The following is a 286,135-nucleotide window of genomic DNA, read 5'->3' as shown; positions in this document are numbered from 1 at the left end:
TGCTCCAGCTTGGGGCCATCCAGAAGGAGGGGGACAGTGTTTCCCAGGGGTGCAAGGCTTTTGGGGTGTATGATTTCAGGAGCATCTATGGACAATAACTTGCACAGCTGTGCATGCACACACTGAGCACAGCTATTTATGGAGACACAGAGCTGTCCCTGAGAGCACAGAGCCTGTGCCTGGCACCCCAACACCCAGGGCTGTGGCCCTGCTCCACCCAGCCCCCGTGCCCCCATGGCTCCATGCAGTTCCATGGGCTGCAGACATGGTTATCCTGGGCTGACAGGCAGATGGCAGCCAGCTCAGAGCTCCTTCTCTGACTGGACACCCCACAGTCCTTCTCCTCTAACCATAAAAATAGCCCCATGAGCAGAGAGTGTGTTTGGAGAGACCAGGGCTCAGCTTGGTGTCCTTGCCATGATGTCTGCCCATCCCCTCCACACCATGGCTGTCCCCTCTCACAGTGAAGGAAGGCAGCAGAGCTGGCCAGCTGCAGCAGCAGGGTTCAGCAGATTTGTTCATGAGCCACAGAGCAAACCCACTGGGCAGGATGCACCAAATATCCTTCCCTTGTCCCCCAAGTGGACAACCTTCACAGCTGAATATCCTACCTAGGAGTCATGGGGCTTGGGGAAAAGGTTCTCTTAGTTTGAAAAAATATATGAAAGAATGGCTGGAAAATTATAGGGAGAGGTAAATGACATGGAAAGCAGAGCACAACCAGTGTGGGGCCAGGCTGGAAGGTGGGGGCAAAGCCACACCATGGGAGGATGAAGGTGGCTGGTGCTTTAGTGGCTGCAGCAAGGGCAGACTCACGGGAAAGAAAAGGCTTGGACTGCAGAAGAGAGGGATGCTAGCCTGGAAACACAGAGTGCAGTACCACACTGCACCAAAACGCTGGAATTAACATCAAAGCAATCCTGGAGCAAATGAGATTATGGTATGCATGTTAATGAGGCAGCAGCGCTAATCAGCCAGGATGCCTCGCTGGGAGGGCTGCAGTGCCAACTTGTGATTTTTGTTGTCAGGCTGGACCCAGTTTCCATTTGGAGTGAAGATTTTGTTTGGTTTTAAAAGCATCAGTATTTTTGTGGGGTTTCGGGCAATCTCAGGTTTGATTTGATTTCTTCAAGTAGACGTCTGGCCCTCCAGGGTACAGAGAAGAACTTGGAAATGGGATTGAAGTGGTCCCCAGGGCCAAACTGAGAACCACTCCAAAGCCAAGGAGCAGATGAAAGTTGCCCAAAATGTATTTTACTCAGTTTTAAAACGTCATTAATTTTAAGCCAAAACGTCATTAATTTTAAGCCAATCTCACCAGTTTGCAGAGCTGAGTGCACGGCTTTGCACACAAAAGGCAGTGTATTTGTGTGCCAAGGTTTCCTAAGGAATATGGAGCCAAGATGTGAGGGGTTCAGCTCTGCTCACACTTGCAGCAGGTTTTTTCCCAGTGCCACAATGCTGATGCCACTTAACTCCAAAACTGGAGCTTTCTAAAATCAAGGGCCCTCAAAAAAGCACTCGGTTGGGAGATGTGTAGCTTCAGGCAAAAAGCTGTAAAAGGGGCAACCCCTCCCCAGGGAGGTTTAACTGGACTGGGGAAAAGGATGGCAGGAAGGTAAGGGTAAGAAGGGAATCATGAAGAAGGAAGGAATCGAGATAAGGAAAGGCAGATAAGCTGCTCACAAGAATTAAAAGGGCAGGACCCACAGCAGAGCACAGGCTGTGGTGAACCCTATCTCTGCCTGAAACCTGGGGTGCTTCCAGAGGCCAGGGAACAGATTCATCTTGGTCAGAGAAGCTTTCAAGCAGGGTCAGGAAAATGGAAACCTTTCTGGGGCTTTTCATCTGTCTCTGTAGCAAAATGACCCCTTGGGAGACAGAGGAAGGTGGAGAAACAGCCACACCAGGGTATGGGAATGCTGCAGCATGTGCTGTGAGGGTTCAAACCACTCCAGGGATCAGCCCAAGTCTTTTCAAAGTTCCTCTTGAGCCCTTTTTATGGAAAATGCCATTCTGATCAACTCCTTCTGCAAGGAAACTAGACTTGTTTTGATCTGTTTTTCAAACAGCCTTTCTTCTTGATTGGAGAAATTGGCTTAAATGAGTCTCTCTCCTTTTTCCTAAGCAAGGCTGCAATTCATTTGTGCTTCCTTCTCCTTTCACCAATAATCTCATTTGCTGAAATTGTGAATAAAACAGAATTTGAGATATTTTAGTGTTTACAGAGCAGAAAAACATGTTTTATGTTGGAGTTTGCCATGCAAACATGTCTTTTCTGCAGGTGGCTCTGAGCAAGGTGCAGCAGTGGCTGCCAGGAGAGTTGATACTCAGTTCCCAGCTCTTGTCCAGCTCTGAGAAAATATATTTTCTCTTTTTGCTTCATGGAGAGCAATGATGTGGCTCAGCCCATGGAAACCTTTCCTGCCTTACTGCAGAGGAGCTGCAGATACCAAGTGCACAGACCCGAGCAGAGCAGTAGAGCAGTGGAGGAATGGGGGAGTAACCAGACAGGCCTGAGAAGGTGCAGATGTACCTCCCTTCTGCCACAGATTTCCATGGCTGGGAAAAGAAGCTGTTCAGCAGTGCTTTCCATGCCAGGGAAATCATTAACAAATTAATCATTTACTAATTAAACGGCATGACACCCGTGTAAAGGGAGTGTGATTATCCTATAAGTCAGGAAACTAAATGGCATTCCTGATTTTAGACCAAATTTGCCCTTCTTACAACCCCACAGTTTTGCTCTGTGGCCAAAAAAGGTTCTTTAGAGCACCCACCTCTGCTCACCAGTGAGAGAAACCACCCTGATGTGCACAATGTCAGGCACAATTGCTGCCTGATGGCTGTTCCCAGGCTCCTGCTGGAAAGTGCTGGAGGCTTGGCTGGGGTTTTTTTACATGACCTTTCTGTATATAGTGGATGCTGGAGGGTTGGAAGACCCAGGCAAGGAGGTGTGGCTGCATCCTTGCTGGGCATCCCAAAGGCTTGCTGGGTGCACTCACACCCTGCACCAACCCTCCAGACAAACCTCAGTCTGCAAAAATTATCCAGAGTCAGGAGAAGTGAGCATAATGAGACCCAAAGTCTGATCTTCTTTTCACTCTTCTGATTGTATTTGGATCACATATGTGAAATTAAACCCCTACTTTATCCCAAATGACAGCCTCTGGCAACAGACTTCATCTGTGGCGTATAAGAATTTATTTAAAAATGAGAAGGAGTGAAATTGGGAAGGCAGAGCAGTGGCAGCGCTGGTCATGAAGCCCATGGAATCCCCTTCCTCATTGTATGTTGGAATCAAGTCTCTGGGATGCAGTGAAAGAAAATTTACAGTTAAAATGCCAAATTATTTCATTGCAGGAATGTTTGTCCTTGCTAAGACCTCTCATAAAATCCCTACCAAAGTACCTTCCACTGAAGTGCTCAGATACAGCAGAAACTCCCCAGAAATAAAGCCAAAATTTTCCTCCTTCCTTCATGATCCCGAGGAGTCCAGCTCACAGTGCTGACACAGCCCGAGCCCTGCGCACCTCCATGGGGTTGTCACAGGTATTTACTTTTGCTAAGTGCAGCTCATTATTATTGCCTCCTCTGGAGCTGTTGAGCAATGAAAACTAATTCCCCACGGCCTTGCCCAATAACTTTTGGAACAATGTACTTTCCAGTTTTCTTTACTTTGTGTTCTGGTTCCACACACTCAATCAGCTGCGGGTGTCACGCGGTGCAGTGGCCCTGCCTGCCGCAGAGAGAAAAGCGTGCTGGACTGCGCTGGGCGGTTGTTTGCTTTGTGTTGTACACACAGAGTAAAAATTAATTCAGGAGCAGCCAGGAAAAAAAAAAAAAATCACACAACCATTGAGATCAGGAGCACAGAGATATAATGGTCTGGAGACCAAAGCCTTGCTGACTCCAGGAAAGTAAGCAACATCTAAGACGGCTCGTTTCCCCCATCATAATTCAATACAAATAAAGGGAGGAAGGTGGATGGAAATGGAGTAAATTATTTCACTGCCTAAAGCGACAGATGAGCAAAAACAACTGGGCTGGCTTCTCCAGGCTTTCAACACTTTTGCATGCCTTAAAAGATACCACATTCAGCCACCTGCTATTGAACTTCATGGTGACTGTCCATCCAAAGGCTACAACAACCAGGCAGCCCAGTGTGGTTTCCCAGCTTGATTTCCTCAGCAGGATTTTGTACAGATAAGGTGACACAGGGGTGATGTTAAAGAGCCTTCTCACCCATTCACTGCTCCTGGGAAAATAAGGAAGCTTTTATCCTTTGGGCACAGCAGCAAAACACAGTTTGAGTTGCTCATTAGGGATCAGATTTGGCTGTTGCTCCTTTTGGAGGCTCCTGCCTGCTGCCCAGTGCCTGTGCACACCCTAGACAAACCCCATTTTTCTAAGTCATGGCACATCTTTAATTCAAACACAAAGTGAAAGGATGCTGGAAAGCCACTGGCCTTTATGGTTTATTAAGCATCTTGTGCAGGCATAATTTTTTTTTTAAACTTGACCATTTCACCCTTGTGTTACACCTCACAAAGCCCACCAAGCCACTACCTGTCCTGCAAAAAGATGGAAGAATTATGGGGGAAATCCCACCTCCATTACTGAAAGATTCTGTAATTCTATTTTTTTAAAAAAAGAATAACAGTCATATTTATAAACAGCTCTTTATTAAACCGTCCAAACATATCATCTGCACTGGAGGATGTAAGGGCTGACACCAGACAAAACCATCAGATTGCTCTGAGAAAATGCACTGGCTTGTCTTGACAATTTAAGACTCTGTGGAATACCCTGTTCATATTTGCTGTTGATTTTAAGACTGAAATTTGCAGTATGAAAACAGACATGTCCAAGAAAGCATTGCTCAGCTTAAACTTAAAAGGACAGAGATGCAAGATTACAGCAGAGAGATGCAGCTCCTGGCTCCCAGCCCTTTCTTAGGAACCAGCTTTCACTTTGCCTTGGGCTTTTGGTCTATCAGCATCTAATGAAAGATGACAGTGCAGGCTCCCTTAGGGGCTAACGTGGGCAATTTCAGTTCTGGCATTTTAATTTATCTGTAACCAGCAGTTTTCAAAAGGGTAGAGCTAAAAAAGAACTTGGCTTGGTCACACACACACACACACAGACAAAAAGGGGGGAGTTGTGACATAAAATGCATGAGGAGGTTTGCTTGGGTTTAACTCCTTGGGCTCCTGCAACGCGACACTGGAGCCTGGAGCAGTGGCTGCATCTCTTGGCATGATGGTTGGACTCTGTTAACCCTCTGCAGCTGGTTTCTCTTTAGGTGAAGTGGATTCCTCTGTGGTTTATGGCTGTTGGTTTTAGTGCCGGGCACATCTACAATATTCCTGACAACTAAGGCCTCGACTTTTCCCATTTATTAATCCCCAAAGTTGCATTCAGACACTGTAATGGCAGGGGGTTAGCTTAGGATCAGTAGCAGCCATAAATCCAGAATTAAAGGCTGTGGGTTCATCTCCAAGTCACCCCGTGGTGCCTGGGTGCTGCGGGGGGTCAGAGCCTGCTGTGGGCAGACGTGAGCACTCACACACTCACCACGTGTGCCGCTGCCCCTGCGGCACCCTGGGCAGCCATGGGCACCCTGCCCATGCCCCAGGGAGAGAGGAGCAGCTCACTCCTCACTCTGGACTGCCCATGGCATTTTTGTAGCTGTGTTTCCTGTGATCCCACGTGCCTGGGTGTGCAGAACTGAGGGTTATCATGGCAAGCTCGGTGCTGACGCAGCCGGGGCTGCGGAGCCGCTGCTGAGTGTGCCTGGCACCAGCTCACATCCGAACCTCATCAGCAGCTTTTGACTCCATCTACTTGTTCCCTGGCATGTTCCATCACACCCTCCAGGCACCTGGTGAACCTCCAGGCACCCAGTCCCACCACTGAGCTCCTGAAGGATGGATCCAACCCAGCCCCTGCCTGACCTGCGTTGGGGTTGCAAAAAAAACATCATTCAGGATCGAATGGGTTAAATATTTTAAAATTTATTTATTTAATTATTTATTTTACTTCTTTCCAGGGAAGAATTTCACTTTGCTTTTTTTTTTTTTTCTTTTTTCTCTCCCTGCTGCCTCCAGAGGACCAGGTAATTCCAGGCACAACTCTAGCAGATGGTTTTGGTGATGGAAAGCACAAGGGGATCGCTCCCAGGAGCTGCTCAGGCAGTTAAGTCAAAAATGAACTGATGCATGTAGCAAGCCACGGCCCTGGCCCAGCTGACTCCAGACACTTCCCTCTGTACAGGCAGCCTGTGCTGCCCCCATTTATACACCCAGCTTTCTCTGCCTTTAATCAGAAAGTCTTCTGGAAGGGGGAATTGGCCCTTTCCTGAGCCCCCTGAGCCAGTTTGTGTCAGAGAAAACAGCGTGTGAACCCCTTCATTTCAGCCATACCTCTGCTGATCCTGCCCACAGCATCGCCCTGACACCCCACCCTGATGCAAACCTGATCGTGCTGGAGACCAGATTATTTTTTGTAATGTTTACACATTGTAATGTAAAACCTTCACCTTTTGTCCATGGCAAATATTGCCAAAGTTGTGAGGTAAGAAAAGCAAATTCATATTTTGTCAATATTAGCCCAATAAACAAAATTTGAGAATTAAATGCATTCTGTGCTTAGCAAATGAAAGTTAATTTCTGTTACGTGAGAACTGACTTTCCTAACAACATTTCCCTTGCTTTAGTGCAATAACTTAGAGGTATATTAGGAAATACAAACATTTTTCAGGAGAACTATACATAATTTATAGAGAGGCAGATCTGAATTAGCTATAGCATTGCCCTGAGCCTTCCTACAGTCCATAGGTCTGGATCCCAGCTGTGCACATGGATCTGCTCTCTCTCTCTGATGAAAACCTCTCCCAGAAACAGTTAAACACAAGAAACCAGAAATGATCCATAAATTAGGTCTGGCTATAGGTTCAAAATCATAAGTTATGGCCTATTGACCTCATACTCTGAGGGGAAATCAGAAGCATTTTTCTAAAGAGCCACCACTGGAGGAAGGGAGGTTTAATATATGGCACAGCAGAGCCCTGCTGCAAATAAATACAGCACTGCATAATTGCAGGGAAAATCAATAAATAGCATGGTGGTTAAAATAAAGATATGCATACTGAGGGTTTGGGTTTATAGGTGTGAATGATTGTTTCCTCAGAAGCAGAGGAAGATTTTTTTCGTGCATTAAAGCCTCTAAATACAACAGAGGCAACGGCTCCTCCACTGCCCCTTTTGCAAGGAGCAAGTTTCAGCCATTGTCTTCCTCAGAGCAGCTATCTGGAGTCGTCATTATTAGCATAATTAATAAGTGCAGTTTGCTCATTTGAAAAATCCCGGCGACTTTTGCCGTCACGTCAGCGCAGGACACAAAAAATCGCTGTGACAACTGTTTTGCAAGCTCAGGTTTTGTTGACGAGCACCACAAAGAGATGAAGCCCAGAGCAAGTCCCTTTTCACTTTAATATTTAAACCTCTTTTAAGAGGACATCAATATTAACTCCCGTAATTGATGCTGACAGGTGACTGTCTGACCATAAAAAAAACAAGCGATAGAATTTAAAAAAAAATCTAATAATGACAACCATGACGTACTGGTCAGTGCAGTGAAGGACAGTGGGATGAGGGATCGAGGTCTCCTGCATCCCTTATCTGTTGAAGTGGACCTGGTGATGCACCCAGGAATGGATGGGACCCTTTGGCCTCAGCTGATTTCGTTCCCCCAGGTAAATCCCTGAATCTCCTGGATGAGAAACCCATCCTTGCTCAGCCTCAAGACCAGCCAATGCTTTTAATAAATAAATACCAATTGTAGCTAGTTAACCTCAGGATTTCCAGCATTAAAGAGATTTCCCACAGGAACCAGAGAGCACTAGAGGAATGGATAAATGCAAAGTTCATGGGAAAGAGCACACGGCCCTTCGCAAATCCCGATGTGAGGGGAAAGTACCCAGCAAGTGACTGTGAGACAGGCTCCAAAAATAGTGATTTATTGGACAGAGCTTTCTGATTTTCATTGACCTGTTCTGAGAAATGGGTGCATTGTTTCTGCTAAAATCTGGGCTAAAAGTTGTCAAAATTTGAAACAATGTGAAACTAAGTTTTAATGTAAAGAGTTACATGACCTGAGTATAGTTATTATTGTTGCTCCATCTATAATCCAACCAGAAGGAATTGTTCAGTAGATCCTCTCCATTTATTTAAATGGAGATATATAGTTTTGCTGCATTTGAGTTCTATGCAGAATATGTCATAAAACCAAAACTAGCGTGATAATGTGGTTATTAAAGCTGATAAAAGTATTTTGAATTGTGACTTCTTTTTTTTTATCTTTTTGAAATTGAAGGCAGGGAAACAGCTAAAATATCTTGTACACATTAAAAAACAGAACAGTGTTCACTACAGGGGAAAATATTTCGTGAATAGAAAATTGGGATAATGGTTTAATGGAAAAATTATCAGTGACAATACTTCACTTTTTCTCCCAGTCAGTTGAATGGCTGCATAGACAGAAATCTTTCTGGATAAACCCAAGGCATTCCAGTTAAGCCATTTTAGGTACTTCCACTCTTACATTCATCCTTAAATGAAAAACAGCAAAATTCCTTCTCAGCACCCCTCTCCCAGCAAACAGCTCCTGCTCTGTAAGTGCTTAACCAGGATATCCCATCCAGTCCTTTTATTTACATCCTTTGTGTTTTTCCTCTGTGCTTTGGGGTTCACTGGGCAGTTTTTTCTCCTTGCAGAGGAAGATGCACAACAGAAGAACTGGGATTAAAGAGACAATAAAATGTCCTAACCGCTGCCATGCAGCAGGGAGTAGGATACAGATTTAGTGCTAACAACAGAAAACAGGAGAGCTTTGTAGCAATTAAAGCTGAGCAAAAACCACCAAATGCTGGAGAAAATAAAGGGGAGGGGGGTGGAAATCATTGTGGTATTATGAGTCTTAAAAAAAAAAAAAAAGAATCAATATTCTTATTGTTCCCTGCAACAGTCTCACAAGGAGGGAAGAGCTGTGCCCAAGACTCTGACTGGCTGCAAAGTAAAAGATTAGCAGTTAGATCCTTATCAGAAATGGCACTGGGAAGCCTTTGTTTAACAGGCCTACTTGAACCAAAGCTATCTTGACTGATTACCACTGTTAGGATTTGAAACTGCTAGTGTTTACATATATATATATATATACACTTAGTATTTAAAAGAAAGACAACCACTACCATGAGCTAGCTGGCAGCAAACGAGGGCGCTTTAAATAACCATATTAGTTTCTACAACAAATAATACTAAGTTAAAACTGCATTTGTGTGCACACGTATGTGTGTGTGCATGCACACACGTGTGTTAGCAGGTTTCATGCCAAGGAAAAAGGCTACTGGTGAAAATTTGGTAAAAAATGCATCAGCTTCCTCTTAAGAGTTTTTCTTTTCCATCCTGGCATCACAAATAAAATATCCTGTGTACTGTACTCTGCTGCTCTGTACAGTAATGCCTTTGTTACCACCATGGCTCTTACTTAAGCATCTGACTACAGTAATTGTTTTATACATTAACTATACTCCCTGATGGTTGCTCTATTATCTTCTTTTCCAAAATGGTGCTTGCAGATATTAGCAGCTTGATTACTCGTTTTATTAACAATTTCAACACTGTGTCAGGGTTGATTTGGAAAGCAGGGTGGTACTGTGGGCGACGTGGATGTGATGGTGGGATTGAGTTTCTCTGTTGCTTTGGTACTTCACAGTGGCTCCAAAGCCTCGAGGAGGCTCAGTTTTGATCCGAGTTGCAGGTTGACAATCCATATGATGGAGACACTTGGCTGCAGAGAAGCATTTGCATTCAGCTGCCATCAGGTCCAAAGCTGGGCAAAAGTGATTTGTGAAAAACAGGCGTGGAAATGATGGATTAGCAAGGGGAGAGGGATGCACCAAATCGCTGCAAGGCAACGACACGGCTCTTGTACGCACTGTGTGTGCAAGTGTGTGTGTGTGTGTGTGTGTGTGTGCACATCTCTGGGAGGGAGCTGAGGAAGGCAGGACCAAACCTTATGTGTCTGTGCACTGATGCCTTTTAGACATGAGCCATTTCAAGAGGGAAGGGGAAGGGATCAGGCCCTAGAAGGGGCAGGCGAGGTTTCTGCAGTGCAAAGCATTCCCTTGCCTTTGCTCATGCGTCACTTCTGTCACCGAAAGGAAAACCAGAGGCTGATGCCAGTTATTAAATATCTTCATTATAAGGGCATTCCTTCCAGCTGACTTTCAATTTTGTTGTATCTAGAGGCCCTGTGTTAATAACTGCGTGAGAAGGACAAGTGTTCTTAAAAAACACTGACTATTGAAATCCTTATAAATAATATGCAGCTTCCTGCTCCTGATTGATAGATATATTGTACAGGCGAGCCACCATAAAGGCAATAAATACATGTACTGTTATGGGTCATGAGTCTCAAAATTAAATTGAATGCAGAAATTGAGTCTTGACAGAATCTGAAGGGATAATGTCTTAGCTTCTCCAATTACGCAGTTCAACATTTGGATAAATCATATGAAAGTAAGTATTTAGCCCCATTTTTCATAATCACTATTAATGAGAACAAAATGGGAGCTGAGGGCAGAGGGAGAGAGTTCTGACAAGATAAATAGCATATGGGGTGTGTTGTCAGCCACAGAAAATCAAGGCTGTTTAAACCCCCTAAACAGCAGGAAGGAAAAATGCAGGAAAAAAAAAGTAGGAAGAATAGTGGTCATGTGTTATTATCAGTGACGGTCTCTGTGTCAGGGCTTTTGAGATCTGCCTCCCAAACAACACTTATGGCACAGAAGTATCACCTAGAGCTCCCCAGGATGGTGTGAATGACTGATATCCATAGCACACAATTTAAATATCTCCTGTTTGCATTCTGTAAGCAGCACTTAAAATACTGCTAAAAAAACCCTTCATTTAAAAAACCACAGATTTTCCCCCCAGACTGATCCCTGTGGGCCCAGGACATGTGGCTGTATACCCCTTCAGTGGCCACCTCTTTGTGTCAGGGCAATAAAACCAGAAGAAATAGCTTTACTTGCACAGAGTTTTCTCCAGCTTTCATGCCAGGACACGCACAGGATGTTCAGGGCTTAAAGCAAGGAGGGGAAGGTATAAATTCCATAGTCATTTTCTATCATCTTCTCTGTCTTTCCTGCTTTTCAAGTTGAAATCACTTTAAGCATCTGCGGCAGAATTATTCTTAGAGAGTCTCTCATGAAATTAGATGTCTCTGAATTGAATTCATTTCCACTCCATTTTGTGAGCTGCTAACGCAGTGAGAACCAGATCCTGCTCAAATTGGCTTTGAGACCTGGTCCCTCTTTCTGGGGGTGAAGTTGAGGCTTTACACTTGCACTGAGTTTTTCCCCCATCCTGAGTTCCTACCCTGCATTTTAGATTCTTAGGGAGCATCCGTTGCTCTTGCTGGGATGCAGCCAGCGGCTGAGCCCTGATGTTAGAAATCCTAATGACTCAGTAGGAACCAAATTATATCAGAATATCCCCACGAAATAAACTACATGGCCACCTTTTGGCACTGAATTCAAGCTCCAATATCCCCACTGAAGTCCACAGCAGTCTGTGCTGTGAGCCACACGTATATATTCTCTGCTGCTCCAAAAATGAGCGTTGTGCTGTAAACCTCTGCATTAAGCCATAAATATCCCAGCAATCCAGGGGCAAAGGGACCATTTTGATATCTCATGCAACATTAGCAGCTCACAGATTAAGCACGTGGGGCCTGGGAGATTATCTCCTTGAATCAATATAAAGCAGGGAAGCAAACAAACAGCTGGCCGGGTTCCCCAAAATAAAAGCGTTTGATTGTGGCAAGCTTCAAAGCAACTGGTTGACACGAAATAGGTTGGGTGCCCTCCCCTGCTGTGCCTGAGGAGCAGAGGGTAGCAGGGAAATAAATAAACATATAAAAATTACCGCTTACTCCTCCCCCCGCCGACAAACCACCTCCCAGAGAAAACCAGGGAAGCAAGGAAAACCGCCCCAGAACATATGGCGGAATCAAGCACAGGATCCCCCGTAGGTTTGGGTTGTACAAGTAAATATTAATCTGGGGGGGATACTGGGGGCTGAGATCAAAAGAGCTGCTCCCGTTTCTATCGGGAAAAGGAGCGCTTTGATGTCACGGCGTCTTCCCTGCGCCACCTAATGAACTGAAATTGTGACACAGTGACATCCTGCAAGGTTTGAAAGCACTTAGCACAATGACACGTCTTTGGGGCTCGCTGCTCTCTTTTTCCAGCAGCCTCCTTTGCCAGGGGAAGGGTTCTGCTGGCGAGAGTGGAATAGCAGTGGAGGAGGCAGAGGGGGCTTTGGGGAGCCAGAGGTGAGAGCTTCTCCCTCGCTTACACACAGGGAGAGCTAAAGGGGACTCACTCCATCTCAGGATCAGGTAGGGATGCAAACAGAGCATCCCTACAGGGAAGCAGCTTGGCAGGGTGTGCACAAGGCAGGGGATGAGAGAGTCCATGGCCCCCCACCACTCACGGCTGGCAGGACCAGAGTCATCCTCACGCTGCACTTTATGCTCCCCATCCTACAGCACCCGGATGGAGTCACAGCACCCTCGAGGGATAATGGACATGAAAAGAGTTTCAGGAAGATGCAGAGTCAGGGGCAGAAGGAGCTTCTTGCCCAGGTCTCACAGAGGCAGAACCTCCTCTTGTTCACTTCAAGCCAAGGGAATACCCAGCAGGCAGAAAAAGTCACCTCACACAGGCTTTCAACCTGGGCTTGGCCAAACAAAGTGCCTGAATATTTCACCCAGGCTCCCAAGAGAAAATTACCGAAGTAAAACCCTGTGCCCCCACCCCAGGGAGAGCAGGGAAGAGCAGGGAATACCCTGCACGGGTTGGGCACAGCTGCCCAAGCCCCCATCCCAGATGGCATGGGCTCTGGGGAAGAAACCAGAGGGAATGCAAATAAAATAAAATAAAATAAAATAAAATAAAATAAAATAAAATAAAATAAATCCCAATAAACCGTGCAGTGAAACTCTCAGGGCAGCCAAGCAGGTGAGAAAGTGGTGAAAGTGGGAAGAAGAGATGGTGTTTGTTAAGAAGGGTGACTTAATGAAGGGGACAGCAGTTGGTCTTTGGCTTTCAGGTCTATCTGCTTGCAGAGGAGAAGGGCTCTGCTGATTTTGGATGGAGGTGGTTGACCTGTTGTTGCCTAGAGAGCGTGGGATGGTTTATTGATCTTTACTGGGAGCATTTCTTTACCCAGCCCATGGCTCTGGCAAGAACAAAGAGACCAGTAGATCCTGAGCAACACCACCAGTCAGGGCTGCACACAGCGCTCTGCCAGCACAGGGTTAAAGCCAGTTAATCCCAGGGATTTAGTCTGGATTAACCCAGGGAATTGAGAGCAGAGTTTGGCCCTATGTAAAAGGGTCAGGTCAGGATTTCAATGGCAGGGGAAACCCAACGGGATCACCCACTCGGGGCTTCACAGAGCTGGGTAAGAGAGTTGCTGAGGCAAGTTAGGAAATGTAATAGAGCAAGAGAGAGCTGCTGAACCAGGCAGGGAAATGAAACTTTATTCAATCATCTGCTTTACTTATTTCATAGCGAGGAAATCCATCTATTCCTTGGACTTGTTTGTGCTCTGAAAGCTCTGTGCTGTCACAAAGAAAAGAAACTCTTAGAGAGAATAAAAAGCATGAGGCTGAGCTTCAACCTGCCTTAAGATGCTGCACCCAAGTAGGGAGAATAAAACTAGGAATTAGGGAAAAGACCCCCATGGCTTTTCTAAGGAAAAAGTGTGGTCTGATGGCTCTTCACCAAGACACTGGGATTAGGAAGGCATTAATGGGAATGACAACTTGATGGGATTTAGCAAAGCATCATGACACTGTGACATCACCTTTCCAAAGAATACCATCTTTGGGTGTGTATGTAGGGACAGCAGGAAAGCCTGTAAGGACGCAAAGTATCATTGGAAAAGCATGAACATGGGAGTGAGTTGTCCCAGGGAGGGTCACAGAAATGCATGACTTCCCCAACTCCAAGGTGCAAGGAGGAGTTTGCAATAGGGCTCAGGCCCCCCAAGACCCCTCTGCCCCCTGAATCAGGGGAGAAAGGCAGGATGGTTCTCAGTGCACATCCACCCCTAAGGGACACAGCTTCTGCAGCAAGGGAAGGGATCAGTCACACCCCTTCTTTTACAGGAAAAACTGTATGGAACAGACTGGGCCTGGATGCAGCTTCCCGATGCTGCGTGTAGAAATATTCAACAATAATACTGATAATAGCAATAATAGTAATGCAGTGGGAAAAGGTTCTTCTTGAGCTGATCATTGAGGCAAATTAATGCAACTTTGGTGTAGCCTTGGGGTGGGTGACTCCCCGCAAGGTCCCGCTGTGGTGCTGTGGTGGCCAGGACAGGGTGTCAGCACTCGTGGGCAGCCCCAAGGACCACCCATCACCCTCCTGCACCCCTGTGGGGGGAAAGCACTGAGATGAGAAGTGATAAATAACCTGTGTCTCCTGGAGGGATGTTTCTGGGTGTGAATTAAAGGTCTCACCAGCCTCCAGCGAGACGTCCCTTCCATGGCACTGCAGCTCCGATCTAGGGCAGGTTTCCCTTCAGAGATGCCATTCCCCAAATCCCGTTCAGACTCAGCTAAGCTGCATTTCATTATTTTTTTCCCCAAATCAGCCTTATGCAGATTCCACCCTCTCCGCTGCTTAACCCCTGCAGTGCCAGCACCCCCCAAATGTCTTTAAGGGCTTCAGGAGGTGTTTGGTTGTGAAAATGCAGTCAGCCAGCCCTGAATGACAGTCCTTCAACTGCTCTGACCATGACATGCAAAGACTCGGGGTTGCTCCTGGTGTAGGGCAGAACAATCCACTGCTTTCAGGTGACATGGGTGGGATGTGGGTGCAAATGCAACCCTGTGCAGCTCCAGGCCCTGGCATGGTGATTCACTGTGCAGGGCAGCCAGGAAGGGATGCTGGGTGCTGGCAGGGAACTCAGCTCTGGCACTGGAAAAGGATGTCTGCACCCTGACTGCACCCTGCCTGTACCCACCCTGTACCCATCCTGCACTATCTTGCACCCATCCCACACCAATCCTGCACCCCTCCTGCACCTATACTGCACCCTGCCCTTATCCCCCCTTGCCCATCCTGGATCCTTCCTGCACCCTGCCTGCACCGATCTCTCACTCACCGCATACCCATCCTGCATCTATCCTGCATCCATCCTATACCCTGCCCGCACCCATCTCACACCCTGCCCTCACCCTCCCTCGCCCATCCTGCACCCAGCCTGCACCCATCCTGCACCCTACCTACACCCATCCCATCCCCATCCCACACTAACCTCATATCCATCCTATCCCCATCCCATCCCCATCCCTTTCTCATCCCACCCCATCCCACCCCACCCCATCCCATCCCTTTCCCATCCCCATCCCCACCCCACCCCATCCCATCCCATCCCACCCCATCCCATCCCATCCCATCCCATCCCACCCCATTCCACCCATCCCATCCCATCCCATCCCATCCCACCCCATCCCATCCCATCCCATCCCATCCCACCCCACCCCATCCCATCCCCTCCCCTCCCATCCCCTCCCCTCCCATCCCACCCCACCCCATCCCATCCCATCCCATCCCACCCCATCCCATCCCACCCCACCCCACCCCATCCCATCCCACCCCACCCCATCCCATCCCACCCCACCCCACCCCATCCCATCCCATCCCATCCCATCCCATCCCATCCCATCCCATCCCATCCCACCCCATTCCACCCATCCCATCCCATCCCACCCCACCCCATCCCATCCCATCCCATCCCCTCCCATCCCATCCCATCCCCTCCCATCCCATCCCATCCCATCCCATCCCATCCCATCCCATCCCATTCCCTCTCTCGCCGCCCCGTCCCTCCCGTGCGGGTGCTGCCCCCTGCCGGCGCCGCCCGCCCCTGCACGCGCCCGGCCGCGGTTGCCGCGGTAACGGGAGGGGGGACGGGGGGGACCGATCCCGGTTCCACCGGGAACATCCCACTGCCGGGACCCCTCTGGAGCTGGAGCAGCCGCCGGCGGTCCCGGGGCAGCCCCAAGCGAGCAGAGACAGGACGGCGAAAGGCGCCCTCCCCGCCGGCTCTGCTTAGCGCGTTATTCGGGAAGCAGCAGACTCCAGCTTTCCATTCTCTACTGGGTATTACCTTAACAACGGGCCGGGACAGCGGCAGTGCCAGCAGGCATGGAAATATCCCCGTTTCCAAACCTCCCCGCTTCCAAACATCCCCGCTTCCAAACCTCCCCGCTTCCAATTATTCCCTCTTTCAAACATCATGCCCTCTTTCAGATATCCCCGCTTCCAATAGCCCCGCTTCCAACAGCCCCGTTTCCAAATATCCCCGCTTCCAAATACCATCACCGCTCCCACGTGCTCTACTCGCAGCTGCTGCTCCCCCCGTGCGGTTTTTCCAAGCTCCCCCCCCCCCGCCCCCAAATGACCAGCCTGGGATTTCCCCTCCTGGCTCCTCCGCAGTGTCCTGCTTCCCGGTGGGAAGTGGCCCGTGTGCTCCAGCGAGCGCTGGCCCGTCCCCTCGCCCAAAGCGGGGTACCTGCCACCAGCAGCCCCCCTTCCCGCTGCCTGATTAGGATTCTCCGCGCGTCCCGGCGGAGGAGGGCTGGGCATCCCGGCATGCACCCGCCCAAAATTGCAGCCCATCGCTGTGCTGCAGCGGCCATCTGGTTGGGAAACAACGGGCCAAGCGGTTCCAGCATCACGTCCGCCAGCAGAGAAGGGGGGATGCAGAAATGCGGGGAAGAAGGAACGTGGTTGGCGTGGTCGGACGCGCGGGACGGGAGCGGTGGTTCCAGTGAGGCCACAGCCCCGCGCCGCGGCTCTCGACCCCCCCGAGGGCAGGTTTCTGCCAGGAGAAGGTTCCCTGCTCCCATCTCTCACTGCACAGATGCATTACGGTTTGCAAGGATTTCCCCCTCATAAATTAGTATCTTCCAGCTGTTTCCTTCCACATAAAATCTCTTCTATTTCTTCTCTTATTGCTTTATATAAACAAACATGAGAGCGGCTCCTTCTAAATAAAGTTATTTGTCTATGTAAATTAATATATCATATTCTCTCCTGAAATATAGAGAGCTATTTGTCTCCAGAGAAATCATGTTGAGTGACATAGTATAACCCTATTCATTTGCATATGCAGATATGTCTAATTATTCAACTTGCAATTAAAGGCTTGTGTGTCAGCAAATGAGACTAATTAGAATCATAGAATCATGGAATCGTTTAGGTTGGAAAAGCCCTCCAAGATCATCAAGTCCAACTGTTCCCCCAGCACTGCCAAGCCCACCACTAAACCATGTCCCCAAGTGTCACATCTTTTAAATCCCTCCAGGGATAGTGATTCCACCACTGCCCTGGGCAGCCTGTGCCAGTGCTGGACACCCCTTTCAGTGAAGAAATTTTCCCTACTAACCAATCTAAACCTTCCCCTGGTGAATTTGAGGCCGTTTCCTCTTGTCCTAGTGCTTGTTACCTGGGAGAAGAGACTGCCCCCCAACCTGGCTACAACCTCCTTCCAGGTAGTTGTAGAGAGCAATAAGACCTGACATTATAAGCAAAAGAATGCTTAAATGATGCAGTGTCTCCAAAATTTTCAATAGCTCTTTTTCCCAGTTACCTGAAGGAAGGCAGTGAGTCACCTTCCATGAGCATCAGACCCACTTTTACACTGTAAAGGTTGAAAAAGAAGAGTTCAAACTCTGCTCTCACTGCTGATGTCCTCAAAAGCCACCTCGTGTGCCCCATCTCCCCAGTGTGACATGTGGCCATCACCACACCAGCCCTGGTGCCTGCAGGACCCGTGTTCCTCCCTCCTGTAATTGCCCCAGGTTACTCATCCAGCTCAAAATCAGAAGTGAATCCTGGAACTGATTGAATTAGAGACAAAACTATTTGGATTTGGGAATTGCTAAAACAATGCTTTTAGGCTTTTTCTTCAAGAATTCTGGCTAGATTTGTTAGATTGTGTTGGGAAACAATCCTCAAGTTGTTCATCGGATTGTTATTCACAGAATGATATGAATAACATTTATCATGGTCACTCAGGACAATGTTTTCACAACATGCACATTGCAAATCAAAATAAATGCATTTTCAGGTAACAAGTTTATTTTCAAAACTGTATTAGTTCTGGTGGAGCCATGGACAATTTTTCACTGGTATAATGCAGAGTTAAAAGTGGAGTTATATTTAAGAAAAGTCGAAATTATCTCATTTTTTTTAATTTTCAAAACAGTACCTCAGGTAGACACCTCAGCCACAATCCAGGAGCACGAACTGCTTCCCATTTGTGATGACTACCTTCCAATGAGAGAAATTATTCTCTGGATGTGCCTTGATTAAATTTGAAAATAAAATGGGATTTAAAATTAAAGAAAGGGAAATGAAACTATCATCAGTACAAAACGGTGGCTTGTTCTGTTGTTTTTCTTCCTGTGAAAGGAAAATGAGAAGAAAGAAAATTAATTTCTAGTTAATCCAAATATGTTGGAAATTTTTTATATTTATCTGTTGGATGGAGAGAGAAACACTGAGGGTAAAAAAACATCTCTCTCCAGAAACAGCTTTCTGAGAACATGTTTTATAATCATTATTCTTTTCTATCTGTTCTGTTATGTCAAGGATGAGAAAGCACCAGTACAAAATTGTAGGAGCACTTTATAGGTCCACAAATCTGGGTGCAAGAATTTAGGATCTGCAGCTTTTCAAGAGACTCAAGATGCCTCTTAGGACCCCAAACAAGAGCTACATTTGCACGGGAACTCAAACTCATTTGCTCTAACCATGATGCTTAAAGGCATCTTTCGAAGTCCAGCAGCTCTGGGCACTTGGGGGCTTGAAATGTCCTTTTTGTTCTGTTTCTTTATTATCCAGTTTAGTGGGATCTCATCCATCACTCAGGCTCTTAATGCTTTTACAGTAATAGCTGGCCTTTTCCCTTTTTAACACATCTATTGTAAATTGAAATGATAGGGCTGTTGGTCCTGGCCTGGCTCCTGTTGCCTTCTGCATCAGGCATCTGGCTGAAACACAAGGAGTTAAATCATTTTTAGCATCTGGGGATCACTGACAGGAGTAAATAAGTATTATATAACCTTCCCCAAAAAACATAACAAAATAATAAAGGCAAAATGAGGTTAACTGAAACCATTTCAATAATGTTATAGGCCTGCTTTCAATCAATGAACGCTGGGAAATTCAATGTCTTCAGAGGCTGTGATTTCATTTGAGCTCCCTCCACTGCTGAACTTCTCTTCACAAAGCAATGAGTTAAAGACTTAGCAGCATATTCCTGATACATCTAAAGTGTACTTTTTGTGTTTAATATTCGCTGGAATGGTTGACTTTGCTGGGTTTGGTTATTGAGAGGAATAATAGTTTTCGGTTTCATTGAAGCATAAGATATAATTCCATTATCTTTTTTTTTTTTTTGATAAAATAATCTGGAAGAAGTGGAGCAAAATGGGACAAGAAATGATTCTATAGACCCTGTTAATTATGTATCCATCATATAAAATAGCAATAATAGCATAATAATTTTTCATTAAATAGGGCATGGGAATATTTGCAGTCTCATACTGTCAAGTAAGAAATGGCTTTGAAAAAACCCACTTACTCTATTTCAATAATGCTAACTAATTTTGGAGCAATTAACACTAAATTTAGGTGCCTACTAAGTAGGAGTTTGGCAATTTTGCAGTTCTGAATAGATCTGTGTGTTGCTTTATACACGTTAAGCCCAAATTCAGCCCTTGTAAGTCGAGGGACTTAAAAGTTAAGACACCTGCTCTAAATTAGGCATCTGAACTAGCAATATAGTTTAGGGACAGGGACCTCAGACTCGCACTTTGCCACCAAGGTGCTCTGTTTTCCAGCCCATATCTGGCTGCAGAACAATTGCATCACCGTATTTTAAATGAATATAATTGAAAGAGGTGTCATCCTATTCCGCCTGCAGGGAACAGCCTTTGAGCATTGATCTTCATTTCAGGTGGCTCAGGGTGGAAATGAAGTAACTCCAGGAAATTACCAATATTTCATCTGAAATGCAAAGCTCCTGGTGCCCAGGAAAGTATTCAGAGAGCAGGTTCAGAGAGCAGCAGGACTCTGCAGTGAGGCAGAGCTTTTCTCTCAGCCTGCTTTCCTGTGAAATACACCAGTTTTGAAGATGGTCTCAATTATCACCAGTGTATGGTGTAACTGAGATTCCTCAGCTTTTACCTGTGTGAGTTTATCCCACGTGTCTGTCAAGGAATGCCACACCTCATGTAACGGGAAAATCCCCTTGCAGACACAGACAGTTGTTTTCTCATTCAAACAAAACCCAACAGTGTGTTGGGTTTCAGCAAAGCAGACCTGTCCTGCAAAATGCAGAACAAGGAGGTTTGGTCCTTGCAGAGGTCCAGCCTTAGAAAGGGAAAGGGTTGCATGTGGAAAACACAGACCATTTGATAAAGAGCATGAGAAGAAGGAAAGAAGCTGCTGCTGCTGCAGCTTTAAATTAAAATGCTGCATCAGCCAGTCCCTCAGGACGTGATAGAAATCTAATTAGTCAGACAATCTGGCACCAAATGTCCTAATTTCCCCAATCCATGTGGGATTTGTGTATTCTCTTATTCACTGCAGTTCTAAATTTCAACCTGAGCCTTTCTAACCCCTCTCTTTTTTCAGCGCAGACATGGGACTCCAGAGAAGGTGATCCCTATCAAAACCTAATTGTTTTTCATAAACCTTTAATTAATTAGACTCAGGCTCATGAAAGACACTTAAAATATTAACAATTTGTTTAGAGACAAGTGCTGGGTGAGGATTGCTGCAGCGTGGCATTTTTGTAAGAAACCCAAATGTAATTAATGTGGGTGGGCATGCGCTCGGTGTGGGGTCCGGAGGTGGCTGAACTGGGAGTCCTCCCTGAAATGCACTGGGAGCAGCACAAGGAGCATGGCTGGGCTGGGCCATGGCCACAAGGATGGGTGCAGCGTGGGCCCTCTGCTTCCAAGGGTTAAGGGCAGGAGCAGCCTCAGAGTGGTGGGTTTTAAGAAAAGCTCCGAAAAGGCACCAGAGTCCCCCCAGGGTGGCTATAGAGGGTACACTGAGGACAGCAGACTTGTGAGGCAATTAACCCTGTCCTAGGGGACCACGAGCTCCTGGAGCTAGGTGCTGAATTCCCCTGGCACCCTTGGAGAGTGAGGATGCTGGCTCACACAGGATTAAGCCATTCGGGAGTAACAGATTTGAATTTTTTTTCTTTTTTTTTCCAGAGCGGCTATGACCTGTCATGTCAAAGCTTTTTATTAAAGTCTCTTAATCCCCAGATTATCACCACAATAGTTCCACAGGCCCATTCCAGATAAGGCAGGGCCCATTGTGGAGATGCACATTGGAGGAGTTTTAATCTGCAAATTATTGGCATGCAGGACCATGAGGGGCTGCTTTGCTGTGTTGCCCATTGCGTCAAGGGGAATTGAATATTTATAAAGACGACTTCAAATGGGCCATGCACTGTATTCCGCCCACATATGTGCAATCCCCATGTGGCAGAGGAGCCCTGCTGAAAGAAAAAAACCTGCCATGCCACCAGGACACACACATGGAACCCTTACAGCCTGCATAGAGGTGAGCAGGGATAGGGGAAGGGGCTGTCCCCTCCTCCAAACACCCTCTTTAAGCCACACAGGATACATGAGATTTGATTTTTTTAAGAGAGAAATGATAAAAGTGGAAAGGCAGAGTTGATGATGGAAACTCCATTTCTTTCTTGAATACCGGGGGAGGACAGCAAACAGATAAAGTCCCTGACAGGGATCCTTCGCTGACACAAAATATGCCATGTGGAGCGAAGGCTTATGCTGTATACAAAACTAATTAGCAGTTACCTTCTAGATTCAAGAACAACTCAAGCATCTGTTTCCCTGAAGCGTTTTTTAAAAAAGACATGGCCCTCTTTAAAATAGCCTGACAGATTTTAAAATGTCACCTCTTGGGTCTGGGGGCTCCCAAAGGAGGTGCTGGGGAGCCCAGGAGAGACCATCCCCTCTGCAAGGTGTTCCCAGGCTCCCAGTGAGCTGCAGGGTGAAGCAGGAGGTCCCCCTTGTTTCCCTGGAGGTGTTTGTACAAATACCTTGTTGCATCTCACTGCAAAAGGCATCAAACAAAAATTAACATGGAAATGCTGTATAAACAGGTATCAGCTGGGACCATCGCAAGTCTGAGTGGGGTGGGCTCGGTGACAGGGGGAGCAAAGCCCATGGCACTGAGCTGAACCTCTCCAGCTGCATGAGGGAGGCAGGGTGTGTATATGTATACATGTATATATAGATATATATATATATTCTGCAGATGACCAGCTCCTTCAGGTCTCCCCACACAGATGCTGCTGCACAAGCACTCAAAGAGTGCCACGGCCACTCATAAAGATCCCCCTCCTGAGATCCCAGCTCTGGGTCAGGCTGCAGCATCTGTCAGGGCAGATCAGTCTCAGCCCTCAGCAGCAACCTGAGACCTTCTCTGTCAGCAGATAAGGCCGAGGATAGCCCAGGACATGGCTTGGCTCTCAGGGTGTTATCTCCCAATGCTCGCCAGACGAGGACGTTGCTCAGTCGCTGGGGATCTGGCTCAGGATCTGCAGACTTGGACTCAGCTCCAGCTCTGCCACAGCCTTCCCACACGACCTTGGGCCAGCTGCTTAGGTTTCCTCCATACCTGTTTCCCATCTGTTAGAAAATGACTGGGTATGTTAAAGGGTTCCTGTGAAGATAAGTAAACTGTGGGGCCATTATTAGCTATTACACTGATAGGGCCCCAATGTTCCTATTTTCTGTAGCAGCTCAAGAACTTAAGCAGGCACTAAAAGGCTTCAGGAAAATAAAGCTTTGCCTTTCTGGGGTCCTCTCTCAAAGGAGGTCGGTGTGGCTTGCTCTAGAGCCAGCTCTTCATGCATTTTATGAAATTGCAATGCCCTTATTTTCCCTAACAGCCTCCGTTCCAGCCTGTGAAATGGCCCCCAATAGGCTTTGACTCATGGAAACCTTCCAATGTGCTTAATACTACCTGCAATGCCTGTATTAATCATAATGCACAGGTGCCAGAGCCTCTGGAGGGAAGGAGAAAGGGAAGGGGTCGGGTAATTTATCGTTATACAGCCCCAGCATGAGCAGTTGGATTAGTCCAAAAATTACTTTGCTTTCTGGTTCCCAAAGTTCTTGGGAGTATAAAACAGGAGAGAGGGTTATCTGTGAATCATCTGTCATCTCTAAAGCTTTTGGCTACAACCTTTTGGTGACTTGTGGAAAAAAAATTATAAATAAAGTGTGGGGGTGGGGGAAGTGACTAATTGAGTGCAATAATTAAACACAGCTCCCAAAAAAGCTGAGCATGTTTCTTCAGCCATCAGCACCCTGAGTGAGGGGTGTGAATGTCACCAGGGTTTGCCAGGGTTCAGTTACTGCAGAGCAACAGTGTAAGGGGCATGAGTATCTGGCAGGATGCAACAGAGGATTTTCACATGATGCATTCAGTGCATAGGCAAAATGCTGGGGCTGGATATGTCCAAGCCTGGGCAGTGGAGCTGATGCAGGCAATCAGCTCTTGTTGTTACCCTCTTTGGAGGAAGCCAAAATAAAGGAGGGTTTAGTTCTGTGAGGAAACGTAAGGCAAGGACTAACACCAGCAGGCAAAGGTCAGTGCACCAAGTGTTCACCTGGGCCATCAGATTTGCAGGCAAGGCCACCAGCTTCCCCCAGACATGTGAGTGCACTAAATAAAGCTGGTACCCAGCCTGGAAAACTTCTGCTCCAGCCAATAATATTTGCAGGATTAAATACCCACATCAATATATCCTGTGTGCCAAACAGAACTGTTTGTCTCCACTTGTTCCCCCTCTGGTTCCATTAATAAAGGCAGCCCAAGATACACTGAGCACATTTCCCTCCAGAAATCTCCCCAAACTTGGTGACATTTGGAATCACACAAGACAGCTGCACCGTGAGATAAAGTTAAATGATGTATTCGGGAACGGCTCGGTTCGGAAGGTTGCATCTTTCACAGGAGCCTGGCGCCGAAATCCGCATTGTGTTCCTTAAACATGGAATAACTCTTCCTCCCGGATCACATGTATTGATGAATACACCGGAAAGGTGGCCGGATTTCTTCATAGCACAGTGCTTTCTTTTCCTGACACATGGATCCATCTGCCAACATCACAGACCTAATTAGTACTCTCTTATTTCCATTCACCGGCGAGCAGGCATGTGGCATCTTTCCACAAGCCCATAAATCCTCACTCGACGCAGGCATGCACCATATTGGGATGGGTGGGATAGAACCCCAGTGAAACTGGCAGTTGCAGTTGCCTTTCCATTGAGGATTAGTGTCATGATAGCCAAAACAAGAGAGACCATCCCCCAAAACACAGCCTGGCACAACCAGGCTGGGAATGCGGTTCTGAGTTTCCCAGCCCTCAGCTGCCAGGTCCCCATCCCCTAAGAGCCACACACACTGCTCCTGGGTCAGTACAGTTGTTTACAGGGCCATTGTTGGAACTGGATTTGTGTAATGGTTAAGAAAATCCAGAATAGAGACTTAGTCATAAAGACAGATGTGATTTGTGCAGTTTAATATAATATAGCAAATGCAAGAGCCAGCAGAAAGAAATGGCAGGGACAGGATGAACCCTGGAGATCCAGCTCTGAGAAGGGACAATTAGGAAGTCCCTTAAATAAAACAGAAAGGGAGCAGAGGCCCATCTGCCTCCAGGTCTCCTCCACAGAGAACAACACACATCCCCTCCCAAACCTGGCCAGCCTTGCCAGGTCAGAAATATTGTGTGAATATGCACTTGAGGTTATTGTTCTTCCCATGCTGGGGAGAGTTATTTGGAGTCTCCTGCTGGTGTTAAATTAAATTGCCCATATAAATAGCACCTGAGGTGATGGACAATAGATCCTACTGCTTTGCAAGCAGGCTGCTACAATGGGCTGAAAGGTAGAGCTAATGTAACATGCCCTAAAAGGCACCTATTTAAGTTACATCTCATCAGACTTCCTCCTGGTGTAAGTTACTTTAGAGTCCTTCCCTCTACAATGATATCCAACTTCTGCTGTCTAAGACACAAACCTACCAAATACATAACCACTTAGTATCAAAGTGCCTTAATTATTCTTACAGTATTATTTTTGGGTTTCCACCACTTTTTCTAAAAATCCATTTGAGTGTCTCTATATTCACATTTTAACATTTTAAAATATTGCTTCATATATATATATATATATAAAAATGCCTGCTCAACAATTACTTTCTTTTTTTTTTTCTTAAATATCAATCTTACTTTGCAAGGTTACTCCCTACTGCTCCTTTTTAACATTAAAACAAGAAGTTAAAACAAGTGAGAGAATGAATTTTCCCCCAGGGAAGCTAACAAAATTCATATCCCAGCAAGCAGCATCTCAGGGACCAGTGATGCCAGACACGTACATATGATGTAAAATGCCTGAAATTGAGAATCTATATAGTGTTCAAAAAATAGCAACAGCAAAAGGCTTGGTAGTTTTGTGTTTAACAGGGGTATGGGTGTCATTACTGGATTAATACTAACGAAATAAAAGTACAGATAGGATGAGAGTTAAAAATGGAGGCTTATATTTTTTAAAAACAGAATCTCTCTAAGCCAAATTAACCCCTGATGTAAGCCCACTAAAATTGGTGGTGCTACTGGGCAACCAAAGATAACCTGGCTCTTTTGCTTTGTTTTCTACTTATTTTAGAGGAGAAAATAAGTATTAGAGGAGGCTGTTTTTATACTACTGGCCAAGAGAGAGAGAGTGAGGACTAATAGTCAAGTCAAGGCTCTAAAGTGCTGCATTGCTGTGAAGTATTTAATTCAGATCCTTTTTGTGTTTCTGGGGATGTAGCCTGAGCTGGCTACAAGAAAAAAGGTAAAGTGCAGCCCAGGACTTAGAGTGATGTAAAAAATTAGGGGGGGGGGGGGGGAAATGACAAGAAAATGAAACAACAACAAAAACCTATCAGAGAGTGTGAAATGCACCTGGATCCCTCCTAAGGGTTTGCACATTTGTGTGATTAGAGTCATATTTATAGGAAAATCTTGTCACTTCTCCTCACACTCGGTGGGGCTGTAAAACACATCACTGCTGCTCTCAGGTTTTGGGAGAGCTGCTGAAAACAGGAGAACATGGGCAGGAGGGACAGAGCCTGTGGTCCAGGGGGGTCCCCCAGCCGAGGTCCTGCCTGTGGGGTTTGGTCACAGGAACACACCAATGTACCAAGGGGTTGCTCAAGGGGCACTTTGCTGGAACAACACAAGCCAAAACCCTTTTGGATGCCACTCCAGAGGCTTTGCCCACCATCAGGGGAGGGAGCTGGTAAAGGGGAACACTCATTTTGCCTCTGGCCATGATGTGCAGTGCCAAAGCACCACAAGGGCCCAGGGAAGCATCCCCTTTCTCACCTAAAGGGTCCTGAATAACGTCCAAGAGCAGCATTTCCTCCTGACATCATCCTGTAAGAAAACAGCTGGCATTAAAAGTAACAAACAAACAAGCAAACGAAGGCTCCATTAAAACCTGACATCCTCAATAGCAGACCTTGCTCAGTTGTCAGTTTAAAAATCCCAGTGTTCTCTGAAAGATCTATAAAATACAGTAATTATAATTGCTGCAACCAGTGACAGCCCAAGCACTTTGTGTGCTGATCAAGGAATAAGTGGTCACATGAATAAACAGGAGAGTGAGAGAGAACCACAGGGAATGGGAAAAGAGGTAAAAAGGGAAAACAAAAGAGAAGAACCCAAGTCTGTGCTGTCAGTCTTTCTGCTCATCTAAATTGATAGTTGATTTTAGAGCATATCATAACACACCATTGACAGATCTATTTTTCTTGCAGGGCTGTCCAGGTTTATACATTTCAGGTTGCCAGGGCTGCACTGTGAAACCTCACCCAACCCATTTTCCCCAGGAGGAGCTCCTCAGGCAAAAATGGAGATATTTTTTTTTCCAGTTGTCATAGGAATGTGTTGGGCAGCTAATATATATATATACATTTAAAAAAAAAAAAAAAAAAGGCATGCAGAAAACAGCCAGAGCCCTGAAACAAAGATAAAAGCCTAAACAAGTGCACTGAAGTGTAAGGTTAAATGGAGAGAGAGGGAAAACCCATTAGGGACAGTAGAGCTTTGGAAAAGTGTGGGAATAATTCTTAAGGAGAAAGGAGTGGTGAGGTATATCTAAAAGATAAAGAAACAGAAATCAGAAAAACATAGAAAGCTATTGTTGGAGCCCAGGACAATACCAATTACTTTGCTCAGTCAAAATTGACTCTGGCAGAGATGTCTGGTCTGAAGCAGGGTGGTATTTCTGACTGTATACTCCTTTCAGGGCCTGGCTGCCTGAACACAAACAGAAGCAACGTTGTCACCACAAAAATAATAAAACAGCAATCGTTCTGTTGGCTTGTCACATATTACAGCTAATTATTTAATTACTCCAATTTAAAATTTTACTAGATTCAGCATCAAAGCATAAAAATCTAGTGATTGCAGTGTCAGAAAGGAATAATATAATTAACGTATTTAGTAGTAACATATTAAACTGTTGATTGCACTGCATTAATCAGCAGAGATGATGTGATACATGGAAGCTGTGTGAAATACATGCCTGTATGGGACTGGGCTGTCTTCCTCCCCATCCCACCACTTACACATCCATGGGGTGGGAGGTGCTGGTGGAGGAGGGGAAGAGGAGAGAGGCAGACCCATTTCTCCTGCAAGAGTCTGTGAAGGCAAGCTGGAGAAGAGCTGATGGCATCACCACAGAGACACATGCTGAGCTCAAGGCTCTGCACCATCTCCGCAACCAGGCCCAAAGCACAGATGTCAAATTTGGGGACACATCTGACATTGTCCCAGGGATGTCCTGGAGAGCCCCTGAGCTGCTCAGGTTTACACAGACCTGAGCCCACAGACCTCAGCTTCACACTGTTTCTCCCACAGAGACACATACTCCAGACTGAAGCATGTAAATTAATCAAGTTTTAATTCCCAGAGTTACTCACAACACACCAAACTCAGGAGAAGCTGTGGAGTGGAATTCTTGAGGCAATAGGTCCTTTATTTTTATAGTGCTCTCCAATACAGGTTTGCTGGTCACCAGGCAATTAGAAGCAGAGAAATTGTTTCTGCCTGACATAACGTGATAACATTTATTTTTCCCTCCATGGCTCCAGAGCGAGGCAGCCAACAGAGGGAGCAGGAATTCCCGAGCAGTGTGACGTGCCTGAGCTCTGCCATCCCCTCGCCTGTTTGATTGCTGATCATGCTGGCACACAAACTAGGAGACAGCAAAAAGTGCCAGCCCTGGAGGAATAACCTGCTCTGAACTGCCTTCTCCTGCAACAGGACACAGCTCAGCTCTTCAGAGGACCTTACTCCAAACGTGAGCCGTGATCTGAAAATATGAAAATGAAGCAAGACACCAGTGAAGACAAGGCCAGTCTGGAGAGAAGGCTGTGAAACAGCAAGAGAGGATAAGGGTTTATGTTTTTGATCTTAAGCTCTTCTACAAAGTAATTCCCTGGTCAAGAAGCGAAAAGATATTAGGTGAAAAAGATGTTAGGTTAAAAAATATTAGATGACAAAAAGTAGACATATATGTCTAATAATTACAAATTGCACCAATTCATATTTTCAGATTAGTTTCTGTCTGGGAAGAAACATTGTATATTCTCTTTCCTCCCTCAGAAAGCACAAGGTCTGCTTGCCTTTCTTATGAGACAAGTCATGTTCTCCAGCATCATACAAATCCATGCCCACAGCAGAAATTCTCCCTGCACCCATCCAATTTCCAGACCCACATCTATCCACGTGCACTTTGCTCTCCAGCCACGCCTGGGATAGCTACATAAGTGATTTTTTTTATGGTAGACCTGTTTCTTTATCCTGACTGAAAATGCCATTATACTACAGCTTTATTTAAAAGCTATAGATTTTTGTTAGTGTTCACATCATGGCCAGGTTTGAACTTCCCAGTGTGCTGCTTTTTAGGGACAAGCTGTGAAGCTGAACAAACTTTGCAGGGTTTCACAACAGCAAGTGAGGGATGGACGTGGACAGCAGAGGGGCACACCCAGCTGATCCCAGCTGCTAAATTCCAGACTGCCCCAGCTGCCTGTGACTTCTCATCCACACATAAATGAGGCATTGTTGCAAGACCAGCGCAAACTCTATTCTTCACATTAAAAGAAATAATTTACTTAGGGTTTTTTTTTTTTCCTCACCAAATAACAGAATTCAAATATATTATTTGAAAAATTACATTTTCGTTTTCCACCTCGCTGCGTCCAATGATTGTGGTGTGATTATTAAACACTTCATAAATAATAATGTGACATTTTTAGATTGTGCGTCTGATTAAGCAGCCATTCTTCTCTCCCTGACTGCAGCCGTGGACAGATGAGATTGCTGCAGACACAGCAATCTTTGTGGCTCCTTCCCCGGGGATCAGGGATCAGAAGTCACCCCATAACCCAACTAAATCCAAGAGGATATGAGCTGATCACTTCGGGCCAGCTCCAAAATTCACATCCAGCGATGGGGCATCTTGGCATGAACTTCTCTGAAGGGCAGCTCTGACCCATGAGCAGAACTCAGTGCATTTTCTAGGGAGGATATTTTACATAATGAGTCACTTTCTCTGCAGTGGGTAATGATTTTACTCAATTATGGTTCGGTATTAAGAAGCCTGCTCTAAGAGCAAGCAAGCAGTTCCAGATGAAGACAGAACTAAATCCAGAGAACTGAAATATAAGACAAGACAGGTTTCATCTAGAAGCAAATAAGTGAACCTGAGAGATAAATACTCTCTCAATGAGGGATCAGAGTCCTTTGAGGATCAGTGTGTTGCAGAGACCCTCCTCAAAAAGTTTACTACCCCTTTTTCACAGGCAAAAGAAATTTAGTAAAGAAATTTATTACATAAAGAGCCAAAATCCAATGTCTTTTATCCCTTGGTTATTCCAGTGCCCGAGATGCAGCTGTGCCTCTCAGAGCTGTCATAAAGCTGCACAGATGTCAGTGAAAGGGACCGTCTCCTAACCCAAATTTTCTCTTGCCTAGTAGAGCATTCGGGTGAGTTAATCCCAGTCAGAAAACACAAATGCTTTTCTTTTCCTTTTCTTTTTTTTCCTGAGCACAATCGCCATTTCAGAAAAAAATGACCAAAGAAAGCAGCCCCTATCCATAAACCCTCCCAACCATCTGTCTGGATATTACTGACCTTTAATATTATGCAGGCGGGAGGTGGAAAGGACGGGATAAGGAGCTGGGGTTGGGGGGGGGGAGGAGTGGAAAAATGTCATCTCTGTAACAATGACTTATTGCATTTGGATAATGTCTCTTCTTGTCCCGCTGCTAACATGGTAATCTCTCTCCACCTACTGCATGTCAATAATGCAATAACCTGCTCCCCGCCTGCATCAATAACACAACAGCCGCTCTCGGCTTTCAGCGGCACTGATGAATTCTAGAATTGCAACAGCTCAGATGGTCCGTGCTAGCTCGTCCCTGCCTCCCACCCTCATTACATTTTAATTTCACTTTAAAGACAGTTGCTATCAGCATTGTTTGGCTACAGCTTCTGTAAAATAAGCTCAGGCTGTATTTGAGCTCAGGAGGCTCCTCGGCTCAGCGCAGGTGTCGTTGTGTTTACTATCGGTGTGTTTGGATATTCTCAATTGAAAAATTAAGGCAAGATTTGCCAAGGACTTAACTGGCCAACAGCTCAATGTATTCTCCAAAGAAGCTGCTCTGAGCTCAGCACTTCCGAAAAACTGTTGCTTATGCTTCAGAGTATGGATGGCAGGTCAGATGCTCAGCTCGCTGTCCCCACTGCAGCCTTCAGATCTGTGCCAGTTATACCCGTCCATCAGTTATTGATTAATCAGGTTGGTTTAAAGCATAAACATACACAAGTGCTCTCCACAGACTTGTTAAGTAAGTTATGTTTAGAAAAAAATTGATATAATAACAACAGCTAAAAAATAGATAAGCTAATGTGACAGGATGGAAAAAATATCTGAAAGCATAATCAAGTATGGTTCATATCAGAGAGCATATGGCAAAAAGATCTTGCATGAGAATCCTTAAACTACAGTGGGCCTCACACACTGATTAATATCACCTCCTCTGTATAGTCTAGCATGGATGGATTCAAGAAGAAGCTGATAATTTTCAGAAATACTGCTCCTCGTAATGATAGAAGATGAGGTTTTGTGAGTTATGTTGAGAATTATTGGCAAAGGTTAGGTGATTTCCCACTGGTGCTGGAGGGAAAACATTGCTTGCAAATTACCAGCATTTGTCAGTACTAATATCACATCCCCCAGCAACCTCAACTGTCAACATTAATAGGTGTCTTTACAGCAAAAAGGGGTGACGATAGTCAGGCTTGATCAGACCTTGAAATGAGAAGAGGAGCATGATACAGAGAATAAAGACATGGAAATGTGCTTGCAGTGGCTCTTGCCTTAGCTCTCAACATCCCACCCAGAGCTGTGTGGGTGGCACTACTTACCACGCTCTGCCAATTATCACATTTGCTCCCCTGTTCACTTACTTCCCATCTCTCTCATTCTCTGGGTAGATTTTGTTAAGCCTCTTCCATCCTCGATCTTTCCAGTGATTGCTCTGCTTTCACCTGTGTATCATTAGCCCAGTGTTTCTTTTTCCTAGAATAAATGCAAGATGCTATTCCAAGAAATAAACACAAGATGCAAGGCAGGAAAGGTTTTCTGGTGCCTGGGTACTGTCGGGCCTCCAGTCTCTTGTACAGCCCTTGGGCTGGGAGTGTCCTGGATCCCATGGGCTCCCAATGCTCCCCAGGAGGGAAGGTTAGTGATATGCCAGGCTTCTAGTAACCTCGCTCCCACCCAGGCACAGCAGCAACTCTATCTATCCCTTGCAGTATCTCACCCTCTATTTAAACCTTGAAAGCTTTCAGTATTCCTTAAATGGCAGAGTTTGGATCGCTCTGGGAGACAGCCCAACATAAAGCCATGTTTACCTGGTCTGGGAGTGCAGAGCCTCAACAGCCTCCTCAGATAAAACCAACACAGAGAGAGGTCTACACTCCCAGCAGGACAGGAACCATCACTGGTGCTCAGCAATTAATTAGTGCTTTGTTGAAGAGTTGCTAAGGTATTTTCCCTCCTTGCTTTCCCTTTGTACATGTCATGGGAAAGGACCTGACAGCACTTGAAATTCGTCTCTGGTGACCTGTCTGTGTTTCAAGCAGGCAAAATAAACCATGACTTGGCACCCTACATCTTCATCTTCCAGGCTGCACAGCCCATGCAGCGGGGGACAGGGATCAGCTTTGTCCCTGAGTCAATGCGCAGGCTGATGTGTGGTTTGGTACCCCACCCAGGGAGAGCATGTAAACCACAGACATCTGCTCTCCTGAGCCTTTCAGCACCAGAGGTAGCGTTAATTTAGGTCGGCCACAACCAGAGATAAAAATCATTTCCATTCGACTCCTCCTTCTGTCAAACTGAATACAATGCAGTTCACTTCTTCACCTCGCCTGGCCCCGGGGTGATTAACGTTAGCAAATGCAATCAGCCCGTGGCCACGTCGCTGCTCTCCATTAATGCAAAACTGGGGGAGGGCCTTGCGTGCTATCAGCACAAAAAGAGAGCCTCACCTTTTAATATGGTCATTCCTCACAGGGCTGATAGTGATAAAAGAAGCCGTCAAAACAGATGGACAGCCCAGCCCAGGCAGAGATAGGAGATTTCTGCTGATCTCTCAGGGAAAGAGAAAGAAAAGCACTCAGTAAGCACTGCACACATTCTCAGCGGTGACCACTCGAGGTTCTGGCAGGGTCACAGCCTTTCCCATCCTAACTCCACTCTGTGTGTGCCACTGCAATCTCTCCTGCTGCCACTCCCTCCCTGCTGCAACACGGCTGCTCCCTCTGGAGCACGGGCTGAGTTTCCCAAGCAGGTCCCACTGCAGATCCTGCTGAGGAGTGTAGCCCCTGGAAAACGCAGAGAAAAGGGTCACTGCTGGCACATGGTGCCCAGGAGCACTGCTAAAGTTTGCAGTCTGGTTCATTTGAACATCCTACTTTTCCCGGAGGCAGGGTTATTAGTACTTCAGACATACTTAAGCAGGTTTTCTCACTATTGCAGATGGCTAATACACCATCAGAATCAAAGGCTCAGACCAATTTCCCCCCCCCTTCTCACCAGCAGTTAAATGCCAGGCTGACCATGTGGCATTCCTTGTCACATAGAATCATAGAACGACCTGGGTTGGAAAGGACCTTAAAGCTCATCCAGTTCCACCTCCTGCCATGGGCAGGGACACCTTCCACTAGACAGTTGCTCAGAGCTGCACCCAATCTAGCCTTGAGCACTTCCAGGGATGGGGCATCCACAACTTCTCTGGTCAAACTGTGCCAGTCTCTGCTCAGACAACTTTGAATGCAGATGCAAATGCTGATTCTGCAAAAACTCTGCATCTAAAGGCCCAAACCACCATCAACAACAAAAAGCTTCTTATCTGAGGAGTGTTTGGTTCTTGGATTGTGAAAACCCCAGGTGTTGACACTGAGCTATGAAAATCAGAAAAAGTGCCAGGTTTAATGCTCAATATCTCATTCTAACCCTGTCTGTGATATTACAGTTCTCTGACACACACCACCCACACAAGTACAGATCCAGATAATCTAAGAACTAATGATTGTGTCTTTAACAACCTAATTCACCCTCTATAAAATGGGTGAAGGGATACAAGTCTGGTTGCCCTTGGGACTGGACTGTTGATGTCTCTGTGCAGCAGTATGGCTTGAAAAACTGTGCACATTTTGAAAACTTTTTTCCTTTAAACTCTTTTCTATGATCCAAAGAGTTGTTGTTTTAAGGCAGTTGAATTCATTATTCTCCTCAGATAACATTAAATGCTCAAGTGCATTTTTTTTATTTCTCCTTTCTTTCCCTGCACCCTCCTCTTTGGCAAATAGGACTCCCAAGTCCCTTCTGATCACTAATAACATGGGCTTTCATACCCTCCTGGAACAAGTGAAATTTCTTTGACGTCTTAACTTTGCACAAATAGATTTTAATGAGGGAATATCACCTTGCCTTGAGCTAACTCTCTTCCTTTGCTCTTCCAAGGCTTTTGTAGTCACTTCCTTACAACTTACAGAAGATTAAAGTTCAGCAAAGTGTTTGAACACTGCACACTATTTCCCCAGGAACTTTGTTTATTCACTTCAGACTGTCACAGGAGGGACACACTTTCAAAGATATGATGCAAATCGGGCAAAGGAAGAACATTTTCTGCAATTCTCCATTGTCCTGACATGGTCTCTCCTGTCCTCCTGGAGGGCTGCATGCAAAAGTACCTCCCACTGGGTGACAAACAGGGTGATGCTACTAATATAAATAAGGGGCTGTGAAAAGCCTGAAGTGTAACTTGTGTAACTTGCACTTGTCAAAGGTATTGGGAGAGCACAATAAATGTGGAAGAGAATACCTAGGTACTTCCCAGAGGATGCATCAGTTCATATTCAAACTTCACAGATTTAATGAAGACAACAGCCAGGAAGGACATTAGCCTCTGAGTTCTGAAATTAGAAGAGGACATTAATCTGGAGTTAGGAAATATTGATCCTATTGTCAAATTCCTCTCCATGCTCCTCCCAAAGCAGAGACGACACTCTGAGAAGCCAGACATATCCCAAGCTGTCATTTTAAGAAATGTTCCCAGCCCAGAGAGACACCAAGGGATGGACTTTTCCCAGAACAGTTGCCCTCTGGGATGGAGGGAAGTGTCACTGTGAAATGTGGCACAGCACCGAGATCCTGGGCAGACGTTCACTGAACCCATGAGTGGGATTCAGCTGTGCCCCTGCAAAAATCTTCCCTTTGCTGATAATTTACTGTAATTAAACCATATGTAAGACTCTTACACTCTGTCAGAAGCAGAGACCTTCTGCTGCCCATATGCCAGAAAGACAAATGAAGGGCAAAGCTCCCACGAAGAAGGCAAACTTTAGCTTCTTGATTAAAGAACAGAAAAGGCACCTTCCATAAATGTGTCTGCTGATGCTCAGACGTTTTGATATACAAGCAGGATCCACAGTGAGGCACAGGGAGTCCCCAAGAATAGTGAAGAAACAGTGGGTGACCACAGGCTCTACGTTTCCAGCTCCCCTAAAGCAGGAATAGGGTGTTATCAGCATCAGGCTTTATCCCTGGCACGAGTTAGTTTGCTCAGGGCCTGTACTGTGCTAGGGCTGGCTCTGTCCCCAGCCTTACACCTGTGTGTAAAGGGGACAGCAGCTGTGGGAAGCTGGGAAACAGCCAGACTCTCCTCAGTGGTGCCCACTGAAGGACAAGAGCCAATGGGCACAAACTGAAGTAGGGGAAATTCTGCTGAAATGTGTGGCAAAAACAATTACTGTGAGGGTGAAGCACAGGAACCAGTTGCTCAGAAGGACCATGAAGTCCCCATCCTCAGGGACATTCCAAATGGGTGTGGACACGGTCCTGAGGACAGGGTGGCCCAAGGGGGGCTGGACTGGATGATCTCCAAAAGTCTCTGGCACCTCAACCATTCTGTGGGTCTGTGAGGTGAATTCATGGTGCTAGAGCACAGAGGAAGGAACCCAAATTCTGAGCAATTCCAACTGCCAAAACTGAGATTATTCCAATTTCTTAAAATACCAGAGAAAGGGGAGTTTTCATTTTACAGGCAATTTTTTTCTGCAGACTTGCCAGACAGGAGAAACGAATGTCTGCTGTTGTTGATCTAACTGCACTTCAACAAGTGCAACAACAAAAATCTAAATAAGCTCAAACCTTTCATGGAAGCTATGGTAAATTGTTACTTGATGTGTTTTTTAAAATTGTAAATATATAAATAAGGACAAGAATCTAGAGTTTAATGCAATAGAAAAAGAAAGCTGATTGAGCAGAACAAGGCGTAGTCATAAAAGATTTATTACGCTTTATCAGCAATATCCACAGTCTTTCTGTGATTAGAGTTGCATTGTGTGTAATTATCTTATAGAAATTCTGCTCTTTGATGTGCTTTATCCACCATGCTGAAATACACTTCAATTCTAGTGGGTTGTCATGGTTGACTGAAATTTACATTAATTCCTTTGGGTCTGCGGGGCCAGCCTGGTCTGTCACCAGCAAACTCTTCATAAATATTCATTTTATATATATATATATATATATATATATGTATATATATAATTTTGTAATGTGACAGTCCTAGGCACTCTGGCCCCCCAAAAATAAGGGAAAACAAAGAGTCTGACTTTCCATGAGTGATCCTTGATTGGTATTTCATAGTCCAGCCTGTCTTCCCTTTTACCACGAATTAGAGAATGATTGAAATGTTTGCAGCAATTTGCAAGCAGAGGTTACACTCCGCTTTTAATTTAAGATGTCCAAGCAAATTGAGGAAATTATTTCATCTCAGCTCATTAAGCTTGATTTTTCTCAATCAGAAAAATGTTCTCTTTTTGTTTTTGAAGTTCACTGATTTCTTCCTTACCCCCTCTGCCCATCAATGGCTGCTATCAGCCAGAAGAACTACAGGTGTTTACAGGCCAACCTGTGTAAGATGCAAATGCTTAAAACTACCCTGGTTGTGTACCTGATTGTGCTTTTGTGGATTCCAGCATGGGGGAAGCAATCACCTTCAATGGGAGCAGAATCAATTTTCTGAATAATCTCTTCATCCCTGGGAGATGCTCAGCACCATGCAGGAGGGGAAAAAAACTGGAGAGCAATGGGGGACAGAGGTTTACAGGGTTTGTGGCTTTTTATAAGCAGAGCTTATTTTTCTGCAATGTTTGATAACTAAATGGAGGCTCCTCTTATTAGTTACATCCAAATAATGCTCAGAACTGTAGATCTGTGCCATTTCAAGTAAAAGTGGATGTAGAAGATATAATTATGTCTGTTTTGCATGAATCTCACCTCTGTCAGCTCTCTACAGGTATTGTTCTGTGGATACAATGTGCTTTTCAATTCAGCATCTGATATCAGAAGAGACAGAGCTTAAAAACTTTTCTTTTAAATTCAGAGGTAGAAAAAGGCACAGACCTAATGAGCAGAACCCATCATTACAAATTGAAAGACCTGGCCACCAGTGGGTCTGGTCACTTCCCAGACCTAGGGAAGTCATAAGAAACCAGCAAGTGTTGTCCACAGAAACCAAACTGTGCCATCAAAGGCCAGTAGTTGTTTCTACAGGAGCCTCACTCATTCCCTTCAGCAGGACCAGAGGTCGATGCCCATTTACACCACCTGGCCAGGCTTCTTGTCCTAGTGTGTGATTCTCCATGACCAGTGGAACTCCAGCACCTTCCAGCTATGCAGCTTGGGAGCTTATTCCACAGTCAAACCTCACCATCAGGAACATTTGCCCAACCTCTTCCTCTTAACTGCAGGGAACACTTCTTCATCTACCCATTGATTTCTAAGGTGTACATTGAGTTAGATTGGATTCCAGGCAGTTCAAGGAGGGAATAACATCCTCCATTACCAGCTTGACCTGATCCTCACCTCTTTCCAGCCAGCCCTTCTGGGTTCATTACGTTCTTTGACAGGTTTCCTGAGTAACACAAAATCATCAGCACCCAGTTAATTAGTTGGTGGTGATGGTGGTGTTCCTCACAAGGTCTTGACTTGCTTGTGGCAGGGAGGAATTATAAATCCCGTTTCCTAACTGTGCATCCTTGCTGCTTGTCAGGAGAGGAGGGCTGAGGGATGGAAAAACCATGAATGGAAGTGGGTTTGAGGAGAATGGAAACAACTGTGCAGGCAGGTTTAGGGAGAGCAGACTCCAGCAAAACCCTCTGTGCTGTGAGAGGAGAGATGAAATCAATCCATTTGAGTAAAAATTGAAACAAGTTAAGAGCTGTATGCTTATTAGCTCCTCACAGCCAAATAATCTGCCATTGAAAGCGGACAGGGAAGAATATCAGAATGACTGTAAAGAAACACAGATTGGTTTAATAGTGTCAGAAACTCTTTTGAAGGCAGCTGTGTAGCTTAGAGCAGGTGGGTGCAACTCAACAGGGAGGCCTGTCTCTAGGTAGGGGCTTTGTTAAAGAGAAAAAAGGGGGGGGAGAGAGAAATTGAAATTCTGTTGTCAAGTAACATCACGCTTTAATTTCATGCCACATTATGACAATCTGGTCTGTGAGGCACTCCCAGTGTGTGGCTGCAGAGCTGCTGTGTTACAGCTTCAGCTTGCAAAGCTGATAGGCCTGGGAGACCTGCAGCCCTCAGCTAATTGTAAACCCGATTAAACAGCAGTGTGAAGAAGTTTGATTAATTCAATCTATCTCCATGCATCAAGACCAGAACCAGACGTGGCACGAGCCCCAAATCTTTGGAGTATCAAGGTCTTTGTTCTTCATGTTTAAAATTTAAAAAAAAAAAAATTTAAAAAATTAAAATGAAGTATAACAAAATAATGAAATTATAACATTATGACACGATGACACATAAGTGACAATTCTACTTTTCTTACTAGAAAATCTCCAACCTTTCTGCCTTTAAAAAATAATGCATAAAAAACATTTCAATTAGCATCTTTATGTGCTTACCCAGATAAATTACCATACTAATAAACTTCTGATAGACTTTCAGGGGCTGCTTAACCAGGGGCTTCTGATCCTGCTGAATTCATGGTCTCTTGGACAGGATGGATTTGGACTTGATTAATTTTTGGTTTTTTCAGTTGCAAAGAAACTGGCAATTGCTCTGTCTCTTCTGAGTGCATGTGAGAGAGTGAAAGAGGATGAAGGAGGGACTATTCCTGCTAACTTGGCTGTGCTGGCTGAGCTTTGGGACACCACAGCACTGAACTCTGCACACAGCAGTGCAATTTTGTGCCATTCCCCAGCAATACATTCAACTCAATTCTCATACATGACTGATAAATGCTTATGATACTGCCTTCCACCTCCTGAAATACTGTGAGACTGGTGAACAGTATATCCAGCTCATGAAGTCATGTGTTTGAAGAGCAATTTTGACCAAGAAGAGTGTCAATATTCTTAAGGGACATTTCTTACTTTGGGTGTTTCTATTTGGAGACAAATGCAGCTGCACATGTTGGAATTATTTGGGTCTTTTTCCCCACTAGGGAGGGTCTTCAGACTTCATATGTTTCCAAGAAACTGAGGGATTTTTCCATGCTCAATTTGCAGAGAAAAGAGATATAGTTAGTCAAGTTGCTCTTAGCTGTTTCCTTTAGTGTCTTGCTATATACAGAGACTAGTGGAGGAAATTGTTTAAGAGAGAATGAGACTCATTTCTGTGTCTCATAAGGGATCTGCACATGTGCCTAAAGCTCCCTTTCCCTCTGTTACAGCCCACTGCATGTGCATTCACTTAGTACCTACTGCATTGTGTATTAATGGTGTGACTTGTAATGACACCAGTAACAGAGCCACACAAAGAGTAATATTAGATTATTTCTGTTATTCATCAGTATCACGGTTGGACAGAATCCTCTTAAATCTACCTAAAGTGGCTCCCCGTGGATGATACTGCTACCACCAAAAAATAATATATTATGCATACATGTACAGCTTCTCTTCTACCCACCAGCTGCTCTTTGTGTACCATTATAAAATACCTGCATGACCCTCCTAAACTGAATGTGATTTGATGGCAGAAGCTGAGCAACTGCAGTACTCAGAAGCCTAAAATATTTTAGAAGCCTTCACCCTCCTCTTCTGTTTCTCCCCCACCAGCAAACGTAGAGGACTTCCCAGGCCCCACCACACTCCTGGAATGCATTCTCTCAAAAAACCCACTGAACCTCAAATTATTATTCCATGGTGAGAAAAGCAGCGAACAGTGGAAAATGACAGTTTACCCAAATGGAGGTGAAAATGCACTTTCTGCTGTACTTAAAAGAAATAACAGCTTTCAGCAAAGATCTAAATCCTAGCAACAAGCACTACATAAATGTAAAAAGGTCATCTCTTTGTTAGAGAAAGGTTACTTTGCTGAACACATACTTTAAAAAAATAATCTACTAAAGGAAGTTAAGCTTGGTAACATTTCTGTTGTACTTGCACATGGAGAGAGCAGATCTGTGCACTTCCTTTCAGGGTAAGAATGTGAAGGACAGTTGGTTATAATGAACAACTTTCTTCTTTGAGAAATTCAAGGAAGAGAATCTAAGATGTGTTTCAAACAAATGGCTATCTAAAAACAGAATTTGGGCTCTGCTGAGCAAAGCCCTTGTTGTCAGCTATGAATTCACCTGGATGGCAGTAGAGAGGGACCTTACCTGCCCTGCTAGGAATGGCCAGAATGGTGAGTGCTCCTACACCCCTGGTGCAATCATGCAACTTGTTGCTTTTCCCTTGTTCTCCTCGGCTATAAAAACTCTTGGGGTAAAATTCTGGTTCCTGTAAAGAACACAGCAAACCCCTCTTTGCCCTCAAAAGAGAGAGGGAATCCCAAAGTTCAGGAGATGGCAGGCTACAAACCAGGAACTTCCTGTTTGAGCAGACAATCAGGCAAGGGGGATGGAGAGAAACAAAGGCACAGAGGGCTGATCTGCATAAATCCTTATTAAGCAGGAAAGTAAATAAGAATATGTTTAATTTTACTGGTAGTCAATAAAGTAAGAGGCTCTGCAAGGCAGATTGGGTAAGCTGCTGTTCAGAAAGAATCATCACAAGAAACAGAGAGGAATAAGATGATGAAGCTAAATGTTGAGGGGAGAAAGGAGGGAATACATAGCAGAAAGTCTGTCAGAAATGCCCAGAAAGTCTCAGTCCTGAAAAGGACACAAAAGATGATACAAGAAGTTATGGGCTGCATGAAACAAGGACTCCAAAACACTTGAGTCTGATGCAGAAGTAGGCTGGTGGGGAAAAAATGTCCACAAGGTTTATTATCCTGGTCCAGATCCATTAATTCTTATGTGATTCCGTATAACACCATCTTCCCTTGACCAAGATCCACCTCCAAGAGAGCAAGTGTTTAGAAATGACCAAGTCTAAACAGACACAACAATGGCCTGAGCTTTTTCTATAGGTGTCCTCTTGCCCTTGGGTGAAACTCTGCCCTACTGAAATCCTGTTGACTTTACTAGGAGCGAGGATTATCTTCTGTGGAAATACAAAGAGTTACCTTCAGAGCCATTAAAAGAAAGAGGAGAGAAATCTATGGTCAATAAGAAGCTAAGCCTAGGAAAGTAAAAATGCAATTCTCTGTCACCTTGGAAAGATCAACATCATTTGTTGTGTGGTGTTTATTCAGCAGAACAACAACTGCATTTGTGCTTTTAAAGGGAAATGAAAGGGGAAAGTAGCAGGAGGGGGGCATGGGGGAGATCTGAGCACAGGAATGTACTGCCACTCCAGCCTGCTATCATTAAACCACATCAGAACTTCATAATCATCGTGTTTAATTAAACAACAGAGGCATGGGTTTATGCATTAATAATGAGCCCTAGCACTTTAGCATGTCGGGCTAAATACAGTTTTAAATTAATAATGTAGCACCGCAGCATTAGTGAGAAAATGAAATCTTATTAACAACTTAATAAAGTCCCTTATTTGCTAAAGTTCCAGCTCTCAGGGAACAGTATGATAGCAAAGCATTTGCGTCCCTTAAGGGGGCAGATGGGAGGAGGTGCTGCTTTCTCACGCCCTCCATAATTCCAGTATATATAGATCACATAGTCACTAAATACTGCCTGATGTCTGCCAAGTGATGCCGTATGTTGCTTCTAAACCTGGGTGTGACATGCTGGGTAGTCTGCACACACTTTTTCTATGCACCATGGGAGGACATTGACTCCCTTTTTCCTGACACTGTCCCTTCTCACCAGGCAGCACTGGAGAGCAGGCATGGGAGAAAGCGCTACCCACCATGTCAGAGCTTGGCAATCCTTTGTGTACGATCCTCTCATGGCCCAGGACTGCAAACTCTGCTATTCTGAAGACGACAAACTGAAGCACAAGAAGCAGCTGAGAGCATGAGGAATAGCAGAAAGCAATTTATTTACTGCAGCTTCCAGGGTTACCAGCTGATCCCTTATAACAGTCTCTATAACTCTTGGACCACTCTTCAATTCAGGGTGTTTTGTTTTCGGAACAAACTGTGAGTGCACATGATGAGGTGCTCCAGCTCTGCTGACAGGAGCCACTCATTAAGCCACAGAAGCTCTACCACTTTAAAACCAGGGTTTCACAAGCTTTTAGCTTCTTGATTCCTGCTGATTTCATGGACCTGGACCACCTTAGGACACAGTGAATCAGTAAAAGATTAAAGACTGGAGCCTCATCTGCTCAGGCCTACAGCAAAATCTGAAGCTCATGGCCAGGTTTCCACTTGTCCACGTGTTTGACGCAAATTTATCTACCAAATTCCCTTAAACCCAGAGAAACTGTTCTTTTCCCCCTCCTCTACTGGAGGTCAGCACCTCTGCCACACAAGTGAGGGGTCTGTCTCCATAGGTTTGAAATTTCCATCTGAGTTCATTTGCAGAGGAAACAAAGAACAGGCTGCAGGACCATAATGAAATGAGTAATGTGGGGACAAAATTCAAAGTCAATGAGCTGACTTTAAATAGCTGAGCACCAAGGCCATGGAGAACTGACAGCAGCAAAGCCACAGCCAGCCATGGCCACAAAATTCAAGAGATCATTTAAAAAGATGAATAGAGACAGGACCAGACAAGGTGTATCCAGCTAGGAGTCTGTTAAAGAAGGGTCTCCTTGGGATGTAAAACATTGATTATACGTTCTGTGCAGCTTGAAAACTATTGAATTAGGATGGAAACAAGGCAGGAGCACCTCTGACTGTCACAGATGGGATTGGAGGAAAGCAGTGGGTCAAATCCTGCCTTTGGTTGTGCTTGTGGGACTATAAAGATATTTCCTCTTCCTTCACCTGCTGTCTGCACTCCCTACCTTTGGTCTGAATTTGTTGGACAATGTAGCAACAGAAGTAACCTTTTAGAGTGCTGAGAGAGAATGTGAATCATTTGGATAAGTCCTCTTGGCAAGTCCCCTTCTCGTGGTAACAACTCCCTTACAGAAGAATGGTCTTCTGTATTAAATGCCTCCAAATTTCATTCATATTTTCCATGTGTATCCTCCTACAGAAAGAACAGTAATCTTGCAAGTAGTAGGACGTGAGATTCTCATTGTGCCCTTTTTAAACTCAGTGTCCAGCTCTCTGGAATGAGGAGGAAGGTGGGGCAGAATGATCAGTGCAGCTCTCACAGGAGAGCTCAAAGTGGGGAGCTGATTTCCTTGCAAAGCCTGTGTGCATTGGGAGCCCTGATCTGCATGCAAAGCTTGCCTGTCCATTCACCTCCTCCTTCAGAGAGCCAGGGATGTGGGTTTCACTTGGAAACCACAGAGTTCATTCCAAGTAGCAGCTTGTGCCACTCTTTGTGCAAATGAAAAGTCTAGGACATAAAAATCACCTTGGTGTGCCTTGTCTTCCATCTCCTCTGTTAAATAATAAATAGAAACTTAATGGAACTGAGTATGACTGCAGGATGCACTGTAAGTGAAGCCAGAGTAGACCTGCATGTTCCCCCTTACTTCATCATCAGTGAGTAAATGGGTCACTGGTGAATGAGACTTAAGCAAATCTCCATCCTTTTTATTCTGCCTTTATACTCAACCTACTGCAAGAGGATGTGGCTCAAACTCACACACTCCTGCTACAAAACACTAAACAGAAATATTACAAATGATCTTATCAAAACCCCTTATGTTTCTACTCTGAGCTCAAGAAAACTTAAGGAAATGAAGTTTTTCATTCTAGAAATCCTTCATTTGGTTTTTAATTGTGCAATGGGTTGTCTTGGGATCTGGTCTTTTTCTCCCAGGTTTTTTTTTTTAATTTTCTATTTATTAATATTTAATCTCTGCACAGTGCAGAAGAAAATCATTTCTGCAATAACATCAGAATAGGAGGGTTAGAAATCAATAGCCAAGCTCTCACAAGACACATTCAATCCCTTCTTAATCCATTTTCGACTGCTCCCTTGCCTTATTAGAACAGCCAAGTTTTCCCTCACTTGGGATGGGATATTCACATTGCAGGAGGGAACTGAAAGCTCCCAGAGAATCAGAAACCCCCTGAAAAGCAGGAAAGAGAACAAAGCCTTTGTGTTTGGGGCAGAAGCCTAGACATCATTCTGTACCCAGATCCCTACTCTCAAAACCTTCTGATAGAAAGCCTGACCCCATTTCTGTGACTCCTGACACATCCTGCATCCACTGGCAGACCTGACCCACTGGAATATCTTTCCCTTTTAGTTTTTCTTCAAGGCCATCTGTCACATTCAGATCTCTCAAGCTTCTCAAGCATCACCTTCTCTTCTCATGGGTCAGTTCTGCAGAGGTGTAAAAGCCAAACAGAGCACTCGATGGCAGAAGCCAGTGCCTGAGAAATCAGTGAGCAGAAAAATCCCCTGCACCTCTTTGATGCCTCTAAGGCTTAAGGATATGACAACATGGACTAGCTATTATGCTTGAGCACAGAAACCAAAGGCAGCCTGACTGTGCACATCCCACCAGCCACAACATGACTATACAGTCCTTCAGCTCTGAACAGTCAACCCCCCTCCTTCTGCATCCTACAGCTTCCATCAGCTCTTTCTTCTTGGCAAACCAGGCAGCAACGTGTTGGTGTCACACAACCCCTGTGCCAAGAGAGGACCACAGCCCAGCTACCTCCTTTGCTTTGGCTGGGAAATGGATCCTGGCTGCTCCTTGCTCCCAGCTGCAGAGAGTTACTACGATGAACATTGATTTTATAAGAGAGTTATGAAGAATGTTCAAACTTTTTTCTAGCTTAGAAAAGGACTGTGTTTGGCACCTGGTTTTGTTTCATTAAAAGAAGGTAACATCTTTGTTCTCTAAGGGAGAAGCTGTGATACCTCTTTCTGCCTTCTCTTCAGTAGTTGCATGTTCTGGGATATAGCCCCATAAGAGTATCCAAACTCTCCCTGAAAATTCCTGCTTTTTCCTCTCTGTGCAGGGCTCAATATCTGTACACCCTTTCCCTCAAAAGAAGCAATGGTGAGGGCTGTTCAGATAGTAGAGGGTGCAGACAAAGCCAGGGGTCCTCCACAGAATTCTGGCTGCCATAAAGAACTTTGTCCTAGTGCCAAAGGGCTGGCAGTCCCAGGGGACTGGGGAGGAAGAATTGGAGAAGGAGACTGGGATTTGCAAGAAGCAAGAACTGTACATCCACTTTCAACATCCAGCATCCCATCTGCAAGCTTGAGGAGGAGCTAGATGGAAAAGAGAGGATGATGTCCCCTTGTTCTTGTAAGGGGCAGGGGTTCGTGCGGCCCTGTGCCCAGGCAGCACATCCGAGGCTCCTGGAGGCACACCTACCCCCACACCGAGAGCTGTGCGAACCCCTCCCCTGTACCTGTGGGCAGGGGCTGCTTCCCCGGCTCTGCCGGAGTTACCGCCTGTCTCGGAGCCCGGCTGATGCAAGAAGAGACTTTGCCAGCAGAGGGAACTGCAGACCAGACAATCGCTCCTTCCCTGCTGAAACATTCGCCGAATCCCGTAGCTACCCTGAGTCTCTTCTGCCTGGAACAGAGACGTGTCAGGCACCTACCAGTGCTTTCCACCACCCTGCTGCTGGTCGATTTGGTTATTGAGGGCTGTGTGTGTACAGGGACTGCCAAAGAAATCAATGCAAGCAAGAAACCAGTTGAAAACTCTCTGTTTACTGTATTAAAAAAATTAATAATTATAATCCTGTAAATTCTTATACCTATCTTCTTGCTGCCATCTAGTGAAGGGGAAAAAATATGACTGAGTGATATCAGCAGAGCAAAACCTATCCTAGAGGCTTGTACTTGTTAAACAAACTTACTTTGAATAAACTGCTTCAAAATAACCTTCAAAGTTGCAGGAGGATCTTCTCCTTCCCTTCATAAAGTGTGCTCCTAGGTCTGTGAGGGGACAACTGCTGGTGCAGGCTTTTCTTTGTCATCACTTGTCTGAAGAGCAACCCAATATTGACCATTCTGTTGTACTGACACTCTTCAGGCTGCTCTGAAAAGCTGTAGGAGCTGTGGCAGAATCAGACAGTTATAGAAGCCTTTTATATTACCATGATACACAGTTAGTATAGGAGGATCATAAGCACAGACTACACACCCACCTAACCTCTCAGGTTTTGTAATCAGAATCTTGTTAGGACCTGAGTGAGCTTCAGGTAGAACAGAAGTCCTATATCCAGAGTCCTGTGCCTTAGCCACAAGATAAAATAAAAATTATGTCTTCCTGCATCACTGAGGGATTTTTGAGAGGAAAGTCTCAGCTGTGTGATAGACAAGTGATAGACAAGAAGTCAGCTGTTAGACACTAACACTTCAGCAGCTCCAGTTCTTCTTGCACTCCTGTCGTGCTACCAGGTGACAGCTGTGACCTCTGGCTAGTCCAGACCTGGATGTTTGGCCACACACCTGCCAGACTGAGCTCTGCCTTCTTTCCCTTCCTCGAATTTCTGCTTCTACCTACCGACCATTTCCAAATGGCCAGAACCAGCACAGCATTGCCACAGCTGTGGGGGTTTTTCTACCTGTTTTTTCTTGCTGATTTTCTACCATTACAACTGAGGGAAGAAGTATTCACTCACCACTTCCAGCAGTTCCAGTGAACTTCCAGTAGAGTAACTCTGCTCATCCCACCATCCTTTTTACTCAACGGAAAGTGATCCATTCACACCTTTTGATACTTTAACACCTCTTTCCACTCTCCTTGTGCTTGCCTGAATAAAAGATCCAGAGCCTGCTGAGCTCGCAGCAGTGAGAGCTGCCGCCGGAGCAGGGCTGTATTTAGGGGGCAGGTACCCAAAGCACAGGTGTGGGATTGCAACCTGAGACCCGTGAGCGCTCGCGGGTCTTATTGAGCCCGTCAGCCTTGAGGGTTACTTCTGATTTTGCAGCGCTTTGCCCACCTCTGCCTCCATGCCGAGGAGGCGGGTGGGTGCCGGGGGCGGTGGGTGCCCGCTCCCCTCCGGTGGTCGCTAGATGTCAGCACGGGACCGGGGAGGACACAGACCCCGTCCGAACAAACCCGCACCGACCGCGGGGAGAAGGACAGACACCCCCGTCCGAACAAAAACCACGCGACCGGAGCGTATTGGTCTCTCTTAAACCTCCTTCCTCCTGTTCTCTTCAAGAGATTTTGTTTGGTTCTACTTTGAATATCCAAATGTGGTTGATAGGGATGGAGGTGTGTTTCTCTCGGTTGCCCCCTCCTCTTTTCTGATCGAACCAACAGAGTCGGTCCCTCGGTCAAAAATGCTGTTGTCCAGCAAACTAACTGAAGCTTTTAAATGAATGTGACAATCTTTGCAACTATTTTTTCTTACACATTTCAATAATGTGTCCACCCCAAACTCTGAGTTCTTTAACTACATGAGATAGATAACATGTAGATCTGAGAAAGGTTTTTGCTGTGTAGCTTCATCCCATCTCATTCCAGCCCTCTGGACACTCAGACAGTGGGCACTGACTCTGGGAGATGCCTGGTTTGGTTCAGGTGCATGGCTTTAGAACTACAGCCGAAACTGAAGAAAATACGTAATTATTTCAATTATTTTCTCCCTCTCTTTGAATCAAAACTGAAATAAATTGTAGTCAAGCTCTTGCTGCACTAACAGGTGCTACAACTTCCAAATTTACTTTTTTCCTTTGGAAGGATGAGTGCATTCTCCAAGCTGCAGCTGAACCTGGGAACTGTAGTCCTGAAACAGCCCCCACAGCAAATACTGGACAGCATGGCCTTGGCAGGCTGTGCTACTCGTGCTTTGCTCCCTGGAAATGGCTCAGCAAGTGTTTTCCTTTGTAGATTTTGCCTTGTCAAGCTAACAGAAACTCCTTGAATGTATGGAACCAGATACAGGGAAAGCAGTAATCAAATTATTGCTTGTAAAATGTTTGTGACGTGAAAGAGTCTTAATCAAAGTATAGGTCCTGCCTCAAGGATCTTACAGTTACAGTAACTATCATAATTGCAGTGATGATAGTCTGCTATTAATTATTAAATGGTCACAACAAGTTTTGAATATGTAAAACACTGGAAGAAAGAAATCCCACTTTAAAGCTGGCAAATACTCTACAACATGTGATAAATTTATTTCCTACTGCATATGTCCATTTTTCCCCAAAGCACTTGGAAGAGATTTTATATTCTGCCATGTTCTTCCACATGAGTCACTCCCTCCTGGTAATTTTTTGTCTTCCTTTTTTGTGTTCTAGTCCAACACATCAAAATCTAAATTCCTGTTTCTCAGTTTGCAGTGAGGAACCAGGTTGGATATTTTCAAAGATGCCTATTCACAGCTGAAATGAAAGGACAAAGTCCAAAGCAAATTCTTCTGTGTGCATTTTTTGGTAGCACATTAAAACCAACTTGATTTAAGATTCATTCAGGGTCCAAGTGATTTCTCTCAGCTGTGCATTTTGGAGTTACATGTAAAGCAGAAAATCCTTCTGCTCTCTTCTCCTGTAGCTGACATACCTCCCAAGCTGCCCTTCAGTGTTGAAATAACCATTGAAGAACTCATCTATTTAATAAACCACAAGAGACCCTGTGTGAAAAGTGTTTACTTCTAATTTTCAGCCCACTTACATGCACATGACATTCTTAGAAAGCTGGCAGTACTTGCAGCATGTCATTATAACAACCAGGATTCCTGAAAGTTTGTAACACTACTAGTCCTTCTCATTGCAAGATCTTAACACATTACAAAAGGAGTAAATCATTTCTAGCAGGGGACAATCCTGCTTTTAACAGTTCCTCTATGTCTTTCTCATGGGAATGATTTATGCCAGTGATAATATTCTGGTACTTCCCTCCATTTGTCTGTTATTACTTGGAGTGTGGGACTGACTCCAGAGATGAGCAGAAGTCATTTTGTGCTCACCTGTATTTGAAAGTCACAAGGAATATATAGAGTGTCACCATGAATATATAGAGTGATCTGTCCCAGGAGTAGTTAAGTGCTTCAATTGTCATAAAACAATTAAGTGACTAAAACCAGTAATTGGTCTTCATGGTCGGATAAGCCTGATAAGGGGAGCAAAAGAGAGACATGACCATATTGTAACATTCAAACACTGGAGGTGAGATAAGAGAAGATCAGTGAAAAGTATGATGGACAAATGTTGTGCAGACTCTGATACCAGGCTCAGACGGAGCTACAGGAACACAACCTTCCAGATGTACATTCACAGAGCAGGGGAACAGCCTCATTGCAGGCAACAGCTCTGCATGCACAGAGGGTGAATGTGTCACTGCACATCTCGGAGTTCTTGGCTCTGATGTGGAGAAGGAAGAGAGACAAGCTCGTCATTTCACGTTAGCGCACGGCCGGCACAGAGGGAGGTGATGGGAAGAGGACAAGATAACCATGCTCATAGAGGGCCTGAGAAAAACAGAATACATTCTGGAAAAAGCCTCCTGTCACCTTAACACCCAAGCTATTTACTACAGCAAATAACCTACTAGGTGCATCTGCAGCAACTGGTTGCATCTGCCCCTAGGCAATATCCACCTTCTCGCATCCATGTGTCACTACACAGGATTCATCCCATCCTTTCTGAACAGACGGTTGAGGGGCCTGGACCAGGCATATGTCATGTTTGTAGAAAGCCTGGAATGCCCTTGTACTATCTGTAAAATATATCTCAGTAACGTGAAGCAGTCTGCAAAGTGTAGGAAAAAAAAGAAACTGGGACCTCTTTCTGTTGCAATTAAAGATTAGGCCCTTATTGTTACCTCAGTCCAGGAACATGGGACAAAGCATCCTGATTATTCTTCACCATGCAGCTCTGAGCTTTGCCAGTGGCTGCCTCAGAAGCTCCTCGAGGTTCCTCTGTGGAGCAGGCACCACCAGCCACAGTGATGATTCCTCACACCCTGCAGGCTCTGGTGTGGTTTCCTATCCAAGTGTCACACTCACTTACTGGTACCCACAGCTGAGCAGAGAGTCCCTCCAGAGCTGGGCTGGACCATTACAGATCAAACCTTTTCCTGGCACATGGAAGGGAGGAACAATCTGAGCCTCTGAAGAAAATGGGAATAGACAGGGCCTTTGCCTTGGAAATCTCCCTGCACAACAGGTGCCTCCTCTGTCATCCCACCTAAACCACGACAACCAGATCACAAGTCGTGCCCACTGCTGCCAACACTGCGTGTGCCCCTGGTGCTTCCACCACCCGGGGGGAGAGGGGAAGAGGGGAAGAGGGGAAGAGGGGAAGAGGGGAAGAGGGGAAGAGGGGAAGAGGGGAAGAGGGGAAGAGGGGAAGAGGGGAAGAGGGGAAGAGGGGAAGAGGGGAAGAGGGGAAGAGGGGAAGAGGGGAAGAGGGGAAGAGGGGAAGAGGGGAAGAGGGGAAGGGAAGGGAAGGGAAGGGAAGGGAAGGGAAGGGAAGGGAAGGGAAGGGAAGGGAAGGGAAGGGAAGGGAAGGGAAGGGAAGGGAAGGGAAGGGAAGGGAAGGGAAGGGAAGGGCGCGCTGCCCTCCGATTGGTGGCGAGGTGTCCCCGCGGCCCCTCTCGGCGATATAAGTGCAGCGGGGCCGTTCCGCGCTCACTGCCCGCCCCCAGCCCGGGCGCAGCGCCGAGCGGAGCGGCGGGGCCGCCTCCTCCTCCTCCTCCACCTCTTCCTCCTGCTCGGCGCCCAGGCAGCGGAGCGCGGTTCCCCGGCGATGGCCGAGCTCAAGTCGCTGGGCAGCGAGGCGTACCTGGCGCTGGCCCCCGGCTACGGCCCCTCGGCTTTCGCCTACGGGGCGGTGCGCGGGGGCGCCGAGGGCCCGCGGGGCGCGTACCCGGGGGGCGGCGGGGCGGACTTCCATCCCGGGGCGCTGGGCAAGTCGGCGGAGAGCAGCGGCGAGCAGAGCGGCGACGAGGAGGACGGCTTCGAGCCGGGGGTGAAGGGCGGCGCGGGCTTCGAGCGAGAGGGGAAGCTGAAGGGGGGAGCCCTGGGCAAGAAGCCCAAGGAGCAGCGCTCGCTGCGGCTCAGCATCAACGCGCGGGAGCGGCGGCGGATGCACGACCTGAACGACGCCCTGGACGGGCTGCGCTCCGTCATCCCCTACGCGCACAGCCCCTCGGTGCGGAAACTCTCCAAAATCGCCACGCTGCTCCTGGCCAAGAACTACATCCTCATGCAGGCGCAGGCCCTGGAGGAGATGCGGCGGCTGGTGGCCTACCTGAACCAGGGCCAGGCGCTGAGCGCCCCGCTGCCCGCCACCCTCAATCCCTTCGGACAGTCGCCCGTCTACCCCTTCGGCGGCGCGGCCGTGCCCGGCTGCCCCGAGAAATGCACTGCCTTCACAGGAGCCGCCTCCGCCCTCTGCAAACACTGTAACGACAAGCCTTGACTTCTGCCTTCTTCGGGCTTTTCCTTTATTTTTTTTTTTTATTTTTATTTTTTTTTAGTTCTGTGCACTTTTCTTTCCACTGCCATCATCTTTGGCTTCCTTCCATCAGTTAAGTCTGGGTTTTCTTTTTGTTTGCATCTCTTAAATATCCCTCTCCCCATTTGGAAATATTTGGCAGTTCACGTGGACTCCCAAAACATCCACTTTCTACTTTGTTTAGTTACCCCCCACATGCAACTTCATCTGTAGAGTTATTTCCTTCCCAGCCTGTCAGTGGACTGTGAGCGTAAATGTTGCTTTTCCACTTGCTCTGAGCTACAAAGTTTCTGAGCAGTTTTGAAACAAAACTGTAGAAAAACAGAGAGGGAGAGAGATCTGGAAATGGAAAGATCAGTGAGTCTGTTCCGGCATGATCGACCTGTGTTAAAAATACATCAAAGGAGGGCAGGAAAGCAAAATCCAGGTGCAAACTATGCAATGTTTCAGGTTCCTGAGCGGGTGGGGGTCCTATAGCCAGCTGGGTTGGACTGCACCTGCAAATTCAACTGAAAATCATTTGGTCAGCACATGGGAGGGGGGGAAGTTCAGTGCTCTTGATAAAACTATTGATGCTTCAAAGAAAGATGCTTTTTTTTTTTTTTTTTTTTTTTTCACTTAAAAAATTAACCCGTTCTTGGACTGGGAGGAACCTGTGATTGTATGCTAATGCTTGCTGTTTGCCTGTTTCTCAGCTTGGTTAAGTTTTCCAGATGATTTTCCAAAGTCGTTGCTCATCATGATAAACAAAGCAAAAGATCACTTAACATATAAATATGTATTTATAATAAATAAAAGACATGAATAACCACTTTCTCTGTCCTACATGTCTCTAAAACCAGCTGGTAGTCAAAGCAAAACTCCTGCTGAAGTCAGGTAAAGCGGAGATGGATGCAGCAGGAGCAGCTATGTGAAGTTAGGGGAATGATTGGAATACTTGGAAAAAGCTTGTAGATATTCAGCTCTTTATCAGCAGGGTTGTTTTTTTTTTCTCCAGTTTCTCATGAATTGTGAGCGCACAAAAAAAGTTGCTTATGTCTGACATTTAAGAGTTAAGCAGGTAGAGATTTTGCTTGTGCATTTTGACACTTGCTGGGGGATGCTGAAAGTGGTGTTTGACCGGGGTTATCATAGCAGGGAGCTTGGCTCTGAGGGCACCCATGGAAAACATGGCAGGGAAGGAAATCGCTTAAAGACTCTGCTTATCCCTTTGGCTTGGTTTTCTCTTAAATCTACAGCTTGACCCTAAACCTACTTGTGGGGTTTGGGCCACTTAATATCATAACTAAACTAATAATCCCTTGCTAATATTGACTGTGTTTGTACAAGTTACAAAGTGAGTCCCTTGCTGGCTGAGTTTTTGGTGTTGCTTGTGATGGTTTTACTTTGGTTTTCTGGTTTATGGTGTTCGACGCTTTGGTGCCTTTTATGCTTCACTAGTCATTATATTATAATAATAATAATAATTGAGGTGCATTCAGTGCTTTCTGTTTGGGTGGGAATACCCACCCAATGTCAGAGCAACCACGTAAACTGGTACAGTCGCAGCCTCAGGGGCTCGAGCTGTCCGTGGCCATTTGTGTTAGGAGTGGGGTGTAACTATTTAGGGTTATTAAACCAATTTCCATGCCTGTCGCTAGTGTTATGCTAATTTGAAAAGGACTGCCATCCCTCTAAAGCCGCTTGTCCATGGCACTTAATTTTAATTAATACATTTCCAAAAGACTTTTTGTGTTTGGAGAACGAAGTGTGTGATTAAGCCTCATTCATAAAGACATATGTTTAAAACTGGTTCCTGCTCGTTTCCATTTTTATATCTTCACTTCTTCCTGTTTTTTCTCTTTTTTTTTTTTTTTTTTAATTACAGAATAGTTTTACAGAACAGTTTATCTCTTTTTCCATAAAACAAAATTTTGAATGTACTCTCAAAAGGCATCTGATGAAGTGAAAGCTGACCAAAACCACTACTGAAGCAAAAATGACTGGAAACTGCAGATCAGCAAAGGTCATTTAAAATTTTGCAGACTGAGTTGTTGCTAGATAACATTTTGGAAAAAAAAACCAAACCTGTCACCTAAACAGAGAATCATGATTTTTAAGTAGATGTATGTTGCTTCTGGTTAAAATTAGAGAAGATTTAGCAGTTGAGAATATTTAAATGGAGATTAATTTAAGGGTTCATTTTTCACCAAAACTAAAATAGTTGGAGAATAAAGTATTTAACAGCTTAATATTTAATCTGAGTTTGGTTTGGTTAAAGATTTAACACTAATAATAATGGAATTTATAATTGCTTCTTTCTCCAATAATTATCACCAAAAAAAAGCAGCTCACTAATTTCAGAGCCTAAAAATGTCTTTATAGTCTTAGAGACAAGCTGGTTTTGGAATGATGGGGTTTAGTACAGTGATTGTTTTAAATCTCTTCCTTTAATTTACATCAGTAACAACTTGCTCATCCTACCTTATCTACCCGGAATAGTAAAAAATCCACCTTCTGAGAGTCCTTGAAATATTCAGAAGGTTCTTCAAGAACCCACTTGGAATCAATCAATCTCAGGAGACTAAATATGGAATTTCAAATACAGATGATAAAGCCTGTATTAAAAAATTTTTTTCATAGGAAAAATAGCAAACTTGAGTATCTAAGTGCTGTTAAAAGGCCAGGTATTAAAAACAAGTGAAAAATTTGTCAAAACAATGCTAGAGGAACTTGTAAATCATTATTAAAATTGACCTTAGAGTACAGCGGTTTTAATTCAAAAGGAAAAAGAAGATCAATCATAACTTTTCCTGCAACAAGCAACATTAAGCTAGAATTAAGTTGTCTAACTTCTCAGTTAATCTGAAAGTTCAGTCCTGTGAGTTGCTTCTCTCCACCACGGACTTGCAGGATTTGAACTCGTACAGAGGTGAAGCCCAGACCGAGCCCTTCGCGTTTCCTGTGGCAGGAAGGCATCTACTCCGAGGTGATTTACACTGAGCTGCTGCTAAAACTGCTTCCAAGTGAATGCCTAATACCACTGAAAAGATGATTTTGTTGGGAGGGGATAAACGAGCTATTGCATTTGTGTGTGAAGCATCGGTGCTAACCTTGCAGATGTGCGTGGTTATCCTGAGGATGACATCCTGTAACTTGTCATCTGTTTTTCCCCTTCTCTGGCATACGAGAAACAAATCAACTTATTTTGTGTACCATGTAAGGTTTTAAGTGTCTGCTTCCGTTTGGTGTTTCAGAGAAGATAAAGGGAGGACTTCAAAAAAGCTGAAGATCTTTTTTTTTTTTTCCTGCTCAGATGTTCTTGTTATGATGCCTGCTTCTTTTTTCCCAAGGAGGATTTGTTTTGTATGCTCAGATGGAACTGAAATGCAGTTCATGTGTTCTAATGTGCTTATTATCCTGATATGTTCATAATTTGAAGAAAACATAATCCCAGCTTTTAATTAAATGTAATATATTGTTTTCTAACCTCACTTAGTTTTTCTTTCAACTTCATGAGGTGTCACAAAGAGGAAGTGCTGCCCTTCTGTGCTGCCCTGCTGTCTGTTGTTTTTTTAAGTTGTGGAATTCTGGTCACTAACCAAAGCAAAGGTTTTCTTAACCAATATGCATAACCTTATTAACAGGGAATTGGAAAGTGCTGTCAGCTCCCACCGCATCAGTCAAGATTTAACATTAGCAGTCTTGAGCCTGCAAGGAAAAACGTTGTTTAATCAAATACAGGGGAGCAACAGGTCTGAAGATGGAGGGCCTAGAAGGCAGCTGTCTACTTCAGATACCAGCAAAAAGTTAAATCAGTTGGAGTTCCTGGAAGGAAACCGTGAGAATCATGGAGCTTTCCTTGTCCTTTGATCCCTTTTGCTGATTTTCTGACATGCTGTCATAATATCTGAATATTGCTTGGTGCTGAGCTTGTTTCCCAGACTTTAGGAAGTGATTTCTCATTGTTCTCAGATCACTTTTTGGTATTGTTCTTTACATACCCATTTCTGTAATTTCCATTTCAAAAGAGCAGTTGACACTTTACGAGAGTGAAGTGAAGGTAGGGTCCAATCCTGATGCTGTTTTACTAATTGGCAGCCCTGGTGATGAGGTGGGGCCCAATGCTGCCGAGCACAGTGGCGGTTTCTAAACCCAACATAATGCTGCCTTTAAGGGGTTCCCGAGGCCCAGAAAAACTTGTACAAGCTTTATCCCTTTACTATATTAGCCTTGTAGCACGTGTAAAGCACAGGGCACCGTGGGTAAAGACCTCATTTGAAAGCTTTCATGGCTCTTCAGCCCAAACCTGCTCGTTGCCAGCCCAGCAGCGGAGTCTCTGCGCGAGGTTGAGTCCTCGCATACGGCAGGTTTCTAGCCCAGTTTGCAACAGCTGGAATTATTTAGCTTACAGTTTAGGTGAGCAAAACCAAGCATTCCACCTTGCCTTCTATAATGTGTGTTCCAGTGTGTTATTTGGATGGACTCTTGAAAAAAGAGGTCGGGCTCTGGAGCGTTACTGAGATTTATTTTACCTGCGCTCGTTTCCTACCATGTGAATTATCAGCAGAGAAATCATTGCTCTGACCTGAACAGGTGAAAATGCTTCTAAAGATTATTAGAACACACCATCCAATATTTTCAATTTTCAGAACTGCTTTTATTTTGTTATCTGTCATTTGATAGAATTTTGATTAGTATTGCACGGTGGAAAAGTTGGGGGTTTTTTTCTGTTTTCACTAATCCTGATTAAGGCTAGAAAAGACTCTTGATTACAGTAATTTTAATAATGTAAATTTGTTTGTGATATGTCTTTAGTCTTTAATCCCCTTTGGCATTCCATTCAAAAGGAGATGAAAAATTCAGGGATTTGTAACATTTAAATCAGTCATTCCATGAATGTTTCTCAGACGGTTTTTCTTCTACCTGAAATAAAAAACACATAATGGATATGTAACATATTTTGTGATCAAATTCAAAATACATTTGCATGGGGTTTTTTGGAAAACTTTTTTTTTGGTGGAAAAATAGCTTAATATCAATCATTTTCTCTTTACAATAAGGTATATATACTTAAGAGAAAATTGAACCAATTATCAAAACAAATAATCTATTTGAAGTCTTTGCCATTCATTCATATGTTCTGAAGTATGATTTTCACCATGGACTTTATATAATCTTTCCATAGTCAAAATTCACATTAAATCTTTTAACCATTGCCTGAATTTTTTTTTTCTATTTGTCTTTATAAAAATAGACAGATTTAAAATGATCCAGTTAATTTTTTTAAAATGCCTTACCTTCACTTAACAATAGTAAAATTTGAGTTAATGTTTATTCCTGAAATACTAAACAGTTTTGAATGTAACCTTCATACTTCTTTAAGGCCAAATAGATTAATCTTAAGTATTAACATTAAAATAAGCTAATTTATAGACATATTTAGCCAAGCTGTTTCAGGTGGAGAATAAAGGGGTTCTTTTCTTATTATATTTAAGGCAGTGAAATTTGTAGAATAAAGACTTGCAGAAGACAGACCACAAGTACTTAAGGTCTTACATGAGGGAGAAGGAGAGCAGGCTGGTTTTCAAACTCCTTGCCTAGTGAAACAGTTAAAATATATATATATATTTAATTATTTAACAGCTTATTTTAATTTTTAAGTCTTTCATGTCATCAGTCATTCATGTTCATTAAAATCTGCTTTGTTAATGCCATTTCTATTTGTTTAATTTATCTTTCCCCATGCTAACCCTAACGTTGTTTCTGTTTATGTGTATCAATACAGAATTGTACTATGAATACAACCCAACCTTCCTCAGCTACCAATGGGGGGGGGGACAAAAAAAAAACCAACCCTATCTGCTCTTTTGCCTTAAGTATTTCAAAGGGAAAAAACATGGCTGAGCAAAAAAAACATCACCCCAGTTTTTCCTCCAAGCCCACTTTTGTCTAAAGTAATGAGGCCATAGTCAGTTGGCTCCGAAGAGCGTCGTGATTTGGTGTGACGTACAGTGAATCATTGCAGATCCATTCGGACTGCATTCGTTATTTTAATGAGACAGAGGCAAATCTGGTTTTTTGGCCGCAAACCTTAAGATGCAAAGCATAATGTGAAATGGTTGTTGATTGCCACAAGGCAACTGACATTATAGATTTTTATCGCCATCATTATGCGCTTTAAAACTCGCCACATCCCAAGATATTTAGCCCCTTCCCTCTCCCGCTGCAAATGACAGGGAAGCCACAGTGCTGACATTTAAAAGCGAAGAGCTCATCTGTTTAATTTCTACGCTTATTAAAACCTTACGTTGCATCCTCTGGCCTGCACTTTGTTTGGTTTTTTTTTTTTTATTCCCGCTTTCCCAGAGGAGGAGGAAAACCCCCACTGCAGCGCGGTCACCCAAAAAAGGTCACATTCAGTTGGGCGACAGCAGTACTAGGTCCCCACCAGCCTTTGCTTGATGCAGTATAAGAAATGACAATGAGGCGGGCAAATCTGTGCCCAAACAGTAATCACAGTAATGGTGTTCATCAGAATTTACCAGTGCTGAACTTTTCCGTGGTCTGGAGTTTCCTCTTCCGTGCTACCAGTAAGGAATTTATTGTGCTTGTATTTGCCTTCAAGCAAAGGGCACCCAGTTGATTGCTGAAGAAAAAAAGCTTTCAAAATTGGGCTGTGCTGGTGAACGTGGTTCTGTGTGTGGGCATGTTTATTGGTGTAAAATGCACATCCACTTGCATATGTTGATGCATATGTATAGTGTCTTCACATACATTGCACCTGTGCCTATGTGTATGCATGGATGGGTGATTCTATAATTTATTTACCTTATGTGTCTTTTTTCCATCTTTTTTATGGTGACTTTACTGGCCTGGTTTTGTCACGTTTTCATGAAACTTTGTGTGACATCGTTTGACCGTAGCACAGAAAGTGTCATCGCATGAAAACCACCGGCCTCCTGAAAAATTGCTTTGACCTGTTCAAGCCAACAAACCCAAGAATAATATTTTTCATCATTTTATTTTACCCTTAATAAAAAGAAGTGATGTTTTGGGACAGGACATGGTGTTTGTTTCCCGTTCTGCCATCGGCAGCTTTGCAGTAAGGACGACAGAGAACCTGCACATTTTTGCTTTTCCAGGTTTCCAAATGCATCCATCCGATTTTTATTGATTTGCTAAAAGTAAATCTCATGTCTTGTGCTCTTCACACAGATGTCATGAAGAAATCCTTATGCCTTCCATTTGAGAATTACATTAAGTATTTTTTATCTCCTGGCAGCTTCAGTGTAAAGCAAACTCTGCAGCTGACAGCCATAGTGGGTGCACTCAGTGTTTACAGCAGAACTGAGGCTGTAGGGGAAAAAGATGAAAATCTCTTGCAAAATGTTAAAATGGCTGCTGACTTGGAGGCCTCTGGCTCAGTTTTACATTCTTTCCAATGTCCAAGAAAATATGATTTTATTTCTAACAAGTTTTCTCCCCTTGGCTTTTTCCCTCCTGTGCCTCAGTCAGTTTCCTGGAAGATTTGAGGACAGAAAACACTTTAGTTACAGGAGCTCTGTTACTCCTAACGGTCCTTCTTGCAATTGGATGTGGCACTGTATAGAATAATCTTGATACTGGGAGATGGCACAACATAGACGAGCTTATTCCTCTCTGACTTGACTCTTCTTTCCAGTGTTTGCTTGTAGCAGTTCACAAATACCCTTTTTGGGGTGAGGGGATAAGCAATGTGCACAGAACACCTCAAATGTTTCTCTCTCTTTGGGAACCATCTTGTATTTGATTTCATCAAAAGCAAAACCAAAATCCCTTGTCAGGGAAGAGCTTTTCCTTTTCTTTTTGCTTTCAACTGCTTGTTGAAGTTCTCACCCTTGCAAATTCTCTCTAAATGCTTCTGCCCTCGGTCAGACCCTGATCCAGTCTGCAAACAGACTACTCCCTGTATAAATATATAAGAAATTAATTCTTGACCTTGTTGAGCACGCATGTCTGAAGATATTTACTTTGTTGTAGTTTTGGAGTTAAATCAAATTTTGAAGCGGCATCTGATCATTTCAGTGAAATTCTGTTGCTTTTGACTTCCTTCTCCAGTTGCCTTGCCCTGAGGCACAGAAAAGATCAAGGCATTTGCCCATGGACACACACTGACTGGAGTGGCTCACTGGATTTGAATTCAGATGATCTTAGTTTCCTGCTTGCTTAAATAAGATGCACATTACTCTGCCTCCCCAGCAGCATCTGCACTGACATTTTCTCTCTCTCTCCTCATGCTTGGGGTCCCTGGAAAGATCGAGCCTCTATTGTGGCAGTGGTGTCACCCAAGTCACCTCCTGGTTCCTTCTGGAGCAGTGACAGCCAATGGAAAGGGAGGTGTATCTACATCTTGGCTGTTTTCTAAGTCTCCTGCTGCTACAACAGCCCGAGGCTACTTGAACCTACCCTGGGGACCAGCCAGTCCCCAGCTGCTCCGGAGTGGAGGAGCATAAAGGTGGCTTCAAGCCATCTTTGTTCTCCAATCCTCGTCTTGTGCTGAGCGCGGTCAAGTCACAGGGGAGAATCTGGGCCAGAGTTTATGAAATGCTTTGCTACAGCAGCATGCCCTCGCTGCCAAGCGCAGCTTTCTGGTTCTCTGAGCTCCTGTCTCCTGCCCTTCGCTTCTGCCCTGCAATGGGGGAGGCGGCAGAGGCTCCAGCCAGGATCGTTTCTCTGTGAAAGCACCATTCTGTAACATGAAGTGTCATTACAGGGCCGTCCTTTGCTGCTTTCTCTGCGTCCCTGTCACTGTTTGAGCCACAGGCTCCCGCCTCAGAGTCCTGCACAAAGCTTGTAACCCCAGGAAGGAAGCAGGACTGATATACAGTGGGAGGAGGAGGTGCTATCACTGGCTGAACAACTCCTGTTCTTCTTTCTGTAAGGAAAACAGGCACTTCTAATGGGGATTTTTTTTTATCTGTATAGTCACATCCCTGCTTGGCCTCTGGTTTTGAACCAGCCCCAGTGTGCTCTCTCTCAGCCTGAGGTGGTTATACTTACACACCTGTAATTCCCCTCCCGGTCTGACACTCAGCTTTTGGTTTTCATGCCATGGAGTTAATCCATTTCTGACACTGATTCCACACCAGTATCACTTTCCTAACTTCAGAGATTATTCTCATTTTTAAATGAAACAAATGCCAGCCTCATGAAATTCACTTTGTGTGATCAGCATTATTTGGGCAGTTGAATTCTGGCACTCCATTTCTGTTCCCTGTCCCTTCCCATGATTTCCTGTGTAACACCCAACACACACACACATATCTGCTGGCTGAAACACTCTTAATGGCTGGTTTTAGTTGTCTGGGATGAAAGAACTATTTTCACCTACCCAATAGCATTAGTGGAACTGGCATGAGGAGTGCTCTGGTTAAAAGGAGACAACCCAAGTGACCAGGTTAAGGCATTAAAAAGATATTTTATTCAACCCAGATGAAAAGGTGTGTCTCTGCTCATTTGCACAGCAGTGGAGTTCCCACCAGTTCCTGCAATAGGAGTAAGACTTGTCTTTTTCACTTTAATATAATCTAAACCCCTCTAGAAGCTCCTCCAAGGTTCTGCGGGTTGGGGTTTTTTGGGACTTGGCCAGCGCAAAGTGGCTCATCCTGGTAGTGATGTGAGGGGTATCTACTCAGACAGGAATGTCTCAGAACCACTCCCATCATGGCCAAGGCTGATATTTTTTCGTCACAAATCTTCTGATGACTCTCTAATGACTTTCAATCGGTTTGCTGCACTGATGTATGATTCATTCACCACATTATTCCAGCTGCTGGCCTGAAACGCTCACTTTGAGTTAGAAGTAAAGTTTATTCTGATCTAGATTTCCATTCAGATGTGGTTTTACACAGAGTTTGGGATTTCACTTGGTTCAGCTGTTAAAATTCAAGATACCCCAAATTTGCAGACATGGGATGGTGGACTTTAACAAAAATATGAAAGACAAAAACCCAATGTGGCCATTAATTTTGAGATAAAAACATTAATAACTTGAGGTGGACTGGAGAAGCTCAGTTCACATAAACTTGATCTTCAGAATTCAGCAATTTTGATTTCTAGTGTCTGTCTAAATAGCTGTGGATGGAGCAGACAGAGTGTCTTAATTCATTCAGCGGTTGAGAAGTGGAAATTACATGTCTTTCCTCTTCATTTTCTCTGTGAAAATCTTTTAACTAATTTATGGAGTAGTTAATCTGGTCTCGCACGTGTGTGGGTAAATGAGCATGTCATGTGTCTTCATGTGCAGGAGAAAAAATTATTTCCTGATGGCAAGATAATGGAAACATATTGGGGGTGAGAGAAGGGTTTCATTAGAAAAGCACAGCTTCACGACTACGATACTTGCATATGAATCATGACTCATCTGCTCCAGAGTGAAAAAAAAAGAATCACTGGGAGTCAGATTATTGTACCTAACTCAACATCTAAAAGTCAGACAACTAATTAAGCCTGGGCTGTCTCCATCCTGAGGAATAATAGATAACAGCTTCCCAAGGGTAATTCATGTCACTGTAGAATAGGTGGACAAGTTGCCTTCTGGGGATGCTTATCTCTTGACATTGACTGCAGAAGCTACACAGAGAGCTTAGAATACAGGCCTGGTTTTCAGGCACAGGCACACAGAGAGAGAAACCCCTGCCTTACAGTCCAGTGCTAGAATTAGGACTAAAAATCAGAGCTTAAAAGGTTGCTGTTTCCTAGCTGATAGAATAACCTGGCCCAAATAAGAAGCAGCCCATCAGCAGCCAGAATAACCCAAGGCAATGTGAAATTAAAAGCAGCTTTCATTAAAGCTGCCCAGGGAAAATGTGTATATCTGTGGGAAGCATGTCTGGTCACTAAATAATACGGGATGATAACAATGAAAGAGATAAATGAAAAGGGGCACATGGAGTAAATTATGCTGACAAATCTCAGAGTGAGGGTCTGAAAGTTGAAGGTTGTGGACAGTGTCTGCTTTCAGAATATGTGATGTTAATCCAGGTCAGAGCCTCTCTCTGAGGCCCACTGGAAAGACCTATTGAGTCATGGAATTCTAGAATAGTTTAGGTTGGAAAAGCCCTCCAAGATCATCAAGTCCAGCCATTAACCCAGCGCTGCCAAACCCACCACTAAACCGTGTCCCCAAGTGCCACATCCACGTGTCTTTTAAATCTCTCCAAGGATGGGAACTCCACCACTGCCCTGAGCAGCTTGTTCCAATGCTGGACAACCCTTTCAGTGAGGAAATTTTTTCCAATATCCAGTTTAAACCTCCCCTGGCACAACTTGAGGCTATTTCCTCTTCTTCTTCACTTGTTACTTGGGAGAAGAGACTGACCTCCAGGCAAACTGAATTTATAAGATCTTTGAGCGAGGTCAGATTTGTACTTCTCTGTTGCCCAGGAGCTGTGAGCTGAACATGGTGATGTTACTCGCTGCAAGAAGATGATGCTCAGACACACTGCAAAAATCAGCCAGGATGAACCTATTGAAAAGTCCCAATTCCACAGGTATAAACTGGAAAAAAAAGCCCTGCACATACAAGGTGGCATTTTGCACCTGGGAACAAGGTAAACAGCAATGCATTTCTGAAATGCACAGTATGGCACTGCATTGTAAACTTCCATCCAATTAATGCCATGTGAGAGTGGCCTGATGCAGTGTGTTATTTGTCCTGATGTATTCTGGAGCTTCTGTGGACAAGTATTAAGGAGGCTGTGAAGCTGTCACTTTGTAAAGCTTTGTAAAGGCTGCTCAGAGGTTGTAGATTTAGCAGCTATAACTCTAAAATGCAATAGTGTTTTTAAAGCTTTTCTTTTCCCTGGGTGGAGCCTTCACAGACACCCAGAAGGTTTTTTAATTGATGTCCATAACTCTTCCATGGTTAAAGTAGGGCAGCAGAGAGGGCACCAAACCACAGTTGCACCATGATTTACTATCACAGTTTGACAACAGTATTCCGAACATATCTACTGGAAAACACTCTTAATTTGCCCTCAAACACAGCAAGTCTGCCATCCAAGATATCCACAAATTCTGAAATGCAGTGATGGGGCAAGGGTGGGGAGAGTCATCACGTTTAACCCGTGACTGCCACATTTTTCATCCCTACAAGGACATTGGACACAGTAAAATGAGTCCTGGTGGAAGTGTGTGTCTCCCTGAAGTGGGCAAACGACAGGTTAAGAGAAAGCAAATGAAAGGTAAGATTAATAGCATTTATCATGGCAGATAGACTAGCAGTTTGCTAATTAAAGATGTTAGAACATAGAAGCAGCCAAGGATCAGTGGCTTTTAATGAGGATGTTGTAGGGTGATTTAGGTCTAATTTTCTGCTTAATAAGGCTGGTTTAAAAAGTAATTTTGTTGGGATGTGACTCTCCTAAACCTGTTCATTATCAGTGATGGGACTTCACTTCAACACTCCAGGAAATGTTGTGTTTAATTAATATTGTGTCGGCAAGTGGATATGCTGACAGATGAGAAAAAAATTGATGAAGAACTTTCAAGGACATTGACTTCATTACACAGCTTCATTATAGCCTGAATAACTGGCTAAATATGTCGTTGGAAAGATAATGTGCCACTTTTAACTCTTTTCTGCGTGTTGTTCACGCAAGTACCCAGAGTATTTTTTCAAAACAGCCACTATTGGAAAAAAGCAACATTGAGGTATCAGTTCTACAACATTTTCTTATTGATCCATTCCCTTTATGATATTTCTAACTGATGGTGGTCTGTGTAAAGCAAAACACTGTAGATTATTTACATTAACTCATCAACCTTTTTACTTGGGCAGAATACCACATTCTTCACCATTGGGTAATTTTGCACAGAGCTCCTGAGACAGGAGTAGAAATTAATTTAAATGATTTTTATTTCTCTGAACAAAACAACATCCTGAAGCACAGTGATGGACTGATCAGTGCCTGAAGATGATATAGATATAGATATAGATACATAGATACATATATATATATATATATATATCTTGTATACACACATACACTTAACTTTATGCAGTTGGGCTTACTGAAGCAAAATTTACTGCCCCAAAAAGTCCTAAATATTGTGTTTCTACACAGAGAGGGATCAGTTTTAGCAGAGTGAATCACAACTGGGTTGCATGTAAGCAGGGATGACTTCCATGCCCTGCTGTGAGAGCTGAGGAGACAGGTCCTTACTGGCACATGAGCCAGGAATGTTTTTAGTGTCTGCTATGCAAAAAACTGGGTACCTGGGAGGGATCTCAAATTTATCTTTTCCTCTCAGCTCAGAAGAGCTGCACAGCAATCCTTATTCCCCCCCAACACCAGTTTTAGATCTGACTTAGTGGGTAGTGTGTTTGGATCCTGAACTGGCAGCTGCTGCTTCTGCAGCATCCTTTAACTCTTTGATGATTTGCTCTGCAAACAGACTCACCTTTCCCCTGGTTAAGGTTAAGCCATGAGAAATCACCCTATGAAACAATTAAAAAAAATAGACCCTACCAATTCAATTAATTTTTGGCCATTGTAGTAGTTCTCAGTTGTTTGCAAACCACCCCCTGCCACCTCACTGAATTTTCAACCAGAAAACTAAGCAAAGATAATCTGTTTCAGACTAGATGATGTGACCCAAGTGTGACCTCAGAGACTTTGGGTTGGGGTCCTCTGATCTGTCTTATAAGACTTTTTGCAGCATGAAAAAAAAACTTCAAGTCTGATCTTTTAAACAGGGGTTGGGAGAGAAAAAGCAAAGTACTGAGCACAGGGTCTGGAGCACTGTTTAACTGGGGGATACAGAAAAGCATCCAAAGAGTCTCTTACAAGCTTCCTAGGGAAAAACAGGTGGAGCAGCAAAACACTGGCTTTTCCTGGGTTCCGGTTACCTTTTCTTTGAGAAATATGACTGTTTAAAGAATAAAAGGAAGTAAAACAAAGATCAACCTGTGAGGCTGAAAGCAGAAGAGGAAGAAAATGTTTTCAATCTTAATCATTAGGGCTATTAGCCAAGAGAAGAGGCCCAGGCAGGGGAAAGAGAAGAGGCACTGACTGGAGGCGACAGCTGGAGTTTATCTGATGCGTCAGTTCTCTTTAACACCTCCATTCTGTGGCTGCTGTCACCTTCAGATGAGGGCTTTTACAGGATGGGATTCAGGAGAGCATTCTGCCATATCAGCCCTGTTACACACCAGAGAGCTTTGTCCCCATCACAGGATTTTGATTCACATTTCCCTTTTCTGTAGCTACAGGCAGACCCACACACGTGTCCATGTCCGTGTGGCCAGGGGCACCTGTGTAACTGAACACACTCAACACCTCTGAGCTTTGCCCACGTGCCAGCACCCATTAATAATGACTCATTATTTTTTTACCCTCGGTAATATGAAGGTAACACTCAGCCCAACTGCTCAGTGAAAGAGGAGCAGACAGCGTCCTGTCATCACCACAAAGCTGAACCCACTCCAGCACCTTATGCCTACAGAAACTCAGTGAGAGGTCCTGGGTTTGGAAAAGAGGAAGGGACTAACCAAAGCTGCCAATCTCTCCCCAGGTTGGCTGTGTTGGCACAGTCTCCCTAATGGGTAATTGCAGGATTAGAACCTCAGAGTTCAAATATCACAGGGGGACATCTGTCAGCGGAGCAAACCATCACCTGGCAGTGGAACGATGCTCTGAGACACTTGGATGGATCAGCCTGTGGGAGAGAAGCTGCCTGGAGCGTGTAACGCTGGCTGAGCCTGTTAAACATGCAGATCCCAAGGAGTGACTGTAGCTGTCCACTTACAGGCTCAGCTGGCCCATCTTGTGTGTGAGTGTGGGGAGATGGTGTGCAGAGCCCACGCGTGTTGTGTGTGTATCATTTATGTCACGTGTGCCTTGGGAAAGCAGGGACCTTGTTCCACAGTGGCAGCAGGGGACAACTGGGAAGTGGCATTTCAGGGTGCCATTAAATGTGCCACTTGGTGTGCCATCATCTGTCAGTGATCTCTGATGGAATCCCACCTACCCTGGAGGGCAGCAAGGGCCTAACCACTCCTGGATGAGCGCTGTAGTCATATCCAACTTGCCTCCTTTGGGCACCCGCCTCGAACACCACAGCAGCCCCTCTCTCCTGAGTCAGGGCACAGGCAGGGTCATGCACCTTTGGTAGCAGAAATTTTCTGAATTGCTCATCTTTCAGCATTTTAGGTGACATGACAAGGCTTACATGTCCAGTGTGGAGTGCCAGCCTTTTCCCAGGTGTAACCTTCACCTGCAAAGTGTGCAGCTTTCTTCTACCTCCCACTTCAGTGATGGTGAAAAATCTGCCTCCTTCCATTTCTGGCTGCCTGCCTGATGCCTACTGCAGTCAAAGAAGAGCCCAGGTTTGCTTGGAAACAAATGATTTATGGCAGGGAGTGTTATTCCCAGGCCAGCTAAGAAGTAAATGCAAAAGTTTTTTAGACCCTGTTAAGCTCAACATGGGTTGAGATCTACTGGAAACTTTAGCTCTGTCCATGTGGGCATGTATGAGGACAAAGATGTTTAAAATTGGGATAAATGTGATGTGGACAGCTGATCCAAAGTTTTGCTTGGGACAGAAAGACTCAGCTGTCTGGATGCCCCACCACAGGCACACTCCAGCTCGGATGTAAGATTCTTGTGCTGGGGACTGTTGTCCTCTGTCTGACAGGCAGAAAATTCAGGGGTTTGTTCTTCTTTGACTTTTCTTATTCCTGAGCTCGGTGCCTAATTGTTCTCTGGCAAAGGGGTTAATTAATTCCTATGCAGGGCAATTAAAACACATTGGATGTGATCAGTTTTGCAGCACTGACAATGAGGTGCTACAGAAAGCAGCCTGGACAGGGAAAAAGCACATTCCTATTTGCCTTCTGATCTTGCTGCAAATGGGGCTGAATGCCCAGGGTGTGGGGCATGTTCAGACTGAGCTCAGGCAACTCTGAGGAGGAGGCAGCCACATTTTTGAAGATGAGCTGCTCAGTTCATCCTCTCTTCTGCCCTGGGATTGACAGGGGAAAGCTTAATTTAGTTACTGAAATTGAGATCTTGTCTGTGGGGCCAGAGAGTGAGAGACCCCAACCTCTCTGCTAGGCACTTACTGTTCCACTGACAGTGTCTTGGGTCATTTCTGACACCCTGGTACATCGGTGTCACAGTGCCATCCCACCGGGAGGAGCTGACATACCCAGGGACAGGGAGGAGTTCAGTGGCAGGGCAGGGCATCATCTCCCAGCTGGCTGGATCACATGGGGATGAAAATTTGGAAGCAAAGGGTAGTAACAACCCCGGTGTGTCAGCAGCACATGTATGTTGGCAGCGCACACACACTGGTTCACAAGAAGAGCCTGTTGCTCACTCCTGTGGTTTCTAGACTATCTCAGCTGAGCATTCACCTTCAGGGCTGAAGCAGAGAGTCCCTCAGCATGCCCTTTGTAAATATTCAGACGAAATTTTGAAACAAAAATGCCATTAGAAATTTGACTCTTTGTAGGCTGTTGTATAATCCATTACAATGCACAATTATGTAATTGTCACATATCCAAGAGTTTAGTCTTTTGCAACACGCCAAAATCAAAAGTGTGCTCTTATTAACATCTCAAATGTACTAAGTGTTTGGTAAACACTGGAAGATACATTTCTTGCCCCAGAGAACGTACAGTCTGAAAAATTAATATTGATTCTAGACAAATCAATGTTTACTTACTAAAATCATGCGCTGAATACTTTATAAGCAACCACCCAGCTGCAGGGATGTTGCAGCTCTGTCTTCCTGCAATCCCATGAAATACAGTGTGAGTCTGTATGCAAGGCTTCACCTTCCTTTGCAGCTTTAAAATTGTGGCAATAACGTTATTTAACAACATCTCCCGTCAGAAGGAGTGAAGATAAAGAAAAATCAGACTTTTTTCTGCAGATCCCCAAAGGGTTTCTCTTAGGCAAGGCCCATGTGCATTAATACAAATCATATTTTATGTTACTCACAGGACATAGAGATAATCAGAAAGCTATCTTCATAAACAGAGGGTTATTCATAATCCCTCACATGGCATTTCAATTATCAGTCTGATGACGATGTGACATTATGGATGAGGTTGTGATTAAATTTTCTTGTGTAATGACCCTAAGTAAATCTTTGCAATTTTCATTTTGCAGAGATTTAATATAGATTGGTGGCCTGTTGTTTGGCCCCTGTTTAATCCAAAATCGCTCATTAAATTGGGACCAGTAAACATCTGATGATTGCATTTCATGGACTGAGCTATGAATTTAACATATTAAATCTACATTCCAGATGGATATAAGCATCTGTTCTCATTATGGTTATTGGTGTTAATCTGAAACCCTGACCTGCTTCTCCTAACATTACTCATATTAAATTCCATCCCAAATTCTAACATATATTGGCATGAGGGCAGAAGATAGCTAAAATACCTTCACGTGCACGTAATCTGGTAAAAGATTAACAGCAGAAATTAGGGGAGAAATGACATGAACTTCTTGTTCTCAGAAGGTGGCTGTCATTGCTGCAGCATGTAAAACAACTGCTTTTTGTTTTCAAGCATTGAAAAAAAAAACCTTGAAAAACCCCAGTAGTCAATTCTAGTTGACCACTCCCTTGCTAATCACCAGGCTTGAGCTGTATCCTTTACAGAGCAGCACAGCCCTAATTTGTAAATCTGATTTGTCACTAAATCTCGTCAGAGTTTGACCCAGCATCTTACAAGCACTTGCCTGGCAGCAGCCAGGCTCCTCTGCTCCAGAAACACTCAGCTCAAAGTCAAATTAATCGGTGACTTCCAAAGACCATTAGGAAGAAGATATGTGTTCCAGGGCTGCTGAGAGCTTCTCCACACTGAATGATTCATGTTTATTGCAGCCAGGGCATTTATTTATTAGATTGCTCAGTGTAATGGGAAATTTAAAATGACACACATTGTATTACAGGGAGCCTTAGCAAAATATTATCTCCCTGTTATTGTAAATCAAACAATTCTCAATGTCAGCTCAGATCACCTTTGCTCAGCAGAAGTTTTTTCCAGAGGGTTTGTGTAGTTCCTTAGATACATGTTTTGCTTTACTTTCAGCAAGCATGGTCTCTTCCCAGGCTGATGGCTGAGACAGCAGAGCTACGTGCTGCAGACTGGGTCAGGATCCTGAGTGTAATCCTGAGCTTACCTGGGTCTCCACACCCAGGTTCTGTGCATAAAGGATCACACAATTCAGCTCCATGGTAAAAAAGAGATGAGACAGAAGGGTGAGTATGGTTATTACCTCAAGAAGGAGGAAAACAGTCTGTTTTATGCACCTTGTACTAAAAGGCACAAACCCTTCTCGACACTTCATTAGCAGAGGCCCCACAGTTTTCCTGACTTGCTGAACAGGGGACAGGAAGGATCCAACCTCTGGAGCGGTAGGAGAGGGAAAAACCACCACAAAAACTGTAAATACAAGAAAATCCTGAGTGAATACTAGTAAAGGTAGGCTGAAGTCAAAAATCTGAGCTAAGCCCATCAATGGGGTTTGCCCTCCTGTAGCACCTTCCCTTGGTCAAGGCTCTCTGCATGCAGACCATGAGTGACTGTAGAAGGAAAAAGCTTTGTAGAGGGTCTAAGCATCAGATATTCACCTGCCACATATGAACACTGTGCCTGCAGGACAAAGTGTTGGAAAATGCACTAGAAATCTGGCTATTGGTTGAGAAGTGAGACACAGCGATTCCCTATTGCTGCCCTGGGCAGTCGCTCATCTGTAAAATTTCCCTGTGATTTTAACAGGCTGGAAAGTGCAGAAACACAAATGTATTATTTCTAATATGAATGGAAGTTTGTACATAAAATAAGGGAAAAGGAGACTTAATCACGTACTAAATATTAGAGTGCATCATCTACACATGGAAAACTCTGGTGCAGCCTCCCATACCCATTTTGTAACAGGAAAAAAAGCTGATCTCTGAAATACCACCTCAAAGACCACAGAAAGGAAGTGGGGGAGGAAAGAACTAAAGGGTCCAGTGGGGGAAAATGTGCATTAAGGTGTGTATTCACCACCACTAGTGGTTGCAACAGGACAAAAACCCTCCATCCCTGTCATTAGTAATTAAGGCTGCATCACTCAGGGCAGAGCGCCGTGTGTGTGCAATGAGGCTAATTAGCACCAAAGCACTGTCTGATTGAAAGGGTTCGGTGCAGCAGAGCACACAGAGGGGCTCACCAGCGAGGCTGGATGCACTCCAGTCCAAGCAGTTTGACTTGGGCTCCCTGCCCCAAGTCAGAGGTGGCTGAAGGGGTCGGTACCACTCACCAGCAGGTGCTGGTGTTGGGAAGATGGCAGCGGGTGCACAAGTGCAGTGTGAGGAGATGCTGCCTGAAATGATAGACCCAAATTCATTTTTTTCCTCCAGAATGTTTATATTTTTATATGCAGGTGTCATTGCACCAGTTTTTTGTCAGGTTGGTCTCAGGATGAGTCAGCAGCAGCAGTTTGGGTGTGTGGGCATCAAGAGTCACCAGCTCAGCAGCTTGGGGGAGTGGGAAGCAGCCGGGGAGAGGGGTCCTGGAGGATCTTATCTGGCAGAGGGGATCACAGTGAGTGTGTGTTCACAGACTGCCTGGGCTCTGCCACTAGATGAGGTGATGCTTGTTTGGGTCATTCTAGTGGAAGGTGTTTCTGCCCACGGCAGGGTGTTGGAATTAGATGAGCTTTGAGGTCCCTTCTGACCTAAACCATCCTGTGAATCTTATGATTCCATGATACAATTCCATCAACCAGTGCCCCCACTGGCTGCAGCCCATGACCACAGCACTGTGTGTATTCAGGAGCAGACACACAGTGGTAGATCTCTCTCATCACCAAAAGACTTCCACAGCCCAACTGTGGAACAAGTAGACCCGGAGATCTAGTGGACCCAGAGAAAACCAGAATTAAAAATACCCTCCCCAAGAACAGATTCACACCATTTTAAGCAGAGAGAGAAACTCTCTGTGATAAGGAGAGCAATTTGTTCCAGCCTCCAAAATAAGAGGTTTTTAAGAGTAGACAATGCTGAATGCTGATTCCAGGGGAACTGTCCTGTAGCTTCCAGCACAATGGCCCAAAGATTTTAATTGCTTGTTAACTACTATTGTTGCACAGAAGTTAGCCAAGCTGAAGCCGTCTGACATAAATCACATGTATCAGCCCAATAAATCTCCTCTCCAAGTGACAGCTTTGCAGACAGCAGTGAATTAGAGCGGCCGATGCACAGACCTGTACGTACAACTGCCGCCTGCAAACCGGTGACAGATCTGTTGAGACCAAAACACTTGGCATTCTGCTAATGTCTGTCATTATCATGATTGATACAGCCCCTCTATCACACTCTGCAGTTGTCTACATTTGCAAAGCTTTATTAAATTACCGCGTCTCCCAACTGTTATCCGGCATCAGTACAAGGAAATGACCAAGAGCAGTCAGGGACAACTCGAGGTTTTTCAGCTCTGAAGACCTGGGGAGGTGAAAGGGGTGAGAGCTGAGAGTTTGCTGACTTTCCTCTAGCTAAAAAACTGAGGGCAGGATTATCTTTGTGTTTGAGGACAGGAGCTGACACTGTCCCCATGTTGAGCAGCAGCGGGGTTGCTCCTGATAAAAGAAACAGGTTATTCTACCACTCAGTGCTTGACAGGACCCAGGGACTTTCTGCTTCCCTCAATGTATCATAATTATCAAGGTTGAAGGATTTATTTTGTGAGCCCTGGTGCTCTCGGGGCCGGGGTTATCTTAATGACTCTGCTGCAAGTGTTCCCCTTGACCTACCTTCAGTGCAAGCCCCAGGAACAGGTGCCATTACAATATATTCCGCCCCACTGAAAGTCCTGTCTTCGTGGAGACTTTAGGAGGAAGAATATACAGATATATTGTTTCTATAAATCCCCTGATATTATCTTTTATCGGTAGTAATAAATGTCCATATTAATTAACTTAATGGTTTTAACTGCAGTAATGACTTTGTATTAAATGAGAGCGCTTTCATGTCCCACATAAAAGCTGCAATAATAAAACTCATCCAACAGTATTTTTTTCAGCTTCTATTGTGCTGAAACAAAGCAAACCCGTTGCTGGAATATTCCAGCCACCAAAGCCAGCAGATAAATCAACCTTGATGTAAATCATACCCATTTTAAAATGGAAGTATATTCAAGTTTGGAAAGTTTTGAGCTTTTAGAATAAAAACCAAATGCAGCAATCACTTTTTTTTTCCTGTATTTTGCTAATAAACAAGTGAATCTGGTTTTCAGTCTTTCATCTGTTGCTGTGAACATTCTGGGTGTTCCCACAAATATTTGAGAAAAATTCATGGGTTTTTGCAATCATTTTGAAATGCATGTCAGTGCCAGAGGAGGTGTTGGCTACCAGTAAGGGAGTAGGGAATACTGTGTACTTGTGAGAGCAGCAAGAGAATATCAAAGACATACCTTCAAATTTTCATTTGTATTCTCCAGGCTGAAGTTTCTTTACATTATATGTGAACTATTATAACTAGAAGGGTGGAAAATGGTGATTATCAGTAGCCAGGGCAGTGATGGAGGGAAAAGAAAGTTTATCTCCATAAATTGACATCTGTGAATAGTTGTTCTTGGTTCTACCAGGGCTGTGTCTGAGCCAATTCAGTCATTGGTTTCGCTGTGGGTGTAAACCAGAATGACTGTCTTCACCATCTGTGTGAACTGGCCTCATTTTATAACTGACTGTTACCAGTGCTTTTACCAGCTCTAAAACACATGGGCAGATGTGTTTGTTTAGGGCTCCTAAACCCTCCTGAGAAAGCCCACGACCTCTCCTGACGTGCCAACACCACCTACACAATTCCTTTCAAGCAATCCTTTACCTGCTTCTGAAATTGCAGATAAAACCTCTAAATTACAGCATCTTAACATGTAGAGAGTGCTGCTTTCCAGACATAGTTTGTCTCTTATCTGGGAGATAAAAAGGGGGTGCACCAAGGGGAAAGGTCCACATCCATCCAACCCAACATCCATCCACAAGGACTTCCTTCACGTCTGGGTTGCACTGGAGGATGACTGAGGCTGTGTGCAGGATTGAATTTACACTGTAACAGCAACAGATATTTGCAAATTGATTTTTTTCCCCTAAGTTGCTTCATGCTTTCTAACAAAAGCCCATTGCTGGCACAAGCTGGTTAAAACAGAAGTGGAAGCCAAGCTCTCAGCCAGGGCACAGTGAAAGCTTTCTAGTCTGGTCCATAATCCCAAGTTTTCAAAAGTGCAAATTAATCTCTAAAGTCTTTTCCAAGAAGAAAATACTATATTGAATTGGTCCTTAGAAGTGACAAAGTGAACTGAGGGGCAGCTGCCAGCCCTTTTCATGGCCATCAAAAATCTGATCCCGTCCTGCTCTCGGCAGTGAGCCAAGCTGCTCTCCCTGTCATGGACTTCCTCCTGGAATTTCAGCTTGGAAAGTCCTAATCACTGTGTGTAGGGAGGATACTTGCCAATGTTTATGGTGCAGAAAGTAGTAAGGTTAAGACAGTTCTGAGGTTTTCTGAGCAGCTTCAAGCAAATTCATACTGACTCCAGAGCATCTTCCTGAGAAAAAGGTCAGGAAACATTCAGGCTCTTGATAACTTCTTTAGGTCTTTATACTTTTTGACCCCAAGAGCTGTGGCTGTGGTTGCAGCTGTTTGAAAATCTAAGCCCTGGTTTGGCTCTGCAGACAGGGGCAGTGGGGCTGTGCTGGGGGACAGCCCCCCAAAGCCAGTTCCACAGCCAGGCTGTGCTGGCATGCCAGAGCCTTGCATGATGGCTCCCTCTGGGAGTGCTGGTTATCCTGCAAGCTTTATGTAAATATTTTTAAGTGGCACATCTGTCTGAATTACCGCCCGTGCCCTCCTGGATTGCTAATTGTAGGTTTTAATTCAGCTCTCATGACCAGTTTACATAAATTAGGGAGCTGGCAGTAAGCAAGCTTTGAGGAGATGGGATATGGATTCAGTGAGGGCTGATTTTTTTTCTCTCTGAAATGCTTCTCCCAAGCTAGTGCCTCTTCCCTTAGTTTGAATCATTCTGTGGGGGGAGCAGAGAGTAATTCAGCTCTACTTGTGAAAGGGACACAGCACTGTTCTGTGTTCACCCCAGTACTGGTGTACCCATCTCACACCATTAGTCTAATTGACTTTAATTGCCTATATAAAAAGAAAAAGATTTGGCATTTAATTTCTGTGCCATACCCATTTGGCAGGAGTCAGAGACAGGGCAGCTTGGCATGGCTCTGCTGGCTCACCGAGGGGAGGCTCTGGCTGACACGAGTATGGTGTGCATGTTCCCCAGGCAATCCATGCTGGATCCAGGATGTGCCAACCAACAGGTTGTTAAATGATCAGTAAAAGTCTTTCAGCCCTTTTTCAGCTGCACAGGCTACAGGGCTGGTGTGCCCAAGCCAGCTCTGGCAGTCAATACTCTGGTCCAATACACAGCCCCATCCCCTCTGCCAAAGGGACTGGGACTTTCCACAAAGGCTTTAAACTCACCATTTGTTTTCCTGGCTCTTGCCTGTGCTGGCAGCATTAACACTCCCTCATGCACGTCCTTGATGTGGCAAACATGAAATACAAACATGTTTGCCCCCATTTCCAGGAGCCATCAAGGCAGATCTGCCGAAATTCATTTGCTTAATGCGAGGAGGAACTGCTGCCTGCTTTGGAAGCAGAAGTTTGCTCAACCGAGGGGTTTGAGAGGGATGTGGAAATATCCTTCTCTGCAGCCCAAGTCTCAAATTCTTGGGGACCAGATTTCACCAGGGAAGATTTGGATGCTGCCTGCCCCTGTGAGGTACCACAGCCCTGGGATGGATGCAAAGTGTGCTTCATCATAGCCTTGTTCTCAAGGAAAATATTTAAGCCCTTTTATTAGATGACAACTGAGCTCTTATACCTGAGTGGGGGAATGGCCTTTTAATATAAATTAGTGCCCAAAATACAGGCAAATATTGGAATACTAGATTTAGAACAAGCCATCTGATCACGTGCCTTGCTGCCAGCAACAGAGCACACAGAAAGCTCGTGAGCTGCAATAGAACACTGAGTTCCCAGTTTGCATCTGTTATAGTTTAAACTTCAAGCACAGATTAATCAAGCAGGTCAGCCTTCACTTTCTCCAGGCTCTGGCCTAAGGACTGGAATGTCTTCAGCTGATATGCTTGTCTGTGTAATCCCCTGTCTTCTGTCTGAGATTAATCTGGTCAAGAGCCATTTTCCCTCTGTCACATCCTCCTGTTCACCCAAGCAATCATGCATTTAACACCACAGCCACTGACACAACTGATGAAGCCCTTTAACCATCAAAACATGCAGGATTTGTCCCAAAGCCTATCAAATGTCCCTTGCTTGGATAGAAACTGTCCGACAACTGTAGACAGGAAAGCCAGTTTTCTTTGGCAGCATGTGCTTGCAAACAAAGTATTGCTGCCTTCAAGCAGCAGTAATTACATATTTTCTGCTGGGGGAAAAAAAATCAGTGCCTTTTCAATAAATATGTGTGTTCTGCAAGTGAGTAAGAGACAGTTTTTTATTATTGTCTGCCTCTTGCTTTCTTGAATCTCTCCTTTCCTGGGGTGTTTAACAGCTTAAACACAAGACTTTCAGAAATACCCCCAAATACGTGCAAGTAGAGATTCCTCTGTGTCAGCCAAGATGGATGTGCAGTCACCCAACCATAAACTGTGCAAGACCATCGTGCTGCACCTATGAAAAAATCCATCTGCCACCTGGCATCTCCCACCATCAACACTGCAATAGTTACTGCCCCATCAGAACCAGCTTTGCAAGAAAAACAGAGTAATAAATAAGTGATTAAACCCCATCTATTTTATATGTGGCTCTTAAGAAATATTAGTGGTCAGGCAGGAAGAGCTCAAAAATGGATTCAGATTAAAGGAAGTTAAAAATACAAAGAAGAACAGGCTGAAAATCTGTTGAAATAGTCAATCTGTTGAGATACACACATGCTTAAACTGAAATTATCTAATTAACTAAAATAATTGCTGCAAGTGTATTTTGTGCCCTGACTTTGTTTTGTCTCGATTAGACACTTTAGATCTTCTAGATGGTTGAAGAATAAGAGGAATATGGCACCTCTTTAAAAAAATATCAACCCAGACAAGCAAAGCTAAATAAAAATGTGGAATTTGGAGTGTCATTCCCTCCGTCCTGCCTGAGATGAGACTGCAGTTCCCCAGGGCACCAAGTGGTGCCTGTGTGCTTGCTTTTCCATCTGTGAAATGCCTCCCACTTGTTGGACCTTCTGGTTTAGTGAGAACATCCTGATCCCTATCCTTGCTGCCACTCTGTGTTTTCTCACAACTCAGACTGAGCCTTAAAACCCAATATTGCCTTAAATCCCAGGAGTCAAACTCAGTGCTGATGTGATGGATCTGAACGTGACCTCAGCCAGGTGAATTTTTGACCCTTTCTTCCCGGCGTTGGCACTGAGAACGATGAGTTTCATCCACTTTGGTGACAATTCAGCCACATCCAGCCTGGTCCAGAGCTCATTAAAGCTGGAAGGAGTCTTTCCACCACTCCAGCACATGCTGGCGTCACCCTGCTGCCGTGTGTATTGGGAGTGGGTGCCACTGATGCTGAAGCACTACCGTGGTACATCCCTGCATCAAGACTTTTCAGAACAAAAGCTTGAGGGCTATTTTTTTCTCTGCCTGGCTGATACTTTTTATGGAATCACCCAAGGGCCAGGTTGTAGTTCTGTAATTGTACAGGGCTGTCATCCTCATAAATATTAAACACCGCTTCCAAGTGAAGCTGCAGCTCCTTTTATTGCACAGAGCGATGGATATCCCAGCTGAAACCATTCTGCTTCCTTGCTGGTGCCTGCTGAAAAGTGACTGTGGTTCAAAATATTTATCGATGCTTTGTTGTATCGGGAGAATGCTCAGTGACAGATGGACACTCTCTTTAAAACCTCAACGTATGCAAATCTCCATACAAAAGAGCCCAGGATGTTTTTAATATCGCACACTTTGCCTCAGGACATGTTTTTAAATCCCCACTTACCAAGGGGCCTGGCTTTTTATCAGTCAAACGCCTTAAGCACTATGTCAATGTGGACATCTGGCCGCGTGTTTAAAAAATTTTTTATTTGCTAAAATATTTAGTGGTGTGACAGGGGTTTTAACTGGGGACATCAGGTCTAATGGCATATGTTTCAACCCAACTGCTCAGAGAGGAAAAATTAACGAGGTAGTTGTTGGGGCCAGTTTAGCATTTGGTGTGGAGTGAGCCAAAAAAAAGGGAAGGTAGAAGACCAGAACCAGGCATTAATCTTGAGTGGTTCAGGGGTGTAAGGAATTGGGGTTAAAGATGCTGAAATAGTTCACAGGGATTATTCTGATTCCTCTCCATCACTTTGATGTGCAAGAGAAAGTCTCCTAGGGATGTGTGTGGGTTTTAAGAGCTTCTTCCTCCTCTTCAGGTAGAGGTCAGCCAAGGAGATTGGCTTGAACTGTTCCCATGTGGGAGCCTGAGCAGCAGGGACAAGGGGTTTGGAACTGGTGGGAATGGGTGGGAGATGATTACCAAGGAGTAAATGAATGAAAACTAACAGACAGAAAGGTGTCATGAGTCTTTCAGGTTTCTTACAAACCTTTTGCACTTAACACTGAGCTACTCAGCAGTGACAATTCCCACCCAACACCGTCTGGAGAGCAAGTCTCCAAACTTCCTGCAGGTTTTGTTGTTCCATCAGCACCCAGACCGTGAAAAGGAGCTGTGATCCCAGCAGTACCAGCCATCAACCTTGCTTTCATCCCAGCTATTCCTGACAAGTGTTTCTTGAGGGACATTGTCAAGCAGGGAATGGAACAGAAGGTGTTGAACAGAACCAGCTCCTGCGGTCAGTGATGCCAGGGCTGGAACTCCTCCGGAGCAGGGCGTGCCAATGCAATGCCCCAGTCTGGTGCCAGAAGCCATTTTTGCTTCCAGAACAGCCATCTCTTAGCTTTAAAAATTAGATATGCAAAAGTGATTCCCAGCCTACTATGCACGGATGTGCCATGGTACTTTTTTTAAAAGCAGGAGCCTCAGCTAATTGTTACTCTCCCGCTCGAGCTGTTCTGCTCTCAATTAACACCCCTATCATTAGAAAGTTACCACATGTGACTTGAAACATTAGGCATGTTTGCCTTCTGCATGGGCAACCAGGCAGCCAGAATTGCTTAAAGAAATCCAGGCTTCTTCACCTCAGTGCTGATGCTAAATCCAAGGATAGTCATTTAATGCTGCCATTAACCATTTTGTTGCTGTCACCTCAGAAGGAGTTGGTGTGACAGTGCTGCTCCTGAAGGAGGAAAGCACTGTGGGTCATGTCACTGCTGTCATATTTTGTGGTGGAGATTGAGGAATCACTTCATTGGAGGGCAAAAGTTTCCTTCATTCAAGGAGAAAAATCAACCAGAAGAACCAACCCAGTGTCTGACCCTTTGTCTCGTATATCTGTGGAACCTGTGTTTTATGTCACTGCAATATTCATGTTTACATTTGATTAACAAACACCCCCTGGGGTTTAATGGTGTTCAGTGCAGCTGCAGGTACATCAGCATGTGTAGAGTCCCAGGTCAATATGTTCAAATAAATGAGGCCACTTTCTCTTGAAACAGAATCTGGCTTTTGTACTGGCTGGTGAATGTTGCATCACTTCATTTTCTCTGGGAAAATGAACGAGAAAATAAATTTGGCAGAAGAGCCGTGGATTACAATGCAGTGTGATGATGTAAGGTGAATGAACAGTGAAATCAGCAAATTTCAGCTTGTTTATGCAGAAAAGGCCAAACTGTGCTGAAGCCAAACTCCACCCATATGGCTGTCCTGTCTCCAGCAGTGACCAGAACTCTGCCCAAGGTCCCACAACCCCCAAAATGCTGATGTGATGAAGGTAGGTGATAGGAAATGGCTGTGCAACCTGAACACAGCACCACCAGAAACAGGTTTGCAACCTGAAGCACAAGGTTCTTCTCTCTTCCAAAGTGCTCTTTATTGTGATCACTGAGGGGAAAAAGCTGATTTAAATGGAGTTTATTAAAACTGCTTTTACCTGGGAGGTGCACAGATGTTGCAGTAATGCCTGAAAGGTCTGACAGGAGATACCTGGACCCTTCCCTGACACTTGTGAGGGTAGGAAAGGAAGGGTTTCTGCAAGGATGAACCAGCAGATGACAATTGTCTAGAGATCTGGTCCTGCTCCATGTGGCCCCAGTGGTGCTCCAGTCACTTCCTAGTCACTCCATACCTACCACTGAGGACTTTCCAGTTCTGCATCTGCTCTTCTCTTGGAGGGAGAGATTTTAACTTTACCCCTTTTTTCACTTCTGGAAAGAGACAAAATATCATGGCAAGATCCAAGGCATATCAAAGGACTGAGACACTGTGGTAGGCACCAAGTGCTGTACTAGATTTCCTGCTTATTTTCCAAATGAGGAGGTGTTATAGTTCTCCTAGAGGTAAAGCTTTTCAGCAAACCCCTAAATTACTTCTTTTTTTTTTTTGATAAAAAGTTCTTTTTCTCCAGGATACATTACTTTCTTTGTGTCATGTGCTTGTCTTTGCTGCATTCCTCCTGAGAGCAGTTGGTCACTCCAGTTCTATGAAGTATTAATACCCCACCAGTGATATTTATGTACCCAGATCTTTTTTTTTTTTTTTTTACCTTTAGATGTTCAACAGCATGAATATTCTTATTTTTTATTTAAAACTAATTTGGAGTTCTCGCTCTCTAAGGGGTTTCTAATCACCAAAAAGTGCCTGAGGCTAAAACTGATTGACAGGAAAACGTTGTGGCTTCTGAAAAGTAAATTGGCTATTGACAGAGCAGTATACAAAGGAAAATGCTAAATGCTTATTATTTATGAGCTATTAGGGAAAATGTTATTAGCATCTGTTTCCCACATGGGCAAAAACACCTGTCAGACATCAGGAAACTATAAAACGATGCACAGTTAATAGTTACTTTGTTTAAAAAGTCATTAAAATTGAATGTCAGCTAAAACTTAGGAAAACATTATTCTTCAAAAGACTTTTAATCTTGCTGTTCAAAAACAAAACAAAAAAAAATAGAAAAGACCTTGCCACATTTTAATTTCTGGGAGCAGAAAGGAAGAAGGCGTTTGATTTGAAAGTGATGAGGCGATTTGTGGTACACAACAAACAAAAGGCAGAGGAAGAAAAAAAAAGGCAGAGGAAGAAAAAAAAAGGCAGAGGAAGAAAGGCCCAGGTTGGGCCCCTCCTGGAGCTGTGAGGCAGAGGGAGAACCAAGCAAGGTCAGGCGTTTACAGGGGGCTTCAGGGTGTTGTGGGGCTGTTTGAATTTCACTTAAACCTGTAAATAGGGGAGATCAGTATTTCTTAAAATCAAAGAATCACAGAACTAGACCAGGTTGATCTAAGAACTTCACAGTAACAGAGAATAGGTTTAGATAAGCTATTAGGAAGAAATTCTTCCCTGTGAGGGTGGTGAGGCCCTGGCACAGGTTGCCCAGAGAAGCTGTGGCTGCCCCATCCCTGGAAGTGTTCAAGGCCAGGTTGGACGGGGCTTGGAGCAACCTGGGATAGTGGAAGGTGTCCCTGCCCGTGGCAGGGGGTGAAACTGGAAGAGCTTTAAGGTCCTTTCCAATCCAGATCATCCTATGATTTCTCTGATCATCAGCCCCAAATCACACTTGCCTTGAGTCAGACCCAACCTTTGCACAAGGTGTGTCACATCCAGGTTGGAATTTCTTGCTGTGTCTTCAAACAAAAAGGAAAATTATTTACTTTGGTAAATAGCAGAAAAAAAGATGTGATCTTTGGAATAACCCCACACCCCAAAATCACCCTTGTTTTTCCTCACAGTGAACGAAATTTTACTAATCCAGGACACAAGGGCAAACCCAGTATGACACCAGTAAAAGTGCCAAAGAAATATAATATAAAATATTGCTTGTCCATTTAAATTATTTAATGTTATTAACATTAATTACCATACTTGGATACCCTGAGTGATTCACACGTTTTCCCTCCCCCAACTTCTCCTCCAAAGCTGAACTCTGATTTTCGACATCCGCTTGTTTTCTCCATGGATTTCCTTAGAGCAGCAGAAGGGATTTGGCAGATGGTATCTCACCATCCCAGTCCACTCTGCTCCAAACAGTATTTCCTCTGCATCTCCTTCTTTTTGCTCCACAGACAACAAGGCTCAGTTTGGTGCCTCTGTGTGTGTCCCAGTTTCCAGCTATCACATCCATGGGGGGGCTGGAAGGGTTTGGTCTATGCCAAGACCCAGGGTGGGCTCAATTACTGCTGCTGGGTGTCAGGGACTCTCAGATCTCTGCATCCACTCTGACGAGGTTAAAGAGGTGCTGGAGGAGTTCAGTGCTGTGGTGCAAGAAGAGGGTCATATTTTAGTATGAACAGCAGTATAAATTATCTTCACCTGGTGACACTATTGGATTTTATGACTTGGTTTTATCACAGTTTCTTCTGCAGCCCATAAATTGAGACAACGTTTGGTCTTCTCAAGGGAAACAGCATCAGCACCAGGTGACGGACGGAGGGATCAGCCTGGTGGGGTTGGACATCCCCAGGACAGGCTGGGAATGTAAGGGCAAGGTAAAAGATACCTCACTCAAGACCTTCTGGAAATGATCAGCTGGGGAGGCAGAAGATGCTCTTAGTTCACTATTAAATTAATTTCTGATATAAGTAAAAGTCATTATTGCTCTGTTGACATTTTAGCAGCACAGGGCAAAGCAGGGACTTTCCAACCAACATCATTAGCCAGGAGAGGCAGATGTGCTTCCCAAAACTGTGTTGGCCTGATCCAGACCTCAGGTGCCTTCATGAAAACGTGGGGCTGTCTTTTGCCCTTCCCACCTTCTCTTCAAGCACTCCCAGCAGCAGAGACCACCTCCACCTTGCCCAGTCCCCCAGGAAAGAGCCCTCCTGGGTGGGGACTTCAATATCAGGCTCGAGCTGCCTTTGATGTGCCATTTTCTCTTTGAAATGCAATGTCTCACTCATCTAATCCTCATCACATTTGGGAAGCTTCTCCTCAGTCTTTCAGATCGGGATGTCAGGGGAGTGGAGTTTATTTTTGAAAGGGGCCAGTTTGAAGTTTCTTGTTTTTAATGCATAAATGCTTTTTAGATCAAAATGTAAAGTAACCCTTTTGGTGGGTGATTCTGGTTGGGTTGAGGTTTTATTTTTTTTGTGGGGTTTGAAGTTTTCTTCGCTTGGGACTGTAAATAGCTCTCAGGCACCTTGGATTTGTTTCCTTAAGTTTTCCCCTGATGCTCATTGTGAAGTCCACATATTTCAAACCTCCCAGTTGCCTTTCCCTGCATATGCACTGGATCATTCCAGAAAGAGCTGAGCTTAGAGCCAACAGAAACCAACACTGTGACCACCCCAGTCCCAGGGAGGAAATCCTAATCCATGGAACGTGCAAAAACCAGAATCTGACAGAATTTATTCCATTTGGTTCATGGAAATTATCCTCTCCAGCTCCTGTTCATGTCTCAGGAGTAACAGGGACTTTCTTCCTGAGGATGGGAGCTGTGCTCGAGCTGCTCCAAAATCCCCCATATCTGCATTTTCCCTCAGTCAGACACAAATGCAGCTGCTGGGTCAAGCACTGTGCAGGGCAGCTTCCAGTGACAGCCTGGGTGTCAAAACGGGGTTTTCTTGGACCCAGCTTTACACACAGATCCTACAAATGCAGTGGCTGCTCCTCACCTATCCTTGATCCAGGACCCACGCTCCAGGCAGGGCAGTGCCAGGAATTTAACTTTGAAACGACTTGCACTCAGCCTGGTTTTCCCCACAGTAACCTTTCCTCCTCCCAGTCTTGAAAGTTAGAAACATCTTTTGTATTCCAGAGGCCAAAGGGCCAAACTTGCCTTTAATTAAAATGCATATTCTTTAATTAAAAGCCCCATAACACATGAAGGGCATTCATTGAAATACGATGTGTGACATAGTCATTACCCTGCTGTTAATTACTAATTAATGAAGCTATTTCAATTAATAGCTTCCCCACTGTCACTCTGGCTTTGACAGGGCTCCGTGCTGAGAAGCCGTGGTGGAATCACAGGCGATCGTAACTCCTGGAACAGCACCAAAAGGCATCAGCTGAATATTCATGTCGGACGACGTTAACACTTTTCAATTAAACATAATAAAGTAAAAGCTCCGTCAAAAGTGTATATCAAACATGCATCAGCCTTTCCCTCTCCCCCTCTTCTCTTCCAGCTTGTCAAAAATAACTAGAGAGAAGTAGGAGGGGGGAAAAAAAAATTGGGTTTTTTTTCTTTTCTTTTGACACTTCAGGCTGGAGCATCGTTTATCAAGCAAGTGGTGCTGCTGCGCAGGGGGGAGGATTTATGATGAGCCCAGGTGAGCACTTGTGCTCACAGGTATCTCTTTTCTCTCCAAGGGCTGAGTATGGCACTGCTTTCCTGTTTTCTCTCCCTTTCTTACACTAAAACTGCAGTGGGGAGTGGGGAGAGGCCCCCGGGTGCTTCTCAGCCCTGTACAAATATTTGGGAGCTGAGGAGCAACGTGTTTCACTTCTGTGGTTAAAGGAATCGCTTCCCAAGTGCAGGTTTTAATTACAGAGCTGTGTCTCCAAGGAGGCTGCTGGTGTAAGAAGCAGCGTGAAAAAAAAGCTATTTTGCAGTTGAGAAGTTATATCAGACCCAAAAACTGCGGAGCTGTGCTGTGCTCTCTCGGGCGCCACCTGGTTGAAGTTTTCCATTCAAAACACTTGGAAAATGAATCCGAGAGAAATTCCCATGGTGTATATCCATACTGAACCTCAAACGTTTTGTTTTAAGAGCTGTTCTTTTGAGGCAGAACTTGGGGAGGGGGAGGAATCTTTTCTAGAGAAAACATTATTTACAGAAAGCTAGAAATTGGGAGAAAAGGAAGATGTTGTCCAACTCTCCTTATTGTTTAGGTACTCAGAGATATAGAGAAGTACCATATGATCTGTTACAGAAAGCAAAAAAAGACAGTGACTGTGTGTGGAGACAGGGAAGGGAAATTCCTGTGATTCCTGAAGGATAAAGGAAGAAAACAAGAGGGGTCGCAACAATATATTTCAATCCGTGTCTCAACTTGAAGTTTCTGCCTGAAGCTGAGCATGATAATGCTCATTGCATTGCCTGTTGGCAATGCACTGCTGAGGCATGAGCTAACACTCATCATGTGATGGGACTAATAAATAAACCATGTGGTTTGTACTTATTCTTTGTGTCAGATCATGTTTCTGCATTTCGGTGTCCCAAATAGAGCGGTGGCACACGGGGCAGTGTCCTTACTGCCCAGTGCTGAGCATCAGCTGGAAAAATTATTCTTCCAATTTCCTGGTGGCTCTAAGGAAATGCAAATCTATTTGTTATGTTTGTGGTTTGTTTCAAATTCTTGCTTTGCTCTCTCTGGATTATCTACCAAGGATAGTGTCACCTGGAGGCCCTGGGTAGATAAACATCATTCCTGGGAGCCACATGAAAGCAGGGAGATAAGGAGGGGTAAGATGTACTCAGCACTTGGACTTTCCAACACTGACCACCTTCCCAGCCACAGCACAATCCCAGCCTCCTGGCCAGCTCTATGCTTCTTCAGAGTTAAAATCCCCCATTCCCACCTCCTGCTCTGAATGCTGGTATCCATGTCAGACAAGTGGAGCTTCATCCTTCCTTCTATTCTGATCCTTCAGCTCCTGCCAGCTCCTCCTACCAGTGGCCCTGTTTCCTTTCCCAAGCTTAAGATAAGTGGATGATTTCCTTTGACACCTCATGGCTTCCTGCTCTGGTCCTAGACTGAGACTGGAAGCAAAAATCAATCCAGCTTTTGAAACCAAGAATTTCAGACTCAGAAAAGTGTGGCAACAACACTCAGTGCCTTCCTCGGTTTGGGGGACAGCATGAAAACAAAGACCCTTTCCTTCACTGCTTTCTTTTAGCCTCCCTGATAACATCTGATTTTTTTATTCCTCCTTTTCTTTTGACCACCACCAGACCAAGCCCTGCTAAAGCTGAGCTCAAGGGCAGCCCAGCTGATCTGTCCGAGCACCACTGAGGACTCATCATTGTTTGTCCAGCTGGTTGACTTCTAAAGGCTGGTCTCCAAGGTCTCAATTAGGGTTCAGGGCTGACTCGCCTCCACCTCTCCTGGGAAGAGGTTTTGCCTCTTCTGCTCAATTATACACAGTGTCTCCTCCATGTGCAAGAGAGACAAGGAAGGTGGGAGCTTTAGCTCTGCTTTAGTTGTTACCTCTGAAGCATAATTCAGAGCTGTGCATTGCTAGAAAGGCTTCACTCTCATAATGTGATAGGCCCTTGATCTCCTGTGTTTGTGCAGGGCATGGATGGAAAATTAATTAATTGGACAGGCCCCCATTTTGTTTGGATGCTGTGCCCTTCTCTCAGAGGGTGCTGCTGGTGGCAAATGAAGCTGCACAGAGATTTGTCCCTGATTCCCAAGTGCTGGAGTGACTTCTGTGTCTGCCTGGCGTATGTCTAGTTTTATTCTTCCTTAATAGCAGAATGAAGAAAAGGCAGAATTCATACAAATCACCCTTCATATATCTATATGGGGAATGCTGGTGATACAAAAGATACCGAAGCTCAAACACTAGTGCTGGGAACTACTTCTGTCTGTCCCCTGATGTCCATGAGGCTCCTTTCTGCCTGCAAAAGAAAAAAAATGTTTCAGGGTATGTTGAGAGAAGTATTGGTTGAGATCGGAGCTGCCCTTCCCTGGAAATATTAATCCACCAAACAGGGATGAATCTCCTGGAATAATCCTCTCTAATGCACGTTCAGGAAATCAATTCAGTGCTTTATTCTTTAATCCAGAAATCTCCAAGGAGGAGGAGGAGGAGGAGGAGGAGGAGGAGGAGGGAGAGGATGAACAGACACTATCAGAAGAGGATAAAAAATTGGCACTGTGTTTAAGGAAAAGAGAGAAAACTGTGTCTTTGCTGAGAGCAGTGAGACATTCTGGCAGCCCAGTGGTAGAGGTTCACCTGCAAACACCGAAGCCCTGAGCAATGCCAAAATATGTAATTTCTTACTCATGCTCTCATTTTTGGCTCTGCAAAACCCACCATTAATGCTCCAAATTGCATTACCTTGGTGTTACACTCACAAGCCAGATTTTCATGTGTCTGCTCCATGTGTGCTTTACCTGCAACACACAGACACCCACAGAGGCAGGTCTCTCTAGCCAGAACTGCCTCAGCAAATTTGGCAGGTAATTGCCTGTGTGACAGCATATCTGGTTTTGGAACAGCAGTGAATGGTTCAGTTTCCCTCCAGAACAGCTTTAGCCATATCATTTAAAGCTATGGGTAATACATCTCAATGATGCTATTTCAGGCATGTTTTCCCTCCTAAACCCTCTAAAATACAGCTGTTTCCAGGCATATTTGTCTTTTAGCTCTTGCAAACAGTTCCCATTTTTCAACCTCAATTTAATATGAAATATTTTCAAAACCTGCCAGGAAGAGTTTGCCCATCTCAAGGCTCTGTCTCTGTCTTTGGATTTCAGTAATTTTTATCCTAACTTGAATGAAAATTACACAGGGCATTTCTGAAAACACTGGAATGATCTGAGGGTGTTGAAAGAGATCACTTGGTAACTAAGAGGGCTCAAAGGACAAGGACTTGCATCCAGAGTTAGTGACATAAAGGCTAAAGCTTTTTACTTAGCTTGTCACAGACTCATGAGCCAGGAAAAAAAAATCTGATTTGGAGGTGAATCAAAATTTCCCCATAGTTTTAATCCCTCAATATGCATCATGTATGTAAGAAATTAGCTAAATTTCAATTTTATACTCCCAGCTGTCTCCAGGCACAAAATCCCCCAGAGAACAGGTACCACTCTGAAAGGGTTTATCGTGGTCCCTGGGTTCAGACCTTGTGTCCAGGTGCAGCACATGAGCCCATCTCCTACCAGCACTGACTCTCCTGGAAGGACAGCCCAGGGCTGTGCAAACATTTCTTGGGTCACCACTTTGTTGCACTGAGTGTCCTACTTAGAGGTTGCTGCAAAATGAGATTGCCAGGATGGAGGTTTACGCTGAGGTCTCGCTGGCCCAGGTGGCTCCTGCAGTGAGAACTGCAGCCTCCAGACCTTTGGAAATCACAGTTGGGCCCCAGGTGGGCTGAAATAAAATGAAATAAAGGATCATGATAAATTACTCATCTGCAGACCTCCTCTCTGATATCTGTTTGTGCTTTTGCTGATAATACTTCTTGTTGAGGGGGTTTATTTTGCTAAAGAACGAGTGTTTGGAGTGCAGAATAAGAGAGCACATCCTCCCTCCCATGAGCATGGGGACATGTGGGGGCCTTGTATGCTCCTCCAAACCTGTTAAATAAGCTTTTGGAGAGTGTCTGAGACAGGGTTGAAGCAGGGAATGGAGGAGCTGGAGAGAAGATGCTGGAGGAGGCAGAGCAGATCTGCGGGCGCTGAAGAGCAGGTTGGTCACAGCAGCAAAACCACACCAAGGTGACTGCCATCAGGAAATTTGTGACACCAGGTTTATGGGTACAGGCCATCCCTTGTCTCATGTGGGGCAAAATTAGAGCAAAACACAGAAAGGCTCCTGTGACCAGCCAGGGTTCACACCGACTCAGAGCATCTGAAGGGCTGAGGATGGGACTCATGGAAACATCCACCTCACCTGTAACTCACACAGGTACACGGGAGAGCTTGTAAATGAGTGGGTTTGTCTGAAACTTGGTAGGAGAGGGGGAAAAAAAAACAACATGAAAGGAATAATTTAACAGCTGCAACGAGCCTCAGTGGTTGCACAGGAAAATCCCCTGTCACCCACAAACAGTTTGCCTTTAATGAGAATGCAGGACATGCATGAGTAGGTTGCTAATTCTTTGTGTAAAGTCCTCCTGATAATTGCTACATGTGTACCTTTCCATTGTCTTCCATGGAAGTGAGATTGCAATTTTTTTCCTTTGGAGCTGAAATTAGAAAAAAATTATTAGAGAATACTGAATGTCAAAGTTGCAGGAGATCATGCCCAGTGGTGTGTTTGGAGGAACAGGAGCAAGTCACCAGTAAATTGGGAGTTGTACAGAGCAAGGGAAAGCAATTCGGGAAGGGATTCAAGGGATCAGCCAAAGCTTTTCTGGCAGCTACTTCCTCAGTCAAACCATTAATTTTTGTTAATCCTTTGCAAAAATCTGGTGATTTGGGAACAAAATTTTACAGTATTTCAGTCTTGCTTTAAGAGGCCAAATCCAATTACTGGATAATGGGACTTTGGCCTCCCAGGAGCAGAGACACTTAGGAAGATGTGGGTTCATATGGGGGTTTCTTCTTATTTCATTACTGGATTAAAATCTCTACCCCACCCTTAAGTCTGCACCAGGAACTCTGTAAGCAGGAGCTGCACCAGCCTGGAAACCAAATGGAGCATAAAACCCCTGTCACCATCCCTGCAGCTGATGGTCCTACTGTGCTTTTGGGCTATTCCCTTGACTCTGTGCCCATGGAGCTTGGCTGTCCTGGCTCACAGTGTGTCCCCAGAGCTGCTGCAGGGCCGTTGGATGGGGCAGGCTGGCCCAAGGTGAAGCCTGCAGAGCCCCAGGGATCCCCTTGCTCAGAGACACCCCCAAAAACTGCACTGCAGGAGGATCAGTATTTTGGAGGTGTTTTGGTAGAGGGGAAAACCTCTTTTTTAAACCCAAGTTATGCTTATGGAAACTAAGACTGTTTTTCATGTGTTTTTCAGACTACCTGCTCTGAGGACAGTTACAAACAAACACAGGAAAAATATTTTGAAGAAAGAAACCAAATAGGAAGAAGAAAGTGGAGAGCACATAGAGCTGCTGGCGAGAGCTTGATGCCCTGGACTGCAACTCCCTGCCATTGCCCCCCCCCACTCCCTTTTTTAATTACAAGCAGCCAAACTGTAAAGACCTTAATGGACATCTTAATTATTGCATTAAAGTTTGAAATGGAAAATTCCTCATTACATGCCACGCAGTAGGTCACGGCTGCAATAAACGGTGATATTTTGCTTGTTACAGGACTGGGTGCCCTTTGCAGAACTGGTGTCTTTGGGGCATGTCCCGGCCCTGGGGAGCTGCCAGGTGGATGTTAGATCAGGTCTCTGCTGTGAGAGCATCTGCTTGTGTTTTCCAGGCAAAACTATCACCAAGAAGCGCTCTTTGCTATTCCTTTTCTCCTCCAAATAGGGCTGTTTTTCTCCTGTGTTTTGCTTTCCATCTGCTTGAATGTGTTTATTGATTTAGTGTTATGCAAACTGCAATAAAACAGTATCCTTCTAATGATCTCCAGCCAGCTATGGAATATTTTCCAAACAATTTAAGTACAAACCCACCCCAACCAGCAACACAATGTACCTGTCATTGACCAGCCTTTAAGCCCAGTCACACATTCCCAGATCCTTCTGCACTGTGCCTGTCCCTGCTTGCTCCAGGCAGGCTGGAAAGCTCAGGTCCAACCTGTGACACAGACAATTTAAGGAATGTGGTAGAAAAAAAAGCTCTAACTAACCTAAAGGACCTAAAAGGTCAAAATAGCTCATGTGTGTATGTCAGAGGTTGTTTATACCTTTATAAGAGGAGCAAGAGGACAGGAAAGTTTGAGGACAACTTGCACCCAAACCCTAAATCATCTTCAGCATCATTTTCATACCATCAAGTTTCATGTTGTTTTTTTTTTTTTCTGAGCACATTGAGGAGAAAATTAGAGGACTCTGCAGTACTTAGAGATATTCTCTTGATTACATGACTCTACAGATGAGGTGTTAAAATTCCTTTCAGTGGCTATTTCTCATTCTAAAATGCCCCCCAAACTTTTCCTTCGCTCCCCACCACTAACTGCACAATTGCCATGTGAGGGGTCCCAGCAAATCTGGGACAGCAGATCCTGGGAGTCCCCAGGGCAGCTCTGGTGGTGAGAGCCACCAGCCAGGGCTGCTCCTCGGCAGGGCCAGGCTTTGCCAGCTGTGGCAGCCAAACCATCTGCATCAGTCACACTACCCGTGCCAGCTGTGCCAGCTGTGGCAGGGCCAGGCGCGGCAGCTCTCGCCGGCCGGAGCTGCCACTTCCCAAATCTCACAGCTCCCTCTGTTGGCATCTGCTCGAACCTATCGGCGTGGACGTAAAAAAAGCTAGCAATGCATTTTTATTTTTTTTTTTAGCACGGTCTCCACGTGGAAGGTGATCTGCCTGCGGGGTGTATCCCACCTAACGCAAGAATCACTTCGTTTGTATTATTACTCTCAAGCGATATTGGGTCATGGATGCTGTACTGACCACAGCTCTGCTGAAGGCAGCTTTTCAGTCATTTTTCCAAAAGCAGTGAGAAGATGTAGCTGGCTGTGCTCAGGGTCTGATGTACAAGTACACGTGGGGATGCTCTCCCAGCACAGCCCCCCCTAAGGAGTTAATCACATCAAATATACTTGTCTGTCCCTTACTGATCACACAAATTAACACCTCTGCAGTCAAAGGAAAACCACAGTCTGCAAATGATTGGCTGCCTTTATTTTTTTTTCAGGTCCTTCTGTAACAAAAACTCAGACCACAGGCTTTGGCAAGGTGGCTTAAACAAAGAACAGAACAGGTCTGCAAAATGGTTTCAGCACTTCACCAATGAGGTATGAGGATAATGAAACACAAGCTCAAGTCAAATACTTAAGTTGTTAGCCAGTTACAGAGACAGACAACCAGGACAGCCCACCAGAGTTAGCTGAATTTAGAGAGGAGGCACAGCCAGCCACGCTGACTTTCCTTTGAAGATCCCAATTCCAAATTTCCCAGCTGGCAGAGCCAAGGGGTGGCCAAGCTGCCTGCTTCAAATGCGAGTGATTTAAACTCATCAACTCTTTCACAAGAAATGGTGCAATCAGCAAAGAGAGCAAGGATTGACTCCTTGTGCTCCTGACCTGCAACACTGAACAGCCAGGGAAGACACTAAAAAAAAAAAAAAAAAAAAAAACAACACAAAAAACATCTTTTTTTTTTTCCTGTGTCACTATAGAAAAGGCCATGCAAGCAATCTGCTCAGACTGGACAAAGGACAAGCTGGCAGAGATGGCTGCACAGCCTCGGGCCTCTTTGGCAAGCCTGGCTTTGTTTGCTCTGAGTGTTATCCACCGATTTTAAGACTTCCCACCAGTCTTCCTCGTAGCAAACAGCCTTTTAGAGAAAAAAAAGCACAGAAGGAGAAAAAAAATTCTTTCTTATCTCTCTATCCCTAATCAGGCCACATTGATTTTTTATTCTCTTGAGAAGATATCAAGCAGTTGCACCTTTATCTCTTAATATGCCCAGTAAGTGGCTCAGCTCAGTTTAGTGACACCCATTAGTGTCTCTGCAATCAAAAGGCTGTCACTATTTTCACTACAAATCCACCTATTCAGAAATTTAACATGGCTCCAACAGGTCTTCCAAGAAGAAATCTGGCCAAAACAAAAGGTAAAGAAGGAGATAATTGGGGTTTTTTTAAGGACAATAAACCTGAACCTACAGCTTTCCTGCACTGCAAAGTCCTTGGGAAATCTGATCCTCAGTCAGAGATGAAGTTTTCTGGTAAGCACTGGAAAAACCAAAGAGAACCTTTCAGCCTCAAGCAAGGGGCAGGAGGAAAAGCAATGAATTGCTTTAATATGAAATGTCACATTTAAACTTCATCCTACAAAACCAAATACTGGAGGCTGGTAGATACTCCCCTTCAAGAAATAGTGAGGGATTTGGTGGGAGCACCACTCAAAATAAGTATGCAGAGTCAGGCCTCAAATACATAAAATACAGAATTTGGTGCTTACATTTTAAAATATTTATAAATAACTTAAGACATTCAGGCTCAGAGGTGTCTACAGCCAAGTATTTCCCTCTGACATGGGGAACCACAGGGATCCCCATCCCTATGGATCCCCAGTGCAGAAATTTGGTTTATGCTCAACACAGAAACAAAACCTGCCCGTGTGAGGCTCTTTGGAAAGTCTCCCTTGGCCCTTTGAGAGCACATGGAGGACACACCTAATCCAGCAGAACACATTTGGGGGTGTAGATCTACAGCACAGAATGTGACCAGTTCTTCCAATACATTCACAGCATCTGGCAAAACAGCTCCTGGGGGATTCCTCAGCTGTTCCTGCACCACGAGGTGAGCCCAGCTAAGCCTGACCCTGGGGGATGGCAGATCAGCTCTGCTCTCATGGTGGAGCTGGCCTGCCTGGGCTCAGGGCTGGGGTAAAGCCACCTGGGAGAGGAGGGACACCTTGAGCTCTGTCCTTGAGCAAAGACAGGCTTGCCTTGGAGTGCTCTGCTCTGCAGCCTCCTGTCAGGACTGACACAGCCCCTGGATCCACTGCAGACATCCAGCCAGACACTCCCTGAAGGGAAGCCTGGGATTCATCTCACAACCCTTGGACACCTGGCTGGTTCCTGCTGAGCTGGCTGCAAACAAAGGCACGGGAGGGGGGGTTAAGGTCAGAGGTACATTCGTTGGGACAATCCCTGTCACACAGTTCAGAGGACACGTGTGGCACAGCAGCCCAGAGGTGGACGGTCAGAGGACAGCAGAGCAGGGGGGGACCTGCTCCTGCACGGAGAAGCAGTTCCTCCTCAGCAGGGCATGGAACCACAGCAGCCTTGGGAGACAGGTCGGGTAACCTCCGTTGGCCACATTTGTCCACCGGACACAAACTGGGACAAACTGGTCCCACAGACCATATCCTCACTGGAGATGTTGAGCTGGATGGCTCTGCAGGCCACCAGCTACACCCTGAGCAAAAAATAAACTCCACATTTTTTTTCTGTCATGGGTTCCATCCAGACCCACTATGTACTTGGTTTCAGCATATTTTTTTCCTGTTAAAACACCTAAAAAAAAAGTTAAAATGTTCTTTGGCACTTGAGCAACACAGACGTGACACTCTCCTGTCCTTCAGCTGCTCGATGGGCTCATCCCTAGAGATCCATGTAAGCAGAGTCTGTGTCCACCCTCTGGGCCTCTCCAAACAGGAGGAATACACAGAGCCCAATGCTGTTAACAGCAGCCACCAGGTTGAAAACAGAAATCCAGGAGCCAGTCGTTTCAATCAGGTAACCAGCCAGGTACACACAAATGACACCTGTGACAGAAGAGAAGAGAAAGACATGCAAAGGCTCTGGGGCTGGATCCTGCCCTCTGCAGGGAGAGGGCTCTCTGGGAAAGGATGAGCTGCAGGAAGGTACTTTACCTAGGAGGGCTCCACCTGTATTTGCAACCCCTGGAAGGAAAAGAAAGAAATTGTGTGTTCAAAACCCACAGACATGAGCAGCTTCATCCTGGCTCCCACCAACCCCCAGTCTGCACATCTGGCAAAATGTCTTGTTGATCTCAGAATCACAGAATGGGTTGGGTTGGGAGGGACCTTAAAGCTCATCTCATTCCAACCCCCTGCCATGGACAGGGACACCTTCCACTAGCCCAAGTTGCTCCAAGCCCTGTCCAACCTGGCCTTGGACACTTCCAGGGATGGGGCAGCCACAGCTTCTCTGGACAACTGACAGAGACCACTGAAATGTAGTACCATCCCAGCCCTGGATGCAGGTCCAAAGGCACGTTGGTGCCATTTACCTGCCCCCAGCACTGGCAGGTTTATTGCAGAAGGAAGCTGAAGCTGCACACACAGAGTGGACATTGCCCAGAGCCATCCTTACTCAAACCTTGACCATGTCCCCCCCACACATGCCACCTCTCCAGCATGGAAAGCCCACAGAATCCTTACCAAAGAGCAAGCCAGCACACGAGGGGGCCAGGTCCTGCACGTTTACTGAAATGCCACTGGTGAGAAACAGAGAGGGGGAAAAATGGCTGTTTGAATAGAACACTGTTTCTTCATCATTTACACAGAGACTGGTTTGTGAAACACAAGGAAAGGTTCTGGACAACAAATGGCACAAGAAAGGAGTAGAAGCTGAGAGTGAAGCAGTCCAGGTGAGCATAAGAAGGAAAACAATTCAACTCAAAGTACTCAGAAGGGCCAAAATGCAATTCCCCTGCTTCATCTTTCTAATACTGGCTGGTCCAAGCCCTTTCCCACACTAGAGGTTTGCTGGATCATTTCCACCCCCCCAGGCACTAAACTCCACCGGCTTCACACACAATGCTCAGGCAAGCGCCAGTTCTGGTTCTGACAGGCAGGATGGAGGCAGCATTGCCCGAGACCCCAAAATGCCAAGTGTGGGACGAGAGCAAAGGGCCACAGCTCGTGTCCCCATCGTTCTCCTTACCTGTGGTTAAAGGTCTGGAGTCCAACAGAGGCGGAGGCAAACACTATTGCTCTGCAAAAACTGGAGGTCTGGCCCAGACACAGAGCAAAAACGCTTGAGACGCCAGAGCCAATGACCTGGAAAAAAGGCAAAATTAAACACCACAGCACATTTTCTGTAAGGAAGAAAGCAAATTATGTCACGAACAAACTGTTCCCTTTTCCAGTGCAAAAGCTCATGTGCACCAGGTGCTTCTCAAGCCTTTTTTTTTTCCCAGTGTCCTGCCCTTCTGTGTCAGACGTCTGTCCAGACGGATGTGATGCTGCAGAGCAAAGGAGACACTGTGTTCTCACCCAGCATTTCTATTTTTGTTCACCCTTGTATTGCTACTTCCTCAGTATCTAAGGGGTCATTCAGAGTGCTGGTGTGACAACAGGGACAGGTTGGCCTTTGCCTGTGAAAGAAAACCCCTTCAGAGCACTCACTGTGCTCAATGTTACCATTAGTCCACTGTTAACAGAGGTCCACACTCTGTTCCTCAGCCAGGGTTTTCCTCTGGATTTCCTTTCCCACACACACTGACCACCAATCAAAGCCAGAAAACCTTCCCTCTTTCCACCTATAACCCCCAACCCAGCTCCATACAAGGTCTAGTCTGACATGTAAGTAGAGCTCAAAAGGTAACTTGGGTGTCTCTCCTGTGGCTTCAGCTCTCTTACCTGCATGAACTTACGAATGGTGATGGTTCTGTACCCTGAAAGAGAAAGGCAGAGTAGGAGTTCAGCACATCAGGTTCTCCTTGTTTTCCAGCCAGAACATCATGGGGTAAGTGGATTTCAGATGCCCAGATTTCATCTCCATGTGGATATTATGACTGAGATCAAAGTGAGCCCCAAACACATGGAGGGGATTTGGACACTGGAGTGTTTATTCTGCTGTTGTACCAGAACCTCACATTGTCTATTTGCTGGGTCTTCTCCCTACCAACAGGCCCATCTCCTCCTACTCACATCCTCTCTCCAAATCCCATAAAATTAGAGCTGATGAGAAGTCAGAAGGGCTCTTACCTTGACTGATTAAATGATCAGACAGAAATCCACTGAACAAGCTTGTTGGAATTGCAACCAGCCAGGGGACTACATTAAACACCCAACCCTGAAACAGAGTGAAAATTGAGAGGTTTGTCAGAGCTGAGTTTGTTTGCAAATATTTTATTTGATAGTCCACAGTATCTGCAGAAAGGGGGAAAAATGAAGCACTTGGGACTTGTTGCAGCATCTGTACCCCATTTGGAGGACCAGCTCTCAGCTGCACCCTGCCCCACTCCAAGCTCTGTAAGGGGGCAGGTGCATCACAGGACAGTAGCATTTGTAGGTTTGCTGTCTTTCCTTCTGCCCTGGTGACTCTTCATCCAGGGGAGAGGCAGAAAGCTCTAAGAAAGAGGGATTAAATGTGGCAAAGTTTACTGCTCAGCATAATGATGTGGCAGAGAGCCAGAGAGCCTGGGAAGCTCACTGTGGGTTTCCTGTGGGTCACCAGCAAAGCAGAATTTCCAACAGCTCCAACCTCATTAGCAGCGTTACTGTGAGGCCGAGGGAGTGTAGCTGGATTTTCTAATGGCAGGATTAGGTAACATTATGGGCAGTAACATACTTTGGCCTATTTTCAATTAAGTGAGCTTGCTACAGCTGTAATCACAGCTGGTCAGCTGGATTACAGCTGCTCAGGGGCACTTCAGTGCCCAGATCCCACAAGGAGCTGAAACCAGTGTGGGTTGGGCTGAGTTTCATCTCAGCTCCTTTGAACCTACTCATCCATGCATCCATCATCCATCCATCATCCCCTGCATGTCTCCCTTTGCTCAGAGTCCATCACCCCGTGGAGGCATCTCCCCTTCCTGCCTGGCTTTGGGATGTGTGGGAGGGCTGAATAATCTTGGGTTTGAATAATATTGTTTCAGCTGCTCCTGGAAATCATACCAGTGTCCATTTGCACCTTTCCATGCCTTTGAAATTTGGGTCTTGGTCACTTTTGAGAATATTACCCCATGGGGTTTGTGGGGCAATGCCTCTGGTGTTTGTTAACACCAGCTGGGGTTGCTCAACACGACAATCCCAGTGCACCTTGTCTAATCCCTCAGCCCATCACCCTGATCCAAACCCTCCATCAACCTCCAGGCAGGCTGGAGGCAGCTGCCCAGACAGAGGTGAGGCAGCTCACCTGCAGAAAGGGACTTTGGCCAGCAGGTGACACAGGTTTCCCACATTAGGGATTATTGTCCATCCTTTAAAACCAGGCATCCTCGAACCACGTTTTAAAATACATGAAGTGATTATCAGCTGCAGACACACTATATAGAGCATCTTACATAAGGGCACTGTGATATAATGCTTAACAGATGGTAAATTACTGCTGCACAAGCACATTACTCGAGGTGCACAGATCTTGTCACAACAATATGTTTGCCGGTTTAATACACGATTTTAATATAAATATCAAGTATGCCATAAAGAGCTTTACATGTGTAATATGAAAAGGCATTTGTAAGCAGCTCTGGAAATTGTAAAAAACCTAACAGAGCCATTGTGGAAAAGACTCTGTGAGTTTCTGAGAACAAGATGAAAATACCAGCTCTCAGATCAGATAAGTATTGCCTGGCTTTCTGAAAAATGGGAACATCATTTGTGCTAAGGAGGGGGAAGCTTTTGTAGTATTTTCGAAGCACACAGTATTAATGGTAATTTTAATTTTAGCAGGCAGGTCTGAGCTGTACAATGTCAGTCCAGCTAAAGACCCTGTGAAAAATCAGGAGTGAATGGTGGTTATTTGCAACAGCAGAATGTCATGAGCTCTGTGCCATTTGAAAACTGTAGTTTTCTCAGAAGAAAAGCAGTCTAAACCCCAAATATAACCTGCGCTTCCCTGCCTGGAAAGTGCCCCAGCTCTGCCTCCCCTCAGCATCCCTAAACAAACAACTAGAAACCAGCCTCTGCAACCTGGAGGGAGGATGCTGGCACCTCCAAATGTATGTGCAGGGGTGCCACGGCTCCTAATCCCACATGGAAACCTCCCACCCCCTCCTGACTCCCAGCCTGCTCTCACCAAGTCCCTCTGCCAACACCTTCCTTCCTAACCAACCCATTTTGGCAGGTACCCAGCATGACCCCCTTTGAACAGAGAGCAGCAGTGCCTGCCCCTCGGAGCCAACCTACCTTTGACTCAGGAAAAGTTTCCTTAAAGAAAGTTGGCAGCCAGGAGAGGAGAGTGAAGAACGTGCTGGCTGTGGAGAGCTGAGCAATGATGACAGCCCTGAAAACACACAGCGGAGAGGAAACAATCAGGAGTGACAGGTCACACTGGGTGGGAAACAGGCACTCGAGCAACCCAATATTTCAGTTCCTGGTCTATAAAGAAATCTCTCACAGCACTGCAATTGCTTCCTGAGATTTTTCTCACAGATAACAACTCCTTTTGGCTTTCTCCCCTTTGCAGCAGCGCTGGTTCCTTGGCTGCCCTATCGCACAGTGCCTGACGTCAGCCCCAGGCTCAGGCAAGGTTAACTGCAGTGGTAATTATGCCAGTGCATTTCCCACCGGTCCTTTCCAGTGCTACTAGAGTCCTCCTGCTCCAAGAAGTGTTGTTTAGGGTTTTCTAGGGTTTTGTTATCAGCTCCATTGTTATTCAAGGCAGGAATGGCCTTATTGCCCAGTCTTGAAACAGCACTTGGGCACATGCTTGGAGGAGCTTCAGTATCCATTGCAGTATCCCAAAGGAAAAATGGCCATTAAAAAGATGTTTGCCAGCAATGAGAACACAGCCTGTGCCACTCAGTGCCCCAGTGCAGCACTTCTTAGGAGCCCAATACAAGCAGCATTTCTAAGAAGACTGGTGGAGAATATCAGCCTGGAGGAGTACATGACTCATCCAGGGGGAACAGCCTGGGAAGGAGAAAGATTTGCCAGCAATATTCAAGCCTGACAGTCCTCTGGACAGAACAAAAACCACCTTTTGCCAAACTTACCTTCTTAGTTCTTTATTGATACAGAAGGAATTAGAAAACCTGGTTGTTTCCCAAATATTTAAATAAGTGGACAAAAACTACAGAGGCAGAACAAATAAGCCCAGACAGGAGAAAAAGGAGGGTGCTCCCCAGCCCAGCTGAAGCTCGAGGCCACTGCAGCTCCCTACCATATCGGTGCCTTCCTAAACAGCTGCTTCCAGGGAACTTTGGTCTGCTTGGGTATCGAGAGGCCTCTTGTTAAATAGTCTATGGGGATGATGAGTTCTGCAGGGAAGAAAACAGCCAAAGGAAAGCTCTGATCAGTAACTGTCTGTGCAGCTGGAGGCAGCCCTGGGACACTGCTATACAACTACCTTCAATCTCCTTGTTTTTTGGTCTTGTTTTTTTGGCTATGCCACCACTGAATGCTCATGAAAACACCTTGTTACGCTGACCAAAATTTTTCCGCTGCATCCACACATTTTCCCACTCAGCATCTTCCACCCATTTGTACCCCTTGTAATAATTAAACAAAAATCCCTTGGGCAGGGACCACATTTGAATTCTGTGTAGCACCAGACACACACCCATGAGCTTGGCTTCTACACATCAAGCTCACACTAATAATGCTGTAGCCAGGTGTCATGGTTTGTCCATATGCAGAATTACTCCCAGACAGTTATTTCGGAAGAGATATTCTGGATTAATGGGTTTTTAAAAGCTCTATGTGTAGATGCTCTTAGTTGTGAATAAGTATCTTGTCCTGCTTTAGCTTAATCCACTTTGAAGATCATGCTCTGTTTTGTGTTTTCACTGGTGCTTAAGAGTACTGAGGAGCCAGATCAGGGACGTAATCCAGCGTGGGACTTGAAACAGGAAATCAGCATTGAAAGAGCTCAAAACCTCGTTTCTGGGTTGGGGGTCTTGGGTGAGACACAGTGCATTACAGACACCTGAGCAAAAGGTCTTTGTGCAAAACCAGGCATGATCTTGGAAACACAGAGGATTTGCAGAAAACAACAGAGAGGAATCAGTCAGTTCCCAGAGCCCTGGGAGCACTGGCAAGCCCAGGGATGCCTGGGATTTACCTTTCTCACTCAGAAGGTACTTGCAGGTGCAGTAAACCCAGAGCAAAGTGAGCAAACCGGAGAAGTAGAAAACGCTTTCCCAGCCATACCAGTCCAGGAGGAGGGATCCTGCACCACCAATCACCAGTGTCCTGCAAGGGAAACCATTTGGATTTACTGGTCTGCCCCACCCTGAAACACGGACAACGAGGAAAGAAAAGGAGGTTGCTGGTGTGCAGTATCTCAGAGAACGCACAACACAGCAAAAGAAATAAGCACACTGGAAAACTAAGTGGTTAAACACAGTAATATTTCTATTTGGCTTTTAAGAAATCCTCCTATTTAGAAAGGAAATTCTGATGGAGACCAGCAGAGAAGGGGAAGTTCTATTCTCCCCACCTATCAGAGTGGAAAGGTGACCAGTCTCAGGCTGACCCTTGCTCTTCCTACTGAATCAAACTGTTTCCCATAGTAATTAAATGTTGCAAACACTCTTCAAAGTCTGGTTTGAAAAGAAAGAGAAAACAATACATAAATCCTTGACAGGCACGACAGCAACTGCCTGAGGCTTCCTCAGCTGCAGCCTGTGTCCTTGAGGACCCGTGAATCCACATGTACTTTGGGCTGTGAGTTTTGCCTCCAACTATTTAATGGCATTTCATCACATATGATGTCCAGAGACTGTCACTCACTGCTCAAAGGCCTTTGAACTTACCCAAACTGTGAGCCAGTCCCCACTGTGCTGTAGGTGAAGGCTCGTTCGCTCTCCCGGACCCTCTGGGACAGCAGGCTGGCCAAGGATGGGAAATACACCCCTGAAAGCAACGGGAGCAAGGCAGGGAACAGTCAGGATTGTTGGCAAATCAAAAGCAAATTTAAAAGATCCAGAAGGAGAACACTGAGATAAAGCAGCAAACCCCTTGGTGGACTCAATACAGGGACATAAAATAAACTAAGTGGACTCATTGCCATGAAAGGTTTGTTTGAGCCTTCTCTGTAATCCCTCATTTCATCATCACTGCAACTGCTACTGTAAATCCATCAGTGTCAAGGCACCTCTTCAGTGCTGTAGCTTGACAACAGGGACGGAATATCATCCCAAATTATCCATAAGTTTTGGCAAGAGCCGATTTTCCCCAAGTACTTTGAAGGAGTTTGAAAACGTGGAAAATCAAACAGCACCAGTGATGATTTCCAAAGCCAGCAGCCCCTGTCTGGCAGAGAGATTTCTACAGGGGAATGACTTGTCAGTGACTTTCTCTAGAAATGTCACTGTTTTTTCCCATGGAAGTTCTGGATGTGGAAGCAGCTTTGAGGCAGAGAATTGCTCAGACACACAGGGGAAGGGTTCATTCACTGCAGACCACAGGATTTGAATCTGAATGTACTGCACATGAATCCCTGTGCAGGGAAGCCCCCCCGGGCACACAGAGACACAGGACAGGGGGCTCACCTTGCAGCAACCCCATGAGGAACCGGGAGGAGGTCATAAAAACAAGATGGGCAGAAGTGACATGGGTGAGCACCGGGGTGAGGACTGTGAGGAACCCCCAGGCTGATGCTGAGAGGAGGAGGACTTTCTCACCTCCTATTCTGGAAGACAGAAAACACGTTATCAAAGGTGAGAGGCCAAAAGGGCAAAGTGCTCCAGTCAAGACTCAAGTGCCCTTCCCAGTTTAGCCAGTTTTTACAAACAACTGTTGGGTCAAACCTGTTCTTCTCTTACGTGTCTTTAGCCCCTGGCAAGGAGTTCTGATCTCCTCCCTTCTCACCTCCTGCCAGCACTGCCTGTCCAACTCCAGCACACACTGATCCCAGAGACCAAACAGCACTGACACTCGAGTTTCTGATGGTGATGGAGGAGAAACTGAAGTGCTGCCACTATTCTGCTCCTCTTAACCAGTGCCAGTGTTTTACATGTGCCCTTTTGCATCATCTCTGCCTTTTAACATTCAGGTTTTTGCAAGTGTTTGCTTGGAAAATATTCAGGACCATAACTAAATAGCACAGTGCACTGCACAGGTAATGTACTCCTTCCAGGCAGGCGCTCCTCACAAAACATTTCACAGAAAAGCCCCTCCCGCTAAGAATAGGGTGGCTGTGGAAAGGAACTCCAGCAGGCAATGACTCAGATGTTCCCTTACAACCACTTGGGGAACATGTTTGTTTTTTAATTTCTATGATAAAGTGAAGAGACTTGGTTTTTCCAAACATGATGGAAACTGTGTTCAGTGAAAAGACTGCAATACAGGATAGAAAAACTGGACAAGCTGAACTGAAAACAAAGATAGACTGTGCAGATCAAATTTAAAAAAAAGCTGTATTCATAAAATCCTAGAATCAATTTCAGTTGGAAGGGACCTTGAAGACCATTTCATTCCAACCCCTCTGCCATGAGCAGGTACTCCTTCCACTAGACCAGGTTGCTCCAAGCCCCATCCAACATGGCCTTGAACTCTTCCAGGGCTGAGGCATCCACAGCTTCCATCTGTACAGTCTAAACTACCCATGCCCCCTCTCAATCAGTGCTACAGACCCTGAGTGAGGCTGGCAGAGAAACCTCAACCCCTTTCAGAGCAACCTGCAGTGTCCCACAAAGCTTCTCCCCATGGACACGCTTCACTTTTCCACCCCACCACTGCCCCAGGGTGAGGCACCAACACCAAGCTACATCTTCAAAAAACAGAGGAAAACATAAAAAAAATTTCCAGTACTGATCACTGATGTGTCCTCCGATGATCTGTGTCAAGCAGTAGCCCCAGAAGAAGCTGCTGAGCACGACCCCAGACTGCTTCTTGTCCCAGTCGAAGTAGGAGCTGAGGGCGACGGCGCAGATGGGCACGGTGACACGGGCACAGTACAGCAGGCACGTCCCCAGCAGCAGCATCACCGTCCACACACGGGACTCGGGCCTGTGAGGGTGCAGAGGAAGATGGGGAAAGGGCAGCTGGGATGCTGTGCCTGGTAGGTCCATGCACAGAGAGGACTTATGGGTCGGGCTGGTTTGCTCACAAGTCACGTCTGTCTTGGTAAAATGAAGGTCACTGCAACCCCCCTGTGGCACAAGGGCTCTGACACAGAGAGTATCCCACCTGGTGGCTTTTGGGAATGATGCTAACTTCAGCCCAAGCAATATTTGACACTGATAGCAAAATGTCTGTCCACAGGCTGCAAGGTGGAAGGGGTTGCTTGGACATCACTGGCTGTGGATGGAGGGAAAGGTGGTTTGTTTGCTTTTCTTCCCCAAACAAGAAACTCTTCTTTAAAAGATAAGGGTAACAAAGGAAAGGTCAGGGCCTGAGGTTGGAAGCATTTGCATGAGACACACCATCCTGATAGCAAATATTTGTAGTTTGGCATTCCTACCCAACCCCCAAGGGAGCTGGTGTGTGCTACCCTTGCCAAAATAGGAGAGAGATGAAGGAATTCTTTAGAGAGACAACACATAATGGGTCTGAAGAGCTCAGAGAGGAGCAAAATAATTCAGCCTGGCCTGATAAGAAGTTTTAGATAACATGAGCCATAATATGTTAACAGAATATGTTATTTGGTGCATGAGTACTCAGCCCCAAGAAAAGTGCTCCTGCAGAAGATATAAGCTGGAAATAAGTGGGAAGGCAATTCCCTCCTGCTCCAAGTCAGTGATGTGCTTCTGGAGCAAAGAAACACATTTTGCTGCAAACATCAGGCTCAGATGTAGGTGAACCCCTCTGCTTTCCCTCAGCCCAGTTTGTGTCACTCTGGGTCCCCCTTTGCCCATGAATTATGGAGTTAAAAACTTAGTAAGAACACACACTATTGGTATTATTTGTATTTGGTTATTTCTATGCCCAGAGGCCAGAGCACAAAGCACTGAGCAAACACACTCTCTCTGCTCCAGAGATGGCTGAGGAATTCACTGTACCAGGGCAGCAACCTCTGGGCTTTCCACCCTACTAAACACACCCACCATCCGTGTGGGAAACAACCCAGGTCACCTTTTAGAGCGAATGGAGCATTTATTCCTCTGTACTGGAATTATGCTAAATGTAGGTTAATACCACACAGCACAAACCCATTTATAAAGGTGTCAAACGGAACAATGAAAAGTAGAACACGGCAGGCAGGTGAACCCACTGGAGGTGGATTTATTGCTGTTTCCTGACAAGGCAGATAAGCAGCTCAGTGCCAACCCCTGGCAGGAGGGACTGCAAGGGTTTTAGTTGGTGTTTTGAAGGTTGGAACCATCGTTGCTGTGCACACGCACGAGCGCACAAAATAACACGGGAACTGGAAAACCTCTCCCATTTCTGCTGGAGGAATAAGTAACCAGGGGTTGACCTGCCTCTGCCACTTGAACAGGCTGGTAAATGCTCTCACAGTCCCTCCTGTGGGGGGGACTTACCCTGAGAGGGAGATATCTTCACTCATATCTTCATTTGCTGCAAAACCAAAGGCGATCTGGTTTTTGATAACCTGCCCCAGCCAGCTCCAGGAGCAGTGGCTCCGCCAACTCCTGCTTGCTACAGAAAAGCACAGGGAAACCAAAGGCTCCTGGACACTGTGTCCAGGTCAGACCAACCCCAGCTGGACAATACAGGCAGGAGTTTTTGGGTATAAATCCCCCATCAGAGGCAGAGGGCAGGTGTGGGATCACCAGCCATGGAAAACGTTATGGAGAGCCCTCAGGGATGAGATGCTTGCAGGTACAAGCCACAGACTCGTGCCTGCCCTGCCCAAATGGGCTGTTGCCAGTCCAGGGCCATAATCTCTCCTGTTATCTCCAGTGGCACAGCACTGATAAATTTGAGCTATTGAACCTGCAGCAACGGAGGTGACAGAGCAAAGCGCAGCAGCCAGTGATGTGTGTAGGTATTTTCTATTATTTAGGCACCAAGACAGTTTTCTAAACTGTGCTTTTCCCCTGCAGCAAAGAGAGACCTTTATGAGCTTTCACTGGAGTGGGGCTGAGCTCTGCCTCTCCAATCACTCTGGTGTGTTCATAACAACCCCCAGTTACCCTGGCAAGCACAGCAGCATTTCATTGGGATATCAGATTGACGGTTCTTCCTTGTCCCCAAACTCTATATGGCTGTGCAAAGTGTAAGCTTGACGTGAGCAGCTCAACTGTTCTCTACTCCACTTCTCTTTATAGTATTGACCAGGTCTGGTCCCTCCAGAGGGTGTTTGCAAATGGGAAAAGCAAAACCCACACACAGCAAGGTTGGTGTCCCAGGAAAGTGCAGGCTGGGGGAGCACAGTTTGGTCCTAAGGGATTGAACCCCAAAAGGGATGAGCAGGGCAGCTCTGGCTTCAGGGCAGAGGCACAGGAGGGCATGCTGTGAACTCACAGCTTCTCTTCTTGCCCCAGTGAAGTGGAGAGCATCACCCAAGGGGGTTTGGGTGGTAGGGGGAGGCAGCCAGGCCAGCAGTGCTGGGGTCTCCACACAGCAAGTCTGACCTGGATGAGAGTGGGGGCACAAAGTGCCACGTGGGTCTCTGCAGAGCAGGACACCACTCAAAGCACAGCTCAGATACAGAGGAACTCCCAAGTAGAGATGTTCTCCCAAGAAGCCTCCTCGCCAGCTGATGTTTTGACAGAACTCCAGGGAATATTTTTCTCTTGACTTTAATTCTTTTTCCAAAGCACTAAATAAGTCTCTGGGTATATGACACAATCTCAATGTTCTCTTTTGACTACTACTCCATTCTATATTCTTTTCCTGTATGTTTAAATGCATCAGTAGAGACTTGGGCTCAAATTAAGTGGGAACTGTAACAACATCTTCAGACTACCACTTCCTCCATAGGTGGCATATCCAGCTAGGAAAATCCACGCAAATCAAATGTAATCACTAGCTGCCCACACCCACCTGAAAGCATGGCAGGAATGATTTCTCTGCAAGGACAATGACATGCTTGCATCAGAGGGAAGAGCTTTGTAAATACATTTTCTCCTAATTATAGCTATCACAGAGGCTGCTGATGAGTCAATGTTCTGCTCAGTGCAAAACAACAGCAAAGGTTACAGGAGGAACCTGGACTAGCACAAAGGGAGGAATTAAAATCCAGAAATTAAAACCCTCCTTCAAAAACTAAGGAATAATGACAAATCAAACAAAAGTTTTTGTGGGTGACATCAGCCATCCGAGAAGCAGATGTTAACAAATTAAATTTGATGGGTCCCCTGATGAGGGAGGGAGGGAGGGATGAGCTGTGCTGGAAACAACCACCCTGAGTCAGAGCAAAGCACATCTGAACCTATGGAAGTCACAGCCGTTGTTGTCAGGTCTCACCAGCCACAGGGACAGATCGAGCACCTCCCCACAGCCCTGTGCCAGTCCTGGCCAAGCCCAGGCTACATGTGACAGACACCCCATGAGAGGGGCCAGCCCTCCAGACCATCACCAGGTGAATCATTGGAGCGTGTCTGGAGCCACCTAATTGCCTTCACTGGGTGCTGTGTGACAGCAGCAGCTCCTCACTGCCCAGCCTGTGCCCTCCTCATCCATCATCCCCTTCTGCTCACAAGAGACAGGCACTGCAGGTGCATCCCCTTCTCACCTCACCTAGACCCTCTTCACCAAGCAAAGCAGTCATGCAGCCAGAAAACACTTCCTATTTCACAAACCTCCAACCACCACCCAGACAGCCGACAATTAGCTCAAGCCCTAATGACTCATCCTGGGTGGCTTTTTTGTACAGCAGCAGCCCTGCCTGATGTTCCTTGGTTCTCCTCCTCCAAATGCAGCCCCAGGCACTGAGTGGTCATGGCTTTGCTTTGAGGCATCCACTGATTTCCCCGGGACCCAGCTCCCACCAACCTAATGGATGCCCTGCCCAGGGCATGGTGGTTAGGATGGATTTTCAAGGATGCCTGAGATTCCCAAAGGGACAAAACCAAGCTGAGCCATCCAGCAGTGGAAGGAGAGCCAGCAGCACAGGCTATCTTTATTTGCAGTGCGTTTTCCTGCTGGAGGAATTTCTCCAGTAGATGCCACAGAGCAAATATTTATTCAACTTTATTTCTCTTGACTTGCTTCCCTCCTTTCCCCCACTGTGCAGGGCTGTTGGCAGACACTGCAGGTCACTGTTGAGATGGACCTGCTGGAGCTCAGGCAATCAATTAGATCACAGTTTGGTCCCCTCCAAGGCACGAGCCTGGACCGCTGGGTATTTTCAGGTAGTAAGAGAGCTGTGTTAGACAGCAAGACTACGAACAGTCTGTCCCAGCAACAGCTCTTGGCCCGAAGCCATCTCCAATGTTTGTGGGTGTTTTCCATAACTGGAAGAAGAATTGGGAGCTGCAGCTCCTGATCTGCATCAGATGGGCACAGGTATTGATAGCACAGCATTAACACCCTCCTCCCAGGAAGGACATCTCTACCTCAGCTCCCCTCTCTAAAAAGAGATAAAAATAGTTCTGTGGGAGATACGTGGCAAGCACATCACTGGAGTCACCTCCAGTGCCTGCAGCCCTCTTGCTCATCACAGCCACCACTCACCAGACCCTGCAAGAACCCCAGAGCAGGATGGAGATGGGCCCATGTGGTGGCACTGAGCTCCCAGCCACGCCACCAGCTCCAAACCCAGGACACCCAAGCACGAGGCCACCTCGGGGGGAATGTCCCCAGGACACACAGCCAGTGCCTGTGGGTTCCCCTGTGCCTGGTCACCTGTCACACCACAGCATGGGAATGTTTCCCTCCTTGTCAGCCATTCCCAGCTCCATGGGATCTTCACCCTTCAAAAACCTTTTTTCCAGCTTACCTGCCCACAGCTTTAATTTACAGTGACCTCCAACACAACCAAGACTGACTGACACGGCACAAACACAGCAGCCATGCACACTCCTGTGTGACGAGATAATACCCAGATAGTTATTTTTAACCCAGTTTGACAGTCCTCTCACTTCTCACTCTTTGTTTTCTCGACAACAACTTCTCCTTCCCTTGAAAATCTAACATGCTTGTCAGGAAAGAGGTTTTCCCCCCTTCCTGGAGTTTATTTTGTCATGATGCAGACTGGCTCCAAGCTAATGATCTGTCGCTGTCAAAAGTAGCTTTGGGGTTTAGAGGAGGTTTGGTTGGTTTTTTTTTCCCAATCCAGCTAGCAGCCAACAAGAGCAGCACAGAGGATGTAATAGCCAATAAAGACCAAAGGAGAGATAATTTGCTTATCAAATTATATTTGCAACATTGTAATTACGAGTTGCGATAAACAAAGTCCCAAGTTTCTATAAGTTCCAAATAATAATTTCATTTGGTGTTTGTCTTGACTACCTCATGCATATTGATTGTATCATATACCTGTATATTCTGTGAGTTTTTGGCAAAATGTTTAATGAGAAGTTTTCTCATAACTGAAGCTGAGAGTTATCTCTACAACTAGTCATAGTTCATGTATTCTTAGATGAACAGGCGCCTAAAGATTTAAAGTTCCATTATATTTACAGCTAAGGTTAAAAGAGCTATCTCTGCAGCCAGTCCTAATTCATGTACTCTTGGACGAGTAGGCGCCTAAAGACTTAAAGTTGTACTATATTTCATCCTTAGGATAGTGAGAAGGTTTAGGCCTTTTGACCTTGAGAGGGTCTGTTTTGTTTCATTGTGGGGGTGTAGTTAAGTTTTAGAATCTATTTAGTCTGTTTTTAATGTAGTCACCCATTTGCTTCACGAATCACAATTATTTATATATATCACACAAACCATAATGTTATGTTACCATAATTAGTGATATTTTGTTATGTTATGTAAGAAGAAAAAGAACTGAAAAAGAGAACAGAACTCTCTTCCAGTGGCAAGACAGCACATGCGCAGAAAAAGCTGACTACATCAAAAGGATGAAGTGAACAGAGCCGAGCTTGTCTCCTAGCAACAAGATACGCATGCGTAAAGCCTCTTGGCAACAAGAACAGAGCCTGCGCAGATAAACCTGATGAACAAAGGAGGGGATTTTAAAGGAGATAAGCAGCTCCAAACCTATAAAAGGCAGACTGAAAATTATTGAAGTGTGCCTTAGATGAGCAAGGAAAGCTCACTAAGACACCCAGCGCTGTTTTGCTTATTTGATTTTTATATAAATCTATAATAAAACTTTTTACTACGATATTTGAGCCTAGTGCCGATTTTACTTATAACAATTTTGGTGCCGTGACTCGGATCAGGGTTCCTGGGCGGCGGAACTGCTACCCGGGACGGGTACCCCCGTCCTTGTTTTTTGGACGGTCCTGGGGAGAGGTTCCGCAGCACAGACTCTGAAATTCCGACCGAGAAGATTTAGAAAAAGCAAATAAGCAAATAAAATTACTGCAGTTCCCTGTAATTCTTATGCATAAGCCCGGGCGAAGACTAACTCCAGGAAAAAGTGAGTAGTGAAACCTCTTCAGTCGGGAGGGACCGTTCGACAAGAGTTCAACGGAGACTTACTCCGGGGGGAGTAAGTGTTTTACTCCAAGAGAGAGTAAAAGTACCAGGTGCCGCTCGGTTTGGGAAGGGACCGTCCAGCGAGGAGTTGGATGAAGACTTATCCAGGAGAGGTAAGTATTTGCGTACCCCTCTCGGTGGGGAGGGAATCCCGGAGTGCGAGGGATTGAGAAGTCCAGCAGGACAAGTGATTGAGACCTCCCGGTAGTGCAGTTCTGGTATTTCCAGAAGAGACAAATCACGAAAGGAGGGAAGCGACTGAGGTGAATTTGTGTGTGAAAGCATTCTGGAAGATGGGACAGAAGAAAAGTAAATCTTCTACTCCCATGGGTGGCTGTGAATTAGTGCAGGACAGCCCTAAGAGTGAAGAAAAACCCAAAGGGAGGGGTGAAATGGGGGATCATAAGGAGAAGCTGCAAGATACCCCACAGGAGAAGAAAAAACTAGAGAATGAGTTTGTGGTGGGGTTACCAACTATACCCCCGGATAGTCCTTTAGGAGTTATGATCAAGTATTGGAATGATTATCCCTCTAGAGAAGGAAAATCGAGGGAGAAGATGGTGCATTATTGTATGGAAGTATGGGGAGGAAAGCAAATCAGACAGGATTATTTGTTTTGGCCGGTGTATGGTTCATTTGAAGATTGGATATGTCAGGCTTTGAATTTGTATGTGAATGGCAAAAGACCATTTTGTGCAGAGGAATGTGAGTATGCTAGCCTATGGATAGAAGTGGATACTAGAATCTCTCTCTCCCCGTTAAGTGAAGAGAAAGGACAGAAGACGGCTTATGACCTAAAAGAGTTTCAAAAAATACCCCCCCCATATGTCCTGCCTTGGCCTATGCCCAGGGGGTCACCTCCGTATGGTGCTGTAATTCAGAATGATCACAAGAGTGTATTCACTCCCACAGCTCCAGCAAAATCATCCCTCTCCCCTATTGAAACTGAGGGAGCCACCCTGTCAGTGGCTGCTGGAGTGAGAAATCAGCAAACACCCTATCCACCCCCCCCTCAGGAAGCGCAGCAGTCAGCAGCTCCTGAAACACAGAGTCCTAACATAATATCCCCAATGACTCCACAGTCCATGCAAACAGAGCATTGTTCTTCAGGAATAGTCTCTTTATCCACGAACACGTCACAGTTGTACCCCTTAAGAGAGACTACAATGGGGGGAGGAAGAAATCAAGGGGATAGGATAGGGTTTATATCAGTTCCCTTGAATTCAGGAGATGTTAGAGCATTTAAGAAAGAGATGGGAAATCTCTTAGAGGATCCTTTGGGAGTGGCTGAGAGGTTTGACCAGTTTTTAGGTCCTAATATATATACTTGGGAGGAAATACAGTCAATTTTAGGAATATTATTTACTGTGGAAGAACGGGGAATGATTAGAAAAGCGGGAATGAAAGGTTGGGATCAAAGGCACCGGCAGGGTCCAGCTGCAGATGTTAAATGGCCTTTAGAAAACCCTAATTGGAACCATAATGAGCCAAATCATAGAAGAAATATGAATGATCTGAGAGAAATAATTGTCGAGGGGATAAAGGAATCTGTCCCTAGAGGGCAGAATGTTACAAAGGCTTTCAGTGAATATCAAAGGAAAGAGGAAAGCCCAACTGAATGGTTAGAGAGACTTAGAAGGACTTTCCAGCTTTATTCTGGTATGGATCCAGGTGATGGAATGGGACAGCAAGTGCTTAAGATGCGGTTTGTGAGTGGAGCATGGGCAGATATTAAAAAGAAGCTGGAAGACATAGATGATTGGCAGTGTAAGGAAATGGATGAATTGTTGAGGATTGCGCAGAAAGTATATGTGCGGAGGGAGGAAGAGAGTCAAAAGGAACGAGAGGAGAGACAGGAAAAATTACAGAAGAGAGAGGAAGAAAGGCAGAAAAGACAAGAAGAAATGCAGAGGAAGCAGACAAGAATTTTAGTGGCAGCTATAAAAGGAGGACAAAGAGGGGATAGAGAACGGAGACGGAAGACCCCTTGTGGACCTAATAAACGTGAACCCTTTAGAGAACGTGTGCAGTTAGACTTAAGTGAAATAGAGTGTTACTACTGTGGGCAGAAAGGACACATAAAAAGAAATTGCAGGAAGAGATTGCAAGATGAACAGATTTACCAAGAGGAATAGGGGAGTCAGGGGCTCTATTTGCTGGGGACCCAGAAGAATACAGAGCCCTTGATAAAACTTAAAATAGGTCCCCAGCAACAAGAACTTGAGTTCCTAGTGGATTCAGGGGCAGAAAGATCGACAGTTCAAAAGTTACCTTGGGGTTGCACGACTTCCTCAGACACAATCCAAGTTGTAGGGGCCAAGGGAGAACCATTTAAGGTGCCCCTCATAAAAGATGTGGAAATAGAAGCCCAGAATAAATATGCATTAGGAACATTTCTATTAGTTCCTGAGGCTGAGTATAATCTGTTAGGGAGAGATTTAATAATAGAATTGGGAATAAATTTAGAAGTGAAAGATCAAAAATTACAAGTCCAAATATATGCCCTTACGGCGGAGGACGAAAAAAAAATAAATCCTGAGGTGTGGTTTACTCCTGATTCTGTGGGAAAGCTAGATATAAAACCATTTGAGGTCTCAATTCGAAATCCAGAAGAACCAATAAGAGTGAAACAATATCCCATCCCATATAAAGGAAGAGTTGGACTTAAACCGACCATAGAAAGACTTTTAACACAAGGATTATTAGAACCATGTAAGTCACCTCATAATACTCCCATTTTGCCGGTAAGGAAATCTGACGGATCATATCGTCTGGTGCAGGATTTAAGGGAAGTAAACAAACGGACAATTACCCGGTACCCTGTAGTCGCTAATCCTTATACTTTACTAAACCAACTCTCACCTGACCATAAGTGGTATAGTGTGATCGACCTGAAAGATGCATTTTGGACTTGTCCTCTGAAAGAAGAGAGTAGAGACTATTTTGCTTTTGAATGGGAAGATCCTGACTCACATAGGAAACAACAACTTAGATGGACTGTTCTACCTCAGGGATTTACAGAATCCCCTAATTTGTTTGGACAAGCCTTAGGACAATTATTAGAGTCTTTTGAACCTCGCCAGGGTACGGTTTTGATTCAATATGTTGATGATTTGTTAGTTGCCGGAGAAAAGTTAGAAGATGTCAGAGATGAAAGCATTAGACTTCTGAATTTCTTAAGTTTAAAAGGTTTGAAAGTGTCAAAGTCCAAATTGCAATTTACAGAGGAAGAAGTTAAGTATTTAGGACATTGGTTGAGCAAGGGACATAAGAAATTAGATCCTGATCGAGTAAATGGAATTCTGTCACTATCTGTACCCAGGAGCAAAAGACAGGTTAGACAACTTCTGGGCCTATTTGGGTATTGTAGGCAATGGATTGAAAATTACAGTAGTAAAGTCAAATTTTTGTATGAAAAATTAACCAAGGAGGGGCTAGTAAAGTGGAGTGATGAGGATGAACAGCACTTAGAAAAATTGAAGGAGGATTTAGTAAATGCACCTGTGTTAAGTCTGCCAGACAATCGGAAACCTTTTTATCTATTTGTAAATACAGAAAATGGTACAGCATATGGAGTCCTAACCCAGACCTGGGCCGGACAGAGGAAACCGGTAGGGTACTATTCAAAATTGCTGGATCCAGTAAGTAGAGGTTGGCCCACCTGTTTGCAATGTGTAGTTGCTACAGCTCTGTTAGTTGAAGAAGCTATAAAGGTGACTTTTGGAGGAAAATTAAAAGTATTTACTCCCCATAATATAAGAGGAGTATTACAACAGAGGGCTGAGAAATGGTTGACTGATAGTCGACTATTAAAATATGAAAGTATCCTATTGCACTCCCCGGATCTGGAGTTAGAGATGACACATGTGCAAAATCCAGCTCAATTTTTATATGGAGAACCTAAAGAAGATCTAGGACATGACTGTTTACAGGTAATAAATCTTCAAACAAAGATTAGGGAGGATTTAGAAGAAGAAGAACTGAGTTCGGGAGAGAAAATATACATCGATGGTTCTTCTAGGGTGGTTAATGGGAATCGAAAGTCAGGATATGCAGTGATAGATGGAGAAAATTTTCAGGTCAGAGAATCTGGACCCTTAGATAAGACATGGTCAGCCCAAGCTTGTGAGTTATATGCACTGTTGAGAGCGTTACAATTATTAGATGGAAAAGCAGGCACTATCTTCACAGACTCTAAGTATGCATTTGGAGTAGTTCACACCTTCGGCAAGATATGGGAAGAGAGAGGATTGATTAATACCCAGGGTAAAGGACTTGTTCATGAAACTCTAATACGAGAAATCTTAAAAGCTTTGAGAAAGCCAAAGCAGATTGCAATAGTACATATTAAAGGGCATCAGAAAGGGTTAAAAGCTACTGTTAGGGGCAACAATTTAGCAGATGAGGAAGCAAAGAAAGCAGCTTTATTAGTAATGGCAAGTTCAGAACCAGAAGATAGAAATGTCCTGAAAAGTTTTAGTGATCAAGAGAAAAAGAAACTGCAGCAATCTGGAGCGAAAGAAGAAAATAATAAATGGTTATTAGCAGATGGTCGAGAAGTACTTCCAAAAGGGCTTGCTCAGAGAATAATGAAGAAATTACATGAGACAACCCACTGGGGAATACAGGCATTAGTGGATCAGTTTGAAAACAAGTTTGCCTGTGTGGGAGTTTATGGAATAGCAAAGAAAATTTTAGAAGGGTGTTTAACCTGTCAGAGGGTAAACAAAAGGCAATTGAGAGAACGAGTACAAGGGGGACGAGAAATAGCTAAGAGACCTTTTGAGAAAGTACAGACAGATTTTACTGAATTACCTAAAGTAGGCAGGTATCGCCACCTACTGGTGTTAGTGGACCATCTCACCCACTTTGTAGAAGCCTTTCCGGTAGCCCGATGTACAGCCAAAACAGTGATTAAGATTTTATTAGAAGAAATTATTCCAAGGTATGGTGCTGTGGCAATAGTAGATTCGGACAGGGGACCACACTTTACTTCTAAAATAATTAAAGAAACAACAGAACTTTTTGGAACCAAATGGGAGTACCATACTCCTTGGCATCCACAGAGCTCTGGTAAAGTAGAAAGAATGAATGGAGAAATAAAGAAGCAATTGACTAAATTAATGATAGAAACTAAAATGAATTGGGTAAAGTGTTTGCCATTGGCCTTATTATATATACGGACCCAACCACGTACCGACACAGGAATCTCACCATTTGAAATGCTGTATGGGATGCCATATGATTTTGGAATCCCGATTGAAAATCCCAAGGTGGAAGATACCCTCTTGAGGGAATATATAATTGAGTTAATGAAAAGGAGACAGGAATTGAGGAAAAAAGGATTAGTAACTCAGAGACCCCCGTTGGATATGGCAATACACAGAATTCAACCTGGAGACAGGGTATTAATTAAAACATGGAAAGAGTCTTCATTAACGCCTCGTTGGGAAGGACCCTTTGTTGTTCTTCTTACCACAGATACAGCCATTCGTACCGCTGAAAGAGGATGGACTCACGCATCTCGGGTTAAGGGGCCAGTCAACACTCCTGAATGGACTGTAACTCCTCAGCCTGGGAATCTCCGAATGACGTTCAGAAAAACTGGACTGGTAAATGAATAACCCTGAACGAGACTGGGACCCAGCCCAGCCTATACTCCTGGTCTGAAGTACCTCGAGACCTAACCTTAATAAGGGTTCGGTATAGACATTGATAAGTGGGCTAATCCTCTACCAGGCTGGGGAAAGTGGATATACCAAATTGCTGAAAAAGGTAAAACTTTTCCTCATTGTTGTGATCTTGAGACTGAAATTACTTTGCCAGAAAGACCTGCACAGAAGATACCCTGTATAAAACACCCAGTTTCAAGACCCCGGAGCTGGGTCAGTTGTAAATGTACATTATATGGTATAGAGTGATATTGTACAGCAGTAGGCAGGACACCCATCGTACGAATTGCCGAGAGTTCTTTGTTGCTTCTGATGAGAAACTGAATGTTTAGAAATTGATAAGTTATTCTGTAGATAGGAGTAGTTGGTACCAGAGAACTGGGAAGTCCATGATAAAATATTTTCTAATTTTGGTACAAAACTCTAGAACAGTGTGCCGTTAAAATTGCCTAGAAAACAGAGTTCACAACCAACCAACTTTTAGAAAACATATGGATCTAGAGAAATAAAGGAAAAGGTCACAAGAACCTATCAAGAGCCCATATTCTCCTGAAGAATATTGACTGCTGCCGAGAAGATATAGAACCCCGTTGCTCCCAGCAAAGGAGTAGACGGAGGAGGCAGAGCAATAATACAGTGGAGAACAGATATGGGAAATTATATATGGATTGTAGTATTTTTGTGGCAGCTTTCCCCAAGCAGGGAAAGCCCACATCGGCCGTACAAGTGGACTCTGAACAGATGGAGTGATCTAAAAACAGTTAGGACTAATCTTACTGTAGGATCTCCCAGTTTCTCTGCTACACTGTGTCAAATAGCTCCTGTACCACATTGTTCAAATTTGAAACCTTATTATCTCTGTCCTGCATCTAATCCAGGGAAAGGATATTGTAACTACCCTGATCAATATTATTGTGCACACTGGGACTGTGCCACTATTGCTTCCGCCTGGACCCCTAATTCTCAAGATAAATATCTAACGACAACATGGGGACCACCTGGCTGTAAACCTTCACAATTTGTTTTGTCTAGAGGATCGAAGAGGTATAGCGATTGTAAGTATATTACCATCCAGGTACTGCAACCAGAAGACCCAGGATGGTTGATAGGAAGAACTTGGGGAATCAGATACTGGGAAGCTGGCACAGACAGGGGAGGGCTAATATTCATAAAAAAACAAGAAATCACCCACCGCCCTCTGGCAGTAGGACCCAATAAAGTAATAAAGAGAAAAGAGGATAATTTGAATCAGAAAGAGAGTAGAAAAAGACACACCTCCACAGTTTCAACTGCCCCGACTGTAAGTTTTAATGACTCTAGTAGAATCTCAACCTACACTAAGGTACATGAGAAAACAGAACCGTTGTTAAAATTGATGCAAGCGGCCTATAACACACTTAACCACACCGACTCTAACTTAACTAACTCCTGTTGGTTGTGTTATGACATCAAACCTCCATTCTATGAGGGGATAGCTCTGAACACCTCAGTTACGATATCCAATCAGGGCAACCCTACGCAATGTAATTGGGGGGAAAAACAAATAGGAATCACTCTCCAGCAGGTGAGAGGACAAGGAGTGTGCATAGGAAATGTACCTCCAACGAAAAGAAACTTATGCAGCTATACCCTCAAGAAACTTGATAAAACCAAGAAATGGGTTATACCTAGCAAAGAAGGATGGTGGATATGCTCCAAGACGGGGGTCACTCCCTGCTTGTCTTTACGAATATTTAATGAAAATAAAGACTTTTGTGTTCAAATAACAATAATACCCCGAATTCTTTATCATTCGAAGGAATTGGTTCTTGACCAATGGGATGATAATAAACACAGGATACAAAAGAGGGAACCATTTACTGCCATAACTATCGCCATGCTCCTTGGGCTGGGAGCGGCGGGAACGGCAACAGGAATTGCATCCCTCATTGAACAAAATAAAGGGATTACATCTCTAAGAGCAGCAGTTGATGAAGACTTAGTGAGAATCGAAAAATCAATATCATACTTAGAGAAGTCTCTTACTTCACTTTCTGAAGTAGTCCTACAGAATAGGAGAGGATTAGACTTATTATTCTTACAACAAGGGGGGCTATGTGTTGCATTAGGAGAAGAATGTTGCTTTTATGCAGATCATTCAGGGGTAGTTCGTGAATCTATGACTAAATTACGTGAAGGAATTCTTCAAAGGAAAAGAGAAAGAGAGACTCAACAAAACTGGTTTGAATCATGGTTTCACAAATCACCCTGGTTAACTACTTTAATTTCTACCCTAATAGGCCCCCTAATAATGTTGTTAATTACTTTGACATTTGGTCCTTGTATTTTGAATAAATTTGTAACTTTTGTTAAAGGTAGGATTGAAACAGTACAACTTATGGTAATGAGACAGCCATATTCCGAATCGAGCGAAGAAACATCTAAAGCTGAACCATTTCCTACCTTGAGTGCAGCCCGAGAAGCTGTAATAAGGTTTGATAAGCAAATTAATGATAAATAGAAGAGGGGGAAATTGTAATAGCCAATAAAGACCAAAGGAGAGATAATTTGCTTATCAAATTATATTTGCAACATTGTAATTACGAGTTGCGATAAACAAAGTCCCAAGTTTCTATAAGTTCCAAATAATAATTTCATTTGGTGTTTGTCTTGACTACCTCATGCATATTGATTGTATCATATACCTGTATATTCTGTGAGTTTTTGGCAAAATGTTTAATGAGAAGTTTTCTCATAACTGAAGCTGAGAGTTATCTCTACAACTAGTCATAGTTCATGTATTCTTAGATGAACAGGCGCCTAAAGATTTAAAGTTCCATTATATTTACAGCTAAGGTTAAAAGAGCTATCTCTGCAGCCAGTCCTAATTCATGTACTCTTGGACGAGTAGGCGCCTAAAGACTTAAAGTTGTACTATATTTCATCCTTAGGATAGTGAGAAGGTTTAGGCCTTTTGACCTTGAGAGGGTCTGTTTTGTTTCATTGTGGGGGTGTAGTTAAGTTTTAGAATCTATTTAGTCTGTTTTTAATGTAGTCACCCATTTGCTTCACGAATCACAATTATTTATATATATCACACAAACCATAATGTTATGTTACCATAATTAGTGATATTTTGTTATGTTATGTAAGAAGAAAAAGAACTGAAAAAGAGAACAGAACTCTCTTCCAGTGGCAAGACAGCACATGCGCAGAAAAAGCTGACTACATCAAAAGGATGAAGTGAACAGAGCCGAGCTTGTCTCCTAGCAACAAGATACGCATGCGTAAAGCCTCTTGGCAACAAGAACAGAGCCTGCGCAGATAAACCTGATGAACAAAGGAGGGGATTTTAAAGGAGATAAGCAGCTCCAAACCTATAAAAGGCAGACTGAAAATTATTGAAGTGTGCCTTAGATGAGCAAGGAAAGCTCACTAAGACACCCAGCGCTGTTTTGCTTATTTGATTTTTATATAAATCTATAATAAAACTTTTTACTACGATATTTGAGCCTAGTGCCGATTTTACTTATAACAGAGGACACAGGGCTTTTTTTTCCTGGGAAAGCTGCTGGCTTCCTGTCCGCCTCCTGTGCTCAAGCTCCCTCCTCAGAGCCACAGATGGCAACAAAGTGGTGTTCAGCAAGAGAGCTCTGGGTTTATTCCCTCTCTTCATTTCTTGCTTTCGGCAAAAGGAAAGATGAAATTAGATTTCATCAGCTCATATGAGCTGGAAATAGTTGTTGAGTCCAGGTGGAGGTGGTGAGAAAACATAATAATAAAGCACAGGTGCACTTTGCATACTGATGTGAGGACATTACACAGATCAGCCAGGAATGAAATGCATGTCCTGCTTACATTTTCCACGTGAAAAAAAGTTCTCAGCAAGGTCAAGATTAAAACTAGGGTGAGGAACTTGTACAATAAAAATCCCAACCACCAAAAAACCCCCGACCAGATAAAGCTGCAACATCACGTGTAGAAAAGATCAGAGCACAGAACTCAAAAAAAACAACTGTTGTCTCCGGGCAAAGAGCAGGTCAGGCAATTGGAGACCAGCCTGTGGCCGATGGTAAGACTCCTTTTATCTCTGGAGCTTAAAGAAATTGCTATAATCACCCCTTGTCTTCAGGTGTAGCCAGAGGCTGGGAGATGGAGAGTGGTTTCAGGAGTCATTTGCTTCCCAGGACACAGCGACTTTTCCACGTTGTATTTCTCTCCTGGAGGCACCATCCAAAATGTGAACCCCACGTCCACTGCTGGATCTGCTCGTGGCTTTGTGTGCAACCTTCAGCAACTGATTTCTCTTCTCACTGCTTCGAGCCTTCCCCCAGTTAAACCAGAGATGCTTAAACACATCCACAGCCTGAGTAGTCCTGCTTTGGCATGTTAAGATCAGCATTAAAACACACTTTATAACTGTCCAGATGTGCTACATAAACACGTGGGCTTTTTCAAGCCCCAAATAGAAATCCCCAAGTGCTGTTCTTAGAAGACGAGATGTGTGATAAAGGAGCCATCGGAAACCTGCAGAAAAGTTGGGGAAAGGCAGGAGGAAAGACAGGGCAAGAATAGTGGAAGAGGAAGGAAAAGCCATCTGAAAAAAGGGACGACAAAGAAGCAGCAGCATGAACAAAGACTGAAAAAGAAACCTGCCAAGATAAGAGTTTATCTCTCCTTGCACTGATGGTGGGGACTGATCTTGGAAGGCTGCCTGGCATGCCTTTTGTTGGAGCATGAAAGGAGAACCTGTGTCACTTCCCTCACTTATTAACACCTTGCCTCCATGGCAATAACTCACTACTTGGAAATTGTTGCAAAACTGTCCACCAAACCACTCAGTGAGGTACTTTACAGAACTCGAGCAACCTGCTTGAGTGATCTGGTGCATCGCTCCCCCTTTCTGCTCTCTCTGTCCCACACTCGACCTGCCCAGTTTACTCAGGCAATAAAACCTCCATAAAACCTCCCCAACTAAGGGCTGTGACCACACGTGTGTCTACACCAAACAATGGGGACATGATCTCAGCTTCTGTGAATTACAGCAATATAGATAATGATCTGATGGGCTTTAGGGATATCCTGCTGCTTCCTCCCATTAACAGGTTTTTCAGTTACTAGCAGCACTTAAGATGGTCAGAATCACTTAAAATAGGTATGTCTTAATCAACAGGCTGTCTTCATAGCAGTGCATTTTGGTTTGGAAAGTGTTATCGATGGTTTGCATTTTTTGAAGAGATTTGAAGGGCTTGTTCTGGTCAAATATATTATTTTTTTTTTCTAGAGGAAAAACATATAAACTAAAGTTTTGTTTCATAAAAATCTGGTGTGGGGTCCCCCCCCCACCACTCCCACTTCACAATGACTTAGGGAAAAGTTAGCAAGAGGGAGACAGAGAGAAGGAATTTTTTTAAGTGCCTTAGGGGGAAAGAATCTTCAAATTTTAAGCAGTCCAAGTGCCAAAGGCCTTCTTGAGACCCACCTTCTTACTCTTGAGATGAGCGTGGGTTTGATTAGACTTCTCGGTCTCTGACTGCAGGGAAAGTTTCCCTTGGGACAGCAATTTAAAACTGGTTATGGACCTGCTGCCACTGCAGGAAGCAATTGATGATAAATACCAATTTATCCAATGGTTAATTGCAGCTGGAAGGGGCAATTCTTCCCTTTGGCCACATGTTCCCGTGCATTGGCACCGCTGCCACTTGCCCTGTGGCTGCCCCTCTGCTCTCCTGCTGCCAAGGCGAGTTCCCCATGGGTTCACACCAGCCCAGAGGGGCAGAGGGGAGCCCCAGGGGTGCCCACCACAGTGGCAGCCACAAGACAGTTCCTTTTCGTGGCAGTGTTAAACTGAGCCAAATTTCAAAAGCACATGGAGTCCAGGGACTCCCAGTTTGGAAAACCCTCTGACCATCACTTCCAGCTGCCCCACTGGTACTTCGGAATCATCATCTCATCCAACCTTCGGTGGGAGAAGGGGCAGATCCTGAGGTCGAGGTGCTGGATGACATTCCCAGGGTGACAGAGAGGAGCAGCCCTGTCCCAAGTGTCCCAGTTTCTGCTCCAAACACTGGAGTACCCTGTGTTTGCCCATGTCCCTGTTGTTAAAAGTGGTCAGTTTGGGCTTAATCATATTTTTAAGTTTTTTAATTACTTTACTTAAGGAGCAATTCAAGCTGTCTAGCTGCTGCCCAGCTACTATTCCAGACTTTATCTTAATGAATGAATATCGCCAGTACAAACATCCCCGCTGGAACATTTTGATAAGAACTTGACAGCGGTTTCGCGTTTGATTCACTGACAACAGGCCAGAAATAAACTCAACAGACGTTTTTCCCCCCGTGTTTCACAGCCATTCCCTATCTCCCCCCTTCCTTCTACCGTCTCTGTTGGAGGTTGATGGGGTGAGACAGCGGGTGGGACCATGTCCCCCGACCCCGTCCTGCGGTGCCCCCGGAGGGCAGCGCCGGGGCCGGGGAGAGGGTCTCGGCCCGACGGGGAGCACCGAAACCGCCGCGGGACCCCTTCCATCCAGGACCCGCATCCTTCCCAGGAGCTGTGGGAGGAGGGCACCGAGGATGCGGCGGGTCCCGGGGCCGGGAGGGCACCGGCCGGCGGGATGCGGGGAGAGCCCCGCAAGCAGGGGAGCGGCTTTCCCGGGAGCGGGTCCAGCCTTACCTGGACCAGTACGGGTCTCCATCGCGCCTCATGCCGTCGTGGGGGCCGCGCTCGGCGGTGCCCACGGGCACATTCCTGCCGCCGCCCCCCGCGGCCATGCGGGTAGCGCCTTCCGCCTCCCCGGCTCACATCGCCGGGCTCCCTCCCCCGCCGGGCCGGCCACGTGTCAGCGCCTCCCGCCGCCCCCGCCCGCCGGTCGTTCCGGGAAGTCCCGCCAGCACCAGTCCCTATCCCGGGGCAGCCTCGGACCCGCAGGGCTCGGCCCGGGGCAGGCGATGCTGGCCCGCTCCAGCCCCCACGGACGGCTGGGATCGGCTCCTTTCCTCCCCCTCCGGTGATTACTGACGCCCCCGTGGAGGGCAGGGAAAGAGGGGACTGTCCAGGGTGTGTCCTGCCCCTCCGATACCTGCGAGGGGAATCCGCTCCCTGCTCCCACAGCCTGCCGGCAGAAAAGTCTCTGCTTTTTAAAGGATTGGAACAGAGTATGGTATTCCCATCCGAAGAATTTGAGGAAAAATTAAATAGGGGTAAGTATTCGTACAGCTTGATCTAACTCTGTTGGATAGAAGTGATGCCTCGTTGTAAGTATCTGGAAAAGATAACCAGGCTCCTTTATGGACATAAATAATTAAAATGATGTTATCTCAGTCCAAAACAAAAGGACTCGTGACTCATTTCAAGAACATGAACGAGCAGGCGGAGGAGCCTTGTTAAGACATCGTTCAGGCGATGCTGTGGCCGATAGCAGCCTGGATGCAGGTACGGCAAAACTTCAGCTCGCAGAGGATGGAGAAGCTCCCGCACAGCCTGAGCAAGGTCGTACATGGCCCTTGGGAAAGGTACTTGAGCTTCTGGGCAGCACCAAAACGCGCAGGTGCAGGGCAGACACCTCCTGCCTACTGCTCCTGCTGCCAGCAACCTCTAAATGCTTGCTCTTAAGCCTTTAGCAGACTAATATTTAGGTAATTTACACATTATTCTCCCAACGTGAATCTTTGGCAGGTCCCTGATGAGCAGTCTGCTATTTAAGTCATGAGGGAGAACAGTATTACTGAGCTGAACCTTTGAGAGTGGAATAGCAAAAGGGTTTTACACCAGAAGCAGCTCCAGGAGAAGGAGGTTGCAGAAAAAGCAAAAATCATTAAGTCCTACTTTATCCTTTGCTTTGGTATTTCTTACTCAGAAAAGAGACTTCTGAGGCCTGTGGCAGTCACATATGGTCACACAGACATGCTACCGACAGAGAAAACAAATAAAACAAGTTTTTACTGAGGGGAACCACGTGTAGTAACCACAGGTTAGCCTTTATCTGGTTGTAGGCTTCCCTCCCTTTATTTGGGCAGGAAACAAAATTATGAAGTATTTTTATTCACTCTGCTACTGTGCCCGTTTCCAGAAGAGGGAGCCAAGTCATGGTAAATTGCATCCAAACATGTAAACCCTTGTTCAATATGTTGTTTGTTTATTTTTTTAAAATTGTGTGTATGTTTGGAGTTCAGTTAATTCGAGGCAGGAGGGGAGATGAGCACTGATGGAACTACATGAGTGAAATTCACGTAATAAGCTCAGAAAAGGATTGAAAAGGTCTTGGGCATAGTAAAGCAATGACAAATACTGAAAACTTTTCTCATACCCAGGTATGAGTTGTACTGTGTTCAGTCTCACAGCTGTGGGGTGCAAACATCTCCAACACTGACACTGCAACACTGAATCATAATTTTAGTGAGTAGTCAATTTGGAAGTCAAGCACAAGTTTTCTTTCTTTGTGTACTCTTTGGTTCCTCTCCTTGTACTACTCAGTGTCACCTCTTCAATTAGGAGCTTGACTAATTTGCCTCTCAAATCAGAAGCTACTTTCACTGTCAAAACCAGCTGCAGTTGAAAGAAGTGTTTGAGTGTAACATCCATCACACACACATAAATAAGTTTTAAAAGTAAAAACACAGACATAATTCCTTTTATGGCTGTATGATTTGCTGGAGGCAAACCTCCCACCAGGCTGATTAAATGGCAAATGGAATCAGCTCAGAAGACAGGTGCTGACTACAAAAAATAAAAATAATCTTACACAAGAATATAATCTCCTCTGGTTTTTCCTGTGTTCAGCTTAATCTGTCAAAAGATTAAACCAAACAAAAGATTATTGGGTTAATATTTGACCTGACATTTACTATCACTGTAGTTTATCCACACAATGGTTCAATTATTTGAAGATTTTATGAAGTTAAGCACAGATCAAGAGCAAATCCTGAAGGGGTGTGAAAGGAGCAATAGGCTCACATATTCCATAATGGACAATTGTTGTCTCCTGAAAGGACAGGCCGGCTGCAGCTTGAAAGCTCCCTGCTAACCAAGGGCAGTCTCAAGCAACTTGTGCACAGAATAAAGAAAACACATGTGGGTTTCTACTGCTAAATAGAACTTTGCAAAATCACTAAACAACAATACACTGAAAAATAAGAAAATTCATCCAGGGGGTATAAGGTAGCAGGATAGTGAATCCCCATGTAACATGAAAAGCTCAACACACAGGGCTTTCTCATCCAAGGTGCCTGAATGCATCAACACACAGCCCACCAGTAGTTTGACCAACCTTGTCCTTAATTTTATTGTATGAAGGCAGGAGGGGAGCAGAAAGGAATGAAAACAGTTTGTAGCCTCGAGGTGTCCATGGGGAAGTACAAATCGTTTTGAGGGTGCTGCTCGTGAGCTTTGTGTTGTCTGTGCTCAGCTGAGCACACAAAGCAGTGAGAGGAGCAGGGCTGGGGACAGGACCAGGGCTGGGGCCACCACTGCTCAGCACAGCAAAAAACCCTCCTGGTCCCTTTTCATTAAGGAGATTAGAGCACAAACAATTACTGACGCTGGCATGGCTTCTGAGGGTAGGGAGATCTACAGTGCAGGTCAGACCCTGTAGCCTAGAGGCAGATGTAGGGCAAAACCTGACTCCATCCCCTTTCCTGTGCTGGATCTGAAGGATGCTCTCAGCCGTGGCTGACAGCAGCAGCCCCGGTATCCGTGAAGACACGACACAGGGACCGCGCTCCAACTCCGTTTAATGAGCTTTGCAACCAACTGGGACAGAAGGAGGTTTGAAATAAGTCAAACAACACTCATCTAGTCAAGGATTTTTTTTTTTAAGTAACGCCTTTAAGCTTATACTCGAGCATACAAAGCATAAATTTTACAAATTAAAAACAATAAAATCACCCTAGAATAATGTAATGGCTTCCCCTGTATGTACAAGGAGTGGAAAGGAGGCAGAATTCTTTCCAGGTAATTTCACACATTTCAAATGCTACATAAATGCTCTCCACGTGCTTTTCAATTTTTCTTTCAATGTGGGTGGAAGGAGCTGAAAGTGTTTCAATGAAATCATCTTAAAGAGAGAGAGGTACTTCACCTGGCTTCAAGGTGTATGTTTGCCTCTTCAAAAGTCTTGAGAGGAAATGCTTTACTCAAAATTCTGCTGTTAAGTTTCTGTGCAGCAGCCTCTGCTTTTCCAGCTATGTAAATTAAGCAGTTCAGTATTTCTCAAAGTACCACCAGCACTTCATCTTCAGGGAAGCCTGTGATTCCCCCCCCCTTCACAAATCCCTCCATTGTACAACAGAAGCAACCACAGCTCAGCTTAGATTTGACAGGCAGAAACAAAACACGGGAACAGCAAAGACAGTTACCAGGGAGGTGATGGCTTTGGGAAAAGGAGGGAGATTTGTAGCCTAATCAAAACACATTTGCTATGCAGCCTTTCTGCAGGGGCATATGACAGGATATTTTACAACCCAACTGCTTCACATACAAAGCATTAATGAAAAAAATCTGATTTGCTTTCACCAAAGGCAAGGCTGGGGGAGGACGAGTGAGTGCACCACCCTTAATGACCAGATCTGTCTGCCACCGTTGAGTTTGGAACAAATCTTCTTACAGGAGTGATTTTCATATTGTTCTAAATTCAGTGGAACAAAATATGTATTTTTACACTAAAGAAAACTGATCAAAGTGGCATTTAATAATATTTGTTAAAGTGGTTATCTAACAAAAATGGGTTAACAAAAGCCCATTCATTAGTAGTCACCAAATAAGACACTTCTCATGCATATGACAAAAGTTCATTCGTGTACTGAGACGTCTGTTTACTGTGTACAATATTTCCATAAATTATATATGTTTCACAGCCCCTACCATTCAAGAATATTTCAAACAGATTATATATTATATTTGTATATGCAAACTATTTTATATACACTAATATAAAGATCCTTAGAAGTACCAATATCACTACCTTTATGCTTTCTCTAAAATGCATAGCTTTCGAATATCTTCTTGCAGGTACCAAAAACTTTACAGATTAAAGCTGCTTATCAATGTGGCATGTTCATAAAAACAAAGTGAAATAGTTCTAGACTAATTTTATATTAAACCCCCTTAAAAAACGTGTTTATTTTTTAATGGAAAAAAACCAACAAGCTAGTGAAAATTCAAGTAAATCTACGCTCAGTCGCTGCCCAAATACTCTATGGAATTAACTTAGCGTTCTAGGAGTACAGTGAACTTCTCACCCAGGGCTGTAATACTGCATTTCTCATGGAGAAAAATGCTAGTCATGCCACAAAACCGCACCACTTTCCACTTCACCCGGGAGAAGCTTGACATGAGACTCAACAACACAAGTGTCAGAACAGAGGAAAAGCTGATCAGTTCTATATGAAGAAAGTAGAGCTATTCCAGTTTTGTTTCTGCAGTTTTGTTATTAAACAAAGTTACATTAACCATACAGTTTCTCACAAACTAAAAGTTATACATGGTTTTCAGACATCAACCGACTTCAAAAAGAAAAAAAAAATAATTAAAAAAAAACCCCAAAACAACCAAACCCACAACTGTTAAAAGTTTGGTGTTAGAATAACCAGCCTGGGTGAAGGAAAGCCAGGCTGCTGCTGTAGCTGGGGGGCTACTGACAGCTTGTTTGTTACATATAAACTTTAAGACCTCCATACCACAAATGCCTCAAAGTGGAGAACAGAACGGTAAGAAATGGGAACAAATGATTTTGTTGCATCCATCATCTCGCTTAACCTTGGTGCTCTGCATCTCTCATAGCTGCTTAACAAACAATGGCTTCCCCCCACCCCCAAAAATAGCTACACAAGTAAAGTGTTCACAGTAATGCAATCAGTAACAGGTTTTGTTAGTTCCCTTAAGCCAGGTGTATCTGCAAAGCTTTATACAGTTTAATGCGTTAAGTATTCCAGTAAAATTAGGTGAAAACTAAGTTTCATTCTACAGGGTAATATCTACCATACAAGACTAGATTATGTACAGTATGGGACTGCTGTGACAACTGCCAGTGTCTCGTGATGTTAAGCTATTTGACTCATCAGCTCGCTCTCTGCTCAGCAAAACTTGATATACAGACCTAAAAATCTAGAGATAGATTTGGCAAGATTAGTGCTTCCCACCACTGGGTACAAACCAGTGTGCAGCGCTGCCATCAGTCGACCAGAACATCCCATACTCAGAAGATTACAATTTGCTGACTTGAAAGTCTGGACTTCACATGTAAAACATTAAAACTATAATTCTAACTGGAGTGAGGACAGTCAGTAAACGAATACAGATGAAGATGAACTGCATCTCTTCAGAAAGGTATGGAAGAAGTGAGAAAATGGAAATTTCTGGTATTAGACAGCCCTGCTCTGCTCAGCTCAAGGCATAAATACAGCCCAAGTAGCTCTAAAACTACAATTCAGCAAGCATGAAGGCAGATCCTGCACAAGATGATGCATCAGAGGCTTCAACAAGCATCTCTCCCCACCACTTGATTCCCCAGCACAAGTCTTTCATCCTACAGACATCCAGTGGCCTTCAAAGCTGTATCAGCCACCTGGAACCACTGCAGTGTCTACAACTGCAAATGTAACATGGGGGGGAAAGGCCCCTGTCAACAAAAACCCTCAAATGCCTCTGGGGCCATTTTGGTCATTCACGAAAATTAAGGAAAACAAACTTATTTCCATCAATACTCCTCCTGAAAAGATGGGTCACTGATCCATTATGAACATAGCTCTCACCATATAAAGCACCAAGAAGTCTGAAACAAGGAAGAAAAAAAAAACCCAAAACCTAAAGTCCTTAAATTATGATTTACAAGTTTGTACACTATTTCCTAAGCAAAAGGTTGACCTTACCGCAAAGTTTATAGATGAAAACTTGACCAGTTACTTTTAAGGGGAATGTATATCTGGCTATAACTTAAAGGTAGAAAATATTCACTGTTCTATATACACATTTCAAACAGGAGACAGTTAAACTGAACTGAACAGTTGCCAATATAACTCCATATTAACTCACTGGCCACTAAACTAGGCATCAGCAGCCAATTAGAAAGCTTGAGTTCTGTACTTTTAAAAATGCTATTTTTCCTGTCCTGTTTAATTGTTTTTTTTTTCTTAAAAATGTATTATAGTGCATAGCCTAAGTCAGACTTTCAAAGAGACACAGCGCCTTTCAATGCAGTTTTTGCAGCATTTAAAAGGGACTTTTCTCCCTTCAAATTAGATGTTCATTGAAAAATCTGAATTGAGTGCTGTACTGTAGTAAAAATATTTCAGTCACAGACTGATATAAATGTATACTGTGCAGTACTAAGATTGTTTGATGTCCATCTGCACACATTTTACTTGGGCTCTTCGATCGTCCCCTTGCTGAGGTCTGTCATTTTGGGATATTTCACTTTCTTCTGGTCCAGCTCATTCTGAGCCCACAGTAGTAGTTTCAGTAATTTTGCCAACTTGGGTGTTGATTCACGATTTTCATAGTCTAGAACAGCTTGATTAACCTCACTCCACACCTGGAAAAGAAATACTGGAGTTCAGTGATAGTTTTCATAAGATTAACACCGCTAAAGTCATGCAGACATTGAGAAGATCACACCTAGGGTGCTAATTCCTCAGAAATGGTCAGGGCAAAGCTCCACAGATTATGAGCCTGGAGGAAACACGGAAAAGACCCAAGCAGTTGCATACATTTTGAATACCTAACACCAGGTTTTTTTGTTGCTCAAGAAACACTTCTTTTGCAAACTGCCATATATGCCTTCTCTAAGCATTTCAAAAATATTTGGGCATTATTTTCATAACATAGGAATAAAAAGACATCGATTCCCTTTGAGAAAGCACTACCTTCTGTCGCTGCATCATGTTAAGCAAGTCTCCAAATGGTGACTCTTCGGGATTATCAAAGGCAAGCAGGGCCAGCGTGCGCTCCATTTCTGTCAGGCATTCCCTGCTCTCCTCCCCTTGTTCTGCTAATTGGGTCTGAGCAAATTCCAGAGCTGCCTCTGTCTCACGCTGCCGAATCAGTTCAATCAAGTGCTGTTGCTACACGGGAAAGACAGGGAAGCAACATTAGCCACGCAAATTAACAAATCCTCACTATTTCAAGAGTGCAAGATCGAGACATTAGCGTGTAATTTGAGGCAAACACTAATCCTTAACGTGACAGTTTGAGGTCAATTCTCAATGTGTGAGACAAGGAACAGCAACTTGTCTGCAAAAATCTACTGAAAAAGGGAACCTGGTGCTTTTGAGTAACAGGATTTGAAAAGATGGGTTACTACAGGAACTAGCAGCAATTCAGACTAACAGCAAGTGGAAGTTGGTAACTCACAGGCCACAGCTGCTGCTACAAGTTTCCAGGTTAATAACTGTATATGAATGTTCCTGCACCATGCCACAAAGTTTCCTATCGCTACAAAACAAGGCCAGGAACACCTGAAATTGCATCTGTGTTCAGTCACACACCTCCCAACATACTCTTAAATTTAAATCTTCGCTATTTTCTCCACTCTCTCTAAAACAAAGACAGTTTGCCACCTGTCCTTACCTGCAAGTGAAAGTAGAGATATCTGTTTGTATCCAGCAGTTCTGGATGGAGGCTGTTTATCAATGCAATGGCTTCCTGGATCTGTCCTTTCAATATCATCTCACGGATCTTTATTCTTTCATCCAGAGTCTCTAAATCAACACTGGGTTCAATTCCAGACTCCATCCGGAATTTCTCGGCTGCTTCTTTAAAGCCCTCTGAAAAAGAAAGGGTTTTACCCATAAAATATGTTTTATGAAACGCTTTAAAAGAAACCCCATCAGCTTGGATGAAAATAGTTGAGTGTTGCTCGTGCACTTTGGGGGTTTAAAGATTAATCTGAAATTCTGAAAAATACTTTATTTAAGAAGGCATTTAGCCAACACAGACCTAAATGTAAATGCCTAATTCATTCTGAAGTCATGTGTCCTCATCCTCCAAGGATGCAACTTGTAGTTCGATACCTCTTGACTTGGGAGCCTATTTTATACTTAAATCAAACACTGCACTTCTTGCAAAATGGGATTGTTAAAATCACATTTTCAAAACCTGGGTGGTTTTGCTTCACCCTCCAAACTCCAGATCTGTTTACAGAGATCTGGCAGTTTTACTGAATTTTGTTTCTCACATCCTATTTTTTTAACACTCTAACAGCTATTTTAGACACAAAACTGATTTACACCACCCACTATGATGCTCTTCCTTCAACCCAGAGGCTTCACCTCCACCCCAACGTAAACAGGGGTGTAGATGGATACAAACACCTCCGCCCTAGCACAACTTCCTGGGAATTAGGCATGCAGCCTAATTGCCAGGAACAGTTCCCAAGGGGTTTGGAGTGTTCCAAGTATGAAGTTAGGCCATGTGCTGAAGGGGTTAATATTCTGGTCTCAAACTATTTTAACAGTTCCCTTTTAAGAGTTTATCTTTCTGTACAGTTAAAACTTGCTTCTGATAGTTGTTCTGTCCAGCTTTCAGACTGTTATTTAACAACAGCAGCTTTTCTTGAGCTCTGTTTTAATGGCACAAAAAAAGACATCCCAGAGAAGCAAGTCATATTTATTTACAGCACTGCAGAAACCACTTTGTTTTCTCTTTCTTTTAGTTAAGAGTTCAGGTTTCTAAATGTTATTTCTGTTTCACAGAATCTGAATCTTTGTCAACTTCCAGCTAAGAGAACACCAGAGCAGTTGGACTTTGCTCAGAGAAGCCAAGAGCAATAACTAGTTTATTAAAGCCCTTAATTCCCCTCCATCCAGTGCCATATTCTAGCCCATAGAATATGTCTGATAAAGTAGATTTATTTAAGATCCTCCAAGCATCTCCACTCATTTTTACCTGTGACAAGGTAGTTCATGATAAGGCGGTTCATGTCTGCTCTCTGGATATGCAAGTTATTAAGTTTTTCCATCCATTCATCTTTCGTGATTTCATCAGGTTTTTCTGCATAACTCATCCTGGACTCTAACTACAAGAAAAGAAAAGCATCTCATTTAACGTGATTCAAGAAGAAATGTGTTTAATGTGTGTAAGAACTGTGTTACTGCCCTTTTCAGAGCTTTCTATGAGCTCTTTTAAATTAATAATCCAGAAGGGAGTCTTTTATCTCAAACCACAGGTTTACATTTTTCTCCTCCTTCCTGCACTCTTTCACATCTATTTACCAGGCTCTAAAAGCTGCTTTCAGCAACCTCAGAATAGAAAATTCAAATACCATCTCCTTGTACTTACTCTTAAAACCATTCCATATAAATCTTGCTTAGAACTCACACAGGACCCGCAGCATCACCGTGTGAAACAAATGAATCAGAGTTTGACAGCCAGCCAGAAAGACTGTGACAAACACGTAAAGCAATGCCTATGTAAACAGTATTTGCTTTAAACTGTCACCAAAACCTGGGAAAGCTGCATACATTGTACAGGTACAAAACTGTCCACGATACCTTACCCAATGTACAACTGAACGTACAACCAGCTCTGCTTCGCTGCCCCCAAAACTTCTCCTGTCAACGCTACCGAACTGATGTCTCCCGGTGTTTTTCTGGACAATATTTTTGTTTAGATTCGCACGCAAAGCACTTCACCAAAGGCCCATTTAACGATTTCTGCCTCCGACAAGTCACGACCACAGGGCAGCGACAGGGGGAGGAGAGGCGGCAACAACAACAGCAACAGGCACCGCCATCCTCTCAGACAAGATCACCCTCTCCGACGAGCGGCAGCGCGACCCCTCATCGCCTCCTCCGCCGCTTCCAACAGGTTCTCCCTTCTCCAGCTCCTGGAACTCGGACAGCCGGGGCAGGACCCGCCTCGGGGGGGGCCGCGATCGCTGCCGGCCCCGCGCTCCGCCGCTCCCAACCACGCTGCGGGAACGGCGCTCCCGCCGCTCCGCGCCACCGCTGCTGCTGCTGCCGCGGCCCGACCCCCGCCCGCTGGGGACCCCGGGGTTCCCCCTCCGCTCCAGCCAGGCCCGGCCCGGCCCGGCCGTTCGTGAGTCCGGGCCACGGGAGCGCTGGGCCACAGGAGCGGTGGGCCGCGCTCGTCACGGGCCCGGCGCCTCCGCAGGGTGAGGGACAGGGCGAGGGTGAGGGGCAGGGCCGCGCTCCCCCCGCGCCCCCGGCCCGGCGCGGCGCCCCCCCGCCGCCATCTTACCGCGCGCGCCCGGGGCCGCTCCGACGCACGAACGCGGGGCCTCCGCCGCCTCCGCCGGGCCGCAGGCGCGCGCGGGGTCTCGCGAGAGCCGCCACCGCGGCTCAGCGGCCAATCAGCGCGCGGGGAGCGCGGGGCGAGGACGCGCGACCATCGAGTCGGGCCCAGGTACCACAGAGACGGCGGCGCCGCGGGGCGGAGCGGCCGCGGCGGGATGGGCGGCCCGGGGGCGGTGGGCGCGGGGCAACGCTGAGGGGCCGGGGCCGCCTCCTGCCCGGGAGCCCGCTCCGAGCGCGGCCCCGTCGCCAACAGCCGACGTAGAGGCTGGTCCGGTCCGTGCCCGGCCGGGGGTGCGCAGGAACCGCCGGGTGATGCGGTGGCGGCTCCTGCACGGACACGGCGCGATCCGTCTGCCGGGGAGAGGGTCTCTGTGGGCACGGCCTGCGATATCCTGTGCGGTCCCGCCAGGTTCCGCCCGTGTGGATAACGGTGGGCTGAGGGCTCGCATCGATGATCTCCGTCAAACGTGTAGCGGCTGCTGAGGAGCTGATGAACCCACTGCGGGTTTGTGAGTCACTCTGCAGAAAACGCGCTGCTGCCAAAATGGGTTGTTTCACCCGCTGTGCAAAGGCCAATCCACAGGCAGAGGCGACGTGTTTGATTTATTTACAGTTCTGCACAGAAACGGGTGCTGGGCGGCAAATCCACAAAGCCAGCACGCCAGCTATCACGACTTTTTACTATTTACTTAGTGTTCATTGGGTACAAGTTACACAGTTTTTAATTAATATTCTACCTTCTATTGGTTAATGAGTCACTTCTCATACTAATTACTGCAATGCTTATCTTTCTCATCTTTTGGGTCAGTAGGTTTCTCGGGTCGATGGTCATGATCTGCCCGTGCCAGAATCACCTTTTACCCATTTGGAGCTGGTTTAGCACAATTGCTGAGTTGGCTTTATCAGTTTCTTCCTTATCTTGGGAATTCTGCCAGGTGTCCTTGTGGCCCGTAAATTCTGCATTCTTTGTGTCTACTGTCAGTGGTACATCCTTCCCAAGCCTTGTTAACCTCCCCCCAGCTCTGAGATCACTAAAGCAGGTCATGCCCTAAACCTTAACAAGGCAATTCTATCAACAAGTAGTTTGTCACTTGGAGTTGTTGGCTGCTCTCTCTTTCACAGATTAAATCTCCTTTCTTGTTGTTTAGGCTTGAAAGTATTCAAAGATCAAACATCAAAGAACATCCTTTCTTAAGAAAACTTTACATAGTCCACATTTTGCAACAACACCTTGATTTGTAAATTTAAAGGGAGAACAGGCTTAAAATATATACTTTTATGTGTGAAATGCTGCAAATAATACCCTTGAGGAAAATGCAATTTCACTCACACAGACTGGGAATGTGGACATGATTGTGCATTTTTCACTCTTGTTTTTGTGACTGTGCAATAAAGCCCAGCTTCCAAAACCCACTTTCATTACAATTGTGCTAAAGGAAATTAGGCTCTAGCAGGAAAATAATTAGGAAGTGAATGAGACAAGGAAAGAACTGAGGTGCTGATGGTAGAGGTAACACAGGTGTTTAGTCAGCAAAGGAAGATCCTCCAACCTGGGCTTTAACACAAAAGTGCAGGGGTTTTGTGGTTGAAAGTGTAAAGTGCTCAGGTGCCTATAATCGTGGTGTCTTCTACTTTTGCACAGGAATCTGTTGGGTGTTCCTGGGTGAAGTAAGTATTAAAACTGCCCAGTTTTACAGGTTGAGAAAGGGGTTGACTATGCCAATAGCAGCTTTTCCAGCATCACCCTGAGCTTTTACCACCGTAAGTTTTGTGAATAGAATTTAGATTTCTAAAAGAAGTCATCAGATTACTCGATAGACTCCTGTAATTCTATAGAACTATTACGAAGTATGGTTTTGTTTCCTCGTGTTTGCATTCCTTAATCCATCTCTGTAAACACTGCACCTGCCTGGAATCCAATTGAAATCCATGTTACCAACTCATGAGGAAAAATGTGCAGGATTGGAGTCAAAACCTCACACATCCAGCTGCCTAAAGGCTCTTCAGGTGCGCAGTTCAGGTGTGTCCTTGTGGCCTTGGGGGTCTCTTGTCGTCCTTAGGACCCCTCAGAGACCACGAAGTGTGGGCATTTCTGGGTGCCAATGTCCCAAAAGATGACAAAAGGAACAAAACATGTAAATGGGAGTTAACTCTCTGTAGCTATTTATAGCAGCTTGGATCCTGGAGAGTGGTTTGGGCAGTTAAATCACAGTTAACAGGCGTTTCCTAGGAAGGCTCCATGCGCTGGATGGGCAGATCCAGAGAACATTCCCTTCACATCAATCCACAGCTTGGATCCAGAGGAAAGCGTTGTAGCGGCAATTTGCCATTTGGTTTTCTAAAACGGATGGAGTAGGATAGGAAAACCAAAGCAAACCCCAGTGGAGTGAGCACAGGTGGGGAGCACAGCTGCCCTGAGCCAGGTTAGCTCAGGTTAGCCCTGAGCAGCATCTTCGCTGCCACGTTCACCCCGTGAGAGAATTCATCGTGAGCCGACACCGCTTGGCACTGATAAAACCGTGTGGTTTCGCTCCGGCCCGCGCACCCTCACGTGTAATGACTTAAAGCTGCCGTTCCCGGGAGGTGAAATCAGCCCGCGTTTGCCATAAGAGAACCGGGAGCAGGTGTGAGGGGACACGGGCCGGGCCTCCCGCTCTCGGCAGTGACGGCAGAAGGGCACGGTGCGGGCGCGGGGAGCCCCCGGGCAGCAGCGCTCTGAGGGGCCGGGGCTGAGGCGCCGCCGCTCTCCCGCCCAGGTCCTCCGGGAGCCGCGCGCCAGGGGCGGCGCTCTGGGCCCCGCGCCGCCATCTCGGTGTCGGTGGCGGCGGGGGCGGAGCGGCCCCGCCCGGCGCTGCCGCGGTGCGAGGAGGAAATGGCGGCTCGGCTCGGCTGAGACCCGCGGCGGCGAGACCCCCATCCCCTGCCCGCGGTGAGTGAGTGAGGGAGGGAGGCGGGGGGGGAAGCACCAGGACGGGAGGGGAGCGGGAGCGGGGCCGCCGCGGCGGCGGGGAGGTCGCGGGAGAGGCGGCGCGGCCGCCTTTGGGCTCGCTCTAAAATGGAGGCGGGCGGGCGGCCCGGGGTGGAGGGGGGGCTCTGAGGGGACGAGCAGGGCGCGGGCACGGCCCGGTCCGGAGGAATCGGCGGGTCCACGCGGGTTCCCCGGGGAAGCCCTTGGGTCCCGCTGCGGCGGGGCCGGGGCGGAGCGGGCGCTCCCCGGGCGGAGCGGGCTGAGGGCGGCTCCTCCATCTTGGGGGAAGGAGAGCGGAGCAGAGGCCGCGTGTGCTCGGAGCCCGTCGCCGTCACGGCCAAGCCGACGCCGAGGAGCTGCTCCGGGAGGGCCCCACCGGCTGTACCCGCCGCTCCGGGGCGGTTCTCCGGTCCGGGGGAGGCCGGGGAGGGGCAGAGCCCTGGGGGACCCGGAAACCCAACCGAGCCCGACCGCAACTGACCCGGCCGGAGGAGGCGGGGGGGGCTGAAACTGACCTGCCCGGGGAGATGTTTGTTTTCCTTGGGCATCCCCTTGTTGGTGAGTTAAACACGAGGAGTTGAACTTCGTCGTGTTCTGCTGACTCTTTTGTGGAGGGGGGAAAGGAGGGGGTGAATATTTAGACAGTAGGAATTGTGAGCTCGTTTTAAATATTTAATAAGTTCATTCTCAATAACCATCCTCTATCTCTGGCACTAATGTACTTAAATGGCACTAAATGTACTTAAATATTGTTTCTTGGAGGTGATGGTAGTTTGGAGCTGCTTATTTGGCTTTGCAAAAGCCATTCTTTGGTGGCGACCAAATTTTGTTTCGTACAGTTAAATAGTTTTTAGAATAATTTATATCTCCAAGTGTTTTAGTATGAAAAGCTTACTATCTGAGCTTGTAATTTCTAACTTGGAAAGAATGTTAGAGTCTAGTTATGTGTTATAAAATGAATGTGTGTTACACTCTTCCTTCAGTTTTAATGTTTAGTAATTCGAAACAGTGTAACATGGTGTTTTTCTTGCGTGGGCTTTTCTTTCCAGGAACTTCAGGGAGACAAGAAATGCTGATTCCTTTTATTTAACTCAAAAGGATGTATATAGCATTCCTAAATTCCCTGGTTTATTTTTTTTTCCTGGATAATGGAGTTGAGATTTTTCTTTAGAAAGAGTTCTTTTGAATATTTAGTTATCAAAGCCTTTTTTAAAGTAAATTCTTTGGCAGCTGATACTCAGCCATATTTTGCTGTATTTTATGACGACTTTTTCACTTTTTTGTCCTTCTGTTTTTCTCAGTGTTCTTGCAACTTGTAATTTGAATTAGTTTAGCTTCAGCTGTCCTGGTGCTACTTCTGCAAACAAAATTTGCCAGCTGTTTAAGCAATTTAAATGCTGGTCAATGAAAAATGATGTGTAGTTACTGTACAAGTGTAGCATATACTGTGTTAATTGTAACAGATATTTTAGGTTGTGCTCCACTTTTATGTATGCCAGCTGCTTGTTATCATTCCGTGACATTTGGAACTTGCTATAGGAATAAATATAGAAGTAAGCTCAAAATAGCTGTTCAGTTAGGCCTTAAATTTTTTCCCTTGACAGTTCCAGAAACATGTCACACATAAAGGTGTTTTAATGCACTTTGGAACGATAAAGGCCCATGTAGGCCTTCAGCCTCCTTTGAGACTGCAAGATTCCAGTGATTTGCAAATCAAATAATTGGTATTTTCAAGACTAGCCTGTAAAGAATGTCTTTTACAAAGTTTTTGTGTTGTTTGTTTCTTTAAGGGCTATTTTAGTTGATTTCTGTTGGTATGCAAATAAAGGTTTTGCTCTGCTGCAAATATATGTACACTTCAGAAATGTCTACAGATTTTAAAACTGCTGAAATGTAAAATAATAATATAAACTATATATAAATAATATAGTTGCAATATAATATATAAATATATAAAATCGTATATATAATATGTATCTATATATTAAATACAAAAACATAATGTAGTATAGGATATAAATATAATATCAACATAAAATAATATAAATAATAATATAAACTAAAATATATACGATATAAACTAATATGTAATATATATAATTGACCCAGTGCTTCGTAGGGTGTGTTTCATGTAACTAAGAGATGTCTTCTGAGTTAACAAAACAAACAACACCAAACCCCTGAAACTCCCCAAAGCAATGCAAATCAAGTCTAGGTTAGTAAATAAAATTGAATAAATACTTTTTCAGTGTCTAGTGGACTCACCAAAAGCCAGTGTTTGTTCTACTTAATCCAGCTTCACTACTAAGATTATGATTACATAATTTGTTTCTGGTTTAAGATAGTAATTGTCTTTATAGCTGTAACTTACAGTGGTGGGATTTTATTTCTGTACAGCCTGAAATTTAGCTGGAGATATTAGTGGGGAGAGGAAGGACAAGGGTTATAGGGGTTGGGCTGAGAGCTACAAACTGTAACTGATAGAAGCAGGAGGGCCTGCACTTGTCCAGAGCAAGATGAGATGGTTTTAGTTGACAGAAGTGGTGATGTCTGTCTGCACTGGTTTTATTCTCTGGTGCACTTTCTCTTGTAGTGCTACAAATAGCAGGGCAGTGGTAGGAGAGTTAATATAAGTGAGATTTACCCAAGAACTGGTTCCTGTTTGTGCAGCCAAGCCTGTCTCCTCACTGGGGAATCTTCAGTCAGCTGCCAGTTAACACTTGGAGGGTTGAACTACTCTGAAGTTTTTATCTAACACAGCTTCTGAGACGAGGGGATACTTCACAGCTGTGATAATGGTGATGGTCTCAAGACCACTGATAGACCTTTAGGTTAAAAAGCTTAAATTTCCAGTTAGGGAGCTAAAACACACAGATTAAATATGCATTATGTGTGTTCTCCCAGTAAAGCCTAATCAAAACTGGAAACTCAGCTGTGCTTACTGCATCTTTATTAACATAATCAGAGTGCTGTAATTGCCGTGTTTCACCAAATTTTGAAGAACTTAATTTCTGTTTTACTTTGTTTAATGGGGTCATTTTATGAAATAAGAATAAAAATGATAGCTGGTGTCAGAGGTTATATTTTAGCTCCCTTTTTACAAATGAAATAAGGGGGAAAAGTGTAAAACCACATGATTTTGTTTTCTTCAACAACTGTACTGGTAGGGTCAGAAATGATAAATTATTTAAAAGTAAACAAGCTGTGGGATGGGAAAGAGTTAAACTGTAAGGTTCTTGGATTTAGCTGTTGGGATTACAGCTGAGTGTTCCTAACAGCCCTGATAAAGAACTAACTGCCTTGGTGTGGAGGATTGCCAGAGGGTGTGAGTCTCCTTCCCAAAGAACAGTGTTTTCTGGGCATTTGCTGAAGAGATCAAGTTCAGTAGCAGAAATTGAACATTAGGTAAATAAATAGTATGTTTTTGTGAAATATTTTCATTCCAAGCGATGGAAAGGTAAATGGTAAAGATATTTACCCCATCAGAGGTAGTTTTATTGTCTAAACTTACAACCACAGCTTGTACAATTGGTGAGTTCTGGGACCTTTAGAAGGTTTCTTTTACAGAGATGTATGCTTGGTTTTTAAATCTAAGCTTTTGACTATGGAAAGCCACCTTCATTGCTGTTTATTCTGTATAAAAGGGAAAAAGAAACCAGCAGAGCTCTCTATGCTGCCTTGATTCTGCTCACAACTTTCCCTGATGAGCAAAATCTGTTTGTTACTTGATTTTTGCTCATACTGTTCAGACCCTGAGAGCAGAAGTAAACCTGACCCAAAAATTCAGTTTTATTTTGGTTTTGGGTAAATTTTCACTGTTAGGGCAGGTGTGGGATTATCCTACTCAGAAGGATGTGAGTAAAGGCTTCAGAAGGTATTGTAGGAATAATAAAACAGAGAAAGTCTGTTAGTAAGTCAGTGTCTGCCTGGGCTGTTAACCAACCTTGGAGCTCTGACTTGAAAATAAAAATTACATGTATATGATACTTTTTTTTTCCTCTCAACATTAGTTAATTTTACATTTTACAAATGCAGAAAACACTACAATCAATATGAATTTTGCTTCTCAAACAGTTAAGGACCTCCTGTATTGGAGAATGTGACAGTGTAACCCTTGTGTTAAGGGTTGCTGAAGTTCTGTCAGTGCAGTTGTCACAGTTCTCTCCCCAGCTACTGACACAGAGCTGTGCTGGCAAAACCTCTCCTGCCTACACAGATACCTTAGAATCTGTGTGCTAATGTAACTTTTTCTTGCAAGGCATTTGAGTGAATCTCAAAGTCTTTTTTGCCCCCCTGAGATGAGCTGCTTCCTGCCTGGAGGGGCCTGTGCTGGTCTGTGAAGGAGCTGTGGTTCTGTGTGCAGCTGCACTGGGGTGGTGCTCACCTGCCCCACCCTGCAAACAGCACACACAGGTAAAAGTACAGTTCTGCAGGTGTAATTGCACCAGTACGAGGCACTTATGCCAGCAGGGCTCTGTTGATTGTAGCCCTTAAGGTTCCTGACTTGGGCAGCTGGAACAGGGAACATCTGTAGTATAGGTATCACCTGTTATTAAATAACACATTTGCCAGATTTCTGATGGGCCTGCTGCCAAAGTGCCTTGAATGTGTCTATGAAAATTGTTATTTAGCTGAATTTAACTGAGAACTTAAGTGTGGTTCAGAGAAGCACTTTTTGCTACTTATCCAGAACAAAATACTGCTCTCATACCTGGTACTGTTCTAATTCTGCAGCAGGACCTGCCCAGTTGTCCATCCCTTCTTTCCTTGATTTTTTTTTTTTTCCTGACTGTTCTGGTCCTTTGTGCTGCAATCTGAAATAAGAGGGTTTTTAAAAAGTATTTTGCTTGGGAAGATGATTTTCTGGCCTGAAAGAGATCAAAATAAACTTCAGTGTGCATATTTTGTTTTGCATAAACCAGGGAGCTGCTCTGTGTTTTTGCTTGGAGCATTTGTCATATTGTGGAGTATGACATTGTCTTTGCATTGTCTTTGCTCTCTAACTGCTCCTGTGCCCAGTCTGTGTGTGCTGATAATCTGATAATCTGCTGCTGTGCACACACATTAAATTCATCACTTCCAGGAGGTCCCACATTCCCTGCAAACGTGCAGGATCCCTGTCCTGTGCATGCACAGGGTTCCAGCCTGAGGCACTGGCCTTATGAGGCTTCCATAAGGTAAGTGAGCAACCTGACAGAAACCATGGAAAGTGTGATGGTTTGTGTTTTAGTTTCAGACACACAGCACAGAGGGTTTATAATAATGTGTGACTAAAGACATATTCATTTGGAAAGGTTTATTTGTTTATTATTACAAGTACAGAGACCAAGTGAATGTGTCTATTCTTTTTAAGGGAAGTTGTTTCTTCTTGAAATTCATCCATTTTCCTATTTTAAAAAGTAAGCTGCCAAGTTGGTTTGCTGTAAAGTTTTTTTGTTAATTTAGAATATTTCTTCACTGTTTTTGACTTGAGAAAAGTATTGATCCTGAGAAATTTACAAATATATTGAATGTCATTTTTCATGAGAGAAAAATCTGGAAGAAAATTGATAATTGTTTCTGCCTCTTTGAAAAGTTAAAAAAAGGAAGTAATTAGTGTTCACATTTTAAATCTCATTAGTTGATTGGTGTCAGCACCATGTATTGGTAGTACCTGCTGTCATGTAAATGTTCACTTATTGGGCTCTCACAGATTCCTTGAAAAAAATGTCAGTGAGATTGAGCAAGGAGATCTCAACAGATGGGTAGAAGCCTCTGAATTAAATTTTTTCCCTGGCCCCATCTGGAGATCTGATCATCTTGGTGTGCTCAGGTGTCTCTGGGGAGCTTTTCCCTCTGTGGTGTGGGTGCATCACACCCTTTCTTTCCACCACCTTCAAAGGGTGTGGAGTTTTGTCCTCTGGTTCAACCACTTGTATCCTGGGGCAGCCTGATCTCCCAAGCTAATCCATTCAGTTCTTTTCCATTTCTTTTGGGAGAAACTTGATGGCTACACCCCAGCACTGAAAAATGAGTCTGTAGAAGGACTAGACCTAGTCTCTAACGGGAGGTGAGGGCAGAAGTAGCAGGCCTGGGTGGATGTGAGGTGTGGGACTGTGGGTGTCTGTGGTGCCATCCCTGACAAATTAATGCCATGTTGTGTCTGTGTGTCAGGGTGAATTACTGTTCCGATGGTGAAAGCTACCTTAAAACCAGATCTTGGTGATACTTTGTCTTAATTTGGCTGTAGCACTGTTCATATTTGCCTGGAATTATTCCTGCTTCCTGCAATTTAAGAAGGGTGCACATTTCTAAAATTAGTCTCTGTTGTTCCTGAGGAACATGGCTGTATTACTGAGTTAGGTGTTGCTCAGTCTGCATCTTGCAAATTTAAAAGCTTGTTAATTTTTTTAAAATAGGAATAATATATCAACTGTAGAATAGTTGATATAGAACTGTAGAATGAACTGCCACTTCTATGTTGTTAGTATTGTGGATAGATGAGGTTGTAGCTTTGTTTGTAATCTTGGAATTAATTTAGTGTGTTTAATGATAGCCAGCAAAGCACTTAAAGTGTTACAGATTTCGAAGTGTTATTTCTTTCTGGTTTTATTCTTCTAGGTCTAACTATAGCCATTGAAAGACTTTGATTTTATGCAACTTTTATTTTTAATATGATCTTTCAAATGTGAACTTCTGACATAAAATTTTTGTATTTACCAGAGATGCCTGGACTTTGACCTTGAACTGCAGCTTATCTGCAGCAGTCAAATAGTGAGATAGTAAATTATTTGGAGTGCAGGGGAGGAGTTCGGGATCACAACAATTTTCTTGTCTCACAATATCCAGAGTTAAGTCCTAAAGCTTTTCAACTCTCCTTGCCTCTCTTGTCACAAGTTCCCATTTCACAGCTGTTCGGAAGGTGTTTCCCTTCTTTGATAAGATACTTAAATGGGTAAGCAGTGCACACATTATATATGAAAATGAAAGACCATATACCAGTTTTTTTGGGGTATCTGATTTCCTCTTGCTTTCCATGCAAGTAGAGTTGTCTGTTCTTGGACCTTTCATGGCTGAGCAGATGGAGGGAGCACCCCCAGCCCTGTGTGCAGGTGGCAGTCCCCAGTGCCAGGGCAGACCCTGTTCCCTGCTGCTCTTGGGGTCAGTGCATTGCACCTTTTGTCCATGGTCTCACTGCAACTGCTTGTTCATGTACAAAGTAGGTGTTGCCCTACTGGCATCTTTTGGGCTGCTTTTGTAGTGCTTGTTGATGTAAGGGATTAATTTTGTTGCTGCTTAGCAGAAAGTGCAGGTTTCCCAGCTGTCACTTTTGACAAATAGGGATGCAAAGTAATTTTTAATGGGATCAATCTTCTGAGTGGGAATGCATCAGCTAAGCCATGCCAGCATTTCTTTGATCTGCATCAGCAATTATGTTCTTATATGAGTTCTCAAGCAATAATGTTTTTTTAATGTAATATTGCTGTATTTTCTTATTAAGAATTTTTTAACACTTTAAGGAGCCTGTCATAGACCAAGCCCAGTGCCTCTCTTACAGGGAGTTAAGTCAGCAGACAGTGTAAATTGTGGTTAGAATGATTGTTACATCATTCTGGAAAGGATGCTTTCTGCCCTGTTCATAACATCCTGTAGTTTCTTCAAGAAACCTCTCCTGGATATTTTGGTTCCAGCCAAATATCTTGCCTATCATATTTTCTGATTCCGAAGAAATTCACTGAAAAAGTGCAACTAAAGGGCAGTTACAAGTCATGCTAATTGAAGCCGGTATCCCAAATGTTGGCATAGACTGGATTTTGTAAGGACATAGAAATGAAATTCATCACTGATGAACAACACCTGCCTTGAATACCTGGAAGTTATACTTTGAGTTTCTTTGCAGATGCAAAGAGTCTTCTGTCTTCTCACTCGTGTTCAGAACTTTATATTGTCTGTTGTGGCTGTTTTTATTACCATGGCCATTGAATTTCCATAATGTATCCAAAACAGTAACTGGAGCCTTGGTATGAAAGTATGCATGAAATATTCCAAAATCAAAACCTAATAGATGTCAGATATTAATCATTTGGATTGAAATATTCGTGCAAGGGACTGGTATAATCTCTAACGAGATACCAGAGTTGGTGCAGATTACAGCAAATTGACTGAGTATTGAAGAGTCCTGACATCCAAGATCAGGGGGTAAGGTGCAACCTGTTTTGTTACCTGGCTGTGACAATGAGAATTGACATTAATGAGGGAGTAAAGATCACTGGTCTTTCATACACGTTCCTCAGGAAACTAAATAAAATCCCCACAGTAAGCTGAAACTAAAGAATTTACTCTAAATACTGACAGACTTTTTTTTGTACATAAGCTCTCAGATAAAGGAGAAATTAAGTTAAACATTTAGCATTTTATTACTAAGATGCCTTTCAAGATCAGGTTTTTTTTTGGAATGAAGTCTTCCTAGTTAAGTGAGGCAGGGAATTCTTAATGCAGTTAAAATGCTGAGCTCTAGAAAAGACAAAACCTTTATGTGTTCAGAGGACCCACTGAGCTTTTATTTCCTCTTCAGGGAAATAAGAGAAAAAAAAAGAAGTGGAATGTCTCTTTACAGGTGATTTATTGAATTGGCCTTTATCTAAAATACAAACATTAAAAAGGTGGGTGTTCTTTAAAACTTTGCTCTATCATGATCAGATTAAGATACTATATCTGGGCATCTTAAAAAAGGTTTAATGAAGTCACCATCAGCAGATCCAGGTGTCTTCCCTGCAGGTCTGTGTTACTGGCAGAGATAATCTCTCTCCTTTTTTGCCTGGGATTTGTAAAGTGTTGGGTTACAATGGGAAGCTGTAGATAACTGTGCTTTGTGTGAGGTTTTGTCTGAATGAGAGAGGGAGAATATATTTACAGAAAAGTAGAGTGAGATTATGAGCGGTGGTTTTGTTTGTTTAATGAAGGTGTGTTGGAGGAGAGATTTTTAATATGTATTGTGAGGTGTTGCAGTAGTAAGATTTGAAATTTGGGAATGCCTTTTCTGTCTCTTGTTAAATTGGCTGTTGACTCTACTCTAGAATTTCTTCAGTCCGTGTCTACTGAAAACCACGGGTGTTTACAGTAGCTGGAGTAAATGTTTCCTTAACTGGATGTTCTTTCTCCTGATACTGTGCATCAGCTTTATGCTCCACTTGTAGATAAGTGACTGTTCTGTTTCACTAGAATGCTCCTTCTACCACAGCAACTCTTGATTTGTTTTTTTAAATTCATTTATAGTTGATTTGAAAAACTTAGATATTTTCACGTTGGAGACTTTCTCCCAGAAGCTGTTAACCTCAGGAGAAAGCAGAGGGCCTTTTGAATTAGCAACAGTTATTAAATATTGGTTTTCCTTTCTGTCCCACCAGTTATAGAGATTGTTGCCTCAGTTTTTTCAGAGGTACAGAATATTCTTTCTAACGGAGACATGGCAAAAAGACAGGATGATGCTGATGGGAATTGTCTATTAGGGGAAATACAATAATTCTCATTTTTCAGCTAGAACTTCCAGTTTCAGAAACATGATTAATATGTTGTATTAGGAGGAATAAGTAAAGTTATCATGGATGTTCAGTTCCTTTAAAACAAGATGACCAGTTTGCTGCTTCAGTTGACATTTCTGACAGTATCTCAGCTGCAATTGAATAGTGACTTAGTGAACTTGAGAACAAAATGAACAAAAAGTCCCACTGAATTTGGAAGAGAAACAAGTATTTCAAGACTTCCAAAGCTGCTGTAGTACTAAATATTTTTGTAGGCAGTTGGTAGACTGCTTAGAAGTGCAAAGTGTAATTGTGAGTTAAGGCTTCCATCCTTCTATGTTTTCATAATATTTGATTTTTCAGCTGCTTTTAGGCACTTAAGTTTAACCTGTATTAAGATGTAGTTCTGCAAGAGCAGGTTCATGTAAAATAAGTTTGACACTCCCTCTGTCTTTGATGAAAAATGTGGCAGAGGAAAAAAATGGAGATACTAAATAATAATAAGAAGGGACCAAGCATTTTACAGCAAATGCAAGGAGTCTGTAATTTTGGTGTTTTAAGTACACTGTATATGTCTCAAATTCGAAATTATTTTAAAATTTCAGTTCTGTAAAAGTTTTTTCCTGTAGATAATGGAGATGATACAGGTAATAGCAATGAGATAACATCTGCTAAAGCAAAAAGAATTATTCTGGTGTAGAATCTCTTGATTTTCAGTTAGGATTGGTGCTGATGCTGCTCCGTGCTCAGTCAGAGCTGCAGGCTGTGCTCTGTGCAGCCACTGGGTGGGGAGTGACTAAGGCTGGAAAATGTCCATTGTGCTCAGCCAGCCGTCCCTGGGTCTGGTTTTGGAATGTTGTGGTGACACAGCTCCGTGACTCAGACGTGATTTAAAGAGTGTGTTGCACACGGGGCCTTGAATGCCCAGGTACAGCACCATGAACACAGTCCCTTGGACAGTTCTTCCACTTCTTGTGTGATCCAGAGGCACAGTTTGTTTCCTAGTTTAATACAGAGTTAAACAAAGAAGTGATTAGCTGACTTTCCCTCTTCCTTTAGGCATATCACTTAAAAATTGCATGATGTGTGATCAGTTGGAGATTCTGAACAGGGAGATGGAAAGGTTATTGCAGAACTACACCGTGGAAGAAGGCACTTTAAACTCAGTGATGGACTCCCTGGATGTAATCACTGATTCAGACAATGGAGCAAAATACAGATTAGAGCAGGTATTCAATGCCATGAGTTACAGCACCAGGGGCCTCATAATTAGTTTGTTCTGTTGCTTCTTTGTTATTGTTAATTTTTTTCCTCCTAAATTAGGAGTAGGAGTAGTTGACTGAGGGAAAGAATGTACATAATATACATAATAGAGAAGGTAAAGGGGAAGAAACTACTGATGTGGATCTAACTCCACACTCAGTGTTGTTTTCCATAATTCTGCTTTGCCACAGTCATACAAATTTTGAGATTTATTGTTCACAAAATAATAAAGTGATCCAGTGATGAGAATTGGATTTGGAGAGGAGTTTGTCTTTCCCCTGTTCTTATTTTTGGGACAGTGACATGACTTTGGAGAACACTAGAGATGATCACTGCTCAGGGATTAAAAAAGTGGTTTTAAAGAGCAAAGATGCTTTAAGAGTTGGGAACTTGAGAGATTTGGGGGGGGAAGGTATTCTTTAAAAAGCAAAGTCAGACTCTGTCTTGGCATGGATTATCTAATATGTTTTAAGATAGAATCTCCTGACCTAGAGTGTTTATAAACAGTTTTTACTCCTTTGAAAGAATTTGTAATGTTTTAGTTATGTCCTACACCTGCTGTGTATGTTCCTCTGCATCTTTAATTGCAGAATGCTGACACACAGGCTCTGTTCAGTTTTGTTCTTTTGCCTTCACTGATTTTACAGTCCAGTTCATCCTGTCCAGCTGGTCCTCCTCTTCCTCCCAGATTCTTTTCCAGTGTTTTTGTAGCCTGGTAGACTACTTTGGGTTAATGCAGGCATTTCCTACTGATGTTCAGGCTCACATGCTCAGAGCTGCAGTGTCTTCTGTGATAAAATTTTGTATAAACCAGTAGATCTGCCCTATGTAATCCAGGCCAGGCTGATGGAGTTGAAAAACCTTTCTGTATTTTCATTGCACAGTATATGCTTAGTAAATTCCACTCTCAGAATGCTTTTAAGTACTGTACATGGAATAGATTCTTGATTACAGTTTGTTACTTTTCTGGAAATCTTTAAGGGATCTGAACAAATTCATGGGAGTGCAATTGTATTTTGTATTTCTTTCAAAGGTCTCAGCTGTAGGTAAGTGGGGAGGTGCTATTGCTTTATTTTGATTTTTCTTTCCAGTTGCAGTGTTTTTCTGAAAGGACAAAACTATCAAGAAGACAAAATAATGGAATTTGCTTTATAACATAGTAGAGGCAAAACAGTTCTTAATTTAGGTAAGCAGTAGTAAGGTAAGTTAATAAATATATCAGTGCCTTATCTTTTCTCTTTCTTTTTTTTCCAGGAGCCAGCAGGAAAAAGAGGATTTATTGGATCAGCATTTGGACCTGCTGACAACTTGGAGATTGGGTCTGGCACTTCTGAGTCAGGAATTTCAGCATGTGCTGGATGGATGATGCTGAATGACTCTGATCCGGTGCTGCCCTCCTCTGGCTCTGCCCTTCAAAGAGAAACCCTTCAAACCTCTAATGCTGTGTCAGGTAAAGCACAGAGAGCACCTTGAGGAGCCTTCTTAGTTCTTTACATTGTATCTGGAATTTAAATCTCAGAATTTGGATTACCTCTACTTACAACTTTTAACATTTCCTCATCTTCCAGGGTAAACAAAGATGTAAATGTTAACTGTTTTGACTTGTTCTCTTACTTCTATTGCAACCTTTCTGATGTGAATATAATTTTAGTGCTGTTTAAAAAAGAAAACAAACCAAACTAAAAATTCATAGTTAATGATTTTTTTATGGAGGAATTTAGTGGAATTTCATATTGGATTGAATCAGTTTCAGCTTTTTACCTGTGTACTGCAGGCTTATAGTTCACTTTTTATTCTGTCTGTAATGTTAAAAGTAATCATTACTATTTAAATTGATGTTCTGCTGCTTTTACAGTGGCATTTATAGTATCTCACTGAAGTGAAATACCGAAGTTACAACTGAAGTGTTAACTTTTTTAACATATCTGCATGGATGCTTATGTTTCCATAGCATTGCCTGTTACAAGTTTCTGTTGTAGCAGTAATAAATGTAATACTGAAAGCAGAGGGGTTGGACTACAGAGGGATTGTGTGAAGACAGAACAGTCTATGAAATAAGGAGGCATTTATCCCCAGCAGCCACTGCAAGCCTGGGAGAAGTTTGTTGAACGATGCCTCTGCAAACGTGTAGCTGTGATCTGTACAGCTGGTAGAAATACCTTTATTTTGTTCTTTTCCGTATCATTTCTTTTATTCTATAAACCTTTTTAGAGAAATAGTGAAGGTAAAGTGTTGCTTTAACCTGAATACTCACCAGTGTTTATGAAACAACCTAAAAATAGCAGCTAAACTGTTTAACAGGCAAGACATAGACCTAGTTTATTTTAACAAGGAAGGCTAGGGTATTTCCATTTTGTTTAAAATCCAAGAGCTTCTTATTCTTTGGGAAAACCTGTATTATCTAAGCAGCAGTACCTTTAAGTTTACTAAAACTGGCTGTTGGTTCTCCCTTGTTTCTGATCTGCTGTTGGTAATCATTCCATTCTACCAGAGAATGTTACTCCTATCAAATACCATCCTCACCTTTGGAAAGGGAACTGTGTTTGGATGAGTCCTTGCTCCATGCTCCTTGACACTGGGGCATGTCCATGTAAGGAGTGGAACTGCCATAAAGTTTTTTTTCCCAGACAGACCCCAGGGAGTGGGTTCATACCATGAAGGTTTTTTTTTTTTTGAGAAATGTCAGAAATCCTAAGGCTACTCAATGAAATGTCAGTACACAATATCCAAACCCACATCTGTAACTTAGTACATTGAAAGAACATCAGTGGCTTGAAATACAAGTAGAGTGTTTGTTACAATAAATCACGAGGTTACATCAAAAATATTTAATAATTACTTAGGCTTGTAAATATTTTTGAATCAGTTTTGAACCTTATGTTTCTCTTCAGCGTTTCAGAGGGAGGACAGTGTTGCCCGTACTATGGAACAAACTGTAAACACAGAGCCATTAGAGTCTGAACCTAATACTGACAACATGGAAAATAGTTCTCCTGGTAAGAGTTCTTCCTTTCCAGTTGAGCAGAAAATACGCTTATTTATGGGGTTTGTATGTGTGTACATGTATATACATATATTTTTAAGTAACAAAGAGTTTGTAATAGCTGGATTACGTTGGCACACTGATCAGTGATATATTTAATTGCTACTGCTGTTGCATTGCATTCACAAGAAAACATTTTTATGTTTTGAGGGTCATAATATGAGGTGGAGGTAAATAACATGTTGAAAAAAGGTTTTAAGGAAAAGCATCTTTCCTCACCACTGGTTTAGTAACTCTTCCCTTGTTTTTAGCATCAATTTTGGATGATAAAGGTGAGCAAAGCAATGAGGAGGAACAGAAGTCTATCAAGCCCACGAGTAAAGAGTTCAGGAAAACCTGGGGCTTTCGAAGGACCACAATTGCCAAGCGAGAGGGGGCAGGAGATGCTGACATGGACTCCAGTGACCAGCAGCCACAACAGCAGCAGCAAGGCTTGAACCTGCGGCGGAGCGGGCGGCAGCCAAAGCGGACGGAGAGGGTGGAAGAGTTCCTTACCACGGTGAGGCGCCGGGGCAGGAGGAGTGCTCCTGCTACTCTGGAAGACTCAAGTGAAGCAGCATCTGGTCCAGCTACAGATGCCGAAACTGCTTCTGAAGATAGTGTTGAGAGCGCCCCAGATACAAAACCTGTCACTAGGAGGATCTGCACTAGGAGTTGTAAGGATCAGAAAAGCCCTAAAAGCAGACGCACAAAGGAGGAAGAGGAAGAAGAAGAGGAGGAGGAAGAGGAGGAAGAGGAAGATGCTACCTCTGATAGTGATAGCGATGGGTTAACACTAAAGGAACTCCAGAATCGACTGAGAAAGAAACGTGTTGAACAGAAACCTGCACTGAAGGATGTACAGAACCACAAAAGGAATTCAGAACAAGATCCCACCCAAACAGGTGATGTCCCGGCTCAAAAGCAGACTGAGTCTGAGCTGTCTGTCAAGCAGGAGCCTGAGACTGCAGACAGCACTGAGATTGCAAGTCAGGTGGTTGTGTCTGAGGAAGACACTGAAGATGTCCAGGATCAGAAGGAGGAAAAGCCTGCTCTTGGTACCAAGGGGGCCACAGATGAAGAGCCTGAAGAACAGCCCAAAAGCAAACCCGAGTCCGAGATCTACGACCCAAACGCTCTGTACTGTATTTGTCGTCAGCCTCATAACAACAGGTAGGCAAAGGGTTCAACTGGAGACACGGTGCAAGGAGTTGGAGTTGTTCTGTGATGAAAAAGGAAACCAAATACTCCTGCTTACTTTTTGAGTATGTGTAAGTGAGCTGTTGGGTTTGCTGAAGTTTGGGAGGGAGTTTATAACAAATACTTAAACGAGGATAGAGGAATATCGAAGTGACCAGTGAGGCAGAACCGTGCACTGGTGCTTTGTTGGGGTGCTTACGTTCTGCTGTTTGAAATATCTGTTGAATGTTAATTGTTGTTTCATTTCACAGTGTTTTACTGTTCCTTGGTGGGTTGTTTTTTTTTCCAGGTTTATGATTTGTTGTGATAGATGTGAGGAATGGTTTCATGGTGACTGCGTGGGTATTTCTGAGGCTCGAGGGCGATTGTTGGAAAGGAATGGTGAGGACTATATCTGTCCAAACTGCACCATTCTCCAGGGACAGGATGAGCCTGTGTCAGAACTAGACCAGCAGGAAGCGAAAGCGGAGCAAGGAAATGTGGATGGCACAGAATTCACAAGCATAGGAACAATTGAACAAAAATCAGTTGAGGACCAAGGGATCAAGGGTAGGATTGAAAAAGCTGCAAATCCAAGTGGGAAGAAAAAACTAAAGATATTTCAACCTGTAAGTATTTTAAGTTTTTCTTATTTTTAATGTTTCACGGAGTACATTGAGACAATGAGTTACTTTTAGAGCTGTAAATCTGAAGTGTTTTTTTAAAGCTAAACATGAAGCTGAACAGCTGAACTTCTGTTTAGCAGAAGTTTATCCGTAGTTCTATCAGTACAGAAATTACAACTTAGTTTCAAGTGAGGGATTTAAAAGTTTTATGTAGGGGTAAGGAATTAGTTTGTGCTATTCAGCCCTTTCTAAATACTGTTTTGGAAGTCAAATAATGAGGTATTCTTTTAATAAAAATATTAGAAATCTGGACTGGATTATACGGTCTTTGAAATAATCTCGAACAATTTTGGACATTTTCAATGATAGTGAAATTTTTTACTTAACTTTGGCAAGTGCCTGTTGAAGTTAATTCCAACTGTACTTCCAATTAGTCTTTGAATTCTGATTTTTGTCCTGATGCTGCTTTAGGTTATTAGCAAGTAGAGACTTCTTTTATACTGCCTTTTTTAACCTAAATATATGTATCTTGAATTATTGCAAAATCTAAAATTTAAGTTTTATAATAATAACTTCCATTGGGAAAGGCATAGAAACCTTCAGCTCAATGCACATGAATTAAAAAAACTTCATACTACGGTGTCTTTGTCCTGCCTAAGCTACTGTAGTGATGCCAACATCTTGAACAATTCCCTTTTCTTCTTACTGTGCCTGGAAAAACATGTTTAGTGAATTTGCTGTTAAAATGCTACAGCAGTTTATAGTTTTTCTCTACGAATTTATTCTTTCATGTCTAATCTTTAAGCTTTGAAATCATCCCTAGAATAAATATCAGAGCTGTCCATAGCAGCACTGTGAGATGAATGTACAGACCAAAACAGTTTGAGTTCAGTGTAGAAATAGTTACAATTTTAAGATAAATGTGCAGAAAACAGTGTTCTCAAAAATGTTTTCAAATATATTTGTACGTCTTTGTACACACAAAAAAGTTTTTGAGAGTCCAGTGCTGTTGGCCTTGGCTCTGCTGCTGAGTATCTCTGTGGTATTTATGTGCTGACCAGGTATGTGAATGTGTTGGCCATCTCTCTGTTAGTGAAAAAGAAACATGATTATCATTAACTCCTTGCCTCTTGTGGAAGAACTGCTCGTATTTTAGGTATTCTTTGGGCATTTGACAGTGGAATGTAACTGCTGTACTCGTGATTGCCAGGTGGTACCATGTTCTGAGAGAAGTGAGCTGTCACATCTGTGTGTTTCAGCCCACACTGTCCCTCATACCTCAGTTAAAATCCCTCTAAAACTTGTATAAAGCAGCATCACTCTGCAGAAATTCCCTGTCCATTGCAGGCATAAAGGTCATTGCTATTTCCTATGAAATCAGTCTGTTACAGTGACTGAACAGTCTCAGTTTATCTGTTCTCTTACATCAGAATTCTTGAGAAAGACTCCTTTTTGTTGCTATCCATAAGCATCTATAGCTGCAGGGATTTGGTTTGTGATCAGAACTCAACAAATTTTCTAAGTGCAGACATCAACACTTAAAGTTTCATCATCATCTGAGTTAATGCCCCTAATTAGAAATGGCAGCTCAGTTAGTCATAAGCTTCAGGTGTTTTTTAGGGAACGTGAATTGATGATTCTTAATCAGCTAAATGTGTACATGATTGAAAAGTATTTTAAAGCATAAACAATTTCTTGGGGAAAATTCTCAATTCCAGGTTTTATCAGACTACAGCAGACAGTGCTATCTTACTGACTTTGACTGGGGAAAACCACAATGCAAATATTTGTTTAACTGGAAATATTAATGAAAAACTTACTTTTGGTAATTACAAATGACAGTTTGTTGATGGAGAAAGGTTGTATAGAACTACAGTAGTTCTGAATGTTGTTAGGTTCTAAATTATGTTAGGTTAGTTGTGTCACATTTATGAGTAAACTGGAAGAGAAATTAAAGCATAATACCCAGAGGTGATATGCTGGAGCCTAAAGAGCTTTGAATTATTTCTGGATTTTGGCATAATGTACTCTGTTTTCAAGGAATGTGCTATTTTCTGAATCTTAACATTAGAAGAGGAAGTGTTTCATATATAACACTTCTGTATAAATGGAGAGCAATTTTGAAGTAAAATAGAAATTGCATGTGCAAACCTCTAAATGTGTAAGAAGTAGGAGGCTGTGGAAAGTTATCTGGGAGAATGTTTTTTGTTTTTTTTATGTAAATTGGAGTCTTCTACGTTTAAAATTGGTAAATCTCTAGAGCAAGAATAATATCTACAGCTGAATAGCTGAGTGCTTCCTCTTGCATGTGTGCGTGGCTGAGGGCAGCAGCTGATGGGGATATAGAAATAAAATGCACTTTAGAGACCTTGCTCAGGAGAAACCAGTTGTGAGTTATTAAGGAGATCTCTCACATGATGCAGAGGATCAGGAAAAAAGCGTTTGTGTGCTTATGGGATTTGAAAAGTTAGGAAGCCAGTCTCCTTTATTTCAGTGCTAGACTAACAACTTGATAATGCAGCACGTTCTGAAAATGACGTGTTGAAAGAGCGAAACTCTTACCTTTGTACGGGTTGTTTCTGTGGTGTCCTGAGTGACAGCCGCTTTCACACTGCCCATTGTCAGGTCACTGGCAGAGCTGCAGGCTGCACATACAGTGTGTAAGCGTTTCTCCATGTTCCAAAGGCACATTCCTGTTATTTCCTCTTTGAGGGCTGAGCTCACTCCCTTTCACCCTGTAGGTGATGGAAGCTCCTGGTGCATCCAAGTGCATCGGTCCCGGCTGTTTCAACGTGGCTCAGCCCGACTCCGTGTACTGCAGCAACGACTGCATTCTCAAACACGCTGCAGCCACCATGAAGATTCTAAGTTCTGGCAAAGATGCAAAACCAAAACCTAAAGAGAAGATCAAACCAAAATCTGAAAAACCTGGCATGCCAAAATCTCAGCAGCAGGTAAGTTCGTGTTCCTGATCCAGAACAGTTGTCCTGAAGCACGGTGGCTTTTTTCTGTGCTCTCTTTTTTGAGTCAAATGAATTGCCAAGTCCTGCATTGAAGAGGAGCTTTTTATTAATCTTTTGTTGTTCTCTTGCCTTTTTCTGTGGTACCAACATGGTTTAATTCTTCTGACAGGAAAATATTTTCCCGTCACTTTTTAAAAAAAAAAAAATCTTAATAATTGCCTCTAGATGGGGATAGTTGCTTGCAAGTGTATTCTAGATGGCATTGCACTTTAAAAAAAAGAATTAATTCCAAATTAATTTACCTTTAAAAAAAGTATAAGAAGTACATATTTTTTATTTTAATTTAATTCAAATTAATTTTACTTTTTTAAACTCTAAATTACTGGGTTTTGGACAGTAATTGGGAACTACTGTGAATTGTGTAATAACCTGACTGTGTTGTGTGTGTGCTTTGTGAAGAACAAAGATGAAAACAACCTTTTACTTTTGAAGCCACTAAAAAGTGGATGGTAGTTTTTCAGAGAAACAAACACCCCCCAGTCTGTTGATAAATACTGTTGTTTTCAAGTGGTCTCTTTACCATTCCCTTTTCCTAAAGTTATCCTGTATATCACCTTTGCTTTATAAATTTGAAAGTGAAATTACATCATTTCAGGTTCTTTGCTGGAGTTTACTCTAAAAGAAATTGTTCTACATGTGTGTAGCTATATCTCTGTTTGTTTGTAAAATAGAGTATATTCGATGATTATTAGTAATCAAACTTCTTTTAATTATACAGGTGGGTATCAAACCACTTTCCAACCAAAAGAGACAATTGCCTGAGAAAAGAGAGGTGAACATGAAGAAGACTGTTGTGACAGTGGCCAAGACTGAGGCAAACACTCAACCTGTTGCTAGAGAGCCACCAGCAGAACCCGTGACACCGTCCTGGGCCAGCGATCATAATTACAATGCTGTAAAGCCTGAAAGGACTGCTGCCATTTCACCTGCACTGTTGTTCAAATGTATGTATCGCATAGGGATATTCCTGAATAATCATATTTTCTTTGAATACCCATCCATTCTTGGCTCTGCAAGACTAGGGAGTGTAGGATTTGGGGTTTTTTTTTCTTACTGTGGCACCAAGCTACCTTTCTCCACCTTCAAAGATTCGCACACAGATACACACAAATGAGAGACACTTTTAGAAGTTTCATTTGTATCATATGACAGTTGTATGATTAAGAGCCTGTTGATCTACCCAGCTGATTTCTGGATGAAAACTACATGGTTAAGCTTGAAATTTTTCCCATAGAGACAGTATCTGTTTCTAATCTGGAAGGTAAGTATTGATACATTTGTGTTAAGTTTTACCAGAAGGCCGTGCAGTGTGCACCATGAATCAGCAATTGCCTGTACTAATTTGAATTGTATTTTTGTAATTTAGATTTGGCACCTGTCTCTCAGGTCTTGCATTTTCAGTGCCTGGTGCCGAGAATGAAATCTCCAACGTGGTATCCAACGATACTTGACACTTCTGCAAACAGCTTTTAACTGTCAAGTATATTCCTGCTGCTTTTCTTCCCTACATGAAATAATTTAAGGACCATTCTTTACTTTTATGTTGGGGGGAGGCAGGACTCTTTTTATCTTTTTCTTTCTTTTTTTTTCCCTTTCTATGTTCATACTTCACACGTTACCCACACACACAAGAACACATCTCAAGTGGATGTTGGGCAGAGGTATTGCCTTGCATATTTTTGCAGGTTTTGAATAGCATCCTTGTAATCATACAAAGGTAAGTAAATCCTGCTTTGAAGGCTGAACAAGTCCTTCTGCTTATGACATTTTTTGATTGACTTCATCTAAGTAGTTTTATAATGCAGTTATGAAATGTCAGATGAAATCTGACATATCACAGTTACAACCACACGACCTGGTGTCTCATGTTTATTCACTTGAAGATTAATGAATTCAGAAGTTCAGTTCTCACTGCTTTGTAACCACACCTCAACCAATTTACATTTTATTTTCAGAAGTAAACCTAGTTATTGAACACTTATACGTAAAGTAACTGATAAGTTTTTAGGTCATATTTAAGATGAGGGTTTTTAATTACAATTTTTAAACACTGAGGGAACACCAACCAACTTAAATTTCTGTTCATTATCATAGTACATAGTAGACATACCAGGTATATTTTAATGTTGTCTGCCCCCATCAGGTTATAATTTTTCCTTAAGTATTTTGTTATTTAGGCCTTACATACTTTAATTAACCTGCATTTTTTTAAGATTCTTTTAAAGAAACTTTAGCTTTTTTATCAGAAAAAAATTCTGTTTTAAACATAAGTAAGATTCAGAGAGAAAGACTATTCAATACAATTACAGATGTTCATAGAACCATTTAACTTAAAATGTCCTTATTGCTATATGGTTTGGGTTTTTTTCTCAGTAGACAGGAATACAGGTTTTGAGACACAAAGATTGAGGGGTTTTTTTAGGGGAGGTTGCTTTAAAGTTTTACCACACTGGAGGTTTTACAGATTTAACCAATTCCAATAGAAAACTAGATTCCTGTAGCTAAATAGATAAATTGATTCCAAAATATTAGTAACAAGCAGAGAACAACCCAGTTTGTGTGATGAAGAACTCTCATATCAAATGCAAAGAAGAACTTGAGATTGCTTTTATTAAGGTAAGTTGCACTGATATATGGGGACTCTGTGCTAAATGCCCAGTTAAACGGTCTTATGTATTCGTGAAAAAATGTGTCCTGCTTTTTAATGGATGAATTTGAACTGTAATCTTCCTGAGAAGCTGCCAGTGCATCATCTGCAAGAGTATTCTACCAGATTTTATTTATTTAAGGAATCTTTATAAGCTGTTCAAAACCTAGAAGTTACAGCATTAGGGAAATTCATGAGAGTCCTCTCAATTCTCTTCAGGTATCTAAAAGTGAGAAGTCTTTAAGTCTGAGCTAATCTGCCAAGGAAAACACATTTATTGGACCAAACATATAGTCTGGTTTAGGCACATCTTAAAGTGACTCCCTGTTTAGAAATGAGTATTTCTGAACATTGGTTATGAAGAACTTGTAGTCCAGAGGAGGCAAAGGATGGGATCTTTCCAAATGCAGTGTTTCAGGTGCTGCCTGCATTCTCCCAGAGCTTCCAGCCGTGTTCAGCAAATCCTTATTTGCAACTTCAGTGCACGAGGCCTTTTAGGAATTAAGGAAACTTAACATGATTAGAGAATTACTCTCTGTAATACTCTTTCCATTAGTCAGTTTATCATTTCTGACATGGATTTACTTTATACATTTAGTCTGTACTTGTCAGATGGAAGGATTTTGTTATTACATGAGACAGTAGCTTTGTTAAGTAGTACCAAGAAGAAAATCAAGCCACTCCTAAAGAAGTACTGGGTGGTAGGAGCATGTAGTAAATTTGCATCTAAGCCCACCCCCAGGCCCACTTTTCTCCTCCCAACCTTCTCTGCATTTATTTTAAAAAAAGGGATATTTAGTGCTAGTGCTGTGCAGTTATTCAGAACAGTGTTGGGGTTTTTTTCTTCTGTTACTCCATTAGCTTGTGTTTCTTCTTAATTTTTCTGTGGCTTTTTAGGGGGATGAGTTAGAGCTGTACTTGGAGTGACTTTGTACACCAAAACTTGGTGCCTGGTTAGTCACACTGTCTGCCATCTTTATGTGCCCAGTGAAAATAATCCCTTTGGTTCATTTAGTAACTAGAGTGGGAAATACCTTGAACTTGCTTTGATAAGTGAATATTAAATACAAATACTTTTAAAGTTGCAGCCAGTATTTGAACTACACATGTAAGAGGCAATTGGGTATGAACCACATTTCCTTTCAGAAGAGCCACTTTTACTTCCATTAGGAAAATTGGAATCCATTTAATATCCTTTGATACTGAATTTCAGAAGTCATCCTGGCTTCCTAATTGATACAAGTGTGTGGATTGTTGAGATTTATGAATGTTGTTCAGGGGTCCATGTTATGATAGAAATCCTGACTTTGTCATGTGAACTCATGTTCATGTCACAGGAGATGAAAGCAAACCAGGCTCTGGTTTATCTAGGAAGATCTTTATGGTGTTTTTGGGGAAGCACCACCAGCATGATTTCTGAAACGTGTCAGTTTTGCTTGCAGACTGACATCTTAGAATAATAGAAGTGTTATCCTTAATTACACTAGCAGAGCACAAGCTTAAAGCAGCATAATACAAACACTTTTTTACACAAAGGAACCATAAAAGCAGTTTTGTGTCCACTGCTTATTTGGCTCTGCTGAGGGCTTTTGTGTCATATATTGCATTTAATACAAAATTTGTCCGTTGCATTCACTGCTGCCCAGTGGAAATGGAGAAAAGGAACAGTCCAGACATGAAGTTTGCTGATGCAGGTGTTTGTCAGCAGCATCAGTGGATGTCTGAAGCACTTGAACTCAGGTTTTTATTGACAGAGCAACACTTGGAAAATAGTTTTTTTTTTCTCTGTATTTTTGCTGTTAATTCTCAAATAGAAATCAGCAGCAAATGTATCTGCAGTTTTGAAATAGAAAACATATCCAAAAGGGGAGGGGAAGAGGGTAAACATTTGCAGTATCCCAGTTTTTAAACTAACCAATCATAAATGTACTACGTATTCACTTTGAAGTTCACCTGACTTATTAGACTTCAAAAGAATACAGGAACTAATAATTTACTCAATTCAGGTGCTAAAACATCTTTACTGCTTTTATTGAGAAAAGCAACTAAGCATACAGGAGACTGAGCAGGGTTTATTAGATTTAAAAAACCCTAACATTAAATGTATTTCCTATTAACTGTTCTTGTGGCAGAACTTCAGAGTAAAAAGCACTTGTCACATCAAACCTCTAAACTTCTGTTTACGTAACTGCAGACAGGGAAGGTGTGAATTTATAGCGATTTATGGTAATATCTTGCTTGACACCAGTATTTCACAGAAGTTGGTGATGAGTGGGACTGTTTCCTTCAGAGAAAACCACAGTGTTTGTGATCCCGCTCCTGGTTTCCAGTGGGGAATTATGAAGAGACAACGCTGCCACCTCCTGGAAGTGGGAGCCCTGACTCTGGTGATAAAAATTGCCTTTTGTTATCCCCTTTCAGGTTTTTTCATTTCTTCTGCAGCTGAACTTTTCTGCACTCAAGCTGTTCACAAAGTGAATAGTGTTTGCTTGTATAGTTAAAGATCTTGGACTCCTTGTTCCTGTACACCTCTAACAAAATACGGAGACTTTGTGAAGGGAACGCAGTGGTACTGGGTGACCCCACCAGCAGAAAATGTGCATACTGAAACGCCAGGATTATAGCATGCATCACTTATGTATGCTTTTTCTTGTATCTGTTTCTCTTCCTCTCTGTAATAAGAGCAGGAAAGAAAGAAAACATACCACTCTAAAGAGAGCAGGGGCAAAATAGGGTACAGTAAAGACAGGAGTTACGGCTCAGAGTGTGAAAGTGGTGTAGGGAACTGTAAGTACTGTTGTGAAGAGAAGAAAGCAAGGCTTTGTCTGCACGCAGGCTGGTGCCAATTTAATGCTGCTCTTTGGGCAAGATTGCACCAGCTGAAGTTGTGACTCAGTTGAGTGCAGTGGATGTGGATATACTGCTCTTGGTTTAGCTTAACTGTTAAAATATATTTTACTTAAACTTTGCTTCTTAAGCCATACGTGTGTTTGTCTGCAGGGACTGATTGTAGTTAAACTGGATGCATTTTTGGGTTTTACTGCTACCCCATGGGAAAAACTAGGCTCTGCCAGGTTCCATACTCTTATAACTGAACTACTTCTGGCACCTGAATTAACTCCTACAAAGCCAAGGTGTCTTTGCTTAATACTGTATTGTGCAATGTAGGTCCATACTGAGAGGCACTAAGTATTGAATAGTACCGGGGAAATAAAATGTAACATTTATTTTGTTACTGGCCATTTCCTTGGACATGTGGCTGCCCTGTGTGTAGGCCTGGCCTAAACCTTTGTAACGAGAGGAGTTTTCAGGAAGGCTGCTGCAAGACCAAATAATGATGAGCATACCCAAGATGAGTCTGCCAGAACTTCTGAGAAATTCATGTTGGAGAATTTCTGGCTTTGGAGGGGTCGTAGTACAGGAGTGGCTGGTGTAACACGGCAGCTCCAGTGTTGAACTCCCATCGTGGTGCTGGCAGGGCTATGCTGGCCTGGGGGTCTGCTGGTCCAGGGGCTGGCTCAGGGCCTGAGCCCTGCCTGTGGAGTGAGGCAGACCATAGTGGCTGCTGAAGCCAACATCCCCTGGGACCCAACCAGTTAAAAGGAGCAGTGGGATCCTTGGGGAGCCATTATCATCTCCTGGCTGTGAACTGCTGGAGCTCCCCGTCTCTGCTCTGCAAGGTATGTTACACCTGCCACGTGGCTCAGCCGTGTGAAGATTTTTGCCCTGTCTCTTTAAGTTAGGAAGGCTGGTCCCTGCTCCTGGCATGTTCCTGTTTTGCCTTTGAAGCACCCAACACCCCCAAGGCACTTGGAGACAGCAGGCCAGCACTCCTGCCATCAGGGGTGCTTGGCTTCAGTGAGGAGCCATTGCTGAGGGGAAGGGTTGGGGGGCAGAAACCTGGTATCACTTACAGAGGCACTATGCATATGAGGGTGGTTATCTCTTGTCATCAACACTGAAAGTGATGAAAGTTTGATTAAAAACACTCACCACCCTCTTGCTGTTTTGCTTTCTTTTACTAATTTTACTTCAGTTCTTTGAACTTGGTCACTTGACTGCATAGCCAGTGAAAAAGTTCTTTGCTAGTCCCCAAATAAAAGGGTTTTTTTGAGATGTTCACTTGCATTTTGAGTCAAGTCTGCTGCTGATTTGCTGTGTCCCATCTGTGCTGAACTTGGAACCTGAAGATGGCCTGTCCCTGCAAGGAGTGATGATACCAATCCATGAACAGTCTGGAAAATAAGCCCTTTTTTTGCAGCAGCACATAGTGCCTCTCTCTCACTCGGGGCGCAGGGTAGTATTGAAAATGCAGTCGTCTAACACAGGTCAGATAGATCACTATAATCTCATGTAGATTAAAATAAAGCCTATATGTCAAAGGTACAGATTTGTATGAGCTTAGAGTTACGTGTTGGCTGGAATGCAGAGAAATCACCACAGAAACAGCAGGCTCTTGTCTCTGAGTCTCCTAAATTTAAAGACAGGTTTGATTTCTTTGTGTGCCTGAATGTAAAGGCTTGGCACACAGGCAGCTTAATTGCAGTGCAAATTAGAGCTGATAGAGTCTTTAGGAGAACAGCAGCAGGGCAGGCAGCACACCTCAGACACGAGTGTTCAATAAACTGATTTCTGTCTTGAAAGTGGAAGCAGACCTGTGGGCAGTTTCCAGGGAAAACTAACACTGAAACTGCTGTAAGAGTAGTTCAACACTTCTGAGTTAGAACTAGCAGTAAGCTGGGTTTAAGGGAAATGACCAAAAGTCCAGCAAAAGCAGGTGTCAGAACAGTTGAAGAGGCGAGGAGCTGCAGCGGTTCCAGAGCCCCTCACCTGCACAGCCGCGGGCACCGGTGCTCGGTGCCACCAGAGGGGGCTTCAGGGGCACCCAGCGGCTGCGACACACGGCCCCAGCCTGGGACTGGGCACAGCTGCTCCCGGGGGACGGCTCGGAGCTGGTAAGTAGCTTCCCGTTGTGGAGTGCTTTAGGACTGACAGCTAAAGCACCAGCTCACCTGTGTCTTTCGTTCAGGTTTTTAAGTTGGGTAATACATCAAAAGATTTCACGTCGGAAGAATCGTGGATTAAAGTTTGATGTCAGCCTCTGCATCGGGGTGATGGGGTTTGGTTAAATTCTGCTCTCTTCAGGTTATTTCTGTCAAGTCACGGAGGAAGGGCCACACCTGCGTGGACAAGTCCACTCAGGACAAGGCTGAGTGGCACAGGGAAGCTGTTGAACAACATCAGTTCTAAAGTTGACAAATCCTGCCCTTCCTCTGCTTCAACAGTTTTACAGAGGGGAGAAATGCAGTTCTTAGGTAACTGGTGAATACAGGAGAGTTATTTCATCTTCTGTAGGCCAGGAGCCTGTGCTACTGTGCTGTGCTCTGTGCCAGAGTGGGCTGCCCTCACCTTCCCTACACCCGCACCGGACACGGCAGCGCTGGAGCGACGGCGCAGGGACGGCCACTGCAGCCACCTGTGTCTGAGCCAGAGGAGCCACAGGACCGAGCGGGACTTGTGAGGCCAAGCTGTGTGTGACACCCAAAGTGCTGGCAGGGCAGTTCCTGAGCAGGTGACTTGACTGCCTCTGCTGGGCTCTGCAACCTGCATTCCTCTCAGCTGGTTGAGCTGCTGTGAAGGCCAGTGCAGGTGCCTCTCTGTGGAGATCAGCTCTTCTCACAGTACACAATTGCTCAGTGCTGTCCAGCCTTATACAGGCTGTGTCAATACTTTCTAACAGGTATTTTGGGGGTTTTAACAGCTGCAGTGCTGCATTAGTGTGATTTTCCCCCCCCCTCCTCCTTTAAGGACATACAAATCCTTCAAAGTGTAGTAAATGATCCACTTTTGGACAGATGGATCACAAGGAGCTGTTCTCACTTTCTTAGGTTTAATTATTCCTACTGTGGAATTTTACAGATTTATTTTTATTGTTACAGAAAAATGTTAATTACCAGCTTTCTTACTGTTGTGCCACACAAACTTGTATACTGTGCATAAGCCTGAAAGTTAGTTGTGGGGTTTTGGTTTTGTTTTGTCCCTAAAACTCTAGTGATGGAGAAGTCTGAAAAGGAGCAGTAAAACCCACACATGCTTGGGCTGCCTCTGTGCTGGGCAGTGTCTCCTCCAGGGATCGATTCCCGACGTCCTGCTCCCTTGGGCCTGTGCTCCCACTGTGGATGGTCCTGTGCAAGCTGGACACGATGCAGCCGTCGGCTCCTCACACACTGCCTGGAGGAATTTCATCCTGGGGGAAGAAAAAAAGTAGATTAATGTAGACGGAAGAGAACATAGGGAAATGTTAAGGTGGAACTAGAGACAGTAGGGCATGAACAGCCTTATGCCAAAATCTTAATTCTGTACAGAAACTTCTCATAGTACTCTGTAACAGCTTTCATGGCTGCCAGATATATTTCACAGCAGTCTTTTTAATGTCTGCAGTAGTAGCTGTGATCTTTTTTAAAAAAAGTTAAACCAGCAAAAACCAGCCTTACCAGTCATTGTGAAATGGGCTCTTCAGGTGTAACAGCCTGTGGTTTAACTACATTGCATTTAAAAGTTTTAGCGTCAGCTAGAGCCAGAAGTTAAAGTTCTTTAAAGAACCGTGATTTGAATAATTTTAAAACTATACAGAGAAAAGGAATAGCACATTTCTCCTGGTATTTAAAAACTGGAAATACTAAATAATGTTTCCAGCAAAACAGCTCATCACAACTGAGATAATTCAAATAGAAACCAGGGATGGTGGTGGAGTAGTTTTTGAAGTGGCTTTCAAAAGCTACTATTCCAAAGAAAGACTGGGTGGAGAGAGAAAGGGGGAAGAACCAGAACAGGCTTGAATGCTATACAGAAATATTTTTAAAAGATCAGAGGGGAAGTGAAGTTTCCTTTAGATAATATGGATGCTGGTGGTGTAAAACAGCCTCTGGTTGTCAGTTAGGGACTGTGATACAAGCCTGCAAATCCTTCATGCAAAGCTAAGGAGCCCCACACTGGAAATCCTGCTGAACTGGGCTTCCACAACTGCATGACACTGCTGAGACACCATGTTGAGATGTTCACAAGTACCTGTAAGCACCGGGCTCGTCTGTACAGCAGATGATGTGGCAGTTCTGTCCTGCTGTGTGTTGTAATGTCTATGGCTTTGCTGCACGGGGAATTTCCTCAGGGGAGGGGTTCTGTGTCTGTTGACATCTGGTGGGAGAGATTCTACTGCTGTCTGTAGTGAACGTACCACAGTAATGCTGTTTCTTAAGCCTGGGAGGAATGCGCTGATTTCTGCCAGAGGATTCGTTGGGTTTCACCCTGGGAATGAGCTGGCTCAGCTCCATCTGGGCCTCGGTCCCTTCTGCCCACCCCTCTCTCCAGTCAGTAAGGATCTGGTTCCTGTCCTAAGAAGTGTCCCATGGGACAAAATGGGGCAAATAGGAATTAATGTTTTGTTTTAAATAGTTTAATGGTTACTTTCTAACATCAAACCGAGGAGTTTCACCTGTGTGTTAAAAGTGTTGAGTAGAAGAGCCACTAATTTTCTTATTCTGGCACTGATCTGCCTGTGATGGAACTCCCTGTTATTCTCTTGGCTGGAGTAGGCTGATGTTCAGTGTTTTTCTCATCCTTTTATTTTAAATTTGTTTAAGAGCATTTATTGTAGGTATGCTGGAGCTACTGATGGAAAGGACCAAACCCCCACAGTATAAAATACAATGGCTGGTGTGTACAGTAGCTTTGGCTGTGCCTTCTCCTCAAGCTGCCTGTGGATTTCACGGCCGAGCACTTTGAAATCGTGGTCTGAGGGAATCCCTGGTCCATGATATGTCCCATCCATTTGCTGAACAACCCTGGCATCTGTTCAGAAGTAAAATTCCCCTCGTGTTGAAATACTGGTCTCTGGAAAGAGCACATATGCTATTGCTTCCAAACACACACGGGCAATGTTCCCATTCCTGTCAGGAGATGCTGTAAGCTTTGGCCTGTGCTTGTGTTAGGGGTTGGTCAGTAGGAGGTTGAGCTGCCACCCGAAGAGCCAGTCCTGCTCCTTCTCCACTGTCCTCTGGGTGCTCCTGGGCATTGGATCCAAGACCTGTGTAAGGACACAGTGAGTTCCTTCAGCTAATTATGTGGCAGCACATTGATCTTGTCACTGAAAACCAAAACTTGATAGGACAAAAATTCTGGTTTCTCATAGTCAAAACAGTGTAAGAGGGTTTGTTGAGATGAGGTTCATCTACAGCTGTCACAGGTTATTTGCATATGTAGGATTTAAGTAGCCTGGGTTCTTTATCAAAACATGCACACGATTGGGCAGTGTCCATCAGATACTGCTGTGACCTGTCCCTTTGGGCAGTTCTGAAGCACTGAAGGAGCCACATGTGACTTAGTATATGCAGAATCTACCATCCACTTCTCTAGTCAACAAGCCCTGCTAGGGAGACACCTGTAATTGGGATATAGTAGCTTGAAACTGGCCTGCATGATGCTTATGAACTATTTGCATTTTTTCCATTGGCTGAAGAAGCACAGAATTACATACCTTTAGAATCCTTTCTAAATAGTCATGATGTTACCTGGCAGGGTAAAGGTAAAGGATGCCTCTGCATCTCCTTGGACCTTACAGATTTGGCTGACCTTCAGCCCTGGGAACTTCAATCTACCTTTGTACTAGTACCTTTTACTTATTTATTTATTTATTTATTTTGCAAGTTCATAATCTTACTGTGATATAGCTGTTTGTATCAGAAAGGTGTGAGGTGTGGGTATAGTTCTCATATGCAACATCTGATGGACATAATACATCTTGGTTCTGCTATTTTCAGTTTTATCAGTGTAGTTTTTGTTAAATATGTTGAACTAATCATTAGGTACAAATTTACAGTTGTACTTCTGCTATAAGCCAAAAACAACTGAATGTGTTAGTGCTGAGAACTGACATTTGCTGTCATTGCTTTGAAAGCAAAGCTGTGCTGTCCTGCCTTTCTGTGATAAGTCTCAGAATGTGCTGCTGTCCCACCTGCCCAAAAGGGTACTGTTCTGTGCAGAAGATAAAATAAACCAGGAAAAAGAGAACGGAAGTAGAGTAATTCCTGCAGAGTTACCAGTGCACACGTTTTGGATATTCGCCTCTGCTCTGTTCCAGACTGACCTCAAAATAGGTTGACTGGTGACCTCTCAGGTTCTGGGCACCAAACTGGACCAAACAAAAAACATCAGCAGTAGTTCCTTATCTCCTTCCTCCCTCACAGGAGTGCCAGAGTCCTCCTGACAACTGGAATAGTGTTAGTAGGGTAGGGGAGAGGGAGGACATATGGAGAGACACTGAGGGTCATACGAAAGGTCTCCCTGTCTCAGACAGGAACCACTGAGGAAAACTGTGGGAATAGCGTGAGGGTAATGGTTGTAATCTTCTTTATGGCAAAATCATCACACCCTGTGAAATGGTTTAATGTACTGTGGCAGCAGGTTTTATTTTACACTTCTAATAAATAGTTAAATCTCTCCCAGAAATAATCCTCAATTGTAAAATGCTTCTAGGAAAAAAATCAGGGTAAAGATACAGTGTTTCTGGATGTCCTGCTGCTTCTCCTTGCGTTCCAGCAGAAGTTCAGCACACACCCTTGTATTTCACCTTACAAAAGGTCAAGTCCAGCATAATTTCTTGGTTTGTCTCCCACTGGTGTCTGTGGGGCCAGCAGTGAGGGCCAGTTAAAGGGCCAGGGGGTGAGGAGGATCTTTGCTGGAAGCATGTGCTGATGTCCAGGGGTAGCTGAACTTTAGGCTGCAAGGCCATTTCTTTCTGAAATGAGCGAGTATCACATGTCCCTTAAGCATTGCAGATCTTCCTCAGTTTGAGGGATGATTCCACTGAACACTTATGCTGATGTGTGGGGTGTCTTGAACCAGACCCCCCAGGAGGGCTTTGTCCCCTTCAAGTCCATCTCAGAACAGACAGATGGGATGGTTTAGGTCCTTCCTAGTGATTTCTGCTCTCAACAGATATGGAAGGTGAAGGGGGACCAATTGGTCCTTGGTGAAGTTACTGGAAGTTAAAACTCCCTGATCTTGCCCAGGAAGTATCCTGCATTTTGCACCTAGGGCTTGTGGGCTAATTCATCTGAAAACCTTCAACAGGTTTTGAAACAACTATTTTAGGAGTTGCTTTTTGGTGGTTTCCCTCAGAACTCATCTTTGTTTGAGCTCTCAAGATCTCTGTGCTGGTGTTTGCCCACTGTGACTGATGTCTTGTAAATGATATTTTGTTTGCTGGAGGGTGGGGTGTGCTTCTGGCTTTTTTTACTGCGTTGAATTGTTCCTATCCAGAATACGAATGGATGGATGGATGTCTTCAACATGTGGGAAAACTGGAGCTTTTACTTAAGACTTCATAAATTTTCTTGTGTATGATGTGTATCAATTATTCTAGTAACAAAAAAAATGTTTAAATGAAAAATCTGAATACTGTGAATGCAATAGTTTGAGAATGGTGGGAATTAGATGACTACAACCTAAGCAGCAGTATTAATGTTTAAGTATTCTCTAAATCTATAATTTAACTAGGAACTGAATAGGTTTGTCAAATTTCAATAATACTAAAGCTAATATTAGTGCAGTTTCAAATTCATGGACTCCGTGATCAGGTCAACCTCTGTGATAAACTGCTTCTGTAAGGTGCTATGAGAATTTTTCTGCTTAAATGTAGATAGTGAGTTGTATTGCCTTATATTTATTTTTATTTTTTTTTCTACATGTGAGAGTTTTTGAAGCTTAACCATGAAATCCCTCTCAGAATCTTTGAAGGTGGTGCCTTTTTTCCCCCCCATTTTTCTTGTAAGCAGAATTTTGAACCAAAAAAACCGTATATCGATCTCAGCATGTTTTTTAAAATCACTTTTAAGAAAGCTAGTGAGAGGAAATAGCTTAAACTGCCTGCTTGCAGTTATTCTCTGGAGATGGCATTTGACAGATTTTTCTTTATAGATTGGTACCTGGTCTTCATGAGTAGGAAGTTATAAAGTTAAGCCTTTAATATTGTATTTTTTAATTTGTTTTAACAGCTCAAAGGGAAGAGAAAAGGAATGAAGATAGAGCAGAGTCCTCACTGGCATCGAAGAAGACCGTTGTGTCTATAATGGAGAAACAGTCACCTTCTCTCCCCAAAAATCTGCCTTCCAAGAAGTCCTCATCCTACTCTAACACAACACTAACCAAACCACCACTGAAACCTGCTGGAAGTTTCAAAGGTGTCATTCCCAAGAAACCTTGGGCTTCATCAGGCAGTGTTCCTTCCAAACAGTCACCTCTCTCTCACGGCTCTTCCGTTTCCAAGAAACCGGCTCCATCTTCCAGTTTGGGTGGAGGGCTCAAAAAGCCTTCACTGCCTTCCATGTCAGCTGCAGCTGGAAGTAGTCAAACAAAAGCATCAGCCAGCCCTGTCCAGTCACAGCCCAACTCTCAGATTCGACAAAATATTCGACGATCCCTGAAAGAAATTTTATGGAAGAGGTGGGAATTCAAAGCACTTATTTTATGTAGGACGCTACAACTAGAAGTAAATGTTTAGCCTGCAGAGCATTTTCTTATGTGTTGATAAAGAATTTTGAAGGATTGAATTTATGCTACAGATTACTACAAGTACAATTGGCATTTCAGGTTTATACTTGAAATAAAAATTCGTGATATAAAGTAAATGTGTATGTGAAAAAGCCTTTAAAAAAAGAAACCTCACTGTCCCACTTATATTGAGGCAATTACAGTTGAAGAATTAAATTACAGCATAGAAGCTTTTATAATGCAGGTGCTCTTGAGTTTTAAAATCTGGTGGTGGCAGTGATGGAGATGTAGATTTGTAGGGAACATAGTACAGGAAATATCATAGTGAAAGGTTATAGGCTCAGTGAGGGGGAGATTCCCTCTGCTTCCAGCATAAAAATCAATGAGAAATTCTGGTCAGTGGGCAACTATCACTTGGAAAAGGAAAAAAAAACCCAAACACAAAAAAAGGCATATTTTCCCACGATGATTGTTAAAGGTAATGCCACCCATCAAGACTTATCATAGAGCACTGCTCTCTGAAATGGAAATGCTGGTCACAGTGGAGAATTTAGGACCAAAACTCAAGTGCTTGGGCTCCCTGTGTCACTCAAAGCAGAGAAACTCCTCTTCTGACTGCAGTGCCAAGAGCAGGAATAAAGGCTGACTTGGTTTCCCAAAGCCTTGTCTTCCATGGCCATCTGTGGGCAATAATTAAAGTTTGGCTGAGTTCAAGGTCCTGAGATAGACTTTGGCTCTCAGGTGTCGTTTTAAGGAGTCTGGAGCCCTCCCTGGGTGAGGAGCAGCTGAGGTCAGCTCTGAAAAGTTAGTTTTTGTGACTGTAGCTGACTGTTCACACCTGACATAACTGCATGTACCTGCTCTTGTTTTCAACAGAGTCAACGACAGTGATGACCTGGTCATGACAGAGAGTGAAGTGGGGAAAGTGGCACTCAATATTGAGAAGGAGATGTTTAATTTGTTCCAAGTTACGGACAACAGATACAAGAGTAAATACCGGAGCATCATGTTCAATCTCAAGGACCCCAAAAACCAGGTTTGGAACTTTCTTAAACAGTGAACTTATCCAGAAATGTACTTTTGGGCTTCAATGGTATTTCAGACTCTACCCTCAACATTCAGAGCTTCAAGATAGAGATTTACAAATTAAACTATAAAATATTATCATAAAGCCATTCAAACCTTTTTAGCAATAGCTTTATCCAAGTCGGATTTCAAAGCTTACTTTTGTTTGTCATTGGTATTTATTCAGTTTGGGCATTTGGTGTGAAATACTTATTTACAGAATGACTTTCTTAAAATAAATACAGACTTCATCTATTTCTCCTCTTGTGACATTCTGTAGTATGTGTTGGATACCTGATATCTGTGCTTTAAAAGAAGAAAACAGCTGCTGGTACAGATGAAAATATTTACTAGAGAACACTTGAAACCTTTTAATTTTCCAGTAGATTTGAAGCAGAGGAGTGGCTGTTCAATTTCTGACATTCCAATTCAGTTATACTGGGAGTTATTGAGGATAATGAGCAAAATTCTTCTGTTTTCAGGGACTTTTTCATCGTGTCCTTCGTGAGGAAATCTCACTGTCAAAACTAGTGAGAATGAAACCAGAAGAACTTTTGTCTAAAGAACTGTCTGTGTGGAAAGAGAAACCAGCTAAGGCAGTAAGTAACATCATTTCCTCTGTGTCCTTAGATACAAGTTTGCCAACCCTTACCACCTGTACTAAATTAATAACACTCAATTTCAGTAGTCTTTTCCTTTACCATGTACCAAACGATAACAAAGTACATAATAAATTAAATATATGGACTTTTTACCATTGTGGTTTTGTTTCTCTCAGTTGGTGGAGTCACGAAGCAAATCTCAGGAAATCAAGAAAACGGCTGTGAAACGGGAACATGTGCCAGTTGTCAATATGGAAGATTCTCCCCCAGTGTCTGACTCTGATGTAAGTACTGGGGCTGTTGCTTCAGCACGAGGACACTGAGGGGGAGAAATGGCAACTAGGGCTTCAAATTTGTCATCAGAAGTGCAGGTTGTTTCATTAAACTGTAGGGATATCACAGCCTAGTAGGTGTGCTATGAGCATTTTTCTTTAAGTGTGAAGGAGTGCAACAAGCAATGATAAGCATATTTTGCAGGCATTTCAAAAATGCTGCATATTTTTCAGCCCTTGCTGTCAATTTATAGAGAAATCTTCTATTTCTGAACATTAGCTCTCTACTTCAAAACACTCTGGAATGAAATGAGGACAGATATCATTTGAGAACTCTGTCTAACATGATATGCCTTAACCAAGGACTTTAATGTGGGTTGGTTTTTTTTAAAGAACTGGAGTTAATTAACAGATTTCAAAGTGTTTCTTTATTGTGGACATTAATGATGAACTGGAATATTTTTTGCTTTATTCACTTTTAGGAACAGCAGGAGTCAACCCGAACTGCACCTAATGTGAACAGTGCTCCCTCTCTAGATGTTTTTAGCAGCATGTTGAAGGATACAACAAGTCAACATCGAGCCCATCTTTTTGACCTGAACTGCAAAATCTGTACAGGTATTTACAATGCTGACCTTGGGCAAAGTAAAAGAACTGTTACGTTAAGTGTTGTTTATTTGTTTTTTTTGAAATAGTTTCTCCAAACTATTTTATTGTTAAATAGTAATTCAAGCTTTTGAAATAAATTTATAGGTCAGATTTCAGCATCTGAAGATGAGGTACCACCTAAGAAGATGAAGCCAGGGGCTTCTGCTAAAAAGGTGGAGCAGAAATCAAAGCCAGAAGTCCAGCCCAAGTATGAAAGTCCTGCAGCAGCCCCAGCAGCAGAGCCTGACAAAGAGCCCGTTGCTGAGGACGCGATGGACATCGATGTTGAACCAGCAGCAGAAACAGTTTCTCAGCCAACTGCAGAAAGAACTTACATTCCTACAAGCCAGAGCCAGAACAGCACAGACTCTGCTGTACCTGAAGAGGTCTCTGCTTTCCCTGCCTCTTGTGCTGGCCCAGTTGTCACAACCGTGACGGTTTCGGGCAGAGACCCCAGGACAGCCATGAGCGGCTCCTCCGGGACTGTGACGCCGGCACAGCGTTCTGGGCCTGCAGCTGACAAAGTCTCAGTGGGGGAAACCAAACAGGAAACTTCCAAACCAGCTATGACTGTCCCCAAATCCATATTAACAAAACCGTCCTCCTCACCAGATCCCAGATACCTGGCGGTTCATCAGTCACCCAACATCAAGTGCGTATCCTCCACAGCCAGCCAGGCTGCCACAGTCCCTCCTGTGGTTCTCTTCACAGTTCCATGTCCCATCCCCTTTCCCTCAGTTAAAAGGCTTGTTCAGGTTTAAAGTTCAGGTAGCCTGATTCACATTTTTCGTTTCCCATCTCTCATTTGCCTTCTCTAGCTGGTAAAATTTTCAGAGCATGAGTGTATTTTGACAGCAAAGATTCTACACTCTTTCAGCAGGGAAATAAAACTGGAGGTATTATGCAGACTTAGAAGTTTGCATGTATATTGACACTGGGAGAGATGGTTTAAAGGCATTTCTAGATTTTCATCCTGTATTAAAATACTGTTATATCCGAATATGAACTTAAGTTAACCACTTGATCAGCTTGGAAAGAAGTGGATTTCTTTCCTATTCTGAGTACATATAATAGTAAAAACAAATACTCTCGAGTATATCCTAGTGCAATTGCAGTTGAAATAATTTTATTTATAGCAAATTCTTTTACTTGAGAATCTTTCTGATGCATAATTTTGACTTAATTAGTGGGAAGTCTATAATTCCAATTAGTTTGTTATGGAGTCGGAATCACAACAGTTATAGTAGTAACTTAATTTTATAAAAGTCATGTCTTTTGGCATCTCTTTATCTGTCTGCAGCTACAAGTTTATTTTCTGTTACTTGTTGCGTTTTTAAGTAATAACAAGTTAATGGAAAACATCAACAAAGCATTTAGGAAAAATTTTGTTATTTGTTTAAAAGAAAGTATTGAATCAGTAGGAGGAGGGAAGAAAATTTACAAAAAAGGGTCCATCCTCATTTGCATTGTGTAACCTTTCTGTCTGGATTTGTCTTGCAGTGTTGCAGAGCCACGCTCACCTCAGGACAGCGACACTTCCCTCTTTCTCTCTCGTCTCAACACCATTTGGAAAGGATTTATCAACATGCAAAGTGTGGCCAAATTTGTCACTAAAGCATATCCAGTCTCCGGGTGCTTTGATTATCTTAGTGAGGTTAGCACTGATGTGTGTGTGTGTTTGCAGTGGATCTGTGCTGCAGTTCCTGGTGCTGGAAAGGTTGGGGGCACTGTGTGTTTATAGAGTTATATTAGAACTGTAGCAGTTATAAATGACATCCCTTCAGTAATAGGAAAAGTAGCTGAGGAAAAAAACACAGCCTTTTAAAAATTCCTCACACATCTGTGAAGAAGTCTAACATCTTCCAGCATGTTAGGATCTAACATGGAATAATGGCTTTATTTCAGCTTCGTTGTTTTCGAGACAGTGCTTTGAAGTGGATGCCTTGTTCTATTCTCACACTAGATGGGTCACTGATGGGATCTGTTAGAAAATTATGTTTGGCTGTTTATGACAAATATCCCTTTTACTAGTTTTCAAATAAAACCAATTGGATGATATGGTTCTGGGAGGATGTACGTTCAAATAATGAGGCAGTAGAAAGGTTTACACTGAAATAAGTGAGCTTTTCTTTTTCTTTCTCCTTTTTCTCTGAAGGGCATTTTATGTGACTGTTATGAAGTTTCAAACACAAATTTGTGTTTTAGGAGTTTATTAGTAGGGTTGGTGGTTCTTTTAGGTATTGCTTTTGCTGAAATGAGTCTCACTGTCCTCATGACAGGAAGCTCACTAGAATTCTAATTAAACACCTCAATTTAGGAACAGCCTGTCTGAAATCAGAAAATTATGTTCTAAAAGTTACTAAATATAATTGTGCATTATCCACTGGGCTACTGAGATGGGGCAACCTGCACTGCTTTTTTTTGATTTTCATTTGTGGTTTTTCTCATATTACCATGCAATGCTTCTTGTTTAGGATTTACCAGATACAATTCATATTGGCGGGAGGATCTCACCGAAGACGGTCTGGGATTATGTTGGCAAACTCAAATCTTCACTCTCTAAGGTATTCATTTAAAATCCTTTGCAAAACCCAGAAGAAATATACAGCAATGTAAAAGGACAGCTTTTTATAATATAGAGTAGTAAACAGCAAATACTGACATAGATCACACCTGGAAAACTACCAAAACCACTTCTTTTAAATTTTTGATTTATTGAAGAAATGTGTTAATTGAGCTGCAAATCTTCTTATTCTCTCTCTCCTGCACAGTAGTCAAATCTTCATACTATTTATTATTTGAAATAGTGAAGATTGAAATTGAAATCTTAAAGGAAAGGTAGTTATCATTTAATGTACGTAATAGATTTTAATATTAAAATTGCTTCAGAAGTGAAAAAGTGATGCACAGTGTATAGAGATAATCATGAAACTAAGAATTTTCCATTTCTTTTTTATTTGAGCCTCAGGCTGTTTAGTTTGATGTAAGATACACAAGTAATTTGTGTTTCTGAAAATGACACCTAATTCTGTTTTAATGTTACAAATTGAACAGCAGTAGACTCTTAAAGCCAGTGTGTTACCCTGAAGGCAGAATTGGAGTGATAAATGTACAGTTCATTTTTACCCCTGGAATTTGCCCTTTACCATTTTATTTGCTGATATGTTGCAGGTTGAGTTTTTTCTACTTTGCTTTTGTATTCCAGGAATTGTGTTTGATTCGCTTCCATCCTGCAACAGAAGAAGAAGAGGTTGCCTATATCTCTCTCTACTCCTATTTTAGCAGTCGTGGTCGTTTTGGTGTTGTAGCTAATAACAACAGACATGTCAAGGATCTCTACCTGATCCCCCTGAGTTCTAAGGACCCAATTCCTTCCAAACTCTTGCCCTTTGAGGGACCAGGTAAGCACAAAACAGGGGAGGTTAAATGCTAGGTAAAATCAAAAACCAAAAGGCAATCTGAGACAAGTTGTTGAATATTTAATGTAAACATTATTTAAATTTTTTTATATAAAACCAATTTTAAACTACATAAATAGGAGAAACTGGAAATCCAACAAGATGCCCGTAGGCTGTTGGGAGAATGAGTTTACCTGTAAAATCAAGGATATGGAACAGCCACTACATTAAAAAAAACCCCAAAACACTAAAAAACTCCCATTTCTTAGGATTAGTAGGTGGCAGACAGCAGTTGAGATAGACAGATATATTTTTGGATAAAATTACCTGTAGTAATGTTTGGTGAACATGGTGACAGAAGAACTGAGAATGAATTCAACCATGAAACACCCTTCTCCTACAAAATTTGAAGTCATCTTCATCCAAGGATGGAGGAGGTCCATATGTTTAATTTCCAAATAAGGATCTGAGGGATTCTAGAAAATGCCAGGTTGACAAGCTGAAGAGCTGCAGGTTCCAGTGAAGGTAGAACTCCATTGTCGTGGCAATGGGTGGCACTAAACGGTGGGTATGAAACAACCAACATACAGGAGCTGATCTTTCTGGAAAGCTGTGTCCTCTACTCAAATACAAGTGTAGCACTAAACTCAATAAAGCATTCTCAGAGATTATATGCTGTAGAAACAGGGGCTGGAACAGGTTTTCATGATTTACAACAAGTGAAACATGAGTTAAGTGCTTTCCCTTCCTCCATAAAATGGCCAAGGGCACTTACTCTGCATCCTCAAACAAGATCTTTCTCATACACTCCCAGTCTGTTTTATCCATCCTTGAGCAGTGCACAGTCTAGGTGGTTGTTTTTAGGCAATAGCTAAAAAGGCAGGATTATTGCTGTCTAAATTATAGCAATATAGCCAGAATTGTCAAATCTCAGCACCTCATAGTCTGTGACTCACAGAATTCTTGAAAGGTAGGCAAAAACTGTTACTCCCATTTCATAGCCAAGAAGTGAAAACACCAAGTGCAGAACACCTTGGCACAAGGTTGTAGGTAGAGTCTTAACAGACTGATTTTTCCAGGCAGAACAAAAGAAATACCCTCCTTTCTGGGCAGTAGTACAAGGGTGGGACTGGCATTGAATCAGCTGTAAAGGTCAGCTGGTCTGGTAAATAACCTGCTTTAGGGAGACATTTTCCTGATTGTTGCCTCTTGCATTCCTGTGAAAATATCAGCTTTCCTTTTTACACTTCTTTTACTTCTCCATTATAGTTTTCATTTCAAATGAAACTCTTTACCTTAGACTGGAGGTTGGCAAATGTAGCCAAACTTTACTCTTAGTAGAGGAATTTGTAATGTCAGCCTGGTTTTGCCAAGTTTCTTATGAGTCAGGTTTTCAAATTGACATAGGTATTTGTAGGCCAAATGGATTAAATGCTAGCAGCAGAAACAGGGTTTCAAGGGCAGGCAGGACATGAGATGGAACAGTTTCACAGAAGACCCACTTAGAGTTCTGACATCAGTTCACACTTGTTGGGAACTCCCTTGGCTGCCTTTACCTCACAGTTGGGCCAAGTTGTGTTCGTGTTTTAAAACCAGGTCAAAAGAAGCAGGTAAGCTGTTCATCTGGGTTTGTGTATGTTTGAAAACCACAGCATGTAATCCACACTTTTTAATGACATCTGATGGAATTCACTGTTTTTTCTTTCTTTGACAATCAATAAAAATATTTTGTGGAACGTGGTCATTGTCTCCTTAAATTTAATCGTGTGCCTTCCAGTAGAGCTTAGCAAGGAAAAGCATTGCCTTTAGAAGGTTTGATAAATATGAGCTGAGGGGGGAGGAGGAGGGAGAGGACAGTCAAACCCTGCCACTCCAGAAATCCTAGTTAGAAGATATTCCAGCTTTATCAGCCAGTTCCAGTATGGATTAGGAATTTCTCCTGTTTTCTAATGGACTGGATTTGGAACACAACTGAGGACTTCTGAACTGCACTAGTACCTAGAAGATCTGCAGAAAACTTTGACATGGGTGGCTGAAAAACAGAGAAAAATGGAAGGTTATCCTCATTTATATTTAATTAATCTCAGATATTTATTACCAGATTTTATGTATCATGGGCTCTTCTGCACTGTCTTTTTGCAGTGGTTTACTGTATGTGAATTCACTTCTCTGTTTCACATACACACTTTATTTAGCATTTTCATTTGTAAAAAACAGTATAATCAAACTTAATTACTAATAGTGTTTTACTGAGGGATTTAGTGGCAATGTTGGGAATGTAACAACTACCTTACATAGTTAAAAAAGAGGAATTTTACTACAAGAGCCATTTATCAGCAAAGGATTCCACAAATGCTGATACATCTTTTGGGCAGTTTACAGTAGGAACTGTGTTTTTTCATAAAGTACAAAGGCGTGAAATCTCCTCATGCTGTTTGCAGTGCTCTTAAAAATTGCAACCAAAGGACCAAAATTTTAACTGAACTGTGAATGGAGTTTGGTGTCTTCATCTCAGCAGGTCTCGTTAGGAAAAGCAGCAGCAGTAGAAGAACGTGGCGTTACAAACCCGGTTTTCTGTGCCAGCCAGTGCCACTCAGCAAAGGGACGTGAACGTGGAGCAGTGTCAGTGCTGGCAGTGATCTGGAGCCCTGGGTTGAGGGGGCACTAATTTGATGACAGTTGTCCCTTGCTCCCGTGATTAATTGGGACAAATGATTTAAATGGCACAGATAAAATACAATGTCTTGTATGGGTCTCTTCAGTTTAAAACTCACCACAGGTGTGCTTAAGTCCATTCCCGAGGGTCTGTCATGGGTGGGCAGAAGTGAGGGTGTGTCTTTAACAGTGCAGGTCACTTCTTACCAGCTGCTGGTGACAGGGAAAGATGTAGCCAATATACACATAAATATGGCAAAATTGATATATTGAAAAAAAAATGCATTTAAGGCTAAGAAAACCAAATATTAATCCAGTACTAATATTTAGTATATCCTGTTTTAATGGCTTTAGTTACAGGGTGTAACTCAATAAAACCACCATGGGGACTTCAAATGCATAATAGGATAATAACTGTTATAAATAATTTAGCACTGAAAGCTTCTAACTCTGCCAGCACAGCTTGCAGCACTTTTAGAATGTGTCATTGAGCAATAGTGGCAGACTGCAGCCAACATCTTGTTGTTCCTAAAATTAGGCACTTAACCTATTTATGGATATTGAGAAAGAAGGGGGCTGACCTTTGAAAACTACTCTGGCTGCATGTTTCCATTCCAAGAAGCATTTAGTGTTTGATCTCTTTGAACTGAGTGAATGTAGGTGCCAGGTTAGGCAAAACTTCTATATTTGTGTAAAATTCCCATATCAAAATGTAAAATTTTAATGCATTTATTCTATGATGACTAAATTCTAAACAGAATAATTTGTAACTAATGGTATTAACTTACTCCTGAAATTTATTGCCTTGAAAGCATATTAAAATTTTACCCTGTTTTATTAGTGACGTGATCTCTGTTTGTTACAGGGATTCAAACCTGATTTCTTGGTAATTGCTGTTTATGAGATATCCTGCCTGATGGATTTTTAGAAGCTGTTTATTTCGGTTATTCAGTGTTTGAGATTCATTGTAACTAATTGCATAAATCACAGGTCTCTGCATGAAAGTCAATAACCAAAACATTAACAATGGCAGGACAGCAAATGCCTACTGGGAGTTTTTGGGTGAACACCAGTTTGTGAGATACTCTGCACTGGTCAACACCCACCAACTGGGGAGTCACTATTCATTAACGTGAACAGAAATTTAGCTAAACAGCTGATGTAGTTTTCTCATTAGATGGTAAATTTAAGAGTCCCCGTAAAACTTTGAGTTGGTTCAGCAAAGTAACGTATGTGTGATGTGTTTTGCTAAAGGAATGTATCTGCTCCTGTGGGGCTCGGGGTTTTGCGTTGGTATCAAAAAGTTTTCAGTGCTAATAATTAGATATTTTAAAATTATTCCTCAGTGAGCAGTTGGCTTAATAAGAACAAGGAACATTTTTATAACAACCTCTTACTTCTGGGATCTTGAATAGAAGGGTCAGTGTAGGTCAGAGCCCTCACCTGGTAATTTAACCACAGTGAATATTATCTCTTATTTCACAGGTTATTTTGTGTTTCTGTATTACCACTTCCTTGCTGGATGCAAGTAATAACTAATGGCACATATGGGGGAAAGACAGTGGCCCTCAAATGAGGACCTTCTAAAGGCCATTAAATCCAGAAGTTAAAAAGGCCTCTCTTTGTACAGATTTTCTACATTTGCCACCACTTTATGTTAAAGGATTCCCTCCCTGCCCTTTGTTCTAGCCATGTTTATCTGCCACGAGAGCCAGTGGGAACTGTGCATGTAAGAGGAAGAAATGCAATAGAGGAAACAAGCCTACAGACCTTTGCATTTTTCCTCTTTATCAGAAACTTTCCTATCATTTCTTGATCTACTTCTCCGGGGCTTTGATTTTGAAGCTCTTCACAAAGGACCAGTTCTGCTCATCATGTTTTTTCTCAGATATTAAGGCCTAACATCACTCTGTGTTCTGCAGTGCAGGCTCCAAGGGCACGTCACCCCTGCACACCAGTAATTGCCCAACCAAACACATCTCTTGTGCTTGTTTGGTAAATCAGAGTTTCCCTGCTTCCATCTCCTTTTAAATAATGTCTAGCTGGGAAAAAAAAAAACAACAAGCTGGGAGTAGGTTACCAGCTTTAACTCTGTTTCCAAGCACAGTTTGTTTAATGTTATCTTTTTAGCCATTACTGGTATTTGTTTAACCTGGAGACAGACAAAATATTTATAGACTGGTGTCAATGTGGACTTTTAGCACAGATTATAACACAAACAGCAATGTTTAACCCAGGTCTTTTCACTTTTCAATATCCCTGTGTATACAGCATATTTGCAAACTATTTAAACATAAATATTTGACTTTTCAGGGGGAGAAGTGGAGGTAGTTGTACAGCAGAAACAATGTAAAAGTACAAAAATATAACAACTTCCTTTTGTTTGAACTTTTGCAGGAATACTTTTTAACAATGATACCTGATGTTGCAATCTTTTATTAAAGATATCAAAGAAGGAATTTAAACTTATTATATACAAACATATATATATATAGAAATATAAATGCATATGCTTGTGGACTAATGAAAAATTGCTAATAGGTGATCTGATGGAATTTAGAAAAACTGTTACTTTTATGACTTTTTTAGCTGCCACTATATAGCATAGTAAGCTTTTACTGAAAGCATCATTAAAAATCAGGTTTTTACATATGCAATCTTTATGTTCCCTTTCAGGTCTTGAGTCATCTCGGCCAAATTTGATTCTTGGATTGGTTATCTGTCAGAAAGGGAAGCGTCCTGCCACTGGCATTGAGGCAGAAAAGATGGAGGAGAAGCGAAGCAGAACTCAGGCCCATGAGGAGCCTGAACCATCGCTGTTCTCCAAAGGGGCTGCAGCTTCACAAGAGAAGAAAGCTCCGAAATACACACTTTATTCAGGAGACTCGTCTGTGAGTACAACACCACCTGGATCTCCTCCTCCACCTCCACCTCCACCCCCACCCATTCCAGACACCTCAGCAGTGACACCTTCAGTATTAAAAATCCTGTCGTCCATTAAGAGTGGACCCACAGCGACTGTGACCCCACTGGTTTCAACTGCTGCTCCTGCCAGTGGCACTGCCACGCACTCGGCATCCTCCAAAACTGCCACGCCCCTCGAGCACATCCTGCAGACCCTCTTTGGGAAAAAGAAAACTTTTGAGCCACTTGCCAAGGATTCTGGAACTGTTCAGTCTTCAAGTCAGGAAGGCCAAGCTGCTGCTGATGGCGGAATGTCAGTGGTTCCGCTGTTAGATCCCATTGTGCAGCAGTTTGGGCAGATGTCAAAGGACAGAGCTATAGAAGAGGAGGAGGATGACAGACCATATGATCCTGAGGAAGAGTACGGCCCAGAAAAAGCCTTTGAGATGCAGACTGGTGAAAGCGAAAAGCAATACAACGTGGAAAAGCCATCTAATGCAGCAGAACTAGAGGATGAGGCCTATGATCCAGAGGACGAAACTATCTTGGAAGAAGCAAAAGTTACAGTTGATGATTTACCCAACAAAATGTACACAGACACTAAAAACAGTTCTTCAGAAACACCTGCTTCATATGTGCCTGATTTATCTGCAGCCTCGTCCTTGGTAGAACAGCAGAAAATGTTGGAAGAGTTAAACAAACAAATAGAAGAACAGAAAAGACAACTAGAGGAACAAGAAGAAGCCCTCAGGCAACAAAGAGCAGCTGTTGGTGTTTCAATGGCTCATTTTTCAGTGTCTGATGCTTTAATGTCACCACCACCAGCGAAAGCTTCCCTAATAAAGACTGAATTATTCCATCAGGACCAGCAGGCTACACAAAAAGTAGATTTACCTTCATCTTTAAATCAACAAGCACAAGTTTTAAACCAGGGCTGTGACCCACGACAGAACAGAGATCCTCGCCAGGCTCGAAGGATGGTGACAGAGACTAATGACACTGTTGATTCTCGGATAAAGCCACAGGTGGTACAGAATGAGGTATCCACAAGAGAAGTAGCTCCAGCAAGTTTTCCAAATGCTTTGCAGACTTCACTTGGTAAGGAAGATAATACTTTAATTTCTGCTACTCAGCCTGGTTTTACTGCTGACAATTGGGTTTCAAGTGAACAGGCTTCTGCAGTGTCCCAGAAGGAGAGTGCTAACAGCAAATTTGAACACACCATTCAAGTTACTTTGGAAAACCTGAATCAAACAGCTGCTGGAGAACCTTCTGGATCTAAACCTATACGTAAAGTGCTGCTTCCAACACCTCCAGCTACATCTTTTCAGCCTAATTTCTCCACATCAAATGACAGCCCATCCCTGCAAGACATGCATCAAGTGTCCTGGTCAAATGAGTCAAAGGAAGCAATGGGAATGGAATCCTTTTCAAATACAATGTTTCCTCCTCAGGAAAAGGCACCTGGTCACTTTGAACCAGAGACAGGTCTTTCATCAGTGCAATATGATGAACAAAGAAATCCTCAGCCTCATCAGTTTGTAGAACAGACTGACCCCCCACAAATTCAGGGTGAGGGTGGACCTCCCCCACAGCACTTTGAGGAAAACATGGCGTTTTCTTTGTCTGGGCAGAAAGGAGGGCCTCCACTGATGCTCAATGCACCTGGAGGGCCTCATGGACCTAATTTTAGAGAACCAGCACCACAGTTCTCTGAAGAGCACGGTTTTCCAAATAATGATGGGCAAAGAGGACCTCAATCTGGAAGATTTGGAGGTCAAAAGGGTCCCCTTCCTTCCTTATTTTCTGCACAGCATGGACCATCATTTTTTGGTGATAATAGGGGCCCTGCCCCTTATCATGGTGGTCCAAGAGGAATGTCACCATCTCATTTTGAAGATCACAGGGAACCTCACATGGAACAAAGGGAATTCTCAGATTCCCAATATGATGAAATGATGGGACCTCCAGGACAGTTCGAAGGACCAGATTCCCCTCCATTTATGGGAAACAGAGGACCTTCACCTTTTCCTTTTGGAGGTCAAAGACGACCCCCACCAGCTCAGTTTAAAGGACAGAGAGGAGGCCCTCAGTTTGGAGGGCCAAGAGGTCCAGCCCCAGGTCATTTTGGGGGACCAAGAGGGCCTCACCCAAATCAATTTGAAGGGCAGAGGGGTCCAGCTCCAAATCATATGCCTGGTCCAAGGGGACTTTTGCCACAGCCATATGAAGAACGGAGAGGGAGCCCACCACCCAGATTTTCCAACCAGAGAGGTCCAGCACCACATCAGTTTGGGGGACCAAGAGGAGCCCCACCTGCAATGTTTCCAGAGGAAGATGAACCTCCCCCCTCTAGATTTCATTTCCAGGGTCAGTCACCACAAGGTATGAAACCACCACCAAGACCACTCCTGGACCTTCCAAGCCATCCACCAACCCACAGAAAAGAGATGTGGGAGGACGCTGGACCATCTGCATCTCTTTCCAATATGTCTGGACAAGGACCTGAGTCAGAAGGACAGTGGTCCACATCTGACTTCCGAGAAGGCAAAAATCCTGAATATAGAGGCCAGACATTTGAAGGGAGACAGAGATATGAGGGAGGAAATAAAGACAAGGGTTTAGATCAGCCAGAGCCCCAGCAAGCAGACAATCGCCAAGGCAGAGCCTTCGAGGACAGACGAAGGGATCGAGAACACGGCAGACCTTGGGAAAGAGACCGTGGCAGAAACTGGAACAGAGACAGGGACTGGGAGAGACACAGAGACAAGGAATGGGATAAAAACAGAGATAGGAGCCAAAACAAAGACAGAGACAAGGATTCAGAGCGAGGTAAGGAATGGGAAAGAAGCAGAGACAGAGATAGGACGAGAACCAGAGAGAGAGACTCCTACAGAAGACGTGACAGAGAGCGATCGAGAAGCAGAGACAGGGATCGTGACAGAGAGAAAGACAGGGACCGGGATCGGAGCAGGGAGAAGGAACGAGACCGAGAGAGAGATCGAGATCGCGACAGGGAAAGAGGGAAAGATCGCAAGGATAGGAGTAAGAGTAAGGAAACTGGTAAAGAGACGAAGCCAGAAACACCGAAGGAAACTCAGAAAGCGGTGGAAACTGAAGCTTCATCTTCCAGCAATCAATCATAGAACTATGACTGATATTTCCCACAAATATCCCACTTTTGCAACACAGCAAGGACTGCACATCTTCTGTATATACTGTATATATTCTCACCTTTCCAAAAATACTGTTGTAAAACTAGCCTTACCCAATGGACTGATAAGTTAGCAATTTTTGAACAACTGTGAATGAAATTAATCAGATAGATGAGAAGCAAGAACATATTGGACTTTCACTTGCTGCATTTTGTGCATAATGTTTTTCTTATAAAAATTCACAATGTTACCTGTACTGAAATTTTGTTTTTTTCTACTCGCATCTTTATCTTAAAGTTTCCATTTACAGTACAGAAATGGAAAAAGTCTAAGAAGAGCATATTGCTTTTTAAGATTATAGTTATGTTTTCCAGTAACTTGAATTGTAATTTTATAAGAGAATTTAATCCACACCTGAGGAGCCATACCTTTACATCCCATTTACATGATATTTTGGTGTCAAAATTGTTCCTACAGCACACACTTTAAAAATGTTGCTGTCGTGTTTCTTTTACAACAGAAGGGTCGTTTATTTAGGAAAGGACTGTAGAAGAACAGTGTTACTAATTACTTGTGACTGATGGAGGATTTGAAAATGGAATGTTATAAGCTTAAAGTGCACTATCTTCCTTTTATATACAGGTTTTTTGGTTTGGGAATCCATCTCTTCGGTGTACAGCAGAGACAAGTTGTACTTAGTTTATTTTTCATGATGTTTTAAATATCCCATTTTTACAAGCCTGTCATTAAAGAACATACAAGAGCAGCACCTTTATAATCAGCAAAATTTACAAAAGCATCTGGCATTTATTTGAAAAAGATGAAGACTGCAAATAAATTGGTAAACTAAAGGAAGGAAAAAATTTGGTTAAATAGGCCACTGAATCTCTTACTTCAGTTGAACTGATCTAGCAGAGCATTTTTTGCTTTTGTTTTGGTTTTGCAGAATTTTGCCACGAACTTAAGAAATGTCCCAATTTCATTGAATTTTTCATTCTAGAAGTACTCTTTCATTCTAAAAGGGCTCTTGAAAAATGAATGTTACTGTTCTTTTGTTAGACTGTACTTAGGCTGGCAGTGTATATAAAACTCTCCACTGAAAAAGATACAGCTGCATTAAACTTTAAATTATTGTGGTACATCATGTTGTGATTGAAGAGGGACATTTTTCACGCCCAAATGCTACTTTTCATGTAGTCCTCAAATATGTAATTCTAAAGTATGAAATGAAACCCCGCTAATTTATTTGACCGTGTAAATTAACAGTCGGGTAAATATTTTCATTTTTTGATAAAATAGTTTTGGAACTGTAAAATTAGATTCCTGTAAACAGTTTTTATCTTGAGGATTACATTACAGGTAGCTTGTTTGTCACCACAGTCACATTGGTGCATCTTTGAGGTCCTTGTCCATCCAGGGTTTGCTGGCTGAGATGACCTGTGTTCTGAACCCGAGGGAAAACGGTAACATGCAAAGAAATGGTATGAAATGCAAACATCAACTACGGTGTAAGATTTTTTTCTTAACGAGATGTTTCTAATTTAAAGACATACATAAAAGTATGCAAAAAGTAAGTGTGTTTGTTTAGGTTTCCTTGATAGAAATTTCTGTAAATTGTATTTTATATGGCAGAATATATCACTGTACATTAAAATATGGGAGTTCACAGGTTTTTGTTACTGTAAGTAGAATAAACATCTACAGAGCTGTTGTCCGTTTCTTAAATATGTATGTGTATATTATTTTCTATATCTTGCTACATCTCAACAAACCATGAGAGACTGGTGGCACATGGGTCTTGTTTCCTCATAGTATAATGAGAGATGTTTTGGATGTTTTGCAGGACATCACTACTAACCAATGTTGGATTGTGGGCCCTCTAAAAACCAGGCCAAAATCTGTGCTTGTGATTCTTCTCTCAGTTCTAAAGCATTCCCTAATTTATTTTGATTTTTTTTTTTTTTTAAATTTGAGTCAGGAAGCTTATGATTTGAAGATTTTACATAAAAAAAAATTAATTCAGGTCATACTTTTTTTCATAAAGTATTGAAGCTGAGGGTTTATTCTGGTTATGAGCTGGAGTGGCATTTTTGTGCCTTTCATGCTCTGTTTTTTTTCTAGGATGTCTCTTCTGTAATGGGCATCTGGTTTTAATTCCGAAATTATGGGACAGGACCACTTTTTAAGTCCAGAAAAGTGCAAGGTTTTAAAGGCATTTTGGAATAACTTACTATCAAAAGACACTTTTTAAACACTGACGAACTACTAAAGCCTTTATAGTTTAGTAACATAATCTTGCAGCAGGAAATTCAGGTCTGTGGACTCCGCTGTAGGAAGGAACCTGCTGCCCCTCAGTGCTTCACAGAAACCTTCCTGGGAACGGGAAAAAAACCCTTTATCCAGCAACGATGAAACAAATGATTCCGAATGATTGTCCTGCATCGCAGCAGAGAGAAAAACCATTCTCTGCCTTTGTCCAAACTTTTGATTAGCATGAAAGAAGGCTGAGCAGTAAATAGTCGCAATTCGTTTAAATCCCCCGTGGGCTAAGAGCGTGTGCTCGGCCGGCCCAGCCACGAGTCAGCTCAAATAGCAAAGCGTGCGCCCGGAACCTGAAATACACATGTAAACACGCCCTGCACGCTCATGTCCTCTTTCCTTATTTCCTCACAACACCGATAAATGCCGGGTTTTACCAGGCTCGGGGGTTTAATTTGCGCCTCGGACGAAGCCCCCCCTGAGGGGCGGGAAGTGGGGGGGGGGGGCTCCGCCTGAGGGGCGCGCGGAGGTCGCGCGCGGGGCCGTGGCGGTTACGCGCGGCCGTTGGCGGCGGCGCGCGGCGCGCTCGGGGCAGCGCTCGCAGCGCTGAGGGGGCCGCGCGTCCCCTCCGGCCGCCCCCGCCCGGCCCTGCCCGCCCCGGCTCCCCCCGAACGCCCGGGCCCCGCTCCCGCCGCCCGGGCCCCGCCTCAGGGGGGTGCCAGGCCGCAGAGTTTGCCCGCAGCCTCCCCGCCGAGGCCGCGGGGCGGGGACAGGTGAAGGCCGTTTGTCGTGAGCAGCTGTGCTGGAGGGGGAGGGCGGGTCTCACCTTTTCGGGGGGGGAGACATGGTCAGGGTGTCAGGTACCCCGCCAGCGGCAGCTTGGTCCCCGCCCTGTTAACCTCGCGAATCAGTGTTAAGTGCAATTTTTTGTTGTTTTGTTTTGTTTTTGTTTTGTTTTTTAATGGATAGCACAATTCTTGAAGGTGGTGTGGTTTGCTGTTGAAGGGGACATTGGTAACTGATTAGGTTTGCTGTAGCCATGTCAGGATCAGCCCCCGAGGAGCCTCAGACCATTCCTCAGAGCCCAGCTAGTGCTCCTGACCCCGCTCCCGTTGCTGTCGGACCTGGAGGCTCAAGTGACAGTTCCTTTGGTGAGCAAAACCTTGGCTTCGCCACCCCCGAGGCCAGCCTGGTGGAGATGATGGACATTGAGTACACCCAGCTGCAGCACATACTTTGCTCGCACACGGAGGCCCAGAGTAGTGAAGGTGAAGTGGAAGCCAGGCTCAGCGCTTTCTCCTCGCCTGGTCCCTCTGCAGACCCCCCTCTGCAGCAGCCCTCCCCCAGCACCAGTCAGGATGGGGGCTCGTCCAGCAGCTCTGGGAACCAGTCGGTCTGCCCAGTTACCTGCCAGTCAGGGTTACCTTGTGACAGCTATTGGCCAAGTTCTAACCCACACTTGGGCTATGCTGACTTGCAGGAGCTCAGAATGATGTTGCTTAGCGAGTCCAACCTCCCTCTGAACCAAAGAGAGAAAGCACCCAACAGTAGCTCTGTAGAAGTCTCAGGATGCAGTGTAGTAAAAGCTAAACAGGGTGAAAATTTCTTGGGGGACAATAAAGAAAATATATTTGTTGAAAATTCGGCACTGGCACCAGAGCTTAGATCTAAACCTGCAGTCAGAGCTCGGTTGGAAGACAGATTCAACAGCAGCCCGACAGAAAACCCCAGATGTCAAGAACCCCAAGAATCTGGAGTAACTCTTAACAAGTGTGTTGCAATTACTTTATGTTGTTAAACTATGTATCGTATAGTTCAAAACTGATTTTCTAAGTGAAACCTAAGGACGGTACTTTTTTTTAATACATGAGGAGGATGGGTTGGGCTTTGTTAAACTGTGCCATCAAATGTGGATGCAACTCTGCTGAGCTCAGCTTAGGCCCCCTGTGTATTGCATGAATGGTACAGCATGTAGTTTCAAAATTAATTACTTTACAGCTTTATTCTTGATAACATGTACTGTAAATAAAGGCGAGAGAACAATGCCTAGTTTTAATATGGAGCTTGCTAAAAGTAAAGTAGATTTTTGATCATAATAATAAGAGTGATTGATTAGTGTTACAATGTGGAGGCCTGACTAGGGGGAAAACTTTGAGCAAAAATGTTGTTGTACAATCTAGCCCTGTAACTGTCTTAGTGTGCTGATAAATGTTTTATTGAAGTGTGAAATGAACTGTTATTGCACAGAATAAAATATCTTCTCAGCTGATTTTCCTTTTTTTTTTCTTTGGTCCCTGAAGTAAGCAATATGGCAATAACAGTGATTTTTGTTTACAGTAAATGGAAGGGGTTTCTTAGTGATAGTTACTAGTAAGATGTGTAGCTGTACATTTTTCTGCACTCGTTTTCAAGCAGTCAGCCTGGTATGTTTTCTGTTTGTTTGTTTTTGTTTTTAAGTTTAGTGACACTGATTCGCCAGCCCTCGGAAGTGGTGGGTGTTCCTCTTCACCAGCAAGGGAACAGGTGTGCTGCACTTGGGAAAAATAAGGCTGCACCTGCCTCACATTCCTTGCCATTCACGTACCCGTTCTTTACCATGAATGCATGTTCTGCTGCTGGAAGTGCTAATCCTTCCCAAGCACAGGTAACTCTACCCTGCCAAGTTCAAATGCTGATAATATTAACTTCTTAGGTGTAAAATAGTTGTGAAGGTTTGGGGTAAAGTGTGGCTGGCTTTGAATAGGGATGATCAGAATGATCTGTAATGCAGTTCATTTAAACATCTTTTAAATATACTCAAGTCAGTTGTGTGGCATTTGTAATTTTTGTAATTAGTAGTTCCCTGCATCCCAGTAATAAACAGTAGGCCGTTAGATTTCCTTTTTTTTTCTGGAGTTTATCCATTTATCATCGGTTTCATCTGTGCAAGACAAGAAGCAGCCACTTAGTAGCATTTTCTACAGTTTATTTTGATGATAAAAATATTTCCCCCTCCACAACTTGCAGTAACCTCTGCAGCAAAAGTGATAGAATGGCACTCAGAAATATCAGAGGTATCCCCAAAAAATCACCAGTCTGTCAAAATTCCGTGGTTATATGTGGAAGTATTTGGGATATATTCTGGCTAAAGAAGTAACTTAAAAAGTTAACATGAACATATCAAAGTAGGTGGGTTTTGTTTCTTAGTTTTGGTTGTGGTTTTATTGTTTGTTTGTTTTTTTAATGTATATAGTCCTGTATTTCCTTTTTGATTTTTCACAGACCTGTGGAACATCTTGCACTATTTTGGAAGCTGCCAAACATCAAGACCTTGGATTACCCAAGACATTCCCTTTCCTCTATCAGGAAGTTGAATCCACAAAACAGACAGTAGGTGCTATAAATAAAGCTTTGCCTGAGGAAGTTTGGATTAAAGTTGGAGGTAAATCATTTATCTTCTTTTCACTTAGCTTTCTCTTGGCCTTCAAATCTACATTTTTGTCCTGACTTTGTGTCTTTTCTGGCATGAATATGATTTTAGTGGATGTAGGAGGTGAGGGGTTTATGGTGGAGATGTGCTGTGGGCGACATGGGACTTAGATTTTTCCAGAAAAGTTCAAGGCCTGTTAGTTTAGCTATACTCTCAAAATTGTTTAGCACTTCTAGCTTGAAGTGAGGAAACTCAAGGTTACAAAGTACCTTTGAAAATCTGGGCCTTGGGTAAGCAACTAGTTTCTTCAGAATCATAGAATCCTTAAGATTGGAAAAGACCTCCAAGATGATCAAGTCCAACCTTTGACCAAATACCACCAAACCACAGGGCAAAGGGGCACATTTTGTGACCCCTGAGCTGATACAGCAGATCCAGTCAGTACCAAACTAAAGGACATTTTAAGGATTGCCCCAAATGCTCAACCAGGCATGGTCTCAGTGGGCTCCCTGAGAAAATAGAAGCTATGTGGATTTTGGAATAGCAAGCAGTGCCTTAGGGCTTCTGAAGGACTTGTAAGAGTCAATCTAGGCTGGCAATAAAGCTTCAAGGATTATTCCACAGAAATAAAGCGACAAAAAAACCCCTCCATGATCACTATTTTCAGGTTAGTGGGAGGGTTACAAATGGATGGTTCTTTTCCTCTTTGTTTTTCCAATAAGACACCTTATGCAAGCAAGCCATAAACAGAAGTTGCAGCCGAATAAACCCGTTGGATCCAAACATGGATCGCAAACCTCTCGGTGAAATTCGGAATGCCCGTGACAACAGCCAGGGCAGTGGAGCTGCCCAGGGCCCCTGGCAGTCAGCACAGCCTGGCTCCAGTGTGCAGGTGCCAAGTGGAACACAGGATGGGAGTGCTCAGCGCAGGGAACGACACAACCGCCTGGAGAGAGACAGAAGGTAATTCTGTGAGCTGAGGCCTTGCAAAGGCTTTTGAAACCTTGATACTGTGATCATCCAGAGTAAATGTAGATGTGACATGTTTCACGTTAGCTCCAAGATAAAGCAAAGCAGGTGGTGAGGGTTTGGTGTTCCTTAGAGGGAAAATACATGTATGTTTCGTTGTGGTTGTCTTTGATGTGTTTTTACTCTCTAAACAAACAAAGAGAGATTTCAAAACATATCACCCATTCTATAAAGATAAGGTAACTTGTGTGCAGCATGACTGATACATGAAGCTTGTAGCAAACAAAAAGAAGTCTGTGGCTGGTAGTCTTCCTTTTGTTTTTGTTTTTCCCTTCCCTGTGGCCCTGGTTGATAACCTCCAATGTTTGCAGGCGCAGGATCCGAGTTTGTTGTGATGAGCTGAATCTCCTGGTTCCGTTCTGCACGATTGACACTGATAAGGCAACAACTTTGCAGTGGACAACTGCATTCCTGAAGTACATTCAGGAAAGGCACGGCGACTCTCTGAAGCAGGTTTGAAATCTGATTTCATTTTTGGTCTTGTGGAAAATGTGAAATATTTTAAAGCTGTAGTGTATAACTTATATGGAATACTTATTCATGACGCTGTTTGTGAAGGATCCACCATAACCTTGAACCTTCCTTTAAATTTTTGGTTTTTTACTGGTTCAGTTCACTAGTGAGAAATGACAGGCTGTCCTCAGTCAAGGTTTTCAAATCAGATTTTGAAGTCAATGTTTTTTTCTTTTAGCTACCCAATTCCTGAGCATGATCCTATTTGGAAAACAATATTAGAATTAAGGTCCTCTTCAGTCATTCCTCCTCTCCTTTCTTTTCTCTATTTTTTACCACTTTCACAGTCTTCTAATTGTTTTTTATGAACTATGAGTTCAGGGATGGATTTACAGTTACATGCCCACATTATCTCAGGGTTGGTGAGTGTAAAGGGTTATCTGTCCTATAAGAAGCTCCCATGCTCCACATGGGAGCAGCTCCAGAGTAATTCTGGCTCTGCCAAGAATTTCAAGACAGTATATGGAGTGTGTATTGGAAAAGCTGCTTGTCTAGATCCTGATATAGCCCCTCAGCACTTCCTGTTGAAGAGCTTTATTTTTCCAGAACACCGATGAAACAAAACCATCAATCTCAAGTAAATATCTACAATAAATGTAGTTGTTATTTATTCTTTGTATTTTGATTTTTTTTAGGAATTTGAGACTGTGTTCTGTGGTAAAACAGGCAGGAGACTAAAAATAGGAAGACCAGACTCATGTGTAATGTGTCCAGCGCAGGAAAACCGCACGGCTATGGAGACCAAATAGTCAGACCTGACCACCTTGAATTGTGTGACAATGGTCCAAGCTGTATTTTATTCTTTCCATTTACATGCTGAATATGGATTGTGAAATGTAACTTGTAAATATATATAAATAGAGCTTTAAAGAAAATGTTCTTTATTGAAAATGGAAATGGAAGTTAACTACCAGCAGTGGAAACCAGTGCCCTGTTCAAGAGGCTTTGGGACCAGAAGCTACAAGAAAGTATTTCTACCCTTTAGTTTTACAAAATTGGTTTGTCATCCTGCTTTGGGGGGTTTATTTAATTGTTTGGGTTTGCCTTTTTTTTTTTTAAAGATGATCCAGTACAGTTAGGCAGAGTTGTAGACCATCCATCTGTCCTGTTATTTGAATGGCCAGATGGAAACATAGTCTTCCGCTGCAAAGAAAAACTAAAGTTACCATATTATAATGACCATTTTCCCATTAAAAATGTAAAGGTTATATTGGTTGTTTGAGCAAGTGCTTAGTTTCTAAACTGTGCATATTATGAATTTTCCATTTGCACACATAATTTAACATACTTGGCCCCAAAGAGTATTATTTTTAATGTCTGTCACACAACTGTCCAACAGGTTCTTGTATTGTTACTCTAAACCAAGAGTGGCATATTATAAACAGTAGATATTTAAATGCACAAACTATTTTTATATTTAAAGAAAAATATGACACTTTGTTCATAGGCTTTGGCATATAGGACAGAAATAGAACAGTGTGTGAGCTGAGAGTGGCTTTATTAATTTTTTTAAAATAGATGATGCTAGCAAGTTTTAAAGTATAAAAAGGTCTACCAAAATTAATACTGGTTTAAATCACGGATAAGGACAATTTTGCAGCAATTTATATCCAAACAATCCTAGTAAAACCAGTTCTGGAAAATGGAGTTCAGCTGAGTTAACTTGATGTGTAAATGACACAACATCACAAAGAAAAGGTTAAAAAAAAAATCTCCTTTTATTTTTACAACAGTTCATTGCAGGTGGTTTTGGCTGGACTTTAGAAAAGCATCCTTTCTTACGTGGGGTTCCATCACAATTACTGTGCAAATAGCTTAAGTAGAGGTCATGAAAATGCTGTTACTTCATTTCTTTTATTATCATATGGAAATATACAAAAATTCTTCCCTCAAAATTAAATATATACATTACACCTTTTGCAGAATTTGATTGCAAGAGGATTATTGTTTACTAGTCTTGGCAAATATTTGAGGTGCAATCTGAAAATTGCTAAGTGACAGCATATATGTAAGTGATGGTCGTTACTTCGGCCAGAATGTTAAGATATTAAAATACAGGATATTTAAATGCATGATTTCCACTGATAGAAGAGGAAGTTTGGTGCCTGAGTACCTTAACAACGTGTGTCTTTGTGCACAAACCTGCAGAACTGAAATCAGTGGCAGCAGCACCAAGGGATTCAACTGAAAAGGCTCAAACTTTTATAGCAAGAAGTCGTGATCTTTAGTGTATGGGGGGGTGATGGTAAAAAGGAACAATGCTTCCTCTTGCAGGACTCTTGAGCAAAGGGAGAAAGGAAAGGTGAGGTTGTTTAGCAGTAAAAATTCTGGAAAATAATTGGGGGGGAGGAAAAACACTCATAAAGCATCTTTTAATTAAAGTTTTCACCTGATGCTTTCTTTTTCATAGAACTGTGTCAAAGTCTCCACTTAACAGAACAGAAGGAGCATCTGTCCATTTAGCACTAGGAGGATTCTGTTTTCTTACAATGCACTGTTTATTTAAATATTCAGTCACTTCTTCACTTCTTGTACTGTTGGTTTATGATTTTTTGGAAATTGATGCTGCAACAGCTCCCATGCAAGCCGACGTGTCACATATTCCTGGAGTTCCCTGAGCCCCAATAGTACCAGGAGTACCAGGATCCCCTGGCAGGCCGGGTTCACCCTGAGCCCCATCACGGCCATTTTTAGTAATTCCAGGCACACCAGGTGGTCCTAAACAAGAAAGGGGGAAAGATTACATGATGTATTTCCATCTCTTCTTTTTTATTTTTTTTTAATTTTATTTTTAATATATGTATATATGTGTTGCTTTTAGAGATCTTAATATACTTTGAGTGTCTGTACATCACACTTGTTATGGCCTGTTGAGTACAAGGTGTTTTCAATAAATTTACCCTGAATCTGAAGTTTTGCATTTTTTTTATGCCTGAATAATTTGGTCAAGGGATGTCCTGTCTGTGTGAGCTCACAGCTTACTTATTGTGACAGTAGGTGGGGTCACAACTGTCCCTCCTTCCTTGGCACCAGCTTGTTCCCCAGTGGGAGGCTGTGGCCTTCAGCAGCTTCAATTCACTGCACCTCCTCAAGTCAAGTTGTAATTAAGATTCTGAGTAACAGGAGAGGGGTGATGATAATCTACTGCCAGCTCTATGCAGAGCTGTCCCCAAGAGTTGGACTCAATGATCCTTGTGGGTCTCTTCCAACTCAGAACAGTCTGTGATTCTTAAGCCTCTGCTTTAGTGCTGGAGTGTTAAATTATTTGCACAGCCTTACCTTGAAGTCCTTGATCGCCATCAGGCCCATCGATACCTTGACCAACAGGTCCTTTATCTCCCTTTTCACCAGTGTCACCTTGAACACAAACAGAGTTTCCACAGTGAGTTGTGCATTGGAGCCAAGGACAGGAAGGGGAGAGACCAAGAGGAGCTAAAAATCCTCAGGACATTAGTTGGATCTCTGCTTACAGGGCATCCCCAAAGATGCAAACCCCCCTCTAGAACTCCATGGAGGCCTGATCTCCTTTCCCCCACTGCTGAATTTAGTACAGTTTTGCAATTTATTTCAGTGGGCATTAAAGAGAAGCAGGTTGCTTTAGTCTTAACTTACCTCTGGGACCAGGATCTCCCAGCTCTCCTGTTGGCCCTCTGTATCCAGGGGGGCCACGAGGACCAGGATGCCCAACACTTCCCATTGCTCCAGGAGGACCTGGGGGCCCAGCTGGGCCAGGTCGACCCGTCATTCCAGGGGACAAGGGCTTCCTCAGATTAGCAGCTAACTGTGCAATTTGCTCTGAAAAACACAATGAAAAACTGCATGGCCAACATTTTCACTCTGCTTGAGCAGATCTTCCCGCCACTGCCACACACTTACTGCTTCTGGCAGAAGGAAACATTGAGTTTCCTCTCAGCCCACCTGTAGCTTTTTGGGTTATTTTTATACTACACAGAGGGATTTTCATCATAAATCTGCAGGTTTTTAAGCCATTGATATTTTCTGTTTCCAAAATCAATTTAAATGACATCAAGTATTTTAACAATTGATGCTTAAATAATTAAAACAAGTTTTCTAAAGCAAACTTTCAGAGTTTAACCTCATCTCAAATGGGGAATATAACCTCCAAATGCAGAACAGTAACTCTGAAGAAAGAAGGACACTCTGGGGGGCTCTGCTCCAAGGAGATGGGGTGCACTGAGGAGAGAGAGGAGGTGGGAGCTGAAGTTCAGAATGACACAGGTTAGGGCAGGCAGACACTCTCACAGCCTGTGCTGGCACAATACTTGTGTCAAAGCTGCTTTCAGTGCACTTTGTCTGTTGCCAGGATAAATCATTGAAAAAATACTAATTTTAGAACAATGAAAGACATCCCAGAAACAAGGTGACCTCCTGAATAATTTCCCTGCATTAAAGGTCAATGTATTTTTTCTTATCCAGACAGAAAATTAACAAATCTCAGGAGCTATCTTATGTTCAGGATCTACTCATCTTCAGCTAATGTGGCAATTCAGTCAGTTTTCTCTCAGTGATACTCACCATTTATCATTTCCCCGCAGAGTTCTCTGATATGTTGTTCACTGGCCTCTTTGCCCTGCAATTAACAGAAGAATTTGTCCTTGTACAAATCATGTTATCAATAATCATCCCTGGCAGAAGCTTCAGGACACAAAATACATTTCCAGCAGCTCAGGAAGAAGCACAGGATCCCACATGGAGAGGAGTGGGTTCTTTCCCCTCTACAAAAGATGACAGCTTCAGTTCAGAACTCTGTCATAGTAACAGCAGATATTAATTTTAATGTTAGGCCAGATATTTAATCTGGGGCTTATTTGGCCTTACTTTTGCCTGCTGAAACGCAGGACCTTATTTTTTGAACATACATCCAAACCCCACGATCCATTTATTCACTTCACAGGTTCCCTGACTGTGCCCTAGAAGCAGAGGACACTTACAGGAGGCCCAGGTTTTCCCGTGATGCCAGGAACACCCTGCACCCCCTGATGGCCCATGAGCCCCGGATGTCCTGGGATTCCTGGTGCTCCAGCTGTCCCATTAGGTCCTTGGGCACCTTTTGGACCAAGTTCTCCTCGTTTTCCTGGCTGTAATGAGACAAAGAAAGCAAAAACCACTGGAAACTAAAGATATGATCCACTGTTTTCTCCTGGTCATTAGTTAAGCCTTTTGTCAGGTTTCCCTGACTGACCTGGCTGATATGTACAATTCTTATATCCTATGGGTGGTTTTACACATAAACAGGAGCCCTTACTGCAGCAAAATTATCAAACATATTCCAGTATTTTGAATGCTACAGCCCCCTGTCATTCTCACAGATTCTATAGCATGACTGTGAGGAAAACATGTTTCTAGGGAATGGCATCAGAACTTAACTTATTGACATGTATCATTGAAAGATGCAATAGTCATGTTTACTTCCAAACCTTCTGGGGCATGAGCCCTCAGTGTCTGACACATACCTCTCCTTTTTGGCCAGGAGGACCAAAGGGACCCTGTTAGAAAAAAAAAATGGAAATAAGAAAGAATGATCCATTCAGCAAATGCACCTCTGAAGCCCAACCTCCCAAGCTGCAGGAAGCTGTACAAGGCTTGGGTTGCCTTCTCCTTTTCACAGCAGGGTTGGAGATCTTGGATGATTAATTCTGACTGACCATATTGATACATGGTTTTCTAGACCCATCTGTTATCTGAGGAGTCAATCCTGCTGAACCTGAGGACACCTACCAGCTCTCCTTTGTCACCTGGGAGGCCATCGGCTCCAGCAATGCCCTGGAAGGGAGAGACCAGAGTTAACACTGCACCTGCTGGTGCACAAGGACAGTGTTGCTGACAATGAGGCTCACCCTGAGACTTGGATAACCTCAGTGCCTAAGGGAGGTGGGGTCTTTTTGCAGCCTACACAGCTGCTCCAGCAAGAGGAAGTTCCCTCTTCCCAAGGCTGAACTCCACCGTAGGTGGCACAAGGACTGGGTGCCCTTTGTGACAGGCTGGGACTTGGCTGAAAGGCTGAATTCATACATATGAGATCCCTGGTGGGGTGGCCATGAAAGACACCCACAGGCTGTCCTTGGACAGTGAATCTAATTTCAGGTTCCCCAGCTCTGTATCTCACAGAAAATGTGGGTTTGCAGCCACAGCCAGATGTTCAGTGTCCATGTTCTTTAGGCTTCCTGAGCAAAGTCACCTGCAGAACATCTTCATCCCACCCTTAAACTGCAGTGATCATCACTTGGTGAGGATCCTCCCTCTCCTCTCTGTCTGGGGACTGTGAGAGTGGCTAAAGCTCTGGTGACATCCCTTTTATCAGCCCAGGACGAGGAGCATCAATTTGCTGATCACCTCCATTCAGCAGCAGCAGTGTGTGCAATTTGAACATCACTGGGGGTGACACAAATCACTGCAACCTGCTGCCACCGGCCCCACAGGCAGCACTGCCCCTGGGGAACACAGAGCTGGCTTATTACACAGCAATTAGAGCAGACAATGAGCTTGTTATGGTGACTCGATGGCTTTCCAGAGGAAGTCATTTCAAGACAAACAGAGAGTAGGTTGGTCTTTCCCTTAGCAACAAAACGGAGACCACACAGACACTGACACTGGTAAACAAAACCAGCAAGGCTTGCTGCAAAAGCCTTGTTTTCTGTAAAAACACAGTCATGCATTAATGAAAGCCATATATTTGATGAAAACTGGCTCAAAAGCTCATTGCTGAGATTAAAACGACTATGGAAGTTGAGCAGCAAAAAGTAAAATATTAAAGTAGTCCATTAGTGTGCCAAGCTTTTAATTTAGGATAAAGTCTTCCTCATCAGCCACATGGAGTTCAAGGAAAAGCTGCACTTCTAAACTTAACTCAGGAGGAATGTGATGTGAGGAGCTCCTACACAGATGCCTCGTGGCTACAAAACACACAGCAAGGGTCTAGTGTTTTTATCACAGCATTTTCATGAGTCTCCATTAGAACAGCCTGCATCTGTGCCAACAGGAAAAATGGGACCAAAGAGAGTTTTGCTGGTGCCTGCTGCAGAATATTTTCATTTGAGGGAGAAAAAGCAGTTTGTACTGTTCTAAGGCTGTGCCTGAGGTTTGGGTTAAATGCCTCTGCTGACAACAGCACAAAAGTTATCACTTACCTGGTTACCTTTGGGACCAGGAACACCAATAGGACCCTGTGAATAAGAAAAAGAAGGCAAATGAGCTCAAACTGTTATTTTCCTGTGAATGCCTGGTGTAGTCAGACACTCACTCAGCAAGGGGTTGGATTTACTCACAGTATAAAATAGACAAGACCATTTTTATACCACAAGGGCAAAAAGTCATGATGGTTTTTCAAGGCTTCATTAGACTTCAGTTTTTGTGGGATTTAGAATTAGGTTTCCCTAGAATTTAGAATTTAGAATTTCCCAATTATGAGACTCATGGAACAACACGGCCATAGGAATAAAATACATTTAGATGATGAACTGACTATCACGCCAGGAATAATACAGGCAACTTGAAAAATCCTTCCAACTTTACCTACCTGGCATTCACAGAGAGAACATGAGACATTTTCAGCCCTGTTTGTGACTTTTCTGCTCCACAGAGCAGAGCCAACAAGGAGTTCAGGAAAACCCCAATTTTTTTTTCTCTACTGCAAAATCTACATGGGAAATTCCATCCTTTTACCCTTGAAAGAGGATTCCTACAGGACATTCATCCATCTGGAATCTGCAAACTGATCCTGTTTTATTAACTAGATCTAGAGATGGCTCAGCAGAACAGAATCTTCGAAGAGGACAAGCACATAGAACAAGGACATGTCATTTTGCTCAAGTCAAGCACTAAGTTGAAAAAAGGGGGGGATTTCTATTAAAGGAAAATAACTGTCAGCAAAACGGACAATAGAACATAGAAATGCAGAAGTGGCTACAGCTATTTATAACTCCCAATTTATGTTTGCTGATGACAAAGGCAATATATTCTTTTCTGAACGTAATCATCTAGATTTATACCTCTGGTTTCACAGAGTCCCAAGGCTCCATGAAAGTTTATGGCAACGAAACACAGTTCAGTCACCAAAGACCATGCCCTGCCAGGAACACTCCCTTAGAGAGCAGCTTAGCCCAAAGGATTTTCATTCAAAACTGTGATTTACTGCAGTAGTAATTCCAAGCAGCAGGAACAAGTGACAGGAGTTTAGGACTGCCAGCTCCAAGCCCTCACATGTGTGTCAGTTAAACACAACCACTGTTTTTGGCCAAGTATCACCAGATTATCTCTATTATCACTAGATAATGATGCCTACACAGAGCTGAGAGGGGCATTGCCCCAGGTGCCTGTTGGCATCCAGAATCCTCTGGAAATCGATCCGAACAAAAACCCTCAGGAAAAATATTTGTCTATTGCTACCTCAGTTGGCAACAACAATCAAATCTTTCCCCTCCCCATATCCCACTCCAACAAGATGGTTTATATATTTAATCTCAATGCTATCTTAGATCTTACAGTCAAATGCACTAATCTCTTGTATTTCTTATGCCAGCAAACACACTGACATGCAGGTTTGTATTCCTGGCCACCGTCGGTCCAAGGACTGTGAAAAAGCCTGTCAGTACCTGTTAGCTTAGGCTTGAAGGGATTTTTTTATAGAAAAGCCACAGCTGATTTCAGGAGAGAGGGATGGTGTAATTGTATCGATCCCATGTTTGCAGTTCTCTTTATACATGTCAGGACCAGCAGTAAAGCAAACCCAGGGCAGATTTGCTGGGCTCTCTGTGTGTGTGTCCCAGCAGTGCCATCACCCCCAGCAGCAAAGCCCATTTTTTAAGGCTATAAAAGCACATTCTGAGGTTTTAGAGTCTTCCCAGCCCACATCTCGTGGTGATTGCTGGCACAGCCCTCGCTGCTGTCACTGACACCAGTGGGACTGGGTGGGCAGATGGAGGCTACTCTGAGCACCAGCCACATGTATGAAGGTGGAAAGTCTCCAGCATTATCCAAACCCGCTACACCTGCTTTCCTGAAAGCTGCTGATGTGCTGAGGTGGCAAGAAACAATCACAGGTTGGAAAAGATCTTGAAGATCATCGCACTCAACCATCAACCCAGCACCACCACCACGTTCACCACTAAACCATGTCCTCAAGTGCCCCATCCACACGTTGTTTGAACACTTCCAGGGCTGGTGATTCCATCACTTCCCTCAGCAGCTTGTTCCAATGCTTTACAACCCCTTCTGTGAAAAATATTTTCCTGATATTCAATCTAAACCCCCCCGGCACAACTCGAGGCCATTTCCTCTCATTCTGAACAATCAACAGTTACATCTTAGAGTAACTACGCTTGACTTTGGAGCCAGAAAAAAAATCCAGATCATTTTTTATTGCTTTAAGCATAACATTTTCCCTCTCTCTGCTCAGAGCAGCTCCCTGGCTGCTCCGTGCAGGGGCCTCTTCCCCTCTGAACATACATATTCTCACCGCAGCGAAGCCCTGAATGCAGTCAGAGCCCCACAGCTCCACAATAACCCTCCTGTTTCACACTTCCAGCTCACAGTCACTCCAAGAGGTTTTTTAAAACCTGCCTGGAGCCAGCACAGAAGGGTCATTGTGGAACCCCCGTGGTCCTGCTGTGATTGCTTACACAGAAACTTCACCTTAAGGCTGGAGAGGAGGGAGCTGGTGAACACATGGCTCCTGTTCTCCTGCAAGCCCCCAACAAATGCTGTTCACTTTGCCCCGATGGTTTCTTTTAGATGAGAATGAATTAATTTAAATAAAAAGTCTCATTTATTCTGAGGTGGATGGCCAGGTGTGTTGCTGATCAGAAAGATCAGTCATTGAGCAAATTGTAATTTAAGAAAAAAAACACCAGAAAGTCTAATCAAGCATCTGAGTAACAAAAATGCACAAATCAGCTCTCCTGTGCTCATGGGGAGTGAGGCTTTGGTGGAAGCAGCATACAGAGCAGGGAAAAATCCCAAACAACATCTATTCTGGCTAGGATGGGACCGGAAAGCCCTGTCCAAAAATAGTGGGAGTTCCTAAAGTGAAACAGAAACAAGAACAGGAACAGAAGAGACAGGATGCACGAATCCTGTTACCTGCCATAGGGTCCATCCTGGGCAGCAGCCTCAGAGAAGGGACTGGGACACCAAATGTACAAACCTGTTTGTGTTTGCTGGGGTGACATCAGCTACACCAAGTTTTGGGCCCCCGTTACGCTCTAGTTTCATATCCCAAACAGGAATCAGTTACAGATGTCTTCTCCTTACCCTGTCACCTGCCTCTCCACGGATTCCAGTTGGACCAGGAAGGCCAGGTTCACCACTGGCACCTTTGGGACCCTGATAGGAAAACAACAAAAACCAAGCTGCAGCTTACAGGGCCAGGAAACCCTGCGTGCTTCAACACCCCAACAGTTCACCAGTCTCCACAACATGTTCAAAAAGGTTATTTGTCTTGGATGTTCTCTCTTCCTTTTCCCCCAGGACTTAGGGACTACTTGTGTTGGTTGGTACAGCTCACTCCAGCCTCTGTCCTGGTCCACAGGTCAGGTCAGGCACCTGCCAAGGTGCTCCAGCCTTTGGCCTGGGCCTTTCACTGGTAAATCACACCTGTGATGCCATGAAGTCATGCTCCCTGAAGGCAGCACCACGTGCCAGTGTCAGTGGGGAATGGAGCATGGAGGTCCCACTCCCTTGGAGAGAGGAGGGAGAAACATGGGAGTCCTCAGTGAGTGCAGCAGAGAGGAGGAGGAGTTCACTGAAGAAATACAGCCTGAGAGTGGCCCAGATCAAGGAGAAACTGAGGTGTCTTTACAGAGGTCAAACTTGAAAAATCATAAAACAATTTGGGTTGGAAAGCTCAGCTTGTTCCAACCCCCTGCCACGGGCAGGGACACCTTCCACCAGATCATGTTGCTCCAAGCCCTGTCCAACCTGGCCTGGAACACTTCTAGGGATGGGGCAGCCACAGCTTCTCTGGGCAACCTGTGCCCAAGAATGGGCTCAAAACTCCAACTCTTCCTTTACAAACAAGTGCTAAACATAAATTGTTCTGGCAGGCAGCTTATCTGGGCTTGTGTCCTTTCTAAAGTTGTCAGACTAGTTCTGGCAAATGGAAAGATGTTTCTTCCTACCCTTCATTGCCATCACACAATTTTCTGGCCAGAGGTTTGCAGAAAACAGTGACCTGCCCAAACATGATGCCTATTAAATTACCTCTGTCATCACACTGACCTGGAAACCTCGGACACCACGGGCTCCCACGGGGCCTTGGAGACCGAGTGGTCCCTGAAAAGAGAAAGATCAGCTTTGGTGAAGAGCAAATTCAGGGCCATAAAAGCAAACATTATTACTAGAGTTTATTTCTAAGGCTGATTTCCCTCTCCTTGAAAGTTTCAGGAGCAGCTGCTCACAAACAATAAATCACACAGTTCAATTACTTCTAAGTGGTACATACTAGAAATCATATTAGACTTGCTGTAGGCTCCTGGATTTCAAAATGAGTTTAAGATGAGGAAAAAAAACAAAAGGAAAAAAGTCCAACAGAACCACTGGAATGTCAGGTACAACCTCAGCACCAGCACTAGCTGGGGAGGACAAGATAAAAAAGGTACCCAGGTGTTTTTAGTGGTGTGATCAAAATCAGGGCTTTGCCATCCTGATATTATTGATTATCATCTCTGCTCTGGAGCAGGGACATGGCAGGGGGACATGCAGTTATTTTCAGTTTTGTTGTGTGTATGACTTCAAGTTTTGCAGTGAATCCCTATTCTCTGCTCCAAGGACAGTGATAAAGAAATGGGGAGGTTTCAGTGTACACTGCAACAGCTTCACAGCAGCTTTGCTTCATTAGTGGCTCACTTCAGCACAAGCAGAGCCTTACTATTCCTGTTTAATGAGGGGCTTGCTGGCTGTCCAGTCTCTCCTGTCAGCCTGTAGCAGCTCCTCAAACCTCTTGGACAAGTGCAGCTTCCTTTGCCAAGGGAAATGGGAGGGATCACGTGGCATTTGCAGGGAGCTGTCAGTGAGAACAGGATCTGACTCACTTATGGGGGACATATTCCTCTGCTGCCAAAACTCCCCAGAGAGAATGTGGCCTTTTGCTGTAGCCAGAGAGTAACCCCATACACAAACTCTATTTTGGTGATTCACAGGCAGTGCTGTACTTACAGTTGCTCCTCTGGGTCCCGGCAGCCCTCTCTCACCAGGAACACCAACATCGCCCTGGCAAGAACACCCAGTCAGCCGTGACACTGAGGAGCCACGAATCCACCCTTCCCTCCCCACTGCAGAGCCAGAAGGCATTCCTGGATCCCAGGCTGTTTCAGTCCCAAACTCCCTGCCCTCTTGGCCCATCTTCTCCTCCACACCTGCTGGGCTTTGCCCTCTGCTGCAGCACAGCATCTGTGCACGGAGGTGTCTGCCTGTCCAGCTCCCTGGGGAGCTCCACACCCGTGTGGACTGCCTGCAGTGCTCAGATTGCACGTGTTGCAGGCAGCTCAGCACTTCTTGCATGGTTATTTGTGCAGGGAAGCAGTACATGAGCTCCAGCTTCACAGTTTGGTTTAAAACTCACTCAGCAGAGCTCATGCTCGTGCAAATGATGGGATACTCACAGGGATGCCTGGCTCTCCTGAGGGACCTGCCTCTCCCATCTCTCCAGGACTGCCCTGCAGAGCAGAAAACAAACACTCAATTAGGGCATCACTTCAGAGAGTCGTTTCTGTCCTACCTGAACAAAAGGAGGAGGGAGTTAAAACCTGGGTCAGGGAATAAACACAGCTTTTAACTTTTGCAGTTTTAAGACAAAACTCCCAACCCCAGACATGTAAAGAACAGCTGAGCTGCACATCCTGTCCTGGGACCAGTGGCAAGGGAGGGCTCTGCCAGCCCCAGGGCTGTGTCACCACGTCCCTCATGGGACTGAAGGGGACCAGTGAGACAGGGATGCTCTTCTGGAGGTGTCCTCAGGACATCCCATCACATTCACTCCTGCATCACCCTCATGTCGGAGAAATGCCTTCCTGCATGCTCTCCTGCATGAGGATTAGCAGGAATAATGATGCAGGTGCAGAGGGTGAAATTCAGAAAGAAGGGGAGGGACAGGAAAAAAAGATGCTTTTCAGAATAGCTTTGTCTGTCTGAGGTTTTCTTTTGTCTCACAGGTAGGTGCCAATCTAAAGCTCCATGGAAGGTTTTATCCAGAGGTGGGGGGGAAAGTACAGGTACAGAAGGCAAGATGAGAGAATCCTGTTCCTGCTTGCAGGTGCTCAGGCTTTTGATTCCCAGAGAAGCTCCTGGGACTGTGACCAAAGGGTGAGGTTTACTGAACCACTGATGACCCTCCTGTGCACCTGCTATGTCTTCACTGAATGAGAAGCAAGAGCCCACTTGTTTTACCTAATTCCTGCTCCTCGCTGCCAGGGGAGCTCAGCCCCAGCAGAAATGCTGACACACTTTGGGGTAAGTCCTCCCAATACCCTAAAGCTAAAAGGCCTTGTTGTGACCAGCTTCCCCACCAAAACCCATCAGTAGAGACATCCACTTACTGGTTCACCCTTTGAGCCTTTAATACCTGCTCTTCCAGGCAGTCCCTGGGAAAAAAAATTATATTAAAGCAATGTCAGAAGAAGTGAAGTTATTAAATTTGTTATTGTGGTCTGATTTGACACACAAGGAGCAACCTTTGCTTGAAGCAATGGAGGATTTAGATTTCTGCAGCTTTCACTGTGCAAATTACGACTTCAATCTCTCTCCTGCTCACTGCCCTTGCAGCTCTACAAACACTAATCCTTGACATTAGAGCAAAGAGGAAATATATGCAAATAGACCAACAGCAGCAACATTTTGCAAAGCTGAAACGTCTCTCCAGGGCTGTTCAAAATATTGTGTAATACAGGAAGAAAGGAATACTTTACCTCTTTTAAATAGTTGAAACATTTTGTCAATAAACAGTGGTAAACCAAGGACAGAGCTCAGGATATTATAACCCAGATCTTACCTCCCTGCATAGGGAATGCACATCACTGGGATGTGAAAGAGAAAATCTCTCTCAAATTTAGATTTTAAGCAGAGCCAGAGAGGCCAACAGCCATGGAGTTAGAATATGGGGCTACTCCAGGTGTTCTCCATTCTGTCCTATACACTGCTTCCCTGACTGCATGGTGGGAAAAGGGCATTTCCTCTTGGCTTAACTGTGGCCCCTTGTGAAACAACACACAAAATGACCCTCCCCTGTCCCCAGGAGGGATCTCTGCAGGCAGACTGAGCTGCTGGAACCCCAGAGGTGGCAGGTCCTGCTCCATACTCACAGGAAGTCCGTTTGGCCCCTTCTCTCCAGGAGCACCCATTGGAGCTGCATCACCCTGTGGATAGTGAGAGGTTAGGAGGGATCCTCCAGCACTGGGAAATAGTCTGACAGAGGGAGGGGACACATTTCCAAACAGGCATCTGTACTCTTCTCCCTCCCCAGGACCAAGAGCTGTTGTGCCTACAGGAGGTGAGCCCCCACTGGACATGAGCTCCCAGGTGTTTCCCTGCAGCTCCCAGCCTTCCCTGGCAGCACACACTCCATGTTCCTGAGGGATCACTTCAAAAACCAAGCAATGAGTACCTGACAGGCAATTGAAATAAAATGATGACTCTGTCAACAGCTCTGAAAAGGCATCTCTGAAGGCCTTGAGTCAGCCAGGAGGAACCACTAAATACAGGGACACAGTTGAGCTTACATCACATGTGCATCTTCTTCACTTAGGGAATTTCCTTGGGATCAATTAATAGAAGCAACTTCACTCTCCTTCACTATTGACATTATTAGGAAACTTTTTAGAAGCAAAAGCTTTCCAGCCACGCTCTTCTTGATCAGTGGCTTTGCAACACTCAGGGCACAGTCACAGGAATCTTTCCTGCAGTGTTTAAGTAGGACTTTACAAACCTTCTCACCATCGAGTCCAGGAGCTCCATCCCGCCCATCCTTGCCAGGAATGCCCTGCAACCATGCACAGCACATGTTAAGGTCAGGAGGAGGCTCTGTGGTTTGCAAAACACAATCACATCAAAGAACCTCTGGGCATTGGGTTGTACTGGGAGGATTTTCATTAACAGCAGTACAACTGGAGTTTAGTCCAACTGGGATTGCACTGGAGGTTACAGAGACCCAGAGCACAAGTTTGGCAGCAAAGATGGCAAGAAACATTTTTTTTCCAATTATGTTTTATCTCCTGATCTGCAAGCAAGATACCAGTGAGACCTGTATCCTATTTAATTGACTTACAGGTTCTCCTATGAGTCCACGAGCCCCTGGGTTTCCTTTTGGTCCAGCTTTACCCTAGAAATCGACAATAAATCCTGAATTAGCCAGGACACAACTCTAAAGAACCATCTGTCAACAAAGATAATACTCAAACTCTCCAGGGACATTTCATTCAGTTTGGGCTGAACCTCTCCTGTTCACATAGGTTTGGAGGTTCTTTTGGGACACATCATAAAACTGGCCCAATGCTGGCTGCAACATTTGGGAAAATTCTTGATTGTTTCAAGGAATGGGAATGTAGGATCTGATCCCTTTGCTCCAGGCTGTAGCAGCATTTCAACACCTCACTAAACAGGCATCTTTAATAAGAGTTAAACATCTCATTTTTGAGAGGATACTTTCATCTCTTTCACCTCCCTTTCAAGCAAACCAAGGGGGTACAAGCCACAATAAACCTGTGAAACTGATTCCTTGGAATGTCACATCCCATACTGGAGCAGAGGGGTGTGTGACTGCACTTACAGTATCTCCTTTGGGCCCCCGGAATCCCTGAGGTCCTTTGCTTCCTTGTTCTCCCTGTGACACAGGAAGAAAAGCCATTCAGCACCTTCATCACACAATGACAAGATTGAGGTTTTGAGGGTGGAACGAGGAGGGTTCTGTGCTGTTTGTTGGTGTTAACAGAGGTGTGAGCACACACATTCCCCCAGGAGCTCAGTTGTACTTTCTCAGTTACACTCTGTGATTCCTGACACACTTTTTGCACCAGGGATTTTGCCAACAGTCCCTCAGGGCAGGGACCTTCTTCCCCTTCATTTAATGAAGCAATTTTGTTAAGCAGAAATAGAGTGGGCGAAAAACTTTAATATTTACTGTCTAGATACTGTCTGGCATAATGAAAAGTTTGGTGAGAAAATGTCTGATTTTATTTTAGTTTGGATGAATTTAATCTATAACTGCAAGGACTAGGGAGGGGTCTCCAGAGGGTAGGACTGCCTCGGGGTCAGTGTGGTCTGTTGGCTGCTGTGGGCAGGTGGAAGTACCTGCTGTAAGGCAGATGCCATATTATCATAGAATCCCACAGTGGTTTGGGTTGGAAGGGATCTTAAAGACCATCTTGTTCCACCCTCCCTGCCATGGGCAGGGACACCTTCCACTAGTCCAGGTTGCTCAGAGCCCCATCCAACCTGGCCTTGGACAATCCCAGGGATGGGGCAGCCACAGCTTCTCTGGGCAACCTGTGCCAGGGCTTCACCACCTTCACAAGGGAGAATTTCTTCCTAATATCTAAGCTAAGTCTACCCTCATTCAGCTTAAAGCCATTATTATCCACAATACAACAGACAGGGTGGAAATAATATCCACAATAAGACAGACAGGCCAGTGGAAAATGCTCTTAGAGAAGCCACAATGCTGCAGGTGCAGCTCAGGTCCTGTTTGGCTACACTAAGGAGGGTACAGGAGTCTGCCCAGTGTGCAGGTTTGGTGTTTTTCTACACCTCACCCCAGAGCTTGGCAAAAGGATGAGGATTCCATCTTCAATTCACAACTATTCCTGCTTGTAGAAAAAAATCCTTGTGAATTGTGAGCACTTGGGAACAGACCAGGATCAAAGAATGTAAGCTCAGAATAATGCTGATTCTTCCTCCAAAAGTAACACATATTCCCCTCTCCAGCTGCTGATGCTCAGGGAAGGGCAGTGAAGCACAGAGAGTAATGGAAATGAGGGGAACTTATTCTGGCATGGGGAACAACTGGAGGAAAGGCATCACGAGGTCTGGGCCAGGTGAAACAACATTGCTCTCACTGGAGGGAAAAGGGCAAAGGGAATAATCTGATGGAGGTGGTCAGCACACCCTCCTGTTCACTGGCAGCAGGGCTTAGAGCAGGAGGAATAAACTTCAGGCTGTGGTTGTGGAAGTCAGAGCCGTAGAGAGCCCGGGAAGTGGATACATACAGCTTTCCCTGGAGGTCCTGGGATTCCAGGTGGGCCTCTGAAACCAATGTCACCCTGCAAAGAACAGACATCACTGTAATGCTGTGGTTGGCAGAGGATGAAGTAACAGTATCCCCACCTTGTACCTCAGCCTGACAAAACACAAAGACACCCCGTATTTCCTCCTCGTTTGCAGAACAGACTTGCAAAAGATCCCCCTCTGAACAACAGGTTTTAACTCTGGATCTCCCCACCTTTATCTCTCTGATACACTGATACCATTCACGGCCTTGCTCTCTTGGTAACACACTTATTCCTAAATAAATGCATGTCTTCATCAAATTCAAAACCATTCAGGCTGCTGGTCAAAGGACCACGACAAGAGTCCAAAGCCACGAAGAGCTGGAGATTAACCCTGTTCTCACTGAGGAGACTTCTCATGTCCTGAAAGTCTTTGTCCATCAGTGTTTCTTTGGCTTTTTCTTGTAAAGAGACAGAACAAAAAGTGAAATGAAACCTTCCTCTTTACTTTTTTTTTTTTTTTTTTTTTTTATTCTGCAAGATTCTTTAGCATTGTCAGCCTTGTGGGGACAGCACTTTGTCCTTCTGGTTGGAATATTTCAGTGTGGCTGGCTCTGACCCCGCGAGTTCCCTGGAAATGTGGATTCTCCTGACTTTGGAAGGTTGTTCTGGTGGGGGGGTGCACAGCCCACACTTTATACCTGTACAAGTTTCCCAGTGGAATTCAGTAAGGATAAGTGCAAATGGCACCTCTTACAAGACAAACTGGTGCTGGAGGGGAAAAAAACAGAAGGTTTTTCTTACTCTGTCACCAGCTGGACCCATTGGACCAGGGAGGCCTCTTAGTCCCCTCGGGCCCTAATTAAGAAAGCAAATCAGTTAAAACTCAACCACTGTTCAACACAAAAGGGCAGAACAGCACGAGGTAAAAACTCCTCAACACAGAAAACATTCAGAAATAGTGAGGAACAGCAGAAAGCTCAACTTTCTGATGCACAAACAGGACACCCTTTTGGTGACAACCCCTGAGCAGTGACACTGTGCTGACAGCCCATGTGGGGCATTCAGCATCCCCGTGCTCTCCAGTCCATCTCCCAGGCTCTCAAGCCAGCCCAGAGCTCAGGTCCACCAAAAAGGTGTCCAGGGCTCTGCCAGGAACCCAGCTCTCATCCACGGTGAGGTACCAAAAGCAGCACCTAAATTAAAGCTCAGTGAAACAGCACGATTTGTTTTTTCACCAGCATCAGTTTTCACATCTGTAACTCTGCAGAGGCAAGAGCTGTTTGTGTAACCAAGGTGATTGATGGCTCCATCGAGTTCCACAGTGAAAAGGTCATGAGAATTGGTCAGAAGAGGAGGTGTTACCTGCAGGCCAAGACTGCCTGGAATGCCTGGAGGACCGGGAGGGCCAGGGTTACCCTGGGAGAGAAAAATCAATTAGAAAAGAGGAGAGAGAGGCTCAACACACAGCCAGGGACCTCCCTCCCAGATTTCTCTTCAGAATTATAGGCAATTTCTTCTACATGCAAGAACATTTGGATCAGTCAGGAATTTATCCAAGTGATTAATGCAGGGCTTTCCATGAGCTGACATCCCTGCATGGGAAACAACAGGTGTCAACTCAAACTGATCCTAACATGATGATCATTGGGAAGATGAATTTTCCTGGAGAGGTAGCATGTGGTCCTACAGGCACAGCAATGGAAGTCAACGCACTTCAGTCATAGTAACTTCTCCTTGTTCAGCCAGTTGCCTTATTTCTCCCTGTCTTCTTGAAAAATCACTTATTATGGAGCTTTTAAAGAGAAAAATCTTCCCCCATCCCTTTTAAATTGAAGCTTACCTTCTCTCCTTGTTTTCCTATTTCACCAGGTTCCCCTTTGTGACCAGTGTGTCCCTAGAAATAAGAGTTATGATTATTCACATCCCAATAGAGTCTTGTTTCAAAATTTAAATTTTGTGAGACAGCTGTAAGATCTAAATCCCCATAACATGAAGAAGTTATGGGGAAAATAATCTATAGGTGTGTACAGAGATCACTTCTGGGGGTGGCTATCCATGTACCATTCCTGTGTTAGGTACCAGTTTTGATGTAGTTTCAGGAAATGCCCAGATTTGGTTTTCCAAAGTGACTTGCAGGCCATAGGTCTCCAGATGCAATTCTCAAATACAGATCAGGAAGCAGAACTCAGTTCCCATCGCCTTTGAAAATGGGGCTGAGTCACTTCTGAAAACCCCATTCTGCATCTGTAACCTCCTTTTTTAAGTCATCTTTAATATCTCCATCATCAAGCTTGCAAAGAAATACAAGTCTCACTGAAATCTTTTATATAAAACTCTGATTCAATTTGCATCTTGGCTCCCTTCCTATCATTGGGGGAGACATCCAGACTAACTTCAGCCATGGCAGATGTTATTCCTCACCACAAATAAGGTCCTGTGCATCATTTGCATCATAACTGGAGAGCTTCTCAGGCTTTTCCATTTCATGAGCTATGAATTTTGAGTAATTATGCCCTAAATATTGTGTACTTGTAATGATATTTATGACTCAGTGCAGAGACCAAACAGACCCAAGAAAGGTCAGTTCAAGAGGAATTGAGAAGATTTCCCAGGAGTTATCCCACTCCTTGCCAACTTCTAAATCCTGCTGAAAGAACTGGAGTCACTTATTACTTTGTCTCACTTCAGGAGTGTAACCCACTGCACAGACTCCATGTGAAGAGAGGACAGAGGAGATGTTTGACTGCTGAGGGAGATTTCCTGAGGGTTGAAACCTTGAATTTATGTACCAGAGCCCAACAACACAAACAAAAAGCTGCCTCGTGGTACACTGGCTATAAAAACAACAATTTAATTGTATTTAATTATATAAGCTATGTTTTGCTCCAGTAAGATCTGCACAGATCCTTGTGCAGGTGGTGTTTCCTTACCTTGAACCCTGGCATTCCTGGGGGCCCTGGGGGACCCGGTGGGCACAGAGCTGGGCACTGCAAGGAACAGAAACAATGTGGTTCAGCAAACACACACAGCACATCCAGGGAGGCTGCTTTCATTAGTAGGGAGAGGTGAAAAGGTCATGTGGGTTTGGGCTCTAAATCCACTAAATCTGATGGAATCACAGCATCATGTATTGACCAGCATTTCCCTATGGAAAGGGGTCCTAGAGGTCTCAACCCCCAGCAACCTATAAAATAACAATTTATGAATGGACTGCTTCACTTTGAGCATGGGCTGTGAGACATTCTGAAAGTTCACAGCATCCACAGTCAAAAATGCTGAAGAATCTGAGTTCCCCAGTGAATCTGGATTGGTCCCTTGTAAATCATTAGGAACATATTTAATCCTCTGCATTGATTGACCTCTATTGATTTCCTTCAGCCAACTCCCTAAGTGAAACAACGACAAGTATTAGAGTTTATTGGAAGGGGACCAATAGAAAAATAACTCCAATACCTATAAGCTGGTATCTGCAGATGTTTAGGGGTGGGTGAGCCCCTGGTGGGAACTCTGACTGGGAATAAATCAGAACATACATGGAAATTTAATGGAGAAAAGGGCCATACTCTAAAAACTTCATAAATACGGAATGAGATTTTCTTCCACAGCCTTTCTTTTATTTGTTTGTTGGTTTTTTTTCCTTTTAATAAAACCTCAGGCAACACCTCAGTAGCAGAAATTTTATTTTCTAGTATATTCCACAGAGTAACTTAAATTAAACTTGCAGAAATAGCATCATTTTCTATTAACTTCCACGTGATGTGCCATAAGGCAGTCTGAACTGACTCTGAGCTTTTTTTGGGGCACATCAATTAGAAAACCAAAGAAGCTGTCACAACAACAGCTGTGAAATCTGCAAATGTCACTCCCATCGCTCATGGGCTCAACACTCCTTTCATTCCCCTGAAAGAAAGGAATCAAGGCTTTCTCCTAAGGAAAGAAGCCTGACCAAAGCATATGCCCATAGGAACCTGGTGCCACCATCCATGGAAATAAACAGTGCCACACACACAACCTTTTCTGTGGCAAAGCAGGACTAGAAACATTCATGAAAAGCTGTTGTCATTTACCAAATGCTGAAGTTGTTCTGTAAATGAAGGATGTATGCAAAATGTGCATTTTGGAAGGCAAAGATCGAGGAAAAAAAATCAGCACTAGAATCAGAATGGTTTGGGTTGAAAGGGACCTTAAAGTTCATCTCCTTCTACCCCTCCCTGCCACGGGCAGGGACACCTTCCACTAGCCCAGGTTGCCCCAAGCCCCGTCCAACCTGGCCTTGAACAATTCCAGGGATGGGGTAGCCACAGTTTCTTTGGGAAACCTATTCCAGTGCGTATCTACCTCCCTGAAAAAACATTTAAATCTTGTAAATACACACACCACTCTGGTGCATTCTGTGGTGAGGTAATTTAGACCCACATCTGCAGGTCTAAATCTGTGTTAAATGGTCTGAGACTCATCCAAGTATGACAACCAAAAGTCACATCAAGGATTAAACCAAAACATATTTTCATGCTACATAAAATAAACCTACCTGAAGGTCCCCACCGCCGTCGGGAAGGGTGCCTGGAAGACCCTGCAATTCAGGAAATGTGGGATTTTAAATACAACAAGACAAATACCAGGTAGAAACACAATTCCTAGGAAATGCACTTTACAGACCCAGCTCAGCTGGATCAGCATAAGGCACATATCCAGACCCACCTACAGCCTGAACCTGGAGCATTATGAGCTGCACCAGTCCCCCAAAACAGACACATCAGGGGTGTAACCATCCTCTGGAGATGCACAGCTGGGCTTGGTTAAAAGCCTTCAGCCTTAGGTGATGAAGGCAGCAATTAAAGAGCAGCAGCTGTACCTGACTTCCTCCTGGCCTGGGGAAAGCTCCTTGGGAAAGACCTCCAGATCCCACTGTTCAACCCCCCAGAGAGGCCACAGCAAACCCAAACCAGAGACTTGCTGGCTGCAAGTCACTGCTCTCCTCGGGGCAGGGTGTTTATGGGCTGCTGAATGCTCATGGCAATGGCAGCAAATAAAAAGGGTATGTTATGGAAGCAAGGAGAAAATTCTAGACTCCCCCTGTAACTTTTCTCACATTTATTTGCAAGTCTCTACTTACAGGAGGTCCAGGTGGTCCAGGAGGTCCTGGGAATCCTGGCAGACCAAAAGGTCCCTAAAAAGAGAGAAAGATGATAAGAATTCCCCTTCAAGGGAAATGTAAAGAGATGTGAATCGTGGATACCAAATACCAGTGTGTATTTTGAATGGGGGACAACATATCTCAAATGGGGCTAAACTGCACCTTTCCTTCTGCAGAGGCTTCTGTGACTGCAGGGAGAGCACCAGATGCACATGGAAGAACAGGGATTAGGACAGAAGGGCATATCCCTGCTTCCACTGGCTCTGCACCTCTCCAGTGGAGCTGTGGGCACTCAAAAACCTGCTGTGCTTCTGCAGAACGGGGTCACCCAGACCAGTCCTGTTCTGTGCAGTGGCTTCCTTGAGGATGCTGAAAGTACACACCAGCTGGTATCTAATCCCTGTTCTAGTGACAGTGGCTGCTCTTCTGTCCTTACTCCCAGTTGGTGAAGGAAGATATGGCTGCACATCCTTGTCATTGCAGTGTTGACTGGGGTGACCCTGCATAAGCTGACACAAGAACAGCAGCCCGTGGGCATTTGTGGGGCTCGTAGTGTCTTGTGCATCTCACTTTAGAGTGGGGTAAGAGACCAGAAGTGAACCTCACTCTTCTGTGGTTGTGACACAGTCAGAAAATGAGGAGTAAGTGGCAGGAGAAACTCACAGAAGGACCCCGAAATCCATGTCCACCCGGGAGCCCACTGGGTCCTGGAGGCCCCTGTTGGACAGAGAGAAGAGATTTTACACCCATGCTGACCCTGACACCCCAAAGCCCAGGGCCCAGCAAACAGTCTGGCTGCACCCATTTGCCCAGTCCCCCCATGGGGCTCCCTCCTGCACCCAGACCATCAGCTTTCCAGTGAACATCAATGGAACACACTCCTGGCACCACTGTGCACTGCCAGTCTGCATCCCTCAGACACGGGGCAGCCCTGGAATGCCCCAGAAACCCACCAGACAAAAGCTACCCCAGAAACCCACCAGACAAAAGCAGAGAACTGGACACTTCCAGTGATTACAAGGCTGCTGTGCCTTGTATTTACCAGTTTTCCCACATTAAGGGCAAGGATAGAAAACACACAAGGCCAGTGACCTGCAGGACTCTGCATTCCTCTGCCTGGCACAGGAGAGGGACCCAAGGCCTGGGGTGGGTTTGTAACACTCAGGGTATCCAATAAAGCCAAAACAATAATTTAAAACTCTTTTTTGAAAAAATATTCCTATTACTTACTGGAGGTCCTGGTAGTCCTTTGCCCTGGAAACAACATTTAAAACAGTAAAAGAACACTTAGAAACTGAACACACAGGAAGAAAACCTCCAAAAATGCTGCTTAATTTTTTTTTTTCTCTTTTAAGTTTTTCTTAGCACTCCCCTGTCCCTAATTATTATAATTTGCAATCAGAGCAGAGCTCGTGTCTTGATGAACCCTTTTGTTGCCTCTAATAATTTGTATTCCCCTTACACTGCTGTTACCTATGAGATGTCTCTAAGAAAAGCAATGTACAGGGACACGATAGTGGGACACAGAGAGTTAGGAGGACAACATTCTAGTTTATCTGCTTCTCCTTTTTTTTCTTTTAATTTTTATTAGACATTAGGTAATGCCTAATAATTTCAACAGCATTTGGTATGTTAGTCTGCATCCCAAGCTGGTTTGCTTTATAGCATCTCAGAGACCAAAAACAGGCCCTGTGTTACCAGAACAGGTCATACATACATATTTAAACACTTGAAATAATATATTCACTCATTCAGGCTTTGATCCCTTTGTCTGGGATACGAAGCTTCCCATCTTCTCTTGGTGATGGTTTTGGCATGATATTACACACTTCTACTACTTGTGCTGTTCTGAGAGGTACTTACAGCTGGTCCAGGTGGCCCAGCAGGTCCTAATGCACCCTATGGGAATAAAACAGGATACAAATTAGCAGGAATAAAAGAGACACCTACAGATGGTTGGTCAACAATGCCTGCTCTCCTTGACACCAGTCTTTGACTGGAGACTCCAGCAGTGTCTTGCAGAAACAGGACACAATTGGAGATGCTCAGCTGAATTCACAAATATAAGGACAGAAATTTATGGATAATAATGACTCTGCCATTCCTGATTAATTGCTTGATTAAAGAACATTTTAAGATAGTGGTGACGGATGTTCAGAACTGGCCCCAGCAACTTTCTTCACCATTTGCTCCTAAAAGATTAAAGAGACACTTTTGGAAGTCCCAGTTGGCCTCAGAGTAGTCGCCATGAACATCTAAACATTCATAAATCGAATTATATCTATTTGAAATATTCTCATTCATAACACATTCATATTGTTGGTCCCATGACTAAAATATCTGAAACTATTCACAAAATTTGGACTCATCCTAGTGAATTTTATTAATTCATACATTTTCCCTTCAAGCAAAGGCAAAGATTTGGCAGCTTCTGCTTCTTCATGAGCTTCCTTGGCAAACCCCCCATCTCCTTTTCTGAATTTGCATTCCTACTCTTAGGCCTGACTAGAGCTTGGTGATCTTATGTCTTAGACTAGAATTAAGTCACCCTTGAAGTTGTTAAGTTCCTGCTTGGCTAAAGATAAGAAGACAGAGAGACCTCCTTAACCCCTTTGTTGTATTGCAGAGTTGCCAACTGGCTGCCAGGCTGTAAAATTAATTCTAGGTAGTAATTCTGAAACAGAATCACAGAATGGTTTGGGTTGAAAGGGACCTTAAAGATTATTTTGTTCACCTCCCCTTGCCACAGGCAGGGATACCTTCCATGAGACCAGGCTGCCCCAAGCCCTGTCCAACCTGTCCCTTTTCTTTAATCCTGACCCATAAGCTCTCAGTCACCTCCTCATCCACCCCCAGTGAATGGAAATGTGAAAATGAACAAAACAAAACAAAACAAACCCAACCAAACAAAAAACCCACAAAAACCCCAAACAAAACAAACAAGCAAAACCCACAAATAAAAACAAACAAAAACAAACAAGCAAACAAAACCAACAAGAACAAAAAAAAAACAAACAAAAAAATAAAAAACAAACCAAAAATTCCAGTGGGGGGGTTTACCCAGCCAAGAGACACTGGGTGTGTTTTGCTGATTGATGGTCTCAGGTCTGACACCCTCCTTGAAAAAGCCATGGCAGGCAGCTGGTGAGAGCAGAGTGATTTGGTCACTCCTTCAAAAAACTTAAAAAAAGGAAAGAAAAAAAAAAAGAAAAAAGCACTGGAGGGATGCAGGGACAAAGCAGGGACATCTCCTTGTCCAGGGACAAAGCAATGACAGCACGAGGCTCCCTCAGCCTCTTGCCAGCCCAAACCTGTTTTCCAAACATCCTCAAAATGCTGCACAGAAACGTCTTGAGAAGAATGTCCTGAAGCAGAATTAAATGGTGTCTACCCCTAGGATGAGGAGAACAAGGTGGATGGGCAGACCTGGCAAATATCCCAACACACACTGCTGCTTGTTGTGATCCCAGGGATGACATCTGCCCTCTCCCAGTGCTCTGCGTACCAAAGGAGATTAGAAATATTTTGCCTTGTTAAGCTTAAGGAGAAAGAGGACCCAAGGCCTCATTAGGAGTGGTCTTGTGAGCAGGGGACTGTAATCCAATAAAAATCAACCCAGGGCAAACGTCAGCTCATTCATTTCTCTTGCTGCAGGTTACTCTGCTTGTCCTCCAGCCACTTTTATCTTGAGGCTGAAAGTCCCTACAACTACTGATGGTTGTAAGGGACAAGCTGGGATCTCTTCCTGCAAAGAAAACATTGAATTCCTGGCACCTCCTGACTCACACCCTAATTCTGAAACCAGCTGCATCGCCCCTTTCTGCTTTGGCCAATGTGCCAAAAGGTTGGCAGAGCACTCAAAATGCCAAATGTTGGCACTTTAAACTCCCTAATTTTGATATCTTGGAGGGTAGAAAGTGCAACATCCAGAAGTGAACACTCCTGGTACAGTTAGAGATCATCAAGTCCCTGAGTTGATACAACTGCATCAAGTTCAGAGGAGAGACTCTAATTTACATCTCAATTTTAATAACATTGTCTGACTCAAATCGTTCTCCTGGTAACAATGTTCTTTCTCTTTTGATTAGAAAACAATATCATCATAATTTTCACTTTATAATAATAAACTTCGTGAGTACACAACTATGGAGCATAGAAAATACTTGATTATTATGACATTCATAAATAAGAATTAACAAGTATGCTTTTCTTATTGCTTACAGTGCAAAGCAACAAACTTCAAAATGGCCTTCAAAAACTTTCCAATGAAGGATACCAGTATCTAGAACAGAGGCAAGAACCCAGCTCATTCCCAGCTGAAAAGAAAGGATTTTTAAAATTGGAAAAACAAGTGGGCTTGATCTAATCACTCTGTAAGCAGAACCATGAGAAAAGCTAATGGATGCTGAGAGCAACAGGAGATATTGAAGATAAAAACCCTTTTGGTGTGCTGCCTGCACTGCTCTGTGTCCCTGGTCTGATGGGAATCACTGTTGGACTGATGGCATGTGACAGAGAGAGGAAAGGAAATGTTGGGCAATAATGTGTTACTGAAAACTGGCTTCCACGAGCCCACTTCCCTAAACAGCTTCACTCTCAGACACTCCAGCCCAGAAAAATAAGCTTATTTAGAAAAAAAAAAAAATCACTCTGTTAAGCATGAATTCAAGCCCCCAACAGTAAGTAGACACCTTATTTCAGTGAGTCGTGTGAGACTGAAATATGTTCTAAAAGACAGGGAGAAAAAAGGAAGTCAGGATAACAGCGCTGTCCATTCAGAGTGCCAAAGCTTTTAGAGGTTTTCCCTTCTTCCAGGTTTTTATTAGACCAATTAAAACAATTTTCCAGATGGACCACTGACCCTGAAAAGCTGCCATGAATGATGGCAGGTCCCAGGTTTGCCCCATGCCGACAGACTGAGTTACAGGACATGGGAAAGCACATCAAACCAGAGCATGGAGCGAGGGCAACTCTGTCTGGGTGCTCCCACCACAGAGCTGAAGAGGAAGCTCTGGTGCCCAGAAATTATCTGCTCAATTACCCTGCGAGCCAGGAGCTGTGTGCTAATGTGGGCATGGGCAAACACGGCCACCCAGCACAGAACAGGGGCACAGAACTGCCCACTGTGTGTGGTCCTGAGCTTCTCTGGTTTAGAAATCGGGGATCAGTTCCCAGAAGGTGCTGGACTCCTGCCACAGACTGAGAGTGGCCAGGATTTTGCAGCTCTGGATCTCTGGGGAGAAATACAGGCACAAGGGACAGCAAAAGAGTAGGATTTAGTGTGGTGGTGATGGACAGAGGCTTGGAGCTGTGACCAAGACACTGGGAGCTGTGACCAAGACACTGGGAGCTGTGACCAAGACACTGGGAGCTGTGACCAAAACACTGGGAGCTGTGACCAAGATGCTTGGATCTGTGACCAAGATATTGGGGTCCTGCCACTCAACTTTCCTGGTGGCCACGCAAACTGCACCTTGCACATGGGAAAGGAGGAAGAACATTCCAAACATACATGCCTGTATCACAGATCCCTTTGACTGAATGAGACAGCCCATAGGTTTTTGTGCTTTGAGCAACTCCTTGGGGCAACAAACAGATTATTGAGATATACATGTTACCAAAATCCACCTTTTTTAACCTCTGTGTGCTGTGATTTGCACCCAGCCCATCGCTGCAGCCCCGAGTTCAAGAGGCCAGTAAGCCAGCTGTGGATACAAGCCTCATCTTCCCAGCTGGGAGACAGGAGAACAGCCATGCTGGATCACAGTCTGTGCTGAGTGGCTCATTAAGGTTTAGTCCTTAATGTCACAAGGAGGCCTAAGAACCTTTCTGGCCCCACTGTGGATGATCTGAAGGACATCTGTAGCATCCCTGGCAGTCATTTCTCTATCCCTGTGGTGCCCCTTAGCAGAGCTGTAATATGCAGGAAGCAGAAAAAACTCTTATTTCTTGCTAAGCTGGTTGGGGAACACTAAGGCCAAGCAACTAATAATGCAACCATATGGACAGTCCCAGAAATAATAAAAGACAAAAGTTTAAATAATTAATCAACAGTAACAGTAATTATAAACACAACAGAGCTGCCTACTCAGACTGCAAATAAAGGCCAAATTAGCTTCACTTTGACAAACTTCATTATTAAGTCTGTTGACTGCTTCAAGAAACTTTTTGGATACTTGAAATGTCACTGGAGTTGTTCTGCACTGGTACTCCCAACACTGAGGCAACTCAAGCCTGTTCAAGGCCACGTGAAAGAAAGATGGGTCTCATGCCCTGCCTAATGAAAAGCCACCTGGGGCTTCATTTCAAAGGTCCAAGTGTTCTGCAAGGGCTTACATCAGAATCAACACTTGAATGTCCCCAGTTTACATAGGAATGAGAAAACCATCAGTACAATCAGGAAAAATGTTCATTTAAAGAGATTTAGGATCTAATGTGGTACTCACACGGTCTCCTGGAGGCCCATTTGGGCCAGGTGGGCCATCAGTTCCTGTTAAACCCTGTAAAATAAAAATAAAAAAATCAAAACAGTGTCAATTACGTGTTTCAAAATTCTTCTCACACTCCTTAATTCAATCAAGAGGTGCCCTCAACTCTTAAAATTGCTCCTGATATGCAACACATATACGTAGATCCAGGACCAATTTTACTTCTCCAGCAGAAACAGAAAAGTTGATGAGACACTTCAGGAAAACACTTGTGCCTATGTGAAATATTTAAAGGACCTAAGAGAAGATGATGAAATACTCACATCCACTCCAGGAAGTCCAGGCAATCCAGCTTCACCAGCTGCTCCAGGCTTCCCTGGTGCACCTTTTGGCCCCTACATCAGATAAACAGGCAATTATTTTCCACATAATAGCAAGAGAAATGTGGCATGTACTGATACAGGCTACAAGAGGGAAGCTCATTTGTTGATGTGTCAATCTTACACTGTGCAACATGGAAGAATTCCATGAAAGGAGATGAATCTTGCTATGAATCCATATCCAAATCCTAAGTTCATTTCAGTGCTTTGGCTCCGTTCCACATACTCATAAGCTGTTCTTAGCAGGGGCTAGAAAGGGATGTAGCAGGTGGCCAAAGCTGTGCCACCAGGTACAATTTTGAGCACCCCTTGGCAGAGTGAGGGGCTGAAGCAGACTCAGACCAATGCCAAAAATAACCATATATACCTGGCTTGGTGCCAGTTTCATTATACTGGTGCTGCACCAGATGCTTTATCTCATTTATTTATTTCATTAATTTGTTTAATCTTCATTTTATTTCATTTATATCCTCAGTTAGCAATGAAGTAGGAGAATGTGTTAGACCCTTGGACCAGTGCTGAGCATCCCCAGTCTTGCATACTCCTGGTAATTCTGCAGCAGGTGAAGAGGAAAGTGAGGCAGGAAGGGTCAGCTCATGCCCTGTGTCCCTCTCAAAAGGATGAACAAGTCAATATCGACCAGAAAATACTTACTGGTGGGCCTGGCAAACCAGGAGGGCCTGGCTCTCCCTAAATGAAAGAGAAAAGATGTCAGTGTTAGTGCAGAAACTCTCTTTGCTGGCTTTTTCCAACAGTGTTCTTCCCAGCTGTCACAGAGCTCAAATCTTCCTTTGTGCCCATTCCAAGATTTACCACTCTCAGTCTTATGGAGCTGATGCTCTAAATCCTGCTACCCCCTAGGCAGGATGAGTCTGGATATCCTTTTCCACACCCACAACAGCAAATTTAGTGAAACCCACATCCTCAGCCTTCCAGGGAGAACCAGTGCTCTGCAATGGTGTCAGCACCTCCAACTTTTTCCAGACACAGAAGTTGTTTGCACTTGGGGTTGTGTGCAAGCGGGGCAGTGAGGAAGCTGGAGGCTATCAAAGCTTCCAAACACCTTCCTGATGAAACAGAGGGATACAGGGATAAGCACCAGGTATCCCAGGCACAGTATGAAACTGTGGTACTGCCAGGAGCTGGGGACTACCAGAAAGTGAAGAATGAACAAACTGTCTACAATGATTTTCTTCATATGACTAAACCTGGACAGGAAAAGCAAATGAACAAAGCCCCCAACTGACTTCCACCTAATCCAATTGCACAATCTTGATCAAATACAATTTTTGTAAAATATTTCAAAAGCACTCATTTTTTTTCCCCTATTTGAATGGAAAACTACTTTTAAGAACAGCATTAAAGGCATTTGGGAGACGGTATTTTAAAAGTCTTTAGTAATTTCTAGCTCAATCAGTCATAATGTCATTCAGACCCCCAATAATGAGATATCTGTATTTTACTGTTAGTCCCCAAAAGAAGCAAACATTTGTAAACAGCAGGAGCTTCACTGGAGCTTGGTTTCCCAACTCATCCCACAGAAAATCACTTTGTGTCCCAGTCTAGATGGTACCCTGCCCTCCTGGCTTTGGGATAAGTGCACTGAGCATTGTGAGATGCTCGGGGCAAGCAGAGGGGAAGGGGCATGTTGATATCCTGGAAGAAGAAAATCTATATGGAAAATGGGTGGTTAGTAACAGAGCAAGGCTGGAAATAACACCATCCCACCATGGCCCTGGTAATTAGGAGCCAGGAGGCGGGATGCAAAGCTGTGGAATTTATAGCCTGTTTCTATATTTACTGTGAAGTCTGTGGGTAAATCTTTCCAGACTGGCTGCCTTGAGTTGCTCAAGAGGGGGACTGACCAGAGGGTCCCTGAACAGAAGGATCTTTATGCTCTGTCTTGCTGAAGCAACTCCTTCACTACCCTTTGCCTACAGCTTTTCCATATATAGTTATCTGTATCATAGGTGGGGAAGGTCCTTTGGTGAGGAGATGAAAGGAGCACTTCTTTTGAAATGAAAGGGCATCTGGAAATGGCAGCAGAGGTGGTTTACTCCCTCCTCCATCACCTGAGGTTGCCAGCCCCTTGCAATTTTTTCTTCCCTGTGTGATGGCAGATCTGCACAGCAAGGTCACAGCATCAGCAAAGGTTGTTGGGGACCATCTCAGACCTTGATCCTGCCATCGTGGACCCCTGTGGGGACTCTGCAGGAGCACCAGAACTTCAGAGAACTGAATCAAAAGCCTACTCAGTGTTTATATCCCTAATGCCAGATCACTGGGAATTAGAGGCAAGGGTTGTCAGCAAAAGGAAATGCTCTCCTGGTGCTGTGTGAGAGAGAAGGAAGTTTACTGTTTCTCAGCAAGTCTAGCCAAGAGAAAGAAAACAGGGGAAGAAAAAAAAAAACCCTTGATTTTTGAAAAGTGACAATTGCTTATTAGCAATTTGGGTAATTACATCCCCAGAAATAATTCACAGGAACTTGCCACTAATTCCTTTGATCACAACATGCTGTTTCTCGTCTTGGGAGAGAGATATTTTTCTTGTTACTGAGTCTGAAATGTGAAGCATGTTAAAGGCTTCAATTATGAAATATTTCAGAGGCACTTAATGTTGCAGCTCCCACTGAAAGGCAGGAGTGAAAGCAGGACCTTTGAGAAATTGTGCTGATGGGGTTCATCCAAGGAAACATCCTGAATAATTCAGCTGCATGTTCTGCATCTCTCACTGCTCACAGCTGATGGTAAGGGATGGCTGAACACCTCAGCAGCACTTATCCAGCTCAAAGACACCCAGCAACACTTCCTACACTGCATTCATCCAAAGCCATCTGTGAAGATGGCCTGGCTGGAGTGGCTTACAGAGTTCAGGGAAGCTGCACAGATACAGTCCAGAAAATTTCTGATTGCAATTTTTAAAAAGTCTTATCACCAAAAGAAAAGAAATAAAATAATGGTTTCATTCTGCAGAGGCACACTTGATGCTGCCACTCGAGATCCACATGATCCTCTCCATGCAGCACTAGGAAAATGCAGAGCAGTGCTGGATTTTATATACCATCATTTTTTTGGAGGGCATGGACAAAAAAAGGGCAACCCTTAAATGGGGAGGCTGTGTGACTGTGCTCAACAGAGGGCTGCAGCCCTCTATCTCTTCTATGCAATTCCTGAAAGGACTCAGTGTCCTGTTGAATAGCAGGAACCATCCTGGTGTCTGACCCTGGGAAGCCAGACCATCTCACATGAACAGGACACCTGACATCCTATATCCATAGGAGGGATGGAGTTCAAGACTGTTCAAATGTGAGAGTATTCCTGCACAGCCAAAACCCCAGGCTGAAGCTGGGACTGTAGGACTTTGCACCTTAAATACTTTACTCAGCTGTTTGATTTATTAGGACAACATTCCTCATATTAATTAGATATTATGTGGTTCTGTCCCACAGGGAGCCTTCCAAAGCTTTTAGTTGTGGATGAAAAGGTGTAGGTTCACATGATCAGCATTTCCCAGGGCTCCTGTTTCCAAGAGCTATCGGAAGTGATGCTGGTGCTGTTCCAGAGTTGAAGTCCAAAATATTCTGTAGAAAGCAGGAACTGAAAAACTACAGGTTTCTTTCCAATTGCCTCTCTGCAGAAGTTGAAACTTGAAGTCAGAAGGGCTTCATCCTTCCCAAACTCTTGTTTTTCCCTCCATACAGAATCACAGCCAGCCTTTCCCAAAACTCACTGGCCACATGGATGCCCAGCTGCAGGGACTCCACAGGCTCACTGCTGTGAACAGGAACACACATCCTTTACCCTCTTCCAGGGCACCCCCTTAAGCCTTTTGTCACACCATGAAAAACAGCAGAAGCTGTAAAGGTACCAGCTCTGAACTTCTCATGCTACAAAACCAGAGCAAGATTCCCAGTAAAACAGCCTCTGTTAGCTGAAAGGACACTTGGAGGGCCTGGCTGGAAATCAATGAGGTTCTCTCTTCAGACCAGCCTGGCTCACAGAGCCACTGGGAAAGCTCACCACTGCAGACACAAACACTCCTTGTTCACCAGATTCCAGGGAACTCATACATCTTTTTTTTTTTTTTTTTAACCTCCTTATCCAAAAGAAAATGATCTGCATGGAATGAATAGATTTTTTTTCAAGGTTGCTTAAAGGCCCAATTTCCATAAATGTACTTCAGACCAGCTTTAAAAAACCCTGAACTAATCCATAAGCAGCTCAGACAAGCACTACTCAAATTGGAAATCGAAGCAGAAACCCAGACTTTTGCATTTGATATGGTCTTGTTGAAGGTCCCTTTGATGCTCATTTTATCCACTTCCAACTACAGGGCAAAATCCAGTCCTTATCCAACAGATACATGGAAACAGTATTTTTCATTTCTATGGAAACATCAATGAAAATTAACAGAACAAGCTTTTCTCCTCCATTAAGTCCTGGTCTTCTACCTCCACAGGAGGTACTGAAAGGAGCTGCCTGCTGAGACAAAGGTTGTCCATTTCAGTTGCCTTTTGGGCCACTATAAACTCATGTCTGGCAACACACGAGCCAAATCCTGACATCTCTCATGCCAAAATTAGGGTTAACCATGCTGAAAATGTTGATATAAAATAAAAGAGCAGTATCCAGTGCTGCATCCACATTTCTAGAGAGGCTACAAGAAAGTCAAATATGCAGCACTTCTCTCTGAAGTACTGAACGTGCAGTAACCCCAGCACACACTGTACCCCTGCACTCAACCCTACACAGATCCTAACACCAAAAGAGAAATATTCTACTTTGCAGGCAGGGTCATGAACCCCTGAGCTCTCCCTTGAGAAGGGGATTTATCCTGAAAAGAACCTGAGGCCACTCAGCACCTCCACTCGCTGTTCTGGCTCTTGCAAAACGAGGTCTCTTATGAGGAGGCTGGTTCTCCAGCTCTGCCCACCCCTGAAGGACGTCCAAAGAAGAACAAGAGCAGCTTCTCTGCTCCGTAGGCTCTGCCTCTGCCCCACCCCTCACCCTGAGCCTGCCCCCCGTGCATCACTCACATCAATGCCATCCTTGCCAGACGGTCCAGGGGGTCCTCGTGGTCCGGGAGGGCCTTGTGGTCCTACTCTCTGAAGGGACTAGGGGAAAATGAGAGACAAGAGTTTATTTTTGCATCAGAAGAAACACATGGGCTGGATCAGAAAGCCATGGCCGAGTCCTACAGCTTAACCCTAAATCTGCTCTGACCCTCCCTCCCTCCCTCCCTCAGGGCCCCCTGCCAGCCAGGGGGGGCTCAGAGTTGCTCCAGATTGGTGCAAGGCTTTTTGGAAAACCTCTTTTGATTGAGTACATCCTCAGGGCTCCCCAGTTCGTTTAACTGGTGGCTTATCCTGGGAATCAAATCGCTGGGCAGCAAATGGGTTTGGTCGTATATAGGAAACGGTTCTCCCTGCCCACAGGCACGTTCTGGTTTGGGCAGAGGGGGAAATGCAAAGCCCACAGAACATAGGGGCCAAGTGCTTGGCAGTAATAATTAATTTATAGTCCCAGGCTGATGGGGTGATGGAAAAGCCAGGCAGACACCAACGAAGACAGGAGGAGAAAGGGAAAGTCTCCTCTCTGAGCAGGATGCCGTTTGAAAATCTGGGATTTTGGAAAGGTGGGGAAAGGAAAAAAAGGTCCAATAAATGACTTCTGTATGGAGAGGGCTCCAGAGAGTAACTTGCTGTAGCTTTAGGGAACAAAGGTTTCATTGTAGAAGTAGCTCTGCTTGCAGGAGATGAGGGCAGCTCTGAATTCCCAAGCCAGGCTGCAAAAATTCCTCACTAACAATGAAAAACCTCACTGAGGAGTCACTTCCCCACAAAACAATATTAATACCAGACAGGGAAGTTTAATACAGCTCCACGTCCAAAGTGAACGGGGTTAAACATCCTGCTTTATAAGTGTAAAACTTGAAAATTGATTGAAGGAATAAATAAGAAATTCTGATTCAAATAAAGACCCAGGTCAGATCAGATCGGTCTCACTGAATACCTGTTACTTCAGTGTAAAAGAAAACTGTTTCTCTTACATCCACAGGTCTCCCCCTCTCCCAAGGCTTTCTCTCTCATAACTGCAGTCCTGAATGGGAAGACAACACTTTCATGGAAATATAAAGCCGTGGTTTTTACACCGACCCACACAGGTACAAACCCACATGCACGCTTTTAATAAACTTTAGACTAATAATCTGCCTATTGCCACATTTCACCCCACAGGCACAACATACACAGATCCTTGCAGGTTTTTTCTCGAGCATAAGACACAAATGAGGTTTCTCACCTGAGCTGATGCTGTGACTAAAAACTGACACAGGGAGAGGAGCCCAAGAGTGGAGAATCCGGCCATGGTGCCCAGGCTCTGCCTCTCTCCGTTCCTCCCGGGCAGCTAAACCCTTTCTCCCCCAGGGTCCAGCAGATCCCTCCTCCTCCTGGGTCTCAGCTTACAGAGCAGAGACTCCTTGCCTCCAGATAAACCTGTGGCTCCAGCTGGAGGGGCAGAGCTCGGGAGCAAGGCAAGAGGGGCTGAGCCTGGAGGAGAGGAGGTTTCAGGAGGTGGGAGAGGGAGGGGGAGCAGCAAGCAGCCAGAGCAGCTCTCATTCATGCCCTGCTGGGCAGCCCCAGGCTCCAGCAAGAGGACAGGAGCCTACAGAAGAGCTGGATTGGGAGACATGACACAGGAGCAAAACTGGGCTGCTCCAGCTGGAGATGTAAAGCTGTTCCTCGGATCTCACCCAGGGCATTTCTCAAAGCCCATCACCACCTCTGGGCTGGACAGGTAAAAAGCAACACAGAGTGAGTTATTCAGTGCCTGAGGCCACCTAACTTCAGTAGAGACATTAATATACCTGAAATGAGTGCAAGATCACCACAGAGAAATGCCCTTACTGCTTTACAAGGTGCTTTGTTAGTTTGTTATTCACATCTCATTTGGTATTTTTTAGAGTGATCTGAAGAACAACAAATGATTTCTTGGAAAAGTGATGAATCCTGATCAGAAAACAGATAATCACAGATGCATACAAGGAGGAAGGAAAAAAGAGAAACATCCTCAAAGCCACAGAAAATATCTGAAATATTGGAAGGAAGAAACAGGAGGACCATTCCCAGACAGGTGATCCCAAATGCCAATATATTCATGGAGATGTATCCTCTGTAAATAGCTTCATGCTTCCTTTTATCGATTAAAGACAATTTCATCCAAAGCAGGGCTTGGAAGTGGAGAAGAACAGGGCAAGATTCATCAGAACTGAAATGACACAGCTCACTTGGTTAAGAAGACAAGAGCAGAAGTGGAAAAGCAAAGTTTAAGAAATGAAATACCAGGTTTCAGTTTGGCATCCCTTGCCAGGAGGTTTGTATGAGTACACAGTGTGTGTCTGTCCAGCTCCCCAGCAATCAATATTCCACTAACCTTGACAGAGGGATAAAGAACTCAAAGATTTACAAAGTTCCTACAAGCTTTTGTGGAACAGGCAGCTGGGGACAGAAAGGGACCGTATGTCTGTATGGCTTCTGCTGGCTTCAAAATAACTGGAATGCTTTACTGGACACCACAAACCCCAGAGAGGGAGAGCAGTGCAGTCCCACAAACTGCTTTGCACAGCTTGTGCCTCCTCCTCCACACGAGGCCAACTGATGGCAAGACAGAAGGCAGAGGAGATCTAAATTCCTTGGCCACACCTCGCTCAGAGCAAGCCTGGGCTCGGAGGGCTGCTGCCCATGGAGTTTGCTGACCAGCACGGGAAGAGTATTCACCTTCAAGCCCAGCCCATGGAACAAGAGGACACCCAGTTATCTCTCATTCCACATCCCTGGGCAGAGGCAGCACAGCTGAAGGGACACAGCAACTCACAGAAATCATTTTACCACACAGACACCCCTGTACCTGTGTCCTGAAAAGACCCACTGGACTGAACCCCCATGGCCAGGCTGGGCAGGTGCCCTCCTGCCTGAAGCCCCAAGGGATGAGTGAAGTGAAGCCCTTGTTTGCCCCACAGAGCATCAGGACACCTGTGGGAGGGTGGCAGCACAAAGGTAAGTCAGGACCTACCAAAACATACTGAAATATGGGGACACCTCATCCCTGGGAGCATCCAAGGCCAGGCTGGATGGGGCTCTGAGCAGCCTGGTCTAGTGGAAGGTGTCTGAGGGTGGACTGAGATGAGCTTTAAGGCCTTTTCCAACCCAAACCATTCCATGATTCTATGATTTCCAAGCACATCATTAAACAAGAACCATTGCAGGGGGTTTGGGGGGTATCTTTATCCCACAGACATTCACTGGGCATATTTTAGAGCTGGAGGAAGACTGGGCATCACCTCCCCACGGAACAAGCAGCAAATGTGTCTCATGGTGAGCCCAGCAGAGCTCTGCTTGGGAATGCTGGGCAGCCCCCTGCACCCACTTATTGGAGGGGACCACGACACAGGAGGGGTGGGTGGTGGTGGGTAAATACATGGTCACATCCTGCCCTCAAAGATAAAAAAAAGTGGAAACTGGTATGCAATCAAGTCATGCTTTAATAGGGGAATTAACATAACAGACTCTGTGATACAACTCTGAGTGCTGGGAAACATCTTGTGAACTCACCACACACACCTACAGTCAAAACTCTAAACCAGGTATGAGAGGGAAGGGTTTGGTTTGAGCACTCACTCCAGGCTGGGGCTCACAGTGAAATCCCATTAAACACAAAACCAAACCTCACCATAACAAGATATATGATCTATGCCCCAACTGAGCACATATTCACAATGGAATTTTCATTAAATAAGAAAATTACTATAAATCTGTACAAAAGCCACAATTAACAATTCTTAGGAATCTCTTAGGAAAGAATTTTCACTCAACATCTTCAAGTATTTGTATCTGTAGTTAAGTGTATTCTTACTGGCTATTTAACTCCACCTGTTCATAAGAAGAAAAAAAAAAAGTGATTTAAAAACATTAAAGCCTTTTTCCAGCACGTGTGTGACCACAAACATGAGATGCTGAGCTTGCAGACTTTTATTCCCACACACATGTATGTGGCATGCTGGCTCAGGACCTACAGTCTGGGAAGGCAAGTCACCCATCAAATTCCTTGAAAGATGAAGCTTCTTAAGAACTGTAGCAGAGAGAGGAAACACATTAACATTGCACAGGCTGCTGCATCAACCAAACAGCACCAAAGAACCCCAAAACCAAACCAAACAATCGGAGCAAACAGCAAGTCCAGACCTTCTGGCTGTTGGGAATGGTTTCCCCTCCTTCATGGAACGGGTCCCTGTTGTCAACTTTTAGGAGCTGAGCTGTTTAATGCTCTTTCAGACTCGGTGGAATATGGTGTAAGTCAGGCAGAACAGCTGACAGGGAGGTCAGGAACACTAATGCAGGCAAATAGCTGGCAAAGTCTGAAAGTGAATTCTTGAGGGCTGTAAATAAACGAACCAGACAAGCGTACCCCCTCCAATTAAAGCTTCAATTAACTGCCCCACAAAGCCCAGTGGTTTCCAGACATGCTGCACTTGGACATGCCCTCAGTGTCTGACATGCTGACCATTAATGGCAAACCAATCCTGCCCTAACTGGGAAATGGGTTGGATCTGACACATCTGACCTCACGCAATGGGCCCCTCAGAAAGGAGCCCCACAGGCCATGGCAAATTACCAGCAAAGGCTGAAAAAAATGCAGTGGGAAAAATTTGTGCTGTTTTGGCAACTGAGAAAGGAAGGCCTTTGAACCAGTCATGGACACTGACAATAAAGGGTCTAAAAGTGGTGGGAAAACCTGGGGAAGGGCAGCTCTAGAGTTTTATGCAAAATCTGAAGGTTTTTCTCTTAGAAACTAGTAGACAACTCATATTCTTAACAACTCTAAGAACTACAAAGCAACCTCTGTGGGGATGAAGAGAACAAATTACTCAGCACTTTGCACCTCAGAACAGTATCTACACAAAGGTTCATACTGATCAGAGGTATGTTTGGTTATGCATTTTATCCCAGTCTAAAGCCAAACCTACTTTCTTTATAGAGGCAGCTATACTCTGACATCATGTGAAATCCATATACCCATCTATTTTAGGGAAACAGTGCTTTTTCCAGGAAAAAACTCCTGGGATGGTACAGCCTTTCAAAATAACAAACAGAAGTTACATGGTAATAGAAAGGCCTGGTAAATTAGGTCATGCTGTCTTACATTAAAAATCAAGTATTTAATAAATACTTAACTATTTCAAACAAGGAAAGAGATAATTTTTCCTCTTCTCTTTCAGAAGGGACATACCAGAATCAAAGCAAAGTGCAAAAATCCCCGTTGCTCCAAGATAGCCCTGAACATCAGATAAAAACCAGGAACAGGACAAGGCCTGTTCATGAAGATGACTAAATTAAAGTTGTCCTCTTTAGGGTAACCAAAAGCTGGATCTCGGTGAAATTACTAGAGATGATTAAAAAAGCATGACAGAGTGAAAGTGAGACAGGGGCCAGCCTGGATCATCCCAAAGGAAGTTTATTTTTCCATGTACTTCTCTTATCCAAGCTGGCTCCCTGCAGCTGGGGCAGTGTCATCTCTGCTTGCTCGAGGACTCGCTGTGCTGCTCTCACTCTGCTGCTCCCTGCTCTCCACCAGGCTCTGCTGCATGCTCAGAGCTCTCAGCTTCTTGTGTTGCAACCTCAGCACTGTCTTCTTCAGGACAAGTGGGTGTCGTGCTCTGCTCAAGACTCTCTGGAGCTTGTTTCTTGTCTGTGGGTTCTGCTTGCCCTTTTTCGTCTGCGTTTTCTGCCTTTTTCTGCTGTTCCACCCCATCTACCTCACTCTTACCCCCCAGGAGTGTGCTGTTGCAGTTGTGCTGATCACTCCTCACCGTGCCTTGATCTCCACTCAACTCACAGCCATCACTTCTTGGAGAAGTAGAGCCAGTCCTGGGGAGCCTGGAACCAGCCAGGGGTCTTACTGCCTCACCATCTGCATCACCGCCACCCCCCTTCTCATTTCTCACTTCCACAGTTTCATTTTTCTCACTGACATTTTCTTTTTCAGCCTCAGACTTTGCAGCAGATGGATTTACCTTGGCACTACAGTCTGTGGGCCCCATGTTCAGGTTTATGGCCAAGTTGACTGTTTTGTTTTTTGATGTTCTTTTATCGACTTTCCTCCGTTTCACAGCTGCATCAGTGGTCTCTGGTGCTGCTGAGCCTTTGGTGCTCTCATCATCTTCTTTCAGTGCCTCCTGGTCCTCTTCTGCTTGTGAGGGTGGGCCTGAGGAGGGAATTTCTGCATTAATTGCACATTCTCCCAGATTATGGGAAATGTTTTCAATATCAGTAGAGCTTTTCAGTGGTCCAACCTTTTCAGCATCTGCCATACGTGCATCCAGTTTTCTCTTCTTGCTCTCCTTTGTGCAGTCGTTCTCTGCTGTACCCTGCACTTCTTCAGCCTCACTGTTTAAATCCTTCTCCTCCAGCTGGGCAGATGAAGCTTCTTTCTCCTCTTCATCATCTCCTCCCTTCAAAACACATTTGCTTATCTTCTCTTTTACATCTTCATCGCTCACTTCAGGCTGCAAGTTTGCAGCATCTCCAGCTTTCTGTTCCGCCTCTGGAGACTGGTTCTGATCCTTTCCCACAGAATCACCACATTTTTTACCAGGAGTTTCCTGTCTATCTTCAGCCTTTTGGTGCAGCTGTGGCTTGGCAGAGCGAGGTCTGTACTTCTGGAGTTTCTCCTTTGGCCCCCACACGAAGTCTTCCTGAGGTTTGAAGTGTTGCCAAGCGTAGTGGACCAGTTCTCTCCTCCTCCGTCTGCTTCTGACAGTGAACAGGAAGTAATCCAAGGCACTTCTCTTGACATTTGGTAGAGTCCCCTTAACGAGAGTTTCTGTCAGGAAAAACTTTACCAAGTGCACCTGATGGCGTTCATATCCCATCTCCCCCAGGCACTTCAGGATGCGAGTGATCCGCAGGTTGTTGTGGTTGAACCTGAATGGAACAGACAAGCAAAGCTGGTAAGGGAAAGTCTCACAAGCCACTGTGAACCTCTGGGGTATCTGCAAAATGTTTTGTCATTGACTGACTGTGATCTGTTAAAGACTATTTGACAATGCAAATGGGAGCACAGGTGGGCTTTAAGCAGCTGCCATGTGCCCTCAGCAGTACCTTCCTAAGCCCTTCCTGAGCTGCTAAAATTCATCATCTCAACTGCTTGGAAATATTCCTATTTTGTAGTTTAACAGAATAAAAGCTAAAACTACTCTCGCTAGATAACATGTTTATCAACAAAAGTCTTCATTCCTCAAGGACCGAGGATTTCCTCAACTTGGACTTTTTTTGTCCCCCCAAAGAAGTGCCTGGGTGCAGTATATGACCAATGGCACAAACCGAGACTTACCTGTCCAAGTTTTCAAATCTGTCAGCCCAGTTCTCTGCTCTCTTAAGTTCTCCAGTTTCTTTGTTGACCAGAATGATTCCATAAAATCTCAGCATGAGCTCATAAGCACGTACAAACCTTTCCATAACTTCCTTGGACCTCTTAAAGGCCTGAAAACAAGACAGAGCAATTAGTAAAAGGTGCAGTTCCCTAATTACCTGCACCAGCTTAAGTGGCACCTGAATTCTAAACAAGGTTTGACTGTGTCACTAAAGCATTTCATTTGCTGGTGGAGCTACTGGCAGACACAAGACAGCCAACATGCACACTAGGGACCCGAGGAAGCTAAAAATCCCACTCAACTTCAAATATAAGGCATTTAGGGAAAATCTTAACATACTTCAGAGCTAAAAAAAAAAAAAAAAAAACAAAAGCTTTCAATAAATACCTGGATTTCTTGAGAGGTGAGTGGCCTGGCATGCCAGTTCATCCCATATTCACGTAAAGGGAACAGCCTGAAACAAAAGAAATTTTGATCCCAGATGAGCAAAGATGACATCCAACCACACAGGCACCTCTTGGAGACCTCACATCCCTACGGGCATATATGAGAAATAAATCCCTCCCATAAAAGCATTGTCTACATCAATAACAGCAACACATTTTGCTTATCTGGATCTCTCTCCTTGCCCTAACTTCGTTCTGCAGGTGCTCGAAGGCATAACTGAGCTCTATTGCCACAGCTGCACTGGAAACCCAGGGCCTTCAGGACTTCCACTGCATTGCTTCCAGAAGAACACAACTCAATGAAGCTAAAGTGGACAAAGGTTTCATCAAGAGTGATGCTGGGCCTTTTGTGAAGCTGTTTACAGGAACACAGATACACCCGACGCTTAAAAGAGGCACAGCTAAAGAGAGGCACTCTGTTCCTGCAGGCAGTTTACCACTGTATGTAAGAATGGTTATATTCCAGAGTTTCATAGTCGTCCCACCAACGTGAAAGCAGATCTTCAATAGGCAGCCCTGCAAGGAAAAGGAAAAGGTCAGGCAAGAAACCACACCAAATTAAAATTAATGTTAGCCAATCACCCCAGGTGGCTCATTACCCAGACCCAGGTGTTTGCACACAGGCATTAGCTTCTCTAACTAGACAACCTGGTAAGCCAGAAAAATACCTTAGTTTTCTACCACCAAGCAGAAAATGAAGGAAAATACAGCAGGAACAAGGATGTTTTGAAATGGAAATGTTGATGGCTTTTTTGTTTGTTTTGTTTTGGGTGGTGTTTTTGTTTTGGTCTCGTGTTTTGTTTGGTTTGGTTTTTATTAGCTGTCCCATATGGATGAAGCTGCTCTTTCACCAATTCAAGCAGCTACAGCAGATTGCATCAAACAGCCACCACAGAACGTACTCACCCTGGGGCATAAAAGAAATCTCATTTTTATAAAAGCTTAAGTTCCACATCTCTTCTTCATCCTCATTTTCTGATTGTTTCAAACCCTGGAGGTGAGAACAAGAAATCAACAAGCAGCAATCTTTTCAAAGGCAATACTCACTTCAACATTTCTCCTTGCTTTCCCTCACATTTCATAAATGTTCCCAAGCTAAATCCTCGAAATGTGTTTTGGGAAGTAACAGCTTGTTTCTGACGCACCCACATCATCCCTTCCCCCTCACAAATGAATCCTTCAAAGGTTCCGTAAATGTAAAGGCAAAAGGGTGTTCCCAAATCTAGAAAGTGTTCCTAAAGGTAGGAAGGGACGAGGAGGAGCCCCAGGAGCTGGTTCCCCATCCCTGAGCACGTACTGGGTAGTGGTGTCTGTATCTCTGCATGTCTTTGGCCGCAGTGCAGTTGCGCCTCCATTTGAACTGCAGAAAAGAGACACATCAGAGATTCACAATAAAGCCATTTTCTGCAAAAAAGAATCACCCACTGACTGAATTCAGCATCTCTCACATGTGCCCTGCACTCCCAGCACTCCCAGAACCAGCCAGACTGTTACTGTTGTCATTTCTCTGCATTCCTGACTTTGGACTAAAAGAAGTTCATGCCTTATCCTTTAACCAAAACACTTCTTTTCCCTTCTAGTCTTATCAATCAAGGTTTTCATTTTCATGCCTATCTTGTATCCCAGTTGGGTTTGCTTATGGAAATGGTCAGAACTAGCTGGAAATCTCAAACAGTAAAATGTCATTTTCCCTCCTTAACTAAAAGATTTTAAAAGAAGACATATCTCTGAGTTGCTACAAACCCTAGTGAAGAGAGAGGCCAGACTTTAAAATTGGAGAATTTAAGATGTAGAAATATCCCTGGAATTCAAGATTCTCATTCCCTGTAGACATTACTGAAATAAAAAGTTTTATTCATCTTTGCTTTATGCTTGAGATCAGCCTTGCTGATTAAGCATCATGCTGATCTAGACAGTAAACAATAACAGAGCTACATGGTCACATTAGATATTTATTTTATTGGACTTCTGTTCCAATCATCATCTTAATTATTACTCATTTTTCCATGTAACCAAACTTACCTGAGACTGCCGTGATGAATTCGAGCTTTGCTCCTACAAATAAAAAGCATTTAGTTGGAACATTTTGAAATCAAACTTCACTAATAAAATAAAAAATAGATACAAAATGAGAATACCCACAGTGGTGACTCACATGCTCCCTATTAGTTGCCAAGTGACAGATTTACCTAGTTACAGCTGAATTCACTTTATATTATTCGTAATTTAAATTGCTACAGAGAAAAACCTGTGGTGCCATACAACCAGGTGCCAGGTTCTCCTCACTACACAGATGTGCTAGATTCGTTTCAAGTGTCACATTTAGACAAAAATCAAAAAAGAACAGCTTCATTTGTTCCTCTGAAATTTGTGGTAATAGAAGTTGCAAGTATGACTTAGTTTAAAATGCATTTTAACTGAATTATATACATATAGATTTTTACTTATCTATTTTTTGCAGTGGATTACTTCAGTGATAAGAGAATTTGTTACACTTCAAAGCAACACAGACAGGTTTAATCTTGCTGAGTGCTGAATCATCTTGTCCCAAACCATGAAAGCACTTAACAGTGTTGTGTCAATTTAGAAGCACCAAAATGAACAAGACTGCTCATGAATAAAGGGGCCCCCAAAGCGAAGCACAGCACAGTCAGTTTGTTCAATGCCAGCTCACAGCAAGAACAAGAATGCTGGGAAATGGGGATGAGATGTGCAAACTCTTGCAAAATAAGCACTGTAAGGAACTTAGAAGAAAGAAGCATCAAAACCTCTCCCTAGTTATTTAATAACCTCATTTGGTATTTTGTAACCTCACTTGCACAGAGAAAAATAAAACCACTTCCTAATGAACAATGATCCTTGGTTCATTAATAATTAAGGCTGGAACTGGACTATATTTTTTTAACATCTTGTTGTAATGAAGTCACCCATTCACTTGCCCTGTTGACTGTTATATGGAATTAATTAAAACATTGTTTTAATACAATCAATTATTAATATTCTATTTCTAGATATTCTTTACACTTAAGGTTCTAAAATAACATCCTTGGATGCAGTCAGGTGGGACAGGATAAAAGCAGACTGGTTCCCACTTTAGAAAATAACTGGTTTGCTGAAGAGCCAGTGTAGCCACAGAGCCAGATGCAATGCCATGGTGCAAGGGGCTGTAAGGCTTGTCCAGAAAGAAGCTAGACCCAGGAAAAGGCATTCTGGAGCCCAGCAATAAAGAGAACAAGATGAGGAAGCAAAGAGAGCAAAACTCAGCTTTGGTTCTCCAAGTAGGTGTTGCTTCTGGGTCTCTATAAACTTCTATTTAAGCCACACAGGAACAGAACCTTCCCTTTCTTTCCAGGTAAGAAACACAAACTAAACAGCAAGGCTGAAACTTGCAGGTATAAATCAATCCCCTTTATGTCTCACAGCACTGCCAGGAAACCTAAGTGGGTTTCACACTCCAAACCTGGAGGCAGAACATGCATCAGTGTTCAAAGAGTGAGGGAAGCAGAGAACACAGCCAGGAGAGGGGAACACAAACAGGACTGGGCTGAGAAATCAGCTGGAAACCAGCTGTAACCAAAAGGGATGAAAGGAGGTGTGGATTGTGAACCAGCACTGCAGTGAGAAAGATGACAACCCCAGAAGAGGAATTGAAACCTTTTGTTGACTGAAATTTAGGAGAAAGCAGAACTATGGGATTTGTTATTAAAACATGAACTTCGGGCATTAGAGTAGCCTTTTTATTCTTAAAATAAACATAAACCATAAAGTTTTCAAAGCTCACTCAGAAGCTAAAGGCACTGCAAGGCAGAAGAGCTGGAAAGACGCACCTGCAGGAACCTCAGACTGTGAATATGGAGCAGTTACAGAGACAAGTGAAATGCAAAGATAAAAGTAGAATTTTAAGTTGATTTTGAAAGTGCACAGTGCAAATAATAATAAAAAACTCTAACCTCAGTACTGAATAAAAACACTAGCAGCTTCAGCCAGAAAGAATACCATCTAGACTGAGGGGAGAAGAATGAGAATTAGTGCAAAATAAGCAGAAGTAGGAACTAGTTTTGGAAACTGATTCATGCCTTTAACAGGCTGTAAAGGCACAAATGGATAGCAGAAGATTTACTGTTTCTTTGAACATTCATTCTCACTGCCCTTATAATTTTTCAAGGCACTGTCAGACAGAGGTAACTACACATTCATCACTGAAGGAAGAGCTCCTCTTGAAAAATGCAGAACAGTATTCCAGGGACCATAAGGCTCAGGGACAACATCCTCCTTTGTAAGGCAAAGCCGGAAAAGTCCACCCACTGGAGTGAAAAAATGGTCCTTGCTTTTACAGTTGTCACAATCCAGAGCTGCTCTAAATAAAAAAAAAACCACCTGAAGAACAAACACATGGAAACAGAATAACCTGAATGTTCTGGAGTTATTAAAACTTGTGAACTCCAGCCATGCACAAAACAAAGTTGACAGCATGCTCTCCAACACTGTAAAACATTTCAAAGGAAAACCCTACCTCCTCCATTCAGTATTACAACTACTCCACCCAAAACACATTTCCATGTGCACAGAGAATTCTTTTGTAAAGTGGTATTTTAATATCTTAATGCTTATTAAAAAAAATAAAGTTTAATATTAAACTCCTTTAAAAGTGTATTCATTGGACAGCTTTATCTGCCTATTTATATTCTAAGAGAAGGGAAGAGTTGCTTGAAACGAAACTTAAGTGAAGAATTAGTTTCCTCTTCCCCAAAAGGGGAGGAGTCAAAGGATTGTAGTTTTGATTGACAAGAAATACCGAAAAAGAAACAGGTTTGCATTTACCAAAGCAATGCTGGAGAAGAAAATACTGACACTCAATGTCAAACTGAAAAACACTGATGCTAAAAACAGGGACCTCAGATAAGACTAAAAAGTTCCTTTTATTTCAACTAAACATTATTTTAAGGCACCAGGCACAGGTGCTCATGTTTTGCAGCACCTCACTCATAACTGCACATGTACTTCTAGTTTTTAAAAGAGTGTGCATTCTGTTGTTTTCAGAGTTGCTCTAAACACGTTCCTTAGAAAATAAAACATGTCTAAAAGAAATAAAAAATTACAGCTCATTTTTAAAACTGAGCAGATTTTATGTGATGGCATTTTATTAATGGTATCAAAGAGTAGAAGGAAGGCCACCACACAAAGGCTGAAGATACCAACCAAAAACTTAAAAGCAAGGAGAACAGTAATGCCATAATGGCCCATCCATGTGGTGAACAGGCAGGTGACATACAGAAAACAGAACCTCTATTTATGGGATAAAGTACCCAGACCACAGGGAATGGTGGGGGAAAACATTAAAACCCAGCTCATGGTAGTCTAACGGATATTAAGGGGCCGTGAAGTCACAGCATCCCTCTGCCATCCCCATCCCTGTCCCCTCTCCCGGAGGATTTGCGTCATCGAGATGGGGACAAAGTACATGCCCAGGCAGCGCTGCCAGGGCAAAACCCCTTTGACTTGTAGTAAGTATTTCAAGCTGCCCCGGTTCTTCTTAGTAAATCAAGTACCTGACAGCGGAGCCCAGAAGGCAGGAACAACATCACTCACACAGATGAGCGCACCTGGGACAGCCCCGAGGGATGCGGGAACTCCCGAGGGATGCGGCGGCTCCGCACGGGGAGAACAGGGGAAGGTGCTCCGGGAGAGAAGAGGGAAAGGGGGGCCCTCAGCCCACCCCGCGTCCCGGGGACCCCCGCACCCACCCGGCAGTCTCGCTCCTTGCCCGACCCCGGCTGCTCCCCCGCATCCTGCGGCTCCTCCCCGGCTGCCGCCTCCGCTCCCTCCGCTTCGCCTCCGCCGCCATCCTCCTCCTCCTCCTCGTCCTCCTCTTCCTCTCCCTCCCAGGTGGAGTCGTAGTCCTCCGGCTTGCCCGCCTCCTCCCAGAACCGCTCCGAGTACGAGAAAGCCATGGAGCGCGGCGGGGACGGAAAGAGAAAGCGAAAGGGACGGGGAAGGGGCGGCGGGGCCGCCGCCCGCCCGCGCGCACAAAGCACGGCCACGTGGGGGGGGAACGGAAGCGCGAGCAGGCCCCGCCCCCTTCCTGCGCCCGCCCGCACCGGTCCCGCTGGCACCGGGAGCTTCCCTCCTTCCTCCGCCGGGATCCGGGAGCGCCCGCACCTGGGGATGGGGAGGCGGTCATCCTGCTGGGAAACGAGGGAAAGAGCAATATTCCCAAGGAACCTGGGCAGCAAGGCAAAGCGCGGAGGCGCTGGGGTCATTTAAAGCATTTAAATTTACATTTACATTTGTCAATACCCAACTTGACGTCCAAAAAAATTCCTAAAAAATCTGCGTTGCGGGACTGGGCGTGAAATCCCAAGTGGGCTTTCCCTGCTACAACCAGTACACGTTGTCAACACAATTCTACTTTGAGCTATAAAAACATGTCATTGGTAGAGCAAACATTTTGGAATGGCATCACCTGGATGAGTTGGATTTACACCCACAGGGCCGTGAGACTTGAGAGTTACAGGATCTGCACTTCACGGCGAGAATCTGCATAGATCATGACAAAGTTTCTTAAAGGAATAGCAGAACTTAACAGAGGCATTCATTCACCTTTGGGCGTGAATGAATTCTTCACTCACTGGGTGACAGATCTGTAAGTGACATGTGATTACAACCTCTAGGAACTTGATCGCACTGAACAAGTTGTTTTTCAACATTACAATCGGGAGCTTCCTCACATAAGGTTATAAAAGGTCATTTCCCACCTGCCCAGAAAACCTCTGAGGCACCTCTCCCACAAATCAGAGCTCCAAGGGGCTCTCCAGTTGGTGGCATCTCACCAGACATTCTCCAAGGATTAAAGCACTGAATTCATGATAATTGTACCTTCTGGTAAATCCTCAAGTTTGGAAGCTTGCAGCAACCTATCTATTGTGTTCAGCAGGCCAGGATTTTTTATCAAATATCATATAGAAATAACAGGGTTCATACAGACAAAGTTAGTAAAAAAAGCCAAACCTAAACCCCCAGGCAGGCACTTTTGAGCAATGCCACTAAAGGCACAAGGTACCTAAATAAGTTCCAAAATACACTGGGCAAGATTTTAATCAAGTCACACAACAATTACCATTTAGTAAAATAAAAACAAGTCAAATTTATTCTTGGTATAAAACAAGAGAAGAAAATAAGGCAGACAAGAACTTGGCTACGTACCTAGAATAAAAGCAAAAAGTAGTAGACTCCTAGTGCCTCACCTTGAAGGCAATACTGACAGATTAAGAAGTAATTCTTCCTTTTATTAACTGGTAGTTAATATAATGAAACAAATTCAGTACCATTTCAACCTGCTTCATTCACCATGTAACAGGTATTTGTTGACTGGTCCATCTTCTCACAGCACAAAAATAGTAATTTTATCAAATCTCAATATCCTAGCATATAAAAGATAAGCATTACAGTGTCAGTAAGGTTCTTCAGCTGTAGAACAAAATGAACATCTACTAAAACTGCTTTAAAAAAATAAATAATTAAGTACAAACCCCACTGTTTTACACTACTGTATTACAAATGGATGAAGCAACACCTCCAGGTTCATGCACAGCTCAACTGATCCCTTACAAAACAATGTGACATCTCCAGATATTTTATTTAGGACACTTATTAATTATTCTGGCTAGGGGCATTACAATTTTCACTTCACTTATGGCATATAAACTTAGAAAGATTGAAAAATGTTACATCTCTAAGGGTCAAATGAAGGCTCCTCCAGCCAACAGAGCGACAGAACACTTCAACTCAGTAGTTACCTGCATTTAAAAGAATTTTGGTTGTACTGAACCAGCAAATTGAGACATTTGATACAAGTGCTATGTTTGCAGCAAGTGAAATGGCCAAAACATTACCCACAGATGGTCTGTGATACTCACAGACGGCAACAAAGGCAGAAAACACAATCCCAGGTTTACAGGAATCACCTTTGCTTTTGCTGATCCAAGGCCCCGTGTTGCACTGGGCACGGGTTTCATGAGCTGTGCTGCCACAGAGCGTGTTGCTGGTTGGGAATGCAGCCACTGGCACTGTTACACCCACTCTCCACATTCCCAGCCTGCTCCCCAGGCCCCCAGAAGGCAGCCAGGGAACGCACCAGCCAAGAGTCTTGCGCGTATAAAGCCGATGTGCGGATTCTTCAAACGCCTGGCTCAGGTATCTTTTCCTTCCTCAAAGAGTTTCTGTAGCAACTATCCTGTGACTTGTTTTTGCTGTTCCCCCCTCCCATCCCAGAGTCTGTCACTCCTCTCTCACAGCTCTACGTCCTGCGGCGTTTGGCGGCGCTGGGACTGGAAGGGTTACTGTTTGCATTTAACACCTTCTCAGTGACTCTGTTGCGCTTCCTCTTATCAGATCCTTCTTTGGATCCGGAATCTGATGAAGTTTTCTCTTTCTCTTTGCTGCTTGGCTTTTCAGTTGCTTTTCCTAAAGTTCCAGAGGGTGCAAAAACTGAAATAGGATCAAAGTAATGATTCCAGATCAGAGTCACACACAAAGGCAAACAAGAGTGATATCAAATTTTCTTTATATTACATAAAACTTCTCAAAACAATCAACTCTCAGCATATTTATCCACCATTAGGTATTACTTTCACTTCTAAAGGAAAAATCTTCTCTGAGAAAGGCACATCTTGCTTTTATTATTTGCTTTAAAGACAGGCATGTATTTTCACAGGCTAAAAATCGAATTCATTAAGTGGAATTAAACAGCACTTAATATTAAAATACTTAATAGGAACACTTACAGAACATAGGACCAATCTATGGAATTTATAATCAGCAACGGTCATTACATTTGGTATCATAGGTAGATATTAAAACTGAACACCCAAAATGTGAAATTTAATATATTTTTAAATACATGTTTAGATCTTTTATTACAATCTTTAAACACCACTTATTCAGTGATATAAATATGATGAAATTATATAGATAGTAGTTGGCTTGGTTTGTTAATGTAAATAGCAGGATCTCTACTGTTCACATCTAACTTGTTCTACAGCAAAGTGTTAGGAAAACAAGCCTTTTATTTAAAAGAAGCAAGATAATGAGAATAAAATAAAATAAAATAAACTCTGCCCGCCTTCCCATTTAAGTACACAATTTTACAATCTTTTTTGATTTATACACCCTATTTCCCCCATGACTACAAAGTTCCTTTCGCAGAGTATTTAGGTTCAATAAAACTGGACCCAGCTTTCTCTCGGAGATCCTCAGATTCCTTCAGACTCCCAGGGGTTTGTCAAGTACATATTAAACCAAAAAATCTCCAAAGCTATACAACCTGCACAGATGAATTAGGAGCAAAGAAGAAATCTTTTCGATAAGCAACTGCTTACTCTGTGCATTCTTAAATTATTCTAATTCTTGGCATGAGCACATGCTGAGTCTGAGTACAAATCACAAAGTACACTGTATTTGGGATTCACATTTTAACATTAATTTCTCAGCGTTACAGTTGGTTTTTAATCCCGTATTACACAGTAGAGAGTTACAAAATTACCTTCTTCTGGACCTGCATGCGTTTCCAGCTCTTCTTTTAAAATTTCCTCTTTCACTTCTTCTTCCATCATTACTTTTCCTACAGAAAGGATTGTTAGCAATGGTTAGATGGGTTTAAAGAACCACATATTCAGTGCAACATTCAGCAGTAATTTGGAAAAGTTCCTCTGGTAACAAGGATATGAACAGCACAAGAACTAGGATCCTTTCCTTGACAGTTCCTTCAGTCAGTTGATTAAAAATTCATGAGATAAACTTGTATCTGTTTAACGCTCCCTTTTCCCACTGCACCAAACACACCAGTCTGAAAGAATGGCCTTGGATCAACATCTCACACTCTTTCTTGGGGACAGTTTTGTTAAACATTCTGGGATGAGATCAGAGTAACCAAGAAGCAGAGACTGCTGTCACATCTTACCTTCTCTCACTTCTTGAATCATTTCATCAGGAAGAGCAAAATTCTTCTCTATATTAGGGAATGGAAGAATCTCGGATTCATGCTTAGAAAGAAAAGAATGGTCTCTGTGAGTCGCTTGTAAAAATTTTAATTGGAATTTAGAAATGCAATCTCCAGTTCTGCTTTACATGCAATTAGTAGCTAAATAATTCTTATCAAGACAGTTCAGATGTTAGAGAACCAGGAGGCTCCTGATGTCAAACTGATTACTAAGGTCAAGATACCCAAGGTCATGACTTAGGACCATTTGAGATCATTTCTGCAACCCAAACATGGCAATTTCTTAAGTAAACACACTGTAACTTTTTCATTTGACACTTACATATCTATGTAAACATTTGCTGGATCAGCGCTTAGGCAAACAAAAAACAAACAAAAAACCTTCACAAGCCAGTGCAGGTTTTGTTGTCTCCCACCTAATCTATATTTATTCAGGGCAAACCCCATCAACACAAAGAATGACATGTAATTATCAGTATGATGAAAAAGTACAACAGACCCAGTGATTTTGGTCTATCAAAACTTCTGAAATCTACGAAATAACCATGTGGCTGCATCAACCCTTTATACTCACAAGAGCTTGCATATCATACATGGTGCTCAGATGATCCCAAATCACCTTGGATGAAATCTGCCGTCCGATATTCTGGCTGAATTTATCCCGGATGCAAATCATGTGGAAATGGCGATTCACACCTGGGGGGAAGAACTCAGTGCAGTGTTATTTATGCCAATTACATAGATTTCAGTACATAAATTTATTTATTTCTTTATGACACCATTAAAAAGTGTTGTGTTGTTACAAGGAATCCAGACATTACAGGAGAGACAGGCGGCATCTGGGCAGGCTGATCCTTCACCCTACACTGCAGGTGCTATTCCAGAGGGGGCTGAGGGTGCTCCAGTGGGTAGCACTGACACTCAGCCAGAACTTTTAGAAAGGCTGTGTGAGAAACAACCGGATGAAAGTCTCCCGAGTTCTGTGTCCAGCTCTGGGCTTCTCAGTACAGGAGAGACACGGAGCTCCTGGAGCACATCCAGCAGAGGGGAATTAAGGGACTGGAGCACTGCTCTCAGGAGAAAAGGCAGAGGGAGCTGGGCCTGTTCAGCCTCCACAAGAAACGACTGAGAGGGGACCCCGTCAGTGTGTATAAATACCTAAAGACAGGGTGCCAAGAAGATGGAACCAGGCCCTGCTCGGTGTAACGGGCAGGCACGCACAGGCAGTTCCACCAGAACAGGAGGAAGAACTCCTTCACTGTGAGCACTGGAACAGGTCTCCACGGAGGGGCTGTGGAGTCTCCCTCACTGGAGACATCCCAGAGCATTTCTGGGCGCAATCCTGTGCCCTGTGCTCTGGGACGGCCCCGCCGGAGCCAGCGGCCCGCTGCGGCCCCTTTCTGCGTGACCCGCTCGGCGGTTCGGTGCAGGCGGGAGGCAGCAGGTCCCTGAGGGACCGGGGGGCCGGTCCAGGCCCAGCCCGGGCGGCTCAGCGGGCCCGGAGGGCCCGCCGCTCCCTCCCTCCCTCCCCACCGGCCCCGCCGCAGCCCCGGGACCCCCGGGAGCCTCTCGGAGCCCCCCGCCCGCCGCTCTCCCCTCCCCGGCCCCCGCCGCTCCCGGAGGCCGCGGCCCGCGCTCACCTACGGGCTTGTGGCCCAGCATGGCGTGGAACAGGCAGACCTCCACCTCCGGGCTCCACACCACCGCCGCCTCCTCGGCCGGAGCGCCGGGCTCCGGCCCGGCCGCCGCCGCCGCCGCGGCTGCAACAGCGGCAGCGACCGCCGCGGCCGCCCCGGGCCCGGCCGCGGGCAGCGGCGGCTTCTCCACGGCGGCGGCCGAGCCGCCCTCCGCCTCGCTCATCGCCGCGCCGCGCCCGCAGCGGCTCCTGCCGGCCGGGAGGGGGCAAAGAGCCGGCTGGGACCGCGCCGGGGGCGGGGGAGGTTCGGGGGTTCCCTCGGGCTCCGAGCGGTTTCTCTGCGGGGGGTGCGCTGGGCTCGCAGCGCCGGAGGGCACCGAGAGCCAGCGCTGAGGGACGGGGCCAGAGCGGGACCGTCCGGCACAGCCTCGTGGGCCTCGGGGGGAAGTGCCTTATGGACCCCTAGGAAACGTCTTCTGGACCTCTGGGAAGGGCCTTATGCACATCTGGGAAGGGCCCTATAGGCCTCTGGGAAGGGCCTTATGGACCTCTGGGAAGTTCTTTATGGACCTCTGGGAAGTTCTTTATGGACCTCTGGGAAGGGCCTTAAGGAGCTGTGGGAAGAGCCTTATGGACTGCTGTCCTGTCTCAGGGTCTCTCGGGACAGTTCTGGAGGTGGCACAATGCCACCATCCCAATGGGCTCCACAGGGATGTTCTGCTGATTTTGGGGTCCCCGGGGCTGGGGTGGCAGCACTGCGGGGTCACAGCAGGGCCGAGGGTCAGCCCTGATGCCCAGGAAGCCTCGGTCAACCCAGTGCTCACCCTCCTGGCCTGGGAAGTCTTGGCCAGTCCAGTGTTTGCCCTTTGGGCCCGTCTTTCTCTAGCCCAAGGAGCTACCACGCTGGAAGGTTGCACTGCAATCCCCCCCAAACAGTCCCTCCTTGTCACAACAGGATTGTTCTATATGAAATATCAGCCTGACATTGATGTTTTACGAATAACCACGCCTGGCGTGGTTGCAAAACGCAGAACCCACCAGCTTTGCCAATCATTTAAGGCGTAAAAAAAGATTTTGTTTGGGAAGAAAGAATATGTATCATTCCCTCAGAGATAAGGGGGTTTTGCCTTGTTAGGTACAATTAGACACACAGGCATGAAACGGGACTGCTGTTGCTTAGGTGATCGGGTTTTCCGATTGCTCACTCCTCACTTGAAGATTTAATCCATTTTGTGACATTAAAAATATTTCAATAGCAAATAGCAATGACACCATATGCAAAGAACAACTGTTCTGAGTGAATAATAAAACAGTGGGGACAAACATTCACAAGCTGAGACATTAATGCAAATTATCCAAATAATAGAAAGCAGGAAAGGCAAGATGCAATTTTCTGAAACTGAACTTTGTGTACCTTTCGATACCCAAAAGGTTAACTTGACTTGTATCATTGTTTTGGGCTTGATGTCGTGCTTATACCCTGAAGAGGTTAATCTAACATTAAATAAACATTTGAAATGAGTTAAACCCTAAACCTCATGTGTAAAGCCTTGCAAGGTTTGGTAGTGTGAAGCCTGGATATAAATCTTTCTTTCCAGCAGGGTTCAGATTGTCCTCTTGGAATGGAAAGAAGTCTGTGACTCTAGTCTGGCTTAGATGCTGTTGAAATTTTCCAGGAATAACTTTGTGTGAGAGCTCTAGAGTGACAGATATCTTGCTGGAATGACTTCTCTGCATCAAGACTACAGGAATCTCCAGAAATATTCTTTCTACCTGCTGTCACCACTGCTGTACCTATGTCCTGGTTGTGCTGAACTTGCCTTTACATAGCCCAGGCTTCACACTTCTTTCCTCATTTTGAGCCAAAATTACCTATCAGTGGGATTTTGCCAATCTCAAATGCAAGTCTACGTGTTTTTACAGTTAAATCCAGCCCTAAATCTCAGACCTGGTTAATCTTTATCCAGTCTACGCTCCTCTCTACTCTTCAGCTGGTACTGAGGGAAAGGGTTATGGTTTCCTGTGATGGCTGCACAGTAGAAGGAAATGAGTTCCTGAACAACTAAATTCCTGGTTTTGTGCATGTTTCTAGGCACAGAAAAATGAAGGAAGAAAGAAAAGCAAATAAATTGCAGAGTATAAAAATTGTTCCTCTGTTGAATAGTTTTCAAAGTGTCGCAGGAATAATTTTTTTATTATTTTTAAGTCTGTATGAGACACTGAGCTTCAGCACTCTCACCTCTCACATTATGTTCCTACTTAAAGACATCAAGAGGGAATAACTGTGTCAACTCAGATAACAATTTTTATATCACTAATTTCTAATGACAGTACATGAAAAATGTGAAAAAAACCTATGGCTACCTCTGAAAGTATAACAGCATCTGAAAATAATTCAGTTCAGTAGAATAACGTTAATTCAGCAGGAAGAGTACATGTATAAACTGGCTGCTATTTTGTTTCAATCACAAATAATTATATTTCCCTCTATCTAAATTCCCTTGTCACTTCACTGCCTCTAGCAAACATATGGGAGCCTATAATAATGCCACATACAGCCTCCACCTGGATTTGGACCAGAGTTTAATTTTTCCCTCATTAAATTTTAGCTTTTTTTTTTTTTTTTTCCTTTTTTTTTCACTTGGTGAACAGATTTTTCAGATTCAGAAAAATTTCCAATCCTTTTGTTCAAGTTTAAATCTTACTTTTGGGTTTAAGCAGATTCCAGCTAAGACATGCATCGTTTTGTTCCTCTCTTTTTCTACCCACTCTTTCAGCCTTAGAAACCTCACTGCCTGTTGTATCACCTGAGGGTGCTCAACCCTGTCCCCCAACCAGAAAATGATCTGATATTTCGTAAGATATTGCAACAACTGAGAAATCTGCCTGGCATTTGGCATTCTCTCTAGAAGTGTTGGATTTCTGGGATAAGCAATATGGCTACAACTATTTCTGTCATTATTTTAGAACGCCATGTGCTAGTGCCCTTAACAAAGCAACATTTTCAGTCCAAGTCCTGGATAATTTTTGGTATGCCTCATGAATGTTTGTAAAAGAATATCTTCTGGTTCCTTTTTCATTAATCCCAGTCCCTTAACCTTTGCTGGGGGGGGTTTTAGTACATCTTTGATATAGAATCTAATAGGATTTTTCTTGCATAGGTAAGAAGTACATGCAGAATATATATCTGGGGCCTCTTCCTGCACCAAATTACTCTCAGGTCTATAAATGCTCCTACAAAATAGGTAATCTCAGTGCCTTGTCATATTTCAGTCTTTCCAAACATAATCTCCTTTGTGACCCATGAGGACCTCCTGAAAAGAGGAATTCTGATCTGATTTGTGAGCTTTAACCACACTTTAAAAATCCCTTTTTTTCAGTGTGAAATCTGTGGGAAGTTTTACTTTAACAAGGAATTGTCCAACAGTTGGTACTTGATCATTTTGGATGTCTTTTAATAAATCAGTGGAGATACTTTGCTATAGAGATGGTTTTCTCCCCATTAAACCTGTCAAGGAGGAATAACCAAAAAGATAAAGCTGTTCATTGTTAGTCTTATCACACAGCCTCTTTCAGTGCTTGGCAAGGTGATACTTCCCAGCTTTTTTCTTACCAAAAAGGTGATTATATTAAACAAGATTATATTAAACAAGAACGTTGAATGGAGAATCCCTTCTCAAGATCTGCCTTGCATGGCTTCTTACAGGTGCAAAATGTGGAATTTAAATCAAATTAAGGGTGAAGCAACAAGGCTGAGGGCAGCAGCTGTCAGACAGGAGATCCATCCTGTTTGCTCAGACATATGTTCTTGAACTGAACTTTTCCCTTGTGGTCCGTTGTGCCCATTCTCCCAGCGGAGAGAGGCTTCATGTTAGGAAGGCATCAGATGGCAAACCTTAGAAAAATAGATTGAAACAGTGCAAATAATTATCTCCAAGCACGCACAGAAGTTTGTTACTGCTGCTGTTACGCTTTAAAATATCCCAGTGCAGAGTGAGGATTAGGGAAAAAAAAAAGCCATCTTAATGAGTTTACAGTTTAATAAATCCATCATATTCCAGGCTTACAGGGAAACATAAAGAAGAGCCAGTGGATTTAGAATGAACCAGTTCAAGGTGAGCACAAGAATCAGCTCCTGAATCCCTGGCTGTCCCAAGCCAACATCAGAAGACCAGAGCATGGTGTACTGAAGGTGATTTTTATTGATAGTGCCTGAGTGTCTGCCAAACTAAAGTCACACCAGCCCAGCATAAATCTGGGAGGAATTCCCTTCCTTGACAGTTTTAGTTTTGTGACTGGGATTGTTCAGATCAACCTTTTCTTCTCCAGGGCATTTTTAAAAATTTATATTTCAAGTTAAAAATACTACTTTTTAAGATTTAAAAAAAGCCCCAGCATGAACAGAAGGAGAAGCACTAAACCTGCCCAGCTGACATTAAAATGACAGTCACACTCAGGCTCTCGCTGTGGCGGAGGGTGGCAGCAGATTTTCATGAAGCACATGCACTCCTTTAAACACATAAACCTCGACAGAACCAGGCAAGTCAGAGGTTTGGGAGATCCTGCTAGGATTCTTTTTGTGTTGGGTTTTTTTTTGCATTTCATTTTTGACTACCTGAGGGTATTCACAAGTACCTTTCAGCAGCAGCAGCATCTAGGCTGCAACACTTGGTGACGTTTAAGGCTGTTTCCTAGGCTGGATCCTAAGCAGAGCAAAGGATGTGTTAGGGACAAACTACAGCCACAGCCAGGCAATGTTGCTGGCACAGACAACTGTAAAAAAAACAGATTAGTGTGAAATTTGGGTTGCAATGATGATGTCAGCTGCACTGGCCAGGCCTAAGCCAAGTAACTTGTCAAAGAATGCCTGAATTTGTCTGGTTTGTAGACATGTGTCTCTAGATTCAGTTCGTCCACAAAGTGCAACTAACAGGATCGTTTTTCCTCAATAGTCATAGAAATCAGTCCTTTCCCGTCTCCTGTTTTGTTTCACAAACCCTTCTGTTCTGATTCCAGAATTTCAAGCCTCCATTTATTTACAGAGCTGTGTAATTCTGTCTTTATCCTGATGTGCAAAGAATATAATTACTCAAGGTAGGGAATGCTTGATAAAGCAACCTATCTGGTCATGAAGCTTTATCTGTTGAACCAAATTCCTCACTGTCCATCACATTAAAAAGAAATTGGATTCTCAGAAATCATCAATACATTTGCAGTTGTTCTGTTCTTAATGTGGGTCAGTTTGTCTTCACCCAGGCAGATGGTCCTGGATCAGGAGCAACTTTGGTGTTGCCTAAAATCTCTGAGTTTTGTCCTTCACCATTTTCAATGACTCCACCACTATCTTTAATAACACTAAACCAGACTGACTGGAAAAAAAAAAGTTGTTTTATGCTTAAGTTTTAATCAAAGGAGAAAAAAATCCATTGATCTCAGTGAAGGTGGAATTCCATATGGACTATATTGTTGTTTCTGTTTATTTGTTGTATAGGAGACACCTGTAAGAGGAGAGAGGAGACAGTTGGTTACTATATTTCAGGCCTAGGACTTACTTTTTATTGCTGTAATTTACAGCACATATTGCAAAGCCAGTTATTCCTTCTAAAACAACACAGAAAAAAAAAGCCAAAATAACTATATCAGTAATTTAAAGTATTTGGGTTAGATCTGAAGCATGGAAGTGTTTCCATCTTCATAGCCAACAAAATGTCAGTTTTCACCATGTGCATGCCTAGGGCATCTCAGGAGGGGGAAAAAAACCCTCAAGTAAATAAACAGGTTTAAAGAAAGGCTGTAGACAACACTGTCATGACTGACATCACTATATAAAAATATACATAAAAAATATGTATATATATCAATCTGTTCCCATACAAAGGAACAGATACAGCTCACAATATTACCAAGGTAAAATGTGCTATTGTTTTTGTTATGGGCTGATACACTTGGCCACTTGCTGGTCTCTTATTCAGCAGGCAGAACTTTATTTCAGTGCATTGCTGCTTGTATGGCAAAACTCAGGGATTTTATAAGTTGCAGTGAGATGATAAAATTGGATGTAAAAGTCAATGATGCCAATGAACGATTGCTTAAGATGTTTGGCAAATTATGTATGTTATCTTCATGAGGGATTTAATTGCATAAACCTGCCCACTGGATCAGCAGTTCTCTACTGCATTCCAGAATTCTAATTACCACCTTCTGCACTGTTTCCTACTTGGAGCATCACATCATTAAACTCTGGTGTTGGAGGAATTTAAAGTGGATTGATCCAGGCTGACTTGTCCAATGTGCTCTACTACTTTGCTAAGGTCACTGTCCATCTTTAAATTCCTGGGCCTGCTTTATCCCTTATTTATTCTGCTCAGCAGCCTCTACCCCAAAGCTGCTATTTCAAGGTAGCAGGAGTGAGTGTTCACTCCAAACTCCAACCCAGATTCCTATGGAATGCATCCTTTGTCAGGTCTGTAAGCAGTGTTACATATACATCATAATTCCCACCTGAACACATATGTTCAGGTATTCTGAGGACAGCTGTGATACACAGACCTCTTATTTAAAACAGCCTCTTTTTTTTTTTTTTTTTTTTTTTTTTTGGAATGGAAGAAACTGAAAATTTGCACATTTAAATAGATTTTATCTCTTTGCATTTTTGGAATAATTCCCCCCCCCCCCCCCCCTTAGCATAATGGATGGCAGCCTTAATACTTCCCATTTCTTCAACTGCATCAGTTGCTTAGAATAAGGATCTCATTTTCACATGAATCCCGTGGCAGGGCAACCTGATGGACCTAAATTCAGTGAAAATTACATAAAATTGAAAGAGAGCAGATGCATTGTAAGTGATGGCAGGGCAGCACTATTACTATCATCTACTTTGCATAATCATGTTAGGGACAGAGCCCGGGAGCACATTTCACAGCTTTTCCCAGCAAGCTGTGGCTGTGAGCTTTTTTCAAAGAGACAGAGCTTCTCTTCCTATTCAGGATTTCTCAATTGCCTCAGCCATTCTTGCTGGTTTTATGGTCCTTGAGACAGTATCAGAGGGAAAGTATCAAATTTAAGCAATCATCTAAATGATGGGAAGGCCCCAATTTCTTTCATAATAGATAACTTCACCATTTAACTATGTGAGAAACTTAAAAATATCTATTTGATTGTATCGTGTGTGTTGGGGGTCATACTTTTAAAAGCTCACAAACTATCTCTGTATAGAACAGGGAGGGGAGGAATGAGAGACTGATGCTCAGGAGCACACAATGCTTTGGATCCCACCTACACATCCTGGTGTTCCTGAGTCATCCTCTGGTGCCTGAAAGAGTAATCAAGTATCTCTTGCTCTTATCCCATTCATACCCTTTTCATGCCTTTCCTTTAGCACACTGGAGATGTTGCTACATGGTTGAAAGCAATAGTGAGGATAGAAATCCTATTTTTTTTTTAATGTTTCTTCACTGTCTCTTTTTCCTATTTCTAGGAGTTTTGTTCTGGTTGGATGGGGCAGAGGCAAAGCTGACCCTTTATTCACACAAAATCAGTGCATTTGTTAACTACTAATGCCATCCTCACTGAGGGATGCTTTAAGTCACATTTATCTATGCACCTTGTATTTTGTGGACTGCATATATGTGAAGGAAAATTTGGTGTCTTTAATTTGTATTTGCCAAACTTACTCTATCTCAGAGCTAACTCCAAGTATTTTAGAACACAACCCTTTTTCCAGCTTTTTGTGCTGCTATGAGATACCAAAACCTTAAAAATTAGAAAGTTCTTTTTGCTGCAACTTCACAGAGACTAAATGTAGGCCCAAGGTTCACTAGCAGAGCCAATATAAGAATTATTCAATCACATTATATTTCTGGCTTTCCAAAGTTTTTCTTTTTTTATCTGCCTTTAGAAGCAGATGAAAGTTTGTTTGCAATGCAGATGCATCTTGCCATATAATAGAGTTCAATGTACTTTAAGAAAATAATAAGAATTAAAAAAAAATCTTTTTTACCTTAACAGCAGGAAATTTGGGGCTCAGGTGAACTACAAGAGGTCCTATTAAAATAACACACTAGAATTCTGAATTGCTCAGGCAATGACAATAAATATGTACAAGACTTAAAGGATGGCTTTATTCCCAGTGTTTTATTTCCCCTCCCTGGAAGCTATTACCTGAAGTGCTTTTGGTGATGTTAAACAGAATCACCACAATTTTTCATTTGAATGACTAAGTCTCCACTAGAAAATATCTACAGCTGGGGTATGTTTAGAACTTGCATCTACCAACGTTGTGTTTGATGCTTTTAAAGGAAGGGTTGTGTGACTTTACAAGAACCACCTGACCTTGGTCAGGGGACAAAATCCTTCAACTGAGTGCAAGAACCTCCCACCAAATCTACTTTGATAAAGTTGAGTTTCTCAGAAATTCCCTTTTATGCTGGCTTGTCTCATGCTGGCTTTTTTCCCCAATATCTGGTTTTGCTGTCCTCTCTTTACTTATTAATCTGAAGACCGAATGCTCAATAGCCCAACTGGAGAAAGACCTAAAATAAGAGCTGGAAAAATTAATGTTTGCAGCAAATTTAATGTAATCACTGCCTCTGTTAAATGGTGCTTTTTAAACTAGTCTCATAATTTTAGTGTTTTGTTGGTTTTATTTTGTATTTTTTTTATGGGAAGGATTTTCATCAGTGAAAGCGATAGAAACCCAGATGTAGAGTTAGCCCCGGGTCTAACATGACTGCTGTCCTTGTACAGCTGCCAAATGTTCATCCTCAGAGCTGATTTTGGTGGTATTCTCATTCCAGAAGCTCTAGCCTTGCACAGGACATCATTTCATGTGCCATTGCCTTTCTGAGTGTCCAGCTGGGAGGATCCGTGGTTGATCTCATCCCTGGGCACAGCAAGGACAGTGGCAGTTCCTCCTCATTTTGTGTATAGCAGCTTCTAAAGCTGTTTTCATGAGTCTGGCTATTACATCCATTTCATTTCATTTCATTTCATTTCTCTCCCTTGAAGGGGAATCTGGCTGATTCTGTCTGAATAATTTCCATGATCAAAGGTGGGATTAAATGGGAATATTCCCACCCTTAGAAAATTGCTTCACATACAAGGTGTTTGTGTACACATGTGCAGAAGTGTATTTAATCTTCAAGGGAATTAGGGAGAGCTGATGAATTTTTCTCTACATCTACAGTATGATCTGGAAGAGGAACCCAAGACCACAATAATCTGCATTCACCACTTTGAAATTTTTCAGTTATTCCTCTTGGATCAATTTAGTCGAGTTGTTAAGAAAACCAATCTAATCTCTCACTTTACCTTTTATTGCTGCAGTTCATATCTGTATATTACCTTACCTCTGTGCCCTGATGGGATTGCTGCTAATTTGTTCAAATTCAGAACACTTGCTGTCTGCTCTCACATGATCAAGGTGGGCTCATGCAAAACTGTGCTCTTCTAATCACTTTTATTGGATAGGATTGCTGATTAAATGTCTTTATACTTGTCTTCCAGACCAATTTCTGAAATGAATTCTGACAGGGGTTCTTTGAGGCTCCTGTTGTTAATACAGGTAATAATCAGGTTCATAATAGGAAGCTCGTTGACAAACGTATTTCTAGAAAATGAAAATCACAAACTTACTGGAACACTGAATATGCCATTTGTGCTGCTCCCTTTACTCTGTAGTTATGAACAAACAGTACTTTAAACAAAGACACTTCACATGATGAAGTTTTATGGTTCTGGGCTAAATCTACAAAGTTCAGTCACTGGAGCTACTCCTAATTCCTTAATATGTCTTAATATAAGAAACTTCTTATGTCACCAAACCCTACATTTTAATTTCCAGTTTGAAACAACAATTTCCATTAACATTGCAAAAAAATGACCAGTCCTTGAAGATAATGAAATTTTAAAACTTTGTGACCTATTATAATGAGAGGGCAGCTGAGGAAAAGAGCTTTTCATTTTGGCTATTAACTGCGTTGTGGTCTACATTTTTCCTCAATTTGCTGTTCAATTTAGTCTTCTGCCAAGAGATACTATATTAAAATTGTTTTTCTCTTTATCCAGTTAATGAAAGGATATAATTAAGATAAGTGGGATCAAGCATGAGATCTCAAACTGATGTTCGGTGGAAGCAGCTGCCTTTTTGCTGTTTTATAAACCTTTTTGGAGTCAACAACTGGAAACCTGAATGTTTTTCAGAATCATCATTTGTTTTTTGTGCCTTTGCATTCAGCCTCAGAATGAAAACTCTTTGTAATCCCCTGGGCTTGACTCAGTGGTTACACAGAATTGAGAGCTCACATAACTTAAAAAGTCAGGTCTCCTTTAGGAATGGGGGCAACCAGAGATTAATGCAGGCTAATTACTTGGCTTCTTGGTACACTGACTGTTTCTTCCTTTCAGAATTCAGTGTAACTTTATAAATAATTAAAAGCAGCTCTGACTTCATAATGCCAAATGGTTTTGTTTTCAGAGCAGTCAAGCAGTGAAGTGCAGCCCTGCTGATGGTCCTGTGTCCCTTCTGTGATCTCACTGCACATGACAGAGCAGAGGAGTAGCACTTTCCAGCCTGATTGTTTCAGTTCTCTACTCTTTTCACAGGTTACCACTCCCCACTCTGGGGACCAAGGACTGCTAATCCAGACTGAATATTTTTTTTTTTAATATACCTTGTTACCTTGTGTCTTTTGTTTCCACCCATTGCCTTATATTCAGAAAATATGGTTGTTCACTGATTTTAAGGGATGAGACTGAACTGCAAAAGGTAATCTGGGGTACAAATCCAAATGCCTACCTCACTGGTTTATGATCTGGAATTGTACTCTGGTTTGTGTTCTTGCTGTAATAGATTTTTGTCAGACAGTTTGGACCCAAATTTCTCTAACATCAGAAAAGATCTGATGTAAATCCTCATGCTTAAATCTACCTCTGGGTAGATTTAATCCTGGCACGGAGATAACACTCATGTAGCCAGAAGTGTTTGGAATAAAACTGTTTTAAACATCAAACAACGTGTTCAAAGTGTTTGGTCTATAGAAATAGACAGTTTCAAAAGGGAACTTGGATTAGTATCTTAGTCTTTGTACAGCTTTTTCTTAAACTTCTCATACAGAAAAAGACCACCTATATCAGAAAAAAAGCCATTTTTTTGAGGTTTAGACATAGCAGCAGTAATGGTGCTTTTTTTGTTTTTTCCAGTTTAAGTGGCAGGGGTGAATCAGTCCAACAGCCCCATGATATGTGCAGGGTCATGCCTTGAAGCTGCAAGACAGGTGCTAATGTCAACCTTTCTGGACTATGCTGTGCTGCCCCTCTCATTATCTGTGTTCTTCTTCTCATCATAATACCCAAGACTTCTGACCCCTGATGTATACATTTTCCTATAAAGTTAATCCCACACATCCTCAAATGGAAGTCTGTGATGAAGTTTGTCGGAATTTTTTGCCTGAATACCTCTGTGCTTCCCTGAGCTACATGTGCAAGGGCACATCAAGATGAGAAGCAGCCAAGTCGTGCTGGAGGTGGGCTCCTGCCTGGTTTCTGCAGAAGGAGAACAGGCTGTTCAGAGAACCATTTAGCAGCTGTTTATTAGAGGCATAAATGTGTGATTTTGGGGGTAGTAAAACTTGGCAAGAACTTTAATTTCAAAAGGAAAAGAAAACCAAGCAAAAAAATGCCAGTCACTGATCCCCTTCTGCTTCTGTAGTGAGTCTAATCTTATGTTTCCATTACATATTCACATGGGCATTTGAATAATTGTATGGAGCACCTGAATAAGAATCTAATCACACTGCCAATTAATTTGCAAAGAAACTTATTGAAAAATGCTGCTAAGTGCAAGAAGTTTTGCCAATGTAATACAGAGGCTCAGCAGGTGCCCAATTTTTAAGTCTGAAGGACTCTAATGTAATCTGACAAATTGATTCTGGGATGGAGTGGCTGTGCTGAATTTCAAGGCCCTTGGCAATGAGGGAAGTTTGGTTTCATTAGACCACTGAGGTAGGATTTATTTGCAAAACAGAATTAAACAGACTAAAAAGCTCTAGTCAAATGCTTTTGCAGGAACTAGAAAATTGGGTATTAGGATACATCTATATGTAGCTATAGCTTCATTCCCCCAGAAGCAGTGTGATGACTCACCACATCTGCCTCTGACACACAGGAGACAGGGCTTCCTGACTGGATTCAACACTGCCTCTGTCAGCTCTCCTAAAGCTTTTCTCATTGCTCTTTGTCCTGTGTCCTTATAACCATGTTCAATTACCTCACAAACCAGGGTTCTGGGATTCTTCTCTGGATTACCAGCAACTTTTTCCCACCTCTGTATCATAAACCTGTAAACAACCTTGTTCTGACTACTGATGATGAGATTTATCCTGTCCTGGGTCCCACAGTTAGCTTTAGGAAACAACATTTCTATTTAGTAAATCCGTTTTAATCAAGAAATATTACATTAAGAATTAATTATAACATTTAAAATGAAAAATAAAGCTGCCATCAAAGCTGAAGTTTTACCCCAATGTTCAAGAAATACCAACAATTAGCTGAAGTTTATATTCCCTCTCAGTTTGTATGTGGGAAGTGTTCAGATACTGTGCTGGTGAGGGGTGAGATAAAATGGTTGCATAATATCAGTGTTTAAATAAAAGGGTGTAGAAAACCAGTACAAAGATGCATGATTTCTGAGGAAATTTAGAGCTATGATTTATCTGGATGATGCTGCAGAAGGATTTTGCACCAGTCCAGTCACCAGGAATGAAGACTCTCAGCAAGACTTCTCTTTCTCTTCAGAAAACACCTTTGAGCAGACCAGGATCTTAAATACTGTGAGCATCCATGCAGTTAATTTTTTACAAGGATAATCACTTAGGAGGGAGAGAATTAAAAAAATGCTTTAATTTCACTTGCTGTTCAGCTGCAGTAGTTTATCAGGATGGACAGATGAACATTTCAGTGTTTCAGGGTAGGCAACAAACCTTTGCCTTTGTCCCTTCTGTTCCTGAGAGAGCTGCTAAATGTATATTTAAGTAGGAAGTTGTGAGAGAGAAGAATGGAGATGTATATGAGTGAGAAGAAGCTGATGCAACAGATATGAAGCTGCCATTCAATGGAAAACTCAGGAACCCTACTTTTTGCTAAAGTGAAATAGTTACTAGAAAAGCTGTCTCACAGTCACAAAAAACACAAACATTTACATTAGACAGGCAGAAAACAGGATGGAAGGATAGGACCATGCAGATGATAAGGGAGATGGGGGCTTTGCCCAGGTCTCCCAGATTTGAGGGCAGACCAAGGTGGGCACCACCATGACCAACACAACTGCATATGATGTGTGGTGGGAACTCCATGGGAACCCCTCATCCTTGGCAAAATCATCCAACTGCATCCTCTATGTCACTCAGTCCAGCTTCTGAGGCTTTAGACTATGTCCTTCTACTTCCCCTTCTCTGCAGGAGACAGAAAAGATGCTGCTTCTGCATTTGTTTCTCACTGTGCCAAGATCCTAAAGTGTCTGGTGTGCTGAAAACACTGAATAGCTCCGAGCAGAGCCGGCTGCTTTCCAGTCTTCCAATGTGCTGACAGCTCACTTCTGGAAATTTTAACTGTAGAGAGGCAGCAATTTGTCTTTAATCTCTGATTTTTATTTCTTTTATTCAGCCTTAGAGGGGAATTCACAGTACAAAGTGGGCAGAGCAACATAGCAGGAAGAGGCTCCCAGGTTCCCTCCAATGTATCTGAGACACCCAAGATGCTCTTGGCATCTGGTTCCAGCATCCTTTCTGTCTTGGAAGCTGCATCTCCCTGTTTTTAGCTGAGATTCCAGCAGCACATTGGATTTTGAATTTGTAGAAAGCACATGATTGTGAATACACTGCCCTTGAAGGTGGGAACCCTTCCTCATAGCAAGAGCCTTTAAAATGTGAGGATTAGCAAAACCCATGGGCAAAGCCATGACTTTGAACTCAAGTTGTGGATTTGTGCTTGGGGCTGGGAGTGAGTGGCTGGAGCTGAACCACAACTTGAGTGAAGGTCCTGGTTTCCCAGCTCCTTTCTCAGTGTCTGGGCCCTTTTTTCTGTGCTTCAAACCACTATAAACTATGGATTTTGTGGTTTTATATTCCTGAGGAGACAAAATTCTCCTTCAACAGAGTGTCTGATCCTTGGGCTTGTGAGAAATGTTTTCTATTTTGTGACAAATTTGATCAATATGAAGTTCCTTCCATCTGCTGCATTTTTGTTTCCAGTCTCTGCTCTCTGCCATTGATACTTAGAGTAGATTCTGTAGACAGCTGAAAATTCCCTCTTCCCCCAGTTTTTTTGCTCCTTTTGTTTTCCCCAGCCCCACAAAAATACTCTGGTGATGTTTCTGCCTTCTCCTTTTCCATTAACAACGATGTTTTGTGACAAGAGCTATAGCTGCAGTCAGCATGGAAAATTTGCTGTTATTTTAAATAACCATCTGCTTTCCCCACAGTCTGCTACCTCATCCTTAATTTCTTTATTTTTTGAATGTTTATTTTGATTAGCTTTGTCACATGGTGCTATAAGGAAAACTTGCTTCACTTCACACGCTACTGCCATGTTGATACAGAAAACTGGCTTACAACCAAAAAGATGTTATTTTTTCCATTTTCCCTCCTTTTTTTTTTTTCCCCTCAGAAAAAGTTTTATGTAACAAAGCATTGTGTAAGAAGGAGAACAGCAGGGAGTACATCAGAACTGATGGATTTTCTTTTCATCTCTGCCACAAATCCACTGTGCCACGTTGGGCCAGTCAGTTCAATCCAGATTTTCTTACTGGGATCAGTGTGATAACTGCTAACGGATCTCTTTAGTAAATCTACAGTCACACCTATGTAATGAGGTTGAACTCTAACCCAGAGCAAAAAAGAAATCTTGGAAGAACCACCTACATGAGGGAAGAGCTGATGCGCTAAAATAGGTCACCTTTGTTTATTTATATTAAAATTACTGGTACATGGATCCTGAATTTCAGACTTTCATTTTTGGATGTTTTATTTGGATGTTTTATCTGTGCTATAAATGCTGTTTCTCCATTAGCTGTGCACTGACCTCTGTGCACAAGGTTGTGGTAACTCAGCAGCCACAACTCTGGGTGAGGAATCTGCACAAACCACAAGAAATCTCTCTTTGAGGTTCAAAAAAATCACGGAGAAATTGAGACTCATTTTGCAAATGCAAATTTAACTGGTGTGGTTGAATAAAGAAACGTAATTTGGCTTCCTGTGAGAAACATTTTTGGAGGAAATATGGTCCCACTGAGCGCTTTGGATACGCTGCAGTTTTGCAGATCCAAAGAGTGAAGTGTGGTAGCACTGGAAGCACTGCTGGGCTGCATTTCATTATACTCTGCTTTCCTGTAGGATTTATCTCAGTGTTGGCTTTGGGTGTGCAAAACAAACTCTGCTGTCCCTGGTTGTGCTGGTTTAGAGACCGGGAGGTGAGACTGGAATCAAGCTGTAATTAGCTTAATGAGCCTTTGGAGAATGTTAGTGCACAGCCTGGGTTTATTTATTCTCGTGGATCAGTATAAATTGTAAGTGATCCTAATGGTAAAAATGGACAGAGAAAGAGGTCCTTTGGTTCTGTCAGAGATTTCAGAAGTTCACTTAAGGGGTAGCTTAAAAAAAGACATCTCTGACTGTTCTAACAGCACATGTGGCTTCCAGTGGTGTGTCAAGGGCAGCTCTCCTGGAACCAAAACAGTCCTGCAATTTTTCCCTGAATTAATGCTATAAAGACCTCATTAGGTAGTCTTTTTTAGAAAAATATGTATACATTTATCTTACTTTTTCTGATGTTAGGCTACCTCATATTATGCTATCATTTCTGCAAACTGAATACCAGCATGGGTAGTTAGAAAGTCTATTCTGTTTGTGCCCAAAATGATGTTGTCAATGAAAACAGGAGCAGGAGTGCCATCCTCAGCGTGGATTTTCCTTTATCCTTCTCTTTACTTGTCCTAAACTCAATTCCATATTGGCTGCTGCCAGTATTTATTCTACCTGCCCACTCTGTTAGGTTTTTCTCGAAAAAAAACCCCAACAGATCAAACTCAATCAACAACAAACCTCAAACGAAAAAAACCCAAACTAAACCAAACCAGAAAACACCCACAAACAAACAACCCCCCCCAAGCCCCCAAAACAATAACAAAACCCCCAGAAACCACAAAAAAACCAAAATACACACCCAAAAAATAACGAAATGCCCACAAAAATCCCACCAAAAAACCCACACAAATGAACAAAAAAACCCCATAAAACCCCCTCTAAACCAGGAAAAAAAAACAAACCAGAAAAAAAAGACCAACAAACAGTAGTTGCTGCAGTGATGTGTTAACACTTACTAATATTGGCCTGCAGAAGAGAAAGTCTTCATTGCTGTTGACAGCTAAATAAGCAATATTTATCTTGTGTACAGAGTGCAGCCATGGATTCACACAAGAAGTGCCCTTTTCTGTACCAGAGCTCTTTCTCTAGGCTGCTGTTGGCTGCACTTCAGTCCCTATGGGGATTCATTGAGTTTATCTGGTGAATTAACACCATGAAGGACTAGAAAGTGCATTATTTCCTACAGCACAGGATACCCACTGCTGCTGCTGCTGTTACTCAGGGAGAAGCAGTGATAGATGAGCAGAGGAGGCTCCAGTGTCCAAGACAAGATAGAACCTCATAAATCTTGTTAATGCAGAGCCACAGACAGGGAAGCTGAAAACACTGGTCCAAAAAATGCATTGAGGTGTCCTGGGGAAAGTTTCCTGAAGTCATTTACAAAACACTCTGTTCTGATTGCTCTTACCCTGAGGCAATACCAGGCAAATCTCAATCAGTAAAAGAGAAACTTTCCAAAATCTTTAGTGATTTTATTTTTTGAAGGGAAAGAGTAGCAAAGAAAGCGTTTATTATTTAAAAAAAATGAAAAGCTCACAAGTACTAAATCTGTTTTGCCCCAGCTACACTCAAAATGATCTTTGGCCTTATCCAGTCCCATGGATTTTTGTTCAATGTGCAGATGTATTTCTTCTTTCTGTTACTGTACTACTAACCAGAAAATCCCATAAGAATCCTTTTGCATCAGGCATTTGTAGATGTGTCATACACAAGCAGACTCTGTCCCAAATGCTTACAGCCTATAACTATTGAAAGAAAAAGGGTGGATAAAGCCAGGTATTACAGCAAGCCACGGCTGCCCTGTGAGACTGGAGAGCCTTAGGTGTCCCAAAAAATAAGAAAGAAAGGCTGATCTTTCAGAGGGTCAGAGATATTTCAAATATTTCAGCTTTTAACTCATTTTCCATGGGAATTATTGTATAAACAAACATGGTTTGAAATCTTTCCCCAGGACTGGCACTTTTGGCCTTGGGGTGGCTGGGCAGAGCCATATTACCAACCTCTCAGCATCACTCCTGAGTCAGCCTAGGGGAGGGCTCTTAAATTACGTGAATTAACCCCTTCAACCCCTTTGGTTAGTGCTGTGTTCGTGCCCCTGAATCTCCTGCCCCAGAAAGCAGAGCCCAGCAACCATCAATCACAGTGAATCACTCCCAGAGCAGTGCTGGCAGCTCCTCACAGACACTGGAAGCTGCAGCAAATTGCAAAGGTTGGGGCAAGGCAATTTATTTCACTGTTTTATCTCCTTTTCTATCCCAAGATGGCACCTACTAACAAGGATTCATGTCCAGAACAGGAGTATACAAAGGACAGCCTCTGGATCCCGTGGGTTTAGTTAGCTGCAGCAGAACTGGCAAGACTTGAAAGGTGAGCGCTGGGTGAACTGGAGTATGAAAGTCCAGCACAGTGCAGAGATGAATCCGTGGGAGAGCAAAGAGCCAGTGTGAAGGAGAGATCAAAGCACTCGCTGACATGAACTGCTCTCTTCTTACACAAGAGAGCTTTAGCTGATATCTGTTTAAATCATACCTACCAGCTGGCATCTTTTCCTAATTATGCCTAATTATATTTTAACTCTTAAAATTGTCAGGTCGCACAGTTCCGCCCAGATTACTTTTTAGGTGGCTAAATCAGGAGTAATTGGAGGCATTGCCCCAATATATAATTTGTTTGACAGCTGCAATATGTCCTTAATTTCCCCAGGGGGTTTCCCAGCCCCCATTGATCTCTGCAGTGCTCGTGGTACTGGAGTGGTTTAAAGCCAGCTCAACCCTGTTTACAGCCACAGAAGGGATCTATTCTTCATGGCAATGCAAAAGGTCAGCTCCATCCATCCATCCATCCATCCATCCATCCATCTGTCTGCAGAGCAACCTGCCTCTTCTCCATCTCCTGTGTTTGAAGACTGTCAGTCAGACCACTGTGTAGGGAACAAGGAATTCTGATTCTGATTGATAAATTCTGTAGTTCTGATTGACTAGAACACCTGACTGAGTGCTAGCTGGGGCTACAGCTGGAGGGAGATTTTTGGAGGTGGTGCTCAGCACTTCCACTTACAGTTTAATCAAACTCCTACCGAGCTTCCAACATCCCAACACTCTCAGAAAGTTGGTTGCCAAAACAATAGAAAGAAATTAGTATTTGTGCTTCATCAGTTATCGTATTTACTTATTCATGAGATGGCAATGTAGGTACCTGTGATACAAGAGAATTTGGGAAATCTTTTAAGAGGCAAAAAAGGCAGCTCTCCTCACTGGAAATCTCCCATCCACTGAGATACCAGTAGAGATTGGCCAAACTTTCTGCTCAAGTGGTCACACAGCAAAAGGTGCAAGGAGCACCAGTCCTGGTTTGCAGTCACAGCTCTGAAGGGCCCTCGTTCCCTCAGGTGACAGGGTTGGTTGTGCTGACTGTGGTAGTGATGAACACCCACCCTCCTACACCCTGCAGATTTGGGTTGTTACAGAATAGTGCACTCAAGAACATAGATTACAGTACTGCAGGGGATTTTATTAAGAGAAAAGTGTTGAGCTCATTTTCCTGGTGGTCTTTAATTACCTATTTTAACCCTAAACAGGCTTCCCTCACTAAGAATTGGAAGGTGCATGAGAAAATTAAAGGAGACTCAGAGCTCTTGCCCCATGTTACCTGCTGGTTAACTGTTTTGTTGTTACCTAATTTGTTTTGTGCTGTTTAATGGGATGCTGACCAAGCTGCACAGGGAAACTGTCATTAATTATTAAGAAATTGTCTAATCCATCAGAACATCCGTACTGCTATAGTGTTTCCCCTGAGGAGACCAAAAGAGCTCTGAGTAAGAAGTTGGAGATGTTCCAGTGAGAACATACAGCCCCAAAAAAACAGCCTACCTTCTTAAGTTTATTAAATGGAATTTCCAGATGTTTCCTTCCTTCTCAGCACTGCACACCAAAAAGGTACAGTGGTTAGTTTTCAGAAAATGAAATTTGTTTTTTGGAAAAGAAATACTGCTGAAGTCCCTCAAATCCCCCAAGTCCTTTGGGCACCATTATGGTATTACATGAAATAATATAAAAGCTCTGACCAAGGACTATTTTATGGTCATGGTAATGCAGTACAACCCTATGGAGCTTAAAGCCAGAAGGGAATCAGATCCTTTTGTTTTATTTTCAGGTACCTCACAGACATGAAATGTCATCCATTTACCTTGCTTTTGGCCTATTTTTGACTGATACATGCCTAGGAAGACACCCAGTATCAGTGTGAAGATGACAAGGTTTTATTTGTTCTACTGCAGTGTCTGGCTTCACTTTTTAGGTGCTGAGCCTCCTCGTGCCTCTGGGACAGCAACCCAAAGCCAAGTAGGCATCAGGTGTCAGAGATGGCAGAGATGGCCCACCATGGTCACCCTCAAAGAGGGCTTTGGGCAGTTCCACTGTTCCTCTGCCAGTAATTCCCTACTGTGTGGCAAAAGAAGAAAAAAAACGTGCAGCACAGGACATTCTGTAGCTGGATATGAACAAGCACTAAACCTGTGTCTCTCAGTCCTTACACTCTGGGAGAAAACATCTGATACTTCTCACTGGCATTTTACTTGACAGGTGGAAGCAGGAAAAACCTCAAAAAGTATTATCCATAAATCACTGAATTTAAGAAGGGATTTTCATTAAATCTCCTGTTTCCAACCTTTCTTCTCCCCTCTTCTATTAAAGTCAAATTAGGAGTGAAAGACTCATGAGCTGCTGCCTGGGGTGATAAGGATGCCTAACCATGAGAGCAGGGCTGTAAGCTTGAGGCAGGGCTCTTCATCCTTAAATCTGATAGCTTCAACCTCTCTCTTTCCAGGTCCAGGTGGCTGTGGCTCATCTTTAAGCTCCTGATAGCCAGGCATTTCAGAATGCTCTGTATCCTGCCAACAGTCAGAGCTGTGGATGGCTTTTCCTCTTGAGAACAATACTGTGCATCCCCTCTCCTCTTTAAATATGTTTGGGACATGATTGTGAGCCAGACTGGTGAAAAACAGCTTTGGTAGAAAAAGCTGGTTCTTTGGAACCTTCACAGGAGCAGAAAAAAAAGCTTGTATAAAGCTTTTTTCAGAGATTGGTCCTAATGTTCTGTAAAATTAAATTTCTGGTTGAAATTAAAAAGCATCTATGTAAGCCTCACTGTCCCTTCGTGATCTTCAGAACAACCTGGGATGATATTAGTCTCCCTCAGGGTTTAATTTATACCCCAGACTTTGAGGAAAATATTGTTTGTGTTATCATGGCATCAGTATTTGGTGAATAAGTTTGCAAATAATACAGTAATCTTTGTCTACATTAAAGACTCTACTAATCCAGGGTGAAAAGTTTGAACATGACAAATATTATCCTGACACAAGAAAGCAGCTTTCCAATGAAAAATGATTTCTGAAGGGGTTTTGGCTGTTCTGTGCTAACAGTTTCTGGTAAGTTTACCAATAATTAAATACACTGCAATTTAACTAATTGTCTGATTATGGGCAATTCTCTAGACATTATAACGTGTCAGGTTTTCAATGACAGAGCTGACAGATTAGTCTCTTATTTTCCTTTTGCTATAAATCATGGAGTGTGACTTGCTAGGAAACTCGAAGGAAATTAAATACAATGAAATGCAGAACCACACAGGGACTGGAGTGTTTACATTTCATTCTGAGCAATAAAGCAAAGGAAAATAGTTAAGGGAGGGAGTCTTTGTGTTCAAATGGATCCTTTATGAGCAAAATCAAGCCTTGTAAAATTAAGTTGAGGCACAATTAAGTGGAACACAGAAATTTACGGTTTTTTATAAAAAAAGTCAAAAACCCCCAGCTTACTTCACAAGGGTTCATAATGAGGAATTGATTGCAAAAGGAGGAAAGGTAAAAGAGGTTACATTTGAGAGTGAAGGAAATGAATGTGGACAGACCTGATATAACAAACCAAGGGAATGGACCTGAATTTCACATGTTTCTGGCATGTCCTCAAGGATCTCTCATGAAAACTGAAATAGCCATTCCTGCCCTGGGATGGGAGTAAAGGGGATCTCTCCTTCACCCTGGAAATAAAGGACATAATGGGGTTCCCCATGAGGAGAAAGGGAAGAAGAGATGTGTCTTTCAGTCCCTGTGACAGGACATTGCCTCGTGGTAAGGGTTTGGGTCTCCTGTTTCAGGCAGATCCTTTCCTCTGGTTTTGTGAGCACTGCTCTATAATCTGGTTTAACAAAATGCAAAGATCTTTGTTAGTAAAAATAAGCTCTTTCAAGAACTGTTCCCATTCTCTACAGGAAATCTGACACTGTCTTTGTCTAAGACCCTGGCCTTTTTTGTGTTTCCATCAATCAGCCCCTTCTCCTCATGAAAACCTGCCTTAGTTCCAGGTCCATTTCTTTTCATGAACCTCAGTGCATTGCCAAAAAGCCTTGATAGCTTTCAGTTCTTGGAATTTCCCTTTGTCCTGGCATCTGAAGCATTTTACATGCAGATCTGCTCTTTAAAGAGAACTGGAGCACCAGTCAAGTGGATTACAGGAAGCTGGCAGGTTCCAAAGGCTTTATGAAAAATACTCCTTTCTGGCAGGCAAATTGTCCCATGAAAAGGGGATTTCATCAAAGCTGCACTTCTCTGTACCTGAGAGTTTCAGATCACTTGTGAAATAGAGACATGCTTCATTTTTGCCCACAACATGGATAACTCCAATGAAAAGAAATTATTTGTCTTCACCATTCATTTAATGTCCCCTAAATTAGGAAAGAGCACCAAATAAAATAAGAGCCCATTATCACTTATTATTCCATAACCTTTCCATTCAGACAGTCTCTGAAAAACTAATTAAGGCACTAGTGGTGGCTAATGCATACACTCAAAATAATGCACATCCAGGCTCTATTTTGAGCAAGAGCAGCCGAGGTTCATTAACATTACACACTAGCAAATGAATTCAGTCTGGGATAATGCCACTCGTTTAAATTTTCCACAACCCACTTAACTGGAGCTTTGGTGTGTATTTGACAGACACTTTAAACTCCCTGGAGACCCTCTGCTTTCCCCTTTTCATTCCACCCCCTTCTAAAGGACAGATTCTGGCTGCTCTTGGCCTGATTAGTGACTTGCTCTTTCCAGAGTTTAAGTGAGATGAACCACAGAGCTGAATGTTGTCTTGTCTGGGGAAAGGTAACAGAATGGGATCCAAAATGATGATGATAACAAAAGGGTAGTTTTTCAGTTATCCCTTCACAGCCACAGCTCAGAAAATGGGTTTCAGGCAAGACCCTGGGCTGGGATTCAAGGAATGGGTCAGCCTTAAAGTTAAATCTTAAGCGATCATGTAGTGACAGGGCAAGGGGGAATGGCTTTAAACTGAGAGTAGGTTTAGATTAGATATTAGGAAGAAATGCTTCCCTGTGAGGGTTACCCAGAGAAGCTGTGGCTGCCCCATCCCTGGAAGTGTCCAAGGCCAGGTTGGACGGGGCTTGGAGCAACCTGGGATAGTAGAAGGTGCCCCTGCCCCATGGCAGGGGTTTGGAACAAGATGGTCTTTAAGATCCTTTCCAACCCAAAAGATTCTTTGATTCCATAATTCTTTAAAACTTGAGGGAGATGGTAGACTCTGTTTCCCCCCTCAATTTTCTATTAACAAAATTACTGTAATGCCTCCTTAGAAAGCGTCATTGGACCACCTGCCTTGAGCTTGCAACGTGTTTTCAGCAGGTCCTGCCTCTCAGCAAGAGTTTATGCAGTGATTGTCACTATGAGACTCACACAGGGAATGCAAGAAAGGTGCAAATTGACCAAGTTACACAAATTTGTGCTGTGAGAAGCAGAAGAATGGACAACAGAGCCTTGGAGCCTCTGACAGATGGGCATGGCAGGTTGGACCATCCTCATCTCACAGCGATGACAAGTTGTAAAAACCCAGTCAAGCAGTCAGCCAAGAATCCTGCAGATGAAGCAGCTGGAAGCACCAGCAGGTGTTCGGAAGTGGAACCAGCTTAAGAGGCTGCCAGACACCCACATTCAGCAGGATGGGAATCCCTCTGCACATCGTGTGGGTTTGATTGAAGTGTGGTTCAGACAGGGCTTTATTTCTTACAGGTGGCAGTTCTATGCAAATTAGAAAGTGAGTGTTGATAAATACACACTGAGGGATTGCTTTTATCATCCATTTTGATTTTCATGTTAGTGTTTTATGCGTTTCCTCAGAAAAGTGAAGAAACAGATACTGTGTTAATAATTAAGGGACTGGCTAATTGAATTGCTGCCCTTTTCACGTGTGTGATCAACCAGTATTCACAGCTTTTTAGAGTTTTTTTTCCATTAGAATGAGAAGCAGTTGATGTCTGCCTTGTATCTTCTTTCATATTAATTTAGTAAGAATATACACAAATTTTCAGTGAACATTGCAGAAGCACAGCAGGCACTTCCCTTGATGAGCAAATCCTTGTCTGGACCTCCTGTGTGTGCTCTCTGTGCAGAGATCTGCTTTTCTACCTGCTCCTGAGGAATCACAGCAACCCAGGGAGTCTGAGAGAGCCCTGCTTCCTCCAGTGACCCTGTGTGACATGAAAATGAAGTGAGAAGTGGAGTAGCAAAAGGGTTTTTGAGATAGAGTTTGTCAAACTGCTTTATAACAAGCACAGGGTGCTACTTCTGGCAAAACATAATCATGTTTAAAAGCAGAGAAGCTCCTTCGACCCGTCAGACTCTGAATTGCCGTGTGCCCCAGGGAATTGGTGTGTTACCTGGAGCCATCTGAGCTGTCTGAAAGGTCTTGATGACACCATTCATGAAGCTCCACAGTACAGGGGCACAGAGTCCCCCTGTAGCCTTCATGCTCATGAAGAAAATTCTTAGAAATCATCAGCAGCTCCAAATACAGTATAAAAGAGTCCCCTGAGTAACAGGAAAGGCATTTAGAGAGGCTGAATCAATAGAGAAAATGCTTTCTATTATTTTAATTTTTTCTTTCAAATAAGCACAGTGTACAGCATTTCCTCATAATCCCATCAGCTTTAATGTAGTGCTCTGTTTTCTGCTTAGGTTGTTTGGATGGACGGACTCCAACACACACAAACACATACCTGCATGTTTTCAGTGCCCACAACTGGACAGGACTGGATCCACACTTTCATTTTGGCAGTGTCATAGGATCACCTGGGCCTGAGATGTCCTGTTTTACCCATCAGTGAGCATGTGCTCCCTGGCACCAAGGTAATGTGCCCCATGTCCTGAGCTGGGCGTGCAAGGATGTGACAGTGAATTAATTTGGCCTGAGACAGCTCAGATGGCACAAAGCCTTGACTTATCTGCCAAGAAAACTGAAAATGTGCTTCAGCTGAGTCTGTCAACGTGAGAGGAGCAGAGGGTTGCCCAGTCAGCCAGAAGATGAATCTGTGCTTGTTCTGTCAACTGCTGGAGATTGGAATGTCAATATTGAGCCTAATAAACTTCTAGTTTCTAAAACATTAGTTGCACTCAGATCATGTTTAATAACAATCTGGTCTACCTCAGGTCACACAACTATCCGCAGCATTGTCTCTGGGCTGGTGGTGTTGCCAGTACTCTGCTTTCTCAGGTCTGCTTAGGTGCATAATCCACCCAAATTAAATTGTGGCCCCTGGTGGCTTCAATCTCAAACCTTCCATGTACAAAGCAAAGGAGAAAATTAAAACTATGAGCTGGGAAGTAGAGACTGAGAGATTAATATATTTTATTAGATTGCTTCAGAGGAGCTGAAGCAGAGAGCAGGCACTGAATGAACACAAGCAAATATCCTCATAAGGAGGGTGTGACACCCCAGATTTGACGGTCGGCCCTTATCAAAGGGCTGATAAAATCTTTGTGGCTAATCAGGTTTTTAAAAGGCTAGAAGCTAAAAGTCTGAGATCCCTCTGTGGTGCAGACAACTGTTTCCCTTCTCAGCATGACTTGCAAAGCAGTTGGAAGTGCAGGGAGTGCTGATGGATGTCTGGGTACCAAAATGCCTTAATTACACTGCCCTCCCTAGAGTTCATTTTGGTGATGTATACGAAGTGCAAGGAAAATATCAAATGCAGAGATTTCTTTTCTTTGTTTTTGTCTTGGCTGGATTAATTAAAGATGTCATTGATCCTGACAGGACTGCCTTGGGGTCCTATTGCTGATGTCGTGCTTGCTACAAGTATCTGGTGATGAGGGTACACACAGTGATGTTTTTGTGCTGTATTATTCCATTTGAGTCCACTCGAGCTGCTTTTCTCACTAGAATTATTGCACTCTCCCTCTATTTGTTGGTAATGTGTGGTAACTTATTCTCTGACACTGGAAATGACATTGGTTGTTGGTGACTGCAGGATTTTCATTTGAATATTCTTTAAATCATAGAATCACAGAATGGTTTGGTTTGGAAGGGACCTTAAAGATCCCTTTATTTCCACCCTCCTGCCAGGGACACCTTCCACTATACCAGGTTGCTCAGAGCCCCATCCAACCTGGCTTTAAACATTGCTGTGGAGTGTCAACAAATGCAAAGCAGTAATTTAGAGTTAAAGAGAAGATGGGAGACACTTCCCACAGTGGATCCATGTGCATGGATATCTGAGCACCCTTGAGTTAGAACTCATCTCACAGCTACCACAAAGCAGTTCCTAAATATTTCTCATCAAAGCCAGGATTCAGCTGTCAAATGCTGGCAGGTTGGAGCTTGCAAAGATGGGGAAGGAGGAAACAAATGGATTTGTGGGCAGAGGGCAAGTGATGGGGTCAGAAGCACACAGCACATTCATCCCTCCCACAGCCCTGCAATTCATTGTGTGACTGTCACTTCCATTTAGAGGGTATGGATTGACTTGGTGACCCACAGGTGAGTGATAGGCATGAATCATCTGTCTTGGTTCTAATTAGGCTGTGGTCACAGCACTGCTTGAGTGCCTCAGAGGCACAAATGCATTTATCACTGTAGTACCTTTGGTTGGGCAACAATATTAAGATTTTTCTTATTTTATTTTTTTTTTTGAGAGAGTAGGAGAATAAATGAGATTTAAAACATCACAGGAAGCACTTTTTGCAGATCCAGAACCTAAAGCATTCTTCCAACTCCCAGTCTAATGTCTTGATCTCAAGACTCACTTGTCAGGTGGCATCCTAAAACCCTGTTCTATTTAATCCATTCCTCCAGGGACTTCTGAGTATATACATGTTGAAAATATATCTGCAGAAGATGGAGTTTAAAAAGTTTTTCACTACTTCTCCAGAAGTGAGATGACTTTTAAATCAGCTGTGCCCTGTTTTCTGTATTATAAATTACTGTCTTTGATAGAAAAAGTCTCAGTCGTACATTGGCTTTTACTCCATGTCCATTTATGCTTGATATTTCTCTGAATCAATGATGGCTAAGTTACAGGTGATTCATGGACAGCAATACAGTGCTAAATCAAGTTTGATTCCTTTGATGAGAAGCCTGGAAGACATAAATAAGGTGGCTGAAACTTTAGACCTTTCAGAAGAAACATCTCATTCTTTCTATAAACACAACAAATGCTTGTCTGTTATCAGGGACAGAGCTTCTAAATAAGGCTGTTTCCTTAGAGAGCTCCATGAATAGTTGTTTACTTGGTGGTATATAGTTTCAGAAAAAAAAAAAAGGAAAAGAAAAGAAGGAGGATCCTTCCTAATTTAAAAAGAAGAAAAGCTATCTTTCTTAATTTCTTAAGGTCTTAATTTCTGTGGAAATATTTCTTTTCCCCCATTTCTGAATTCCCTTACTTGTTCCTTTCTTGCCATGCTCAGGCTGTGCACGCCACTCCCTGAGCCCCACTACACCTCTAACAAGAACTAGGAAATGTAATTATTCCCACTCTCTCCGTTTTCATTATGTCTGTATTAATAGTCTTCCTTTCCCCAACAACCTCTGCTGACAGCAAACCATTATCATATGATGCACATACACTGAGTACAAATTCAGGTTAATACCCCATGATGCTGTGTAATGCACTGTCCTGCTGCTGAGCTTAATCTGATCCAACGTGAGGGAGGAGGCACCACGGCACAGCTCAGTATTTCATACCAGGATGGATTATCTTGCCAAATTTTGCAGAGGACTGACTTAAAAACTTCCATTTTCCACCAGAATCTCCCAGCCCAATATATTTGTTGCCTGCAGGCTGGGTGGCTTCAGTGCTGCCCTATCCTCTCTTGACCATCCACAAGAAGAGCAGCAAGGAAAGAAGAGCTGCCAGAGGGGAATCCTAAAAGTACCCCCACAGTCCAGCCCCCAGCCAGAGAGCTCAGTAAGCTTTTCTCTTGACAGCTTTTATATGAAAATGGGTTGACTGAGTCAGAGGGATCAAAGGGCAGAGAGGATGCCAGCAGAGGAGAAAGGGAGACCCTATGGCCATAGGCAACCACCCAAAAAAGATTAAATTAGAGGTGTGAACACAGTGCCTTCCTGGATCCTGCCAAGAAGTTTAATTAAAGTCACTTGCTGTAGCTGAGTGACCCACTTTCACTCACAGCTATCACATCAGATGTGATGTTTTAGGAGATGGGCTACAAGAGCAGAAGAGCATTTCCATCTTTCTTTTTTTTTCTTTCCTAACCAAGGAAACGACAAACTCACTTTGCAGGAAGGAGAGGATGATGAACTTTTTATGTTGTAAAAACCACTGACACGTCACATGGCTTGTGTAGATCCCAGCTCTGTCAATAGCTCTTTCAATCCCATAATCCCTTTTTCTCTAGAGATAAAGCTTAGGTGGAGAGACCACTTTATCTGGAAAATTTGAGCAGTTTGGCTTTGCTTCTGCCTTCTATCTCCACAGGTCCCAATGAATTTAGAATTGCAGCCAGTAAGTGCAGGTTGCTGACACACAGACTGAGATGAGTCTCTTGGCAGTAAAGGGCTTGATCCCTCCTGTACAACAGCAGCTGAGGGACTGTTTGAACGTCCAGCATGTAGAAGAACAGAAAGAACCAACCCCAGAGGCTGTCAGAAGGTGATGGAAGAGCAGTATCAGGAGGGTTTGTCAAGATCCTTCCTACTTGTAGAGTCCCTGATCGTCAAGACAGCCACGACCGTGTATTTCGTGTCACAGCTGACAACCTTCTCCTGCATAGCCAAGATGAACACACCATCTGTGCCCAAATGCTTGGTCAGTTTTCCCAGGGTTGAGCAGAAACCAGATTTCAACTGAACAAACAAATCTCTGATAGGACATGTCTGTAGATAAAACAAAGGCTAATTTAATGCTGGGGTGGGCGATATGTTACCATCAACCCGAGCTTTTCTTTGGATCACATTTTATCTCTTCCTTCAGCAGATAATTACCCTAACATACTACAATCATGTCATTTTCTGTGATTTCCTGTTTCTTTTCCCTTTTTTAAAAAAAGAAGGAAACTTATTTTGTCCTTTTCTTTTAACCATATGGTTTCTGACATACATACATCAATATACTTAATAGAAAATATGCCTCCGGAAGGAATTTATAGAAGTAGAAAGACCCATCATGAAACATGCACAGAGCATCTATAATAGAATTATATAATATGAGTCTATTTGGAAACAATTTGTCATCTTGGGACAAAGGAATATTACAAGAGAGCTTTCTCTTTGCACAACATATTGCTGCTAGCCTGACTGGAAATCCACAAACTAAGAAACCTTTTAGTTTATTTAACTGCCAGATGCTTGATTTAAGGCAAATTGGGCCTGATCCCAAAGCCTATCAGAGATGATAGGAAATCATCCTTTGAATTCAGCTGGCTCTAACCCAGAATTACAAGCTGGTCTCTCACAGACACATTTGTACCACAGTCAGTGCCACTGACCAAGAGTATTTATGTATTCCAAATGCTTTCCTTACACTCTGGATTTGAAGTTTAGTGCTTAATAACAGTTACTGGAACTCATAAATAAAGACCTCTTAAGTATTTGGCCTCAGTATTCGGTACAAAATTGTGGCAGTGGTGCTATTTTGAGGCTGCCACTTCTGAATTCATATGCTTGGAATGGTGTGGGAGAAGGGGCTCATTATGAAACTGTGTTACAAAATCTCTCATTTGGTCCCAGCCTGTGATGGGGACTTCAGAAAGTGGGTGGTAAGGGCACAGAGAGAGAAAACCCCAAAACAATGGGATAGTGTGTAGGCAGCAGGACTAATCATAAAATCATAGAATGGTTTGGGTTGGAACCTTAATGATCATTGTGTTCCAACCCCCTGCCATGGACAGTGACACCTTCCAATAGACCAGGTTTCTCCAAGCCCCGTCCAACCTGGCCTTAAACACTTCCAGGGATGTGGCAGGAAGTACATAATAGGGCTGAGGAATAAATAAGCAGTGAAAAAGCAGATCTGTAGGTGAAACTGGGTAAAGAAGAGGTGATCATTTTCCCAGGCTGGCTTGTCAGTAACAGATCCTTTCCTCATGTTTTTTAATTCTCCTCTACACCCTGATGTTAGACATGTTCTTCTTCCAGCCACATCAACATTTATTTATGTGACTTATCATGTGGCAGGTTTTTAACTGGCTAGATGTTTTTGTACAGCTTCATTTAAGCTGCCCTCTGGCATCCCAGGAGCCACTGGTGCTGCTCTGAAAACTGGTGTTTGGCATTTTGGAGACAGCTGGAGTGGTGGGGGGAGGCAATTCTGTGTGACCTTACGTGTGTTTCAGGAGTCTGATGAAGAGAATGAACAGAGCTGATAATGGATGCTCACAATTGAATCCAGGCCACAAAATAAAATCAGGTGAAGAATAGACCTCTGGCCCAAAGCTTTAATTCTTACTGGCAATGAAAAGAGAGTGTTGATGCAATTTCATGTACTGCTACCTTGACTCACTTCTTCACTGACAAATACACTCAGTGTTTGTGCACATCACAGTTAAGATTCTGGAAAAAACAGCTCCAAATACCTGTTGCCCTGGTGCATAGGTTCTAACTTTGGAAGCCTGGCTTTCTATCTGAGCTCACTGAGGGTTGATTGGGCTGGTTGTTACAGCAGTATGTACAGGTCAAAGAAATTTCTAAGAAATCCTAGAAAACAGAGAGAAGGCAGAAATAGGCAAGGTCCCATCAAAATAATTTTTCAAAGAGTGAGAGCTCAAAGGGGGGTAGACCTTTGTTGCACTGTGGAGGAGAAACAAAGCTGCAGAGGTTTCCTTGCCATCAGTTTATGAGACAATATCATGCTGATGATTGCAGGTTGAGCTGCTTCTAGGGCTGTAATAATAGACACTGGGATATGTTTGATAACCAGTATTTGCCCACGATGGTAGAAGTTAACGTGTTATTGTCCTTGATTGCATAGCACACATCATCTCATCAGCCACCTTCCTGGAGCTTGCTCATCAAACCCTTGGCTACCGATGATCTTTGGATTATTGCTTCTCTGGTCCTTTTGCTGCCAATAGTTCCTGCATCAGTTTAGAGATGTGTTAATGCTTATATTTGTGTCTGCTTCTGTTTCTGCCAAGGTGTCTTTCTGTCTAGGGGAAAACACCACTTTACAACTGAAAAACAATTATTGAGAATAGTCATCATTCCAGCACAGGAATACGAACTTATGCAAATCCAAACCAGGATACAATGCCCAAATAGTCGGCTTAGCACAGCTCCACTGCACACAGTATTTAGCTGAAAATTAATCAGACATATTCTCTATCCAAAGGTGGACAGATGTATGACTTTGATAGAAGGCTGTGGACATCAGCTCCTCCTGATTTTAAAATGCTGCCTAGAGGGTAGGAATGGCACAGATCTGAGCTGGGCTGCAGCCCTGCTTCATCTGGTGTAGTCAGGGGTAATTTCAGCTATTTGGGAGGTGCAGGGTAAGGCAGAAAGAGTGTGTATCTGTGACTGCCACTAGAAATGTAGATTGTAGGACAGAGGGACTTTTTTTTCCCTGTACAAATGGCCCCAGTTCCACTTTCCTTAGTAAACAACCAGCTACAGAATTAGCTACACCACTAAATGAAAACATGAGTTGAAAAAGAGCATGTAGAGTAACTGAACAGGAAGAAAGGAAATATATGTGTAGCAGACCTGAAAAAGACACAGAGAGCTAATTAAATGTAGTACAATTAATTTCACACCATGTCCTTCACATGCAGCATCATAAAATGTTTTACTGGATGAGTGCACCTGGAATCAGCTGCAAGTCTGAAATCTGCCTAATATCAGAAACATTTTATGTCTCTTTTGCTTTGCCTTATTGTTGTTAGGCTGGTGCTGAGAGCTGTTATGAGGAAAAAGCATCATAGCTCATCAGTCCTTCCTAAGATCAAGGTGAAACTCCACCATATCAAGCAAAGAATGGGAAAGTGGGAAGAGCAAAGAGGCCAAAGCTCTGGCATGGACAACAGGTCAGAAAGCCAATCTGCCACATGCCTTTGGGAGAACCCATGTGTATTTTTTGAAGTATCCATGTAACCCCTGCCATGAAATTACCCAGTCTCACAAAATTCATGCCTGTGCCTCTACAGCCTTAGTGCTGTAGGTTGTAGGAGTGATATCCAAGCTCCCCTTTCCAAATGCAATCCTTCCATTGTCACATTTTGGCTGCCCTAAGCCAAGGACCAGACCTGAGGGAAGGCTGTTGGGCCCTTAATCAGTTCTTGCTTTCAAATGACAGCAGCTCACTCCCTGTATCAGTTTCCAAGAGTGCTACTTAGCATGTGCAGCAAATTGAAGGATAATGAAAATAGCTTGGATTTCATTATTGGTGGAGGAAAAATATTACAAGTGGTGCAAACTGAGAGTCATCAGAGAATGATGGGGCTGAAAGGAAGAAATGAAGTATGTGAGCGTTCCTCTAGGATACTCATATCTCTGCACCAGTGGTTTTATGCAAAAAGCAGAACTTGGAGTGATATTGCTTCCTGCTCTGGCTCTCATCTTCACCAAACTGCCTGATTTTATTCTAGCAAAATGTGCAGCCAGTTTTTTTTCTGTGCTTGCAGCACAAGTTGCAGCCACTGTTGGGAGCCACTGTGCAGCCAAGAGCCCAACAGGCAACCACACAACGTGAGCACATGTGGATCCAGTTCCTCTATTCCCAAGACTTCCAGGTTCCAGCCTGCTATATCTCCCGTCCTTTTGATATGTGGTGATGATGCCCATCTCAGAGAGACAGATGTTGCAGGCAGAAGTCTTCCCTCTGACTTTGGATAACTTTTTGCAACCGATTCCCTTGAGTGTCACAAATGAAGGCAGGCTTTTTCTTGCCCATGGAAGGAGATTCCCTCGTTGGCATTATTCAATATTTAACTGCCTGTCTCCAGGAATAAATTAAAATAACAAGGTAGGGCAAGCTATTTTATTCATTCCCTCTCTTAGCAGGATGTCCCTCAGAAGGGAAGTGCTTTCTAGTGTGTTTCTGCTCCTATCCTAATTTCTTCTTTGTTGCCCATAAGGGGACTAATTGAATCATAAGATGCTTTGGACGTCAGCGTTAACCTCCTGGGTCATCCTCTTTGCATGGGATGGAATGAGGGCAAGTAGACTTACATTCCAGCCTGTGACTTAGGAAGGTATCCCTTTGCTCATCAGTGAGCTGGAGGCTGCTGTGTTATATAGTTTTCACTGTGGAAAAAAAGCACAATTATTATAAGGCACTGTTATCTCCTGTCACATTCAATAAAATCAGCCTGACTTTAGGGAAGTCCTATGAGGAAGGCGTCGGGATGAAAATTCATGAGTGCAGCCTAAGAGACGCTGGCAAATAAGACCTTCTGTCAGTCATTACCCTGCAGATACTTTTTTTAGGGAAGGAATGGGCAAGCTGGGGTTAGGGGACCATTCTGTGTGATCTGGCAAGCATTCCCAAATGCCAGCCCTCACGTAATGACCAGTGATGAAGGCAAGTTGTGTTAATGATCTTTGCACTGCAGTGAGGTGGGTTATACAGCTGTGCAGCTCTGTCTGATGGTGGATGTTGACTTTGATCAGCAGGCACAGTGGCTCCTTGCAGAGAAGTGGCTCTCATGAAGGAGAAAACATTTTGAAAGGCTCCATAGCGTGAGACCTGTCATGGATTCATGAGTGGGCAGCATCCTGAGAGATGAGTACCCCTGAGTAAACACTTGTAAAAAAGAGCTTGTGACAAGAACATTGAAGGGAGATAAAAGGGCCTCCTCTGCTTGATTTGAGACTGCATCACTGAAGTGAGATCTCTACTGTCAGCCAAGGAAAGCCAGTGGCTGCTTGCTGTGGTTGCTATCAGCAGGGTCTCCACAGCTAATTTAACACTTTACGAAGAAGGAGCAACTCACAGTGGTGTTGCTGCTCTCACACTTGCAAGCACTATTGTCCTTCCTGTCCTAAAGTTAGGAGAAATTAAAATGGTGGCTTTATTTCTCCTGACGTTAAAGGTTTTGAGTCCATCATGTTAAGTACCAAAAAAACAAACCCTGTGCACTGCCTTGGCCAGCTGACCATGTTTGCTGAGGTTACCCACATGTTTATTATCCAACTTTACTCTGTTTGTGAGGAGACTCCCTTGGAAAAGGGTGGACAGTTTTTGCATTTCAATTTGCAGCCAGGCTTGGAAATGCAGCACAATCAGAGAGCCCATGGTGACAGGTCTCTCAAAGCTGCAGAGCTGAAGAGGAGCTGATACTCTTGGTGTCTGATCTGTTCTTGGAACATTAAACCCATTCTGCTTGTGTCTGGGCCTGCAGATCTCCTGAGGGTTTTCTGAAGTGCAAGTGACAAAAAGCAAGTTGTTTTTCTGCAAAAGCTTTTCTCAGGAAAACTTTATCCTACAAAATGTTGGCAGCTCTCCACCCTTACTGACTTCAGGGTACAGGGGGAAACTTGCTTAGTAGCTTTCAGAGCAAAGCTCATGAGGCAATTTTAAAACATTGAGGTGCCTGCAATTCACAGATGCTGCAGCAGTAATCAAACACACATTTATTTTACGTGGGGATTTTGTAAATGTATCTGAATAACATTTTTGCCCATCTTTTTCATCCTGTTATTAGCTTCTTAGCATCTCTGATGCAGATTCCCAGGCATATATGTGTTTAAATTCAAACTTGACCGCTGGAGGTGAAGAACCTGCTCTTTTGCCGAGCCTGTGTGATGATGAATTGGCAGGACCTGCCTTTCTGATATTGATATTTTAATTTAGATCCTTTCCAGTATGTGATAGAAAGTGGAACGTTGAAGATAGGCTAATCCTCGTCCTTGCTTTGCCAAGCATCAAACTGAAATAGTTTATGTGTTTCTGAGTCACTTTGCTGGCATCTCATGGGAAAATGGGAGCAAAGACTGCAGTCAACCCTTTTGCAGTGTTGTTCCAAACAGGGTGATTGATGTATGATCCCATAAAATGTGCAAATGAGAGACTGTGACCATGTTAACCCATTAACTGTCAAAGACCTCATTCCAGTCCCTGTTCAAGCAAGAGGGCAGCGACACCAGGGATGCAAGGCTTGCCCTGTGTCAGCACCCAGCAATTACTACAAAGGAGGGGGGAAAACTGAGGAACTTCTCCAAAGAAGCCAGGCATTTGTGAGAAGGATTTTTTTTTTTAATTGGTTTCCACCTGTCAGACTTGTCAGTGGTGAAACTGGATGTTTTCACAGAGAGAAAAAAATCCTTCTCCCTCATCCACCTCCACATGTCCTCCCTCCCCACTGGCCCATCTCCAGGCTCCAATGTGACAGCTGAGCAGGTTTATTTCAGCATCCGCTGTCAGCAGGAGTGGAGGAGTTTGTGAGAAGAGGCATCCCACGGCTTTGATTCCTAGCTGATATTTTGTGTTTGATCTCTGTTTGGGAATCATTCCCTTGGGATGCTGTTGAGAATCTGCTGTGATCCATATCCCAGCCTTTAGGCTGAAGTTCTTTCTGAGATGTGCTGGTGCTTTAACAACAGCTTTGCAGCTCTGCACGGATTTAGGATGATCTGCCCATGTCCAGAAAGTCCTGACAACCACAACACTGGATGTGGTTGGATGCAGCTTAGAACAACGGGATCACCTGGCAGGGACTGTGTGGGAGTGTTTGGAAACTTAAACTGGGGCTGCTCATAGAGGAGGGTCCCTGGCACAAGCCCTGCCTCTTCTCATGAGAAGGAGCAACTGGAAAACCTGTGAGCAAGGATTTTGCCATCAAGTGACTGGGATATTTAAGGGAGAAAGGAAACAGTTGTCTTTTGCTGACAGTAGAAGGCAGAGGCAGAGGAGTGAACAACCCAGCCACAGCCATGCTCTCTACCTGAACTCCAAAGCCCACTCTGCAGGTGACTTCCCTGCTCATATGACTTCCCTTACTGGAGCTGTAATATAGGAAAGACTTAGGTGGTGAAACCAAAGCAAAAGAAGACAACTTTAAGTTATGGGGAAAGTGGTTGTGTAAAAAAAAAAAAAAAAAAAAAGGGAAACAGGAAAGAAATTCCCCTTGTCCTCAGTTGTCACCTGAGGGATCTCTGTTTCCACAGAATTCCCCAAATTCCCTGAGCCTGTGAGACAGAACATATCAGTTCAGGTTTGTGCCAACAAACAGTTGAGACGACAACATTATTAGTGTTTCAGATCAAGCCTGTCATGTTGAATTAACAGTTCATAAGGCACAAGAAATGCTGTTCCCCCACGTGAATCAGAACTGAGACATCACCTGCAGAAATAATTGTATTAGTTTTGAATCAACAATGAAAACAAAGGATAAACAATTATCTAGTTAAGTTCCTCATCCTTCTTGGTAACATCATTGTGCAGAGTAATTGAATTTCCTTTGTCTTCCCATTTGTCATGGGGTTTATGAGACACCCTTTCTTCCTGTCCCTGTGTTGCTGTGCATATGAACACTCTTAGCAAATAGTGCCCAGTGTGCCTCTGGCTCTGTATCCAAGGGTGGGAGCGTTGGTCAAAGATGTCCTGGTCTCCAGCTACCTGCTTCCTGGGGATCTCAATCTGCAAACTCCTGCTGCGGTCTAGAAGGAAAGCTGAGCTGCCAGACAAAGGGGTGGAAGCAGAGAGGAAAAAATGTAAGGTTCATGTACCAGGATCCCAGATCACCCCTTGAGGTGGTACAGGACTGAGATACAGAACTAGAATTGGCCTTTTCCAGTTATTTTTCCATCACTTGGGCTCGTGCAGACGGGGTTGGCACTCCTGATTGGCACCACACATCCCTGCTGTCACATGATAAGCGAGCAGGCAGGGGTGGCTCAGGAATGCCACAGGGAATGTGAGCTTGTGCTGCCCTTGGATGCAGACATTGAACACAGGCACTAACACCTCGTGGTTCCCAGTGCTGCAGGTCTGCTTCAGCCATAGGTACACTGGCCAAAAACCTGGCTGTTGGCAGCTCAGTCCCCGTTGTTGCCAGTGGTAAATGTAGTGTTTGCAAGGCTGGTCCTCGTTTACTGACAGTGGGGAAAATCTGTTGGCACAGTATGTGTGGAGTGCTCACACACAGGTGTGGGAACATTAACTTGCAGCCTCCCTTTTTCTAATTACAAATCACTGATGCATCTTCCCTGCTTTCTGTGACTGTTTTATTCTCTATTACAGCTACTTTGGAGGGGGAGGTTGTGACACTTCTGAAACTCAATGGGGTCTGCCAGAGTCAGGTCTGGGACGGGAAACCAGGACTAGAGGCTCTTGGAATGGTAAAGACAGCAGCATTTTCACCCAAAAAGTGAGCTCCTCTTTCAAAATGATCATTGAAAAGGAGCTGGTCTCTGCTTACCTGTGTGCTGTCCTTCAGATGAGCTGCTAATGCAGCATCCCTACATGGCTGCTCACAATCCCCATGATGGGGCTACTCTGTCTGTCTGTGGTATCCCAGTATTTTCACCCAATGCTGGTTGTGCAGTCCCAGTTTTGCCTGTCTCGGGTTTGCTTTCTCTGTCTCTATGCAAATGTCATACATCAGTATATAGCACTGCTGCCACCACAGCTCCTGGTTTATTAGAAATAAAATCCACTTTTCTGCATCACAGTTTTTCTGGGTACATCTGGTTATGATGAGGTCTCTGTGTTTGACTTTTGAAACATTAGATTTTCTAGTAACACAGAACAGTTTAAGGGAAAATAAGTACTTTTAGCTATGAATATTTATGGCTAGAGTTGAATTGTATTTTAGATTGCAAGTTATTATTGCCGGGAGAATAGTAGATAGAAAGTAACATTCAATTTATTTAACATATTTTCTCTTTTGTGCTTTGATCAGTGAACAAATTTATCTGAAATTTGTACAGTGTAAGTCTCAGTATTAAAATCTTACTAAAGTTACAGTCTTATTAAAGAAAACAAAGCTGGGAACAAAGCTGTCCATAATGCAAATAAGCCAGAAATATTTCTGCTCACAAAGAGTGAAAATATAGAGTTGACCCAAGATACTTTATAGACCAGATATTTTGATATGAACATAAACACAAATTATTCTCAATTTAAACATTCATGAGGTATAACCACAGCTGCTCAAGTGAAACTTCTACTTGTTAATCCTAAACAAAAGGAGCTGGTTGGAAAGATGTAAATATTTGCACTAGAGGTGAAACAAATCAAATCAAATACACGCCCATTTTAAGGGTCTGTGAGTGATTGTTTTTTCCAAATTTAATATTTGGAGAATAAGGATGACTGTGAAAACATTTTTGATTGAAAATATGGATGTGGAAAGAGGTGTGCTGGTAAAGATGCAGCTTGACATGCTCTGGAGCTGTATTGAGCAGCAGGAAATCCTGAAAACTTTCCCAAATTTTGATGTTTATCTTTTTCCTTTTTATCCCACATCTCTCTTTCTCCTGTAAGCCAGGTGAGTGTCCCATTCCTCAGCCTGCAGCACCAGCTCCAAACCTCTTTCTCCCCTTCTACTCTCTTCTCCCACTGACTTCTCAAATGTCTTGGCAGCTCCCCATAGTTGGGTAGGTACAGATAAGACTCTAAAGGCAGGTGATTTTTTTAGGTGCTCCAAGGTAAGACTCTAAAGATAGGTGATTTTTTTAGGTGCTCCAAGGAGCTATTTCCAAACTGAATAGAAGTGAATTTCATCAGAGCAGAAGGGAAAATGTCCTCAGTTGCACTTTGGAATAATTGCTCTACAAGAGAGTTGAGAACAGTTAAAAAACACAGAACTCTGGCCAATCACTCTGACAGTGATTGTGGGAACAGGCATTTGCTGGGAACGTGAACAAACTTAACTCTGTGTTTCTCTGCTTTACTCTGATGCTGGGGGGGGATGCTTTACTGAGCAGGTTAACAGGGTTATACCCATGCCCCTCCTTCATCCCACTGCAGTGGGTGTATTACCTGACCATCCCTCTCCCCTCATTTTGATAATGATTCTATTCTGCATTTCTCTGTGCACCCTTAAACAGCTTCCTGAGAAACTCTATATTGTGCATTGCAAGAAATAAGCTCAATTTCAAATAAATATGCAATATCCTCAGCTTTATCAGTCGTCACCACAACAAAACATCTTTCCCATCCTATCCTCTGATTCACTGTTTCACTGCAGTCCTACAGCTCCTCATTCTCCAGCACTCTGGTGCCAACTTCTAAGAAAGTCTGTTGGGCTCATCAAAGTCTTGCTGTGACTCATGGCCCCTTCTTAGAGAAAACAGCCTTTTTCTGTGAATGAAGACAACCAGTCTTCAAACCCCATGGTGCCTGCTGGAGAGATGGATATAAAAAAACAGGCAGACCCTGAGCCCTGCAGCCAATCTCCAAAGAAAATGATAAGCACAGGGGGATGAATTGTCACAAACAAGTGGAAGGGAGGTTTTGGTTAAAGAGAAAAGCTTTTGACTGATCTGTAGATGTGAAAATCAGACAGGAGCAGAAGGTGTTCTTTTTTTTTTTCCTTTTCCATTTTCTGGTGGTTTTTGTTACACACTGATGTTGCTAACACAACTGTCTTCTCTCTAGAAAACGTCTGCAAATCCTTTTGATGACATGATGTATGTAGAAACAGAGAAAGCAAATAGAATTATTATCACTGTGCCCTTATTTTGCCCACAGTTTCTGAAGACTTGTAGAATCCTTTGTACCTTTTATCCTACATCGTAAGCTGATATGGCAAAATCTTCCTCAAAGCTGAGAGCATTGAAAAGTCAGAGCTTTTGGGTTGGGATGGATTTCAATGGGGGGAAAACAAAGTCAGATTCTATGTTATTATTCTGTTATTCTATGATTCAGTCATGAGGAGCTGATTTTAATGGTGTATCAATGGAGTGAGACTGGCAGCATGGATTATTCTCTGTCTCCCAAATCCTATGAAAACTTATTAGGATACCAAGAAAAAATCTACAGGGGTGTTTTGTGAATGCCAGTGAGCTCCATATGATGAACACTACATTAAAAAACACTGAGGTATGCTGAGATAAACACTCTCCCCCATTGCCATTGTAATATATACAATAAGCAAGAGATATTGTCTTATATTCAATCAAAATCAGGGCCAGAGTCTTTATTCCTTCCAGACACAAGCTATAAACTCCTATTTCTGTTTTAATCTGATCAGCACCTCTGGCATTTAAGACTGGAGCTGTGAAGATAACGAACTGCTTCATTTTGCCCTGCTAAATGATATTTTTTTTTAAAAAAGCCTCAGAAAACAGAAACAAACAAAGCTAGATTTGGTCACTTACAAACACAACCTGGGTTTCTTTGCAGATGCAAACTGATTTATACCAGCTGTGCAAGTGGCCCTTCACTGAGGCTCACAAATGGTCCACAAATATGTATTTTTTTCATCCCAAAAGCCTATAGACTTGTGTTTACATGGTTTGCTAGATCAGCCTCCTTGGGAAGGGTGTTCACTTCTCTGGGCAAAAGAATTTAGCAGTCTGCCCCCCCTGCTGTGGTGGCATTGGTGACCAGCTTTAAAATCCCTGTACCATTTGGTTTCCCCAGTCCAGCTCAAGCCCAGAGGGAGGAGAGGTGTAAGTCTCAAAGTTCTGAGTCAGAAAACACCAACAGCGACATAAGGTGTTTTTCTGGACGGGTCACGAAAAATGTAATTTCATGCTTGTGTTGATGGTAAAGAGAAATTAATCTTATTCCAATTGCCAGTCTGAAGGAAGACCAAAAAAAGTGATTTATTTCAGGAATGTGAAACTCTGTAAGAATTCATGCTCTCTGTGTGGGAGCTGTACTAGTAATGCTGTTGGCAGTCTGCTTTTCAGTTGGACAGGACGACCAGAACATTGAAAATGTCAGGTGTCACAGATTTCATTACAGTTCTCCATGGCACTGCTAAGTTCATTCCCACCTAAAGGACTTTGTTGCTGTTTGGGTATTTTTAAAATTCAACACAAAATGCTTCACCTTCTCCTTCGACCTGTATGGAGCAGACACCAAGGATAACAGCACAGTCAGGAACACTTTGAAAGCTGCCAAGTGCTGTGACAAGGATGTTGCTGTTGCTGACAACCAGTGAGAAGCTGCTTTTTAATGGTTGAATGTTGGCATGTTTTGATGATGTGTCTTGGAATGAAGGCTTAATGTAGCTCATGGACTACCTGCTTATACTGAATGAAGGGAAGGATGAAGCAGAGTTGACTGCTGGAAACACTGGGGTTTGAGTCTCCAGTCTGCAAGATTTCACTGCAGTCCTTGGATGAATCCCTGAAGTTCTCAGGGCCTGAAACCTATTCCTAAAAAGGAGCACCCTCGCAGTGACAAAGATTTGGAGTGTGCTGGGTTGTTAGCAGTGTGCTAATGCTGCTGAATCTTGATAACAATGGCTACTACATCTGGATTATGTTCATGTAATGTTAGGGTGCTGGCGAGATCTAAATCTACCCTCTCTCAGTTTTAAGCCATCCCCCCTTGTCCTGTCACTCCATACCCTTGTAAAAAGTCCCTCTCCAACTCTCTTGGAACCCCTTTAGACACTGAAAGGGGTTCTGAGGTCTCCCTGGAGCCTTCTCCGGGCTGAACAATTCCAACTCTCTCAGCCTGTCAAAGAATGGTTATAGAGTTTAGCATGGGTCAGCTGAACCCACCAGGGACTGCAGCTACTAAAGAGAAAGAAAACACAATTATTAATTCTCGAAGGCAGACTTAGTGAAGGGAAGATAAGTGGGAAGAGTAAAAAACATTAAATGAAACAAACATTTCAGAGATGAGCAAAACATCATCACAGGTGTGGATACAACACCCACACATGCATACACTCACTACAAATGTTTGGTCTTTCTCTTCCTCTTTCTTGAAAGTCTTGGCTGGTTTGGCTGGTTTGTATCACCAGTGACATGATGTTTAACTACACTTGGCTGCTTCTCTGTTTAGATGAGACGTTAGGAAGAAATTCTTCCCTGTGCAGTTGGTGAGGCCATGGCACAGATTGCCCAGAGAAGCTGTGGCTGCCCCATCCTTGGAAGTGTTCAAGGCCAGGTTAGACAGGGATTGGAAGGTGTCCCTGCCCTTGTCCTTCCAACCCAAACCATTCCATAACTCTACAGTCCTTTCCCATTGGATTTTGGCTGAGTGAGCCCCAGACTGGGCTGGTAGTGGATGGAGGCTGGGCTGGCTGCTCTGTGCTCCCCTGGCATGATTTTGCTCCCAGAAAACAACCCCAGTAACCGTGGTTTGGCCACCCCGCAGCACTCAGGGCCATGCCTGTGTGCTTCTGGAATGGTTTTGCACTTGAGTGCCCAAAATCACTTTGTGTGATTTGTACTTTGTACTTGCCAGCCCACAGGAGACCTGGAATAACAACCGTGATGGGCTGCCTTATTGCTTAAATACCCTCATGAATATACTCCAACCTGATCTACAGTTCAAACAAATTCAATAAGGCAGAGCAGGATTTAAAGACATTTTAAATAAATTAACTTCTGGATGGATGTTTATTAAGTTTTATGAAGCCATTTACCAAAACGTAACATTTGTTTCAAAAGGTGCCTGAAATTTTCCCCTTGTGAACTATGGAAATTACTTCTATAATTGAAATGAGAAATAAGGCCCAAATGGAAAGCATTCCTCATTGCTGGAGGCACAGTCCTTATGCCTTTCTCAAAGGAAAAAGAAAGAATTATTTGACTCTCCATGGCTTTTGTTTCCCTTTGCATTGGTGGGGCCTGATGTGGTGCAGTGATGCCGGGTGGGAGGGTGGCTCGGGAGGAGTGAGGATCTCTGCCCAAACTTCCCAGGAGTTTGGCTTTTTCAAGGAGTCAGCCCTGAGCTGGAGAAGTCAT

The 286,135-nt window shown here is 43.7% G+C and overlaps 8 protein-coding genes and 1 long non-coding RNA gene across 16 annotated transcripts in view; 4 read left to right on the top strand and 5 right to left on the bottom strand.

The window, feature by feature from the left end:
• Positions 1 to 12,107, top strand: part of LOC127478028 (uncharacterized) — a 15,974-nt gene extending 3,867 nt beyond the window's left edge. Inside the window, exon 3 of the long non-coding RNA XR_007907107.1 lies at positions 6,111 to 12,107. This is a non-coding gene — a long non-coding RNA (uncharacterized LOC127478028). The remainder of the gene's footprint in view (positions 1 to 6,110) is intronic.
• A 38,704-nt stretch (positions 12,108 to 50,811) lies between these two features.
• On the top strand, positions 50,812 to 52,413 carry BHLHE23 (basic helix-loop-helix family member e23). The gene has a single exon (XM_051803149.1). It carries the CDS (start codon positions 50,892 to 50,894, stop codon positions 51,564 to 51,566), a length of 675 nt encoding a protein of 224 aa, XP_051659109.1. The 5' UTR covers positions 50,812 to 50,891; the 3' UTR covers positions 51,567 to 52,413.
• A 38,751-nt stretch (positions 52,414 to 91,164) lies between these two features.
• SLC17A9 (solute carrier family 17 member 9) lies at positions 91,165 to 122,009 on the bottom strand. Of its 2 annotated transcripts, XM_051803135.1 has the most exons (13): positions 121,682 to 122,009; positions 102,666 to 102,863; positions 101,405 to 101,544; positions 100,667 to 100,766; positions 99,973 to 100,103; positions 99,073 to 99,169; positions 98,097 to 98,193; positions 95,952 to 96,039; positions 95,604 to 95,638; positions 94,906 to 95,021; positions 94,401 to 94,456; positions 93,870 to 93,899; positions 91,165 to 93,761 (listed from the first exon to the last, which is right to left on the bottom strand). In XM_051803135.1, exons 1-13 carry the CDS (start codon positions 121,777 to 121,779, stop codon positions 93,598 to 93,600), a joined length of 1,350 nt encoding a protein of 449 aa, XP_051659095.1. In that variant the 5' UTR covers positions 121,780 to 122,009; the 3' UTR covers positions 91,165 to 93,597. The 2 variants fall into 2 exon arrangements, with proteins under 2 accessions (XP_051659095.1, XP_051659096.1); XM_051803136.1 differs by lacking the exon at positions 102,666 to 102,863.
• A 2,711-nt stretch (positions 122,010 to 124,720) lies between these two features.
• Positions 124,721 to 132,315, bottom strand: GID8 (GID complex subunit 8 homolog). Of its 2 annotated transcripts, none has more exons than XM_051803147.1 (5): positions 132,200 to 132,315; positions 130,886 to 131,015; positions 129,569 to 129,765; positions 128,866 to 129,063; positions 124,721 to 128,534 (listed from the first exon to the last, which is right to left on the bottom strand). In XM_051803147.1, the coding sequence occupies exons 2-5, from the start codon at positions 131,001 to 131,003 to the stop codon at positions 128,361 to 128,363; spliced, it is 687 nt and encodes a 228-aa protein (XP_051659107.1). In that variant the 5' UTR covers positions 131,004 to 131,015; positions 132,200 to 132,315; the 3' UTR covers positions 124,721 to 128,360. The 2 variants fall into 2 exon arrangements, with proteins under 2 accessions (XP_051659107.1, XP_051659108.1); XM_051803148.1 differs by lacking the exon at positions 132,200 to 132,315 and adding an exon at positions 131,496 to 131,956.
• A 16-nt stretch (positions 132,316 to 132,331) lies between these two features.
• On the top strand, positions 132,332 to 184,435 carry DIDO1 (death inducer-obliterator 1). 4 transcript variants are annotated; one of them, XM_051803121.1, is made up of 17 exons: positions 132,332 to 132,364; positions 147,241 to 147,436; positions 148,878 to 148,982; positions 149,281 to 150,181; positions 150,498 to 150,816; positions 153,555 to 153,767; positions 154,555 to 154,780; positions 167,535 to 167,982; positions 168,907 to 169,066; positions 169,578 to 169,694; positions 169,874 to 169,981; positions 170,452 to 170,587; positions 170,723 to 171,269; positions 172,118 to 172,271; positions 173,092 to 173,181; positions 173,823 to 174,018; positions 179,347 to 184,435. In XM_051803121.1, the coding sequence occupies exons 2-17, from the start codon at positions 147,349 to 147,351 to the stop codon at positions 182,718 to 182,720; spliced, it is 7,182 nt and encodes a 2,393-aa protein (XP_051659081.1). In that variant the 5' UTR covers positions 132,332 to 132,364; positions 147,241 to 147,348; the 3' UTR covers positions 182,721 to 184,435. The 4 variants fall into 4 exon arrangements, with proteins under 4 accessions (XP_051659081.1, XP_051659079.1, XP_051659082.1 ...); XM_051803119.1 differs by lacking the exon at positions 132,332 to 132,364 and adding an exon at positions 134,993 to 135,184; XM_051803120.1 differs by lacking the exon at positions 132,332 to 132,364 and adding an exon at positions 135,748 to 135,781.
• Positions 184,436 to 185,929: 1,494 nt separating this feature from the next.
• Positions 185,930 to 191,765, top strand: TCFL5 (transcription factor like 5). Its single transcript, XM_051803134.1, has 6 exons — positions 185,930 to 186,758; positions 187,446 to 187,632; positions 188,250 to 188,409; positions 189,120 to 189,360; positions 189,738 to 189,879; positions 190,575 to 191,765. The coding sequence occupies exons 1-6, from the start codon at positions 186,028 to 186,030 to the stop codon at positions 190,686 to 190,688; spliced, it is 1,575 nt and encodes a 524-aa protein (XP_051659094.1). The 5' UTR covers positions 185,930 to 186,027; the 3' UTR covers positions 190,689 to 191,765.
• Positions 191,766 to 191,872: 107 nt separating this feature from the next.
• COL9A3 (collagen type IX alpha 3 chain) lies at positions 191,873 to 227,021 on the bottom strand. The gene is made up of 32 exons (XM_051803152.1): positions 225,398 to 227,021; positions 224,134 to 224,211; positions 219,752 to 219,787; positions 219,041 to 219,112; positions 218,736 to 218,789; positions 214,153 to 214,188; positions 213,520 to 213,543; positions 212,953 to 213,006; positions 212,269 to 212,322; positions 211,684 to 211,725; positions 210,083 to 210,139; positions 208,993 to 209,046; positions 208,515 to 208,568; positions 207,954 to 208,007; positions 207,150 to 207,203; positions 205,715 to 205,768; positions 205,214 to 205,267; positions 204,875 to 204,928; positions 204,252 to 204,305; positions 203,490 to 203,534; positions 202,557 to 202,610; positions 202,111 to 202,164; positions 201,175 to 201,228; positions 200,209 to 200,280; positions 197,088 to 197,123; positions 195,679 to 195,723; positions 195,414 to 195,446; positions 194,892 to 195,038; positions 194,476 to 194,530; positions 193,552 to 193,734; positions 193,219 to 193,296; positions 191,873 to 192,657 (listed from the first exon to the last, which is right to left on the bottom strand). The coding sequence occupies exons 1-32, from the start codon at positions 225,461 to 225,463 to the stop codon at positions 192,482 to 192,484; spliced, it is 2,037 nt and encodes a 678-aa protein (XP_051659112.1). The 5' UTR covers positions 225,464 to 227,021; the 3' UTR covers positions 191,873 to 192,481.
• A 597-nt stretch (positions 227,022 to 227,618) lies between these two features.
• OGFR (opioid growth factor receptor) lies at positions 227,619 to 238,023 on the bottom strand. Of its 3 annotated transcripts, XM_051803128.1 has the most exons (9): positions 237,715 to 238,023; positions 235,921 to 235,974; positions 233,993 to 234,025; positions 233,268 to 233,330; positions 232,877 to 232,961; positions 232,408 to 232,486; positions 231,912 to 231,978; positions 231,485 to 231,633; positions 227,619 to 231,075 (listed from the first exon to the last, which is right to left on the bottom strand). In XM_051803128.1, the coding sequence occupies exons 1-9, from the start codon at positions 237,919 to 237,921 to the stop codon at positions 229,698 to 229,700; spliced, it is 2,115 nt and encodes a 704-aa protein (XP_051659088.1). In that variant the 5' UTR covers positions 237,922 to 238,023; the 3' UTR covers positions 227,619 to 229,697. The 3 variants fall into 3 exon arrangements, with proteins under 3 accessions (XP_051659088.1, XP_051659089.1, XP_051659090.1); XM_051803129.1 differs by lacking the exon at positions 235,921 to 235,974 and having other exon boundaries at positions 237,715 to 238,022; XM_051803130.1 differs by lacking the exons at positions 233,993 to 234,025; positions 235,921 to 235,974 and having other exon boundaries at positions 237,715 to 238,022.
• Positions 238,024 to 239,454: 1,431 nt separating this feature from the next.
• MRGBP (MRG domain binding protein) lies at positions 239,455 to 243,842 on the bottom strand. Its single transcript, XM_051803146.1, has 5 exons — positions 243,608 to 243,842; positions 242,542 to 242,663; positions 241,929 to 242,010; positions 241,512 to 241,589; positions 239,455 to 240,457 (listed from the first exon to the last, which is right to left on the bottom strand). The coding sequence occupies exons 1-5, from the start codon at positions 243,825 to 243,827 to the stop codon at positions 240,267 to 240,269; spliced, it is 693 nt and encodes a 230-aa protein (XP_051659106.1). The 5' UTR covers positions 243,828 to 243,842; the 3' UTR covers positions 239,455 to 240,266.
• Positions 243,843 to 286,135: the final 42,293 nt, after the last annotated feature.

The sequence above is a fragment of the Manacus candei genome, unplaced genomic scaffold (genome assembly GCF_025592945.1).
Source record: "Manacus candei isolate 608988 ecotype Guabito, Panama unplaced genomic scaffold, ASM2559294v1 h1tg000057l, whole genome shotgun sequence".
Taxonomy (NCBI): domain Eukaryota; kingdom Metazoa; phylum Chordata; class Aves; order Passeriformes; family Pipridae; genus Manacus; species Manacus candei.
Note: the sequence above shows the minus strand (reverse complement) of the source record. Positions and strands in the feature narration are given on the sequence as shown.

What these genes read in the sequence shown, in the direction of transcription:
- BHLHE23 (XM_051803149.1), top strand. Translation starts at nt 50,892, where the DNA reads ATGGCCGAGCTCAAGTCGCTGGGCAGCGAGGCGTACCTGGCGCTGGCC.
- SLC17A9 (XM_051803135.1), bottom strand. Translation starts at nt 121,779, where the DNA reads ATGGCCGCGGGGGGCGGCGGCAGGAATGTGCCCGTGGGCACCGCCGAG. An exon ending in CCTCATGGGGTTGCTGCAAG is followed by an intron (nt 100,767 to 101,404) that starts GTGAGCCCCCTG and finishes CGTTGCTTTCAG; the next exon opens with GGGTGTATTTCCCATCCTTG. An exon ending in GTACCTTCTGAGTGAGAAAG is followed by an intron (nt 99,170 to 99,972) that starts GTAAATCCCAGG and finishes TCTTCCCTGCAG; the next exon opens with AACTCATCATCCCCATAGAC.
- GID8 (XM_051803147.1), bottom strand. Translation starts at nt 131,003, where the DNA reads ATGAGTTATGCAGAAAAACCTGATGAAATCACGAAAGATGAATGGATG. An exon ending in CATGAACTACCTTGTCACAG is followed by an intron (nt 129,766 to 130,885) that starts GTAAAAATGAGT and finishes TTTCTTTTTCAG; the next exon opens with AGGGCTTTAAAGAAGCAGCC. An exon ending in ATCTCTACTTTCACTTGCAG is followed by an intron (nt 129,064 to 129,568) that starts GTAAGGACAGGT and finishes TTTCCCGTGTAG; the next exon opens with CAACAGCACTTGATTGAACT.
- DIDO1 (XM_051803121.1), top strand. Translation starts at nt 147,349, where the DNA reads ATGATGCTGAATGACTCTGATCCGGTGCTGCCCTCCTCTGGCTCTGCC. An exon ending in AAAGAAATTTTATGGAAGAG is followed by an intron (nt 167,983 to 168,906) that starts GTGGGAATTCAA and finishes TGTTTTCAACAG; the next exon opens with AGTCAACGACAGTGATGACC. An exon ending in CTTGCCCTTTGAGGGACCAG is followed by an intron (nt 174,019 to 179,346) that starts GTAAGCACAAAA and finishes GTTCCCTTTCAG; the next exon opens with GTCTTGAGTCATCTCGGCCA.
- TCFL5 (XM_051803134.1), top strand. Translation starts at nt 186,028, where the DNA reads ATGTCAGGATCAGCCCCCGAGGAGCCTCAGACCATTCCTCAGAGCCCA. An exon ending in TCTGGAGTAACTCTTAACAA is followed by an intron (nt 186,759 to 187,445) that starts GTGTGTTGCAAT and finishes TTTGTTTTTAAG; the next exon opens with TTTAGTGACACTGATTCGCC. An exon ending in CGCCTGGAGAGAGACAGAAG is followed by an intron (nt 189,361 to 189,737) that starts GTAATTCTGTGA and finishes CAATGTTTGCAG; the next exon opens with GCGCAGGATCCGAGTTTGTT.
- COL9A3 (XM_051803152.1), bottom strand. Translation starts at nt 225,463, where the DNA reads ATGGCCGGATTCTCCACTCTTGGGCTCCTCTCCCTGTGTCAGTTTTTA. An exon ending in CAGGCAGTCTTGGCCTGCAG is followed by an intron (nt 208,008 to 208,514) that starts GTAACACCTCCT and finishes TTTCTTAATTAG; the next exon opens with GGCCCGAGGGGACTAAGAGG. An exon ending in CAGGTGACAAAGGAGAGCTG is followed by an intron (nt 195,447 to 195,678) that starts GTAGGTGTCCTC and finishes TTTTTCTAACAG; the next exon opens with GGTCCCTTTGGTCCTCCTGG.
- OGFR (XM_051803128.1), bottom strand. Translation starts at nt 237,921, where the DNA reads ATGGCTTTCTCGTACTCGGAGCGGTTCTGGGAGGAGGCGGGCAAGCCG. An exon ending in TCACCTCTCAAGAAATCCAG is followed by an intron (nt 231,634 to 231,911) that starts GTATTTATTGAA and finishes TCTTGTTTTCAG; the next exon opens with GCCTTTAAGAGGTCCAAGGA. An exon ending in AGATTTGAAAACTTGGACAG is followed by an intron (nt 231,076 to 231,484) that starts GTAAGTCTCGGT and finishes TGTTCCATTCAG; the next exon opens with GTTCAACCACAACAACCTGC.
- MRGBP (XM_051803146.1), bottom strand. Translation starts at nt 243,827, where the DNA reads ATGAGCGAGGCGGAGGGCGGCTCGGCCGCCGCCGTGGAGAAGCCGCCG. An exon ending in TGTATGATATGCAAGCTCTT is followed by an intron (nt 242,011 to 242,541) that starts GTGAGTATAAAG and finishes TTTCTTTCTAAG; the next exon opens with CATGAATCCGAGATTCTTCC. An exon ending in GATTCAAGAAGTGAGAGAAG is followed by an intron (nt 241,590 to 241,928) that starts GTAAGATGTGAC and finishes TCCTTTCTGTAG; the next exon opens with GAAAAGTAATGATGGAAGAA.